The 234,932-nt window shown below is 35.7% G+C and overlaps 8 protein-coding genes across 16 annotated transcripts; 6 read left to right on the top strand and 2 right to left on the bottom strand.

Moving 5' to 3' along the window:
• Positions 1-24,063: 24,063 nt before the first annotated feature.
• Positions 24,064-35,263, top strand: LOC108679474 (aquaporin-4-like). Its single transcript, XM_018168090.1, has 4 exons — positions 24,064-24,299; positions 28,196-28,339; positions 28,941-29,150; positions 32,845-35,263. The coding sequence occupies exons 1-4, from the start codon at positions 24,102-24,104 to the stop codon at positions 33,010-33,012; spliced, it is 720 nt and encodes a 239-aa protein (XP_018023579.1). The 5' UTR covers positions 24,064-24,101; the 3' UTR covers positions 33,013-35,263.
• A 3,184-nt stretch (positions 35,264-38,447) lies between these two features.
• Positions 38,448-40,708, top strand: LOC108679475 (lens fiber major intrinsic protein-like). The gene is made up of 4 exons (XM_047882370.1): positions 38,448-38,720; positions 39,186-39,329; positions 40,425-40,548; positions 40,695-40,708. The coding sequence occupies exons 1-4, from the start codon at positions 38,526-38,528 to the stop codon at positions 40,706-40,708; spliced, it is 477 nt and encodes a 158-aa protein (XP_047738326.1). The 5' UTR covers positions 38,448-38,525.
• A 7,571-nt stretch (positions 40,709-48,279) lies between these two features.
• LOC108679487 (aquaporin AQPAe.a-like) lies at positions 48,280-50,807 on the top strand. Its single transcript, XM_018168110.2, has 3 exons — positions 48,280-48,460; positions 50,148-50,234; positions 50,407-50,807. The coding sequence occupies exons 1-3, from the start codon at positions 48,281-48,283 to the stop codon at positions 50,551-50,553; spliced, it is 414 nt and encodes a 137-aa protein (XP_018023599.1). The 5' UTR covers position 48,280; the 3' UTR covers positions 50,554-50,807.
• A 6,299-nt stretch (positions 50,808-57,106) lies between these two features.
• On the top strand, positions 57,107-79,248 carry LOC108679486 (aquaporin AQPAe.a-like). Of its 8 annotated transcripts, none has more exons than XR_001931383.2 (7): positions 57,107-57,216; positions 68,632-69,053; positions 75,486-75,629; positions 76,334-76,543; positions 76,888-76,974; positions 78,396-78,571; positions 78,897-78,956. XR_001931383.2 is itself a non-coding variant. In XM_018168109.2 (7 exons), exons 2-6 carry the CDS (start codon positions 68,859-68,861, stop codon positions 78,519-78,521), a joined length of 762 nt encoding a protein of 253 aa, XP_018023598.1. In that variant the 5' UTR covers positions 57,107-57,216; positions 68,632-68,858; the 3' UTR covers positions 78,522-78,544; positions 78,897-78,963. The 8 variants fall into 8 exon arrangements, 7 of the variants coding, with proteins under 7 accessions (XP_018023598.1, XP_047738330.1, XP_018023596.1 ...); XM_018168109.2 differs by having other exon boundaries at positions 78,396-78,544; positions 78,897-78,963; XM_047882374.1 differs by having other exon boundaries at positions 78,396-78,535; positions 78,897-78,963.
• A 5,546-nt stretch (positions 79,249-84,794) lies between these two features.
• LOC108679488 (glutaredoxin domain-containing cysteine-rich protein CG31559) lies at positions 84,795-125,006 on the top strand. Its single transcript, XM_018168112.2, has 4 exons — positions 84,795-86,424; positions 121,849-122,082; positions 123,098-123,163; positions 123,904-125,006. The coding sequence occupies exons 1-4, from the start codon at positions 85,489-85,491 to the stop codon at positions 124,090-124,092; spliced, it is 1,425 nt and encodes a 474-aa protein (XP_018023601.1). The 5' UTR covers positions 84,795-85,488; the 3' UTR covers positions 124,093-125,006.
• A 1,873-nt stretch (positions 125,007-126,879) lies between these two features.
• Positions 126,880-183,474, bottom strand: LOC108679484 (sucrase-isomaltase, intestinal). Of its 2 annotated transcripts, none has more exons than XM_018168101.2 (19): positions 183,358-183,474; positions 182,113-182,258; positions 180,119-180,223; positions 179,795-179,946; positions 178,112-178,283; positions 177,658-177,757; positions 137,401-137,525; positions 137,074-137,199; positions 134,382-134,513; positions 133,420-133,650; positions 132,735-132,925; positions 131,977-132,084; positions 131,141-131,277; positions 130,553-130,676; positions 130,178-130,307; positions 129,538-129,699; positions 129,102-129,250; positions 128,329-128,455; positions 126,880-127,609 (listed from the first exon to the last, which is right to left on the bottom strand). In XM_018168101.2, exons 1-19 carry the CDS (start codon positions 183,443-183,445, stop codon positions 127,388-127,390), a joined length of 2,727 nt encoding a protein of 908 aa, XP_018023590.1. In that variant the 5' UTR covers positions 183,446-183,474; the 3' UTR covers positions 126,880-127,387. The 2 variants fall into 2 exon arrangements, with proteins under 2 accessions (XP_018023590.1, XP_018023589.1); XM_018168100.1 differs by lacking the exon at positions 183,358-183,474 and adding an exon at positions 183,046-183,141.
• Positions 145,957-147,043, top strand: LOC108679485. The gene is made up of 2 exons (XM_018168103.2): positions 145,957-146,337; positions 146,899-147,043. The coding sequence occupies exons 1-2, from the start codon at positions 146,038-146,040 to the stop codon at positions 146,911-146,913; spliced, it is 315 nt and encodes a 104-aa protein (XP_018023592.1). The 5' UTR covers positions 145,957-146,037; the 3' UTR covers positions 146,914-147,043.
• A 4,675-nt stretch (positions 183,475-188,149) lies between the features above and the next one.
• LOC108679476 (maltase-glucoamylase) lies at positions 188,150-202,605 on the bottom strand. Its single transcript, XM_047882371.1, has 18 exons — positions 202,489-202,605; positions 201,640-201,785; positions 199,980-200,084; positions 199,677-199,826; positions 198,972-199,076; positions 198,292-198,391; positions 197,530-197,660; positions 196,926-197,057; positions 195,103-195,333; positions 194,551-194,741; positions 194,074-194,181; positions 192,167-192,303; positions 191,794-191,917; positions 191,350-191,479; positions 190,232-190,393; positions 189,646-189,794; positions 189,021-189,153; positions 188,150-188,407 (listed from the first exon to the last, which is right to left on the bottom strand). Exons 1-18 carry the CDS (start codon positions 202,574-202,576, stop codon positions 188,189-188,191), a joined length of 2,541 nt encoding a protein of 846 aa, XP_047738327.1. The 5' UTR covers positions 202,577-202,605; the 3' UTR covers positions 188,150-188,188.
• Positions 202,606-234,932: the final 32,327 nt, after the last annotated feature.

A 234,932-nucleotide genomic window follows, 5' to 3' on the forward strand; every position in this document is an offset into this window, starting at 1 on the left:
ATTGGTTCGTACGTGGACTCGAAAACGTCAATATTTTCGAGAAACCTATTGATATTTTGGCTGTCCGAGAATATGAAAATTAATATATATAAAAACCTTTTTTAAAAACCACGTTTTTCTGGTGGTTACAAAACTAAAAACAATGAAATAATACAAATAAAAAACTTTTAAAAACCACGTTTTCTTAACGGACAAAAAAGAAAAGCATTAACTCTTACATAACATTAAAGTTATGTAGAATGTTACATATGTAATGCCATGTAAGAGTTAATGTTTTTCTTTTTTGTCCGTTAAGGAAACGTGGTTTTTAAAAGTTTTTTTACTCGTTTTATTTCATTGTTTTTAGTTTTGTAACCACCAGAATTCGTGGTTTTTACAAAGGGTTATGTATATTTCATACTTTTCAGTTAAGAAATTTTAGCAATTCAATCCTTTTCCAGGGTTGGCAACTCTGGATGTTCGACCAAAAAAAAATCGATTCCGCACCGTGAATTTTTAGGGTTTTTTTAATTAAAAAATTAGAAAAAAAAATTTAAACTTATTACTTCTGATGATCAAACCTTGAATTGTTAGGCAGCATAAGCATTCATGCCAAATTTAAAGTTTGCAGGATCTTCAGAAGTGCTCTAAATTAAGGTTTAAATTTTTGATGACAGACGGACACGAAACGAAGAGAAGAAAAACGCTGTCTCTTATACACATCTAGATGTGTATAAGAGACAGATCTTATTGCATCTAGTCAAATCCTATTGCATCTAGTCCCNAAATTCTGACAAGACTTTCAGGACACCAAATTCCTACAGGACTTTCAGGACACCAAATTCTAACAGGACTGTCAGGACACCAAATCCCTACTGAACTTTCATGACACAAAATTCATACAGCACTTTCAAGACACTAAATTCCTACAGGACTTTCAGGACACAAAATTCCTACAGGACTTTCAGGACAACAAATTACTACAGGACTTTCAGACAACAAATTACTACAGGACTTTCAGGACACCAAATTCCTACAGTACTTTAGACACCAAATTCTGACAACGTCATATTGTAATTCGTCAAAATTGGTCGTACGACAATATTTATATCTATTATATACTAATAAAAGGACTGTCTTATCTACTTATTTATATCGATATATTAATTGTATTTATAGTATTTTAAATAATATATAGTCCCTTGTCACAGCTCAGTGACCCTCGGAGTCGGTGTAGGCCACCATCAGAGGCGTTAAGGTCGGGACCCTGATCATTGACATGAAACCATTCCCTGTTTTTAATTAATAAAATCAATTCCTTTTTTTTTGTTGGAATGGTGAGTGTGGGAGGCCTTTTTAAAAAAAAATATATATATATATTGGTATATTACTCTTTTCGTAGGGCCTCTAAACCTCGTTTATATCATCGTGAAGAATTTCAATTTATTTCATCTTATGATGTCATCTAAATCCAACGAAGTGGCTTCCAATATAAACAAGTGAACTCCAATACAAACAACTTTGTAAATTGTTCATTCAAATTTAAACATAAGGGAGTTCATTCAAAATAATTCCGTCATTTTCAATTAGTTTCGCTGAATGAAAACGGCGGAAAGTGTAATGAATAGTTTTACTACTAACAGGAATGGATTTCGAAACCTTAATATCTCCCCAGGTAACAACGCTGCAATGACGCAAAGTTTCGTTTTGGATGTTACAGTTTAAGAAATTAGTGAGTGTTTGTCCAAATAGCGAAGCAATTTTTAGCGCATTTTCTCATTTATGGAAAAAATGGCGCTATTGTGCTCGTCATGTCCGTCCGTCAGTCCGTGACTTCACGGACGGACGGACGTGAGAAAATGCGCTCTCTGTCACTCACTGCAGTGAGTACTGATCTAATTTTTTTGCACCTGCGTGGGTCATCTAGACACTCACAAGATAAGGTTGAGTGACAGGTAAAATTTTGGCCTCATAGAATGGAGTAACAGTGTTGCCCGATGCTCGCACCGTGTATAAGAAAATCTGTCATTATTTGGACAGTATGACCTAGTGATATTTTACTAAATTTACGCAACCCTAAATGATTTAAATTGTATAGAATGTGGGATCTAATCAATTATTTGATGACAAAATTATCTTCTTAAAATCCTCAATAGGCACGTGGTGATCTTCAGCGATGTTTCCCAACTACTAATGATTTTATAATGACATTTTTATCTACGGGATTCATATTGGCGTTCACAGAAGAGGTGGACTCCAAAGCCACTTCTGAAGCCATAGCTGACATGTATTAAAGCCGTTTTGGCGACGGAAACGAACTCAAGCGCGACATGACGACTTCTCTTGTCCACTTCTCCCTCTTCCAAACCGCAGAAATTTACTTCTTCGTCCTGTCCTTACATCATCATCAACCAACCAATCAACCAATTAAATCAATCATCATCAATCATTAAATCAATTTAAGCTAACAAATTAGATCAGGGACGATGTTTTAGAGGCTTCTGCATATCGCAGGGCAGCCGCCGAAGTTATCTCAATTGATATCAGTCACTCACAGGCTGAGGTCCATTTCGATAAGATGCAAATGCTAGAAGGTCGAATGTTCTTTAAGATAACAAGCATTCCTTACTTGGAAGGAGTGAGATGATACGTGAAAATTTGTGTGTTTTGAATCTAGGTGAATTCACCCGCAGTTTATAATTAATATTAGAGTCTTCANTTTTTCAACGTTGAAAAAATTGGAAAAATATTTATGTCAGCTAAAAATCTTATAACTGATACTTGACACACTTCTACCTGTCCAATTGATCTGAAATTTGGCAGTATTGTGTGAAGTCGGAGGCAATGCATGAAGCAATTGACAGAATAAATAATTTTGAAAAAACTACATATTAAAAAAAATGAAAAATTATTTTTTTTATATTTGAAAATAAAATGAGGAATTTATTGTACATCTGTAACATATTGGAGACACTGGATTATTTAGAAGTGTTGACTTTAAAAAGTAATTTTTAAACGTATATTGCGTGTGTAATTTTAGAAATGAAAATAAAAAATTAATTTTTCAATATTTCATAATAAAATTACAAATTCATTGTACACCTGTAACATCGGAGACACTGGAATCTTTAGAAGTGTTGTCTTTAAAAAGTAAATTCTAAATGCACCTTATATTAAAGTCGACTCATTTGTTTTCATATCTCCTTATTTGTTGTAAATTTCCAAGTTTATTAATGTTTATTCACATTTAATATAATGCTGGGTCGAGTCGTTTATTTCATCCAGGTGAATAAGCACGTGTCACAAGTGAAAAGCTGCCACAGGCAGCAACATAGTCTACAGGAATGAAGAAGAATGAATTTTAAAACAATTATTACCTATAGCTAGAATTACTTATTACTTTTTTAATAACTACCCATAACTAGAATTAGCGTATGCAATATTACAGAATATTCTCTCTGTAATAAATGCTGTGTCAACAAAATTGTTATACTGAAACTATTCAAACATGGTCGGAAAATGGCTCTGAGGCTTTTATTAGCAAGTTAGGATGAAATTCACTGAAAAACCAGAGTGAATTATTAGTCAATATTTTATGTATACAATGTTTCGTATGTTGGCAATAAACTGTACAGCAATCATGGAGATTTATTAATTTTCCTACTATATACAGGGCACTGAAATTGCTCAATTATTTCTGCTCTTTCCATTTCCGAGCAAGCTTGACCTTATTATACACGAAAAATATTAACAATAAACAATTGAAACAATTTTTTAGAAGTACCTTCTTGAGTTCTACAGACACATTAATTTCCCAATAAGTGGCTGTTGTTGTAGTTGCCCATCCTGGTAGTGGCGACTAGGGAGGGGGGGGATGATAGGTCAGTTTTTCCGAGCACTCGGTTCCACTGGTAGTTCTACGACCATCACCGGCTCGCTAACCCGCCAGAACCATTTTATTGCATTACACAACACCCTGGACAAGCCAGATACTCATTTATCAACCAGAGTTGGATGAATGGGTGAATTGACCATGAGCTGAGCTTCCCGGAAAACTTGTCCTCAGTGGGACTCGAACCCAGCTAGGAGCTGGGTGCGAGAGACTGAGTCTCTCACCATTGCACCACCACAGCTCTAATCAGTGGCTAACACAGCAGTGACCTGAAGTTGGAGATTTTGAACGCGCCATCGAGGACATTTTCACCACCCCTTCTTTGGGGGCACATAATTTAAAAAGTTTTTCGTATTTTCAGCTGAAATTTTGGTCTAATCGGGTTGAAATATGTACTAAAATATGTGTGATCCTTTATGAAAATGGTCAGGTGGGTACTTTTTGGTCACTTGACATGTACCCTAAAGCCTTCATTGGATGTCTTTGCACCTATCGTTAAAGTTTTCGCATAATTTTCGCACGACAAATTAATTGTATTATCAAATTCAAATTCTCACATGGCAGGCGCTGTCGCAGCCGACTGTCCTGAAGGCTATGAGGTCGTCGGGTCCAAGTGCATCCACCGTCACACGGGTGGATATCTGACGTACGACGAAGCGGTCACTTACTGCACCCAGCACTTCGGCATGCTGCCTGTGCTTAAAGACTGCGCTTCCTTCACTGATGTCGCCAACTATGTCAACGATGGATGTAAGGTTATAACAGGAAAACATCTCGGTCAATAAACTCACAGAGTTAAAAAATTTTGCTTTCAAAATGTCTGTCATCTTAGAAACATTGTAAGTCGACCATCATAAGTTAGAAGTCAATTTTAGCAAAAAAGTCTCTTCCTATGCATCAACTTGATGTTTAGTGGGACCGGAATTTCAGCGAAAAAATTCATCTGTAATGGGACTTCTGATTGATTTTTTTGCACTATCATTATGACTCTATTATCATTAGACAAACGCTGTACATGCCTCTGCGCTGATTTTTGAAAACTTGGTGAGTCGGCATGCCCTGTTAGTCGGCATGCCCTGTAAGAATTTGAGTCTACACTAATGTTCTACTGCAGTACTCATTCATTCACAATTGGCCCTTTGAACAACACAGCTTCTGTGTGATAGCCAAAATTATCAGGTGTCCATACCACTCGGCTTGGGGTGACCGAGCAGCTGCAACCCTAACCAAATTCAAAGGCGTGTCAGCTTCTGATTCGAGGAATCAGAAACTGAGGCGGATCTAAATTTTAAAGAAGCCTGGGGGAACAGGCAATAGAGGAAGGCTGGGGGAACAGGCAACAGAAGAAGGCTTCTTGTAATGTCTGTACATATCTGTATATGATGTCTATATATTATCTGCATTCGTGAACCTACCTGCATTTAGTTTATAGTCTGTTGTCGTCCCTGTGGTTTCTCTATGTAATTAATATATACGTTGTGGCCTATGCAACTTCGTTTATCAAATTTGACTAATCCTCGTGCGCTAGGGCCCGCGGGCAGAGACGCAGAAACTTTATGGTATGCAGGGTAGTTGTCCCGCGACAGCGGTACATGCAACAATGTCGGAAATGTAGCAGGAACAAATAATCACAGCGCCATATACAAAACACGTGAGAAATCGACTTGGAGAAAAGTCCCTGCCTGCTCGGATCGCTCTCAAGTCTCCCGCACGCAAAACCAAGCCTCTACCGCTGAGACATCGGAGATTCGGAGAGGACTCACCGAACGAGTCATTTTGAGAGATTTAACTGAAGTATTGCAGTTTTTAATTTCATTAATTATTATTACTAAATGCCGCTACTATGCTGATTAGATGGTTCCATTAACCACTGTTTATTCGAACACGTTATTATGTTCCAGAAAATGACAGCTGAAAGAAATTCTGTTTATTATCTATTGAAATTTTATTATTTGAAAATTATATCATTTTTCAAAAGGGAAGTTTAGAAAGATTTTCGACGAAATATTTTTGTGGAAAATAAGGAATGTTTAGAGGATAGAATTGACATCACTCGATTTTGAAATGTCAAGGGGTAAATTCTTTCAACAATCCGCGCCGATGTTTTTTCTCTACCCTAATATATGGATAATCTGTCACGTAGGAATGATGCTGAGACTACATTATTATATAAGTAAACTTTAAATCAAAATAATTATGTGAAGAGATAAGCAAATTTCTCATAAGAAGATAAATTACAATATCAATGTCAGTCCATAGAGAACTGCTTTGAATCCTTCAGCGTAAGGAAGACATTTTTCCGAAAATAACAGAGTTCTTGGCTAGCAATCTAACCGGAACACATTTTACAAGCAAGGCGTAGCAAGGATCGTTTCGCCACATATAATGTAGCATGCCTACCTATAACCATAAGTGCGCCACCCTTAATTATTATTTGGGTACGTAGTAGGGAATCTTTATTGAGTGATGACATTCAGTAGAGAGCGCTAGAAATATTACAGCTGACAAACCATTGTAGTGAGTGCTTCATGTGACACAATTGATCAAAAAATTTTCGACAGCTCCCTCTAGTTATATTTGTCCCTCAGGATTCTGGAGAGTATATGGAACCGGAACCTGACGGTGGAACGCTTCAGAATTGTACTTATATAAGTAGTTCCTCGGGCTGGTTATTCCGAGACTACATGTGTGCAGACAGTGACTATCCACTGTGCTCAAGACCTTCAGTAGATGGTGAGTTACTCTTCTGTTTTGAAGCCTTGGAACAGAAAAGTGCAGAGAATAAACATTTTGTGGAGGAATTTGTTCAAAGATTTTGATTATTTTAAACAGTCAACTGCCAAATTATTCCCCTCTAAAGAATTTTACGAGCAAACATCAGATTTGCGTAAAAATTATTTTGAGTTTGCACGTAACTTTGACTTGACTGTTTAATTTTCAGGAGTTAGCTCTCAATATTAGATTGATATCTTACAAAAATTTACGGCAAAAGTGAAACAATTCAATAGATGCTTCAAGATTATCAAAAAGAAGAAGAAAAGTAACCATAATGAGGGAGAGCTACAAACTTACCGCTATCCATGCAGCTCAATACAAAATAATAGGTGAGGGGCATCATGCAATATGCGTTATGGAATCTCTGTGCAGTCTACGTGTTTACTTCTGAATTTTTATCGTTTTATCTTCCTTGATTTCATTCGGATGTTATTGCGACATGGTACGTATTGAACTTGAGACTTAAATCAATAAATATTTACTGACATCCAGCACACCTTGTGCCTGAGGGTTCCACGTACATTGCTTGTTGTACATAAAACGCTTACTTTTAATCTTTGATTGGCAATATATATAGTTCTGATGATGAACACTGCAGTTAAACACGATGAAGGGTCTTGAAATAAACTTCTTAAAGACAAATTAAACGCACAAATGGCAGGACCCAAGGCAAAGCAGAGCTTTATCACTTATGCAATGATTTCTCAAAGTTCGGCAGGTCCTGGAAATAATATCCAGCTTCTCAGATTTGATAATCTAATATCGTCCATGAATTCCATATTTAATATCATGAATATGTATTCTGCTACAGGTGTCTGCGGAGATCCTTTTGTTATGGTTGGCACTCAGTGTGTTCACATAATTCCTGCCAGATACACCTGGCACGAGGCTCGTAGACATTGTGTAAAGTTCGGTGGGGATCTGTATGTTGTAGACGACTGCGATCAGTACCACAAGGTTTCCCTCTACCTCGATGAACAAGGTAACCGTTCGAACAGTTCTATATAATCTTTCAAAATAAACACTGCCTATCAAACCCTAATGATATTTGTACGGTTAAATTTAATTAAGACAACTAAGACAAGAGCTGTGAAGTTGAGGTGTAATACGCAAGTGATGAAGACCTGCATACCTTACGTTAAAATGGAGTCAATGATTAATTTCTATTTACCCCACCACCCTACCGCCTTCAGTAATTGTGGTTAACTCTGGAGAACTTCCCTTTCTCATTTTAGTGACATTTATATTGTGAGTGTCAGGGAAACAGCAGCGGTTTTATTCAGAATAATGTTTCGAAACTTAATTCCTTATCCCTGGATTTTTTATCTCTTTTCTTGATTAGTTTACTTAAACTATTGGATCGGGGGCTCAGATGAAGCCGAGGAAGGGCAATGGCGCTGGGTTGACGGTTCGCCGATGACCATGGGACTGCCTTACTGGGCACAGGTAAGGATGCTGACTCATGAATATTTAAAAGAAGTGCAGTTATAAAACTAAAAAGCAAATTCAGAAATGTGTACTAGGCATATATATCAGTGCTGGCATACATATCAGATTTTGAAAACAATGGAAATTAAATGTTATCTATCGAAGCTAGATGCCGGTGATGTAATCACTAAAAGATAATGGCATTGTCAAGTAGTTTACTTAGCGTAATTCTAGGCAATGGATTCACCTCTCAGCTGCAAATGCAAATGAAATAAGTCATAATGAATCATATGCAAATGAAATACGCGAATCATATATATGCATATATTATGCAAATGATCATATACAAATGATATGAGCTCATCTTGCGTTCGAGAATTAACTGCAAAGATAATTTGCTGTTCTCCCATGGACAAGATTTCGCGAATTTCTAGCCTGTTCAAGCAGCAACAAACCAAACTTATTTCATAACAACAGTTTGTTTCCTGGAAAATTTCTTCAGTTCTTATGCTGACATATTATAAGCGAGTCATGCACTGCATGATTTGATTTGCTCAACTCAGTAATTTTTTACTGAGACACTTACATTTTTAAACACGTTTGAACATAATATCAAAAGTTACTTTCCTCGACTGCACATATCTGAAATCAATTGACTATGAAGCATACTTTTTACTGTGAATTGTATCTCCGGTCAGAAAAGTTCTAGGAATTAGATCAGTGAGGTAAATTGAAGTAAATGCTCTTTAAATAAAACTCGTAAGCAATGTATATAACGACTTGATCGCAAACTCGTGACAACCAAATTTTGAAATAATTCAGTTAGAAATTTATTCAAAAATACGGTATATGAAAAAAATGAAAACCTGGGATAGTATATATTCATTGCGGGAATACGAAACTTTGAAGAATCCAGGATCATGTAATTTAAACGATATATATATTTGCCTTTCTGATGCAAATGATGTAACAATCAACACCTTGGATGATTGTTGCAATAATCATAGAGAGATTGTTACCTTGATGTAACAAAAACAATATAAGTTGTTTGCTTCATTTTTGCGCAGGCGTATGCTGGAACGCAAGAACCCGATAATCCTGGCAAGCAGAACTGCCTGGAGCTGAACTGCGCGTGGATGTACCGCTTCAGCAGCGCGTGGTGCAGTGATGTGCGACGGGTGATCTGTGAGGCAGACCCCATCTAGAGGAGTGCTGTTCACGCCCCATCTAGAGGAGTGCTGTTCATGCCACATCTAGAGGAGTGCTGTTCATGCCCCATCTAGAGGAGTGCAGCGTTTGCCCCAAATTGAGTGTTTTTTATGTTCTATTTGTGGGATTCTTTTAAATGTCCAATCAAGATGGTCATAATTTATTGAGTGTTTTTTATGTTCTATTTGTGGGATTCTTTTAAATGTCCAATCAAGATGGTCATAATTTCTGTCGTTTCCAGACCAGTGTTTTATTGTCCTCTCTATAGAATGGCCCATCTGCAGGGTGCTTATATTATACCCGTCTTTCCCATCATAGGATAGGAGGTCTTGGGATAGATAATCTTCAAAATTTGTGAATCATTTTCCTCATTCGCAAAGTTTACTAATTTTTATTTATTCGGATCTTTCAAACCCACTTTTTAAGATAGAAGCCTAGATGATTATGTCATGTTATGGAATGCAAAGAAAATTTTTTTCAAGAAATTCTTGCGCAAAAATTAGAAATAATGTCAGGTGGTGGGTTCTGTGACCACCTGATGGATTTGTAACTGAGAGTCAGGGTACTTTATTGTTCCAAGTAGGACTAAGGCAGGACAAGTGAAACACTCGGTAACACTAGTTCTATTATAATAACAGACTGGCTTGGTGAGTACAGAAGGGAGGGAATTGACAGGCACAGCACAAGTATGTGCCGGAGGAGCGGACTAGCAAGATGACGGCTAGGCAGTACCGCTACAACTGACGAGCGGTGCACTGACCGTGCTATATATAGTCCTTAACAGGGATGACGTCACTGAGCGTGACTCTACCATGTGGGTACAGAACAAGCTAAGCTGGTGACGTATGATAACCTAGATGGTGATAGAAGATTACCGGACAGATGGTGATAGGAGATCGCCGGACATAAACGTGACGGAAGACTCATTCAATTTTTCATTTCCTATAAATCCTATTTAGAGAGTGACATGAGCCTCTGTCCAATTTTGATTCTCCGTGTAGGAAGTATTTCGACATTCAAAAGCAAAGAAAATTACACCATTAGTTACCACATCTTTAAATAAAGTGTTTTGGAGTCCAGCTCCATGCATCGTCAATTAGAAATTTCTAGAAAAGAGATCGGTTCTCAGTGCAATTGAAATGAAAAACAACATGCTAAAAATTAAATATACAGCTAAAAGGCAATGAAAACAACATGAAAAACCTGTCCATTCTAAATTTCAAGTGGACAAAAGCCAAAGGCTGTATTCAAACTATACCTCTTTTTGAAAATATACAAGGATTCTAAAAAAACGTATTCGAAATCATCAGAGGTGGAAACTAAAATCTTAGTCACTATAGAATATTGGTACGTCACACGTACGATGGGCGTGACTGCCGCGTGAGTGCGCACTGCGCACAGCTGAATTAGGGGGACGCGCTGTTGAATGGCCAGTTCTACAACTCCTCCCTTTGTGCTCCGCTTTTCTGAAATACAGATTGCATGCTACTAACACTTAAGACAAAGGCAAAAATATGTACTGTCCAATTAAGGATTTGAATAATTGATTGTTCAAAGTTGTACATAGCTGAAGTAATTACTTCAGATAGGATTAATGAGTTCTAAACCCTAATTACAGCATTTTTATTTCCCTGATGCAGACTTGCATGAAATCTAGTAATGTTTTCGTAATCTGACTGTGTTACAAAGACTAATTTCTGAGTCGGGAATGGTAATGAATCAGAAGTTTAGTGACGCTGATACTATGGTTTGGCTCCAAACATTGTTGAGAGAGCGCTCGAGTTTGTCAGAACTTGCAAGTTTCATCGTCAAATAAAAACTTCAAATTGATTTACAATAAATTAACATTGGAAAAAATCAATAAACCGGTTTTTAAAATGTGTAGCTCCGATATTTAAAACTCGCTCAACCTATGTCTTCTTAACTTAACATCTGTAAACTCCAATGAAATATACAACGTATGTATATGCTCATAGTTTGCAGTGTGTTTGAAGAACCTGAAGCGATTAAAGGATGCTGTTGGACACTGTTAATGTCAACACTGTGTTTGTGAAGCAGCTGGCACTCTGCCTGTCATTGAGAAATTTACTGGAAAATTTCGATTGCGGATGCGACATCCACCGTGGCGCTGGCCCGCATGGATGCCGCCTCGGAGACTGATGAAACTGAAAGTTTTATTGCTCCCGAATAAACCTCAGAATCGGAATTTAATTTTTCAATCAGCTGCATACACGACAATCGTAAGAGAACTTAGCATCAGTATATGACAGGACACACCGCGCATACACTAAGCCATATTACCTAAAGCACAGGAATAGTTACAGGCGTCAAGCTGAGTTTTAACAAACAAACAAACAAACAAACAAACAAACGCGAAGCTAAGCTAAGAAAAACGTGTTAAAATAACGTAGAAATGATAAAAGAACAATTGAATTCATGTTATAAATCAAAAAGAAAATACAAGAAAATTTGAAAGTGCTGTCCTCTACCTTCACAATCATACCAGCTTTTACATCAAAACAAGTTACCCTTCTAAATTAAATCTGTTACTTCTACATTAAAGTCATTCGAATGTTCGAACTCTAAATTGACTAGCATTTAGGTTTCCTAAGTTGGGTCGTAAGTTTCTGTTCCAAGTGTACCTATCATGACAAATTTCTTTACAGCAAATAAGAAATTAAAGAACACTATATTACAAGTGGTTCTTCAGCAAAAACTGTAATAGTTTTTAATATTCGGAAATGAAGAACTCAAGGCCATATTTAGTAAAGAGACATTATTGGGGGAATTGATGATATAATAAATATTTGAATTGACGCAATTTGTTGCCTTCTGTTCGCACAAAATTAATGATTAGCGAAATGAACCATGGACAAAAAGTTAGAAATTAAATGCCAGGACAATAACTCTTAATTCAAAATTTTGGGACTTCGATAACAAATAAGATATTAAATAACGGAACTTAAAGTACTCAAAGTTACGATGCGAATCCCTCCCAGGTACGCTTTTTTCCATTGACAAAAAATAGTGGCTTGCAAACGGCAAAAATTTAATTAAAGGTAATTTGGATCTTACATTCATTAGAAAATTTCAAGTTTTCCCGTGATCGGGTAATGCAGATTCTTCTCAAGCAAACGAACTTTCCAAACCCGCGCTCCCTTCGATGTACCATCTATATCTTATAGGCATGTAAAGCATGCGAAAAATCCACCAAAGCTCGTTTTTATCTTGGGCTCTTGAGAAAACTTCACGGGGATATGTTTCCCCTCAATCAGATTATTTCCCCTCTACTTCTCTCTCACCCGAGGACGAGCGACACCCGGGGATGCGACGCAGGGAGTTCACCCAGTAAGCCTCTGCATGGGGGAAGAAAGCCTCTGGGGGGGAGGGTAAGCCTCTGTTCAGTAGAGAACAACCTTGGCGGTGATGGCCTTGCGAGCGGAGATAAGAAGACGGTTCCCGGACTGCTGTTTTTCTAATCAGTCCATGCGTGAATAATCTTCCCATCGGAAACGTTCTTTTACTACAGTCATATGACATTTTTCGTCAATTATTATGAATTTTAGTATGTTATTTTTATAAAATAGTACTATTCGCGCATTTTCTCATTTATGAAAAAATGCACTATTGTGCTCGCCATGTCCGTCTGTCTGTCCGTCTCTCTGCCCGTCAGTGATTTCATGTTTTCGTCGACGAGAAAATGCGCTCTCTGTCACTCACTGCAGTGAGTACTGAGTTATTTTTTTTGGTATTTATTATGTCGTATGAGGCTTATAAATAAGCCTTGGTCAGGTGAGGATGGATTTTTGCTTGCAGTTCTGATAAAAATTAAATTCCTCCCACCATTTCCCCAATGATAACAAAAGCATTTTCAAGTTGTGTCAAGAACCCATATTTTTATAATGAAAAATATGGTTTTTAGTTTCAACTCTGAATTTAAGCACAAACTACTGTATATTAATTTAAGGGGACCGGCTACCCTAAAATTTCCAATTTTGGCGTTTTCCGGTTTTTGTGCTCATCTTAAAGCTTACTTTCTGACGCGTCGAACGGTACCAGAACCATCTCTCTACATGCATTTTGAGGCACAGGACGCGTCGCAGAATGGGGGGCGGTGGGGGGCGGTGGGTTGTTGCCTTCACTATTTGAATGGGAGATAATTCCAGAGTAGCACTACAAATATCGCGTATAGCTATAGCGGCCAACACACTCAGTGCCCATCGAGACAGCGAGGTGGGATGTGTGCTGCCAGTCGCTCTATGCCTCGCTGACTTGGCTTGAGGCTTAATTACGGTATCTAGGCTACGTTACGATTCTTTTACCTCCGTTTACGTCCCACGCGGTAGTTTTTTGAGCGTGTTGTAAACCTCCTACTGCTCTCACGGAAAACCTATCTCCTCCTAGAGTTTTAAAGCTACAGCAATGAGACATATACCATCCGATTCGTAAAGACCGTACCTATCGACCAACCCATCACTTTTTTGAATTTGTGCATGGTTCGTCATATATATGGGGGAGAAGGGGGGGGCAGGGAAAAAGTGGAAAAATGGGAAAAACGCGCATAAAAAACTATGGGGAAAATGAAAAAAGTGATGGTTTGGTCGATAGGTATGGTCTTTACGAATCGAATGATACGTGTCTCGATGTTGTAGGACGATATTTGTAGGAGGAGATAGATTTTCTATAGTACCCGTTTTTGGCCGTTGTCTATGAATTATCACGTTTTTTATCAAATTTTTCGAATAATTTATAGGAGCAATATGTTATTTTTTTACATTTTACGTGTGTATGTGAAGTTTCACGATGATCGGATAATAACTGTAGAAGTTTTTACGGAGGGTAGCCGGTCCCCTTAAGAGAGTGTTTTCCAGCAAAATTGTGTTCAACGGTCTATGCGCGTGTATCGCTGATCAGTAAGTCTTGTGAATCCGTAGCTTGTGGACCCGTATAGCATTTTCTCGTCGACGAAAACGTGAAGTCACGGACGGACAGACAGACAGACGGACAGACGGATGGACGGACATGGCAATAGCGCCTTTTTTCCATAAATAATGGTCTACCGGATTAATACTGAATACAAATAATATAATATCGTCCTTCTTCAATTCAGAACTTTCATAAAAAAGGCCTTTAAAAGTTAAGACAAAAGTCTGTAAAGTATTCTCTGCTGCCAGTTTCTGATCTGAGGAGAAAGCGACTGCGGAAATTTTTGAACAATCGGCACGACGAAGAGGTCGGATGCACGCGTTACGGCTGATCAAATACCATGAATATTATTGAAAATTATGAAAAAGTTGGATCAAATATTGTAAATATTTAGTCGTTATTTATTGAAAGATAATTTGTAGAGCGGAAAATTCCCGAAATTCATGAATGATAAATTAAAAATTTGTTATCTATAATTTAAATCCATTGTTTGAATTGAAAACAAGACTAAGATGCAAAGAATCGTCATTGATTTCATCCAATGCATTCTGAAAAGGAAAAAAAAGAAAGAAAATTGAAGAAGAAAGAAGATAAATAGAAAAAATGACTAAGATGCAAAGAATCGTCATTGGTTTCGTCCAATGCATTCTGAAAAGAAGAAAAAAGAAAGAAAATTGAAGAAGAAAGAAGATAAATAAAAAACTATGTTTCAAACGTTCTTTGATGATTTAAGGAGGCTTACATTGTCTGTTGAAGGTGTTGCATGGCGTAATTTTTGAGCACCCTCTAGCTCTTTTTTATATTATTATTATTATTATTATTATGAAGAGATCCTAGTGTGAAATAATAACCTCGACGGACGTTTATAATATGAGTTGAATTCAATTTTCTATTAAATATGAAGCAATGGAACAACCATGAAATATAGCTTTGAATTTTATCATCAGGCTATCTGTTTAAACTTAGATGGTCTTAATTAAAGGTAATCCAATTCGTTCTGACGTTTTTGATGTGAACGAAAAGTTTATAAATTTGCATCGGTTTGTGCTAGATGGGAAAATTGTTAAATATTGTGCAAGTGAACCCGAAATACTGTCGTACTTGTAAGGTCATAGGGCAACATGAGTACTCCAATTTATCATTGTTAATTAAAATATTCTAGTGTAAACCCTCCATGATCAAATTCGAGAACAGTAAAAAAATTGATGTTCGTGCGCATTAAAATGGAGAATCTAGCGTACTATTTAGATTTTAGATCATAATCAGAAGATATGAGGAACTGTAGGTCCATTGATTTTTAATTAAACTGAAACTGCTTTGATTAGGCTGAAATTGCTCTTAAAAGATGAAATAGACATTTTCATGAAACGTTACCAATAATATTGCCAACTCAACTGAGGCTATTTACTCAAGTAATAGAACTATGCAAATTCTGCTTCCTTATCTTTTTCGTCGCATTATAATAATAATAGCGGTTTCAGCGTTTATTATGCCGTAGATCTGTCGCCGATTCATAACATCGCAGAACATTCACAGCTTGATAATTATGGTCTCGAACTCGCAACCCACTGCTCCAATTCTGCTGTGCTTAACCGCCCGGCCTCCTTGCCGATTCTGACCAGAAACTGGCGCACAGAGCTGGGATCGAACCCGCACCTCTCTGCTCCAATCTTGGTACTCGATCTGAAAGTTAAACACTGGTTGGATAGGACGATAGAAGTACCCTCAAGGGCTGAAGTGAAACTTTCAGTCTGGAAGTAGCAAGTTTCACAATAATATACAATGCTTGCTCTAAAAAATACCCGCAATGTGGACAATCACCAGAGTCAAGAGTCTTTTCTGGGGTTCACGGCCTGTCTGGTGATTTGGATTGAAAATAATTGATAATCCCAAACTAGAATAGTTTTTCTGATCACAGAAAATCAACACTAATGCAACATTGACGTTGAAACAACGTTGATAACGTGTGGATCTCGTTGAAACAACGTTGGAATCTCAACGCAACTCCAAAATCTTATGCCTGACGGGAAGGGACAACCTCCCGTTGCAAGCGCTGGGCTTGGCATTGACAAGCCATGCGACCCGAAAGAAAAAATGCGGACGGCATCGCGCGGAGGTATAAAAGCGGGGACGGTGCAGCGCCCCGCAGTGGCGTACTGCCCCCGCGAGTGTGTGGTTGGTCGTTGTCGTGGTGCACTGGAGGGCAGCGCAACCCACCGACGTCTTGTAAGGTTGACGATGTTTCCATTAGGTTATTGAGCAGGTTCAAGTTTTTAATCTTAGTTAGACTTGCAGCTCTTCCCTCAACATTGGTGCGTTTTTTTGCGATCTTGAGCACTGACGCAACATCAATCTCCTTCGAAAGTAGCGGTGCTCCCCCAAAATTAAGGTTCGAAAGCGTAATCGTATGATTTTCGCCGAAATTACCGGTACTGGCAAAATAAGTGCACAGTCATTCTTCAAGAGCCTGGGTGGTATAGCAATCTTTGAATTTGTGTTCGTTTCAGTTCTGCTAGACTAATTGAAACACATTTTAAACATCTTGCAGAATTACTCATAATTTGAAAAGAAGTTTGCTTACTAGAACATTTGATAAAGCTTCATGAGTCTGAATAATTTTGTTCATGGTTCCTAGAATACGAGGCGAGTGATTGAAATTATAGAATTCAAGCGCAATTGACTACAGTTATCGATTTATATTGACTTCGATGTTAATAACAATTATGAATTGCTTGATTTGAATTTCCTGTGACATGCATGTACACACAAAACCTCTTGCTAGTCGTCTTTCGTCTAAATTAAAAGAAAAAATGCATAAAATCTGAAAAATTTTAGGGTAAATGAGTACTGGTAAAAAATTCTAAGGTAAAAAGTACAGGTCAATGCTGAGCGAATAAAGAAATTACAGTATAAATAAACGGTTGAGAGCGTCTTTTTTGGCCCAATTCTATGCATTGGTACTGAATTAATTAAAATTCAGTGCAATGCACTGTGCCCAGGTGGCCAGTAGAAACTCATAAAATAAATTAACTATTTGGGATATTGAGGAATTGACTGATTTTCTCGTAGGTTTCTGGCTGCNTTATTCGGATGTTCGTAATTCCATTATCGAGTGCAACATATGCAAATTAAATGAATAATAATGTTCGTAAAATTTCCCTTATGTTATCATGCTGGTTATTAGCTTCAATTGGTGAATTCATCCCTACATATATTAACGTATTGTTGAAATGGTGTTCAAAAGTTATTTAAAATAGTTCGAGTGCAACAATAAATGCTAAAAAAATGTTCATGAAACTCAATGCAGACATTGACGTGGGTGCGTTGAAATCTCTGAAATTTCTACCTGTGTATGAGTTTAGAAGTGAATGCTGGTGCACGAAAACCTCAATATTATATCAGTAGTGTGTGAAAAAGTCATAATTTTGAGAATGATCCGTGAATTTTGAAAATGATCCGAATGAATAAAATATCAATATTTTAGGATGCGTGGCTTCTTGTTTTGTCATGGAAAGAATTTTTATTTATTTTTTTCGTGAAAAAACCTTTTGGAATCTCTCCCAGATGCCAGTAAACTGATATGCATCATTCATGCATTTTTAACATCAATTTAGGGTCATGGAAGAAAACATATTTCGACTCGATTTACATGTCGAAACTTTGGTCGATTTTTAATTTGAATAGAGATCATCGACAATTCTTTTAATGGTCAATACAGGCAGTCGATAATTGAGGGTCAATAATTGAGGTTCAATAATTAGGGGTTCCTAATTATTGAACAATGGTCAACCATTACCATTGAACAATGGTATTGAACAATGGTCAATGGAACAACAATTCCTAATGGTCAATATTAGGAATTGTGATAATTTTATGACACAAAAAATCATAACAATTGAGACCACCAAGACCAGTGGAATTCGCTCGCTGGCCCAACCAAGAATTAAATTTTTATTTTAACCTCAACCTCGGATGTTCGTAATTCCAATATTGCCGATCGGGATCGTTTTGATATCGTATCTGAAAAAGACCAGCACGGTAACCGTATCTAGATACGGGCCATTGCTAGAGAAACGACCGTGCTCCGCGACGACGCCAATTAATGACGGCTTTCAGTGTTCTGATTAGACGTGGACGTCGTGGAGTACAGCTCAGCACATTGAGCTGCTTTTATTTGATGATTTTTTTTGCACATTGAAGATTTAATTAAATCTTTTATTCGTCCTCTGCCAGTCTTTTGCGTTGTCATGCAACAGGTGCGAGTCAAGCAGCGTTGACACTGAACGGTGAGCCATGTCCTTCGCTGGCTCAGATAATAATAAAAATGAAATTGATTATATTTTTATTGTATAATCAAGTTTTATATTATAATATATATCGTCAGAGTTAAAGTTCTAGAATTTGGATGATTGTACTATAATTTGAAGAAATATTACTCGAATGAGGTGGACACTGGACAAACCAATAAGCACATGATTTTCAATATGTTCACAACATATGAACGGTTGAAGATAGTGCATGTATTCAATTTGAAGAATATCAGATGTGATAAATTTCTAAAGTTACAGGTACCGTTTATCCGCGTTCTAAGACAAAATATGTTAGATCGAATCGAATAAGATACTGGAAAATACACATTGAACGAATTTCAAAACGCTAGAAAGCAACAAAACTGCCATTAAAAGGCATGGACTGCTGTTGTAAACTAAAGCAGCACTTACACTCAGAGACATAAGTGAGACTTTGTCCAAATAGTAATGCAATTTTTGGACCCATGTATAGGTCATCCTGGTCCATTTGACCCGCCAAAGTTGCTATACTTCCGCTCTCTGCTCGCGTTCTGAGTAACAAAGTTTATCACTATTTTGACAACAAAACCAATAAATTTTCTGAATATAAGACAACGATCATTTATAATGGAAATACACAATAATTTACCAACGTGCACTCTAATTTGTGCATGAAAGCTGAAAAATATCAGAAATTTGGAAGAAAAACAAGCGGACTTCAACGAAGACTGGGCCGGGCGTTAGCCTCAAATGATGGGGTTTCTCTGACGTTACTTGTTTTGGTGTCCCAACTTGCCCGTTGGGGTTCGGGGTTGGGATTTTAAAAAGGCTTGAAAAACCATGAAGGTGAATGACACATGGAAGGCTAATTCTACCCCTGGAGACACAAACCTTACCAAGACGCTCACATATCATGATTCTTTATCTCTAAGCTAATATGAGGCAAAGGATCGCAATTTTGCTGACTCATTATTACCGCGCACATCTCTTGACGCTTTATTATTTCCGCTTCAATTTTTAATTTAGTGCTTGCTGCCTCAAAAAAAGATAATTATGGGAAGAGATCGCTGGGGTGGTAGTGTTATTGCAATGAACCGTTCTTGAGAATTCTGTTAAGGAACATAAAGCTGATATTATTGTAAATTTGGAAGAAGTTGATACCAAGCTTCTGAATTTAAAATTTCGTGTGCGAATTTTGAACTTTGATTTTTGTTAAAAATTTGTTCACGAATTTATAATCAAACACAACGTCTGAGTAAATAAATAAATTTTCAACTTTTATTCGAGCGTGAATTCACTTTCGAAAACGAGAAAATTTGTGCCATAAATTTTTTTACACGCAGAATCCAAATTTCCCATTCCTGATTTCTTTTTAATAATGTTATCAATAATTACTTATCAAAATGTTTCTATATGTGACATTAATTTTGAAAAAATACATTGAAAATTGTAATTAGTAATTTATATTTGTCGTTATTGATTTCGTTCATGAAATTTTGTTTTGTATGACATACATTTTATAATTGCAGCGCGTGTGACACGCACGTTTGCAAAAACGGCCTCGGAAAAGGGTGTGATTTCAGCACGTTTCTGTTGCTAAGGGCATTGTTTGTCTCGTAATTATAAGGGCTAACTTTCTAAGGTTCATAAACGGTGAGAAGTTCACGGAACTAAAGTCACGGTCTGAACGATGGAGTCGACTTAATGTTAACTATTTAGCAACCATTAGAACTTATATAAGGGAAAGCTTCAGTTTCAACTTTTCCTCTATAATCATTCAATGGTTTGAATATTAATTTACGCGAGTAATCTTCCTGTATGTACGTAAAATAGGACTGCGAATGATACTGTATTGAGAACATGAATGATGCTGCATCCTTTTTCTCATTATATCCAAGAATATTTGGATATATTCGTAGACGTGAGTGACATGGGTATGAACACATGCGTGGACATGAGTGACATGGGCATGAACACATGCGTGGACATGAGTGACATGGGCATGAATACATGCGTGGACATGAGTAATATGGGTATGAAGACATGCGTAAAAAGAAAGCATGATGTACATGTACATAAGTGTAGACGTGGAGCGACTTGCGTAGGAAGATATTCGTACTCGGGAGCGACATATGCATGAAGATGCGCGTAGACAAGCAGCGACATGCGCATGAAACATGCATGGGGAAATGAGCACCGAGAAGAGGCCTCCAAATAAGTATGCAGCGTTTTTTGTCGTTGCATTTGTAGGCACAGCAAACAGTTCGTGCATTTCACGTCCTCCCGATTCTTACCCCTCAGCTACCGGGTAGATTTCCGTATTGATTCGCACTAATGAAAAACACACATCTTAAAATTCCGAAATGGGAATTTGTTGAAATTAATAGTAATGCAATTAAGAGAAATAATTACTTTGGTCAGTGCTTCGATATTAGGTTACGAAAAGATGATATTCTATTTTGAGAAGCCGAATTTATTTCTCTCTATTGGAGCTTTACCCCTCGCACCAGAAAATTTGTTTTGATCTCGCGCTTTTGTCTAGGAGTTTTACCATGCACCTGCACCAGAAATGCTTGTTTTTGCCCCACGCTTCTATCTAGGAGTTTTTGTCAATTGGATTTGAAACTCTTGTTTCGACCATATGCTTCTGTCTTGTTGATTTACCAATTTCATTAGAAACGTTCGTTTCGACCCCATAATTCTGTCTAGGAACTTTACTTCTCGCACTAGAAACGTTTTTTCGACCCCGTGCTTCTGTCTTGGAGCTTTACCACTAGCACTAGCAACGCTTGTTTTGACCTTACGCGTCTGTCTAGGAACTTTAAATTTGCACTAGAAACGCCTATTTTGACCCTATGCTTCTGTCTAGGGGCTTTAAACTCGCACTAGAAACGCTTATTTTGACCCTACGCTTCTGTCTGGGAGCTTTACCACTCGCACCAGAAACGCTTGTTTCGACCACAGACAATTACTTTCTCAGCCGCGGGCAATGCGTTCCCAAAACACTGTTCTAAATTTGAGTAATGCCGTACGCCGGGAACAATGAAGAATGACTAGCAGGTTAACCCGGCAGTTCTATAGTGCAGGTTGTGAGAGGTCGTTGAGGCAGTTTAACGTCGCATTGCACGGTGTAACCCTGCGCGGCGCGAGGAGTTGTGTGATAAATTGTATACAATAAATGGGTTGGTTCTCTGACTTGGTTGCTCCGGAAGACGTGTCGTAAATAATGTGTAATATGCTGGTAGGATAACCTGGCGTTGCTCCGAAGAAAGTATGAGCTAAATATTACGTTAAATTAATAAACACGTTAACTGAACGTTGCTACAGAGGAAGTGTGGTTCTAATAGTTATACTAGCAGGATGACCTGGCGTTGCTTGGAAGGAAGTATGAGATGAATATTGCGCTATATTAACAGGTTAAATGATCGATGCTACGGAGGGAGTGTACGTGGTTCTTATAGGTTATACTAGCAGGATAACCTGCCGTTGCTGCGAAGGAAGAATGAGCTAAATATTGCGTTATATTAACAGGTTAACTGAGCATTGCTACAGAGGAAGTGTGGTTCTAATATGTTATACTAGCAGGATAACCTGGCGTTGCTTGGAAGTAATATGAGGTAAATACTCATATTTCGTTAAATTGTCAGGTTAATCGAGTGTTGCTACGATGGAAGAGTGTGGTAAATTTAAGGTTATGCTGGCAAGTTAATCCGGTGTTATTATAAAGGAATAAGAGGTCAATATTGCTTTAAATTAGCGTTGCTTCGACGGAAGTTTGGGATGAAAAGTCCGTTATGTTGGCAGGTTAACCCAGCGTAACAGGGCAACCTTGCTTTGCTTTAGGATTTTGTTCTGGGATTTAATTTTTGGTCACAGCGAACAGTAAACTACGGCAATATAAATAACTTTCATGTATTTTATCGAATTTTAGTGCGATTGATATCGAGCAGTGACGCCCTAAAACCTCTACATATGTTTATGCAAACCTTCAGACGAATAAAAAACTACCTGAAAATATGCCTTCCTGAAATACAACATAGACTTCTAGGAAATGCGAAATTAGTTTTGTCACCTTGTATTCTTTAACATCATAACCAAATATAATGCTTATCAATGCACGAGAAATAATTGAACTACGACATGCTGTTAGAGATCCTAAACTTGTTGTTCATCCTTCTGTTGAAATTTGTTCCCGAATCTCAGCTACAGCTGTAAATTTTTATAAAAGTTCAACCTAGAAATGTAAACTATGCAACTTATATGAAACATTGCATTAAACATTCCAAAAGATTTCTATAAAAAAAACTGATGCGATATGCCGTTCTTTCATAAAATACAGTTGCAAATGCAAGTAATAAGTAATCGATGTTCGACAAGCGGGAGACATGGTAATCATTATGCACTACTAGACCGATGATTCTTTGTTGTTAGATAATGGCTGAGATTTGTTGATAGATGAATAATGACTGTACGATGTAGGTTGAGTTCTACGTTCACCGGAAGTCCGTCACAAAACTGCTACTTTGGACAACCGCAGGTAATGGCGCTCGCCCGTCATTATTTCATAAAATTCCCACGAAACAATGATATTCGAATCTGCATCCGTTCTCTGATTCATAATAAACATGCGCTGTGAATCATGTGACGAAAACATTGTATGGAATCGAGGAGCTTAACTTTAAATTATTCGTGAGATTAAAAAGCAAGAACTTGCCAGAAATGATATAATTTTTGACACAAATCAGCATGAACAACTTTTCAGTTATCAGTAGATTTTTCGCAATGTATATACAACTTTGAGAATGATTGACCGCCGCAGCTAGGAATTTACGAGGAATTTTTCACGCCAATTTTTTATGAATTTCACCAATTTTATTTTTTAAATTTGAAACCAAAGATCAGAGTACCGAAGCCTCTGTTGAAAATGCGTGGCAATGCTTATCAGCAGATAAAAATACGAGTTAAGACTGGAAAAAACGAATTTGAACTCTAGTGCCTTTCCGGTGTAGATTGACGATGCATGACCTAAAAAAGATAATAAAATAGAACGGTTATGTTGTAACCAAAAATTTTTGTACTTTCCCAAATGATTATTTTTGTACTGTATTTGAAAAAAATTATTTTCGTTGCTTAAAGGATTGGCACATTTGGAAATTTTTTCTAAAAATTGAATTAAAATTTTTAACATATTTGAAAGCTAAACCCATAAGTGTGAAAAATAAAGAATCATAAAAGTAATAACTTCATAAACGCCAAGAATGGCATATTTTTGCTGGAATAATATGTCATATATGCCTTATCTGATTAATATCCCTGGAAAAGATATCACAGTGAAAATAAGAATACATAAAAGAGACAAAAAAAGGAAGCGCTATGATGCTGATTGAAAGAAATTTAAAACTTCTTTGTTAATAATATAATTATCGCCTGTTGTTAATAATAATTATAATTTTATATTTTAGTATTAATTTTTCATCATATTGCATAATAATGAGAAAATGAACTTATCTTTTAATTTATTGAATTTATAAATAAATAATCATAATGAACTCTTTTCCAACAGATTTCAATTTTATTATCAATTAAACTAAAACATACATAAAATGGGCCGCCTTAAATCTTCGGCCGATATCCTAGGCACTCAGGAGATCAAAACTGTAGGCCTATGGAAGGCTTTGGCGGCCGAATTTTTGGGCACTCTGATCCTGGTGCTGTTCGGCTGCGCCTCGACCCTCGACGAGAAAACAGACATCGTTAGAGTCTCACTCACCTTCGGCTTCACACTTGCATGTCTTATTCAGGTGAGTATCACCACGTGCTTCACACTCGCATGTCTTATTCAGGTGAGTATCACCACGAGCTTCACACTTGCATGTCTTATTCAGGTGAGTATCACCACGAGCTTCACACTCGCATGTCTTATTCAGGTGAGTTTCACTCACAAGTTTTCAGCCACATGCACTCAAAAAAATAAATGTGTCGTAAATTGTCCAACTACTGATAAATTTTCGCACTCACAACAGGAGCAGAGAGCGGACGTGGCACTGATAAGATTTTTTTTGACGGGCGAAACTTTGTCTGGGTGACCCATTCGCAGTGTATAGCTATTTGGACAAAGTATTGTTAAATTTTCTGACTGCAGGTTGAATATATAACTAATTCTAAATGAAACTTATCGTATTTTGTATGCTGTTGCGAGTATATATAGACTGAGCTTATATATACATATTCTCTATGAATAAATTCCTCTCAAGTCTATTTGTTCATTGTTTTAGTAATTTTACAGATAGCAATGTTTTATATTATATTCATTTAATAATACTGTGCTTTTTACAAAAAAATGTACACTATAAAGTTCACTATATGATTCATCATTTTATAAAGGAAATCATCTCTTAACACCGAGTATAAGAATCAATCACTAATTTCCTTAATTCTAAGGCAATTCTCGGATGTATTCCTTCACACATCCGAGCAAAACAATTTCTTGTTGTTAATTGGCTTGAAACATCCATATTTTGATATAATTATTGGAAAATAATTTATGCCCTTAGACATGATTATTAGAGCAGAATTATTTATTAAGCCCTTTGACAGGCTAACGTTATTATCTAAAACGTAATGCATGCTGCAAGCATCAGCTGCATAGGATGATTAAAAAAAATATGGCTCTTTGTTCAGGGGATTTTTCCGAAAAAAAAACTCGTAAATGATCGTAATGGTTTCTGAAAACAAAGAATGAACAATTTGAACACAAAGTTGAGGGTAGTCGAAATTATGAACAACATAGAGAACATGATTAAAGTGAACAAATAATGAAATGATCATAACGTAAGTAAATATTAACGTACCAAATTGCTGAACAATCTAGGGCGAGTTCAGATTAGAGGCTGAGTTTTGCCTAAGCTCGTCCACTCTGGTCCTACTTAACAGGTCCAAAGCTTATTTGCAGGGGAGAAGTATGCTCCGTAACAGATTCTTTGCAATTATAAAAATTATTAACAGATGCATTATATTTATATAAATTTATTTAAAGCTCTTCAGGTACTAGCACCTGTCACGGTTCAGAATGTTAATCTGACAAGCAGAGATTACGAATACATGCACTAGAGGCAGAGGGTTAATGAAGTTCTATTAAGTTCAAGTTGTGGCAGAAATTTCACGTAAATATTAAAAACAAGCTTGATTCTCTCTTCCATAAACTTAATCGCTATTTAATGTTATATTGTAGGACGAAAAATGCATAAATTTATATGTTTCTGTGAGGTATATAAAAAAACCTGCAGTTGATAACTGATCGTCAATATGTCAGTACTCTTCAAAGGCTGAAGGCTCTGTATAATTAATTAGCTTGCTTCCTGAATAAATATTATGTTTACCGTCCGTAAAGAGGCCCGCGAAGTATATACTGGTTTGAGACGTCGTCGCTAGAAACCTGAGGTGCCGCCCCAGGCAGATAACATTGCAGGCTCGACGTTGCAATTTCCTGCGTTGCTTCGTCGCGTTACGTACGTACAAAAGCAGGTAAAGGTTTAAAGGGTTTAAGCTTTTCCAAGAATTCCAGACAGAGAAGGAAAAAAACTGACTTGGGATCGTGGTCCATGATGGGAAACTCCCGGATGGATAGCATTACGATGGTTTAGAAGTGTGGCTTGATTTTACAGTTCATTTGGAGAACATACATCGATGAGTCATCGATCGTACGATCGAGCGATAAAAACATAAATGGGGACTTAAATAATGTTAGACCAAAATGATTGAAAAAAGACGGAAATATGAAAAAATAAATAATTGTTTGATTAGGGAATGAACATATTGAGCCCTATTTTGAGCCAAACATCCAAAAAGAATTATCATAAGATTGTAAATTCGAATCTCTGTTGAGGAGCCCATTTGATGATCTTGAAGCTGCTACACGTTAGGAACTAAAAAAAACTGCCAACAGGTCTAAGAAATTGATGAAGTTCAATGAACTGAGAAAAATTTGTTCGTCATCCCTACAAAAGAAACAGCAGAGTAATGATGTATGATGATTGTATATGCGAGGCAAATGTATCACTAACAATGAAGGCTAAAGCTGATGAATTTAAATGGAAAAGACATCATAACGTTAAAGATGGTAAGTGTAGATGCGTATAAAGAAGACAAAGATGAAAGGTTGTGAAAGACTTAATTTTCACCAATTATTGATCTTGTTCATAGTAATATTGGGCTCAAGTATTTCTTTACAATAGAGCCAATATTCAGACGAGGCTTTTGAGTTTCGGTTTAATCTAAGGGAACGTTTACAAGGCAGGAAGGAATATTCTCGTACAAGCATTTGAAATATAAAGATGTGAAATGGCAAATAAAATTCGAAAATGAAAGACTGACAGGAATCTTTGTTGTATATTGAAATGAACAAAAAACAATTTGATTAATCGAAAACCAACATCGAGGTCGTTCTTTTGGAACCAGTCTTCAAAAACCAATTCGTAATTTTGCATTCAATTTAAAATACATACACGAAAATTGTCCTTGAAATATCCCGTCTTCATAATAAGGTAATTTATCTTTGCACGCTTACTGAAACGGGAAATGCATCACCTCTTTTAATGTCAGGTGCCATCTTCTCGAATTCCAACCAACAGTTCTCCGGATATTGCATGATCGCGAGACTGAGTTGTGCTTGAAATTTCAATGGTAGCATGGGTAGTTTACGTAACTGTTATCACTTGAAAATGTTCAAATACGATTGAAATCTGAGCAAACTAAAAATATTGTCCTCTCGTTCCTGTCGACTAATGATGTCTAATTAAAAAGTCTTTTAGCTTATCTAGATGATTTGTGATTGTTGTATAAGGGATGGGGATGAATTATTTTCGGAAAAATATAATCGTGCTTAATATAACATTACAGTCCTTGGAATATCAATCTGGGTGAAACTTAATAAAGTAAGCGACGCTGACTTATGACATCAAGTGCCCTGATGTGCAAATGTCTAATGTGTTCATGCAAAGGCTAACTCATGTAATTAAAATAACGCAGAACCTTAACCATATTCTGACTGTCACATGATGCTGCTATTTCCAGCAATTACGATTATAAGAATATTTTAATATAAAACTTTTACGAGCTTGTTAGCTTTATTCTTGTAATTGTTTTGACAAAAACCCTTAACCACATCTTTGTGTGCCATGTGAATCCCTCAGGGAAACTGTTATTTCCAGCAATTATGACTGACATGAATGCCACAATTTCATGCCTAATGCCTGCTGTAGGCCTAACTAATTTAATTATGATGGCACAGACCCTGGTCCACATCTCTGGATGCCAAGTCAACCCTTCAGTGACGCTGTTATTTCCAGCAATTATACCTTTAATAAATATCATAATTTCCTACCTAATGCGTGTTTTCAGGCTAACTAATTTAATTGTGATAGCCACATCTCAGGATGCCTCCGCCTCGTGAACCCCTCAGTGACGCTGTTATTTCCAGCAATTATACCTTTAATAAATATCATAATTTCATACCTAATGCGTGTTTTTAGGCCTAAATAATTTAATTATGCTGGCACAGGCCCTGGGCCATATTTCTGGAGGCCACGTGAACCCCTCAGTGATGCTGTTATTTCCAGCAATTATGACTTTACTAAATATCATAATTTCATACCTAATGCATGTTTTAGGCATAACTAATTTAATTATGATATCACAGGCCCTGGGTCACATCTCTGGATGCCACGTGAACCCCTCAGTGACGCTGGGCATGCTAGTCGCGCGCTACATCTCCGTGACGCGCAGCATCCTGTACGTCGTCGCCCAGACGCTCGGTGGCATTGCAGGAGCTGGCATCCTTTACGTGAGTTACTTTGTATCCTTTACGTGAGTTCCTTTGTATCCTTTACATGAGTTCATTTGTATCCTTTACGTGAGTTCTTTTGTATCCTTTACGTGAGCACGGTATCCTTTACGTGAGTTCTTTTGTATCCTTTACGTGAGCACGGATCCTTTACGTGAGTTCCTTTGCTGTGGCATTCAATATTTTTAAGTCTAGCTAGTAACTCATTTTAGATTGAAAACAGTTTTAAATCTATTCGTAATATTATTATGTTTAACTTGAATGCGGTGCACAAACTGAAGCATGCGATTGTAGATTTTTTAAAGTTCACAATTTAAAATTTTTCCCAATTTTTAAATCTAAATTCCAGTCAAATGTCGATGAAGATTCGTTGATAGCAGCTTGACTCCTAAGGAACTACATTTAATCAATGCTTTTTTCAACTTTAAATGACTGGCGCGTAAAAAATATGTTCCTCTGAAAAAATTTAAAAAAATATGTTCCTCTGACAAAATTTAAAAAATATGTTTATCTGACAAAATTTAAAAAATATGTTCATCTGGCAACTTTAAAAAATATGTTTACCTGACAAAAATTAAAAAAATATTACAATTGTCTCCAGGGCATCACACCTGAAAGCCTTCGATATGGCATGGGATGTACCCGCGTGAACCCTGAGCTGACGGAAGGACAGGCGTTCGGCGTGGAGGTTTTGTGCACGTTCTTGCTGGTCTTCACGATCTTCGGCTCTACGGACTCCCGCAGGACGGACGTTAAAGGATCAATCTCCCTCGCTATCGGTCTCGCCGCCATCTGCACTCACATGTTTGGTGTTAGTATGATCTAAGAACAAACAAATTAAAAATAATTGTAAATTAATGAATTCAATAAGCCATTGAACCATTATTGACGTGGTTGCATTCTGCATTCAACTACCCTTGATCTCGCCGCCATCTGCACTCGCATGTTTGGTGTTAGTGTGATATAAAAAGTAACAAATTTGAAAAAAAAACATAAATAAATAAATTCAATAAGCCCTTGGACCATCATTGACGTGATTGCTTTCTGCATTCAACTACCCTTGGTCTCTCCGCCATCTACACTCACATGTTTGGCGCATTACTGTAAACAAAGACATAAGACGGATGGTAAATCAAGGAATACGTTAAGAAATTGCGCAATCATTTTGTTATTGGCATTGTTGCTTTCTGCATTCAACTACTCGCCCATTGTTTCGTCGCCATCTGCACTCACGTGTTTAGCGTGCGTATTATCTCTAATAAAGAGACAACAAACGATATAATAATAATTATAATAAGCCTTGGACCTATTATTTAATTATTGGTGTTATTGATTTTTGCATTTATCTCCTTTTTATTTATATTTTAATTTTCACAGTTATTTCAAGTTTATTCATATAACTATTCTGTAATAAAAAATTTAAACTTTCATTAAAGTAGATAATATTTATTCATTTAATTTAAAATTGAAACGTTGATCTGTGGTTGATTAAAGTTTAAAAATATACAAAAATTAATAAAAATAGTGGTTAATCAACTTCCAAAAAATATAACTCAGTACTCACTGCAGTGAGTGACAGAGAGCGCATTTTTAATTGAGGATAAGAATATGATTGGCACTTGGGATCGTAGCTGAGAGCAATGTTAGCAAAGTGAATAATTACTTATCAAATTAAATTATACACCTCGGTTAATTGGTTAAATATTATTATGAATACTTCTTATGAAAAGGGTCGTATCAATTTAGAAAAAATGTTTTTTTTTCATCTATTGTTTTCAAAATTAGGAAATAAATTTTAGTAGATGGGTTCTCTTCGTAATGTTTAATTTAGCTTAGTTCCATATCATGGCCCCATGCGTACTTCGCGGGTCCAGCACAATTATACGAACTGAGACGATGCGATGTGAAAAAAACACATCGTCGTAACTTATGAATGGTGTTTTCTTACCGATTTTTTCTTGCTCTTCTCGTGACGGCGATAGGAAAATTTGGTAGCAGTCGCGTATAAAAAATCTAAAAATTATTCATTGACTAAAAATAATTCTTTGTTTTTAGAAATATTAATTAGCAGTTTTGCATTGCATGAAGAATCTTTAGAAAATTTCGATCCTTGTTACGGGTTATGCACGAATGCTAATTATTTGCTGTAATTACAACGCTAAAACTTTACACACTTATTTCTCTGGGTGATTGGTGAACTGCTTCATTCTTTTCACTTTTGATATTCTGCTTGCTGAACAAAAACGGATTTATTCAATCAACAATGTAAAAAATTGTCATATTCCACCTTGGTGCTAAATGCATTGTCTTCTGCTGTATTAGCTACTGAGTGAACGAGTTCTATGTATCACTATACTTAAATAGCCCTAGCGTTTATTCATTAAAATATTGACGTAAATTTGAGTAGAGGTAACTAAGTTATTTCGAGTATTAAGGGTCACTTGAGGGTAGAGTAAGTTTACTACATGGATTCAATAAAAGAAAAGTATGAATACTTTTCGGTGCCATTCAACAACATCAGGTCAAGTGACCATAATAAACACAATCACAAATCTTCCTTGTGATTGCTTGCAACAATTCTAACCTCATAATTCTAACATTATTGATTACGTTGTTGCAAGTGGATCTTTAATTCAGGTGTTGTTGAAGAGCAAGAAGTAAAAGGCGGTAAAAATTTTCTAAATTTTTATTTGCATTTTACTTAATTAGGCGTAATGCACAGCATAACCCATTAGCCACCGATTTTCTTGCGAATGCAAAACACCACATTACACCCATTCCACATTGCTGAAATTCATTTGTGGAGAAAATTTAAAATCTAGAATATGTATGTCCACCTGGTCTAACTGGTCATAATAAAAAACGCCATTTTAAAGACGACGCATACGAACAGCTGGGCCAATACTTTAAAACAAATTTAAGAGATCGTAAGTTCATCAGCCAATCATTGACGGCCTTTCAAGCAAAATCCACCAATCATAGACAAGAAAATAGAGCATACGTACTTACGTTCACTTAGCGAATTTTGACAGTATAGGCCTAAGATGTTAAAGGTTTAACTCCCCCCCCCCCGCCAAGCTATACTGGATGGCTCCCCCGGTGGGCGGCATGACAGCAGGGCTGCTGTACTCGCATTTCTTCAGGCAGACCAAAGAACGCGACGTTGAAGTTGTCTACAGCAAGCATGAAATTCAACTCAATGCGATCAATTAAAACTTGGTGCATGTGGTAAAACTTTTGATATACTTTAACCCATTATCTAAATCATTCTTCTCTTATCTTAAGGGCTTCTTTTTCTCTTATTTTAAGGGCTTCTTTTAAAAAAAAGGCCTTCTTAATTAACGCTTGGTAAAATGAACATAATCTCTTAATTTTGTCGTTCAAAATTGGTCGAACAAACTGAATGCAGCCTAATTGTAATACAGTGCTTTAAATTAACAATAATTTATTTCCTTTGCAGCTTAATTTACTGTTAATCCGGTTTCATCTTTAATAAATTTCCATGAATTAAATTACTTGCAAGACGCTTTTATATTCATCCTTCACAGAAAAATATGCTTATGTCTGTTTTTCTGATAGCTCTGTTTAAAAAAATAATTAGTTCAGTGCATGCTTATCAATTTTATCCATGATAAAGTTATATATACGATAAAAAAATACTGCGCTGTCGCAGTCGCCGTCATGGTATTTAGACTTGATCATAATTTATTTAATGTAAAAAGATTGATTGATTCTTTTCATTTATCTTAACTAACTCGCTCTGATACTCATGCTCATTACTGTAGCTTTTTGTGGCATATTAACGTATGGCTTGTTCCTCAATGTGAACCGACCTTACCGCCTCAACATAAAAAATTATTTTAAATTTTTTTTAACTATATGATATACATGGCAGTATTATTTCAGTACTATAATATACAATGCAGTTTATCTCATTACTTTTCATTGGATTTGAATTATTTAGTTTCCTTCAGTATTTTCAACGATGTCATCCGACACTTTTTTCTATTTTTTTTAAACTTCAAAATTATAAATTATGAAAATAAATGAAATGGGTTTACTTTTCCTATTTTAAACAGCAAGTCTATTTCCAATTTTACCTTTTTTGCTTTATTTGGGTTAGGATTATGCGGGTGTCAGGCAGAAAATATATTATTCGTACAGATGGGGTAAGAAGTCAATAATTTTGGGTGCGATGAGGACCTTGGGCGCTAGAAAAAATAGTCATAAATAATATTTTCATTCTAACAAGACGATATTGGGAACTAAACTGCATATAAAACTGGCCGCAAATGTTCCAGTTTTGATATGATGATTAAATAATATTATGTAATCATCAATCAAGATGGGATTATTAACCTATACACCATATTAGGCTGGCCCGGTATGCAGGCAGAGGTGTACTTAGAAAAATTATTTTTATCCCGGTATACGGAGGTGTACCTGGAGATATTATGTAATCATCAATAAAAATGTGATTTATAACCCATATACCTTAATTACAGGTATACTGGGCTGGTCCGGTATGCGGAGGTATACTTGGAGCCCTCGTGTACCAAGCCCTCTTCAGAGGAGCCCACAAGCCCACTCCCCCCCCCTCAGACCTCCACACCGCCCGCCCTCTCATCCCCATCACACACAAGGAGCTCAAGAACCTGGAGATGGAGGCCTGACCTCCACACCGCCCGCCCCCTCATCCCCATCACACACAAGGAGCTCAAGAACCTCGAGATGGAGGCCTGACCTCCACACCGCCCCCTCATCCCCATCACACACAAGGAGCTCAAGAACCTGGAGATGGAGACCCCGAGTGCCGTTTCCGAGTGGGCGACACTAGACTGCATACCATTATAGTCGTTCGGTGAAATGATCAAAATTACCGTATACTTAAATAAACTAAAGAGTACTTTTATGAATTTTGAACTATTACATTGATTATCTTACTCTAATCATGCATTTTGACGGGTAGCAGATTCCAAGTTAATGAAATAAAAGTTGATATATCAGGAATAATTTATGGCATACACGATCATGGAAAGACTGAATTATCATGCTAGTGATACAATATGGGCATAATTGTGACAATCTCTGTCCATGGTTTGTATTTTTATTGATGCGTTGCAATAATGATATACTACACAACATTAATGAGCGTGAACATAGAAATTAGTTAGTCGTAAAAAATGCTAAGAAAATATTAATAATATGGCGATAATATTGCATGAAATCCGGAGTGATGAATAAAGAAGTTGAAATCGGTGCATAGTTCAAATAAAAAATCTAAATTTGCATAAAATTCACAAGTTGTTGAATCATGATCTTATTCTGAATTTTATTTAGGACAAGTGTTGAATTCATCTCAGAACGTAAACAATTGATAAACATCGACGAAAATTCAGAGACGTTGAATTTTTTGGAAGAAAAATTCAATTTATGTCACTGGGTTCTTGAGTAGTCAAAATTCATTAATGCGAAATTCATTCTAAGACATAAATCTTTTTACAAATTTGCCGTTTACCGGTAAATTATTGATAACTGCGTCACTTATTCATATATATTTGACACAAACACGTATTTTGATTAAAATATCTTACATATTTCTTCATAAAAGTCACTCATAGAAAGTCTCTCGGCGCGTGATTTCACTCACAGAATGTACAAAATTGTCCTGGCTCAATTTATGTACAGGAAACGAAATTACGAGACTGAATGGGAAAAAGCACTTCAAGAACACTAACGCAAGTTAACTGCGTGTACTTTACATCATTCTCATTGCATCAATAATTCTGTTGCATGATACTTTGATAAAATATATGTACTGTAAATATCTGACACATAGCATTGACTTTCCTTTTCACGGCCATTGCGGTTTGTCTAAAAAATTCGACTGGTATTTTAAAATTTACTAAACATCATTAAATTTCGGATACTTTTGTACTAAAAATGCAGTAAGTCTTTTGCTTTATGTATGAGTTTTTTCTGTAATATATTAAGCAATTTAGCAATCTTTGCAATAAATATTGTTTGCGTATAAGCATCAGGAAGAGTTCAATCCACCGGAATGATTAATTTCTTTATATTTTATAGCATTGATATCTTAACATCAACCATATTTATTATCTACGAATTTTGTCTTTTTCGACTAGCACTTTTTCATAACCGCCAATCATCTTCATTCATGCATCTATAACCACCATCAACATTGTACTTCATTCATCAATTTTACCGTTTACAGCAATTAATTGGCGTTTACAAATCATTAGCGTTGATTATCGTCGTAAAATGTTCAGACAAGAGATTTACAAAGGTACATAATACATAATAATCTAGAATTCATAATAATCGAACAGCTACTTTGCTCGGATATATTACTTGGTTGAAAGCACTGGACATGCTTTGATCTCGAAAATACTAGTTGTGTGTATCGGCAATATAGTTATTTTCATTCAGAATTTTATATACTATTATCTGTTGAAATGAGCTCTCCAAAACTATCAATTTTTGTTACTATTGGTTTCACTTGCTAGTTATCGAGCGCATGTTTCCAGAAGTTTTCCAGAATTTATTCACGGTTATAATATTAATCTTAACATAAATTTTAAGGCTTGTCCTGTAATCTGTAATAAGAACTTCACGATGATTTCTAATACTTTGAAAAAACAACATTTTCATAATATTTTTGTTTGCATGAATTTTCGTAAAATTATTATACGAAATTCCCGCCTCTTGAATGTTGGAGAATAGATTTAAAGACTAGATGTATGAAATGGTAACGTTTGACACAGTTGTTCGGTAATTTCTAAAACCCTAACACTTAATGTAAGTTTTTAGTGTAGGAATTGATGAAACAAAGCCAATTTGTATGAATTTCAGCATAATGATCAGTATTTTTAGCATGTGTTTCTTAATAAACGATGAACCATATGCCAGGAAATATTATTATCTTCTGTATAACTAACAATTTCCATTACATTTATGTAGATGAATATACGAGGAAACAAAATTATTTATTATGATGTGAATCATCGTTAACTTGAATGTTCCCGAGGGAAATCCCACGAGAAATGATAAAAATTTCATATAGTGATAATGATCAAATTTTATTTTCAATAAAATGATCGAAGGTTCGTTTGGGAAAATGGATCAAAAATTCAAATGACGAAAATGGTGGAAGTTTCACCCACGGAAAACATTCAAATCTTCATTCGCAGAAAAAGTTTCTCCTAAATCAAATGATCAAACTATTATTTATAGATAATAGTGACATTTTCATGTTCAAGAAATGATAAAATTTTCATTGCTTGAAAATAGTGAAAATTTTTCTCAGAAATTAATGAAAAATTTATTTTAAGAAAATTATGAAAGTTTCAGTTTATCAAATCATGTTCTTATCTACCTAAACGTAAAATCATTGTTCCATAAAATATTTTTCAAATATCGTTCTAAACACGCATATTGGATATTATCGCGTGCAAGGAATCAACCTCAAGATATTCTAATTCAATGAAAGTTAATTTTAATGAAAATCATATAAATTTTCAGTTATCCGCAATTATTCGACCAGAGTTCAGCCACAAGGTTGGGAGAGTTTCGCCAATAATTTTCGAAGGCCCGTTTTCTTCGAGACCATCACTTGTGATGATATTTTATCATCGAAAATATGGTGGGTCTCGGCCATGACTTAATAACGTTACAATAATAATGTTAATAACATCGGGTCGACGTTCCCAACGAACTTTACAGTAATTCCATGCATGTCCATTGTGAACATCTGATATCTCAAAAACACTGCACGACTTTTCCACAAATGATGCAGTTTGCATGGACGCTTATAGGATTCAAACCAATAATGGGAATAAATTAATATGAGAATAATTAGAATAAATAAATGAGTAAATAAGGTAATAAATTTGGAACCCGATCAGTGGATCTTAAGTTTGAGCGTTCACTTTATCAATTTTTTTCGGTAAGTCCTCCAAATATTTGAGGAATAATTAACGGAAAAGCGTAATTCATACCACTGATCTCGTAATATATTAGAGTTGATTATATAACATCACTATTTGAAACTTAGTTATGAGCATATAAAAATCGCAACATTTATCCACATTATTTTAGTATATTTTCTCATAAATTTTTGAAAAATATTCTTCGATTGTTCACGTGTCAATTGTTGAATTTGAGCAGTAAATGCATTTATCTATGATAAAGAGGTACTGTTTTCCTTTAAGATAATCATATAATAAATATACCACACATATGTATAAAAATTTATGGACAAAATAAACAGACAATAGACTCTCGACAAAAAATATAAATATGTTAGGAAATAAGCCGCAAACAAATGCTTTAATCAAATCTAAAATGTGACACAAAACTAAAAAAAATCAGAATATATTTTGTGTGAATAAGTGTCAGACTTATGAGACAGAACTCTGTCGTGATTAAATCTGGTACAATCTTCTGAAGGATCTTGTGATATCAACTCAAGTGCTTTCTATGTGAAGATTGACGACACATTTATGCTTAACTAGAACAAATAATTCCACCTGGTTATGTTCAACAAATCTTGATGCGTCTCAATAATCATCATAAAAACATATAATTTAGCAAATATTAATCAAATCTTTTGCTGGAAATTGTTCAGCCTTGAGTCAGATTGATTATAATGTGAATGACTGAGGCACTTGCTTTATTGTAAAATTTTTAGCACATTTTCTCATACATGGAAAAAATGCCCTATTGTGCTCGCCATGTCCGTCCGTCTGTCTGTCCGTCTGTGACTTCACGTTTTCGTCGACAAAAAAATGCGTTCTCGGTCACTCACTGGAGTGAGTACTTAGTTATATTTTTTAACATAACGCTTAATTCGTAGGTATTTTCGAATAAATCCATTTTCAAGAACACTGATATTATTCGTATGTTTATTGAGCAAGAGAAGAAGAAAGAGAAATTTTATTTACTGCTCAAAAGTTCAACACAAGTTCGGTTGCTCGATCCACAATTGGCGAGAGGTTTTAAAAAAATGTCTCTGAATGCATGTGAATTGAGCGTGCCAACCCCATTCCAAAGAATCCCTTTCAATGATAAAAATTTCTGCTCCACATGTGAAATTGTTAATTATCTGCACAATTGGTGGGAGCCGATTCATTTTGTAAGGGTTGTCAAACATTATATTTTGGGTCACCAACATGTACTGATTATCTTATCAATCTTTACCCGAACAGATTGCAGAGTGTAGGGTAAACCCCAGCAATCATGAGTCCGCTGGGACATCGATTATTGCGTATGTTTCAAACGTAGGTCATGGGCTGCAAAACCAAACTCATGTTAAGTATTGAACAATATTTTAGGAACTACAAATTTAAACATCAAGTAAAAAGTTTTAAAAATAATTTCCAACCGCTTGTAGTCAAAGCTACAACTAAGAACCTGAATGAATTACGCAGAGATCTGATTTCTCTCCGTATTTAAAAAAATACAGAGATACATACATACGTTTGTAAATTAAGGTGTGACTTAATTAAATAATTAACAATGACTTTGTAACATTTTGCTGACTCAAAAAGTGATAAGGGTCATACAAAGGCCAGGGAGATGCCTATATTCGTGTTTATTAATTATTAAAAACTAGACTACTTTAGGAAGCATTATTATGGCATTCACCTCTTAAACTATTTTTTTTTTAACTTTTCGGAGCAAGTAAGCTTCCCCAATTAAGTTTGTTTTCAAATAGAACGCAGAATACTCAACTATCTGTTCATTGTCATCAATCCATATTAGTTTCATCTCAATAACGAGATGAAACGAAAAAATTCCTTCCAAAAATTTTTCTTCAACCGGAAATTTAATATTTATTCACAGATAAAAAAAATATAAAACACTAAAATAAAAAAAAAGCACAGTGAAAAGAGATTATAAAAACAGAATAGTGAAAAAAAAAAATATAACAAACGCACAACACAAAACAACACACACAAGACGCGATAGTTGAATGCTTGAAAATGAACTGAGTTGAAAATCAAAGATTCGGCAACATAGGGAAGTAAAATTTCAACTGCAAATCTGCAAGACAATAAATTCTACAAAAATTAAAAAAATTAAAACAGGTTATAGTTCACAATATTTATTATACATTAAACAACCAGCTTATATATAAGGAATATCTAACATAGTCCCCGCAACAATGATAACACTTCGAACCACACCGGAAATCCTAGGTCATCAGGAGCTGAAATCAATGCCGCTGTACCGCGCCGCGGCCGCCGAATTCTTGGGCACCCTGATGCTGGTGATGGCTGCCTGCGCCTCTGCTATGAGCAGCGGCCTTACCCTCAGTGCAGCCCTCGCACCGGGACTTATGCAGGCTGCAATCATACAGGTGAAGGCCGGGACTTATGCAGGCTGCAATCATACAGGTGAAGGCCAGGACTTATGCAGGCTGCAATCTAATCATACAGGTGAAGGCCGGGGCTTATGCAGGCTGCAATCATACAGGTAAAGGCCGGGGCTTTATTATGCAGGATGGAGGCCATCATATATAGTCTATTGAACTATTTGCCAATTAGTCTAGTGTTGCAATTCAAGGTCAAGCAAGATACCACCTAACAATTGTTATCACTCTTTTAGAAAAGCTGTAAAGGTTCTATTTTTCCAGGTGGAACTTGTAGAATGCCACTAATCATTTTATTTTGAGATTTAATCTCATATGTTTCCTGAACTTTCCGTGTGTTACCCATTGCCCGTGATATATTATATATTTAAGCAAAGCCTTCTAATCAGCTTCAGCAATTAGTGGGTTTCAAACTCGATTGAAATGCACCATGAAATTATGGTCTAACGACAGGCGATTGGCCACATCTCTGGCGGTCACGTCAACCCTGCCGTGACGCTGAGCTTCTGCTTGTGCCGCAACGTCTCTGTGGTACGCGGGCTGTTCTTCCTGGTAGTACAAGTCGCCGGTGCAATTACTGCATCTGGGATACTGTACGTAAGTGAGCCGTGAAACAGTTTTTCAATGGAAATTGGTAAAAATCAGAGTTTAAATCAACCGTAAAGTTAAACAGCAGTAAAGCGTAAGTAAACGTATATTATTAGGTGAAATTTTGATATAGTCTGCGTTAACTTGATATATCAAATTTTTATCATTGGCTTGAGGTTGTTTTTTCGTCGGGACTAGTATGAGGTTTTAATTGATCAGATTATTATTAGGCGTGCTGTAATTTTATTAATTATATCGGTGATTAAAGTAGAGCACAGTAGAGAAATAATTTCCTTTGATCCAAAACTGCTCTCGTCATGACATTGGCTATCAGAGTAGAAATAATTGAAAAAAGTTAATGAGGATTTTCGAACGAGATTCGGCAATTTTAAATTAAATGAATTGAATTAATAATAATAGTTTCTTATACGAGCCCAAAACTCACTCATCGCACAAATTATGATATTGCTTCAATGGCTTATGGCAATTATTATATTGTTCAAATGGTTCATGACAATGACGCTGGCAATATTGTCGCAATAATGCAAAAAATTAGCACCTGCTAAATTTTTGAACTTGCTAATTGCTGTGATGCCTTCGAGGTCGTATTATAAAGATTGCAGTGGCTGTTTGGAATTTATTTAAAGTTTTAAAAATTATGTTCAATCATGCCATTTCTTGGCTCATTATATCAGACATATAATCCTTGATCAATAGTTGACATTAACATCGGTCAACTCGCACCCTCTACCCGTCAGTAATGTTTGTTTCGTTATAATTTTCGATTTTCATCTCATCAGTCACAGATTTTTTTCAAGTAATAATCATGTTCAATGTTCAATAGGCGGCAAAAGTTATTGACACAATTTTTAGAGTAACTAAATATGATGCAAAATTTCCGAACGTTTTGACTAGTCAGGATTTTAATAGTTTGCTTTGATACGCGAGTATTTGTGAGTCATTTATTTTATTGACATTCACCTGAGCTCCCCAAAAGGAAGACAGTATTTTTATTATAGTATTTATTTTATCGTAATAGTTTAAGTAATTGACGGTATACGGAATACTAGAGGCTTTTGATTTTCTGATTTGTTTCTCACGCAGAGCGTCGTTCCCAACATATATCACAATAATCTTGGAATCGCTACGAAGAACGACGACATTTCAAATGCCCAAGCTTTTGGTGTAGAAGTTCTTGTGACGTTCATCTTTGTCTTGACCATTCAAGGTATGACTTGGAAATAAAAGATTAACACCGGAGAATCGTGCTCGTAGCTTCCTCAACTGTTTCAAATTATTTTTTATATCAATACAGTTTTAAATGAGTCTCATACCAAGGTTCAAAATTGGTGTTCAGTATTGTATGATTTCCAGGTTCGTTTGGATGAAAACCGCCATATTTTAAAAGTTCAAAGTAAAGTTGTGTTAGAGTTGATTTAATATTTTATGTTTATGTACAAGTTCAATACACTGAAGTTGTCTGTTGCATATTACGCGCCGAAGAAATTTAATTATATTAGATTATATTTTTCAACTATGATAAATGTATATCCAATAATATTATAATATGCAATTTTATAAAAAAAATGTCTGCAAAATCATAAATTTATCATACATTTTCCTGATAGTATCGATCAGAAGTTAAACCGAAACCTCGCATGCAAATATATGAATTTATTATACATTTTCCTGATGGTATAGTCCAGAAGTTATACCGAAACCTCGCATGCATATATATAAATTTATGATACATTATCCTGATGGTATCGTTCAGAAGTCATACCGAAACCTTGCATGCAAATATAGAAATTTATGATACATTTTCCTGATGGTATCGTTCAGAAGTCATACCGAAACCTTGCATGCAAATATAGAAATTTATGATACATTTTCCTGATGGTATCGTTCAGAAGTCATACCGAAACCTTGCATGCAAATATATAAATTTATGATACATTTTCCTGATGGTATCGTTCAGAAGTCATACCGAAACCTTGCATGCAAATATATAAATTTATGATACATTTTCCTGATGGTATCGTTCAGAAGTCATACCGAAACCTTGCATGCAAATATATAAATTTATGATACATTTTCCTGATGGTATCGTTCAGAAGTCATACCGAAACCTTGCATGCAAATATATAAATTTATGATACATTTTCCTGATGGTATCGTTCAGAAGTCATACCGAAACCTTGCATGCAAATATATAAATTTATGATACATTTTCCTGATGGTATCGTTCAGAAGTCATACCGAAACCTTGCATGCAAATATATAAATTTATGATACATTTTCCTGATGGTATCGTTCAGAAGTCATACCGAAACCTTGCATGCAAATATATAAATTTATGATACATTTTCCTGATGGTATCGTTCAGAAGTCATACCGAAACCTTGCATGCAAATATATAAATTTATGATACATTTTCCTGATGGTATCGTTCAGAAGTCATACCGAAACCTTGCATGCAAATATATAAATTTATGATACATTTTCCTGATGGTATCGTTCAGAAGTCATACCGAAACCTTGCATGCAAATATAGAAATTTATGATACATTTTCCTGATGGTATCGTTCAGAAGTCATACCGAAACCTTGCATGCAAATATATAAANGGGGCTCTGTATTATGGCCCTCGACCGACTGGGGTTCTGTATTATGGCCTTCGACCGACTGGGGCTCGGTATTATGGCACTCGATCAACTGGGGCTCTGTATTATGACCATCAACCGACTGGGGCTCTGTATTATGGCCTTCGACCGACTGGGGCTCTGTATTATGGCCTTTGACCGACTGGGGCTCTGTATTATGACCCCCGACCGACCAGGGCTCTGTATTATGACCATCAACCGACTGGGGCTCTGTATTATGGCCTTCGACCGACTGGGGCTCTGTATTATGGCCTTCGACCGACTGACGCTCTTTACGTATTATGGCCTTCGACCGACTGGGGCTGTGTATTGTGACCATCAACCATCAACCGCCTGGGGCTCTGTATTATGACCATCAACCGCCTGGGGCTCTGTATTATGGCCTTCGACCGACTGGGGCTCTGTATTATGGCCTTTGACCGACTGGGACTCTGTATTATAGCCCACGACCGACTTGGGCTTTGAATTACGGCCCTCAATGCACTGAGGCTCTGTATTGTGGCCCAAAAATAGGTGGGGCTCTGTTTTATGGCCCACAACAGACTGCAACTCTGTATTATATACAGGCCTTGACCAACCGTGGTTCTGTATAACGTTCCACTACCAGTTGGAGTTCTGCGTTATGGTCCATGAGGGATTAATATAGCGCATTGAATCCCAAGATCGACTTATATTTAATTTCAGTACTTTTCTCCTCAGATTTACTGGGTCGGTCCGTTCTTGGGTTCCATCATTGCAACTTGCGTCTATCAACTTGCCTTCCGGCAACCCGCTGTTCAACCTCTACGCGAAAGCTCTAGCATCAGTCCCATAATCAGCAGCTTCTAAAACCATTATCAAAAGATATGAAAACCATCATTCGTAGATTCATAACCATCACATCCAGCCTTAACCTCTTTATCAAACGATATTGTCGCTTTAATCGCCATATGCGAATCCTTCACAGACCGATTTCTACATCAACAACTGCTGATCATGAACAACCTTATATACTAACGACCTCGTCATCTCTAGCTCATGAGTTGTTAGTACCATTTAACTCTACTATGTACTGCCTAAACCATGAAAATCATTGAATTATTTCAACCCGTTATATAACGATAAATAATAGTATTTTTTTAACTCTAACAATCATTCTTAACACTCAATTTATTCATTCACTCAAACTATGAGACAAGAGTTAAGTAAGACGAGAGTTAGTAAGTAAATGATTTTTTTTGCTAATCATGTAGGTGCATGATTGTATTTGCGTAAGGCCACGAACTATAAGTCTTTAAACTTCACAATTCTTTTTGTTGATATTTTTAAGCAATCAAAGATTTTTAGAGCTTCTACCGCTAGAATAAATATGAAACCAGGCAGCAAAATAATATATCAAGTGGAAAATTTTTAAATGTAAATTACGATAGAACTTTACTATCATTTTTGGTGGCATATCCAATGCAACTTTAGCTCGGAATTTAATTATTTAATTAAAAGCAACCTAAAGTTGAATAAATTGACCTTTTTCCATATAAAACTTATTGAGTCTGACTCAGCCATCTGTTCGAACTTTCTTGGTTAACTGGCAATGCAAGCTAACTAAAGTTGGAAAACTTTAATTCGAGATTGCAAGGTAAAACTTTACTTTGAAATTGCAATGTAAAACTTTAATTCGAAATAGCAATGAGGATGTTCCAGTTTCTAGAAGGGTGTTTGATAATTTAGGATTGAAATTATTATGTGTGGAATTACCATATTTAAACAATTAGGTCTATGATATCTGAAGGATTTGTTCTCTGCTAATTGTTGTGAAACTTTTATAACCAAAATTGTAATTAGAATAGAATAGAAGTGTTCTCTACTAAATTTTTGTCCTTTTCAAATTTCGGTGACCACACAACGGTTGATGAATTATTTTTAAAACTTTATGCCATCAGCATCGTCGCCAGTTAGCTGATTTTCAAAATTTAATCTTTAAATTACAAATAAAATGCTATTAAAATGTATCGTTTTTGTTATTATTGAATTTATTTAACAATATGTTGGTGCGTAGTTAGTGTGAAAACTGTTGTTATTTTTTGCTTTGATGAAAAATGTAAGAATAAATGCGTTATCTGGTTTGTAATACAACTATAAAATCGTAATAAAAATTCTGAGAGCTTGGAGCTAATGGAAAATTTGCTTGTAATATTACTCTTGTATTAATAAATAGATTTTCAAGAAGTGATGACAGATATTATTACCATTATTAAGAAACAAAGAAACGAAGTAGCAAAATATGAAAAATACCCAAGCCGATCAAATAAAAACCCATCGTATATTAATGCGTATTCGATCCATGAATGATACCAGATACAATACAAAATATATTATATCTGAAGTAATGTCCATGCTATTTAATACACATATGCTAAATTTAAATTCTGGTTTGATGTAGTTCAGATTCGGCATTTTCAGAAGATCGCTTTTGTTTATTCAGCAAGACACGTGTATTGTGAGGCAGAGCACGTGTAGCCGTACACTTGTGAAGCAACATACGCCCCAATCTGTTCAAATAAATGAATTGTACTAAAGACGGATTGTCAGTTTCTAGTAGAGTAGGAAGGGAGATGTACAAGCGTCATACATTCTCCAGAAGCGCTGCGATGAACACATTTTTAGGTTTATGTGAATTTTATTGAAGCCCGGAATAAAAATTTGAATTTTTGAAAATTTGAATTAAAAAAAAATGCGAATTTTGTTTCTAAGTGAATTATTGAATGCAATGTTTGCTTAAGGGGAGTTAAAACAAAGACGTGGTACATATTCTCGACAAATATAGGAACATTTTCCAGCAAATTGCCTTTTTCAAACGAAAACATTGCACTTGTGAATGGCACAAATAAATACTGTGATCGATTTTCTTCGTGTGCTCCGAATGAATTCTCGCTCCTCACAAAGTAAAAAATTGCAAACAAAACCTTTATAATTTATTTACGAACTGTATAAAAAATTTATTCCAAAATGAATTTTATCCGCAAAAAAATGTATTTTGCAACGAATTTAAAAAATGTATATGGGAACCATCTCATTTCGATAATTTGAATTTATGGACAATTTCTGATCTTATATGTCAATATTAATTGGGAAATTTGGTGAAGAGGTTTATTGTACGTGTAACTGTGTGTTACATTACAGATTAAAGAGTGCAGTCACGTCATTCATTCCTGATAAATAGAATTTTCAAAAGCTACTTATTCAAATTTTATAAATAACGAATCCAACGACAGTAAAATCCTAAGCAATTCCGCTCCCAGGCTCAGTTTTTAGCTACTTAAAATGTGTTGAAGTATTTTCCTTTCATATTATTGCTACGCTCGTAGTAGCTTCTGCGTTAGTATTGATTTAACTGTTATTAATTGGTATTTCGTAGTGTATATTATTTTAAAAATAGCTTCAGTATTTACCGGCGAGTTCTACATATCCTAAAAGAAAACTTCTTGCAAAATTTGAACATAAACCCCATGAATAAATTTCAAAGCCTAGACTGTAATAATTCGACCAAGCCACTACAATATTGATCAAGAGAGTTAAATTAGATTCGCCATGATGAAACTAAAAAGTCTATGCGGAAGAATATTTTCTTTATTCTATGTTCAAAAATAAAGATATTGGCACTTTGACATGACACAATGCAGCAGCTGGTCATATATACCCGAGAAAAAATAGCATTGGATGATCCTTAGAAAAAATTGGCATGTCTTTCATGAAACTTCTTATTCAGGTGAGTATCACCACGAGCTTCACACTTGCATGTCTTATTCAGGTGAGTATCACCACGAGCTTCACACTTGCATGTCTTATTCAGGTAAGTATCATCTAGTTTACCTATGGTGAGGCTGAGGATCACTATCGTTACTATTGTTGTAGAGGTGAAGGTCATTGGTGAGGTGAACATCATTGGGGTAGGCGTGGATATATCATTTGAGTGATTATTCGTGCAGTGAATATCATTTGTGCGGAGAACATCATCTGTGTGGTGAATATCTTTTGTGTGGTCAATATAATTTCTGTGGTGAATATCTATTGTGTGCTGCGCAGCATTTGTGTGCTGTTTTCATTAGGGCAAATACAGATCAAAGTCTCAAAGTATCGTAAAACAAAATTTCATGTTGCAGCCAAAAAATAAGAAAGTGTCACTCACGATCAAGAAGAAAAATTCCCAAGCAGAAACCTGGAACATAATAAATCTATGATCTATAATACATATATGATTGTGCTTTAGAAACTAGTTCACATAAACTGCCCTTGTTGTATCTTCACATCAACATTTATTTTGCGTTATCATACACGCTTCAACCATATTGCAAAACTACAACCAAGCAATTATTTTAAAGCTGATGAGGAAGTGCACAATATCCCAATTCCTTGCCTAAAGCGCATTTATAGGTATAACTCGTATGAACATGATGACCCGGGACCATATCTTTGGATTCCACATAAAACTTTCAGTTACGTTATTATTTCTACTAATTATGACTGTACAGAACATCCTAATTTCATGCCTAATGCCAGTTTTTAGGCCTAACTAATTAATGTAATTATGATGACGCCCGGGCTGGATCGAGTCTCTGGGTGTCACTTGACCTTCTAAAAAAAATTAAGTAACGTTATAATATCCAATAATCATGACTGCGAAGAATATCTTTATATTTAATGCCTAATACGATTTTTAAGCCCGGCCAATTTTATTCTAATGATGAAGGCCTTAGACGACTTGTCTGGATGCCACGTGAACCTCTCAGTGACGTTGTTATATCCTGTAATTACGATCGTGCAGAATATTCTTATATCATGCCAAAAGCACGGATAATTTTTTAAGCATAACTTATGTAATTATGATGACGCCCGGGCTGGGAGGAGTCTCTGGGTGTCACTTGATCTTCTAAGTAACGTTATAATATCCAACAATTATGACTTTGAAGAATATTTTATATTTAATGCCTAATGCGATTTTTAAGCCCGGCTAATTTTATTCTAATGATGAAGGCCTTGGACGACTTGTCTGGATGCCACGTGAACCTATCAGTTACGTTGTTATTTCCTGTTATTACGACAGTGCAGAATATTCTTATTTCATGCCAAAAGCACGGATAATTTTTTAAGCATAACTTATGTAATTATGATGACGCAGGCCTTGGACGACGTCTCTGGGTGCCACGTGAACCCCTCAGTGACGCTGGGCATGCTGATCGCGCGCAACATTTCGGTGACGCGTAGCATTCTTTACGTCGTCGCACAGATGCTCGGTGCTGTTGCAGCATCCGCTACACTCTTCGTAAGATAATAAACGGATTAGTTAAAACATTTTCAGCGAACATTTTGGGGGAAATTTTGTGGATATTGTCATGATCCATGAAATTTATGTCTTCACTAACTGAGAACTAAGTACATTTCGTAATTGTATTATTTGGGGATTTCGTAATTGATGTTAATCAAGTGTGACTCGATTTATTCGATCCCTTCATAAAATATTGCTTATTCCTAGATAACCTAAAAAAATTTTCGAGAAAATGCAATCTTTTATTTATTTAATGAATTATTTTCTACAGCAGTGCAAATGTGCCTGCTCTGCTATGCCGTAAGGTGTGGCTTGAGTTCATATTTGCCAAAAAATACTGGGTAGGAAATGGGTAATTATTTTAAAGATTAGGTATACCTCGCTTCTTGAAGCCACAAAGATGCAGTTGCGGATGCAGAATAAAACAAGGATAGCAAAAAATTATTTTTGGGTGAAATTATTTGTATATCGTTAGTCTCCACAAAAAATTTTGCTCGGGTCATATTTCGCACCCATTTCACAATTTCCAAGATTATATTTCTACTAGGCCCGAGATCATTCGGGTTCTCAAAAAATTACGCTCAAAATCTCCTATATTGTTTGTCCCCTCAAAAAATTACGCTAAAAATATCCTATATAGTTTGTCTCCCTCAAAAAATTACGCTCAAAATCTCCTAAAACGTTTGTCTCCTCCAAAAAATTACGCTCAAAATCTCCTATATTGTTTGTCCCCTCAAAAAATTCCGCTCAAAATCTCCTATATAATTTGTCTTCTCAAAAAATTACGCTCAAAATCTCCTATAGAGTTTGTATCCTCAAAAAATTACGCTCAAGATCTCCTATATAGTTTGTCTCCTCAAAAAATTACGCTCAAAATCTCCTATATAGTTTGTCTCCTCAAAAAATAACGCTCAAGATCTCCTATATAGTTTGTCTCCTCAAAAAAGAGACGCTTAAAATCTCCTATATAGTTTGTCTCCTCAAAAAATTTATGGCATGGGCGTGAGCCACGTGAACCCTGATCTTACGAACGGTCAGGCGTTCGGCGTGGAGGTTATATGCACATTCGTGCTGATCCTGACCGTCTTCGGCGTCACCGACTCCCGCAGGGCTGATGTCAAAGGCCCCGTCGCCCTCGCCATCGGCTTTGCTGCCATCGGCACTCATTTGTTTGGCGTAAGTCAAAACGTTAATTAAATTGTGTCTCAATGAAGCCATTTTATCAGTTTTTCTATTGGACAAGCAATTTTTCTCGCCTTCGGCATTAATGGGTTAAGAAAATCAAGCTGTAAATTGATGAAAACGAGCAGCCATTGAACTATAACTAGCGTGATTGATTTGAGCATTCACCTCCTCTTCATCGGCCTTGCCACTATAGGTACTTATTGTTTGTCGTTCGTTTTACTGTTGATATAGAAAAATTCACAGTAAATTAAATAATTAAAGATGGTATTCAATTAATGATTGGTTAAATAGACGCGTCGTGTAAGAAGTAGCAAATGGCCATAATTGATTACTTCCTCGAGACAAATGCTTTACAAAAACAAACATACGAATACTGGAATATTTTTAAGATAAACAAGCGAAAATCCGAGAAATAAGAAGAAATTATAAATCGGTCTGATGTTAGTTCCCATTTTCCGATTGCAACCTCTGTTCTCTGAGATTTTACTTCATACAATTCTTTGATTGTTTCAAAAGTTTTTTCTTGCCTATGTTCTTCAGTCAACACACAAAATTTTCATCCCATTTTTCAATCAAACTTCTATCCAGCTCTTTAGGAAGCGATATATAAATCGGTAATTTAAAGAATTGTGTAGAATCCAGATGAGTGCTGCAACTTTTTATCAACAATTTATGTGTTTATTTGAGTTTGCAGTTATTTATCGAGCTTCCTTGTGATTATAGGAGTCGTGGTCCTACGATCCTCTGAAAGTATATCAAAATAAATGATTTAATGTAAGATGTTGGGTCTTGTACACTTCTGACATTAGCTTGTCAAACTTGTAGTTTGCTGAAAGCTGTTTATTGTCGCAGTCATTGATTTTGAAACATTATCCTAGTATTACATTATCACAGTGTTCGTTTTACCGGAGCCCCCTAAATGCAAAAACGGAAAATTTTGCCTCTTTATAAGACCGAAATGTTCGTGTGTCGTTTTTATGAAAGGATTAAATTACTTTCGATTGTCCTACAAAAGTCTGATTCGAAACTACTTTCCAAAATAACAGGACAACGAATAATAATATTTTAGTTTGGTGTCTTCCTATCGGTTCAAAAGATTAATTGATTCCGGGATGCTAGATGTTCCCAATGTATTGCAAATATTTCGTTCATTAGAACAATCTGAATCCCAAAAATCTGACACGGTTGACGTGCACATTTTCTGATGTGTAGAAGTGTTTCAGGCATCACATTAGGCCGGTGACATCCAGTTAATTAAATGCATTATTCAGATAACGCGTGCAACAATTAAAATTCAAATCAAGATTCAAAGCAAAAAATTCCCGAGATCCAAATCTTGGCATTTCAAAAATCTCTAAATCTAAAGAAATCGCCCACAATCTATCATTGAAGTATAATTATGTTCCAATCCTAAAAGAAAGCGCATTCAATTAACGAAAACGATATTATTTAACAAAAATATTTAAGATTATATTCCTACTACTTCTAATATTGTTAACATTGCATGAAAAAACTTCTTAAGTTTTAGAGAAAAAAAATCTTCAATAAATTAAATTAAATCGATTCAGTTTCCCCCTTTTCCCAAAAGTGAAAAATTGAATTGATGAATTTAAGTTTGATGTTTAAGTTTAAGTTTAAGTTTGATTATTTGATGAATTTAAGTTTGTATGAATTTCAGATCCCGTACACCGGTGCCTCGATGAACCCAGCTCGCTCGTTTGGGCCGGCGCTTGTGATGGGGGGAGACGCCTGGACCCAGCACTGGGTGAGTGAGCAGTCGTTAACTTTTTGAGATAGCTAATAAAATTGAGTTAAATCTTGATTAAATTCAGATATTTAAATGAGAACATTGTTTTGTGAATTATTCAAATTTGTGGATTAGATATTTGTGATTTAGATATTGAGAACATTATTTTGTGAATTATTAACTTTGCCAGATCTACTGGGTGGGGCCTTTGTTTGGCAGTATCCTGGCCACCCTCCTTTACACGCTCGTGTTCAGGGAGAAGAAAATTCTGCTTGTGAGAGAAGAAGCGCCCGAGAACAACTGTGTTGACGAAGCCGAGCTCAAGATGATGAGCTAATGATTTCCTGCCACTCCAGTTGTTTCAAAAGTAATTTTCAACTGAAAAATTATTTTTAACTTTCAAATCAAGCGTCAAAAGTTTTGTTACTCTTTTCACAGATGTTATCAACCTCAAACTTCCCAAACCTTTCTATTAACTCCGTAAAATTGACTTATTACATTTATAATTAACTTATCCTTAATTTTGGATCCCCTGTGGTACGCCTATCAATTAGTGATTATTATGTTGGTTATTTTCCCATTAATTTTAAGCTAAGTAAAAAGGGTAATCAAAGGTCGTTGAATTTTTGTCGGGGCTCTAGATTATTGCACGTGTCGCCTTTGCTATCTATATAAGGCCTATCAATAACGTGGAATTTAACGCGGCTAATGAGACACAACTCATGACAAAAAACGATTAACTGCTTCTTTAAAATGAGTAATGTGGTTCAGGCAGATTAAAAATAGCTTTGATCTCCATAAGAATGTCGTATATCCTTGCCCATTATAATTCTCTCCACACATTACAATACATTATTCAATGCGATGTCTACGTTCTCTGATGCATTATGGCAAGCTAAAGATGCTAATTTTTTAACTTTGATTATCAAAGACAGGGATTCCCAAGATATGATGTCGAAAATTTATGTGAAATGTTCGATTAATAATTTCGCTTATGCTACTTGTGAAATGTGTTCTTTTTTTTTTAATTTTCTTCTAAAATTAATTTACCATTACAATTCGCAATGAAATTTTTAGAATTATTTTTTTGGATGTTTAAAATTTGTATTGCATGTAACAGAACGTGTTCAAGACAGATTTGCTGTACGGCTTTCTAATGCAAGGCAATAAAGATATAAAATCCTAATAGAATTTTTATTTTGGATTTGCGCTTATATACACGTGTGTACGAATAAACAGTATGGAGATGCAACAAACTGATTGGTATTCCAGGTAAAGACAAATCAATTTCTAGATTCTGTTGAATATAAATCATGAATTAGCAATTGCTAGCAACGGACCAATTGATATCATTAAGCAAGTCATGGACGCATTCTAGGTGATGATTAACATATTAAAACCGGTGATCAATTGATTAATTTTATTCTTTACGATATATTGAGGCTGGCACGTGGAAAAATATATTCCTACTTTTATTCAAGTCTATCGTCGAAACTCGGGAGGATATCATAAATATTTTTTGCGGTTCGTGTCTTCATATTCGAGGGGGACTCTATGATAGCTCAAGATATAAGATGAAAATTAATTAAAAATGATAAATAATTGGGGAAAACCATGTGAAATCAGCAATAAAATGTATTATTTCATTTTAAATTATTTATATCAATGATTTGTTTACAAGATAAAGTGAGGTGTTTGCAATAACAGAATTGTTGAACTGCGCTTATTTTCGGATGGCCAAAAATTTAAATTCGACTCAATACCACTAAATTGACCTGAATTTATTCAGAAGCCATGAAAAAGTATGGCACATTAACGTATGATATGCTATTGAGCCCCAATTGCACAACGAAAAGGTTCAAAAGCTCAACGTTATTCGTTTAAAATCATTGTTATAGAATGATTGCAGACAGCGAATGTCAGCGGTCGTCAGGAAGTGCCTTGTTGGGAGAGATCCGACTTGTTAACTACCATGGCATACGAGGTGGTCTATATCATGCTCATGGTAGTCTATATACAGGTGTAATTTCATAAACAATAATTCTTGCTGAATTTTTATTGTGTTAAAATATGTATATAATTTAGTCACATCTTGTTTCAACATATGAATGCGATTCAATCGCATTCAACTTCTCACACTTTTCTTAACTTCAAAAACGTTTCAGTAAACAATGCGTTTAATGACCATAACGAAATCATAAAATTGAATGACTTTCTTATTATTCCGAATAATTTTTTTTCGACACAGTGATCACCAAAGCACTAACTAATATATTTATTTAAAATAGCCTCAAAATTGTTTGTGGAAAAGTAGTTCTGAAGCGCTTGGTACTATGAAATACATCAATCCTAACATGTATGCTTAGCTACTCAACATTATGCTTAACATGCGTGCTTAGCTGTTGAACATGCACACAGAGCTTATGCTCATCTTGCAGCATACAAAATTATTAAGTAGTAAGGTTATATGATATCGTCCACAAATATTAGAGCGCAATACTGAAGGTTGAATGATATCGTCAATAACTATCGTGATGATATCGTAGTGACCTCATTAAAGTATACAAGTATACTCATGGTTTATACAAGGTCCCAGAAGGATTACTAGAATTTGATACAAGAAGCAACACCAGGGGCCACGGCTATAAACTAAAATAACTACTCTGCAACTTCTCCACGCGCCAACATTTCTTCTCGCTTCGAATCGCCGACATGTGGAACAGCCTCCCTGATGACATCGTTGGCGCTCCATGTATGAACGCGTTCAAGAACAGACTAGATAAAGCTATGGAAAAATATATGTTCAGACTTGAAATGCCTAGCACCATATCGAACCCGGTGGAAGTCTAGTAGATATTTCAAACTATCGTCAGTCCTGAAAGGATCCGGTCAAATGACACGATTTTAGATCTTCTACGAACAAGGCACGAAAAGTAAGGAATCGACGACAGGCCACATCAGGCCTACTCTTCAGCGCCGACATCACAATGTTATGTTATGTTGAATAGCAGAGAGCAATGTAGAAGGTTAGATGATGTTGTCAAGAAATACTAGAGCGCAATTCTGAAGGCTGAATGATTTTGGCATTAAATAGTAGAAGGCGAGGCTGAAGGAGCTGGATGATAGTTTCACCAAATGCTCTAGGGCGTAAGGCTGCATGCCCAGTGAAATGACAGTAAAAAGAGCTAGCAAAAAACAAAGAAAGTTGGATGATATTGGAAAATATTCGATACTCGGCACTGGAGTTGGAATTTCAACCGTCGAGAACATGGAGTTATTTCTGCCTTGTAATATTAATATTATGATATTATAATATTATGATTTGCAATATATAGATGATATTTTGATGCAGTGCAAATGATGACGTGATTATTATACATAATAAACGCTTAAAGGAAGTTGCATTATAATTCAAGCTTGATGCTAAACAAGAAGCTATCCTTCAGAGACTCATATAATGAGCGGAACAAGTTCTTTACTATACTTCTATTTCATTTGGGATTATTTCTCTATTCACTTAACAGCTTTGCCATATAGCAGCTACAATGTCTGGTATATCATCATAGTTGAAGGAAAAATTTCTGGCTCTTTTTCTTTTTGTTGGTTGCTAGGTAATTAAAGAATTATACTGATGCGGATTGTATCTCGAATGACTAATTTACGAACGTGATTAAACTTCCAATCTCAAGATGGGTGTTTGAGTGTTTCTGTTGAATTCTTTTTTAGATTTTTCAATTGAACTTCTCTCGATGTTTTAGATGAGTTAAAAACACTTCGTCGATAAATGTTAATTCAATGGATCAGATTATCCAATGATCTTCTGCTCTAATCCAAGGGTTTATTGATTATTTATCGGTCGACAGCCTAATTTCTGAAGATATAATATTTAAGATTAGGCCGATTATTCGCTGTCCGATTAAGATCAGGCTGAATATTCGCTTTAGGATTGTTGGAACTAAACTAACACAAGAGATGCCAGTGGCACCCAACAATGATGGTTTTAATATAAATCATAAACGGATCATTATTATAGAAGTACTTAAGAAGATGATCTAAGCGCGATGAATATCATTCTAAGTGGACTACACGGGCGCTTTCATGATGGATGCAGAAACAGATAACATGCATTTACGTTTTTTATAGCAATGAAAATTAGTTTGGTTGCGAAAATTTTAAGAGAAAGATAATATCTAATAAATTCACCATAATTTCATTGAAAACGATTCACTGATCAGCTCTAGCAATGGATGTTTGTTAATACAAGTTTGAGTACATATTTTGTTACATTTAATCTACAATTGCTATTTGAATGCGGATTGAGCAATGACTATAACGAATAGATCCGTCCCTGCACCTAAGATTACGTGCTAAACTCAATTTGAATCAAAAGATTAACCGTCGTACTCGGTTACCTTATGTGGTATGTTAGCTCAAAATATTAACTCAATGTTTGGGTTTAGTTAAAAAATAACTGTTTTTTTTTTCAAGTCAAACGTTCGTACACACTAATATACGAATGATACAATTTGCTAATTTTGCTTGCTTTAAGGCCGAACTGACTGTGAACAACATTTTGATAAGGAAGAGGCAAATTCATATGACATGCAGATATATCATATATTAGACAGGAATATTGCATGAAGTGCTACCTGGGAAAAAACAGATAAAATAGAGACATTAGCTGACGAATATAAAATTTTACTTCGTATGAATTATTGAAGTAACATTTATAAGCATAACTTTAATTAACTCCTGATCGTGACAAAATTTTTAAATTTGACATTTTCAAGCAAGAAAAAAGGTAACGTACACGGTGTTGTATGAAAAGTCATTATTCGTGTAACCGTAGAAAAAAGAGTCGATTTCAAAATGATGATTTGAAGTTCTTTAACGAGAAATAAAGAGACAATGTAGGATTTATGAAATGTTTTTCAGTGAAACATTTCATCTAAGCACATGTTCATCTAAGTGTTTCTTCAGTCATGATTTTGCACTCAAACGGAGCCTCGAGAGATAATCATTCGAATGACCTCGTTTCATTTTAATGACTCAGCGTCGCTCTGGAGAAGAGACGGTCCTTGTTGACATGCGAGCTTAGAGCTGCTCAACATTAAGCAAAACATGCGTGCTTAGCTGCTTAACATTGATCTTAATTCGCGTGCTTTAAGCTGTTCAACATCCAGATTAACATGCGTGATTAGCTGCTCAACATTATGCTTAACATGCGTGCTCAGCTGCTCAACATTGATCTAAATTCGTGTGCTTTAAGCTGTTCAACATCCAGATTAACATGCGTGCTTAGCTGCTCAACATTAAGCAAAACATGCGTGCTTAGCTGCTCAACATTGATCTTAATTCGGGTGCCTTAAGCTGTTCAACATCCAGATTAACAGTAAGCTGTTCGACATCCAGCTTAACATGCGTGCTTAGCTGTTGAATATTAAGCAAAAAAATCGTGCTTAGCTGCTTAACATTAGGCTTAACATGCGTGCTTAGTTGCTGAACATGCACACAGTGCTAATGCTCATCTTGCAGCATAGAAAAATTATATATTCATTTAAATTCATTATAATCAGCGGGGTACGTCAAGTCAAGGTCCAAATTACAGGGTACGATTAGCCGTCGACATCGCACACAAGAAAGTCTTACATGAAATGCAGATTTCAGTGGAGACAATTTTAATGGAGTTGCCCCTGTAGGTCTGTTTCACTGTCTTGTACGAATAGATTTAAGGAGGGAAGATGTCTAATCATTTGGTTTAATTTTTTTTTTTGGAGGGAAAACGTGTAAAATTTTCTCCTATATTGGACTAAATAACAATCCGGAAGCCGAAGTATCAACGAACAGATGACTTTTATAGCAAACATTCTGAGATTGTATTAAACGGTTATTTTTTTCCGCGGCATAAAGATAAAAATATAACTCAGTACTCACTGCAGTGAGTGACAGAGAGCGCATTTTCTCGTCGACGAAAACGTGAAGTCACAGATCATACAGGAATGATAAACGCGCTGTACCAACTAGACAGAATATGAGGGACATTCACGCAAGCCGCACGATTTGTTTAAAGAAGACAGAAGGAAGCGTTGACTGAATCGTGATGACGTACGACAAACATTTCCTTGTATCACGATGCTCAGTCGTCACTGTTGGTAAACAGACTACTTCTTCTGGTGCAGTGAACCAATTAAAAACTTGGTCAACATCGATAAAATTCCTTCTGCTTGCTTTGCTGATTTTGAAAATAACTCGATTTCAAGCTGTCGTCATTAGCGGAATGTATTGTTGAGAACAGAGTTTGGAAATCACTAAAATAGCTTGGAAAATTATGTAGCCATCATGATTACTTGGTAAAAAGGCCAAGGTACCACTTTAAATATGAATATGTTGATAACGAATAGGGTGAGAATAAGTTTTTCAAAACAAAATTTTCGGTTTAAAATTAGAGAAACTTTTCACACGAAGTAATTTATCATTTCATTGACTTCTAATTCGCTTGTTGCTGTCCTTGACCAGCAACGAAATGCTGCGTCGTTATATTGCGACTGTGTTATGTATAAAAATATTTGAAAACTAGTAGGGTTTCATTATTTAATATCCGTTCATGTATAGATTTTGCTAATCGAACATTCCTAATGCTCGAAATTAATAAAAACAGTAATTTTTTAAATATTAGCCCACATTGGTCATACAGAAGACTTATTTTTAAATTCAACATTTTTCGTAAGCTTCGTTTTTATATCCATGAAGAAAAAGCAGAAGTCCGGCAACGAAGAACTGTGATTGGTCGAGACGCTGAGGACATTTCGAGGGTCATCGGCAGCATCAGCTGCGGCAGGCCCAGTATAAAAGCGAGGGACCGCCCCCCTCAAACTTAGTCGTGAGTGATCCTTGTCCTGGTGACCACGTGACATGTGCTGCAGCGGTGCCGTACCGACGATACGGTACAGCGCTGTGCTTTAATTAATGCAGATAAAGGGTACAGCGTTGCACTGCACAGGTATGAGAATACATTTTGTATTGAGGCAATTGACCTCTAAATCTTAACTGTCGACCTTCAAATGGGGTGAAAAGCACTGTAATAAATCTATGATTAACTGCATCTAAGATATGATGCAGTGCACCTATAAGGCTAAAAAGTACTGCACCTGAACTGTGGTGCATTGCACTGAAGTTGTGGTGCAATGCATCTGAACTCACTGCAATAAATCTATGATCTAAAATATGATGCAGTCACTGCATCTAAAATATGATGCATCTATGCATCAAACAAATGCATCATCAAAATATGATGCATCAAACTGCATCTAAAATATGATGCAGTCACCTGAACTACAATGTACTGTACCTAAGTTATGGTGCATTGTACTGAAGTTGTGCTGTGGTGCATTGCACTGAAGTTGTGGTGCAATGCATCTGAACTACGATGTACTGCACCTTAGCTGTGGTGCATTGTGCTAAAGTTGTGGTGCAGTGCACCTGAGCTACGCTGCACTGGTAGCCTGTGCATGCATCGCAGTGCACTTGGCAATGGTGCACTGCCACTGCACCATATCTGTGATGCAACAGGCAATCAATTAAAAGTTTTTGATCAACAATGCACCGAAGCTTCATATGCAACTCGCGGCAACTTAATAATTCTTTATAAATTATTTCATAATGAATGGTTAACAATGGATAAATCATAATAATTCATAATGAATAGATTGAGATCGTAATGAATAATTATCGAAAATTGTGCTCGTTGTTTCTGCAGATGTCTTAATAGACCAATTCCTTAATAGTTTATTAAAATTTATTCAAATAAAAATCTAGAAGTTCCCCCAGACATATTTATGATATTTGAAATCGATTTATTAGCTAGTTGATTTTTATCAATTGTTATTAATAAGAAATTCACTAAACAAGAGACGCTCATTATTGTTAACTCAACATTAATCCCTTCGTCATCAGCATTATCCTATTCCACCAGGATTAGGAATCCGACACATCAAGCACCAATAGCTTAATTTGAGTTTTATTGTAGGCAAAGAATTATACGAATTAACAACTTAGGTTTAAGGATAATACTCTAAATACTTACACCGAATATTCACGTATACTCATAGACTATTTATGCGCTGACAAACCGCCATTGTGGATACAAGATCTGAGGACCGTACTATTACAATAATTATTGGTGTTCATAAGTTACTGAGACTACAAATTAGTAAACTTCGATTTCGTGATTTCATCAGCTGTTTCGGCTGTTTTTTAGCTTGAAAAACTAGCTGTTTTTCGAGCTAAACTCGCCTATCGCGATCCATAGATTGCCCTCTACGTGTACTTAGGATGCTGCGTATATAAGAGAATTTTTTATAGCATGATATGGATTTCCATTGAATATTTAAAGCAGTTTTAACCATTCAAACTTGATAAATTTAAGGAAAATTTAAAAAGTTGAATTTCAAACTACAATACTAGAGAAATAGAGTCGTCATTTACCGCCGTTGCGCTGGAATTTAGCTACCTTGAATGCTTATATAATTCAAAGATTTGCTGGAAGACTCTAAAAATAATTTTAATAGCAGAGTACAGAAAAACTACGAAACTTGAGCATCCGAACTTGAATGGTTTCAATGCTTCAAGTTTGTACATTTGAATAAAATTCTAAAAAATGCAAAAAAAATAGAAAAATAACATTTTCAAGTGTTGCAGTGGAAACTGCATTTCCAGCACGAAGTACGACAGTGTATGTTTTTTTTTTACCGGTAGATAGCAGATACGATTTAATTCCCCTTTTCTTTGAATTCTAAAGCTAAATTTGGTTGAATTTCGTTCTAAATAGAGCTTATGAAAACTTCGAAACTTCGAAAACTTGTTGAATGAATAAATGTAAACACCGTGCAGAACAACAAAATCGAAAATAATCTCACTACCATTACCGAAGTATGAGTTAAATACAATATCCTTGATACATTTGCAATTTCTAAACAATCTCCTCAAGGTTTTCCATGACTCACTTTGACCAAGAGCTGAACACTTGCGCTACAGGTGTGACCTACTAGTTAGCTTACCTGTACAGTGTACTCATGACCTAGCTCTCTTCATGCTCTCTTCATGCTCTTCATGTTCTATTCATGCTCTCTTCATGCTCTTCATGCTCATCGTGCTCTTCATGCTCTTTATGCTCTCTTCATGGTCATCGTGCTCTTCATGCTCTTTATGCTCTCTTCATGGTCATCGTGCTCTTCATGCTCTTTATGCTCTCTTCATGGTCATCGTGCTTTTCGTGCTCTCATTATGTTCTTTATGCTCTTCATGCTCTTCGTGCTCTCTTTCGTCCTTTATGCCATATTTTGGCTCTTCATGTGTTATCATATGAACCAAAAATTTAAAAGTATAGAAACCGTACTGTGTGCGAAAATGCCATGGATTAAAATCTTTATTTTTTCAGTTTGCCCCTCGGTTTTTTCTCTTCGCAAATTGGGAATTCAATCATCAAATTATTTCAACATTTTTGATAAAAGTTATTGAGTTTAGGGGCATTTAGAATATTAAAATGAAGGCAGCTCACATGCCTGTAATTTTGATGTAATCTTGAAACGAATAAATTCATGGCTCTGACATGGTAAAAATTTGCCTAAATATCAGCAATAAATTAAAATAGTCGATATTCAATAACAGGGAGCAAGCAATTTGCTTGTGTTACTAACTATAAAAACCACCCAGCACACAAAGATTAAAATACATTTATTTGAACTTCACAAAGTAAAATGCTGAAAATATCAGACGGCGGTAAAAATTTTCCACGGTTTATACATTTACAGCGGCGATACTTTGTTGACATGCATAAAAATGGCTATCGTGATACACAATAACTTAATTTAATTTGGAAACAATAAATAAATTTGCACTTGGATGGATTATTTCTGGCAAGTGAATGTTCGAAGGTTGTCAGCTGATTTTTTAAATGTCAAAAAAGAGTCAACTACTAACTTTATTTTTGTGCAGTAAGCTAAAATAAAACACAAGGGGCCATATATAACTATAGAAATCAGTTTAAAAACTTTCTTACGCATGAAGATTTCTTATAACAGTTTTCGAAAAGTTAACAATATAAGTTTTTACAATTTCTATAGCGAGCTCATAGAAATGAATCGATTTTGTTTTTCATACTGGACGTGGATACTCTGTAACTTCCCTTTATGCTATCGAGGAAATATTTGGGAAATGCACAGAAATATGTATATGTAATTTATACATATTTCTTTATACATATTTANTCACCATTAAATTCACACGTTTTTTATGTTACAATTTTGGCAATGACTCATCCAAATTAAACCTTGGTTCCTTCCGTATCATTTTTAATTAATTATTTAAAGAATGAAGACGTTGTGGGCATTCAAAAAGTTTCGTAGTTAGGGGAGCTGAAAAATGTAATCGTACTTTTAACTAACACTTTATTGTATACTATTATTATTTAAACAATTTAAAGATTTTCGTCCAAAAAACCTTACAATTTTGTTAGTAACTCTAAATTGAATTATTTTTTCATAATTTTAGAGTTTGAATAAATACAGCAGTAAACGTTGTATGAATGGGCTTTCAATTATATATAGAATTATCTCACCTATGTAATTTTTTTGCCCATAAGATAATACAATATCCTTCTTGTTTATTGCACAGAAGATAATGCCAAATCTGTATTGAGATTTGCACATAATATGATACCAAGTCTTTCTAGTGCAATACACTTAAGATAATACCTAATTTTGTTGAGGCATTGCACATAAAAACCTTTAAATAATCACTTTCAAAACATTTTGACCATTCAAGTATCACAAGTATCATCAAAAACACCAAAGGAATTTCGAATAATATTTGACCTATGATTCATTCATCATCAAGCATCAAGGGAGTCGAGGTAAATTTTTTTCATAACGTTAATAAATTTCTCAAATATCAAAAAGTGTAGACGAAACATTTCATAACATTTACACTTCCTATAAGAATCAGAGAATTCTACAAAAATAGTTTTCATAACATTTGCACTTCCTTCAAGAAGCAGAGTGTGCTTGAAAAATAGTTTTCATAACATTTGCACTTCCTTCATGAATCAGAGTGTGCTTGAAAAATAGTTTTCATAACATTTTCACTTCCTTCAAGAATCGGAGTCTAGAAAAATAGTTTTCATAACATTTCTCACTCATGCGATTTGTTTAGGAATGCGAGATGATGGCACTGCATTTCAGAGCCACGCATTGTTTAAAAAGATGCCACGCGCGACCAAGGCTCACGCTTGCGTACATGCCTGACGTTGCGTACAGTGACCATGACGTATGATGTTGAGTTTTTCATCAGGGCATTCTTTCATTCATGCATTTCATTCAGTCTTAAGTATTTCATTCTCTTTATAATATATCCATCTTATAATAATGTTGTGTACTCGACTGTAAAGCGGACTGCTGAAGTGGTAGTGACTATTTGAATTATTGAAATACGTTCAATAATTCAAAATGTTACAATTTTTTATAAACTTGTTGTCGGTTAAAAAATTTTTGATGAGCGTGATTTGATGAATGGAGGAATATCGACGAGTAAAAATTTTAGGTAGTAAGATAGGGTTTTTTCGTATTTAATAAATTCGCAATATAATCGTGATGAAATCGGTCCGTCTAACGATGAATTAATGGGCGATATAAACAAAAATACATAGCGTTTCAATATGTATATCAAGTATATTTTTAGCCGCATTTATAATAATAATGTACAATTTGTAACCCGAATAATACAGTATGAAAATGCAATGCTGAACCATTGCATGTTTATTAAGAAAATTTATGTCTGATGTTTGAAGGTTATGAAATGCTGTACGAAAAACATGTTTGAAGTGTAAATAGATCTTACTTGCTATACAACAGTATACATAGAATAAAGGAAATCAAGGTAGTATTCATAGCTGCGATGTAAACCTCATGTACTGCAGTTCAGCGGATGTGCACTTACTATGTACGGCTGTTAATTTGGCATCATATAGCTGCTGTTGCAGCTGCACAAAAGTACGTGGCGTGCTATGCATTTGGCAGCTGCAACATCTGCACTCTCTACCGTAACATTGTACTTCAGGTTCATGTTCTACTTCTTTTCTTCTACTGGCGAAACATTTTGGTGATTCTGTCACGTACCGAAACTATAAAAGTCACCGTCGAGAAGGCCTGTGCAGTTTATATAATCAATGTTATGTGTCTGTTAAGACATGTTTTGTAGTCCCGACTTAATGGAATTAATTGATGAATGTTTTATAATAACAGGTAATAAATAACTTCTGTGGATGAGAGTGTTTATATGATATGAAATTGGATCGAATTTACTCAATACGTGAATTTATTCAAACAATTACCATAAGTGGAAAGAATTTCATTAAGTGGAACTAGGCTCAATAGTCGCTATCTTGGAATTAAATGGTTGTGTTCACAAAAGATACCAAGGTATTCAAAACACGGTAAAATACAATACCTTACAATATGCCTAAAAAATCATAATGCAACGCAATTATTCCATACACAATAACCATGAACTGAAATTTGTTAAGTTGTTGAGATAATTATAATGCGAATATAAAAATTAATTTTTAAATTATGTTTAATTAATTAATTTATGTTGGATTAATTTAAAAATTAATTTAAAAAACAACACTTCTAAAGAGGCCAGTGTCTACGATGTTATACATGTACAATGAGTTTCTTATTTTATTTTTATATATTAAAAATATTATTTATCAAATTTGTTATTATATGTCAAGTACTTTTCTTTTATAATTTTTAAAATTATTTATTCTGTTTATTGACTCATACATTGTCTCCAACTTCACGCAAGTGTGCAAAATTTCAAATTGATTTGACAGGTTGAAGTATGTAAAATATCCATCATTAGATTTATAGCAGACAAACAAACAAACAAACAAGCAAGAAGTGAAGTTAAATAAAAAAAATGAATTTTACATCAACAGCTTTCAAGCTGAAATGGTAATTAGCGCACGTTAGAATGTGGTCAGCGCAACACGCGCTGTCGACGTATGAATCGTCGTGAAGAAAAGGCAATTCATCACGACAAGTTTAATAGTCAGTGTAGCCATCTCGTCAGTGAAAATTACTCTATTTCATCATCCACGCTTTGTGGGAATCAATGTTTGTGCGTGATATAACGCCGACTACTACGGATTCTCAGTTTGCGTGGTATTTTTTTCAATAACACATTGTATTCCCGAACTGATAAAATTTCACCGGGCCAAGGCAGCTTCTTCCGGCAATTTTCTAGAGACAAATTAAGAAAATCGCCAATCTCTTCCACCGTGCGCCGCCCGTTAATAAAACTTTTCGTTAATGATTATGAGATGCAGAGCTATTTAGTTGGACACAGGTTCCACAACTACCGTTATTAATCAAAGCGCTTCAAAAGACGCCAATATGTTGAAACAAACAAAGTTATCCACCAACGGTGACAATTTAGAAATTAAATGCAAAATCAAGTTAGCTGTTAAACTAAAAACGGTAAAAGCGTGCAGCTTTTTAGCTCTTGCAGTTGAGGATACGGATTTATTAGCAAAGTCTAAATCAATAATTGATTTTCGTGCGAATTTCGGTCGCGTTTACACGTGACATTGAGGCGCAGAAGCCAACATTATGCCTGGCAATGCACGATACGGCATGTCTATGCCGCCTGCAGAGGATATGTCCTTGAGTGCCCAGCAACAACACTGATGCTCGGTACACTGTAGCTCAGTACCTGACGGTACACTGTAGCTCAGTACCTGACGGTACACTGTAGCTCAGTACCTGACGGTACACTGTCGCTCTGTATCTGACGGTTACACTGCCGCTCAGTAGCTGACGGTACACTGTCGCTCAGTGTCTGACGGTACACTGTCGCTCTGTATCTGCTCGGTACACTGTCGCTCAGTATCTGACGGTACACTGTCGCTCAGTGTCTGACGGTACACTGTCGCTCAGTATCTGACGGTACACTGTCGCTAAGTAGCTGACGGTACACTGTCACTCAGTATCTGACGGTACACTGCTGCCCAGAGCTCGGTACACTGTCGCTCAGTATCTGACGGTACACTGTCGCTTAGTACCTGGCGGTACACTGTCGCTCAGTACCTGACGCTACACTGTCACTCAGTACCTGACGGTACACTGTCGCTAAGTATCTGACGGTACACTGTCGCTAAGTATCTAATGGTTACACTGCCGCTCAGTATCTGACCGTTAAATCACCTGATACAAAATTTTCAAACAGAATTTTAATATCGTTCAGCATAGTGAGCATAAAACATGGTGTGCTGCTAAACGCCTTCGTTCAAGATATAGAAATCCCAGCACCTCTGTATCTAGGCAACATAATCCCAGCACCTCTGTATCTTGGCAACATAATCCCAGCACCTCTGTATCTTGGATCAGATTATCCAATGATCTTCTGCTCTAATCCAAGGGTTTATTGATTATTTATCGGTCGACAGCCTAATTTCTGAAGATATAATATTTAAGATTAGGCCGATTATTCGCTGTCCGATTAAGATCAGGCTGAATATTCGCTTTAGGATTGTTGGAACTAAACTAACACAAGAGATGCCAGTGGCACCCAACAATGATGGTTTTAATATAAATCATAAACGGATCATTATTACGATTAATAATTATTTCGAACGCCTGAGCTGAATTTCTCAGAGGCATTTAACAATAAAAAATATAACTCAGTACTCACTGCAGTGAGTGACAGAGAGCGCATTTTCACGTCGACGAAAACGTGAAGTCACGGACGGAGACAGACAAACGGACGGACAGACAGACAGACAGACGGACGGACGGACGGACAGACGGACATGGCGAACACAATAGTGCATTTTTTTCCATAAATGAGAAAATGCGCTAAAAAGCTCTGCGACATTATGGGCTCAATTGAAAAAATAAAGTTTTAGCACAGGGTATCAATATGGGGAATTTAAATAAGGTTAGAATAATCTTTGACTTTCCTTCATGTAAGTGCAACAATTACTTCCGCTAATGCTTATCATAACTGCTATATCTGTGCAAAATCCAAATAATGGAATTTTTTTTCGAACTTTAATTTACAAATGAAAATAAACTTAAATTGGGACAACGGTCCTTGTTAATAACTTGATTATTTAGATTTGATATTTTTCGTGTAACTTGAGTCGTTCTCTGATTTTGCATATAACCTTGAAGTTTTGAATAGATGAATAAATCGGCCTCTCTTAAATTTTTTAAATAACGCCGACTTTAAATTTCCCTAGTTTCTAAATTCTTAGTACAAAAAGAATTTGGTTGGTTCAAATACAAGCAAATGTGTTGCCCTGAAATGCATGAAATTTACAAGATTACATAAGAAAAACATGAGATGAAGGAAAATCTTGCAACGAACTTGATTGAATGAAATTGAAATCGAGGAGTAAGGCTTCAGAGGAGTCTGGCTTCAGAAGAGTCAGGCTTCAGAGGAGTAAGGCTTTAGAGGAGTCAGGCTTCAGAGGAGTCAGGCTTTAGAGGAGTCAGGCTTCAGAGCAGTCAGGCTTCAGAGGAGTCAGGCTTCAGAGGAGTCAGGCTCTGTCTCTTATACACATCTAGATGTGTATAAGAGACAGCCTCTGTATCTAGGCAACATAATCCGCACCTCTGTATCTAGGCAGCATAATCCCAGCACCTCTGTATCTAGGCAACATAATTTATACTTTCAAATACCAAGCACTAGCTCCTAACGCACATCGAGCAAGCGCTCGACTGAATTCGAGATGCCAGACTTGAAATTATTCCATGTCACGTACTGAAATTATCTAATTCCACTGACGAAGAGACTGGTGATATATTCGTACTCTACGTATGCTCTGTAATTCATTGTAATTCTTTTACAAAACGTTGGGTTAAAATTTTGTAATAGCCAAGTACCATAAATGATCATAACTTTCACAAACAATTTCATTACCATCATAATAAGGATGAGAACGATAATCGCTTGCTTGCTGATATTCAAACGTTTGGTATTCATTTTTTCATAATTGTTATTCTCTTTAATGCCCGCAATCCACGAACAACATACAGTTGAGACTCTTATTTTGTTCCTGATTATTGCTATATAGCATTTAAGATATGCATAAAGATATTGGGAAATATATTTTGTATAAAATTATACGAAGCTCTAGAACCATAATATTGAACACGATATGTGACAGTTAAGTGAATATGTAAAAAATAACAATTTAAATAGGCTAACTGAGTTGGACACAGAATTGTGCAGGCTAGAATGAAAAACTTGCCATCAACATTTTCTTGGAAATGCAGTCAATGAAACTGTGAACGTTACACAGCAAAACAAAAATTTTTGTGAAATTCAACTTCATTTTAATCTTCATAGAATCGCTCAACTAAGATGAAATTTTCTCCTCATTTAATGAGGTAAAAAAATAATTTTTGCATGGGCATAAAATGCCAGATTTCTACACCCGTAATAAACTTCCCACAAATATTTGATCATGTTATTAAAATATTACCTTGTAATCTAAAATAAAGATTCATTATTATTATTAGATTATTTATTAAAACAATGAATATATGTAGATTATTTGTAAAACGATGTTGTAACAGTTAAAAATCAGTATTTTCAACAACATGCCGTTGCCATTACAATCTGTAGATCTTCCCTCTGCCCTCAAGGCCAAGAAATTTATTAGATTTCCTTCTATTTTTTTCCCCAAGTCTACATCGCTAATTTATATGATTAACGTCTAGTTTTCAAGACCGCTTAGCTTATTTATAAGATTCGCGTTTATTTCCGTGGTAAGTCCGAATAAAACGAGAAGATGGTGTTGAGATAAATAAATATTATGTGTCCCATGTTTAGTCAAGTGCATGAATTAACAATGCAAATGGATTAGAAATTAATGAACTCCTCACGTAAACAATAATTAGAACCCCAGGAAATATTCAGCATGATTAAAAATTCAAAGGCATGTAATAAGAAAAGTAATCCACTGAAGCAAATAAGCATTTGCAATTTAATCGCATAAATATCAATCAATGATGCTCCAAAGTAATAAATTTTGATTAATAATTAAATTTAATCAATGTTGATTAATGAGGTAATAGTATTCGTCGTAGTAGTAGTGGTAGTAGTAGTAGTAGTAGTAGTAGCGTTGTTCAATGCCACTAATCAAAATGAGTTATTCAACGACTTAAATTAAAGATCGGTATGTCTTCCTGCAGATATCCATTGTAGTCTTACTCACCTCGGGCGCCGTAAGCCCTCCCATAAACCTGTCTCTCCCACTCGTCTTGGCAGCTGCGCACGACCAGCCCCGTGATCACGATCTGCTCGGGCATGAACGATTAATTAACTCGGGCACGTGCAATCGAGCTGATCGTACGTTCGGGCATGTACGATCAACTATTAAATCGGGCATGTACGATCAACTCGGTCATGTATGATCACCTTGGTCATGTACGATCAACTCGGTCATGTACGATCAACTCGGGCATGTACGATCAGCTCGGGCATGTACGATCAGCTCGGGCATGTACGATCAACTCGGGCATGTACGATCAGCTCGGGCATGTACGATCAGCTCGGTCATGTACGATCACCTTGGTCATGTACGATCAACTCGGTCATGTACGATCAACTCGGTCATGTACGATCAACTCGGTCATGTACGATATATACTTATAAATTCCATTAGTTTTTATCTTATCTTAAGCCAATCAGATCGGAAGCAAACCTTCGAATATGAAAGCAGAATTACGCATATCTCGATCAAAAACTTTTCCAATTAAGATGTTCTGAATTAATTATTTGATGCTACATTTGCTATGTCAATTATCGGACCAGAATTACCCCCGTTCTAGCGTTCGTTGACCGCTAAGAGGAAGATCAAGAGCACTCACCTGCTCTCGTCTCATGAAGTGATCACACTTCGACTAATCCGGAATCACATACTTAAAATTCATAGATAAAACTCGCTACCAGGTTGATGACCAGATATGTGGTCATATGTTGTGGTAAATTTTAACTCATTTAATACTTTGAATTCGTAGTTTGATAATAATTAATATTTCAGTTCTTCCAATAGTGTGAAGCCTAGCCTTAATATTTTCTGAGAAGTAGTTGGAAAATGTTTTTTGCGCAATGATAAACATCTACAAGGTTTTTATTTGAAAAGTTTTAAAACTTGAACTAAATTCGATTTATTGTAATTAGGACATTTTTCGCGTCTCAAATTTTGCGAATATTTCAGTAATTTACCATTGATTTAGTTTTAGTCTAATACATTGAATTGAAGTAATCATGGGGAATCATTTTTAATGGCTCAATCAAAATTCTTCGTTTATCATCCCCAATCAAATGCCTCTTTATTTCTTTTCAGAGCAACCTATCCACAATTTTTTAGTAGAAATCTAATAACTGCCCTTTAAACCACCGAGCAAAAAGTAATTTTATTCTGAGGTTTAACCACCGACCAAAAAGAAATTTTATTCAGAGGTTTAACCACCGAGCAAAAAGTGATTTTATTCTGAGGTTTAACCGCCGTCCAAAAAGTAATTTTATTCTGAGGTTTAACTACTAACCAAAAAGAAATTATATTCTGAGGAAATGGGGAAGCTGAACTCGTGCAGCGACATCATCGGTGCCCAGGAGCTGACCAGCTTGGGATTATACAAGGCCCTGGCTGCGGAGTTCATAGGCACCCTCCTGCTGGTGCTGGTGGGGTGTGGGTCGTGCTTGGGTGTCACCAACACCACCAGGATCGCGCTCACCTTCGGCCTCACAGTCGCCACCATCGCACAGGTGAGAAATCAAGTTTTTACGCGCGGAAAAAAATGTTGTTATTATTTTTGTGGTGAAATTATTTTTGAAGGAATATTAAATAATTAGCAATAATAATGCTGGACTTCGAAATAGGTTTCGAGAAAAAAATAGGTTTTAATCCTTTTTTTGATCTGAAATTATTTTTCAAGGAATATTATATAATTAGCAATTTTTTTGGACTGCAAAATACGTTTTGAGAAAGGTAAAGAAATACGTTTTGATCCTTTCTTTGATCTGAAATTATTTAATAAGGAATATTATATAATTAGCAATTATGCTGGACTTCGAAATAGGGTTTGAGAAAGAAAAAAATACTATTTGATCCTATCTTTGATCTAAAAATTTTTTGTAGGGAATATTATATAATTAGCAATTATGCTGGACTTCGAAATAGGGTTTGAGAAAGAAAAAAATACTATTTGATCCTATCTTTGATCTAAAAATTTTTTGTAGGGAATATTATAAAATTAGCAATCATTCTGGACTTCGAAATACGGTTTGAGAAAGAAAAAAACACGTTTTGATACTTTCTTTGATCTTAAATTATTTAATAAGGAATATTATATAATTAGCAATTACGCGGGGCTGCGCTATTGTAAACAAATTTCATGCCAGAAATCCTTAATTGAATTGATTAATAGAGAATTGAGACAAAATTTTGATAACGAATCAAAACTGAAGTGAAAAAATAAATGTAATAACCTCCTAGCGTCTATGTTAGCAACTGACGCTCTAGTAATACCATTGTGCAGATATATTACATTTATACATAAGTTACATATGAAAATCATTGAGATCAATTATGCATTATGTATGAGAGTTCAAGAGAGAAAAGAGATATATCAGTTATATAACAACATTTTTTATGCAAAGTGCATTGTTCTATCAAGACTGCTGTATCTATCGATATAAGTTTGAAATGAAATATTAATTGAGATTTCAGCGCACGAAATATAAATTTAGCTCTTTATATAGTGATGAAGTTGCATATATGTTGATGTATTACATATATTTATATGAAATATGCTAAGGGATATCGCATAAAAATGGGATGCCAAGTGACTCATCAGTTAATATTGTTCAATTCTAATTTTAGGCACAAGCTTAGCCGAATTTTTTTCCCATTTTCCCTTAAAAATTGAATTCGTGATAAATTTTGAACATCTTTAGTTATATTCCGGGGAGTAACCAATGAAGTTATAAATTTTATTGTTCCTTTTCTTCTTCTTCTTTTTCTAAAAATTGAAAGCTCAAATAAAGTCAGGTACCTTGTATTTCAATCGCCAGAAGGCGAGCTGAGATGAGAAAAGATTTTCGAAACAGCGAGAAATAGCTGAACAAGACTAAACTATGAGTGTTGTTTATACTTAAATATTTAATGAGTGATCCCATAAGATGTACTTTAAAATATTTAATGTGCAATCCAAACAGTTAGTTGTAAAGTTATATGAATTAATATCAACATAAATTCTTAGCGCTAATTAAAAACTTAGCGATATATGAGCCAATAACGCGTATAAAACGTAGATTTCTTATGTAAAAGTAATATGTAATTAAATTAGTTTCAAATTTACAGCATTGAAATATGAAAGTAATGAAGTTGAAGAGAGATTTCTATACGCACATCTCTCAATTTCCCTAAATCTTTTTCAGCAGCTAGCACGGTCAATGTAGGTATTTTTCCACTCCTGATTCGTTAATTGAACGTCGAATTTACAATCATAATCGCTCATTTTCACACGTGAATGAAGCAGGAAGTTTCATTTCAGTTAAGGTGCAGCGAAGCCACGGAGTAAATTTGGCAGAGAATCTCTGGTTTGCGGTGCCAACGTTGAATGTTGCGTGGCTCAACATTCTAGTCTCTATCGATGGTTCTGCCGCGTATCTTAACCTTCTATCGCTCGACTAATTAGAAACTGCTGTAGAAATAGCATTATTGTCCGAGACTTGCTGCCAAAGTCACACGTTACGTGTCCTTCCACTGAACTTGATGCTGAAGCCTTTGCCACTTGTGTTAATACTTATTTCATAACTCTATGGACAATTCTAGTAAAAATGAACGGTAATATAAAGAGTTTTTCTAAAGAACTCCGGTATTTAAAATGTTTTAGTATAATCGATTTAAAATAACATTCAATTCACTTTTACTTCACTTATTTTCATTTACTTTCACATTTATTTTCCCTTTGTGTTTACAAGCATAAATACATATTCTGTACGTATATAACACGAACCAGGAAAATTACAAAAGTTCATTCATGTGTATCATAAAATTTTCCACTGTGAACGGTACAATTTATTTTTAAACAATTTATGAACGACAACAACTTTTATATAAAAACTTTTTTAAGGACTGTACATAATTTTTCCAGCCGCCACGATATCAATGAATGAGCCATTTCTTGGTGCTCTTGAACTAATTTTGCATCTGTTGCTGCATGTGCATCTATTTCTGTCGCTGCATCTGTTACTGTAGGTTTTTAATACTTTCACCTTCATGTGTTAAGATATTTGTGACATGAACAAATGTGTTATTAAACGCCTTCTTTTTGATCATAGAGTCAAGGTTACCATGTCACGTCTCAATGTGCGCCGATAAAAAAAATATAACTCAGTACTCACTGCAGTGAGTGACAGAGATCGCATTTTCTCGTCGACGAAAACTTGAGGTCAGGGACGGACGGACAGACGGACAGACAGACAGACGGACAGACAGACAAACGGACATGGCGAGCACATAATGTGCATTTTTTCCAAAATGAGAAAATGAGCTAAAACGCCCATTTAATTAACTGTTTCATAAACAATTATTGTCGAGTGCAAGGCTGTATCTGATTCACATACAAACGGTTTTATATAATCATCTTACAATGTACAAATAAAATTTCATTTAGGCCTCGTTTAATAAGGGTAATGGGATTTATTTAAATATATTGATTTAGATTTGGTTATGCAATTAAACGTATTTTCGAACCCTCGCACATTTAGACTTGGTTAGAGAAGAGGGGGGGGGGCAAGATTTGTATGTTTTTATGATGTTAATGATCAGTGTTAAATATTTTTTTTACTAGCATTAGATCCCAGATTCATGTGCAATATTTCCGAACTTAGCATTTATTTAGAAATAATTATACATAATAGTGATAGGCAAGTTTAAAATAGGACCAGGTATTGTATTTGTAATTCAATATATATGTGTAAAACCCGATTATATTTCCAATTAAAATCTTAACAGAATGTAGTCTACCTGCGATAAAGTCAATATGCGTCTCATATCATCATAATATTATTCTTTTATATATATATATATATTTTTAATACGTTAAGAAATAAAAGTGCTACGGGTTCATGCTTCGTCGCATGGTCCCAGTGTACAAGTTTGCACAATTTCACAGATGAGTTGCCACTGAGGCTCTCCATATAATTGCACAGATGCTCACTCTGGGAATTAGAAGGTTCGTGTTACCAACGCGCATGGCTAGACCTCTTAACACTTATGTCAAGTAATTTACTCATTATTAATTACATTAGACACACTATATTTTGCTCATGCAACCTCTCATTTTCTATAATAAACGTCACTCTGTATTGCCACGTAAATATTCATTGTGTGCATTTATCACATAATAAAATTGTGCATATATCACATAATGTTATACATAAATATCACCACTCACACCTCATTCATACACTGTTTCCTGAACGGCCAATTTTTTGGTTTTCTTATATCGCATCATAATTGCGCACTACCTTAACGGACTTTAATATAATATATCAAGTGATAAGTACAGGAGTAAAGTTTGCAATCCAGTTATTTTTTGCAGGATAAACTTAGCAAATACATTAATTTATTGCAAGATAAACTTGCAATTCAATTTATTTAATTCTTACATTATATACGCAAATTCTATTAGTTTAGCAACATTTGGGGCAAGGAGTTTACTTGTGCAGAAAAAGTTTGAATGAACTTAAAAGGCACTTTTTAACGACGACTAGAGGCACCTAAAGTGTGAATTTTCTACATGCAAATGTAGTTTGAGAATTTTAGCTCAAAAAGACATAATAAAATAGAATGAAAATATCATATTTTCTATTTTTTTTCCACTATCAGCGTATGGGGAAAAACTTTCCTGGCAAAATTTCAAACGGCCACCTCATCGAGCCAGGCTGGAACAATGATAAGGAAAATAGTAGTCATTCTGTGTTTCCTTATTCTTCTTTGGGAAAAACTTTTCTTGATTCCCTAAAATGCGTTCACAGACAAATTTTGCTCTGATTGAATTTTATGGTAGACTCTTTACCAGCTTGAATAACGAATTCTGTTTTTAGAAAAAATCGCTAAAAATATGAAGAGTTGGTACCTCTTTTTTTCATTAAATATTTAAAAAAATTTAAGTACGATGTAAATGCTCGCGTGTATATTCGTCTTATCTCATTACTAAAAGAAAGCAAGAGCTACGGAGGGAAATGGGGCTTGGTAAGAGCCTGCCCAGAGGTCTGGAAAAGCTCTTAAAAAGAGGCCGTAATCACGATAGAGGTCAAGTTGGCCTGCCTTATCCATCCTGTGCCCCTCGTGCCCACATAATTCCTGTAACCTGCAAAAATATTTTGCGTCCAGGGCATCGTTTCGTGGATATTTTATCACGGAAATCTTGGCCGGTGACCCGTCATGTGACATTCACGAGCTTCTTCGCTGCCATGAAGTGGCGCAAAGAAATGAGCAGTAGATCAGAATAGAACATTGATCAAGATTGTATTCTTTGGAATAAACCAACAAGAGATCAATGTGAATAGATGAAGACAAGTGGATTGGTGAACGCACTTCTTTAATTTTAATTGCAGATTAATTGCATAAATTGATTTCCATCAATTTTTGAGAGAGGAATGATTTTTACGTTTTTTTTAACTAAAGATTTATAACAAACCCGAATGAGGAAATTTGTAACTTTCAGCCATAATTAAATGAAAGTGTCAGGTAGTTTTTTTAATAATGAGTGACAATAATTAAGACAATTAATCACTGCGATTAAACAAAAAAAATAATAACAAATAAAGGAACGCCGACAAATATTCAAATAGTGATAGGATGATAAAAAGCAATTTAAATTTATTTTTGCGGATCAACTTATTTTAAAGTTATTTTAGAGAACAATTTGGAAGATAGAGTAAATTTTGAGAATTCACTTGTTTAAGATAAAAATTTAATTTCAGAAGACGTTTTCAAAACTTGCGACTTAATATTGACTTTTAATAATATTGATTTTTGATAATGTTTCGTTACTTGAAAAAAGGTGTATACGTGCTTTTCAGTTACTAAAGAAATTCTTCACTTCTCATTACGAATATGGATAAGTTATTACAAGTATATTTTTTTTGTTGTAGAAAATTCATAGCAAATTAGTGCGATGTGTGCTATGTGGTTTTCAAAATGTCTATAAATGAGTGTTTACGATGTTGCTTAGCTTACTTAGTATCAATGAAAGAATATTATGATATTATTTGGTTTTCATAATATATATGAATGATATTATGATCTCTACTGTGAAAACAGAGCTTGAAATAAATGTTGAACTAAAATATATGGCAATTAAAATTTGAAAATTCCGGTATTCATGCACATTTACCCAGTAAGAAATTACATTTACCAAGTGGTTACAGTTCAGTTTCAGTTTACCCTGTTCGATAACAGCTCTGTGAGACCGTTTCTGGCCAGAATCGGCGAAGCGGCCGGGCGATTAAGTACAGCAGAATTGGAGCAGTGATTTGCGTAATCGAGACCGCAACGAGCTGCGAATGTTCTGCGATGTTAAGAATGAGCAACAAGTCCAACGTCCTAATCAACGCTGAAATCACTATTATTATTGCTATGTAACTCAGAGAAAAAATTATTCTTTAAAATTTAAAATGTCATAGAATACTGGAAGTTTTGAGAGAATATGTTTCTGGAGATCGAATGTGTGTTTAAGAACAGGTGTCCATACAAGGTTAACAGGTGCGCCAGCAGGGTTAACCTACACATGTGTGGTGGTCTCTGTCCTTACTGAGGACAGAGAGGTCTCATCACACAGCTTGTCTTGTCAGTATATGTGATGAATAGGTGATGAAATTTTTTCATCGTCGCGGAATGAAGTCGTATTTATTCATTAGGATTAAAAGGATATGATGATTGTCCCATGAACTATTTGCAAATTAATAAAGAATTAATAAAACAAGAAAATTATAATTAGAAATTATTGAATACAGGTTACAAAAAAATATTTCTATCTTTAAACGAGTTAGGCACTCGAAAAATCAGACCAGCTCTTCGAACAAAAAAAGTTCGAAATTAATTTATGCTTAATTAGGCAGAAAGTATTTTTTTTGTGTACTAACAAATAACGAACTAACGTGTACTAACATCGCGTTTTCCAGGCGATCGGCCATGTTTCGGGGTGTCACATCAATCCCGCGGTGACGTTGGGGATGTTGATGGCACGGTGCACATCAGTGGTCAGAGCTGTGCTGTACATCATCTTCCAGTGCATCGGAGCCATCACTGGAGCTGCCTTGCTTTACGTTAGTACAATCACTGTTATTAAATCGAGTAAGCTCAATTAGATTGAGTAATTCGGTCACAAATAATCAAGTAATCAAATTAGGTTAATTTTTCCATAAAAATGATGTTATAGATGTTTATTAAATTTGTATAACGTCCGAGCATATCTGTGTATATACCGAGCGACAGTTGACAGTATAGCTTGCAACATGCCAGTAAAACTAGAAGGGTTAGCCATCAAGTATATTTTCTTCACAACATAAAGCATTTTCCATTCAACCAGGAACTTCTTTGTTTTGTGATTGAGACATTCCCTTAGGCTTAGGGCTTAGTATATGAGATGTGTGCACAAATCGATTGAGACATTACCTAAGTTATTCTTATTCACTATATTTACCTTATTGGTTTATAAACTTAGACCACTGCCCAACGACCAGTCTGATCTTAAATATCAAATTATTTATTTATTCGATCGTGCTCAATTCACAAAGGCCTGCAATAATTGAACAATTTTGAATTTGATTAATTATTGCTAATGCCTTCGTTACCTCGTATGACCTACTATTCAAGCACTGAATGAAAATATATAATTATTTAAAAATATAATTCAATTGCAATACTTTTATAGTCCGGATTCAAAATACTTTTATAGTCCGGAAGTATCTCATCGAAGTAATATACTGTGTGTCAGTGTTACAGTAGCTGATATATTCCGTATTATCAGGGTCTGGTGCCATCATCGTTCGTTGGTTCGCTCGGCAACACGGGCCTGAACTCTGCGGTGTCGGGCGGCCAAGGCTTCGGCATCGAGTTCTTCATCACATTTGTGTTGGTGCTGACGGTGTTCGGTGCGTGTGATGACCGCAGGAGTGATGTTAAGGGCTCCGTGCCTCTGGCCATTGGGCTGTCCATCACTGCATGCCATCTCTTCGCGGTGAGAAAGTTGGATACAAAATCCCATGTTTATGAAAGCACGTAGTGATTAAAACTGTAAATAAAACTGTTGATAAAACGCAAGAGCCTCAGATACAAATTTTATTGATTCTACTGTTTTCACAATGTAAGAATTCATTCATAAATAGCGTTACCGTTACTGGTGCGAGTTAGTTATAGAAAATTAATATAACCTTTGCTGACGTTTCACACATATATCAGTGTATTAAAGTCTTAATGCACATATATCGGTATATTAATATCTCAATGCAAACTAAATTACTTTAAAGGTCCTGATGCAAACCCAATAACTTCATTTAGTTAATTATATGCTCTACAATGCAGGTCCCTTTGACTGGCTCCTCCATGAACCCCGCACGCAGCTTCGGCCCCGCCGTCATGATGGGTGATGACTACTGGAACGACCACAGGGTGAGCGGGAACTTTTTTTTAGACAAGGATATTTTTTGGACAAGGATTTTTTTGGACAAAGATTTTTTTGGACAAGGATAATTTTTGGACAAGGATTTTTTGGGACAAGGATATTTTTTTGGACAAGGAATTTTTGGACAAAGATATTTTTTTTGGACAAGGATATTTTTTGGACAAGGATATTTTTTTGGACAAGGATTTTTTGGATTAGGATTTTTTTGAACTAGGATATTGTGATGAATGACCATTGATATAGAAAATGAAGTTAAAACTTCAAGACATGAAGTTTTTACAGCACAAAAATAATAAATTTATTCATTCTTTGCCCGTTGCAGACAATGTCTGTAAATTGGATCAGAAAAAATTTCAAGTCAGCGGAGTCATGGGAAATTGTAATTTTTTGTTAGAACTTTTAACTTTCAACCTTATTTCAGACTGTCGGAATCGCACGACGATTGAGTTTTGAACTGTCTATTTCGCTGCCTGCTTCTCGCAAAAAATTAATCTTATTTCTCATAGAAGAGTTTCATGCCTCGATTTTCATATGTTATACTTTAAATATGTTGTTTCCGTTAATATCTGGGACTACGGATTAGCAAATATATTAGAATTTATACTTATACTGGATTTTATATATGTCTGCATGTGAGCGTATTCATTTATTTAAATTAAGTACTATGTTACACGAAATCTTAAGTGATGAATAATTAATCTGAATTAAGATCTAACTATCCAAGTAAAAAAGAAATCGGAATTGGTAATAAGCTAATTCATGGAAATTATTGTTTTTCTCTATATCGGACAACGATATTCTCATGTAATTTTTGAGGTGATATTATGCAAATCTGAGCTTACTTATTCATGCTATTGAAATGAATATGACTGTTTTGAAATGCCCAGCACTTTATGGAACTAGTGAAAGTCCAATGATAATGAAAAACCTCAGTCAGTTGAAAAAATTTGGCAAAAGGCCAGTTTTTAGATCCGTGGACAAGTCACAAAAAATACAAGAATCGACACAGGTCTACTGGCCTATTCTTCAATGCAGAAGATGGTACGCAATGTTATGCTATGCTATGCTATGCTATGCTGTGCTATGCTATGCTATGCTTTCCAGTCCGTGCTAAATTTTCTGAAGTAAGTAATTGGGAACCGGTACTTCTTAAAATCTCCCTCATTACTACTATATCTTAAAAGTTCGATACAGCGCAGGTGCGAACGCATTAGGAATATAGTGGTGTGGCTGCTTGGGTTCCATCATAACTTTCATATCGAAAAAGTAGAACAACAATAACACAACATGCAACGTTTTTCGGCAATGGTAGTTTTTTTTCATCATAACTCTTTTACATTATAAGTACAATTTTATGGCATGGGTGTTTGGGTTTAACTACGCATGCAAGGCCTTCTTTTCTACACAGGTATACTGGGTGGGCCCATTGGGCGGTGGTGCCTTGGCAGGGATCTTGTACTCGTACCTCTTCAGGCAGCCTAAGGGCGCTCTCACCACCAACGACATCGAAATTGGGAAGCAGGATCGCTTCTAATGTGCTTAGCTCAGGTGCTTCAGGTGCTTCAGGTGCTTCAGGTGCTTCAGGTGCCTCGGGTGCTTCAGTTCCTGTTTTCTTAACTGTCATTTACTGTCCTTCATTTACTCCTTCCATAGAAAAAGACTTTTGCCTTAATCTACGAATAGATTAACCGTCCTCAATGTACGAGTAATTTATTGCTAACGACCTGATAACGAGATAATAGACATAGGTAAGCGGCGACTGGCCAACTCAAAGCTAATACCACTAAATTATGTTATATCATATTATATTATACTATGCTATATTATATTATGTTAAATTATACCAAATTTTATTTCGTTATAGTATATTGTGCTATAGTATATTAAATCATTCTAAATCACTAAGCAGGTGTACTGGTTCGGCCCCATGTTGGGCGGGGCTGTCGCAGGCCTCGTGTATTCCTACGGCTTCAAATCCTCCGGTGAAGATCACAGTTTTTCTCCATCTGGGACTCACAGAATCATTGGCGAATCTTCCACTCCTCGGCCTTGATTTTCACGGCAAAATATTTCCAGCAACAAGAAAATCCACTTTTGTGGCTTCATTTACTGTGCTAGATTTATGCTTGCCATTTATCGACCGTTTACTGTGCTAAATTCTTGCCTGCCACGTTTTGCTTGTAAAGTTTCATTAAGAGCCGTCATTTGTCATTGGCCGTCATTTTTCAATGTAAGTTAACTGACGATGTTTTAGAAAGAAAATGTGGACGATCTAAATCACTAAGCAGGTGTACTGGTTCGGCCCCATGTTGGGCGGGGCTGTCGCAGGCCTCGTGTATTCCTACGGCTTCAAATCCTCCGGTGAAGATCACAGTTTTTCTCCATCTGGAACTCACAGAATCATCGGCGAATCTTCCACTCCTCGGCCTTGATTTCCACAGCAAAATATTCCCAGCAACAAGAAAAACCACTTTTGTGGCTTCATTTACTGTGCTAGGTTTATGCTTGCCATTTATCGACCATTTACTGTGCTAAATTATTGCCTGCCACGTTTTGCCTGTAAAGTTTCATTAAGAGCCGTAATTTGTCATTGGCCGTCATTTTTCAATGTAAGAAAACTGACGATGTTTTAGAAAGAAAATGTGGACGAGAAAATGTATGATTTAGTGTTTTCGTGAAATCGTTGGCGTCTGACGAATTGCTTATAATTTCTACGGCAATATTTTAACTCGCTTGTAAAAATGGGTACTATTAAAAAATTAACTTCGTATGTGCCATCAAAGAAAATGTATAATTACAGCGGACCATCGAGTAGCTTGAATTCAAATGTGTGCCATTCATATTTATTTTCTGATAAGATTTGATGCATGTAATCGCCTCTTCATTTTTCAATCTCACATTTGATGAGCGGGTAATTTATGAGCTACTCTTGACTTTTTTTTTTGAAAAATCCTACACCATTCAATTTTAGGAGGTGCTTGATAGAATTAATAATTTATTGCGGCTTAATGAATAATATTATTTTAAAAATTTCTTTTGAAGTCATCTTGTTTTCTTTTACTTTAAACGCTCCGTGAAGGTCGGAATGACAATTCTAGATAAATTTTGAAATTGACTCTAATTAGCTATATATGTAAATGGAAATATTAGATTGAGAGGAAATGTGGAGTCTTTAGGACAGTATTATGGTGGAAAACTGCATGTGGTAAGGTTTTTTGATTACTTATTGGTGTGGAATGGATTTTGTATTGTTGGGCTTTATCTCGATTTCTTTTATCGGAATATAAGTTTTCGTACTCATAAATTTAGAGTGGATTTTTAAAACTAAAATTTCTCTCCGATAGATTTTAATTACTTATTTCCTGTTAAATTCATTCGAGGTATAAAAAATTCAGAATTTTATCAGATGGTCTCTCTCCATAGCGTCACGAAGAATTTATTAAATAACTCACCTCTCTTCATTGCATAGAATCTATTGCTTCACATGTCAGCAATTGATTAGTCGGTGAATGATGCCTTCTAATATTTAATGTTAGCAACATGCGTGAAAATTAATTCCAATTTGGTTTAGTTCTCCCCAATAAAACGTTTTCTCCTTGCACTTTATTTGCTAGCTTTAGCATATTAAAATGACGAAGTTAATAATTTGAATATAGAAATAAAACTAAAATCTCCTTGAATAATCATTTATTCTCTTTCAATTGCATCGATAATTTCGATCATTTTTCATTAATTCTGTAAAAATACATTAATAAATTAAAATCTTATCAATTTTTTCGTTAACACCGTGACTTTAGCATGCGTCATATATCGTGTTTAAGTGTCGCTATACGAGTTCAAAACATCTCTGTATGGTTTCAATTTTGTTTGATTTCGTGTTTGTGTGTGCGTGTGTGTGCGGAAAAATAGGTAACAGCTTCCCATCCCTGTGTACTTTTTGATCTTTGTATTTGGGCTTAGTAAATCATGCACATCTTGGGCCATACATTCAAAACTTGCTAAGTGAACGTAAGTACTTACGCTCTATTTTCCTGTCTGTGATTGGTGGATTTTGTTTGAAAGGCCGTCAATGATTGGCTGATGAACTTACGATTTCTTATTTTTTTTAAAGTATAGGCCCAGGTCATGATCGCTTGAAAATCAAATTAATGGAACTTGTTTACTAAATCAATTGAACTTGTTCACTAAAATAATTGAACTTGTTTATTAAATTAATGGAACTTGTTCACTAAAATAATGAAACATGTTAACTAAATTAATGAAACTTATTTACTAAAATAACGGAACTCTAATTTATTACATTGAATATACTTATAAATCGTTACTCCTTTACAAATCGCTACCGTAGAGACATCAGAACAGCGTCTCAATTTAATTGCTTTCGATTCAATTAGTATTCCTTCGAGTTATTCTTAAAACGCACTCAGATAAAGATTTAATTGGTGGAAATTTAGATCAAATCGAAATATTTTTTGCGGAAATCAGGATTTTTATTTATTTTTATGGTAAACACTTATACATATTTTCCCTGTATTTGTGAGTTAATAATGCAAAAATTTGTATACATGCGTTGCCTAAATGAATGTTAGTAAAAAATTTTTTGTGTTAATACCTATGAATAAAATGTAAGTGAAATTGTTTTTTCATTTCCTGATCGTTATTAAGTGGCATTTATGGAATTTTAAGATATTAAGATATCTGATCTGCTTGTAAATGAATGCAACAATATTTAATTAAAACTTTAAACTACAATTAAAATTCAGGTAATTTTATATGTATATTTTTTACTGAATTATTCATGCTTGAATCTGTCTCTATTTTTCTCGAGATTCTTCGATGCAGATAGACTCTAAAAAAATATGAAAATATGAAATTAATATTAAATGATAATATTTAATATTATTGAATATTTCTTATTAATAAAGAAATATTGCCGAAGAAATAATTATTTTCACGAGTGTAAATCGCGACAGCTGCAGCAAAATAATATATAAATAACCATTGGGAGATATTATTATAAAATGGGTGTGTCAGTGCCGCGCTTTCCGTAAATGCGAACCTTCACTCTTCCCAATAACCGCAGTCGATCTCGCGCGCGGGCGCTATCCAGCTGTTCTTACGTCATCGTCATCGTGTTCTACGGTCTTTTGCTTTGTCTCGATGACATCGAAGAAATCACATATGCTTTTTACCGTCGTACGTGACGTGAGATCAAAATAAGATGTCATGGAACTTTTATTTTCTGAACTGTTTTTGAGCTCTAGAAAAATTGTTGCTTATGTGCTTTTATATATGTTTCGCAATTTCTAAAAATCATAAAAATTAAGTTTACTAAGGATAGTTTTTAAATTAACACTGAAAAATTTCAGTTTAAAATTTGAGTGGTTTATTCCCACTCAAATTGCTAGTATATCATGTGAAATGGCAATGAATAATGTCGTTCAAGTTTGAAAAACAAGATGGAGTTTCGATGTTTACGAATTAGAAAATAAAACTTTACAGTAATGTTTGTTTGAAAACTGACAGGCTTCGCATTATATCTAATAAACAAAGTTAGTTAGACGAATTAATCGTTGCCAATTTCGATATTTTTAATCAAAAGATTAGAACAAAATTTTTAAAATGTCACAAAAGTTCTACTGAAAATGTCATACTGAAAAAACGCTCTTTGCTAATTTACTTGCTGCTGACGAATGCCATTTGACAGCCTTCATTTATTAAAATTTTTTGCCTGCCATGCAACTGAACAAAAAGATGAAACTTTTATCAATATTTACGGTTAGAAAATGTCAAGCCTTAAAAAAATCAGAGAGAATAAGTATAAAGTTAAAGAGCATCGGAGTGAAATTAAGCCTGGCAAGATATTTCTGCTTGTGAACAAAATCTGGAGTCTCGAATGCGAATTTACGTACGTCCTCGGATCAGCGAAAATTTTTGATCGATGACTCGACAATTTAAATGCTATTTAATGGCGCGGGAGAAGAGCACACGTTAGAGAAGTTTGCTTCATGAACTTTGAAGCAAGTCTTGCTATGCTAAGCTTGAATATTCCTGAGAACCATAACGGCAAGCTTTTTACGAATAGGCCTTGGCTAATAGAACGTCTAGCTCAAATAGACCACATCGTTGTGGAAGGTATTCTGCCAGTCGATCTACACGATCAAACTTAAATAGACCAGCACCAACAGACCATTACGTTGTACAGTACAAACAGACCTTTCTATTAGATCACAAAGAGTCAACATCGTTGAAAAGTATACATAGACCTTAGTGCTGGATTAAAAACAGACCATAAGGATGAACAGTACAGTTAGATCTTAGCTTTCAATCACCAATCGACAAAATTTTTGACCAGTGCAACTACACCTCAAGCTCTCGATCACGAACAGACCAAATAGTTGAACGATCTTAACAGACCTTAACGCAAGATTAAGAATAGACCAAATTGTTGTACGGTGCAAACAGACCTTGGCGCTAGATTAAAAACAGACCAGATAATTTAACATTAAAAAAAGTATGACTTAAACCATAAGGTATACATACTGTAAATTCTGCAACGGTTTATATGCAGCATTTACATATATATGGCAAATAAGTGAAAATAATGTATAATATTGTATATGATACGACATACGAGTATGTCTAAAGATACTAATTGAATGACATTGACGCTTCAATATTTGTTTACAAATTTTACGTTCGACTGAATAATTGGAGAAAAATTAAGGAATGTGACCCAAAAGATCGACATATTTTCGTGTTTTTTTTTTTTTGTGTTTTAACTCAGTATTTTCCTCAAAAATATAACATTCTAGATTATCAATATTATGTTTTGACCAAATTTTCAAATTAACCTCACAAGGGTTAACTTTTTGAAAAGCTATACAATTAATTTAACCTTAAAAAAGGTAATCCCCATTACATTCACACGCGATTGAATGATTCATAAAGACTTTTACATTATAAAAATTTTATTTACATAAATATAACACTAAATAATTCGTGCAACTAATAAGGGATATAATAACTTAAAATGCATGCTAATAAAGAATAACATATATTGATATGATATAAGCAGAAATTATTTATATTGAAAAAAGGCGATAATCTAATGATGCTCCGGTGCTTGGTGTAAATTTTGATTATATTTTAATGAAGTTTATTCTTAATAAATTTAATTGACTGATTATTTGGTTAAAGCAATGACTAATCGTGATGAATTAGGTTTAACGTGATGCTAAGGTTTATTAAAAATTGATCAAGATGGACCAGCGAGTATCAGCAGCAACACATATTTGAAAATCAAATTTTATTACGATATTCCAAAGCTGGACGATAAAGTACTTTTAGTAAGATATTTTTATTGGGTATTCGCCATTCTCTATCAGTGGTATCAGTGTTGCGACTGGCTGGTATAATGTTGAGTTTCATATGTTTAATTCGTGAAAATTTCTTACTTGTATACAAATTTGAATTATATTACACATTATATGCATTCATACATGCTTTTCGAAGAAACGATATTTTAGCTTCAAGGGAGTTATGTAAGCATCTTGCAACTGAAAACTTTTTCACAATACGAAACGTTGAGGAATATATTAATTGAATGGTTCCTATCAATATACGTATTTATACTTACATCACTTATTACTCATGACATTACTAATCTTCATTCATGTGATTAATAAACGGACATTTTAGAGTACTTCTTTTTATAGGTTTTGCCGCTGTTGTCACCGAGTGCCCACGACGTTACTTACCTCAGGGCTCCTGACGCCGGCCGCGTCAGTGTGCGTTGTGAGTCCAGAGGTGGTGGATGTGTGCCGGCGCTGCTTGCTTAGTGTGGCCACCCTCCAGGGATTTCGAGAAAGCGTCGCAAGAGAACTATATTTAAAATTCAAGATAAATCTTTCATTGCAGTGGGATTAGAAAAATATTAACCGCTATTATTGAGAAGATTGACTTTAGTAGATAATTTTTCATTTAAAAATACTGGTATCAATTAATGACCTAAATTTGGAACCTCTCTATTATTTTTTAATCGTAAAACGATATTTATTGAAATTACTTTATTGAGCAAATTTTTTTGGTGAACAAATTATATCGCCATAGAAGCAGTGTCGACTTGCGGTTCATTCATGAGCGCCTTAGAGCAAAGTGCTTTTAAAAATACATTGCATTATAAACAGGCTCATATTTTCCAGAGATTAAATAACTAATTTTATTTCGATTTTTGTATTCATGAGAAAAAATCGTTTTGCATAAACATTTTACTCGGGTAAATGAACACTAACTGACGAAGAGAAATTATAATGATTCATGTTGGCATTTGTTGACGAGGAAATATGTTGAAAATGCTCTGGGAATAATATATTTCTCTGATTTTGATTAAAAACACACAAAAGAAAAAACTCAAATTTTGTACAGTGAAAGTTCTACAATTTTATTGACTTCAATAAGGTGTGATAATTCAAGAAACAATAGAATTTAGTTTAACAATAATGGCCCCAGTGATCAACCAGCGAAGTCAGCCGCTGGAGGTTCTCGATAACCGCCATGTTCGCGATAATCGACACAAGTCGGGAGGTGAAGATCGCAAATTTCTTAAACACACTTGGAGCGACAGCGATTCTCGGAGTATTTCTCCATCTCCATCCGTGAAAAGCTTCCATTCTGCTAGAAGTGCATTCTCTGTCCAGTCGGAAGTAGGAGATTCTGGAGTGAGTTCAGAGCGAGATTCTCCTTCTCCACGAGAATCTCCTTCGCTCAATTCATCCATTGGACCATCAGAATCAGAAGACAGTTGCGGTTCATCAGAGTCTCTTCACAAGTTTTCTGCGGAGACCCAAAAGTTCCAAGAGATTCTGAAAAACACACAGCAAAATGTCCCGAAACTTCCACCCAAGAACCGCAAGCGTCCTTTGCACATAAATAAACCTTCTCTGCCTACGGTACTTTTCAAGCAGATTTGTGAACGCGCACGACAGTTTGAGAAGCGTCGTCAGAGAGCGGCTAAGATCGAAGCTTCCAGCATAAACAAGATGCGTGGCCTGACCATCAGAGGAAGGCCTATAACTCACACACGCATGACCCATTCTCAGCCACCACACTCGACGTTATTATCAACGGCTTCCTTATTCCCGTCGACGCCTTCGTTAATCCTAGAAGAGGACGAAGGTGAGGATGAACGTGTTCATGGGACTCGCTCGTCCCTCAGCTGCGAAGATTCGTCACTGGGTTCTGTTACGTCTTCGTGCATGGCCGGGTTATTTGAACACGAGGAACAAGACGCAGGCGTGGCATTTGCCGGAATTCGTGACATCTTCAGCCCCCAGCAACTTTCGACTATCCGCAGCCAGAAAGGAACTGTTAGGGGCGTCAGGAACAGGGTCAGGGCCGGCATCGCTACCTTCACTTCTGATCAACGCATTTTGAAGGTGGGATTTAATTTGTTATTACGAACACTTGTAATCATTCATATTACCATTAATTATCTAACTTTATAGAAGGAGGATCGTTTGACATCATGCAAATTCTGTAATGGGCATGCATTTTTAGTGTGATGTTATTCTCTGAACGTGTAACAAAAATGAATTCCGATTATGCTTGATTAAACCGATTCAACATTTAGAAATTAGTGAACTGTAGGATTGTCAAAAATTTCATTCAATATACAGATCGTTGCGCTTCAATGGAAATTTAAGGTAAAAAGTAAATATTTGCAATAGATATTGTACTATGAGTACAATATCTTGATGATTCTATGGTTTCGATTTCATGTTCGAAAAATACCATTGGTAAAAATCGAAAATGCAAAATTTTCGCGTAGGAAGGTCATATATTGGCTTAACTTAACAATGTAAGATAATTTATCTAAAGTGCACTGGCCCAAATGCTCGTTGAATATACTAACTTCAATACTTCTATAAACGAACTAACTTTATTTTTTCAAATCTAATACTGAAGCTAAATAGCTCCTGGAATTTAATCAGTTTAGCGGGGTGAGATACGACGGCATAATACGGCATAACATGTCTAGTTAAGCCGAGTTAGAGGAAAAATTTACAGATATTTTAGCTCATGAACGTTTGCGTTTTTTATCGTGAATATGCAACCTTTTGCATTTGGTATCCACGTTTCCACATGAATTTTGTTTCCAAGTGTTTCCTGAAGTTCAACTTAATGCCAGATCATACACGGATATACATAGTCTATTACCGTACATTTTATCTACTGCCCTGTTTTTGAAATGCCGTCCTGTAGAACAGGAACAACAAACTTTAGCTTTGCTACCGCCACTCGTAATCAACAGGCAATCGGACCAATCACAGTCCAGGGATCCAAGCACCGTTGATATGGAGAGGGAGGATAACACGCATATCGTGCACTTCATTTGTGTCTACGATTGCATAGCTTTTATGAGTCTGTAAATATACTAACAATCTATATATTTTTGAAAATATTTCATAACACCACCAAAAATATTTATTTACGCATTTAATTACGCCCATTTATTTGAAATATTAATCTCTGTTTGTGGCTGTATGTGAATAGAGCAAGATCACATGATGAAGACTAAACAAAATAATAATTTAATGGTCTGAATATTAACTTCATTACTCCCATATCTGCAGCAAATAGCGTATTTTTCTACATAATTGCTGTAAAGCTGTCAAGAAAATTGGGATATCGTTCTTTTTATGATGAATATATTTTATATACCCTTTACTTCAAATTGTAATTATAACGGAAAATTACAAGGCTATAAATATATATTGCGTGTTACCAAACAGGTACAATATCTGACAGCAGGTTAAGGAAGTTTTAATCAAGGCTTGCAGTTTAGCAGTAAAAAATATTTTGCAGGTATACTTTTACCATAAATTTGTGCTTGCTGGTGTCGTAACCTAAGGTATTTTAGTGGAATGTTAAGTCAGTGTCACGTATAACACACATTTGAATGTATTTATGCCGCAAATTACCTTGCAAGCTAAGGTAGTAGAAGACGATTGTATGATAATATTTTTTATTACTGAATTAAATTGTTCTGCGTATTCATGCGTGCAAAGAAAATTAAATTAAAAGATCGAAAATTGTTATGCGTCCAAAAAGAGAATCGAAGCACTGAGTAAAATTGTATTAAAAATGCACTGAAAATTTGAGCACTATTTTTGAGATTTTACTCAGGAAAATAAATGTGTTGTATTGCAGAAATAGTGAATTTTTCCTGCACGATGCACGAATACGCTTTTTTTTAGCCAAACTGGGTCGGATAATTCATACAAGGATAAAAAGTAGGTAGCTAATTGGACAAAGCCTTTCACATTTCATTGAGTTTCCATTGACAACTCATGTCAGCATGTACTCTGTTCTTCAGGGTGGTGAATAATCTGCATTATATTATTCTGCTCCAGAAATGGCGGAAATAATTTTTTTATCCAGTTAAACTAGCTTTTTTAGAAAAAACATCGATATCCGGTCCTAATTTAAAATGGTAATTATGGTATAAATAACTGTACCCTTCGTCATCATACCATTCATCCTTTACAATGATTAAATTATTGCATCACTTATACAGTAGTTATTTATCGGCCTGTTAGTCATTATTCATAATCAGTTTATCATTGATCAAAAGTGCCGTGAGTATTGCCTGGCTTATCGCTGAAGAGCGTGATTGTGCATTGATCGATTACAAATTAGAACGACCAGGATATCTGGCTCCTGCATTCCAAATGAATTGATCTTACTTATAGGGTGTAAATTTATATTTTGGAACTGTTTAATTCTTTACGCATAATTTCCCAGAGGTTTATCCATTTCTCGAGCGAATTGCTTACCTCTTCACGTAATATTTACCACTTCACATAATGTTTACCACTTCACGAGCTGCTTACCTCTTCGCATAATATTTACCACTTCACGAGCTGCTTACCTCTTCGCATAATATTTACCTCTTCACGTAATATTTACCACTTCACGAGCTGCTTACATCTTAAGGGGATATTGATCTCTTGTAGCTTATCTCTTAACGAATGGTTTTAAGACTTATTGAGCTGTTTGCCACTTCACACCTCTTGGGGAATTTTTTTAGAGCTTATAAAAATGTATTATTATTTTAAAATAAGGTATTGCTACGCTAAATGATAGTAATAAGACGTTTATTGATTCGTAGATCGACATGTGTCCGACAGTGTTTATACTCTTTTAATATTTATTATCGTGTTGACTTATATTATATTTTCCAGATTCAATTGCATGGGGTTCGGTCTGCTAATATTGTTCTAGATTCAAGCATGAAAATCAAACGTGTTAAAAAAGGAATTCCAGATTTTATAGGAATTTACTTGTAATATGTTTACTACATGTTTTACTACATGTTTATAACATTAATGTAATTTGATTGTATTAAGCACAGTCTTAATCATCTTTTCAAAGTCAACATTAAAACTAAACATGAAGTTGTGTCTTATTCGTAACGTGTGCGATGTCCATACACGCCCGCGGACAAAAACATGAACCTTGACCGAGTTTTTTCATAGTTTGCTTAGGAAATCAAGTACCCTGGAACTCTACTGTTTGTTCTGTTCAGAATATTTGTTTAAATGTTTGCTATGTATTTGGTCGCTTGATATTGAAGCAAGCGCTTTTTTATGTAGTTGAAATTAAATTCCATCGAACAAGGATGAAAGATTTTATAGGGTCATGGTTTCTTCAATCCAATTAATACACGTGCCTCAGGGAGAAGATATAGATCATAAAAAATTGTAGGCTTGATTGTGAGGTTAAATCAGATGATGTGTAGTTATTACGAAACGCCGTTGCTCGCCATTTTTAACCTCACGGAGTATAAAAATAAGCTTATTATATAATTCTGGTTTCAAAACATGCATTTGTTGCAAAAAATGCAATCGGAGTCGAAAAGTAAGCTGTTAAAATCTCTTTGAATATGATTAAAATATTTCTAAATATAAAGATGAATTTTCAAAGGAAAGGCGAAATGCGTATTCAAGCCTTAATTTTTATCAATTTATATCGCTATAATGTTTCAAGTGTTAGCTAAGTGATAATTTATCACAAATTGTCGATGAAACAAAGTGCGAGCGTTGTCAGCCACGATTAGAGACCAACATTATATATAGCATCAATATAATCTTGTTTGACTTTTACTTTAGGATGATAACTTGCAGGAGCAGGAATCTGCCTTGAATTAATTATCAGTTTATATGGCCTGGCAGAGCTGTGGTCAGTTACAATTTAGTTACATTATCATTTCATTATTATATATATTATTGTCTTTATAATTTTTATATAACCTTTACAGTAGATTATTTTACTTTTTGAAGGTGATGAAGAACATTAATCGAAATTGACGAGATGGAATTTTCAAAATCCACATTACTTCAATTACCATAACTACTAGTACAAAGTATTCGACGAATTAAAAATTTTAATAATTTTTCACATGAAATTTCTTGCCATCAGTTCGTTCACCGAACATTATGCCGCCTGGCTCTCCAGATGCAAGATGAGATTGTGTCATGCAAATTTTATTCAGGGTCTTAAAATACTGTGAGTTTTAGGGCCTTTATAAGTGACTGTGAAGAGCATATGGAGCCATTAAAAGAGTTGAGAGTTAATATTCAGAAAAAATTTCGTCATTATGGGTAGCGTCTTCACCGGTGGTGACTAGTTTGAGGGTCTGTAAAGAACGAAAAACAAACCGATGCACGTGGTCAAGTTGCCAATAGAATTACATTTTTCTCATAGTGTTGAAAGTTATTGTACTTTTGCAAATTCCATTTTTGAAGGTCCAAGTCATCCACAGAGTAAGAACGGGACTTTCGAAGTGATGCGGTATTTTTTTGCGTAATTTCTCTCATTGACAAACAATGAGAGTGAGGGACTCGAGTCATAATCATTTGGTGCATGGCATATTCATCCACATAGCCATAACGCAAAGAATGGATACGTGTGAGCAGTAGATGTTTCATGTACACAACAACGTGTTTGCAGAGCCGCAGTTTGCACAAAAGAACATGAACATGAGCTGCAAACTGCATGTTTGTTGAGCAGTCGTTATAGCACAAGAAGATATACGGGACGTTCTGATGGTGGTTGACAAACGAAGTGCCTTTCTCGCGGACGCACAGTTCAAGCTTTCTTCTTAGAGTGTTTGGCTTCCCCTGAAAGTGACGTTCACAAACCTTATGGCGATCAACATCTGTTACGTAAACGAGAGGTGCTTCGGTTGGCACCTTTGTGTTGGAATTATTGGTCGCGAGTGAGGCTTCCATATCATCAAGTGTGTCATTCAGATGCAGAATGGATTCTATGAGGAACGACAAACAATATTTTTCTGCATCCAGCGAATGGGTAAATGTTCCAGTTATCAATTTTTCTATGAATTGATGAAATGAATGATACATTGATATACTAAACAATGGTTACACTTGAAAGTCAACTAATAAACACCAAATTTGAATTTTTTGGAACGGTTCTTATCATGCATTAAGTAGCTTATTAACTCGCACTGTTGAAATAAAAATAGAGGCTAATATTGAGGAAGACCGATTTATCTAAATAACTTTGTTTTAACCAAGATTTTAATATTTTTGCTTTCACGTCGCATTCTTGGCTGTAATTTTATCAAGGAGAAATTTTTCTACGAGTGATAATTCAGTGACTATATGAAATTTTTCATGTCATCAGAAGCGCATTTGTGAGTTTTAACCTAACTGATTGTGCTCAAAAAATGCGCTCAAAACTAATTTAGATGTAAAAAAATATCTCTCATGACGGACGAAAGAATCGTTGCCAGACCCTAGGACAAAATTGCACTAAACTGCAATGTCATTGTTTCAATTTCTGAAAGGACGACCGAGTTTCATCATCCAATGATGGTCCTTGGGTCACAATCTCGACTGCGAAGGCCGAGACATCGTTAACTGGGAAATTGCGTCTTCTGTGTTGCAATAGATACAAGTAATCTACAATTTAAATTGGATATTTGGCCCAGCAAAAGTTAGACGTAGGTTATTCTTGAGACGTTGCACCAATTAAAAAGATCATAAAAAGCTGCGTGTTTCTTACATATTTTACTTTGAAATTGTCGAACATACCAGGATTATCTGATTCACTATATAATATGGTGCGGAAATTCATACAATTCACTGTATTTATATATTAAAATAATCACATTGATAGATGTCCTGTGTGATTTTTTGTTGTATAGGGATTGAGAATTACTATTTATCATCGATTTTATGCATAAATCAAACGAAAATATATTTCTTTGAGCCATGATCTATTTCGCGTCATAATCATATTGCCAACATAAATAAAATCTTACTTATGGTAGGTATTTAAGCTAATAATTTCAATTCGAATTTCGCTTGGTTTACACATAACAAAAATAAAAAAAATATAACTCAGTATTCACTGCAGTGAGTGACAGAGAGCGCATTTCTCGTCGACGAAAACGTGAAGTCACGGACGGACAGACGGACGGACGGACGAACGGACATGGCGAGCACAATAGCGCATTTTTTCCATAAATGAGAAAATGCGCTAAAAACGCAATCGATTAAAGAAAATGTAGGATTCGTGAAGCTTTCGTCCTCGTTTCCTTCTCAGTTTTCCATGTTAGCAGATGGTCATAATTTGATAAATGCTAAGATAAATCTCCACAAACGTCTTATTTCCGCTAAAGCACGTCCGTCCTGCTCCTAGTTTTCTTCTCAAGAGAGAGAAAGCTAAGATTGTGATCGTAAAGTTTCATTCATTCTCGAGAGTAAAATGCTTGATTTTTTTTTCACTTGCCTCGGGAAAATACACGCTTAATCCCCACTATATGCGCATTTTTTGGCTGCCTTATTTTCGTTCGAATTTTTTAATTGTCGCTTTGAATTTTTTGTTTGACTTTTTAAATTGCGGAGTCTCCGGAAACCTCAATGCATATTAATTACTTATCTTGAAAATATTTTGATATAAAAATTTTCTCGATTCATCATAAATAATTCAGTTGATCAAAGTTATTACTTTTGTGTTTACAAAACTTACTTGTACCAACATAGAATTTTGCCAACATAATTGCTGGGCCGTTGTTTCAATTGAGTCTTTTTCAAATTATTGAGAAACATCTATGTGATGTGGTGTTATCAATATTTAGTATGAATAGAATCAATATTTAGAGGGAATAGAACTCAATCAATATTTAGAAAGAATAAAACACATCAGTGTACAAATAACTTCGTTTAATTTATTCTTATATGAAATAATTTGTTCTGCACAAAAGTCTACTTCGTGGATGCGTTAGTTTCACTATATACAGCCTGTCTCTTATACACATCTAGATGNTCAAGTTGATTTCCTAATGATGAAAATTCCTACAGAAACGGTTAATTTCATGCTCCTGCAGATTTTCTGATTGATAGAGATCAAGATTTTTCAACAATGTTTATCTTGTTGATGGTAAAAGCGTTTAGTAAAACGGTTTATAAACATTATAAGAAAGTCAGCGCATTCCTTTCAACATAACGTCAAGATATGGAAGAAAAAGCCTACGGCAACTTCTGCTTCAAATTTATTTTGGATTCTTTGTTAAATCTGAGAGAGTAGTAGAGTTTCTAAGAGCTAATGACAAAAGTGCTAGAAAGCTATTTTTCGCGCAAAGTGTCTCCTGATCTTTTCTTACAATTCTGCGTCAAACGTGGATCTTTATAGCTTGTAGTGTACGTATGCACAGAAACATTCAATCTATGAGGTACAACATTACGTACGTACTACGTTTCCGGCACCAGTAGATTTTTGATTATTAGTAACTGCTAAAAAATTGGAAAGAGAAACGTCAACATCAATCGAAACATCAATCATTCCATGCATTCATGCCTGATTGCTTAATAGGTATTCACAAACCTTTATCAGGGTTTCGTTGTCCCTCGTACATTTTTGCGTATAAACAACCGTTGCACATGGTGCTGAAATTGCTTCAATGTTGAAAACTTTTTAAACTATTGAGTATACGAGAGAAATCAATTTACCTTTTTTTCCATACACAATATAGAATTCGGACTCGGTAAATTGTGATCAATCACTATGTTTAGGAGGCAAAATATTAAAAAAAGCAATAGTTTTGTTACATTTAAATAACATATAATATATTTGTTATTATTAAATATTTGCAAGCTTTAGGCCAGAGCTGCCCGCGATCGATCGTCTCTGAAATTCTAGAATCCCTTGGTCCTGTAACACATTATTCAAAATCTCGTTAATAGTGATAAGCCTAATGTATTTTAAGAACAACACATGGCCTGTTTAAACGTTAATTTTACTAAAAGAATAATAGTATCATTTGTGCAGTTTGTGAGAGTAGTTTGTTCGATCTCAGATCTCATTGTGCATGGCACGCAACGAACGCCCGCTTGGCATGAAAGTTCCGACGAATTTTTCAATGAAAGTTAAATCATTTCAAATTTCATATTTGCTTTGATCTTTAGCGTTTTATTTGAAAACAGAAATCTTATTTATATTGATAAATTAAAAAATTATTGTTTTGTAAGTTATTAACATTAAACTAAAATTAAATCATGATTCTCAGGTGTACAGACTTTTCATGCAATATAAGCACTTTCAGTATTTCTACTCAGAACTACTGTGTAGAATTTGCAACTCAGATGAAAGGCCTCAGATGATGAATACCAAAATATGAAACTTTTACGACTGAAATTGATCTGAGCTGCATTTAATTTTTAGTTACACTTCCCCAGCTTCATTTATACACAAATTAGAAATTTCCCCATTATTGAACTTATATACACGCCCGAGCGATTGCTCTGTAGATCGACATGCGCTCTCTACATTAACACAATACAGCGTGTCCGCTCCTGAGGCTATCCAGCACCTGTGCTGCTGTTTTTCTTCAGGATTTTTAAGGCCTATTTTTAAGCTACTGATTACCAAGTTGCCGTTAGCAGGAAGGTCTAGAGAGGATTTTTGCTTCCGCTGTGCAACTCTTTCTCCTGGATCGCAGACGTGCGGACGGTTTGACAAGTAGAGCGCGGTAACAAAATGCAAACCCTGCGCGTATATGGGATGCATGTGGCAATGCTAGCTTAGATGATGTATTATCTTAACTTAGAATAATTACCCTCGTATATAAAATTTTTTTTAATAAGTGATTTGATTACCAGTATAGGATGTTTATTCACATTATTTTTTCATAAGCTATTTTTATGGCGGGAACGATGTTACCAAAAAGATAATGATACCATTTTTAACGAAGCAGAGAATGATCTTTAATTATTTTCAAGATTATTGTTCCTATAGAAATATTTGAGAAGGGACATTTTGATGGGTTTATTTTTACGAAATTGATGAGTTTGCCGCTGCTCAATAACTGATCAGCAAAAAAATCTAGGTTCAGTAGATTAAAGAAAAAAAAAGAAAAAACAAACAACAGGATTAAGTTTGTTTCTTATAAGAGCATACAATTAGTAAATTAATCAATAATTAACTAACTAAACTAATTAAATGTAAAATATTATTGAGCACTTAATATTTTATTGTCTTCCATTTGCATCTCTTAGAAAGCACCATATTAGGAGTGAAAATTTCATGGGGAAACCTGTTATTGGTAAGAAAAGAACACTCTTCTCCAGAGTCTCAGATTTTATTCAGTAACGTCTTCAATTCAATTGGTTTTGATTGCGAAAATGCTCTGTTCTACATGGAGCAGTCCTACGCGGAGAGAATTGAAAACGCTTTACGCATTTGTCGTCGAAAGCAGAGCGCATTGAACGCTATTTTTCAGAGAGAAAATAATGTTGTTGGGGAGTTTGTTGCTTCTCACGAGCCATGCAGCTTTCTTTCCCGAGGGCTGCATCTATGGTCGCCTTGAATAGCTTCGAATGTTCCCGATGACCGTCTGCATTCTAGAAAGTGCGGAGCTTCTGGCCTTTTTTAATAGTGTGATACAAAGGCGTGGCTGTCTTAATAGGCTTAAAAATCACATTAAAATAAGCCTAAACAAATGATGAACTTATCTATTGTTGGAAAAGCACTTGGGAAGGAAAAATGGTAATTCGATCCACTCGAATTCAAGTTTTTTTTCTCCAGCAAAAAATTTTGCGACCAATTTTGGAATTCAATTAACATAGAAAACTGAGAAGTTCTGTGAATTAGAAATTAATAGAAAATATATTCCTTCCACTTAATGACGAATATATAATCCATTTCGAAGTTGTATCCTAAAAATTCTCTGAGTTGTATTGCTTATTCTACGTAGTAATTATATTGACATGAACATTATTTTCAAATGCTAATTTTGTAAGCGCTAAATTAATGCGACCATTTCACAAATTAACTTCATTTCAAACAGAGAAGTATGATGAAATCAAATAATTTAGATTTTCTTGAGAAAAAAGATAGTTTTACAGGACCGAAAACGAATTTAGATATAAATGTGAAATGGGCAGTTCTGAAAGATTTGTTGATGAACATTAATTTTTGACACAACTTTTAATTTTGGATAGAATATTTTCGGTTAAAATTGACTAGTGATTGTTTTTCTTACAAATACACTCGATATGATCCGAAGATAGAAAACAAATCTATAGATTAACATGTTCCGTATCGTTTATTACAAGAATCTATTAGTAATGCATTAGAAAGGAAAAGTTTCTTCATGGAACAAGAAAGGTTATATTCGCTGAGGCAACTACAATGTTCTTTTTATTGAACGGGGAACGTTGCTTGGAGAACAATCATCTAATGAACAATCATGGAGCTCTCCGTGCATGACCTGGAGCTCTAATTTCCTGCATTTTCACGCCTCTATGGAACAAGCAGAACAATTTCTTAACAGAGAACTCCTCTCACGAGAATAAATTGAAAATAAGGCAGTGAACGAGAATCCACGACGTGATTAGACAATTTTTTAAACGTACAAAATTTTTTACAATATGATTAAACCTCGAAACCAGGTTTTACGATATAGTTGAAACTAAAAAAAAGAAAGAATATATGAATCAAATTTTATTACAGCAAAAAAATATAATAATGACTTCAGTTCAGAACAGTTGGACTTCGAAAGTTTAACTATTAAAACAATTGTAAAGTTTATCGGGCCAATATATTTGATTTCACATCGCATTTTTTCTAGTCTTCTGTTCTCTTGAGTTTTTCTCAAATATCCAAAGTATCATTTGATCACAAACATTTAACTGCCTGCACACAGCCAAGCATGTGTGAAAATCGAGACGCTGCGCCTGTGCGCAACCAATCATGTAGAAACTACTGAGACACGAACTCTTTGTCTCCTACTCGCATTAAAATATAGTAATAATAATATAGTAAGGTTCCTATCCACCGGCCACATGACCGATTTCGACCACAATTTCGACGAGGGAAAAGTTCCAGTATCCAGAGCCAACATCTATCTATTCATATTATTTAAGTCGTGATTACGAAGGTAAATTTCGACCGCTAAACAAGAATATTATTCATTTATACAACACTCAGCCAGAATTTCCATTTAGTATAAAATTATTCAAATGCTTCGAAAATATTTTCGAGCACATGTTCAAGGGATAAATAATATGATGAACAGCGTAGGTGTTCTCCGGCGCTGGTGTTGAATGCATGGAAGAACTGACGCATGACGAACGTAAAAAACCTTTTCTCCATGCGCCTGCAGGGCAGAGGCTTCTGCTTCGTGTCCATCAGTGCCCCAGCTCATCATCGTCTGCATTGTCTGCTGCATTAACATCGTCTGCATTGTCTGCTGCATTAACTTCGTCTGCATTGACTGCTGCATTAACGTCGTCTGCATTGACTGCTGCATTAACGTCGTCTGCATTGACTGCTGCATTAACGTCGTCTGCATTGACTGCTGCATTAACATCGGCTACATTGACTGCTGCATTAACATCGTCTGCATTGACTGCTGCATTAACATCGTCTGCATTGACTGCTGCATTAACATCGGCTGCATTGACTGCTGCATTAACATCGTCTGCATTGACTGCTGCATTAACATCGTCTGCATTGACTGCTGCATCAACGTCGTCTGCATTGACTGCTGCATTAACATCGTCTGCATTGACTGCTGCATTAACATCGGCTGCATTGACTGCTGCATCAACGTCGTCTGCATTGACTGCTGCATTAACGTCGGCTGCATTGACTGCTGCATCAACGTCGTCTGCATTGACTGCTGCATTAACATCGTCTGCATTGACTGCTGCATTAACATCGTCTGCATTGTCTGCTGCATCAACATAGTCGCATTGTCTGCTGCATCTAACATCGTCTGCATTGTCTGCTGCATCAACCTCGTCTGCATTGTCTGCTGCATCAACCTCGTCTGCATTGTCTGCTGCATCAACATAGTCTGCATTGAATACTGCATCAGCATCGTCTGCCTTGTCTGCCGTATCAACGTCTTCTGCATTGTCTGTCGTAGCAATATCGTCAATATCGTGGTTTTTAAATTGCACTACCTTTGCAATGAACTTTCCCATTAACTCTATTTGTGGAACTTTATACTTCCGAATTTGTTGTTGGGGACGCAGTGCAGTTGTGCGTTATTAGAGTTAGGTATTTGGATTTTTGGTTTTAAGTCACCTCGGACGTGACCTCGTTCAGATAAGCTCTGAAACTTGTCCATTGCTGTGTGATCCACCACGGAGGTAAGCGTTACTTTATCATTTGGTCTTTTTATTTTTAGCGCATTTTCTCATTTATGGAAAAAATCACTATTGTGCTCGTCATGTCCGTCTGACCGTCTGTCTGTCTGTCCGTCCGTCCGTCTGTCCGTGACTTCACATTTTCGTCGACGAGAAAATGCGCTCTGTCATTCACTGCAGTGAGTACTGAGTTTATATTTTTTTGATAATTTTCTGTTGCAATTCAGTGGTGGTGTTTAGAGGTGTTAATGATTACGGTTTATTAGTCTATTATTTATTATCTTGTTACGTAACATTCTGCTCTTGTTGCTCAAATATTGCTAGTTCTAAATTCTTGTTTATTTCTCAATTTCAGAAAGGCTCCAAATTTTGATTCTAAAGTAAGAACTAGAGCAAAGAGAACGCACGGTTATATTTTTGTCTTTGTTTGTATTTGTCGTTTGTTTATTATAGTTTTCATTTAACATTTTTATTCATCCTTTTGTTTACCAGTATGCCCACGACATTGTAAAACTGAGACTCGTGTTGGCCATCCTACATTTTTTGAAAATTCAAAGTTTTTTTCTCACATTTCCCGTTTTATGTGAATTATTCAGAAAAAGTTAGCGTCACATGATATGAATAACTAACTGTATTATGCTTCAATGAAATTTATATTACACATCGATAATTTCATGTGTTTTTAGGCTTTTCAAATAAAAATAGTTCGGAAAAATGACCCAGAGGTTCTGATTTTCTCCCGTATCTACCTGTGCTATAAATGTGGCAATTTGAAGCTGTTATTTCTCTTTTTATATAGTGGCTGCAAACAAAAAAACGTAATAAATAGAACAAGTTTAGAAGCCCGCCGTATGAACAGCCAAGAAGCTGTTCATTTGCACTCGTTTAAGCGTATGTGGGTTTACTGCTTACAGTCCTTAACATTTTTTTGCGCTTTGACATACAATCAAGTGACCAATTTCTATGTCTGAAAAAGTTTTATGAGTTAGAGGGAGGTCCGCCATTGGTGCTATCCATTAGAAAATGCGAGACACCTGCATTGAAATTAAACCTGTTAGATTTCGGTCCTATTTATTACCTTTGAATATCTTGTGGACAAATGTTTGACGAGATCCAGAGAAAATATTTGAGGGATTTCACACATTTTTTACTTAAAATTTTTACTTTTTAATAGCATTGCAGCTACCTGGACTGCAGAATTAAATAACACGTTTGGCTGCCAAAAAACATGCATAACTTTTTGCCTTCGGTATGGCCGTATGAAATTGATCTTGAAGAGAAATTGGTCCTGCCAATGAAACCTGATTTCGTGCCAATCTACTTCCTGGTCAGAAACTTCCATCTACTTTCATCGATTACATAAAAATCGAGAAAGTTGAGGAGAAAAACCGAAGTTGCTGTATTATTAACTTGGAAGACTGCCACAAAGTGGAGATCGTGCTATTATTGACGTTTAAACAACGTTTTATTAATGTTTTTCCAACGTTAGATGCCTGGTGGTAGGTTTGAAAAACAAAAAAAAATTCGAGCAGCATGGCGCAGCACATGCTTTTGAGTTCTGCACGATTGACCATGAACCAATGAAAATTGTACAACTGTAATTGAGTACATCAGATAAAGAAAAAATCACCAAATACTCATTTCTTATGAAAGTATAGTGCAGTAAACCATTGTTTATTGAGGTTGTAAAAATTTTTTTTCGAACTTTTTTCCGTAATGGCTGATATTTTCAGTGCGAGTGATAAATTCATGAGAATAATCGTCCATTCAGTGCACATTTCAAGGAAATGTGTACTGAATCTTGAATATTCTTGAATATTCTCATCAATTATCTTGAATATTCGCTGCCCATTCTATCATGCATGCGCGTTTTTGCCTAGAAAGATGCCTCTCCTAATGAAAACTCGTTTAATTTTTCAATGATGAAAAACTATTAATAATTTGATGAAAATTGATCATAAAGTAGCGCATTCAACATTCCTTCATCGTTAACTATTTTTGAGCCTTATACAAGGTGTGATCAAGGTGTGATCAAGGTGTGATCAAGGTGTGATAAAGGGCAACGAACGCGTCCATGATGCCGCTGAGTTACCTTGTCTCTGAACTCCTTGACTAAATTAAACGACTCTCAGTTCAGAGCCCCAGGCCTTGCCCTCATTTATTCACTGTGTTGAGTGAAGCATTGAGCTTTTACTTTGTGCTAAAAGGTCAGGCAATTACTCAGTCATCTGCTGACTTAAAAAACATCATGATAATTCCTTCAAATATCGATATGAATTTGTGCAAATGACATGCATGTATGTAATAAACATTGAAACTTCTGAATGATAAAAATGAGTTTGAATAATTATACTCCTAACAGACATTTTTTATATCTATAAAAAATATTGAAAACTTTGAGAACCTGCCATCAACTAGCATTGAACCTGAATATATAATTATTTACATTGATGTGAATTAATTATAATAAAGATCGTGCTGTTTAACCCGACGTTCTGGATAGATAATCTCTAAGCTAAGATAATACTATTTCTACTCGTCTTATCCTCTGCGTATGCTCTGCTATTTAACATTTCCAAAAGAAGGAAATGTGAATGAGAGACTTACATGTCTAAACCTCCAATTTTAAAAGATCCGCTCTTTAAAAAATTCAACAATATGGTGCTGACACGAACGTAGTCTGACGTAGTGCTGACACGAACCGTCTGACGTAGTGCTGACACGAACTGTCTGACGTAGTGCGACACGAACCGTCTGACGTAGTGCTGACACGAACCGTCTGACGTAGTGCTGACACGAACCGTCTGACGTAGTGCTGACACGAACCGTCTGACGTAGTACTGACACGAACCGTCTGACGTAGTGCTGACACGAACCGTCTGACGTAGTGCTGACACGAACCGTTTGACGTAGTGCCTGTGAAACTGTGCGTGAATTTCAAGATTGGTGTAAAAAAGATTTAAAGAGAACTGTAATAGAAAGATTAAAATTAGTGTCAGTGAAAATAAAGCCATTGAATATTGTCGGCGGTCGTGAACGTTACGGAAATTTTTCAGATTGTTGTTGGTCTCGAACAAGCAACTCACCGCTTGAATATCTATGGGGCCTAACTGCTCTGCTTCCTCGCTGATTTCGACCAGTACTTCATGCTGTTTGCTGTTAGTACCGAACCCTCTATTCACTGCTTTAATTTTGGAGCTGTGAACTCCAGCCACTTTGTCAAACTGCTGATTCATTGCTAAATTTGCGCGCCAGATCACTAGAACTCAAAATATTCATAATTTTCAATAACCAAATACATATGAATATTTTTCATACAATAACCAAATACACAGCTAAAGTTACAAATCAGTGGCAAATCTGAAAAGAATCTCTGACAAACATGAATACTTTTGAACACTTTTCGTTGACTGATGTTTCGTTCATAAGTCGCATTTACTGTTCACATGGCGACTATACGCATGCGCAGTCAAGCGCAGCGCGAAATTTCGCACTCGTACGCTTGCTTGCACGAAGTAATAACATCACAAAGACTTCGTGCAGCAAGTTTGATTGTTTTTGGTTGCCTGCACGTGGACACTTCTTCTGCATGCACACTTCCGTGTGCTTGCCTGCCTTTCTCCGTGTAAAGCTTTCACGCCTCGATGTTCAACATCGGTTTTTCAGTAATTCTAAAGCTCACTTCAGTAATTTTAAAGCTAACTTCAGTATTCAAACATAGCGGAAACAAAAACATTCAAGAGAATAATAGCACAATGGTTAAGCTTAAGCGCGTTGTCATGGTTTTACCTTAAAGATCAAGAAAACAGCAACGTTCCACTGATTTTGTGTTCTATGTTTAGCTGCCGATCTTTAGGATGATTACAATGAGATTGAGCTCAGCGATACAATACTACTTTTTAACCGCAGATTCTGCGTCGTGTGCTCAGAGTTTAACTATTTAACAGGAATAATTTCATCACGATAATTAAGTTACAACATCTGGAGTGTTGACTCTCGTTCATAAGAATATTTTAGAGATGTTATGTATGAAATAGAACAAAAACTCTCATTGTTACAATTCGTTTCTGAAGGAAATCATTACTGCGTGTTCTGCCTGAACATACGATGCCTGTCTTGCTCGATTAAATTTTTAGTATATCTATGCGATTAACATAAATATCTGTTAATTATTCGACTAGTGATGAACTTTTTAGTTCAAGAAATGGAACAAACTCTCCGGAATAAATGAAATAAAGTCTTTTGTACAAATGAAGCAAACTAGAATCACTTACCTATAGAACATAACCTTACAAATGATTAATACTAGACAAAATTAGCGGAACATGGATGAAAATACAGTGCTCAAAACTCAACTTCATGCTGCCCAAATAAGTGATTACATTATGGTACTTTAACTTAATATCAAAATCGTACTCTATTAAATTGACCCCTCCGTGTTGGTTTTCCCTTTGAAAGAAAATTAAAATAAGATTCTATTACACAGTATAAGGTTAAAACAGTTAATAAGAATCTCCTTGCATTAAGTTTAGCAAAACCAAACCATCGTTTTGTATGAGCCGGTCTGCACCTCATGCAGCGTCATCTGTTCCGCCGCTCGCCGCCGGCCTAAATTCCGTCCGCTGTTCCACCCATGCACGTTCCGCGGTTCAGGATTAGAATTTTGCTCCGCGCCGATGTTGGTGTTCATTTAAACATTGTAGTGGTAATTTAATCTCTAAGACGTCTTCACCTAAAATTTAATTAATGTATCAGCTCAACCTTTGTGGAGGTCCTGAATTAGTTGAATCGTGGTTGGGGTCTTGTGTTAGTATAACTATTGTCGTGGTCACGTCTGTTATAGTTTAGATATTGCTGAAGAAACAACGTTGGAACTACGTGAAAAATAATTTACTGCTTTATTTCAATAAATTTTTTCCGTTATAAAAGAAATAACAATCTTCGTCCTAATTGGCTTGCTTAATTTGTGTTTTTTTTATACCTACATTGCGTGTTTTTGCCAATTACCTCCAGATTTAGCTTATTCCTACACCAATTACAGTATTAAGCTTATTCGGACAGAGATTTAAAACCACTACCATTTTTAAACCTCAGCACGAACGAAAAATCTGAACCCGAGCGATTTCATCATCGCTGCTGATACATCGTAAATGAGAGAGAGAAAGAGAGCATTAACTTGATGCAAGAATTAATGTTCCCGTTATGCATTCATACAGCGAACTTCCTCTAACCGTATATTGGTGAGAGCAAAGCCTGTATTTACCTGAGCGTGCAGCGTTACCAGCGAGCACGTGTCATTCAAGCTGATGAACTTAACTTTAATTTTCATCGCTAAAACAGTTAACCCGTTCATTGTATTGCAGCATCACGAGATATGAGAGGAAAGCCTGTCATGGCTTGTCGATTATTATACCGTCATTGCAACTGATGCTTGAAATCAATTTGGTGCGCCATTTATTGAATTTATATTTAATACTAATAATATCGGCCATGGCCGTGTGATTATTTTTTACTAATCATCATAAATGTGTGAAATTTCCTGTACAGTTTAGCAATGTGGACATTATTCTTCATTGCGAATTATTCTTCGCAAAATTATAACTTTGATCATGAAGCAAAATCAAGCTCTCGGTCTTTTTGACATGGTCACGAAGGCCTTCTCGGTCATCATGTCCCAATTTAATAAAGCTTTTATTAAATAAGTTCAAGTTCATTTTCCTAAAAAGTTTATTTCCTTAAGTTCATTTCAAGTTCATTTTCCTAAAATTTTCATACAAAATTAAAATATAATTTGTAATATATACCCACCCAAAATTGTTTCTACAATACTGCTGTCAATCATAGCGAAAATTTCGATGAAAATTCCAAATAAGCAATTTTTACGCGGCTTTATTACACAAATTCAACGAATTTGACTAAATATATTATATTCTTTTTTCTAATAGGAAAATGTTTTTTGAAGTTACTGACCATTAGTGAGCTTAATAGATTTATCCCTTTAAAAGTTCTGCATTCGTACAAACACACGAGCAGCGTTCACACGATCACATTATTAGCTGATAAATAATTAAAAAATTGAAGTTCAACCAAAACAAATTGTAATTATTTGTATAAAATATCGAAAGTTCACAGGATTTGATATAAAGTTTTATATTCAATAGAACAAACACTTATTTACAATTATCAAAAGATATTCAATAAGCTCACCAACCACCCAGATTGAAGACTACGCCCCTGATACACTCGAACAGGTTTTTAATTATCATGAAAAGTTAACAAACTCGTTTTTCTTCTACGGGAAAGCTGCGAGTCCAGTTAGGAGTGTTGTCTGTATATAATATTTTGTAATATGTCTGACCTGGTCAATAACGAACATTCAGTAGAAGTCGCCAATTGATAATCCTCTAGATAATCAACGTTCAGTATATGAGGAAATCATCATGAAAGATAGAAACGTTAAAATAATCAAGGAATTATTTTTTTGGCCCTAAATGATTACACTGAACTATTGAATGCAGGTCCCGAACCAATTACTTAACTTAAGGTTGAATAGATAATAAATGGATGCGTGATAAAAGTAAGTGAAACTGGTACAAAAGTTTAGAACGGCTGGATTATTCATAAATTATAAAAAAAACGCATGCACTGACTGACCATCGACAAATTACAAATGTATAGATCATAAAAAAACTTCGTCGGAATAGGTTATGAAATTATTAAAGAAATTTTGCCTTGGATCGGGTACGAAATGTGCTTATTCGAACCCTAATGAAAAAGATGCAAACGTGTTTTTATTGTTTATTCGAAATTCCGTTAATATACTGAAATAACATTGCAAACATGCCCTTTGATCTGTCAAGTGCACCGGAAAATATCAGTAGAGAAACGCACAAGAAAATCAATAATAAAAATAATAAAATAAAATCTCTGGTCTTTAATCGAATAATTCAATCTCTCAATAAAATTCAATCTCTGGTCTTTAATCGAAGTTGCATAAAGGAAAATTTTTTGCCAAGCTATACCAACATATATTATAATGTATAAGGCGTCTTGCAACTTTATAATAAATGTTGATACATTTGAGACGCTGTTGACATATTAAAATTGTCTTTCGGTAACCTGATTTTCGATCTACAAACGCAAACGATAAGTATTGTTCGGTATATGAAAAAAACTAATAACAAAATTGTCATTAAAACGAATTCTCTCGTCTTTAATTAAACCTCTTTAAAAAAACAAATTTTGCAATCTTATACTAACGCATATTATAATAGACCAACAACATTTTGTCTTTTATAGTGTTCTGTATCTCGAACTGTTCTGTATCTGTTGTGCTGTCCACCCTGACTGGCTAACGGACCTCCTCGCTCTGTTTCAAACAGACACGAGGACATGTATTAACTCAAGCATCGTCCCGAACGGCTAAAACAGCGACTTCTTTTCTTGCTTTCAATGCTATTTTTATAAAGGGAGTCTACCTAAATATGAGGGAATACGTCAGTGAATACAAATTATTTATTCCTTCAGCATTACAACCACAAAATGAATTTGTATTTGCTTAAACGTGAGAAAAGCTTCTCTGATGAGATCCTTCTTGACATAATTTAGTTTTCATAAGATTCAGCAATTTCCCATCTTCTTTTAGCGAGCTCTTTACGCAACATGAGGGCGGGTTTGTCTGAGAAAACTGATTCTGATGAGAGGCTTCGAAGCGTTTAACGTAGCCATTACGTTGTAAAGGCTTGAGATGAAAATCAATAATAAAAATAATAAAATAAAATCTCTGGTCTTTAATCGAATAATTCAATCTCTCAATAAAATTCAATCTCTGGTCTTTAATCGAAGTTGCATAAAGGAAAATTTTTTGCCAAGCTATACCAACATATATTATAATGTATAAGGCGTCTTGCAACTTTATAATAAATGTTGATACATTTGAGACGCTGTTGACATATTAAAATTGTCTTTCGGTAACCTGATTTTCGATCTACAAACGCAAACGATAAGTATTGTTCGGTATATGAAAAAAACTAATAACAAAATTGTCATTAAAACGAATTCTCTCGTCTTTAATTAAACCTCTTTAAAAAAACAAATTTTGCAATCTTATACTAACGCATATTATAATAGACCAACAACATTTTGTCTTTTATAGTGTTCTGTATCTCGAACTGTTCTGTATCTGTTGTGCTGTCCACCCTGACTGGCTAACGGACCTCCTCGCTCTGTTTCAAACAGACACGAGGACATGTATTAACTCAAGCATCGTCCCGAACGGCTAAAACAACGATTTCTGTTCTTGCTTTCAATGCTATTCTTACGAAGGCAGTCCACCTAAATATGGGGGAATACGTCAGTGAATACAAATTATTTATTCCTTCAGCATTACAACCACAAAATGAATTTGTATTTGCTTAAACGTGAGAAAAGCTTCTCTGATGAGATCCTTCTAGACATAATTTAGTTTTCATAAGATTCAGCAATTTCCCATCTTCTTTTAGCGAGCTCTTTACGCAACATGAGGGCGGGTTTGTCTGAGAAAACTGATTCTGATGAGAGGCTTCGGAGCGTTTAACGTAGCCATTACGTTGTAAAGGCTTGAGAGGCATTCCATTGTGAGAACCAGGTGCCGTGTGCGATCGACTTTTTACTGTATAATGATCATGGCACTAATCGTGACTTGAGAAAATTGTTAATGACGTGTTCTTCAAATTATTGCGTAAATTCCGAAGCTATTAGTCCTGGCTACATGAAGTCAAATTTAGTTGTCTCATTTGTAATAACGATTTGCACAACCATCTCATTAGCATCAATGTAATTCGATAACAATAAAAAATATAACTCAGCACTCACTGCAGTGAGTGACAGAGAGCGCATTTTCTCGTCGACGAAAACGTGAAGTCACTGACGGACGAACGGACATGGCGAGCACAATAGTTCATTTTTTTCATAAATGAGAAAATGCACTAAAAAGTATATAAACTGCATCAGAGTACGATAAGCATGCAAAAAATTGTGTCTAGTCAAGCGGTCAATTAATTAAGTTCATGCGGACTCATTAATATGAGTGAATTTATTATGACAACCGAATAATTAAGAGAAAAAATTTTAAACTAATAATAATAATTGCGATCGAATTAAGTTCCTGATAACCAAAGTAGAACTATCCGAGAGTTGTTTTAAAAATTTGTGATCAAATGACATGCATATTATAGCATTCTCAGCATATGTTACATATAATGATTGAATAAATAAACTACTCAGCCAGATACCAAAAAATAAAATAATTTTATAGCAATGGAATTTTTTTTTCAGAAAATAATTTCGGATTTTTTTGTGCCCTCTTGATATGCGAAATTCAGAGCTATCATTCTTCACCCCATCATGATTTTCCACAGAGTAGCTATTTAATGGGAAATCTACCTTTCAAATTTATTATTCTCTCTCTGTGCCTTCAGTTGCTAATAAAAGATGTTCACCTCGAACACAATTCATCAATCAGATAGTTTCTCAGTGCCACTTCTATTATTGGGACGACCTAAATTTCCAAAGCCTCTTTTGAAGCATAGTTATGAGTTGTCCTTACAAGCTTGGGAAGCAACGACGTCTCTCTCATCCTGGCTTGATGACCGGAACCAACAAAGCGCGAGGATGCGTGACGTTGGTGCCGGATGGAAATGTATTGCACGTTTCTACATCAAGAAAACTGTGGCATCGTTTTCATTTCTCTGCACATTAAAGTAAAAGTCGTACCACTGGAAATGAATTAGGAGTAGTACCGTTTATACATCAGGAAAACTGTGGCATCCTTTTCATTTCTCGGCACCTTAAAGTGAGAGTCGTACCACGGGAAGTAAATTAGAAGTTGTACCATTTCTACGTCAGGAAAATTGTAGCATCTTTTTCATTTTTCATCACCTAAGGATAAAGGTCATGACATTCGTACAAGGATTAGGAGTAATAATAGGTAAAAAGCTGATTTGACTAATTGTAAAGCAATGGAAATAGTATATGAAATCGAGACCACGAGATTAATTTTTGCCGCACAAAAATCAATTTAGTCATTGAATTCACCTTCATTTCAGTTTTCAATGCTAGACTACCCAGTGTATTATTCAAAATTGTTTTGGATACAATTTTACGGGTTTGTTTAGAATGTCATTCAAAACGTTCGTCATGGAAATGCTCTATTTCATGTGAATAGAAGTTCATCTTCTGATAGCTTACAAGACCTATGGACCTCACAGTAAGAAATAACAAATCGAAAAAATCGTAATTCTATAATAAGTACACAGTATAAAATTTCCAGAAGATGGGACGACTTAAGTTTTTAAACTAGAATATAAGTTAATAATCACTGTGCTCTGAGAAGCGTCTATCCAAACCTGTCCATCTTTTATGTTTTTGGCGGAATGAGGTCAGAACAGACGCCGTCTGTTGCCTCTTCCTGTAATGCTTGAATAATTAGACGAAAATAAAAAAGAAAAGAGAATTTAGCCTATGATTCTCCAAATGTAAATAATTATAATCATCATATTTATTTAGGCTTCAAAATACGCAAACGAAGAAAAGAAAGATCCCGAATAATTGAAATGATAAAATATTCTATTACTGGAATTCATGCTCATTTTTTCTCACGCCTGAATTGTTAAAACACTAACAATTGGCTTGTAAGTTTGTATATGACTATAGCGTAATTAAAAATATGATCGGACCATAAATTTGCTCAACTTAATTTGAGATTAAATCTGTTCACAGCATGGAGTGACGTGATTCATATATATCAGATGGCATGACATTACAGATAATCCCATCAATGGATATTTTTATATTGATGGCATAAGGCGGAAGATGTCACAGATGAATGTGTGTATGTATGGATGGCATAAGGCAGAGGATGCCACGAACGAATGTATGTATGAATGACATAAGGCACAGGATGCCACGAATGAATGTATGTATGGATGGCATAAGGCAGAGTATGCCATGAATGGATGTATGTATAGATGGCATAAGACAGAGTATGCCACAAATGGATGTATGTATGGATGGCATAAGGCAGAGTATGCCACAAATGAATGTATGTATGGATGGCATAAGACAGAGTATGCCACGAGTGGATGTATGTACGGATGGCATAAGGTAGAGTATACCACGAATGGATGTATGTATGGATGGCATAAGTCAGAGTATGCCACGAGTGGATGTATGTATGGATGGCATAAGGCAGAGTATGCCACGAATGGATGTATGTATGGATGGCATATGGTAGAGTATACCACGAATGGATGTATGTATGGATGGCATAAGTCAGAGGATGCCACAAATGGATGTATGGATGGCATAAGACATAGTATGCCACGAGTGGATGTATGTACGGATGGCATAAGGCAGAGTATGCCACAAATGGATGTATGTATGGATGGCATAAGGCAGAGTATGCCACAAAGCAGCTGCGGTGTCGAGGCTGCCGCCATGCGCAGGTCTAACGGTATCAGCTCGACAGCTGTTATAGGACTGTGACGCTCACGGGTATACGGCAGTTGCATATACAGCTGCGGTATATTTGTCGCGACTTTTTTTGTTTTAAGAAGTATAATTCTGTTCATATAAGATAGTCTTTAGAAAATTTAGTGCAATTAGGAGAAGACAAATTTTTCATTGAAAATTAAAAAATTTTCAGCGTAATAGTTTTAATTTGAAATTAAAACTTTATCGGTAAAATTCCCCAAATCCACATAGAGAATGAAAATCTATTTACTTCTCCTGAATTTACGAAATTACTTTGGAAAATTTGTTCAATAAACGTCCAATAATCATTGTTCATGTCTCAAAGTCAGACAGATTACTGGGTTATCTTCGTCGTTCATGAGGCTAGTAAAAAGTGTTGTTTTTCCTATAAAAAGGAAACATCCATTCAACTTTGCTAACAAGTAGCCCTTAGCAAGTACAATTTTCAAATTTATTATCACCAAACATAAGCAAAGTTTGCAATGTATTTTTTCCAAGTTGAACCAAATCTGAGCCCATTTAACTACGATCCTGCCAGGTATTTTTTCGAGAGCAACGTACCTAAGCAAAAAATACGTTAATGTTTATCCATTACATTGAAATATTTCCACGATTTAAAAGTTGTAACTATAGTAGCTTTTTAGAAACACAAACAAAGCACAAAATTTCACGAGTTAACAAAAACTCAACTTTACGTATGATTTTTCTTCAAGTTAAACTTCATTTCGTGACACTAGTCTAATTAAGTGCCTTCGGACGTCAGAAAATGAAGAGTATATACATATTTTTTGAAACCACAAAACAACCAAAATACTGATACCAAAATAAAATACCAGCAAGACAACTTTGCCAGGGAGACGAGCAAAAAGTTGCAGCATCCAAAAAGCACTCGTTATCGAAAATGAAATTCGGCGCCATGCTTCATTTGACGAACTTTTTTCCTGCTCGGTTGTTACCTTCGTTTTTTTCAGCATAATGAGCTCTAAGTACCAGTAAATTTTTAAGTTGTTCACAGGTTTAACGTTCCTGCAAGGTCTGATTCTGCATTAAAAACATGTATAATCGTTTACATTATAAAATTACTAATCAGAAAATTACTCTAACAGTTTGTAAACGACTAACAATTACCAATTAAGAAATAGGCCATCAGCAAAAACTGATTTCTTAATTCTCTTTAGTCTTCAATTGTTTGTCTGAAGTTTTGCGTTTGTTTCACTAGTTTTCACGAGGAGAAATTTTCACATTATAATCTATTTTTTAATTAACTGAGCTCATCCAATCTACAATATTTTGTACTTGAATTGATTTCCAGCAATACATAATTTCCGTTTTTCCCCTGAATTGCCTACCGGCAAGTGCTTTCTATTGAGATGCTACGGTCAAAGAATGCTAACGAGGTGTTTTTTTTTCAGTTTATGCAATGAAAAGTATCCCATTAATTAGTAAATAAGTATCAAATATATTCCATGTCTAGATGTCTATAGAGATAGTGAATTGGATTCTGAAAAACCAAAAGAGATATTGAAATTAAAACATTGTACGCAATATCTAAAAAGAGACATGAAGTAACCTCTAGAGATATACACCCAGAAAGGTAAATGGAGAAATATCTGTGCAAAATTAATTTTAGCTCCTGTGCAATGTGCAACCGGTAAACACAATGCGCAATGCCATAAATATTGCAAAAAATAATAATTTCCAGCAGCTTGTAATAAAGCACTTACTACAAACATTGAGAGGAGCTAATAAGCGTCTGAAAAGAGCATTTAAAACACACGTGTTGCAGCAAGGAAGCAGCCCTGTGTCTGGAGCAGCATGGATGGAAATAAGATCATTTTTTGCGGGCATAGATACTGAGAGGTTTATTTGAGATCACTTCTTCTGAAGCCACATAAATCTATCATTCGAAGATATATGAATAAAAACTCAAGCTAAAATGTGTTTTGTTGCTAATTTCAATATTTTCCTTTAGAAAATCGAAATTATTTGTATATAGATATAGAAGTAACTTTTATCTTCAATTAAGATTCAGTTTGCCGAGAAGCAGGCTGTTGCATAGAGTTAATTGGAGGCAATTTGCATTTTTTTTGCTAAATCATAGCAAACGCGGTGTCTACGTGATTCTTCTTGATTTAGAAAACAAAACCAAGGGCACAACTTCAGGTAAGGAAGTTTAGCTACCAATTAGAGTTAAGGTATTCTGAAACGTCACACATAATGAGAGTAAAGAGCCTCCTTTGTAATAACGACTTGACATGTTTTTAATACATGAGTTTAACAACCCACATCGTTTAGATATTTATTTTCCTGCTTTAACTTATATTAGAGCTAGGTCTTAAATTCTTTACTGTCTGTTACTGATGCCGCTATATAGCGGTATTATCATTTGATATTTTGTTACTGCGCTCATAATCTATTCGCATGCTGGTACAGTGATCATAAAAAAGTATGGTGAATTTTATTTATTTTAGCTGATTATTCAACTTTCGTTATGAAATTACATTAGGTAGCTAGGTATTCATCATAACAACAAATATTCGTATCAATTAACGATTTGTCAAATTTCAAACAAAGTTTAAACACATCTTAGCATTAGATGGTGGTTATACACTAGACTCTTGGTCTTCTTGCAGTGTGTTTATTTACCTTATTTGAACAATCTCATCATTTCACATCACAAACTTTTATGTCTGTTTTCCAGCGTAAAATATTCCAGAGACTCATTTCCGTTGCACTGGATTATCGGTCATGTTTCTTCCGTCCCTTCGTCAGGTCGTTTGCATGCGCGCGCAGCATAACTACCAGTACCGTATACTGCGCATCTGTCGCAACTGCAAAGACAAAAGAAATGTTATGTCTATGAAGCTATCAGTGCGCTTGCAGTGACCATTGCTCCACTGCGCTTTGAATGCACATGACTGCAAGTCACGGATAAAGGCAGAATATTCAGCAATGTTGGCAACAGAGACGCATAAATGCCTGTGTTGAAATCGGTTGCATTGTTTCACTTGAATGAGGATTATATGCTTCTAGAAATTGGATCAGAAATACATATTTTATTCCACAAAAATTAAAAATGATAGTCTTGATAATATCAATAATGCTGCGCATTGCAGTTTAAATTATTTCATTCAAAACAAATGAGCAACTGTTGAAGTCATTTTGTGTCCGACTATTTCCTAAGTTTATAGCTTGGTGAACAGATACAATCCAGCATTTCTCTGAAGTATCTTGGGAAATATTGGCCAAAATTTTTCACATTTTTGCACAAATTTTTCGGTCATTCGAGTATTTTGATATAAATTATTAGTGCGCTAGTAAAACGAGTATAAGAGTATAGAGTGAGTACTTGAATTTATATTAGAGAAATAAATTGAATATGACCATTTCTGACTCCTTTGCTACACGTAACAATTAATGCAAGCAAAAAAGCAAAGCCCCTAGCACCTATTATCCGATAAACTGTTTATTAGGACCCAGACTACAGAAATGATCGTTAGGATGCGTACGTGTCTCAGTCATGGTGTCTTGTACCAATGTCAAGTTTTTTCTGCTTCGAAATCCATTGTATCCGTGATGGCGCCCACATCTGCGCTAATGTCTTGCGTGATTTAAGATCTCTAAGTTGCGGCGATAATTTATGTTTATTTTTGTATTACCAGAAATTGTGATAAAATTTCAGTAATGATGAATAATATATATTAGTCATCATAGGGTATGTGAATCCATATCAGAGGCGCCTAACAAAATCAATGTATTCGTAAATCACAAAAACAAACTAAGATCGTTGACTTTTGGAGTTACAACAAATTTTCCTTGGTTCTTCTCAGCAATCACTATAAATTAGTTTAAACAATTTTGAAGCATATATGATGTTCAAAGAATAATTTTAAAAGATATTAAATAAAATCCCATGTTTTGTGTCATTAGATGGGCTCCAGACCAGTGATAATATTTTAATAGATAATTTCAATCCCATTTTGATAGAATCGAATGTTTAATTTGACACCAGCTCGGGTCAGATCAATATGACTGTTCATAGAGATATTAAGATAAGAAATTTAACTACCATTTGAAATTAAGGATAAGAAATTTAACTACCATTTGAAATTAAAATAAGAACGATAAACTCTACCCTGGCTAGTGGCGCCTGAGCCTCTCTTTGTAAACAAGAAAATCAGGTTCTTCAATAACCAGGTCACAACTACCGTACTGTCAAGTACAAAATAATCTTAACCGCTTTATAGTTCAACTTTTGTGCCGTTGTAAGTGAGACCAGTAATTTCTTTTTTAATATTTGTTTCTTGCATTTTTGAGTTAAAGATTATGATGTTACCGTGCTAGCGGGTTTAACAAGCACGTTGTCACCTTGCGAGACTTATAATAAAGAACTATTAATCGCATTATATATACCAGTTTCACTGTTTATTAGGCCGTAGGCCTGTCGCCGACTATTGACATTGCAGAACCTCCAAAGCTTGTTGCGGGCTTGAACTCGCAACTCACTGCTTCAAAATTTCTTTTCTTAACCGCCCGGCCTCCTCGCCGATTCTGACCAGAAACTGGCGCACAGAGCTGGGATCGAACCCGCTTCTCTCTGCGCCAATACTGGTATTCTGAACTTTAACCATTGATCCACACCGCCCACTAGCATTATGAGGCGGAAAACTAACAGTTGCAATTATTCATGCAAGAATTATAGGAAATTCATTAAAAATAACTAACGGAATGTATAGAAAATATGGTTCCAATTTAAAAGAGCAAAGTCACTAAGATTTGCCATTCCAGGCCTTGCCTACACACGGAATACCAGTGGCTACTAGATGCTAAATGGCGGAACTGATCTGAATATAGCTGCCATTCGTTTGGGAAAATTACTCTGAACACAAATGAACAAGAAAGTAATTCAATTGAATTAAAAGTTACTGAAAATTAATGAATTAAAACCCAGATAGGTTGAGTGATAGCAAGGGTAGATACCTTCCAGCAACATTGAAAAAGTTGTGGTTCAGGTAGGTCTCAATGACGATTAATTTATATCATGGTTCAATAATTTTTTACGATAGGGATTTTTTTGCGATAGGTGCTCTAATATGCCATTCCAATAGTCGACTTGATATTTGTGCAAATATATGCAACGGTATACGACATTCATGTTAGAAACATTCTTCAATACACGGGACGAGATAATGTCAATGTTCCCCGCCAGCAATGTTCTCTTTTAGGTAAAACCTGCACTCGAAATAACGCCTGGGCATGGATATCCAAAAGTCATGTCCATGAAGCAGAATAACATAGCTGCCATTTACATAAGGAAGTGCTTGAATATTTTCAAACGTCACTGCAAAAAAACATAAAAATAAGCAATAAACAAGCGCCCAAACTCTAGACCAGACGAGGACGAAAGTGCAAGTGCTTCTGCCGCGCATCGTCAGACCTGAATCGCATTTTTTTCTCGCTGACGTCCTTTACCGTTAAGTCGTCTGCCTTGCCTCACGTGTTCTGTTGTTTCTTAAGGCTGGCACTTTGCGGTGTATTTGGGCGTGCGTATGCACCCGTAATAGCAAGAAAAAATCGTGGTATAATGTAGGGGAAAAAATATTCGTTACGGAACAACGCTGCCTTGGCATTCGCTCATGGGTTCTGGAGCTCATGTAGCTATGAGTACAAGATACTTTAGATCATTTTAAGATGTATTAAAATTATATAAGAACGGAATTGGGATAAATATTTTGAAAATGATTGGCAAACTAGGTGTTGTAATCCTTCTCCTTACTGTCGTAATCGAAGTTCCAAAATATAACTCATGAATATTTCTTCGAAAATTAAATGAAAAACAACTTTTTTGAGTATATTACCGAATATTACAGTTTGTTGTTATTCCTAGCATCCCATCAACATTTCCTGTTTTTTATTTTTAGATTTAAGGTTTCAGGTCAGGGCAGAAAATTTTCCTAAAAATTGCAAAGCTTTTTCAGTTTCCAAGTGCGTGCACAATGAAAGTTTACAAGTAATAATGTCACTAGATTGCTTGAATCGCAGATTCACTAGAAATTTAAAAGCGAAGAAAACTCCACAAAAATTCAGCATTTCATTTATTAATTTTCTGACTGTATTTGTGTTCTAGATTTATCGAACTGACGTTGGAGCTGGTCTCCGAAAAGTTTACAAGTCTGTTGCTATTTCGAAAAATTGCAAAACATCAGCGTATTCTCAAGATTTCATACAACGCTACCTTGTATAGAAATGTTTATAATCAGATCTATTTAATAAAATTAAAAACGTGGTTTTATAAAAAAAAAACAATGTTATTATTTATTATTTTGTGTACACAAACTCAAATAATAGTCCCATTATTGATATTGTAGTTTTTGCAGCTACTTTCTGCACAGACCATTCACATACTACATCTTCATTAGGTTGGAAAAAAAAGAAGCAACTTGCTGTTTTTTCGTCAGACTGAGGCCATGCTTTTTACAAAGTAATTCATTACACTCGCCTTTCAAAAACATAACGCCATACGTACAGTCACTGCTGCTTATGGCGATTCTTGAGGTGATGGATTACTATAGATTTCTACAGCCTGCAGCAAATACTTTTACCGCCGCCAAAAGTGAATTGCAATAATCAGGAGTCCTTGTTATGAAATTTCATTAGTTCCACTAATTAGTTATAACGCAAGAACTTGATAATTGGTTTGAGTACTAACCTTAATAATTGGATTAATTTAAAGTTTAAAACGAAGGTTAACGAACGGATGAAAACAACTCATCATAGGAAGTAGTCCATGAACAATAATGAAATAAACTTGAACATATGAGAGATGATAATAAATTAAAAACAATAGTTATGCATTTTAAATGGAAATTATAAAAATATAATAATTTACTGACGAAATGATAATGAATTATTCAAATAGAATTCGAACAACTCAGTCATGAATTTTGATCTTAGAGTAAACCCCGATATAACGGAAGCTGAAGTGCACAGTAAATGCGTAATCATTGCCTACAAGAAATAGGGTAACGGTTTCGAGCTTGGTCCGTGTTGCTAATCGATGTATTTTAACGGTAAATCTCAGGTAAATCTCATGTAAATGATAGCGATGTATTTTAACGGAAAATCTCATGTAAATGATAGCGATGTATTTTAACGGTAAATCTCAAGTAAATGATGGCGATGTATTTTAACGGTAAATCTCAAGTAAATGATGGCGATGTATTTTAACGGTAAATATCATGTAAATGATAGCGATGTATTTTAGCGTTTAAATGCGAGTTACTATCTGGAAATAGCAGACTACATGAGCTAAATATATGTGATATAATGCAGAGAGTAATTCATGGGTTCAAAGGGACAGACTCGTCAAAATTAATTGACTATCCAAATTAACAGTGGATGAAAAACTTGGTAATATGTTGTAAGGTGGCTGTTAATTTGAAAAATTTCCCTCTGAATTATCTTGAATTATCATTTAACTCAGGAGCTTTTCCTTTTCTGATAAACTTACGCTTTCGATTATATATTAGTCAACGGTACATAATTGAATATGCCGTCCAACTGACATCAAAAATTTTTAACTGAAAATGAACTTAAATCGATGTAGGCAGCATACTCACACTCGGAGAAAAGGCATATTATATAATTATTTTATTTTATGATTTTTTTTACGGTTTCTTCCTTTGTTTGAGTTCTATTTCTTTACATAAAAGAAATTGATCATGAATGCGGTTTGAGCATTTTTCTGGACGATGAAAAAATATAATAAAAAATATTTGGAATATCATTTGGAAGTGCTCAAGACATTTGAAATTTTGTTTTCTTCTATTTTTATTTTTTTTTTGCTGTCGGAATTTGAAATGTTGGTTAACCTTTAATGTTTATGAATTTGACATTAAAGATGTCCATGGATGAGCATCGGCATTTGAAGGCAAATAAAAATTTTAGTGCTTGACATCAGAAGTACGAAGTTAATCGAAGGTTTGATATTTCGGTTTCGATCTTACATCTCACAACTTCTAAATTCACCAGGAAATATTATATCCTGCACAGACAATATGTAAACGCTCAAGAAAACTAGCTGAAACCAAAGATTTGCGACTTTCAGTTTAATGGAATTTTCAGGTAAATATATAATATAAATTTTAAATTCTGAAAATTTGCGTGCACTTTGCTGCGGCAAAAATAATATGAAAAACAAGTCCGATTCAAAACATCTAGTTGTGAGTGATATAATACATATATCATTAAAGACTTATCATATATGTTAATGAAGCGTAAAACATTGCGCTTATTATTGCGCATATTTTCTAATTAATTATTTTTTTTTAATTTACTAACTCGCGAATAAAGTAGTATTAGTTAACAATAATATAATTTCGTGTTGATTTCAAGTGACCTTCGTAGGAAATGCAATATATCCGGATAAATGGATAAATAAAATTAAGTCAAGAATACAATTAATGAACTTCTTAATTTCGATGTAGGTTTTAATTAATCGAAAATTTGTTCTTGCTTTGGCCGATAATTTAATCCATAAATCAAACAGTGGCGAGGATAATTAAATTTTTTAATGCTTCAATTTAAATGTATAGCAATTTTGAACCAGAAATACATAATTTCCAGCTTCAGTAAATCGTGTTATTGACCACGATTACAATCCTTAAGGAAGCAGTAAAAAATAAGTGTTTTTTAAGATAGTTTATTACATATTGATGAAAGTTCGAGTTCATGTATGTTTGATTGAAGGCAAGTGCTTTAAATATATTGCGGTTGCCAGGCATATTTCCACGACCTTTATCGTATGGAAATGATAGCTGGGAATACGAATTTATTTTAATGGAGAGACCATGACACAATGAAAAGCGGGGAAAGGGAAGTTCGTTTAAATATTGTTGATAATTCGATATTTATTCGAGAAGGTATACAATTTTATTAACAATTGAAAAGGTAATCATGTATTAAAACGGTTTCAATGAAAGTTTCTTGCTGATATTGATTTTGTAAGGTTCTTTCTTTCAGAAAACACTGTTTTCTGATCTAAAGTTAATTTCCAGATTATGAAAACTGTATTTAGGGAAACAGTATTAGGAATAACACGATGATAGCTCAGAGCTGATTAATTACTCTGAAGAAATAGAAATAAAGGCTGTTCGACCACCATGCACTGCTTGCATCAAACGAAGTATTAAGATTTCGGAAAAATGATGTTTTTCTTAATAAAATTTCGTAAGATTGCTCAACAGAAAGCGTTTACAGATTTTGTACAATCTCCTCATATTTCAATGCTAATTTATGCGGTTAAACACGATCCAACTGCAATAATTCCACTTTATTTATCATCTTATTGATCTCATTTCTTATATTCCGACTTATTTAATCATACCTCAGCGCAAAATAACGGACGATGTCTTACATTACCGTGATTATTCATTACATTGCAGCGACTTCATATACTGCCGCCGGACTAGAATGCAAACAAAGGCTTTTTCTTAGTAAACCTAGGCTATATAATATATATATATATTTTTTTAAATTTGAAGGGGAGTCAGGAATTGCTCGCCTGGTGGTCATAAAAATAGTGATTGAATAAAATTAATATCAAAAAGCGCATACAGTGTCCACATTAAATGAAAATATTTTAAACTCTTGAAATGTGCCAGTCTAACCGTGAGTTTACATTCTTGGGTATCGTAAGATCATTTAGAATAATATTATTGAACCAATTTGGTTAAAAAGAATGCCATTTTTATTCAGAAATTCTTTAGTGAATATTTTCTCTAGCTGTCTAATAATAGGTAAAACATTAGGGTTAACAAGTATTAAAATTTCTCCAAACAACTTGTCTAAATGAAGGGCTCTACCCTATATTTAAGAATAATTAAATAATATATGTGCTGTTCATGAGTTTAGTAATACCCCTTTAGGCGATATTTTAAAGGGCAAAGAGTCGTCACGGACTCATGACCAAGCAGCATCGGGACTTTTCAAGGACTAACAAAATGTAAAGGGCGGATGTCTCAATTGGTCCGGGAAGTCCGTTCAAAGCTTCTGCGTCATGAGCTTGAAATCAGCGGAGCGATTCAGTCAAACTTTCCGTAATTTATGTTTTCTTGCGATTTTTCTAGTCTCCGCTTAGTAGTCACAGTGATTAAGTAAAAACCTTAACACCAATCAAGGGTGAAATAAATTGCCTTGCAAATCCGACAAAAAATTGCGAAGTATATGAACAAGAAAATTATCTTAAAGTTTTCTGTCGCAGTTCTCAAGAGTCGTGAAATTTTTTAAGGCAAGATTATTTTTTAAACCCTCCTGATGTGTATTTGACACTATAACGCTGATTCACTAGTTTAAAATTAATATTTCCATCCTTTGTATGCTGATGGAAATTAAGATTTCTATTTTTGATATCCTTTTAATCTGAATAATTATGTCACCTAAGACTTTCAGAATTTTTTTTTCACAACGAGACTGCATCGATAACGCTACTGAAAAAAATGTTTTATCTTATCATAAATTACCATGAATTTCACGTAATAATGGTATTGTGCAGTCATGATGAATAATAATAATACACCATTAATAGAAATCTCATAAAGATGCAGGTATTGTGTATTTTTAGCGCATTTTCTGCTTTACCCTATTGTGCTCGTCATGTCCGTCTGTCTGACCGTCCGTCTGTCCGTGATTTCACGTTTTCGTCGACGAGAAAATACGCTCTCTGTCACTCACTGCAGTGAGTACTGAGTTATATTTTTTACAATTTGATCATTTAACAATAGTTTAAAGACTTTTGCTTTTGCTACAGAGACAGTTGGCTAGGAAATAGAGAAAAAAGGACGTTCCATATTTTTTTACTTACTTTAACTCTAGATTTGAAAAAATTATATTGATATTTTTGGCACTTTTAAAAGTGATACTTGAAGTAGCTGGCAAGAGTGCCGCTAGCATTTTTACATATATATGAAAAAATCGAGTATTTATATTAACGGTTGTAACCTTGTAAGGTCCATGCAACCAAAACTTTTAATTTTTCCTCGAGTCTTCAAGGGTACCTTCAATAATACACGGCTTCAATTCGCGTATATTCATCCTGTATATACAAAGAGACTTCTATAGTCCGGTTTTTGGACGAGATAAGCAGACGCATTTTACGCGACAGTAAAGGAAGCCTCGGCAGTTATGCTGGCAATTGAGGCGCGCCGGAATGCCGGCCAGATCCTTGAAATTTCCGCTCCACAACCCAAGCACGAATACAATCAAATAATATCACTGAAATTATGCAACAATTTGACGCGTTGCATGCATATAGATTAGTATGGTTGGAGGTGGTCGAAGGAAATTCGGCTGTACTCATTACTGATAATTATGGTTACCGCGCCATATCTTTTCTATAAGATTTTAATTTTTTTTTCTGCGTGGCAAGAATTTGGAATAAAACTATTTATAATTAAAAAATATAAGGACAAATTATAGATTAGTCATACATTTTCAAATAAAGGACAGAAGTATCAATATCATATGAGCTTTTACGGACAATTGACTATAAATCGGAAAATGCAAACTACAAGAAAATGCATTAAAAATTTCCTTTGTGATAACAACTGTTCAAATTTAATGCAAGTTATTGCACTGATGTTCTTCAACTAATTTCAATTAATTTTGCAGTTGTACAGCGAGCGCGAGAGAGGACGCGTGGTGATGTTCGTGACAAGCCTCGGCATCGTGCGCTCTACCTACGAGCGCTGCCAGAGCATCCGCAAGATCCTCTGGAACTTGATGGTCCAGTTCGAGGAGCGCGATGTCTTCATGGCCAGGGACACTCAACTGCAGCTGCTAGACAGGCTTAACTCGAAGGTGGTCAGCCTGCCACACATCTTCATCGAAGGACAGTACTTAGGGGTGAGTAATGTCGAGGTGGTGGCCAGTGACTGGTCGCTGACTGACTGGTCGCTGACTAATTCTTAACTGGTCGCTGACTGGTTTTTGACTGGTTGCTGACTGGTCGCGCTGACAGGTCGCTGACTGGTTTTTGACTGGTTGCTGATTGGTCGCGCTGAATGGTCGCTGACTGGTCACTAACCGGTTGTTGAGTTATCGCTGGCTTGTCGCTGACTGGTCTGTCTGGTCGTTGACTGGTCGCCGACTGGTCGCCGACTGGTCGCTGACTGGTCGCTTTCTGGTCGCTGACTGGTCGCTGACTGGTCAATGACTGGTCGTTGACTGGTCGCTGTCAGGTCGTTGACTGGTCGCTGTCAGGTCGTTGACTGTCGCTGTCAGGTCGTTGACTGGTCGCTGTCTGGTCGCTGACTGGTCGCTGTCTGGTCGCTGACTGGTCAATGACTGATCGCTGACTGGTCGTTGACTGGCCGCTGACTGGCCGCTGACTGGCTGCCGACGGACCGTTGACTGCCCATCGACATGGTCGTTTTCCGTAGACTAAAATTGTTAGGGTTTTACTCATCTAAAATGGATAATTAATTATCATCGGAATAGGCAGCTTGTGGTGAGGCACTATTTGTCTACTAGCAGCCTGCCTATGATAGACTCCATGATAGACTTTTAAGATTGACAATTTTCGATCAGATCACTAATCTGTCTATAATTTTCATTTAAGGATAGTGTTTTCATTAAAACTCTTTCCAAAACTGTATAAAAGTTTTATACTGATGACGAAAAAAGGGCGCAGCCTTTTATTGCGGGTACAAATCTACTCCTAACAAAGTTAATCAGGTTGTACTCATGCAATAAACTCTAAAGGTTAACTAAACATTTTTTATCTTTCTTATTTTCATATTTTCATTGTAATAAAAAATGAAGCAGTTTCATTCTCGAAGACCACACCATATATATTAAATTTAATGTTAAATATTAAATATTAGTTAAATTTTTTTTCTGAAATGAATTTCTTTTTCAGGGCGCGGACTTGATCGAACATCTCAACGAAACTGGAGAGCTCCGTCGCCTGATGCAACCTTATCGGGTGAGGTGCTTGGGAAGTCGAACGTTGTTGCATTGCAATCAACATGTAAAATAAGAAAGATTTCCTATCTAATTACGTTTAATGAATACAACGTCCAAGTATCCCATAGCACGCATTGAATGAGAACTCAGATTTGGTTGCTGCTCATCAACATAGGCAATGAAAAACGTACCATATAGAAAACCTGCAATTGAATCCCAATGATCCCAATTGATCAACTATGTACTGGGATTATTAATTGTTTTCTATACTGCTAACACTGCTTGAAATGTCAAAACCCAATTTAATATGAATTAGGCACAGGCCATGTGAATCTGATTTCAGCTTTTCGATAATTTCTGTAGATTGCATTTGTAATTGTGTGAAAATTTAATGGGAAAAAATCCAATATCCAATAAAAATCCAATATATATTATTATCTGGAATTATATGTTTGCAAATTAACAAAACAAAGTAAAGAATTACTCATCCTGATACTACGATTAGTGAGAGGGTTTCAAAAATTGCATTTTCATTTTTAGAACGTAGCGAATAAATCAGTCCCAAATAATCAGCAGAACCAAGAACAATGTTAGACAAATTCATTTACTACACAATTAGTCGTCAAGCAAAACATTATTTGATGCTTGCCAGGAATAAACTTTTATGATTGTTGAAGAAAATTATTAATCAGAATTTATCTAGAACAATTTTAAAAACATTCATTATTATTAGGAATATTTATTATTTCACACCCGCAGATGCAGTCACAGAGCAAGACGCGGTGTGAAGCGTGCGGTGGACACCGCATGCTACCGTGCCCAGTATGCAGTGGCTCCAAGAAGTCGCTTCACCGCAATCACTTCACACTCGAGTTCGTGGCGCTCAAGTGCAGCTGCTGTGATGAGTCCGGTCTGGTGCCCTGCTCTGAGTGTGCGCAAAATGGCTAAAGGAAGCTCATTTTTTTTCGTTTCTTGAATTTTTATTGTAGAGTTGGTTTAAAGGAATGGGTATCCGGCTCACAATAACAGATTTAAAAGGATTGACGAGCAAATTGAATTTTAATTTAAATTCAAACGAACAAAGTTAGCCAAATCGTTAAAATTTAGTTGAACAGCAGCATTTATAGATTATATATTATAATTGTATTTGAAGTTCAGATTACACTTATTTACATATGGAAGCTTTGATTGAAATTAGAATGATTGATTTAATAATGATCGCTCTAAGTTAAATGACTTTCCATAGAGTAAGCAACCAAATAGAAATGAGATAAATGAACATTCCTAGAAAAAAAATCAAGGAATGCTCTGCATTTTCTGAACCATATAATAAGGATTAGGATGGAAAAATTGTATCGCAAGTTCTGTGCAGATTGTGAAATAAAATGTTAATATATAAAACTCTAAGCGGCTAGACCAATGCATCGAACCATTGACCATATATATTGTAAAAATACTAATTCGTTGAGCGCTATACTTGATGTTGTTGAAACTATACTTCGATTCGTGGATCTATACATTATCTTATATTCGTAAGACACAGGTAGGACTTGGAAACGTAGGAGCAAAATTTATCGCTTAGAAAAGAAGTCAGTAAGTTATGAGTGTTGTGTCTGCTAACTATCATGCAGTTACGCCGTATTGATAAGAATATAGGGGGTTAAAAGATGATATGTATTGGGATAGTAATTAAGTTATACGGTGTGTGAATATGAAACTTCATTCACACGACTGAGAACAACACATGCAGGGATCGACACTTTGTTAGGATACTTTAATTTATAATTCTTGATGCTTGCAACTGTGCATATGTAGGACGTTATATAAAAAATATCAAATTCGATATAATGATAATAATTATAATTATAAGAAATATTAAGAAATTTCTCAAATTCGTTTTTGCTCGAAATTTAAAATTTGAATGAATAATAAACTAAATTTGAATAATGGAGAATAGCTTATTTTTTTATCGTGGCGGGGGATCAATATGATGAGGATAAAGTGAATTCAGCAAATACGAGTATATAGATTTTTCATTTGATTGCTGGATCCATAAAACTTTTCTTAAAATTTTCCTCATTAATGGTTGATGACAGTTGGCTGGTATGTAAAAGTTAGACTCTTTTATTGACTGTCTTTTCACAGAAGTGACTGCACCTAAAATCTAACTCAGATCGATCTATATACACTTTACATATTAATAAGTGTGCACAACTGCACTCATCTATGTGCCTGTGATAAAATTATCAACTTTTGTATATATTTTTCACGTAGTGTTTTTTGTAGTCGCAAATTAAAGTACTATATGAAGGATCTAGTTCTGCAATTTTATTGCGCATGTAAGTTTCGCTGTCAATGGTAATATTAAAAATATTAGTGACCAATTTTTTAAACTCTTTGATAGTTCTACATGGCACAATGCTAGACGTTATTTGCCTGTTGCGATCGTGGGTTCTTACTGTCACAAATATCTAGAAGAGTTATCTTGATAGTTTTTAATGTTTCTTTGAATTGATTATTGATTGAATGAGCTCATAAGTCAAGTTGAGATCAGATTCGCGTGGTCATTCTAGAGCATACATGCGGTGTCGCAAAAAAAATCGAACAACCAAGTAATTAATTTATTTTTAACGCTCCGATGATTTAACTTTGAGATTTTTTCCGAATTACATGCATATGTATAGAAAACATTTTACCCTTTTTGCACGCATATGTTGGGAACATAGTTAGAATCTCTTAGGCTGGGCGATGAGCTGGGATTGTAGAAGGCCTTGAAAGATTTTTATTCACATGTTTCGTTTTAAAAGTTTAAATATTTTTATCGTAGTCCTACTAGGCATTTTACCATATTACTTCGAGTAGCATAGCTGGCGTTAAGAGAATGTATTTAATTACTTCTTTTGTGTACGGTATTTTTAGTCACACATTCAGTGTTGTGTTTAGCAGTTGCATTATATTAATTTGCTTTACACCCGTTCAAGGTTTCTCACTTATGTATAAAAAAATGTTAACTCACTTACTTCTATATCCCTTTTCAGTTTCTACTTGCTGATTAGCAACTTTTTTCGAAGTTTCTTATTTGTACATCATTATAGTGTTTCGAAAATACTATCAGTTTGCTTATAGCGCAAGTTCACAAGGAATTTAAAATCAAAGAAAACGCCAAGTAAATTCACTATATCGATATTGAATAGCAATATCGAGATGGTTAATTTGCTTGGCGTTTTCTTTGCTTTTATATTCCTTTTAAAAATACTTTCATGTGCTGTCTGTCATTGACCTGAATGTATTAAGAGGGGTTTAAAGGCTTAATCTTTTTAATCTTCGGATCAAATTTTACAATTCTTCAACTGTTCCGAAAAACCTACACAGACAAGCACTATAAACGGCAGTTAAGTCTTTTTCAGTAGCATATATCGTAGCAATTGTAATTTGATGATGTACAGAATGCAAACAGTTTTCACGTTTAAATTCGTTTTAATTTTCCAGGCCACGATGTAATATTCTTCAGTGGAATTATGGATTGACTTTTGTTATTAATTTGAAATACGATATTTTCATCTAGTTTGCAAAAAAAAGGATCAGGTGTAAAGACTTTTCAAGCTCTTCACTACAATCGCTCATTATGAAAAAAGGCATTTGTGTGTAAACAAAATTACTTTTTAAAGCTGTCTAAGTAAAAATTTTCACCAATACACTGTTAAAACTTCGTCAACAAAATAGAACACAAGTGTCTTATCACGAAAGATTGAAATTTAAAATATATTTCGGCTTGGCTTTGGTCAATCCTGCGCTGGAGGTACATTAGAAATATGAATGTCGTTAATAAGTGAGACTGAAAACAGGGAAAAGTTACCAGGAAATTTTATTTGCATTGGAAAAAAACAAATGGAAATGTACGAGCAATTAGAGGAAAAAAAGAATTATTTATTTTCAGGTATTATTGTTACATAATCTTTTTGATTACTAATATTGAAATGGCTGAAGGCATTCTAGATGAAGCATCGACAATATTCCAAACCGGCATAATATTTGATTACAATACTAAACACTCATGTTCTTGCTATTCTGGGCAATCAATTTTCATGACGTATGAATCAGACAAGAGCAAATGAATAATGTCGCTCTGTGTCCCTGACGATTCACGCTATATGTACTTTCATTATTTGTCTCTTTGATGTTCAAAATTCAAAGTGAGTTCGACGACCTAATTAGTTACGTTGAATTCTTAAATGTCGACTTATTAAACAGTGATTTGAATATCAAGAGAGACGTCAAGAGGCACGTCTATCTTGACGTTTAGGACACCGATGGCCTCTTCAAAGGCCCAGGTGGACGGGTCCAAGGCCTCCCCGTTGACGGTGATGGCGGTGGGGTTGGACGGGTATCCGTAGAACGCGACGTTGTCAAAAGAAAGCCCCACCAACTCGTCTTGTCCGTTCGTGACCACAGAGGTCAGGGTGTTCTTTAGGGAGCGTATAAATACGTAAAAAAAGTCTTTTTAATATGTAAAGACATTTTACAAAATTTCTAAAATTTGAAGGATTATCGAAAAATTTGCTGAAGAAAACGGTTGAGTGCAAATATAAATGCAATTAATTGAAGGAACCAGCTTTGAATGAAAGAGATGGCAAATTTGGTAACAGTGGAAACGCTTCAACTTGGGCAAATAATAAAAGGCTTCAAAAAATTAATATATTTCAATAGATAAAGGTTTTCTTATTGGTAGCTTCGTTAAGATTCTACTCTTTCTATTGTGGATGATCAACAAGAATAAAGATTTTTTGATGCGCAAAATTTTTTCAGTGCATGAATTAGTGAGATAGTGAATTTATTCTAGCAAATGCTCTAATTATTACTCAAACTGTTCATTATATCATAATTTTTCTGAATCATAATAAATTTGCAGGAGTTTAAAAACTGCTAATAATTGCAGAATTACTTCTACTAAAACACCCTTTATCTTAGTACAAATAACAATGAATTGTAATCACTCTGTCCATACCAATAAATTATTATTCTGCCTGAGTCTATAATCGCTTGCGCATTGCGTACTGGTCTTAGATTTCCCTAAAAATGCATAGCATGCTTTTTATTGAAGATTTTTCCTTACAAAACATGGATAATTGTACGCTTCTTTGAGAAGAGAAGTAGCGTTTCATGTTCATGGTTTGAAATACTCACGTTAGCGAAAGTGAATGTGGACGTGTAGGTCATGACGCGATCATATTCCCCGTCGTCCCAGAATAGTGCCCCCTCAGCAGAGAAGGCTGAGTCCAGCGCTATGGTCAAACCGAAGGGATTTTCTCGGCTGCAGTCACACAGAATTGAATTTATTTCATATATAACAGCATGGGAGGTTTGACATTAATTAAAAGTTAATAAAAATAAAAATTTTCGCTGAATGCATTATATTATTTATTTAGATAGGTAAAAATTTGTCATTGGAGAGTTACAGATCTAAATTAGCAACGAGTTAGCTGCGAGTATTTGTACTGAATTTTGCTACAAGTCGAAATCAAAGATGTCACTGTAACGATGAAACTTTATTTGAAGACGAAACAAAGTGGATGCATAGCGGCCGGTATTCAGTACGAAATAATAAACTTAGCAGCTGCTCGCACTGCAGGAAAAATCTTTGACATCAATACAGTAACAGTAATCAGGAATTATTATGAAAATAATTAAATTCATAGGAATGAGTATCTGATCCAAAATTTTGTAGTCTCATTGGTTTCAATTCCTTATAGGTTTTCTTTCTATAGTGGATTAATGAACTGCAACTAAACTCCTCTTTAGAGACCCTGCACTGCGTCATTGAAAAAATCGTGTTTTCATTTAACTCCATGCCGAATTTTAGATAATAATTTAAAACAAAACTTTGAATAATTCGCTGTTATTCTAATAATCGAATTAAGAAATTTAATCTGTTATTGTTTCACTTATTCTGCATGTACCTGAGTTGGGTTGTGGTTGCCGGGGCTTGGTTTGGTAGAATTGTCCCGCCTCTGACAAACACTGGCAGAACTTCTAAGGGCGCCGCGACGTTTACAAGTCCAGCGAGACTGCTTACCCTCGCTCCACTCGCTAGGTCGTACCACAAGCCCTGAAAATGGATAATTTCCTTGTAGTTAGTTTAACAATAGTCGGGATATACTTTCACTACAAATTTATACATTTTGTTACGTTTGATTATCAGATGATTGAGAAATAAATTTCGATTGTTATTTTCTTATTTACTTCATACGTTTTTTTTTTAAATAGCCAAATAAACAATCATCAGTTCATCATAATATTGAACGGTAAATAAAAGTACATTATTTATTATCTACAACATAAAAAACCATTATTCGGGCTCACTAATTAAAAAAAAAACCTAGCTCTCGAACTAACCTCTGGAAAATAAACGTCTCGTTCCGTGAGTCCGGCGGCGATTACAGGAGCGACCATGATGCCGGTGCCCCAGAAGAACTGATCGTCGACGTCCCTGGCGATCACGTCTCGAGGGAAGACGTTGTACAAGGGACGGACCACGCTGCTGCCGCCCATATGGGCCTAGCATCGAGGAAAGATAATGTTGGGATGAAAAAATCTTAATTATAAAGCCTTAAATGCGGCCAATCCAGCCAACCAACCGTTTTGGATAATGGTTCTAAATTCAAGGAAATGCTTTTTCGAAGTTTAAAAAATGAGTCTAATGGAGAGGAAATTCGAGGCTGAAACGAAAGAGTTTTGAAAAGCAGTAGATTCGTGATAAATCCACAACCAACCATTCATGATGATGGTTTTAAATACAACGAAATACATTTAAAACATGAGCTTTACGGCCGGAAAATCAATGCTCTCATGGTGCGATTAGACCACAATTTCGAAGAATCCACTAATAAACACGTTCAGAAATTGGTTTTAAACCTAAAAAAAATTTGGCAACAAAGAAAGAACGTTGAATAATACTGGAGGCTGTGTTTCACAATATATACACAATAAAGGAAAATTTTTATTGCAAATTTACAATAAATATAAGTTGACTCACATCGTGAAGAAGGGTGTACAAGTAAGGCAAGTATTTGTAACGTAGCAGTAACACGTCTTTTGATATCTCAGCCACTTGAGGATGGACTGCTGGATCTTGGTCTGGAGAATTCTTTGCGTTGTGATTCCGGCTGAACGAACATAAATAAAATAAATTTATTCAATAATTTTTTAGCAAGAGACCTTATTGTTTGATGATCAACTTGCATAATTTTTTATTAAATAAGCTATTTCGGTCTTTGGTCGCAAGGAATATGTTAATTTAAAAATTGTTCCGAATACTCATTTACACATTTGATTTTATTTTTCTAGCAAGACGTAGTTTAAATTTAAGAACAACCAAATTTCAAGATTTATTTTTATGAGCATTTCTTACCTGAATGGATAGAAAGCGCCGAGCTGCATCCAGCGTGCGCACAACTCCTGGGTAGGGCGGCCGCTGAAGCCACAGATGTCAGCGCCCACCATCGGCATGCCGAACAAGTTGAACTCAATCAAGCCTGGGCCAGGGTTGAGCTCGAAATTACTCAACCCGCCCACCATCAAAATTAATCCACCCGCCCATCAAAATTGATCCACCCGCCCACCAAATTACTCAACCCGCCCACCATCGGCATACCGAATAAGTTGAACTCGATCTAGCTTGGGCCAGGGTTGAGCTTGAAAATTCCTCAACCTCATGTTCGAAAATGGGTATTGTCCCTTGCTATTCCTTTGGTCTCTAAATTATCCCTTATTAAAAATTCTGGAGTCTATTAATTACTTATAATGTTCTCGTGAGTTCCTGTTCTCAATACCATTACATGAAATGCATGGAACATCATTGATGGGTCAAAAACTCAATAATACAAAGATAGTTCGTATAATGGTTTAATTAATTCAACAATGGTTCCTATAATTGATTATCACAACTTTCTTAATTATTGTTCATGTATAGACCTTGTTAAAATTCGTTTGTCCTCACCGATCACTGATCGAGCCAAGTCGTCCCACAGCGCTTCGTTGTCGCCAAGCCAGTGAATGGCGTACGGAGCGGACCCCGGGAACGTTGATCGTGACAAAACCAACTGCCTCTTGCCAGGAAACAGTAACTCCATGGCTCTAGAACAATGAGAAATTAGTGAATAAAGATCGCTGAACTTATTGGGCATCTGCTCAACTTTGTATGGTAAATGTGAATTATAAGTCTTAATATTATTAGCATAGTGGAATCACGTATAGATCAAGAGATCAAGAAAGATCAAGAGATCAAGAAAGGCAATGCCTTTCAATTATTTTTATTACACACATCGGCCACAAACATGGCCGCTTACAATTTATATAATCAGTAAATTACCAAAGGCATAATGTGAGAAAGAGCGCTAAAAAATTGAAAAAATGGAATTTGGGGCCGAAATAGACGAATTAAGCCCATATTAAAAATTGTGCGATTGAATATAATCGAATGAAGTTTAAAAAGTCTCAATATTGACAGTGGCAACCCGAAGAAGCAATTTTTTGTATCATTCTAGAGCAGGAAATCTATCAATATGAAGAAGGAACAATTTCGCAAATTTACTGACAACTCAGTCACAAAGAAATGGCATGGAAAGTTACGGAATTCTCAATATTTATAAAAAATGTAAAATAGTTTTTTATTCAAACAAAAATCTTATGGCAAAGATGGTTTCAGAAACTTTTTTTAATGCAATCGATTACATTGGCATTTTCTTTGCTATTAATTTCTTAGAAATTAAAACCAATAAATTTCAGTGCAATTAAAATTCTTAGAACTTGATACCCTTTCAGCTCAGAACTCACTTGTGCGTTGCTACTGACTCGGACCAGCCGTACAGAGAATGCGTATCGTACAACAAGTAAGAGTCATTGCCGTTAGTCTGCGCTCCGGACATGCAAAGCGTGCGATCACTGCAAATATAAAACATTGGTTGAAAAAACTGTTTAATCGTCAGTCGATTTTCGGCTGTCACATCATACATCAATATAGATTATCATGTAATTGGGTTCATAGTATTTTGCCGTTTCTTCATTCTAAAAAATCAATCATACAAGGCAGCTTTTCATGTACATGGCTGTTTAAGACGATGAAAGAGCATATTTATTTTTGAAAGACTAATACCGCCTTTCTCGTCGATTGAACCACTGAATTAAGCGATTAAATTTAAGTAAGTGTTCTTAATAACACTTTATCAATGTAAAATTCTCTAATGATGATAGTTGATATTTGATATGGTCAAAGATTTTCATCTTTCACAAGAACGCATAGAATCCTGACTAAAATATATAATTTCAAAGATAATTCAGTTAAATTTTTTTTTGAAATTTGCTAAGATGTACACTCAACTGAGATACGTTTATGCAAATACTGCCTGCAAGTCTAGAGACAATGTGATCGGTTAAAACCTTCTACGATAACATTGTTCCCATTACAAAAAACGACAAATTAACAATCTCGTATTACAGTTAATAGGAACGTAATCTGTGATGAATATCGGCTAGACTAGAATATTTTAAGCCCTTGTATCACGGTACGTTTTTCTCTTAGCACTTCACCATACCTGATGCGTCCGCTTCGTGAAAAGCCAACCCTGGTCATCTTGGTCGGGTAGGGCGGCGAGTCAAGAAAATTGAAGGGACATTTTAGGCTCCACGGCTCCAGGTCGTCTGGGTAGTTTGATGGCTTGTCTAAATTCGTACCGAAATTTGACGGTTCGTTCATGTCTATCCACAGTGAATCAAATGGCACCATCTGTAATCAAAATAATAGTAAATTTTACATTATATACGGATACATGAATATGATTAAATATTCCATATATTTATTCAAATTTTAAATGACCGAGTTATGTAATTAATATACATGAATATTGAATGTAACTTCATACGCGATCAAGAGTCTGCAAAAAATAGTCATTGAAAATGCGTCATTTCAAGATGAATGAACACGATGAACTATTGGATTTTCCCTATACAAATAGAGTACTGCTTAGGTTCCGGCTGACGAGTCGCTACACTCGGCCAAAGTTATTCTGGGTCTGATTGGCAACTCGGTACGACTTTTAGAAGTGCCAATTAATATAGGCAGTTTTAAAAGTGTAAAGTTTACCTCCTCCTGTAGCCAACTCTTCAAAACCCAAAGCCAAAGCGGACAAAGGAAGCTAATTGCGTGCATCCCGAGTTCTAGGCTGCACTTCTTTCGAGTCAGCCCGCATTTAATTTTGTTAGAAAGATAGAGCTTCGCACCTGATGAAACAAGGCGATTTCTTGAGCCCACCAGTCCTGGGTTTCGGGCTTGAGGAAGTCCGGGAAAACAGTCTTATTATCGGGCCACACGTAGCCGACCATGTAGTCGTTGGTGCCCGCGGGCTGGTCGCCCGGCACCAGCGAAGGTGTCATCCACTTGATGAAGGCATCGGCATCGCGGCCGCGCACCACAGGCTCGTAGTTGTCGAAGTCTATCACCACCGCCGGATCCTGCTCAGCGTAAAGACTTTAATGATAAAGGTCAAGTAACAATCTCCTGCTCAGCAAAACCGTATGAATGATAAACGTGCATAACACTCTTCTGTTTAAGATAAGCATTTTAATGATAATAGTTAAATAACACTTTTATGCTAAGGAAAATATTTGAACGACAAATGTCGAATAACACACCCCTGCTTAGCAAACCATATGAACAAAAATGATTTATTAACACTCTCATGCTCAGCATAATTTGAATGATAAAGCTTCAATAACACTCTCCTGCTCAGCAAAAACACGTGATTAATAACATATAACAAGCTCATGTTGAGAATGACAACAGCAGCCTGAGGAGGATGCTTGTATTCGAAACACACGTTTCACTGGTGTGAAATTTTATATCAAATATGAACAAAACAGTAACATACAGTATATTCTAACGCATTGAAATTTTTGAGATACTGTATAGTGTATACCAATGGATAGAAATGCAGCTTAATTTTATGAAGCATCTACCTAAACAAATCACGCCATAGTAAATAAATAATTCGGAATTTCCTCAAACAAAAATCACAGGAAATGCAAACGTTTGCAATATGAATGGTCAGATCTGTCAGTGAAAAAGCATAGAAACAGAATCATAATTATTTACGATTAAAATGAGTACAGAATTGCATCAAAAATATTTGACATTTTTTAGCAAAGAAACCCTGTTGTCAGTTGTAATACTTTCGTATTCTCACAAGAATGAGCGTGACTTTGAGGCCATCGGAGTGCAGCTCCTCTACCAGCTGTGGGAGGTCGCTCCAGTTGCCCGCTCCGATGGTGAAGTCTCGACTGTTTTCCATGTAGTCGATGTCTATAACTTGCACGTCCTGTCCAAATTATAGGAAAATAACACATGGCCAGAGAAAATTATTATCACGTGAATTTCTATTGTCGATTCTTCAATTTTTAGCTTCTGATTAAGACGACCAAAATGGTGTTAAGTTTTCACGTGATTATTAATAGGAATCTTTTTAGATATTTGCTGATGCATTATGAATCATGGGTTGATGTGTGGTCTTTTATTCAAGATTCAAGAAAATGAACTATCAGAGGATAAAATTGGACTTTTCCAGATATTAGTCTGCTTCATTATTATTACTTTATTGTTTTTTTACGAAGCATTTAATTGTCGTTCAAATGAACTACGAGGGCACGGCACACATAAGATTCATAACAAACAAAAAATAAATAGACACAAGAAAGTATGGGAACGGATAAAATGACTAAACATTAGATTCATAGGTTCTACGAAATAGTTCCGTCTTAAGGCGTCGGCGAAACACTGGCAACGACGAAGGAGCCGAATTTATGGAAGCCGGCAGACTGTTCCAGGTTCTGGCGGCGGCGACCGGGAACGCTCTGTCGCCGACGGTAGATAGACGTGTAGATGGTACAACGAGGTCCACTGTTGATGACGAGCGCAAGCGTCTTCTAGAAGGCATATCTTGCATGCGCTGCAGACCTTCCGTGAGATAAGAAGGCGCCAGACCGTGAAGGCATCGGAACGTCAGAACAGCGACCTTGAACTGCTGAATGCGCAACCAGTTAAGATCGCGCAATATCGGCATCATATGGTCGAATTTTCGCTTAATGCACATGAGTCGAGCAGCAGCGTTCATTATGGATTGCAGTTTATATTAAGCGCCGTGGTCGGAAGTCCGTAAAGAGTGACATTACCATAGTCCAATCTGGTCAGAACGAGCGCCACCACAAGGGCCTCAAGGACTGGACTCGAAAGCCAGCGGGTGATGATACGTATTCGTCGCAAGCGCCAAAGCAAGCGGTGTTGACTTTGGCAATGTAACTTTTCATTGAAAGATCAGAGTCCAGCAGAATGCCCAGGTTTTGAACTACGGGCGCAGGCATGACGAACTCGTTGCCCACGCGAACAGGGTTTGCCCGACGCTTATGCTGGCACCGAACAGTCGCAAACCAAATAGAGTTTGTTTTTGATGCATTGAGCTGGAGCCGGTTGGAGCGCATCCTGTCTGAGACAGCGTCCATGCAGACAGACAAACGATCCTGTAACGCTATGGCGCAGCCGGTGTCCCGTAGCCATATATTTGGGTGTCGTCGGCGAACATATGCGGATTCAAACTACATACTGTATGTGAATCGATTATCTGCAATACATCGAAAGTATATAACAGGAAGAGGATCAGGCCGAGAACTGATTCCTGTGGTACGCCGCAAGTGATCAACGATGACGTAGAAGAAAAGTTCCCGCGTCGAACGCATTGGAATCTATTGTTGAGATAGGACTCGAACCACAGCAGCACTGTGCCGCGCAGTCCGAATGATACGTCACGTCGACGCAATAAAGTGCCAAGGTCGACCTTGTCAAACGCGACCGACAGTTCGAGCAAAGCTAGTGCCGAAATGACGCCACGGTCTACTACGCGCAGAATGTCTGAAGGCACCTTCAGCACAGCGGTTTCCGTCGAGTGGAAATGGTATGCAGACTCCGCGCGAGGCATGAGACTGCTGAAGATGGTTGTTCAGCTGTCGCGCCACAACGCGTTCCAGGAGTTTCGACAAAATCGACCGGTTGGAAATGGGTCGATATGATTTGGGCTCGGAAGCGTCATGGTCTGTTTTTTTTTAATAGAGGCTCAATGTACGCTGATTTCTTCATTGGGAAACATCGTCAGTGAAGTTCATCGGAACAACACCGTCAGAGAGACAGCGGTTGAAAAGTTCGACCAGAAAAGGTACTGGGGTTACAACGTTTCCCTTAAGTAACGACGTTGGCAGCGGATCGCTGGCACACTGCTTGTTAGGCAGCGCGCGCAGCCGCGCACTGCAGTGGTGCCTTCGTCAGCTGTGACGCGAGTGAATTCTTGGAACACGCAGTCGAACGAGCACGGGCCAAATGCCGCCGGCGGAGCATCGACCGACGTTGCTCGCACAGCAGAAATTTTGTCTTCAAAAACTGCATGAAATTCCTCCACGCTTACGTCACCCGAGGCTTCTGTATGACCTCTTCCAAGGAGTTTATCCAACGAGCGCCACAGCGCTCGAATGTGACTCTTTTTGAATAAAAAGAAATGACTCTTTTAGAACGAAGAAGGTCGACATAATTGCGCCACGCATCTCGCCAGGTGGAGGCCACAGCAGTGACGCAGCAGGATTGCCGCGTCTGTTTGCCTGTACACAGCCCGCTGGAGCAGTCGAATCCCCCGCTTCGAGACTCGACATTCATCATCAAACCATGGGTCGAAGACTCGTTAGGGTACCCAAAGGCACAGTCAGCTCAAAGCTGAATATAGTGCCCTTGACTGAATCCTGCCCTGGCCGGCCGTATTTGGACCCTCAAGAGGGAGAATCAGTATCAGATGTACGTGCGGAAAGTGAGTCACTGGATAATATGACAAAATTTTGACTCGCCTGAGGGATGCCAGCTTCTTTCATTCGCTGTCGCACTTCTCGAACGTGATCTGTGGATTTGTATCCCCATCTGGACAAATGGAACCCTAGAGACCAATAGGGCGGGAGCTCGGTGGTACCAATCATCTGCAAAGCAAATAATATTTTTTAAACATTTTGTTCAAAATATAATGACTCTGTCTCATGTGTCAATTTAACGTTCAAGCTGCTTGTTGTACCTCCCGTATCGTTCAACAATTAAACGCTTGACTTTTTTAAGACTGCCACTTTGAAGCTTATAACTTATGCAAGAATGAATTGCGCTGTATAAAAGAGCTATGTTCGTACCGCGGCATACTGCATGTTGACGTCCTCGGGCGTGGGGCCGAAGAAGAAGTGCAGGTCGATTATGCCGCCGATGGTGCGCAGCGTCAGGGCCGGTGAGCCGTCGCTGAGCAGGAACGTCGAATATTCTGCGTCATAATCACAATAGGATCAATATTCTTTTCACGTGAATAGATTTGAGCGAATATTACCCCTATTACTATGTTTCAATATGAAGGAAACTACTTATTTTCTCCCATAAGTTTTGCGAATGGGCCTAATTTTATGAGTCGTATGCACGATTTTTTCCGATAAAATGGCCACAAGCTGTACGTACAGGGGTTGAAGAAAATAAGGAAAACATCTAACATTTTTCTATCGTAATTTTTGAGCATGCTATAAACAATGGAAACGTGACATATTTTTATGTTTTATTGTTTATTGGTGCTGTTAATAGATATTTTATCCTTGCACAGATACTTTTAGTAAATTTTTGTGTCTATAGCTTAATCAATAACCTATAAATCGTAAACCTCTCTGAATTTCAAAAAGGCCAGATTGTTGGTGCCCGTATGGCAGGTACTAGTGTGACAGAACTTCCCGAATGCTTGACGGTTCTAGAGGTACTGTCTCAGAAGTAATGACTGCTTTTAAAAGAGAAGGAAAAATGTCCTCAGCAAAGCACAGGTTTGGTCGAAAATCGAAGTTCTCTGAGAGGGAACTGAAACAATTCACAATTGGTATGAATCAATACCTCAGAAAATTGAGGCTGTAATAGCCGCAAAAGGTGGACCTACACAATACTAAAATATGTTTCGTGGATTTCTTAGATGTTTCCCTTATTTTGTCAAACCCCTGTAGAGCTATGAAGGATGGAATTAATGTAATGCTTGAAGATAAAGGCAACCATCATGGCATCATTTTATTGCATAGAGTACATAATTCAAATAAATTACTGTGGTTTCTTTCTTTAACAAACGGCGATATTTCGAATCATTGTAAAACGGTAGTCCATTCAGTCATTTCATATTATCTATATCATTATTTCAGTCCATGGCATGGAATTGAAGTAATTTTAATAAATAGTGCGTTAATGAATGCAGTCCAATTCACCAACCGAAAATTTGGCTTCTATTATATATGAGTAAATTTTAACGTATCTAAATGACTTTTAAGACATTGATTTGCCATCATATTTTCATTGAACGCTACTATTGGCTAAACGTGTGACAACTGTGAAATTGTTAAGACCTAAAACATTTATTTTTATACGTAAGGGAAATTTTAACCTCTAGCTGAGAGATCTGTTACCCATTGCATTGGAGTTGAAGAAGAGTACAGAGTGAGTGTTGCCGGCTACCGTACTGATTGATGAAGCCCTGAAATAGAACTTTCTGCGATGACAAAGAAGCTTTTTCTAGTCGGAACAACGAATGAAAAAAAATTAAATGGAGATAAACTTATTGAGAACAAATAATCGTTTTTCACTTTCATTCTTTGATGGGTGTTTGGTGCAAAATGGCGAATTAAATAATAATTCCATCCACGAACTCCTTAAATACTATTGTATTAATGCCAGCAATTTGTGAACATCGTGCAGGAATATTACTGGCATCGTTGGCTGATCCCTAGCGAAGATTGGCCAGGTGTTGCGGGGCTCGAAGGTGTGGCGCAGGCGGGCGTGTGTGTTCTCACCGAAGCCGTACAGGTAAGTGGACGGCAGCTGCGTGGTGAACTGGATGAACTGGTTCTCGTATACCAGCGCCCCCACCGTCGAGAAGCTGGAAAAGTTATTCAGTTTATGTAATGTTAATGAACTGCGTGGTGAACTGGATGAACTGGTTCTCGTATACCAGCGCCCCCACCGTCGAGAAGCTGGAAAAGTTATTCAGTTTATGTAATGTTAATGAACTGCGTGGTGAACTGGATGAACTGGTTCTCGTATACCAGCGCCCCCACCGTCGAGAAGCTGGTAAAATTATTTAATTTATATAATGTTAATGAACTGCGTGGTGAACTGGATGAACTGGTTCTCGTATACCAGAGCCCCCACCGTCTAGAAGCTGGAATAGCTATTCAACTTCTATAAAGTTAATGAACTGCGTGGTGAACGGGATGAACTTGTTCTCGTATACCAGCGCTCCCACCGTTGAGAAGCTGATGCAATGTGATTAAAGAGCCTCTATCTAATAATTGAAGGCAATAAATCTTTTTCTGTCGTGTAAAAATATAACTGCCAATAAAAGATGATCTCCATGTGCTCTGTTTTTCATCGCTAGAACCAATTGTGTTCTTCCAAAATCTGATCCTAATGTACTGATTCCAATGCCCAATAAACCGCTCTCCCACTCACACTTTAGTCCCGGTGGCGGCACGACTGATGCTCATCTCGAAAGGCTGACCAGCGGCGGCGACCTCCACCGTGTACAGCGGCAGCGTCCCGGCCTCGGCTGGCAGCGTCAGCGGCACCGGCACCTCGTAGCGCGCTGATGACGCGTCTCTGATCTGATTAGGAGTAATAATTATCGTTTTATAATACAAGTGCAAAATTTATTTATAATAAATAATTAATTATAATAATAACTTATTATAAATGTAATGTAAATTCGAATAAATTATTTCATAATCGCGCAGATGCCGCATCTGTTATCTGATTAGTAGTAATAATTTTTGTTTTATAATAATTAACAAAAGTGCAAAATTTATTTATTATTAGTATTATATTATGATAATAATTTATTATAACAGATAATGTAAATTCTAATGAATTATTTCATAATTTATTGGAAACTCACTATTGGGTATTTTCCGTGATACGATGGATGCGCAATATAACATCAGAGAGCAAATAATAAAATTCCCTTCACAAATTTCACGAGTGTGTGCAATCAAAAATATTGGGCCTTTCTTAAACAATTTTTGAGTAGTTAAGAAGTAAAATTAAAATTTTTTGGTAATTAATAATAGTTATAATAACTTCTATTTTTTTTAATTAATTCAATCGTTGAATTTTTAATTTTGGAAGTGAATGCATTGAAGTGAGCTTCATGATTTTACTGCATTCACAACGTTAAAATTCCAGTATAAATATCCTAAATTCGGATTAAATTTCTTTTGTTAATACAATAATGATGTGAATTGAAATACGTTATGGGTTCTGGTTAGAATTGAACACTATTTATTAGCATTTTCGTATACACAGTCCATGTTCGAATTACCTTAACTTGCACGTGGTGATTTTCATGATAAATGACTTCGAGCTCAAGGGAATCCAAGTCATTTCCGAAGAGCGTCCTGAACGGATCTATCACCTCAAGGTTCACCTGGCAGAAAAAAAAATAAAATTGAGAACTGCATACTTCATCTCTGATGTGTAATCTTTTACTCGACGAAAAGTCACATACTATTATTAATATTACTCTATAACTATATCAGTGGTTCCCAAACTTTTTCAGGCTGGCGCCCCCTTTGGCTCCCTAGTGAATTTCTAGCGCCCCCCCGCAGACATACGCCTCTTTCTTAAAATTTAGCACGCTGCAATTTTAAAAGATAAAGGTTAAACACAAATGTGAATTTCACAAATAGAACCCCATTTAGTGAACCCATATGTTTTTCAGCTGTTTTAACTGTTCCTGCTCTAGAAACCTAGGACGTCGCGGACGCATTTACGGCCGGACTCGTGGCCGGTCTCACGGCCAATCTCCAAATTCAAATATCAAGTAATATCTCCCAAACTAATGAACGCAGCTCTATGAAACTTGGAACACGTTTTCATCAGGACCTAACGGTGTTGTTTAGCTAGTATTTTTTTTTAACTTCGCCTTCATTCATGAGTTACGCGTATATTGCGAAACAGGTCGAAATTCGCAGTGATAAAAAAAAATTTTCGAAACTATTGCACAGATTTGAACGAAATTTTGAATATACATTCCTAACTACCAAACGGTGATTTTTTAACTAATAAAATTTTTTCGATTTTTGTGCTGCACGTGATGTGTACAAATCGTCAAACAAACATTCGAACTTCTGACATTGACTTCGGACTACCGCCCCCTTTATCGCCCTCCTACCGCCATCTTGTCCCTTATCGCCCCCGAAATTCTTTCCACCGCCCCTAGGGGGGCGATATCGCCCAATTTGGGAACCACTGCTCTATATATTACCATGTTACCACGTTTTTTTAGCTTCCTATCGTGTCTGTCTGTCTGTCTGTCTGTCATCAAAATTTCAAACCTTAATTTATGGCACTTCTGAAAATCCTAGAAACTTGAAATTTGACATGCATGCTTATGCTGCCTAACAATTCAATATTTGATCATCAGAAATAATAATTTAAACAAAATGTTTAGAAAGAAAAAATTTAAAAATAAATAAATAAACTAAAAAATTCATCGTTCGGAATCGAGTTTTTTTCTCGAACATCCAGACTTGCCAACCCTTTAAATTGATTCGAATTGCCAAAATTGCTAAACTAAAAAGTAGAAAATAAATAAATATAAAACCATTTATAAAAACCACTTTTTTCTGTTTTAAAAAAATTAAAAATAATGAAATAAAACAAATAAAAACTTTTAAAAACCACGTTTTCTTAACGGACAAAAAAGAAAAACATTTACTCTTACATAACATTACATAACAGTTTACATAGGTGACTTAAATGTTACATGTAAGAGTAAATGTTTTTCTTTTTGTCCGTTAAGAAAACGTGTTTTTTAAAAGTTTTTTATTTGTTTTATTTTTCTTAGTTTAGTTCTTGTCATCAAAAATTCAAACCTTAATTTAGAGCATTTCTGAAGATCCTAGAAACTTGAAATTTGGCATGCATGCTTATGCTGCCTAACAATTCAAGATTTGATCATTAAAAATAATAATCTGAACAAAAAATTCAGAGACTTTTTTTTAATTAAAAAAACTAAAAATTCACGGTTTGTTGGGAATTGAGTTTTTTGTCGCTAAATTTTACAATTGCTAAAATTGCTAAACTAAAAAGAAGAAAATAAATAAATAAATATAAAAAAACATTTTTAAAAACCTCGTTTTTCTGGTGGTTACAAAACTAAAAATTAGGAAATAAAACAAATAAAAAAAATCTTTAAAACCACGTTATCTTAACGGACAAAAAAAAGAAAAACATTTACTCTTACATAACATTACATAACATTCTACATAACTTGAATGTTATGTAAGAGTTAATGTTTTTCTTTTTTGTACGATAAGAAAACGTGGTTTTTAAAAGTTTTTTTTTTTTTCATTTGTTTTATTTCTTTGTTTTTAGTTTTGTAACCACCAGAAAAACGTGGTTTTAAAAACGGTTTTCATATTTATTTATTTTATTTATTTATTTATTAAGATGTAATATACTTGTTATAAAGTGATATCTTGTCATGAACATTTTCAGTTTAGTTTCTTACGATTAGAAAATATTCTATGTAAACCCCTTGAGCTTCTGTTATTGCTAAAAAAATTAAATTGGTTACACTTTTTGTTTAGGTTGATTTTGACGCCACAGCAGTTCCTTTTCACTTCACAAAAAAGTTACTGTTCGTGTTGAAGCCTCACTCAGTCTTTAGCCAAAAATTGCAGTTAGTATTCTTTGATTCCAATTATTTATTTAAGTTTTGGTTAATTTTGGTGCTTCAAACGGTGTTGTTTTTTAGATACCTTGAAGCCTCTGCCCGTATCCTGTGGGTCGCCGGCCACCGTGTAGCCGATGTCGCCGTTGTTCTGCATGACGCACTCTGACCCCGTCCACCGACACGCCGTGTAATTTCTGTTATTGAAATGATGAACTCAGAATAATAAATGGGTTATATTGACGAAAAAGTTAAGTCTTTCTTACCTGCAGTACGAGCCAAGGCTGGTGCAAGGCAAGGATTTATCAAGGCTTTTCATTGAACAAATCAAACATTTGACGAATCGCTTACTCCATGTTGGACTTGACCAGAGGTATCTTCTTAACCAAAACTGTAGACAAATTTAACAAAGTTTTGCTTCATTTTTACGATTATTGTTATTTTGTGAAAATGGCGTTTAAAATTTTCTGAATTTTGGGGCCTTCGCGCAATATATTCTCCATTCAAAGTATGAATTTTTGTGACCTGTTTAGCTGAAATTGTTGTCTTTTATTGCAGTTAAATAAAAAGAGTTATAGTTGCTAACCGCTTGAATTTCCGTTAGCATCATCTGTTCATAAAACATTCGAGCATTTTATAGGTGCATTGTGATAAACCGACTCTTTGTAGCGCAGCAACAAGATAACCTCAAACTCTCGCGACTAAATGTCAGAAATTAAGAAGGTCTGTTCCTCAGTAACTCAATTCTTGGAAACTCTTAGTAGTTTCCGACTCAAATTATTTCTAGAGCTCGGATTAAGGTATCATTGCTACGTAACTCTCGTACACTACGAAGAACGTAACTCGGCAAAATTAATTTAAGTTGTCGTATATAGCATACACATGGAACGTTATTTGTCTATACATTGAGTAGAAATGTCTCCTCTGGCATTTTGCTTGCACATCAGAATTTTTTGTGTGTGCAAAAGTATAATTCTTATTCAAACTTATTACTAAATTCAGTCCATTAGCATCAGCGTTTTTTTTAGACGAAACGACCCTGAAAGATTCAACGTCCTAATTAGCAATAAAATTAAGATAGTTATCAGTGGAAATCCGGTACGATTTCAAGACGAAACGAAACTTACCAAACAAAATAGGAGATTGAAATTTCACGAGTTAAGACGGGGTTAGTTGTATAAGCCACTTTGTTCGACTAGTACTAACCTCCACTAATTGTTGGATGAGTGGCCTTGTTGAGAGGAGATACAATCTACTTCGTTGGTCTTTAGCGAATGGCGTCCACTAAAAGCAAACGTCAGAATTAGTGGCCGACGAGTGGCCAGCAGCTTGTCACTAGGCCAACTAACGGCCTACTGGGAGGCCGATGAATCTATAACACCTGGCAAATCTGATGAATCTCATTTCCCAGTTAATTTTTTGAAATCACTTTCGTCGAAGAGAATTCTTTATGCCCAGGTATTATTATGGTTTTGATTTATAATTTTATTCTCAGGCATTTTTCCCCGTTGTCTCGTTATATTCTTTGGGCCATTTCCCGTCTGACCTCGTTTCCCAGCCAATAACGTTTGGGTCGTCTCGTCGAGTAGAAATAACGAAACGCAAATGCTAATGGACTGAATTTAGTACTAAGTTCGAATAAGAATTATACTTTTGCACACGAGAAAAATACTGATGTCCAAACTAAATGCCTGAGGGAGACTTTTTTCTACGCAATGAAGAAACAAACAACTGTCCATGTTTATGCTACGACAACTTAAATCAATTTTGCAGAGCTACTTTATTCGCAGTTTAATAATGCAATAATGCCTATAGGCAGCCCCCAAAATACTTTGCATGGGAAACTACAGAAAGTTTCCTAGAATTGAGTTAATGCATGAGGACCTGAACTAGTTTATTGCTAACGTAAAGTCGCGCGAGTTTAATATCTTATTGCCGGCTACAAAGAGTCGGTTTATCACAATGCACCTATAAAATGCTCGAGTGTTTTATGAACAGATGATGCAAACAGAAATTCAAGCGGTTAGCAACTATAACTCCTATTATTTAACAGCAATAAAAGACAACAATTTCAGCTAAACAGGTCACAAAAATTCATACTTTGAATGGAGAATATATTGCGCGAAGGCCCCAAAATTCAGAAAATTTTAAACGCCATTTTCACGAAATAACAATAATCGTAAAAATGCAGCAAAACTTTGTTAAATTTGTCTACAGTTTTGGTTAAGAAGATACCTCTGGTCAAGTCCAACATGGAGTAAGCGATTCGTCAAATGTTTGTTATGTTCAATGAAAAGCCTTGATAAATCCTTGCCTTGCACCAGCCTTGGCTAGTGCTGCAGGTAAGAAAGACATAACTTTTTAGTCAATATAACCCATTTATTCTTCTGAGTTCATCATATCAATAACCGAAGCTCAAATTTTCTCCCAGTTTTAATCGGTTCAAACGACAAATGTCGGCAACGTCGTGAGTTGAGAACACTTATTTAAAAGGATAAAAGCATTCGTAACCCAGGATAAGATAGAAATTATTTATGGAAAGTTTATTTCTAGGCTAACATCAAATGAGTTTTAATGAGGTAATCTTGAGTAACTCTTTACGCGTAATTCTGAAAGCGATTTGAAAAACATGTAATGCTCGCAACGCTTGAAGAAAAATAGCAAACAGGAATGAGGTGAAGGTTATTGGCTAGCCAATGCTTTAATGAGCAGTAATTTTCGTAAATCCATCAAAAATAATTTGCAGGGAGATAACTGCAGAAACTGTTATTATGCATCCGACTGGGATCAACTTTTTGAATTATTTCGTTCAAGCTGACAGTGATATTTGTGCGGAATAGGGAACGTTAATAAATATTTCATTTCGGTTACACGTGGCAACTCCACAATAATTATAGACTCAGTAGCTCACTTCACACTTTGGGGTTGAAGAATGCCGTAAACTCGAGTGGTTGTTGCTTCCTGCAAGAGTATTTAAGTCTCGAGGTGGTGCGACGGCATTCAGAAACGAAAAGGCCTCTCTACCTTTGATACTGAAGCGTCAGGCTATTTTCCTCAGGAGCAAAGCACCTTCTGAACAGCAGCTAAGATGACGCTTGCCAAGTCAACCCTCGCTTTCCTTGTCATCGCAGTCGTCATCACGGAAACTGTCTTCGCTCAGCCGGTCCAAGTTGCGGACAGCCCGCTGGTGGTCGCGGATGAAGCAGAAGCTTCCGCGCTGTCAGCCGACGAGTTGTCTGTACACGAATTTTCGTCAGACGAATTACCAGCACTTCGGCAGTTCCTGGATGAAACAGTAGTGGACGACCAAAAAGATTTCGGAGTGCAAGAAAACCGGAGATGGCGCTTGTTGTGCGTACGTAATCCGAGCGGAGGACTGACGTGCTGGGTAAGTTGTTGCGGGAGAGCTTCAACATGAATATTAGTCCGTAAAATTTGTACGCGATAGTGGAAATGAATTTAAACCTGATACAATCAGATTTGCAAATTGCAAGGTTTTCCCGGGAAGCTAAAATTAAGTCCATCATATGTACTACTAAGAAAAACACTGAACCTACTCCCATGTAAATTCGCTAGCCGGACAAAAATGGGAACCTATTGCTAAACTAGCGAAGTGGTCATGTTTGGCGACTTTAGCATGTCATCTTCGGTTCACAACATGTCCCTCGAGGCCTGGAGTGTAAACGACCGACGAAGTCAGCCTCAGTACATCCGCTTGTCTTCACAGTCGAGGCACGACGGTTATTCCGTCAAGCATAGTCATTCATTATAGCAAGAAATTTTAAAAGACTTTTAACCATAGAAAAATTCATATTGTACAAAATATATCCATTATCGTACCAATATACGCCCTACAAACGTCAGATTTAATGCTGTAGATAACAATTGCTTTTGTGCTTTGATTTGTGGCGGAATTATAATAATGTCATCATATAAATTTACATTGCAGGTTGTCCCCGCTTAAATGAACTGAACTCGCGGGGCTGAGAAGAAAACCTGATGACGCTCCAAGCAGTGAAGCGTGTGTACGCAATGGATTGTTCCATCAATAAAATAACAAATAAAAATTGTGAACATAACGTGCAATAATATAAACATTCAAAGCATCCATTTAAAATAAATGAAATAATAAAGAACCTTTTGGTCTGCTCTCTATTTATTTACCTCCCACTCTCGACTTACACCAAGGGCGTCTCTTCTCAGATGAGCTAACGATGTTCGCATAATGCGCTGTCAAGAGAGAGACAGTTCAAACGCAGAAGCGAACGAGGCTTTCAATAGAATAAACCTTACCATTCTAAGTACGTTGAAACCGATTTCCGCTTTGGAGAGAATAGCCTTAAGAACGTGATCAAAATGTAGATATTAACATATACTGTGTCTGATATATTTAAAATGGGAAGGGTGGCCCAGTGGTTACAGTTCAGAGTACCAAGATTGGCGCAGAGAGGCGCGGGTTCGATCCCAGCTCTGTGCGCCAGTTTCTGGTCAGAATCGGCAAGGAGGCCGGGCGGTTACGCACAGCAGAATTGCAGAAGTGAGTTGCGAGTTCCAGACATCAAAATGCTGTGAATGTTCCGCGATGTTAAGAATTGGTGACTGGCCTACGGCCTACTAAACGCTGAAACCGCTATTTATTATTATAAAAAGCCTGATATATCCAACATATATAACGAGCCTTAGTTGTGTAACATATTTAGGCCCAATGCAGCTCAAATAATTTTATAACAATCATATTCCACTGTGTGAACATAAGATTATCAATGAATTTTCGGAAGTATCATGTTTTGGTCTCGTTCAATAACTTTCATATCGCAAAATTTGCCCTATAAAACCGGAATTAAACACGAAGGAAAAATGGAAACCCCCAAGAATATTTACTCGTCGTCTTGTTTTCGCAGTAAGTGTTTTTGACTGAAATTTAAATGAATATCGAGACATTAATTCCTTTTTATTAATTATATCGACCTTAGTCCTATTGAGATGTTATAAAATATGTGCAAAGTCATTAAAATCAACATCAATTGCTCGCCAACTATTAAGATGACACGCTTTCCAGGTGATTACTCAGATATCAGGCAGTGTTATGCAGTGAGTTTGGACATAAGCCTACTCCAAGCATGACTATGTGATGCATGTTTGCTATTAAAGAAATTAATTTCCCTTAGTAATCAATGGTGTGATATTTCAACTATAATCCTTTGAAATTACCTAGGTGTAAGAAGTATTTTCGAGCCTTTTTTATTCATTTTTTAGAGAGTTCTTGACTGTCCAGATGCCCCAAATTAGCTTGTCTGAGCTGCAATGCGAATTCTGGAGCGTCAGGGTAATATAATAGTATTATTAATGTTCAAGGCGTTTATTATAGTAGCTTTAGGTGCCTGATAAATCCTGAAATAAAAGTGAATATGATTAATGTGGTCTAGTAGTTCAGTTTAAAAGAATGGACGTATAACATTCAATAAAAGAAAAACGTGTATGAGATATATTGTCTTGTTCGTGGTTATTAGAGTGTTTGCAATAGAATCCTGTTCGTTTTTTAGCGCATTTTCTCATTTATGGAAAAAATGCGCTATTATGCTCGCCATGTCCGTCCGTCCGTCTGTCTGTCTATCCGTCCGTCTGTCCGTGACCTCAAGTTTTCGTCGACGAGCAAATGCGCTCTCTGTCACTCACTGCAGTGAGTACTGAGTTATATTTTTTTCTTATTTAGTGAAAATTATATCTTACACTGATTACGGTTATTTCGTTAGAAATATCCACTCATTTACAATTACATTACAATTGTAATGTGTATTTCCTTTACTTATAAATTATTTGCGACTAATGTTAAGAATTAGATTACAATAGAAACAGTACTGTGAAATACTTGCATCATGCTTTACTACGCATTGGAAAACACGACAACCAGAATTGAACTCGCCAGGTTTACTCAACGAAAATACAAATATTTTTATCTAGTTTGATATTTTGTGTAATTTTTTCAATGACATTTCCGTTGATGGAATAAATTTTACACCTCTTATATTTAAAATAATTTTTTTGGAGGAAGCACTGGTACGTCACTTAGGACTTATATCATTATTTTGTAATAAAATTAATATCAAATTTCCTGTTTCGGGATTATTTTGGTTAGAGAAATTATCGCGTATATCTTAATTGATTTGACCAAACAGTTTTCCCGTCTTTAGAAACCCGTCATAAGCAGGCAAATCCTATTGTTCATACAAAATGAATGGGCCATATTGAATAAATAGTGACAAACTTTATGCATGTGGCACTGATAAGTCCTTATGCAGGACAAAACTGAGTTTGGTGGTCCACACAAGGGCAAGGAGTGCATCGCTCCTTGAAGAAAGTCTCTTAATTTATCTGAGAGTTTGTATCGTATAGTGTGTTCGTATGTCACGTGCGGGGTTCTTACGTATGCAATGCAAGTAAATAACGTCGCTGGGCTTTACAGTACTTCCCTGTTATTCCATGTGTTTTAGCTATTTTTTACGATTGTTTAATTGTATGTTTGTTATATTTTTATCCACATTGTTCCATTCATCAATGTTCTAAGAATTTTTAGTTTCAAGACTTTTAGATGTAGTAGGAATGATCAGTTGATAACACCAGAGGCTGGACTATTCTTTATGATGTGGATTAACTTTGTTCATACATGTTGTCAAAGAGTTGCTCATGGATTCAAACCTATTTCCTAACCTACCATGGATTCAAACCTATAAATTATAGAATAATTTTTTATTTTCAATTTCTTTTGTGTTGATACTATTAAATTTTCTTTACGAGGAGGGAAGGAGTGTACTATTATCAATGAAAAAAAAATTGCTTATCAGTAGTTTGAATCCATCGGTACAGCAAACTACTAACCTTGAGCTTTATTTTTTTTACACAAATACGGCGGAAATCGCAACATTGTACAACATTTCTAGTATGTCATTTCTTGTACCACATAACGGAAAAAGTTGTATTTTCAGGAATAAATTTATGAAATACAAGTTCCTATTAAATGTCAGTAGCTCGAATGGTAAGTTGTTTATCACCAAGAGATTGAACTAAAGCCTCCTTGCTATGTCATCAATGATCTGAGTTTCATCTTATCTTTACTTTCTGGAATAAATTTGTTGGTTTTTCTGCACCGGTTAAAATTGAAAGAAATTTTCTTACGTGCCTTATATTTTTTCCTTGGCAATGCTAGCGTCATGTGGATTTTGGAATTAGCGATTTTCCAGCATCGATCATCAGAGAACATCATTTTTCTATGAATAGTTATTCACAATGAATCGAGATATTCAGAAAATAACTTCTCGTTTCATGGTTTGGTTCTCATTTCATACGATGAACCAGGCTTGAAGTTGTTGAAGCGTCTTCATTGTGGCCCCAGCATAGCACTGCGTCTCAGCCACAGCATAGCACCGACACCGCAGCATCTCAGCAGTGCTACGATAGTGCAGTAGTGCTATTGCTTTATGGAATAAAGTCTCAATTCATATAATTTAATAATAATTAATGATAATATTTTTAAGTAATAATTTAATAATATTAATTTAATATTATTCTTAATATTAAATTAAATTAAAAATTATTTTCTTATTGTAATTATCTTAAATAATAATTCTAATACACAACTATTTTATTTTTACGGAAATTAATAAGTAGTTATCGTGGGTACGCTTTACTGATAAGAGACACTTGCAATTTTTTTTAGCGCATTTTCTCATTTATGGAAAAAATGCCCTATTGTGCTCATCATGTCTGTCCGTCCGTCCGTCCGTCCGTGATTTCACGTTTTCGTAGATTCTGAGAAAATGCGCTCTCTGTCACTCACTGCAGTGAGTACTGAAATACATTTTTTAATCTAGCCCTCGTGATAAGCGAATTTCAAAAACTTTAACGTTCTTTATTCTTCTGCGATTCATTAATGAGTAGTTCTCCTAATTTACGCTGAATATCGACTTGAAAAAGTCTGTGAACTTTGAAAAGATTACCTGGAAATGGGCACTCAATTCCATGTTGTGCGAATACGAGCGCCGCCAGCATCAGCTGAAAAACTAATATTTTTTCAATTTTGTTCATGATCGTCCAGATTACAATTATCTCCCGCACTCAACACTTCATAGTTTGCTAGCAGCTCTTCTATTGAATAGCATCATTATTCTTCTATATTATGTCCAGTAGTCCAGTGTGAGAGCAAACAGCTGTGCGTTAAGGTTGATATCATATAATCTCAAGTGCAGGAGTCGCTAATGGGACCAAAAAATATACACAGCGCTCTAACTCATATCAAAGCATACTTAATTAGCACTCTATCCCATATTATACTCAGTATACTCATTTCATACTGATTAGGCTTAAAGGCTCTCTCGCATAATCAACTGGTAAACATAATTAGGTCAAATTCATTATCGAGTAGAAGTTTCTAGAAAATTTATGACTGCTGGTCATAAAAATATGACTGCATATTCACTCTAAATCATGTCAATTATCTAGCTGTTATTAAATTACACCGGAAAAAATATCTAATCTGATTTATGGCCCACAATCAAAATGGACTATTTATCGTATTTTCTTATCGTATTTCGTATCGTTTTTTTTTATCGTATACCAGCATTAAATGTTTTCATCGCATCCAGACAAGCATTCATCGATTTCTACACACCAGATAAGATTGCGCATTACTGTTCTTATGTTTCGGTGTGATTTTCAACTGTTTTCTAAACCGATTATTTATACTTCGTCTGAAAATTTAAAGAGAGTTATTCCTTTTATCTAGATAGGCAACTTCTTGACACGGTGTGGAATGACCTCATGCGAGCGAATGTATATAAGAAAATGCAATAGCACGTATAAAGTTCACAGCTACACGCAAGACAATGAAAGTATAATGAGCCTCATTTCCAAGAACTTGTCAGAGCATGCGTAGCATTTATAAGGATATTAATTAAATTTTAATCATATGTAATAAGTTATTATTTGAGTATATTCTTCTATATTTTATTGACATTCGGTCTAATTCGACCGTCTGGTAAACCGAGGCCGAGGAGTGAGCGTCCGGTCTCCTACTCATGCCCAAAATTTCGATTTCTAAATAGTAAATTCCGTATTATAGCGGAATATATACATTTTCTTTATCTCCAAATTTGCCATCCTTGCAATGTAAACGGGTTTGGAGATAATCAAATACTGGTTTCAGTGGCCGTAGAGTTTGTCAAATGAACGTTATTTGGAATGTAATGCACACGCTTGAGTATTACTTCCTTCGATTATCACGCAAAATAATTTAGGCATGTAGTGTTGAATTCAGCCAGCACTATTCATTCAACAATGTATTCTCTAATACTTGATTCAGAACTAAGAAAGAGAAAATCAGAATCCAGCAATGTAGTGTGCACTTGGTTCCCAGTAACTGTTTAACGATAAATTAATTACAGGATTTCTTGGAGCATTAGAACATCAAAAGATAAATTGTTGAAAGAAAAGTTCAGAATCCAGCAATGTAGTGTGCACTTGGTTCCCAGTAAATGTTTAACGATAAATTAATTACAGGATTTCTTGGAGCATTAGAACATCAAAAGACAAATTGTTGAAAGAAAAGGAGAAGATGGATACCAGATTGATCATTCGTGAATTGCTGTAAAAAAGATAACCCAGTCTTAATTTCCTGTGAAAAAGAATAACCTGGCAACACATAAACTTAGCTCAGTCAAAAAATTCGCTTGCTAATATTTTTCTCGGTTCGTAAGTAATTCTTCCAATCCAAGGACGATCGTCACACCTCACAAAGAAAGGAACAGACTTGAGGTAGTTATTTTTGTTCATGCTGTACAAATTTCGTACTTATGAGTGTGCTCGCACGCTTGGCTTACTATAAAAAGCGTACAGTTAGAACTAACATTCATCCAGTTCGTAGAATTCGACGCAATAATCGCTTATGTCGGGCTGTATGCAGGAGCTCTTAACGGAAGATATGAACATCAATTTGTTCATCCGTATTTGTAACGTTGGCCGTGTAACGCAGAGGAATAAAACGGCAGATATTTTAGTTTCAAGGTATTACATAGGTTTTCATATGATGCCTATAATATATAAATATAAATAAATAATATTATTATTCGAATAAATTTGCGGCACTCACCTTTATATTGCTGCAGTCTGCCATCGAATCACGTTTTCGTTTTCTATAAGAATGCAATTCTTATGGGTAACTAATCAAAATTATTCCGCCTCGATCGCCTTTAAAAGCAGTAGGAAATTAGATCCATACTCACTCAGTTCGGTCGATAACACAGCATGTTCCATACTTATAATTTATAGCCAGATGGAAAATTACTTTTTATATGTTGTTTCTCAATTGCCTGCTTATTTGCATGGCTGCATTCAATCGAACTTCGGTAATCTGTATCATGGTAATCTTGAAGAAATCAATTGGTCAACAATTGCTGGTTATTACCTAGTCACGCATTGTATGTCTTTATCTCAGACAATACTTATAAATTAGTGAACTTCATACGTGATTATGCATATCTACACACGTATTAACTGCATACATGATTATGTATTAATACACACGTTTTAAACGAAACAAATAATGTTGCAAACCTTTTTCGATCGATCGCCACCTATAACAGTTTACACAAAAATATGTCAATATTGTCCACTAAAACTGAAGTAATCAATTTGGTCAATATATAACCTTAAATACAATCCAAGTTCTAAAAAATGGATATTATTGAAAAACTATGTTCGTTTGCAAGCGCCCCACGATTCGTTAACAACTGGATAAAGAGTTGAGGTATTTTACTAATTATTATTTTTTTGCGTTATTGTTACTAATGAAAATCGGAGTTGCTTTAAATAAAAGATGTACGTGAACAACATTCATACTCCAGAGGCGAATGAATATTTAGGCCAATAATTCTCATTTCCACAACCCAGACTAAAACAGCACTTGCACAAGAATTCATAAATAATTATATTGAAATGGAGTGGTGAACAATATGATAAGTTCTTCAAAAATTCGATCCACGGTAGGCGATTTAATAAAGACTTTTCGAAACATTTCTATCTTATTTTTGGAACCACCATATAAGTCTTGAACTTTCGAATATTATTGAAGAATGGAAATAGTTAATACAAACCTCCTCAAAATTCAGATTCGGGACACGAGTAAACTATTCAAAGCGGTCATACGTGTATATAATGCGTGATTAATCTGGAAAAATATTATTAAAATTTTATCAATGTAATTTGAGGGATTACATTTTCGTGTGAGTATCGTATAAGTGAGTAAAATTCCTCAAAATTAATTGAAACCTGCTTGCGGAAGTTTCGAATAAAAAGATAGAATAAACTTTCGTTAACGCATCTCTGTTGATTCTGGAACCCAGACACAATATTAGCAGAGGTGGGCAGTAGCGCGCTACATGTAGCGGTAGCGGCGCTACATTTAAGGCAAGGTAGCGGTAGCGGTAGCGCCCGCCACATATTTAAGTAGCGATATACGAGGTTTTTCCGCTTCAGCGCTACCGCTTCATTTATAGATAAAGCTTTTAGATTTTACTTAATAGTATTAAATATTATTTAAAAACCAGCATGATACATACCTACATAATATAAATTATAGAATAAACTGTACGAAAGATTTCGGTGTAATGTTGTCAACCTCAGCCTGTTACGTGTGTCAACATGTTACAGTAGTTGTTACTTGTTAAGTTGTTACCAGTTACCACTTACAGGTATTTTTTCATTTTTCAGTTTGCTTACAGTTATTTTTATGTTTCACCTTCCCTACATGGATGTCTTCTTTAATCTACCAATCTCAAAAATAATCCACATATATATACAAATAAAAGACTGATTTTTTATATGTAAATGTGGATGATTTTTGAAATTGGTAGATTAAAGTAGACATCCATGTAGGGAAGGTAAAACATAAAAATAACAGTAACTTTAATTTACTGTATCTAACCCGTACTAGTTCGGTTAGGTTAATTGCAATAAAGTTGCATTGATATATGTTTCGAAAATGGTTTATTATCATTAAATGTTTATGAGTAAATCCCAATAGCAGAAGAATAAATATTTAGAGATTTCAATAATTTTGGCCATTGTAGCGGCTAATGTAGCGCGCTACATTTTACTGTAGCGGTAGCGCTCGCTACAATCTAGTGGGTGCAGCGGTAGCGGTAGTGCCCGCTACATTTAGAGCATGTAGCGGTAGCGGCCGCTACATTTCAGATTAGCGCTGCCCTGCTAGAATATTAGTAGCAATGCAGCTAACGAAAAAAATATTGGGATTTATTCAGATTGAAGCTGAATATGACACTAAATTTGCAGGAGCTCCAAACGACACGTCAGGATATCGCAAAAACATATTTGGCCTCAGAAAATATTCTTTTGCCTCGGCAGCACTACAAATTGTCAGTAACTTTCAAGCTGAATGCGACCATTTTATTTATATCGAAAAATCTGCCACGTGTTTGCAAACGAACACGTGTCCAATCCTTCTAAAATCATTCCTATTGCCTAGATCGAGTAATCCGGGAATGTCAATGTGGTAAGATTGTTCAATGAATACATAAATCAAGCTACAAAAGTTAGGAGGAAATTAGGAATGCGCACTTTAAATTAACTATTCTAGGACTTACACACATGAATGGGACCAAAAAATATGTCAATAGCGGTCTACATAATCTTTGCAACATAATTTCTAAAAGTTTGGTCGTATAGAAATAGCAAATTATTCTGAAAATTGTTAATTATTACAATTATTCCCTCAATTGTCACCAAAATTGTGAGAATTTCATAAAATTATTTTCAATTTAGTTATTATTTTCCAATCCAAACGACATCTCATGTCAAATGCTGCTGAAGAAAAAACACTTTATAATACAATCTATCGTTGATGAGCAAAATCGTTAATATTGAACCTAAATTGTATTTTCTTCAGTTAATTTTCCTGCTGTTTATCTTATTTCTTGTTATTCTATTATTTTTTACGCACACAATTTCACAATCTTCTAATAATTCTACTGCGATTATGACTTGTACATTCGATTTACGAAAAAAAACTAAGGCTCTGTACATTGCTTAACATTTATAAACGCCTCTGCGTGCAGAGCGTCATACAAGAAAATTTGCATGACATTGAGAAATAAAATTATTGAAATGCCTATCACCTGAATCTATCTCCGTGTCTTTAAACATTGTGCAATTCAATTCTAAATATTATTTTTTTCGGTACCTAAATATTTTCAAGACCGACACATTTTACAATTACAATTTTGAGACAGACACACATTTCATGCCTATTTCAGAGGAAGGAATACTATAGACTTGACGGTCTTTTGAAAAGTTTTCCATAGGTAGCGAGGGGCTCAAGTTCCCTTATAGACGCTCCAGAGCCTGAGTCTGAGCGCCCATATGTCGAGTGCCTCGGAGTTTATAAAGAGACTCCATGGAGCGCTGGCAGCCAACGAATGACTTCACCGTCCTAATTAAAGAGCATTGAACCTACTGAAGGCCAGGCCATCCATTGTGTCCGCAATTGAAAATATCGAGGAAATTAGGCCTGCCTGTGAGGTTATTTCGATTTAATAGGAGTTCGTGCTACTGAGAACATTATTTTAATGAAGAACGGAGACAACGTCATATGAAATTATATCGATAAGTTTTGACACAGACCCGGAATTTGAATGGTTTCAAGTTATACGATTGTTGTTTCTTTCTCATACTTAAAAAAATGGGATAACTGTGTGATTTCTTTTGTTTTCATTAATTCGAAAATTCAACATCCTGCTAGCGTCTACTGCAGCAGTGTAGAGCTCGCACTGTTTACCGAAGATAAGTAATATACTTTACAGTAATGTCCTCTTTTTATAATACTGTTACAAATGTTGTGCGTTCATCATGAATTATTGTTATGTAGTTTCTTTTGAGCTTCCAGAAACCTATATGCCGTAGACCAATATAAGAACTAATGGGAGCCTAGTGAATTATATAGATTATATAGCGATCGAGGAGCGATGATCAAGAGAATTTAGTGGAAAATTCTAACTTTATTCTGTTAATAAAAAAGTCTTCTTTATTGCGACTTGACAGGTCCCGGGAGGCTAAAAAATTTTTTGACGGGAGGCCAAAATTAAAAATTAAATAATATAAAATTATTTTTTTGCAGAAAAGTAAGAAATAAAAATAGAAAATTCCACTTAAATCAGCCCCTATAGGCAGTTTATTAATAAGGGAAAATGCAAGTCGGTCTGAAAATCTGAATTTTGTGAATTTTTTAATTCCAATTGACGTAAATCGAGTGCATTGTCTACGATGGTAATTCTAAAATTATTTATAACTTGCGGAAAATTGTTCAAGACGCTTGTGGATTGAGAATATAAAGTACTGAAAAGAATGCGATGAAAGATCACGAGCATCGTGAAACCAAACGACTCTCAATGAGAATTATGCACTCAAGCCATTTTTATTAATATTGATGAAATATTGATGGAAGAATCCACTTAGATGATTGAAATTCAAGAAAAAAAACAAGGGAAACATTGAATGAGACATTGCAACTCGCGCGACAAACAATTAGACTCTGAATGTCAACTCGGGATTACATTTTAAGCAATAAGGACATTTAATTAACAGTAAAAAAGAACACGAAAAGCTCATCGGACGTATATTGCAAACTCGTATTGCGATCAAGATTTTATCAAACGTACGGTGAGAGTGGATGAGGGGATTAATTGTAAAGTCAATCCTGTGGAGAGATATTTATCAGTATCGAGGATACTGTTCGGTAGTGCTTTCGTGGATAGACATTTTAATGCAATAATATATTATAGTAAAAATATCTATTGAATATATGAAAAAACGCGCTGCCCGCGGCTGAAAATAGCCCAAGTTTAAATATTTCAAGTGATGGGAATGAGCCGTGAATTATATTGGTTGATCACCTATGTATAGATAGATAGGAGAATTATATTATAATAAACGATCATCATGTCGTTTCTTTTAAAAAGTTTTGATAGTAAAGCAACAAATTTAAAAAGTGCCATAAACCTTTTTTAATTTGATTACTGAAGCTACAAAAATATTTTTAGCATTAAATTTTACAATTTATTTTAAAATTTCCTACTGCTTTAAAATTCAGGAGAACGTTTTGATTTTTCTTCCTTAGTCGTTTGCATTATTTATACTATGGTTAAAAAATATATTTTTAAACCAAACCACTTGCGCTGTGATATTCATGCTTATTTTTGTGTTCTTTTGTAATAATGAATGCATATTCACTAAAGTACTTGAGATATATCTAACTGGTTTTCGTTGATACGTTGATAAAATAGAATCTTGCATAAAAAACAAATGGTTAATCTTTTACCTGGAAATTCCTGCGTAGAATTTTTTACGGCAAAACCGAATATTCGCTTTGGCTTGCGCTGTAATTTTTCATCTCTGCGCTCCGCAAAGTTAATCATGCAGAAGAAAATGCGTCATCCATACGCGTCAAGTTTCATCGGAAAAACCTGCCGTGATTTTGATTTCCCAAAGGATCGACAGCAAACGCGTTGTCCTGCCTAAAAATAAATAGGGTTATGCTATGATTGATTACTGTTGAAAATAATTTGTTTCCGTGAATTGTAAAAATTAAAAGCTATTTGGTATTTGTACACATCTGGATTGCAGGAAAAGCTATATAATTCCTCAATGTCTCCATATATTGTTAATTGTACTATTATGAAGCTGGAGATTTCATAATTAATATAACATAATTGATAAACATTAATTGCACCGACGGCAATAAACCAATGAAATGAAATATAACCCTTATATTAGTAAGAAAACTTTGATATTAAGCTAATAACATTTAGCTATTTATACCATAATTGAAGCCGCATTTAGTATAGATAAATTTGGCTTCTTTTGATTTTATTGCTCGTTAGCTTCTCTTGATTATTTCCATATTTTCAAACTTCGTATAATTAGTTGGTTATCAATGTATTTCTAATTAAATTCGCAATAATTATGTTGCTAAAAGTGATAGAACTGTTTTTCATTTAAAATGCAAGTTTTTCGGTATTCATAGGAAAGCTTAAATAAGCTGGTAAATTGAAAAGTCTGAAATTATTTTTCGTATCATATTTGCACTTCACTTTCATGTCATATTCAGAATTTAATTTTCATATAATATTCCATATTATAGAATAGCGTATAACTAATAATTTTACTAAAAATTTATTATGAATAATTAGTTTCTTAGCAATTAAAGCAATACTTTACACACACCTTGATTGTATTTTACATTGGAGTTCCATACTCAAGATCACGTAATTTCATATTCAGTTTCAACATTTAGTTCATACAGCTAAAAAGTTTTCTATCAATAATAAAAGAATGCATTTTAAACAAAGACTTGATTATTAATGTCAGGCAACGTAATTATTTGCCGTAAATAAAGGCCAAACTTATTCAAAAAAGTATATGTATAGACGCGCGCTTCGATCGTTTTCTCACAATAAACGTTTCAGTTCTTTAAAAGCCCGTCGCCGATATTAGCGTCCTACTTTTTGTTTATATCATAGCAATTTACGGTGCAATAATCGAAATTCATAACAAGTCCTTTCCGCACATTTAAAAAAACAAGTTTGACTTTATACAATAAAAATTATGCCACTAAACCAACGATTCTTAATAGTCGCGTCTCCCATTAAAAATGGACAACTCGAGTTTTGATTCATCAAGTTCATGAGGCAATTAAAAAGTACACGTTGAAAACCCTGCGTCAATTGGAGTCTAAAATAGTTATTTCAGACCCTATCATGTACAATACCCCTGGGTCATAGAATGAGTCCTAACCTAAACTGTGTCATTAGCTAGGCCCGACTCTTCATGACTGATGAGTCCAGCATCGTTGGCCGATGGTTACCGCTCATCGGTATAATAGTCGAGGGTATCGCTGGACAAAAACATCGGTATGAGTGTAGACCACATCCCCCGTATCGATAGACGGACCACATCCCTAGTATCGATGGATGGACCACATCCCTCATACCGATGGATGGACCACAATCCTCGTATCGCTGGATGGACCACAATCCTCGTATCCATTGCCCCGTAATTGCAGATGTGAGGGACAAATCGATGAAAGAACCTTAAAAAAACACGAGTTCTTTTCGCATTGCCGTTCGTCATTCACTTGGAATACCTAAGAAAAGCTCCCTAATTATTCCTTGTCACCAGTAACTGACCGTCAAGCAGAAATCGAAGGATAATTGCTCGTAATATGACGAAAGAATTGGGCCTGAGAAAGCTGTTGAATTATGTAGGCCTAGCTAGACAAGCTCCAGTAGGTATATTACTTCGATCAATTCTATGTAATAGTGCTATTTATTGACGTTACAATTTTGAATTAGATTGCATGCTTGATTCTCGGTGACAAATGCGATCTTTATGTTTGTTGCTAAAATATTCAGTCGAAAAATAATATTATTATTCCTTATATTTTAGTATAATTTTCAGTAAATCCTTTTCAACGACTGAAAATTTTGAATGTTTTCAACTAGTAAACGATGCAAGTTTTTTCTTACATTTTGTGTTTCACGTTTGCAATCTTTCGATGCAATCTTTTGAATTTTGATTCCGTCATTTTATCGGAATCAAAATTATTTCATATTTATGCTACAAAAAAATTTTGAACCTATTTCGGTATTTGTAAACTAATCGTAATTCCAACTTAGTAATCAGTTAAATTTACCCCCAGATTTTTAAGTAATTGTCATTAGTAATCACTTGGTCTAATAGTAGCTTTACAATCTCCAGCTTTAGATCCACAAAACTTCTTTTTATTTCCTATAATTGAATCAGGAAAATCCAATTCCACTCGGATACGCGCTTAATAGTAAAAATATTTTCAATTTGCATATTCGTAATTTTAAGTTGGCGATATATAGTAGAGGCCAATGCTGCTTTTATATTGAATAGCAGCTAAACAGCTTATCTGGAAGGAAAAGCTTGATTTTTTAAGGATTCCTGTTGGAATTCACAGTCAATTTGATCAGAGAGTTATGATTTCTTACCGCCTTCCAAAACTTGATTAATGTAATAAGAGATGAATATATCGTGAAAGTCATTGAAAGCTTTTAAAAATGCAAATTTAAACTGTAAGAGATAACTGCCTAAATATTATCAGGTAAAATATGAGACAACGTTAATTTAGTAAAAGGAATCATCGTACCGGAAATTTTTTGAAAAACAATCTGACAATTTATCTCGGGCAGAATAATAGTTGAAAAAATGTTCTCATGAATATATAAAATTACCTAGAATGCACTTTAGAAAGAAAAATTCAGGACGACTACAGCAACCTATTTTATCAACATTTTTTCACTATTCCGTTCTAAGTTCATTTCATTATTATTTGTTTTACTTTTCCGAAATTCGAATTTATATAATCTCGAAATTTCAACGTATGCTTACTTTCTAATATTAGAACAACTTGACTATTGAGGGAACGAAGACTGTAACTGTACATTATTAATAATAATAAATATAATTCGACCTAAAAATATAGAGTATAAAAAGATATAAAAATATAGAGTATAAAAAAGGACAAAAAAATAACTGTTGAAGTACATGCATTTTATTTATTCAATCGTGCATTTTACACGGTTAACTGGACCATAAAATTAAGGTCGAGTGGTATGTGAACCGCAACGGTTAGGACTCCAGTTGCAGCATCAAAAGCCCAGTCGGACGAGTCCAAGTCTACATCGTTGACGGTGATTGTGGTCGGGTTGGAGGGGTAGCCGTAGAAGATGAGATGGTCAATTGACAAACCAGATACCACAGGTTCTCCGTGCATGATCTTCGACTTCAATATGTTCTGGAAATGAAAGAGATGTGATATATGTAATGCATCTAGGAGCTACGAGCAGCGACATCAGAACCTTTTTCTAACCCATTTAGTGCGCGTGTAGTGATTGAGAAATGTTTACTAAAAAAATTTATGTTGAATGAGTTACATCTATACTCCTATACCCTAGTCAAAGTTTCCGTTTCAATTTGGGTCGCCTCAGAGGCTGTCTCTTATACACATCTAGATGTGTATAAGAGACAGGTTGCGCTTCTGGGAAACAAAAATAATGAACTACAAATGAAGATCTAGGCCAAGCTCTGAGATGGCATTTGCACTGGCGTTGTCTTAGCGCATAGAACAAGGCGGTGGTGCACGACAAACCTGCGGCCAAGGCACTTCCTTCCTCGCTAATTGGCTGGACACGCAATGTTTGTCCGACTGGGCCGAGGAATGGCCTCTTGAGACTTGCGTATCTTTTAAGCACCTTTGAACAGCACCCTTGAGCGTGAGTTTTATTCCTCGGAAAGGAAACTTGTGCGGTAACTGTANGGTATGCGGGGTCTACCTCCCGCACCCCCATCGAGGCAAAGCGTACGTTAGCCGTTGCCGCAATCCAGCTGTTCCAGCAAGGAGTCAGTTTAAAACTAACAGTGACGCAGGATGTAGTAACAAATGATCAATGCTTTTCTAAAAGCTTTGAATAGTTTTCTATCCTTCAGCGAGCTTTGGGCAATTTAATTGCAAAGACAATTTCACATGTAGACTTTAAACGGAAAAATAATGATATTTTGAGTGCTTGTGGAAGAGTTTTATTGATTACGAATTAAGAAGAGTTTTATTGATTACGTGGAATTCGCTTGTGGAAGAGTTTTATTGATTACGAATTATCTGGAGATCACTGTTCTGCAAGCCCACGAAATAATGATTTCTCCAACAATAGAAATGTTCAGCTATGGCATATGTGTGCTTGAGCGGCTATAGAAATGGCTCTTGCAAATATGCTCATAGTTAGAATTTCCATGCAGTTCTACGGCCAACAGCTATTGAAGATTGCATATGAACGTTCTCGCTGCCCTAGCTGTCGTGCCGGTATAGACTATCGGGTACAATATTCAAATGGTATCCAATTTGTGAGCAACTTATTTAATTTCCCATTACCATCGTATAATCTGTCATATTTTTTATTGTCATTTCAGAAATTTAGAGTGCACTTGATAACTTGAAACTGTAGAAGAAATTCATTTTAGAAGTCAATTGCCCGGTGGGCCGAATCTGCGTAATATAACCGAAAGGAGCAGCTGGTCAAGCGGCTACATACGATCCTCCTGGCCAGACGCTAGTCGGGCTACCGCATGATCGCCTGGTCAGAGTCTAGACGGGGAAATTGCGCGAACCATGACCATCTCCCGCTCAATTAATGGCGTGGATGAATCTACACGCGTACGTTTGCTATGTTATACGACAGAACGAAAGGAGAGTCAGAACGAAAGTCGAAACTCGACATATAGCATAGTGAATTTAGCCAATGATAAACAAACCCGTGCTCATACTGTTCAAGACGTCTATTTTTAACCTGCCACTTCTGCAGGCGCTTCTGTTTGCTGCGCCGCTAATGCTTAAATTGAGACAGAACGGCTCTTAAATTGGACAATTCATATACCAAAATCGAATATTGTTACCACTTCGCTTAATACACCGGAAAAAGCAACCACGGAATAAATGTAACGGGAGTTGTTGACTAAAAATCGCGTTAATGCGATGAGTGTAGGAATCAAATTTAGCAGGAACATGTGGTTGGCGTAATAAAATAATCGAGGCAGAATCGTTTTTATGTGAACTTGAATTACGTTTACATGTGCTTCAATACGCAAGCCATAATATACGCGATAATTACACATGCAAAAACTCTTAAGCTCTAACCGGAAAATTTTGAATGTTTCCTTGATTGAAGTGCATCCATCAGAAAGAGCTTTCAGTCTTAAGGCCCGTTTACACTAGTGGCAACGACATGCGCTTTGAGTCGTTTGCTGCAGTGCCTCACCGCGCACAACCGAATATGAAAAATTATAACTCAGTACTCACTGCAGTGAGGGATAGAGAGCGCATTTTCTCGTCAACGAAGACTTGAGGGCACGGACGGACGGACAGACGGAACGACAGACGGACATGGCTAGCACAATAGTGCATTTTTTCCATAAATGAGAAAATGCGCTAAAAACACGCTGCTCGCGGCTTCAAAAATAATTCAAGGGATGGGAATGAGCTTTTAATTTTATTGGTTGATCACCTAGATCCTAGATAGATGAGTTATATTATATCAAACGATATACATGTCTTTTCCTTTGAAAAGTTTTGATCGTAAATCAACAAGATGAAAAGCGCCTTAAACCTTTTTTAATTTGATTACTGAAGCCACAAAAATATTTTTTAGCATTAAACTTCGCAATTTATTTTAAAATTTCCTACTGCTTTAAAATTCAGGAGAACGTTTTGATTTTTCTTCCTTAGTCGTTTGCATTATTTATACTATGGTTAAAAATCATGACTGATGAGTCCAGCATCGTTGGCCGATGGTTACCGCTCATCGGTAGTATAGCCGATGGTATCGCTGGACAATAACATCGGGATGAGTGTAGAACACATCCCCCCGTATCGATAGATGGACCACATCCCTCGTATCGATGGATAGACCACATCCCTCGTATGGATGGATGGACCACACCCCTCGTATCAATGGATGGACCACATCCCCCAAATCGATGGATGGACCACATCCCTCGTACCGATGGGTGGACCACATCCCTCATACCGATGGATGGACCACATCCCTCGTATCCATGGATGGACCACATCCCCCCGTATCGATAGATGGACCACATCCCTCGTATCGATAGATGGACCACATCCCCCGTATCGATGGATGGACCACATCCCTCGTATCGATGGATGGACCACATCTCTCGTATCGATAGATGGACCACATCTCTCGTATCGATAGATGGACCACATCCCTCGTATCCATGGATGGACCACATCCCCCAAATCGATGGATGGACCACATCCCTCGTATCGATGAATGGACCACATCCCTCGTAACTATAGATGGACCTCAATCCTCGTATCGATGGATGGACCACATCCCTCGTATACATTGCCCCGTAATTGCAGATGTGAGGGCAGATCGACGAAAGAAGCTTTGAAAAACACGAGTTAATTTTTTATTCTCTTCGCATTGCTGTTCGTCATTCACTTGGAATACCTAAGAAAAGCTCCCTAATTATACCTTGTCACCAGAAGCTGCCCGTCAAGCAGCAATCGAAGGATAATTGCTCATTTGTTGAATTATGTAGGCCTAGCTAGACAAGCTCCAGAAGGTATATTGCTTCGATCAATTCTGTGTAATAGTGCTATTTATTGACGTTACAATTTTGAATTAGATTGCATGATTGATGCTCGGTGATAAATGCGATCTTTATGTTTGTTGCGAAAATATTCAGTAAAAAAAATATTAGTGTTCCTTATATTTTAGTATAGTTTTCAGTTACTCCTTTTTAACGACTGAATTTTTTTTAATGTTTTCAAGTAGTAAACGATGCAAATTTTTTCTTAGATTTTGTGTTTCGCTTTTGCAATATTTGATGCAATCTTTTGAATTTTGATTACGTCATTTTATCGGAATCAAAATCATTTCATATATATGCTACAAAAAAATTCATGAACCTATTCCGGCATTTGCATACTAATCATAATTCCATCTTAGTTATCAGTTAAATTTTCCCCAGATTTTCAAATAATTGTCGTTAGTAATCACGTTATCTCCTAATAGCTTTACAATCTCCAGCTTTAGAAATACAAAACTTCTTTTTTATTTCCTATAATTGAATCAGGAAAATCCATTTCCACTCGTATACGCGCTTAATTTAATAGTAAAAACATTTTCAATTTGCATATTTGTAATTTTAAGTTGGCGTTAGTAGAGGCCAATGCTGCTTTTTATATTGAACAGCAGCTAAACAGCTTTGTTGAAAGGAAAAGCTTGATTTATTATTAAGGATTCCTGTTGGAATTCACAGTAAATTTGATCAGGGAGTTATGATTTCTTACCGCCTTCCAAAACTTAACGGTTAGGACTCCAGTTGCAGCATCAAAAGCCCAGTCGGACGAGTCCAAGTCTACATCGTTGACGTTGATTGCGGTCGGGTTGGAGGGGTAGCCGTAGAAGATGAGGTGGTCAATCGACAAACCAGATACAACAGGTTCTCCGTGCATGATCTTCGACTTCAACATGTTCTGGAAATGAAGGAGATGTGATATATGTAATGCATCTATAGGAGCTACGAGCAGCGACATCAGAACCTTTTTCTAACCCATTTAGTGCGTGTAGTGATTGAGAAGTGTTTATTAATAAAATTTATGTTTAATGAGTTTCATCGGGTCGCCTGCCGAAGACCACCACTGCCCTGGATGTAATGGACCATCATGATTCCTGCCTTCTGGAACGTAGCCTCTAACACCTCAAGCCGTCCGTATCTAGGCCGTGGGTCGAATCAGCCCTCGGTCGAACGGCCACTTGTCGAAGGACGATAAATTTTGGAACAGAACTATGCTATCTGAAACCTAACCTCAGATGCGGTGAACGAAAATTACTTAATTTAACGATGCTTGGAAGTCAGATTCAATCCGCGGCCTGGTGGTGCACGGCAGTTTCCATGCGAGGCCGGAGGAAGACAAAGCCGAGTGGTTCACGGCTGATTGGTGGATGTCCGGAGAGATCCAAGGCGTTCGATTCAGGGCTTATTGGTGCACAAAATTGGTGGTGCACGGCTGCGCTCCCGTTTCATCTATACTCCTACCCTAGTCAAAGTTTCCGTTCCAATTTTGGTCGCCCTAGAGGCAGTGTAGTCGGCTTAGAGGTGAATCAAGCGCGGATCAGCCACCTATACGGTGTTCGGCTGCTATTTAGCAGCCTATTTCGGAAATTAATTGTCCGGTGGGCAGAATCTGCGTATAACAGAAACGAGCAGCTGGTCAAGCTGATACATGATGCCTGGTCAGACGCTAGTCAGGCTACCGCATGATCGCCTGGTCAGAGTCTAGACGGGGAAATTGCGCGAACCATGACCATCTCCCGCTCAATAAATGGCGTCGATGAATCTACACGCGTACGTTTGCTATGTAATACGACAGAACGAAAGAAGAGTCGACTTTAACTTGACACATAGCATAGTGACTTTAGCCAATGATGAACAAACCCGGGCCCATATTGTTCAAGACGCCTATTTTTAACCTGACGCTTCTGCTGGCGCTTCTGTTTGCTGTGCCGCTAATGCTTAAATTGAGACAGAACGGCTCTTAAATTGGACAATTCATATACTAAAATCGAATATTGTTACCACTTTGCTTAATACGCCGGAAGAAGCAACACCAGAATAAATGTAACGGGAGTTGTTAACTGAAAAATCGCGTTAATCCGATGAGTGTAGGAATCAAATTTAGCAGGAACATGAGGTTGGCGTAATGAAATAATCGAGGCAGAATCATTTTTATGTGAACTTGAATTACGTTTTACATGTGCTTCAATACGCAAGACATAATATACGCGATAATTACACATGCAAAAACGCTCAAGCTCTAACTGGAAAATTTTAAATGTTTCCTTGATTGAAGTGCACACATCAGAAAGAGCATTCAGTCTTACACGGTCCATTGCATACGGGGGTATGCGGGGGTCTACCTCCCACACCCCCATCGAGGCAAAGCGTTATAGCCGTTGCCACAAGCCAGCAAGTCGTCAGTTCAAATTTGACAGTGACGCAAGACGAAGTGTACCAAATGATCAATGCATTTCTAAAAGCCTTGAATAGTTTTCCATCCTCCAGCGAGCTTCAAGCAATTTAATTGCAAAGACAATTTCACTTGTAGACTTTAAACGGAAAAATAATAATATTTTGAGTGCTTGTATGTTGTGGAAGAGTTTTACTGATTACGAATTATCTGGAGATCACTGTTCTGCAAGCCCACGAAATAATGATTTCTCCAACAATAGAAATGTTCAGCTTTTGCATATGCCTGCTTGAGCGGCATTAGAAGTAGCTCTTGCAAATATGCTCCTAGTTGGAATTTCCATGCAGTTTTACGGCCAACAGCTCAAGAGTCAATTATTGAAGATTGCATATGAACGTTCTCGCTGTCCTACAGTAGCTGTCGTGCCGGAGTGGACTATCGGGTACAATATTCAAATGGTATCCAATTTGTGAGCAACTTATTTTCAAATGGTATCCAATTTGTGAGCAACTTATTTTCAAATGGTATCCAATTTGTGAGCAACTTATTTAATTTCCCATTACCGTCGTATAATCTGTCATATTTTTTATTGTCACTTCAGAAATTTAGAGTGCAGTTGATAATTTGAAACTTGAGAAGAAATTCATTTTGGAAGTCAATACTTCCAATGCAGCGGCCGATGATGAATTACAGAAAAAAAACTTGTTGACTGTTGTGAAGTGTGACCGGGTTGCTGCTTCAATCAAGTTACTGCAATAACTGGATTTTATTAAGATTTTCCATTGCGTTCTCAATCTTATACTATGACATATATAATTGAAAAAATTAAATTGTGAAGGGAAACACAGCAGGTTAGTGATGGTAAGGTTAGTTTTTCCTTCAAGTATTTTTCAAGATGCCGCTGTGTCGTGTGACTAAAGCCGTCACTATTTTTGAAAATACACCAATAGAACGATGCAAGTTTTCACTATTCAGCACTCAACAGTCATAAAAATTGCTTGAGTAATAGGCTTTGCTTCAGTTGTTATTTGGCCTGTTTATGCTCTTATGCCTCAGGTTCTAATCATTAAGTCATCTCGCGAACTGGATCAAGTTAGTTTCTTGGTTATGCCAGGCTGTCGGCGTCGAATTGCTTACAAGTTCAACGCGTTTTATGACATGACTACAACTCTACAAGGCCTCATTGTAAGTAAATTTGTTCTTAGGATTTATTTACTTAGTGTTGTATTGTATAATATCATTAGGTTAGTTATTGAAGTCAAGCATCATTATTAATTTGTTCTTTGTTATTGTTAACTTTAAGTCTTCAAACGATTGATTACGGAAATTGCAATCAAAAGCTGCAAGGTCAAAATGAATATAATTGCAACGTGAATTTTGTCGAAAGTTATGGTTCACTTCGTTTTGCCATCATTGGACGCAGAATTTTGAGGCCTTTACAGAACAAATTGCTCGATAGAAATTTAAGGTGACGAAAATTATGCAACATGATAAGGCAATTAATTCAACAGTTTATCTTATAAATGACGTGGTTCAATCAAAAGGATATGTGGATGGAATAGGTAAAATTGCATTGATTTGCATTACCTCGAATAATTTATTTTCAGGTTGCAATTGGATTTTCTCTATTCCGAAGCAATTTCGGTCCTCATTTTAGTTTAAAGCAATGTCAAAATGGTTACTATAGTTGCAACCTAAGTCTATGCATACAAATGGAGCCTCTGATAGGCTTTAATCTGATCTTATAACTAAGCGAATAGTACTACGCTGCATATATATAGCGTACAGAGATTCGAATGTCCTCTCCCTTCCCCCAGTATAATGGGCGTAACGGAGGGTGCATTTTTTAGCGCACTATTCAGATTCGGCCATGTCCGTCGTGGAGACATCATATGCCAAATACGCGCGCCCCACGATCGCCCCAAGCTCGCTCGGTCCACGACTGGATTCTAATCAGACCCTTATTTCGCTCGAACAACCTGAGCGTAAAGCGGACATGATAACCGCTAATTTAAGCACTGGGTGAACTAAAGGCGTCTTCAATTCAGACGCTAACCACCCTCAAAATTTTGATAGGTACGGTAATTAGTAAAAAGTGGCGTGGTTAAAAGCCTTCGAAAGACACTACAAAAATACTTACATTCGCAAAAGTAACAAAGTTCATGTAGGCTTCAGGCATGATGTGCTCATATTCCCCGTCGTCCCAGAATATTTCCCCGTCGGACGAGAGGGCTGAGTCCAGCGCGAGGATCAAACCGAAGTTATTTTTTCGGCTGCAGAGGCAAAGCACTAAAATTTAGATCAAAAATATCAATCAATCATGGTTTTGGACTATTTCGTACAAATCAAGAGAAAACTCTTTAGCATATTCAAATATCAATGTAGTAACAAAGTAATTTATCTGTATTCATTGCAGGCTTTACTCTGAATAATAATCAGTTAAGATGTCACATCAATAGACAGAATTTTAATTCCAGAATAATTTTGAAAATAATGCTCAGATAAGCCAATTACTACACTTAAAATAGTCTGAGGCTTAAATTTCCCGTATGAACTTTCCAATTGGCTTTATAGAACGGAATATCAAAGCAAGACAGGGCAGGCAATTCAGAAAAAATATTATTGCGGTATTTCTGTAAGCTACTTCTTACCATTCAATTAAAAAACTGAAGACGATAACTACACACACCTTCAGCAGTCAACCCGAAAAACCAAGCCATAAGAAATCAGTGCATACGACACCTGAGAACAGTGTTAAGCGCAGGCTCTTGTGTGACCAAGATGCTTCCTCCTCTCGCGAAGACTGGGATTTTCTCGAGTGGGGCTGGGACGCTCAGGACTTGGGCTGATGTGCTTTGAACTTCACCGGTCACCAGATCGTAGAAAATGCCCTTGAAAGCACAAGAACGCAAAGTGCATGGACTCGAAAACGAAAACATTAAAACTTATTCAAATTCAATAGAACATACTAAATTAATGAAGTCATGTTATGTGGAAACATTTAGTCATAACAATATTGTGGATATTTTGATGAGCTTACTTCTGGGAAGTACACGTCTCTGGCAGTGAGTCCTGGGGCTAGTACAGGAGCGACCATGATGCCGGTGCCCCAGAAGAACTGATCGTCGACGTCCCTGGCGGTCACGTCTCGAGGGAAGACGTTGTACAAGGGACGGACCACGCTGAAACCGCTCATGTGGGCCTAGACGAAGTCAACACAAGGCATTAACCCTTTGCAAACCCTTTGTTAACCTCTTGTTACCCCTCTTGTTACCCCTTTGTTAACTCTCTGTTAACCGTTTGCTTGCTGCCGGTAACTTATAGTTACCAGTCTCAATCCTAATTTCCTTGCGAGTGCAAAATGCGATATCCATAGCACATTGCTCAAATTTATTCACAGAAAAAAATCTGCCTGGTCACAGCGCGGCCTGAAATTAAAGGTGACATACTGTATATGTCCAATTGGACAAATGAGCTTCATACGTAAACATAAAACACCATTTTGAGAGACGACTTATATGTACAGCTCGACGCTAGAGGGTTAAGAAACGGATTGCGTTATAACGACTGTTGATGTATCCGTAGACAAAGAATAGGAGGGGGTTTGGTATTTGGCGCGCAACAAGTTAGCATTCGAGGCACAGAGACAAATGCCAAGTATACTTCAGCATCGATTTGCACTGAATTCTTTGTACTGCATCAAAATGAATGAAACAACCTTGTATAGTTTTACAATTGTTGGCAAATATACGAAAATTAAAGCTGAGGATTTGAACTTGAGAGGGATAACAACAGTCGAATTCCCGCATGAGGATGACAGGCAATAAGATACATGTAACATGAGGACGGGAAATTTTAGCTTTAAGTAGGTATTGTTTTCTTACGTGACAATGGACGCAGGCAAAATTCATGGGCACCAGGTCATTTTATTGAGTTAGGATTTTGTGTAAATGAAACCTGACAGCGTTACCCTGTGGAAGAGGCTGTATAGGTACGGCAGATATTTGTAGCGAAGTTCGAGGACATCTTTCGAGATGGCAGCCACTGTTGGATCATAAGTTGGATCTTGATCAGGTTCGCCGATGGCGTTGTGGTTTCGACTAAAAGTTTGATGGGAGACAATGAATTAAAGTCATAAATCTTGAAGCAGGCTCATCATTCGGAGCATGTAATTTCAATTTTAATTTTTCCATAATGAAAAAATTAATTTTTTACTTATTATATAATGTAGTGGAATATATTATTACTCTTCAAAACAAGACAACGTCATAGACAACGACTTGTTCTCTTGTGTTCGAATATCATAAATTTGTTTATTAATCTAGAAAACCTATGTTTGGAACTGATTTATTTTTCTGTAAATGAAAAAGAATATTCTACCGGATGGAAAATAGAACTTGTTGAAGCCTTACCTGAAGGGATAGAAAGCGCCGAGCTGCATCCATCGAGCACACATTTCCACAGTTGTTGCCCCAAAGAAGCCGCAGATATCAGCGCCAACCATCGGGATGCCGAACATGTTGAACTCGATCATTCCTTTTTGATATTATAAATAAAAGAAACAATGAAATGATATAGAGTAATTAAAACTTATTCACTAGTGACAAACTAGATTAATTGCTGACATGACTTTGGAGTTATTGGGTCTAGTATATGACATTTTACCGATAAAAAAATATTACGTTTGTTGAGTTTTTAGTGTGACGAGCAACATATTTGACTCACCAATAATGGACATGGCCATGTGCGTCCAGTCAGCCGTGTTGTCCCCGAGCCAGTGAATTGCGTACGATCCAGAGCCCGGGAAGGTGGACCGGGAGAGCACCACTTGTCTCTTGCGCGGGTACAGTTTCATCAAGCCCCTGAAGAGATACAAAATTTACGTAGCAGTAAGTAGTGCAGAATCATTAAGGCGGAATAACCTGGGGGAGTTCAATATTTACACAGTAGTAGGGCATGCTTCCTGGAATACAGCAGTTAGGAATGTGTAATTATTGAGACAGTATATACCTAGGTAAATTCGATATTAACTCAGGAGTAAGAATTACTTAATTATTAACACATTGCATAGCTATGGGAATTCAGTATATACATTTGCCGAAATCGCGGAATTGCTGATTCTATGGAATCGGCAGCCAGTCTGCCGAATCTGTAGAATCAGCATTTCGTTACTGATTCCGAGGAATAGGCAACGATTTACTGAAAATGTAGAACTCATTTCGAGCATTTCTATAATATAGGAATCTGTTTTTTTTAGTTTTTAATATAAATGAACTTGACCTAATCTTTTCTGACTATAACTGTCGATTTACGTTGTAATTTTAACTCTAACGACCAATTTTCAACAGTGGTCGAAATTAGTTCCACATTTTCAACAAATCGTTGCCTAATCCGCGGAATCAGCAACGAAATGCTGATTTTACAGAATCGGCAAACTGGCAGCCGATCCCATAGAATTGGCATTTCGGCGATTTCGGCACGGCATACACATCAGCAAGGAAATTTTGTCGCGTAAAAACTGTACATATTTTGGATGGAAAATTGAAGCTACAATACCACAATGAAGCTATAATCGCATCATTACACTTTGAAGAAATTTGAACATGGGTGAGGATGTAGGTTGATCGTTTTTTTTTCTGTATATTATATTTCGATTATTATGATTTTTTCCCAAATTTACATCAATTCATGGATTGACAATGATTTTTTTGTTCTTTCGGAGAATTTTCACTAAGATGTCAAAGAATCGTTGTTGAATCATAATAGGAATCTCCATTTATAATAATTAAAACATACTCATCATGTCAAATAATGTAAACCAACAGGTGGTTACCTTAAATAACTGGAAATTCGTTGAATGAGCGATTAGATAGAGAGATCATCGAGAACTAAAGTATCCGCGACCCAATCTCTTCACTCACGCGAAATAACCTACCACAAATCCTATAAAACTATGACATTATTTGTTACTCGTGTGATATTCCAATCGTATAATAAGTATGGAATGCGTTCAGATCATTTAGAAACATAATCAACATACTCGTACATCTGAAACAAACCTACAAAACTTTCGCTGAACAAGGATCACACAAAAAACAACCTGGATCAAGTAACTTGTACAACCCCTGGCAAAAATTATGGAATCACCGGCCTCGGAGGATGTTCATTCAGTTGCTTAACTTAGTCGAAAAACAGGTGATCACAGACATGACACAAAACTAAAGTAATTTCAAATGGCAACTTTCTGGCTTTAAGAAATCAAGAAAAAATTGTGCAGTCAGCAACGGTTATTTTTTTAAACCAAGCAGAGGGAAAAAATATCGAATCACTCAATTCTGAAGAAAAAATTATGGAATCACCCTGTAAATTTCCATCCCCAAAACTAACACCTGCATCAAATTAGAACTACTCGTTAGTCTGCATCTACAAACGAGTCATCACACTTTGGAGAGCTGCTGCACCAAGTGGACTGACATGAATCATGGCTCCAAAACGATAGATGTTAATTAAAACAAAGGAGAGGATTATCAAACTCTTAAAAGAGGGTAAATCATCACGCAATGTTGCAAAAGATGTTGGTTGTTCACAGTTAGCTGTGTCTAAAATCTGGACCAAATACAAACAATATGGGAAGGTTGTTAAAGGCAAACATACTGGTAGACCAAGGAAGAAATCAGAGCGTCAAGACAAAAATGAGGAACGAATGGAAGGAAACTGGAGTTAACGTCTGTGACCGAACTGTAAGAAACCGCCTAAAGGAAATTGGATTTACATACAGAAAAGCTAAAAGAAAACCATCATTAACACCAAAACCGACAAAAACAAGGTACCAAGGGCTAAGGAGAAGCAATCGTGGACTGTGGATGACTGGATGAATGTCATATTCAGTGATGAATCTGCATTGGGCAAGGTGATGATGCTGGAACTTTTGTTTGGTGCTGTTCCAATGAGATTTATAAAGATGACTGCCTTAAGGGAACATGCAAATTTCCACAGTCATTGATGATATGGGGCTGCATGTCAGGTAAAGGCACTGGGGAGATGGCTGTCATTACATCTTCAATAAATGCACAAGTTTACGTTGATATTTTGGACACTTTTCTTATCCCATCAATTGAAAAGATGTTCGGGGATGATGAAATCATTTTTCAAGATGATAATGCATCTTGCCATAGAGCAAAAACAGTGAAAACATTCCTAGAAAAAAAGACACATAAGGTCAATGTCATGGCCTGCAAATAGTCCGGATCTTAATACAATTTGAAATCTTTGGTGGAAGTTGAAGAAAATGGTCAATGACAAGGCTCCAACCCGCAAAGATGATCTGGCAACAGCAATCAGAGAAAGTTGGAGGCAGATTGATGAAGAGTACTGTTTGTCACTCATTAAGTCCATGCCTCAGAGACTTCAAGCTGTTATAAAAACCAGAGGTGGTGCAACAAAATACTAGCGATGTTTTGGAGCGTTCTTTTGATTTTCATGATTCCATAATTTTTTCCTCAGAATTGAGTGATTCCATATTATTTTCCCTCTGCTTGGTCTAAAAACCGTTACTTACTGCACAAATTTCTTTTCTTTATTACTTATTGTGCTTCTTAAAGCCAGAAAGTTTCCATTTGAAATTACTTTAGTTTTGTGTCATGTCTGTGATCTGTTTTTTTTTTCTACTAAGTTAAACAACTGAATGAACATCCTCCGAGGCCGGTGATTCCATAATTTTTGCCAGGGGTTGTAGCAGACAACGTGGATCACACAAAACATAAATCACACAGCTCACCATAATAATCGCAAAATATATATGTTGATAAATTTACTTGTAAGTGGCGACCGTCTCCGACCACCCGTAGAGAGAGTGCGTGTCGTACATCGAGAAGGATTGGTTACCATTCGTCTGCATGGCTGACATGCAAATGGTGTGATCGCTGCCCACATAAACGTCAGATATTCACTTTGAATTCTGTTAAAACATTCTGAAAAAGGCTTCAATTGACTGGGTATAAGGTCAATTAGCTAGGAGGTCATAAATGTTAAACTCTTGTTTGAGTTCATAATCGAAAGTTCTACTGCGAAGCCTGCATACTTCCTTTCTTTATTGTGGAATCACATTGTGTGTTATTGTATATAACTGAACAGTTTGAGGTTTGAAGAGAGCTCTGAAGCTTAAAATAGTTTTTTCATCTCTCGTATCAGTGAATGAATGGGAGTAAAGGAAATTACAATTTTCTCAGAAGTTTGAAATCAAACGAAAAGAAAACGGGGCAAAATTAAAATAGTTAATTAAGGATTTGGCGGAAATCAAAAGTATTCGATGAATATTTGAAAAAATTATAGTCGCATAATTTATTTAAATGTTAAAAATTATTGTAGACAGTATTGTAATGAATTTCGTCTTCTGTACCTGATGAGGATAATAATCAACCATTAAATTCGACATCATAGCGCCATTTTACATGAAAAAGTTCTGAATTTACTCTCCTATCTCAACTTTCAAATTCAGTAGCTAAAACTTCAACCTAATTTGGACGCTGACCCTTTCCTTGCACGAGTTTTCTCCTCATCTTACGTTATTTGCATTCCCTAAGAATGCGATAAATTACATCACTGAGTGTAAATCAACAAATCGCTGACTTCTTTGCTAATTGATAAATTGCCTGAGGAATTTGAGCATCCTTCATGCGCTGCCTGACAGCCCTGACGTCATCGGTTGAAGTGTAGCCGTAGCGAGACAAGTGAAAGCCCAGAGACCAGTAGGGCGGAAACTCCGGCGTACCCACAGTCTGAACAAATCACATCAAAAAATGATAAATATTAAATGCAAAAAGATGAAGTAACATGTATTAATTAAGCAATAAACTTGCACATTATCCGTGTTTTTCTTTATTGACCTCGCACTATTTTTAGAATAGCAGTTAAATAATGTTGGGGATACCAGTTAAATTTATATTTCGACAGCAAAAAAAAAATTGTCCTCGCAAATGTATAGAAGTTTTTTCTCGTGATCAAGGCATATTGGAAGAAAATACTTGATTATTTGCCTTTTACTGCAGTACAGCTGAAGCAAATTTTTTGCAATTTCCTGGCCGTTGCGAACAGAAAGTGTGCGCTTAGAGCATCAACTTGAATTTGCTGTACCCTATAAATGAACCTCGTTATGACCATGCAATGCGTACAGGAATTAGACGCTGAACGTTTTCACACAGAATATACAAGTTCACAGACCCGTATAAATGAGCATTGTACTGACATTTGCGTACTGTACGTTCACGTCCTCGGGCATGGGGCCGAAGAAGAAGTGCAGGTCAATTATGCCGCCGATGGTGCGCAGCGTCAGGGCCGGCGAGCCGTCGCTCAGCAAGAACGTCGAATATTCTGCGTTAAGGTGAAGGAGGCTTGCTTTAATACATTATATTTTGAATATTTTAGCATAGATCTGAAAAATATAGTATTTTTAGATTAATATAGACGGACTCAGATTGTATGGGTAAGGGAATCGATCTCAAGAATTTTCATTCCAATTATGAGATAGAAACAGTCAAACATTTTTTTTTGGTTGGGATGCACTGTAAAAATACGTTTAAAGTTCCAGATTCATAGGCTATGTTATCCCAGAATTCTAACAAATATCACCATAACAATATCTCTAGAGTTCTAAAATATATGACACCGTTATATTACCATCTATAAATATATATATATATATTATATATAGATATACTTCCACTTAACCGGACTTTAATTATTTTTTTACTTGCAAAAAAAAAAAAGGAACAAAGAACTTGACCTGGCGGGACCTAACCCTTGTAGAAAGGTCTTTAGCAACGTTAAGACGGGTTTTAGACACATCCAACCTCTAATCCTAACATAACGAGGTTGGCGTTTTTTAGAATGTCCGGTAGTGTAGTTCATTTATTTCTGCGACCGGTTTTCTAGTACAAACTAGTTACAGAGTATATAACCGGACGAAATTTGGTCCGGGTTTCTAACCCATGTCCGATAATGTTACTAATCCTGTCCGGCTATTGACTGACTTACATAAATATATTTATATATATTTATACATATCATTACCCATTGCATTTGAATTGAAGAAGAGTACAGAGTGGGTGTGGCCCGCGTCATCCTCCACAACCGAGTAGTAAGGGTGGTGGCCATACTCGTTCATGAAGCCCTTGCAAATTAATTAACAAAAGTAAATTAATAAATCATCGTAAAACTTGTACGAACAGCAAAGACAGCGTGGTGTAATTCAGTGCCGAAATGCACCGAAACTGTGATGCAAGCAACTTTTTAACAAAATTCAAACAAACTTCCAGCAGAAGTGAAGCGATTAATTGAACAGCAAGCAATCAAAAGTTTAACAAATTCAGCTGGTAAAAAACAAATAAGCCAAATGTAGCTAATAGGGCTACATTTGGCTACAGGCTTAGCTAATACTAACCGCAGTGACAATAATATCGGTTGCTAAACAATTAATTCAGAAATCAATTAATGTCATCAAAAAATTCTTGAAATTATAACTTACGGTGCCAACGGGCTGATCCCTAGCAAAGATTGGCCAGGTGTTGCGGGGCTCGAAGGTGTGGCGCAGGCGGGAGTGTGTGTTCTCCCCGAAGCCGTACAGGTAAGTGGACGGCAGCTGCGTGGTGAACTGGATGAACTGGTTCTCGTATACCAGCGCCCCCACCGTCGAGAAGCTGGTAAAATTATTTAATTTTATAATGTTAATTAACTGCGTGGTGAACTGGATGAACTGGTTCTCGTACACTAGTGCCCCCACCGTCGAGAAGCTGGTAAAGTTATTTAATTTTATAATGTTAATTAACTGCGTGGTGAACTGGGTGAACTGGTTCTCGTACACTAGTGCCCCCACCGTCGAGAAGCTGGTAAAGTTACTTAATTAATGTAAAGTTTAATGAACTGCGTTATCAACTGGTTCTCGTATACCAGCGCCCCCACCGTTGAGAAGCTGGTAATGTTACTCACTTCATGTAGAGTTTAATGAACTGCTTTATCAACTGGTTCTCGTGAAGTAGCGCCCCCACCGTCGAGAACAAGGTAATGTTAATAAATCTATAGGAAGTTTAAATAAAAGACATTTGACGCACACGTCTAGAGTTGAAAAACTCCGGCGATCTGTTCAAATTCAATGAAAATGATTGAGATGTGATAATTATGCTACTGCTTTTGAAGGTCTGCAGGTCTCGGAGAAAATTCTCATGTTGTGCCCCTTTAGTCGAGAAAAAACTGAGAAGTGTTTCATTAATCTAATTATAGTTTCATTATTTCACATTAATCAATTTTATGAAACACATTCTCGTACATCCAGTGTGTCGCAATGGTCGAGAAGTTAACCAAAGAGTACAAAATAACACAGAAACAATTTTTTTGCCCTTGATAGAAGATTTTAGAGGTGGAATAGGACAATTTTAGGATATAAAAAGATAGTTAAAACACATATTCTTCCCCAAGTCGTGTTTCTACTGTCACAAAGCAACAGAAGATGGATTTCATTGCCACGTGAACGTTATTTGCACCAGATTTTTACGATACGAGTAACCTTTCACTCCGCTTCGGTTTTTCGTAGCTAGAATGTTACTCGCACTTCTTTCAATGCATTAACCTATATCATTATAGATATAACGACCAATAAACGATGGTATCCAACTCATCTTTGTGTTCTATTTTTCTCGCTAGCATTAATTATACCCTTATTCCAAAACAGAACACCCCTTATATAATCATGAATATAAATGCCAATATCAACTCGTCCACCATGTAGTCAGTTGAAACCAATCATACTGATATTTAAACGCATCTGCCCCCTTATCCCAATATATTCCTCTTTATCACCACAAATATAACTGCAATAAACGATAGAATCCTAGTTACCCTCGTGGTCTGCTCTCGTTGCTGAATTTAATTCACTATATGAACCGTTTTATTGCTAATAACTTATGTACTCATTCCATTCTCCCTTTTATCACAAACAATATGAATACCAATCAACCGCTCTTCCACTCACACTTTAGTCCCGGTGGCGGCGCGACTGATGCTCATCTCGAAAGGCTGACCAGCGGCGGCGACCTCCACCGTGTACAGCAGCATTCACTATATGAACCGTTTTATTGCTAATAACTTATGTACTCATTCCATTCTCCCTTTTATCACTAACAATATAAATACCAGTAACCGATCTCTCACTCACACTTTAGTCCCGGTGGCGGCGCGACTGATGCTCATCTCGAAAGGCTGACCAGCAGCGGCGACCTCCACCGTGTACAGCGGCAGAGTCCCGGCCTCGGCTGGCAGCGTCAGTGGCACCGGCACCTCGTAGCGCGCTGATGCCGCGTCTCTGATCTGATTAAGAGTAATACAAAAATTTAAAAGATTTTCCTAATCAGAAAAATAGCGCACTTTCCTGCATCGAGAACCCGAAATTTTATCAATTCTATAGCTTCAGATCATATATTAACGTTAGATGAACATGAATTTAACTTGCATTCTTTTACTTTTTTATTGAACATCGTACCTTGACTTGAACGTGATAATCTTCGTGGTAGATCACTTCCAGCTCCAGCCCGGGAATGTCTCCTCCAAACAATGTTTTCGTCGCATCGATGAGATCAAGACCGACCTGAAAACAAACAATTTTCCGTATAAAATGTTTTGTCTTGATTAAGGTTTAAACATTTCTTATAGTTTCTCTCATGTCCTGAATGCTGAAATTACCACAAACTTTCTTTAAGTGGCAACATTTCGGAATTTGTTTTTCCTAAAGATGACATTATGAGCTGTTTCCGTCTTTCCAATGTGTTATTTTTTTATGCAAGCGCCAATTTCTACATCAATTGTGTTTAATTTTTATCTGCTTTTATCAAATATGTTTTTCACTGATATTTTTCCATTCATAATTCCATACTTCATTGTCTTCGTTGTCTAGGATCGATTATCGCTGCAATTTTAAATACCGTTATTCGGAATATTTAAAATAGTATATAGAATATACACCTATTTACTCTTTTTCAGAATAAGAAATATATTTTTCATCAATGAGAATATATTTAAATGAGGTAATTTAAAAAGAAAATTTCAATTTAAATCCAGTATTTTCCTTCCAATACTGCAATGTCAAACTATTTTCCAGAATATATTTTCATGTCCAGGTAATATCCCGATGCAATAAGTATACTCGCCCCCATAGCCTTTACATATTTGCGCTGCATCAAAACACAAATGCACTTTGACAAATATATTACATAATACTACTACAGCTTCGTCTATACCATGTAGACTTGTGATTTTTTCTCGATTTTCCAAGATCTTCCAACATTTCAACATTACCACTTTACACCCAAGTTAGTTTAATTTTTTACAGTCGTTGAAAACCCTTCCAGTCTTTATTTAAAAAATCGCGCCCCAAGAATGGATTTAAACAACATAGAAAGTGTTGGTTTTCACATACCTAGAAGTTTTTCACTTTGTTCACTTTTCTTTAACTTCACTCCTTGTTGTTTAACTTGTTTGTTTGTTGGTCTGTCTGTCTGTCTGTCTGTCTGTCTGCTACAAATTTTATAATCGATATTTGACACACTTCTACCTGTCCAATCGATCTAAATGAAATTTTGCACACTTGCGTAAAGTTGGAGACAATGCAATTGACAGAATAAATAATTTTATAAATTAAAAAAATTGTTCATTATTAAAAAAAATTTAAAAATAGTTCGTCTGCTACAAATCTTATAATCCATATATGACATAATTTGACCTGTCCAATCGATCTGAAATTTTGCACAATTGCATAAAGTCAGAGACAATGCATGAATCAGTTGACAGAATAAATACCTAATTTTGAAAATGTAAAAAATTTTGATATCTTAAAAAAATTAAAAAAAAATTTAATATTTGAAAATAAAATTAGAAATTCATTGTACATGTGTTACAACCAAGACGCCGGCTTCTTCAGAAGTGCTGTCTTTAAAAAGTAATTTTTAAACGCATGTTATTATTATTACAACACTTCTCTTTATAAAAAAATTAAAAATAATTTCGTCTCCTACAAATCCTATAATCCATATATGACGCAATTTGACCTGTCCAATCGATCTGAAATTTTGCACAATTGCATAAAGACAATGCATAAAAACAAAGACATAAAGACAATGCATGAATCAGTTGACAGAATAAATATCTATGATAATTTACAAAATTTTGATAACTTAAAAAAATAGTGAAAAATAATTTTTTTCATTATTTGAAAATAAAATTAGAAATTCATTGTACATGTGTAACTTCCAATACACTGGATTGTTCATAAGTGTTGTTCATAAGTGTAAAAAAGTAATTTTTAAACGCATATTATTCACTATTCATGACACATCAGGCTTCCATTTCAACTACAAGGAAAGTGTTCCTTTTTCAATACCTTGAAGACCCAGTCAGTCTTCGCTCAAAAAAAAAACCCTGTTAGTGATAGGTAATTTTGGTCCCTCAAGAGACATAAAAAGAAGGTTGTTTTCTACAAACCTTGAAGCCCCTGCCCGTATCCTGCGGGTCACCGGCCACCGTGTAGCCGATGTCGCCGTTGTTCTGCATGACGCACTCAGATCCCTTCCACAGACACGCCGTGTAAAGCGAGCATTCCGCCACTCCGCCGCCGTTCTCGGTACCACCTTCGTTCAGTGAAACTCAAATTACCTTGTCATTCAACTAGGTAATTTAAAACTCATTCGATTTTAATGCTGTGAGTCAACTGAGTGATATTAGTTAAATTTATGGTGTAGCAGTTTTAACTGAATTAAACTACCGTGTATTGTTAAATTTGTTTTATTGATAAATTTATTCGGGTCGCTGGCGACGAATGCCGCATTTGAATAGCAAGTACCTTTGATTGAATACATCAACTAAAATTTACGTGAGGTCAGTTTTGAATATCAATCGGAGTGTCACCCCATAAATTGGCATGGCTATTATACTTAAGGAGGGATTTTTCCGCTGAATAGGTAATGACCCAACTGAAAAAGTTTCAACATTTTCATTCATTTCAACAGCGAAATAATGGCCGTTATGTTATCTTTCCTAAACAGGCTTTTTCAAATAATGAAGGTATCAGAGTGAACTGATTTCAACAAAAGCGGTATAACAAACATGGTTGAACAGATCCTAAATGGAAAATGATCACGCTGAAAATTTGAAAATCCTATCAACCGAGGATTTGAAAATTACAACTCTCACCAACGTGATCAAATTTCGATTCAGGTAAAAATATTTTGATGGATGAATTGACATATTGGTACTTACGAAGGAATAGCCATTATTCTAATAGAAGAATCAATAGGATCTCTCTATTTTGATTTCAAAATTGCCATCTGACTTTCAGGTTATGCGTCCCGTAATTTGAGTATAAGTTGTTCACATGAATATGTTAGCCTTACTCTCCGCAAATAGAATGTAACTCACCTGGGAAAGGACATTCAATGCCATTCTGCGCTGCGACAGAACCGATAAGCAGCAGCAGAGTTGCGACCAAATGCCTTCGAGAAGCCATGACTGCAGTTGGACACGATTGACGCCATATTCGTAACCCTATATATTGGTGTAACTCGCTTGAGAAATGACAGCTGGTAAATGACAAGCAATCACAATTCTCGAAGTATTGATATCAGTGAGATACTCTACGTCTGGGTCATGGGAAAGTCGAACTGGTCACTATGGAGTGATCCGAAAAAAGCAAAATTAAAGTCAATACTGAGCAAATAGAATGTAACTCACCTGGGAAAGGACATTCAATGCCATTCTGCGCTGCGACAGAACCGATAAGCAGCAGCAGAGTTGCTACCAAATGCCTTCGAGAAGCCATGTCTGCAGTTGGACACGGTTGACGCCATGTTCGTAACCGTATATATTGGTGTAACTCGCTTGAGAAATGACAGCTGGTAAATGACAAGCAATCAAAATTCTCGAACAGTTGATATCAGTGAGATACTCTACGTCTGGGTCATGGGAAAGTCGAACTGGTCACTATGGAGTGATCCGAAAAAAGCAAAATTAAAGTCAATACTGCCAAAATTAGTAGAGGAAATTTGATAAATTAGAAATTATTATATTTAATTTATATCAGTGATCTAACTAAAAAATGTTCTGAAATTAGATTAGAACTTTTGTTATTCCATAGACTCAAGTCTCTCAGTTTTGGAAGAGATAGATTTTACAATAAAATTTCATTCTTTTCCATACTGTACCAAAAATCCACATGCCTTTTTGTCATACACTGTGATAAAATGCTGCATTGGTTGTTATTGAAGATTGAATTGTTAGCTAAGATTTTACAATTAATGAATGGTCATGGTTGAAATAGCTCATAATAAAGTAATATACATAGGAAGTTCTACTCGTTAACTGCTCTAAATTTTATTTATTTATTTATATGTTTATCTTTTTTCTTGCAATGTTTTGGTTGCATAATTTTCACTGTTTCCTATGCTATTCCCATCCAAAGACATGATTGAAACCCTTTTGTGAGTCATTTGTAAAGTTCAAAGATAGATGCACAAAGTCATTCAATCTTATTCAAATCAAAATAACGTTTCCATCATATACATTTGATGTAATTACAAACCAAGGCAGCGAGTCGGAGGAGGTCGTTATCCTCGCTCACACGGACTAAGTCTGCGCGACGGCAGTCTAACGCAATTTGACGAAGGTGTTTCTCTCTTGCATTTGCATATGGGCGTCGTTGCTACAAGCCATGAATACGTAGCCCTCTTAAGGGACAAGCTTAATGATTATCAGACGAGCTTAATGCTCACTTTAAGAGCCACCCCGCCACAACTATCACTCGGTGGCGTAATAAAACCACTCTTTTCGAGTTTGCTCTGGTAGAAATTTTCTGAAATAACTCTCCACTCATCGATTCAGATTACTCATCGATATGACATAGTTTCCGCTTATAGAGACATACTTATTATATGTCCGACAATTACACATGGTGATAACCGGTTAATTTGACACTACAGTTCCATTAGGCCAATGAGTTTTAATTAGGACACTTATTTTGGAGTTAAGTTTTAAGAAATCCGTATGGGTACAGGTGGTCACATTTATTTTCGACTTTTTTTCCACATACATCTTTTTGTGATGAATCATAGTTTAACGAATTTGTAATGAAAATGTCGTATATTAGTTTTCAAATTTCGGTTAAGATTTTATTGCACCTAAATTTATTTAAATGCTCACATTTAGACTCGTTCTCTCTTCAGTGTCTTAACTAAGACTTATCGCAATCGTCTAGAGTTTCGTTTCATTTAAATCGACACATTATTGATAAATAAGTCAGCAATGCTGACAATGCACTACTCAATAAAAGCAAATATTCTCTAGAGATAGAATTTATATTTTCGCGCATCGCGAACCTGATAAATTTTGAAAGTAATGGTATTTGGAACTTGACAAAATGAAATAACAAGGAAGCACCCCTAAAATGCGGGTGCAACAGAGAAACTTTGTATCCTAGCTTTCAACAAGTTTGGTTTGTTTCCCATAAAATTAATCAAGGAAACTTATTTTTTTAAAGTTCAGAGAGAAAATTTTTTAATGCCGAATAAGTGAAGAACAAATTTTTTCCTAGTTTCGAATTTTCGGTCAGAATTCGATGTGAGAAACAGCCTAGAAATTCGAAGCGGCCCAACTGTTGCTGACGAAGCCATTGATTTTTGTCAGATATCTTGTATAGAATCAGCGGCAAGAATGTGAAGCTTATATCAAATATCTGTCAGTCTTTATATATCATAGTATGGTATGAAATTAATACATGGCAATATATGAGTACAGTTCTCAAGAGCATACGAATTGAAGTAAAAATATTTATTTATGTATGTCAAACTCTTGTAAGGTTTTGGAAGCATTTATCATGGAGCAGTGTCACTTTTTCCTGTACACTTGCCACAATGATAGCTGCACATGAATTTTTCTAGGTATAGTATAAGGTCCGTGACTATATTTATGACACTATATAATGATGCCTAATTTTTACAGTCTATATTAGATCCATGACATTTCTAGAGATTAAATAAGATCCATAACTATATTTCTCGGAAATATATGCAATCTCAAACAATATCTCTAGGGACTATATACGATCGATGAATATATTTCTGGGAGCAATATAAGATCCATGAGCCTGAACACTTTACGCCAAAACAATAACGTCTTCTTTTGGACGAATTTTCATCATTATCAATGCAAAATTACTTCATCTGCAACGATAAACCGTTTACTATTTCTTCGTTTGGATGTGATCATCTGTTGATGATCGTCAATATTTATAAAAAATAATATGCCAAACCGAAAATAGGTGACCATTTTCTCTCTCATAGAATTCTGTGGACAGATTAAAATTATTTTGTGGACTAAATTATTTTGAAATTTTTAAGAACTATTTTCTGAATTTGCACAATTAAAAGATCAAAACAATTTATATCTCGTAAATCTGATGCAATTTTCTAAAGTTTTCTACGCGTACTGTCGTGAAGACAGTGAAAATATTTATTTAACTAATAAGTAATTATAATTACTTATCAAAGGAGAATGCCAACAAATTCAGTTGGGATTCTCTGGACATTCCTCGTATCGACATATAGACCCCATTCCTCCTATAGACGGACGGACTACATCCCACGTATCAATTTATGGACCACATCCCTGGTGTCGATGGATGGACCACATCCATCGCATCGATAGATGGACCACATCCCTCGTATCGATGGATGGACCTCATCTATCATATCGATGGATGGACCACATCCCTGGTATCGATGGATGGGCTACATCCATCATATCGATAGATGGACCACATCCCTGGTATCGATGGATGGACCACATCCCTCGTATCGATGGATGAACCACATCCCTGGTATCGATGGATGGACCACATCCCTCGTATCGATAGACGGACCACATCCCTGGTATCGATGGGTGGACCATATCCCTGGTATCGATGGATGGACCACATCCCTGGTATCGATGGATGGACCACAATCCTCGTATCCATTGCCCCGTAATTTTAGACGCGAGGAGGCAGATCGATGAAAGAAGCTTTGAAAAACACGAGTTCTTTTCGCATTGCCGTTCGTCATTCACTTGGAATACCTAAGAAAAGCTCCCTAATTATACCTTGTCACCAGAAGTTGCCCGTTAAGCAGAAATCGAAGGATAATTGCTCGTAATATGACGAAAGAATTGGGCCTGAGAAAGCTGTTGAATTATTAATTCAGGCCTAGCTAGACAAGCTCCAGAAGGTATATTACTTCGATCAATTCTATGTAATAGTGCTATTTATTGACGTAATAATTTGAATTAGATTGCACGCCTGGTACATCTGATAAATTCAATCTTTCTGTTTGTTATTAAAATATTTAGTCGACGAAAAACATAATATTATAGTACCTTATATTTTAGTATAATTTTCAATAACTCCTCTTGAACGACTGAAATTTTTTAATGCTTTCAAATATTAAACGACGCAAGTTTTTTCTTAAATTTTTTGTTTTACCAAAATTTCGCTTCTACAATCTATATGTTCGAACCAGCGTTCCATCATTTAATTTATCGGAATCAAAATTCTTTCATATTTATGCTACAAAAAAGTTTCGGCATTTGGCATTTGTAAACTAAACATAAATCTAACTTAGTAGTCAATTTAATTTTTCCCAGATTTTCTAGTAATTATCGTTAGTAATCACATAGTCCTATAATAGCTCGACAATCTCCTGCTATAGATCCACAAAACTTCCTTTTTATTTCCTATAATTGAACCAGAACATCCATTTCTACTCCGATACGCACTTAGTTTAGTAGTAAAAACATTTTCAATTTACATATTTGTAGTTTGAAATTGGCGATAGTAAGGGCATATGCTGCTTTTCAACTGAATACCAGCTGAACAGCTTATTTGGAAGGATCAGCTCGTTTTATTAAGGATTCCTGTTGGAATACATGGTGCATTTGTTCAGAAAGTTACGATTCCTCACTGCTTTCCAAAACTTGGTTTTACGTAAAATAAGATGAATGTATCGTGAAAGTCATTGCAAGCTTTGAATAATGTAAATTTCACCAGTTATAGATAACTGTTTGAATATTATCAGCTAAAATAAGCAACGTTAATTTAGTAAATTGAATTATCATACACGAAAACTTTTGAAGAAGAAAATTAGCTGACAAATTATCTCGTGCACAATAATAGTTGAACAAATGTTCTCATGCAAATATAAAGTTACCTAGAATGTGCATTCGTGAGAAGCATTCAGGCTACACCAACCAATCTCATCAACATTTGTTTACTGTTCCGTTCTATGTTGATAATCATTTTACTATTATTATTATTTGATTTACTTCCCTGAAATTCGAATTAATATAATCTCTAAGTTTAGACAAATGTTTACTTCCTCATCTTAGAACAACTTGGCTATTGAGAGAACGAAGACTGTAACTGTGCATTATCAATAATAATGAATGAATGTAATTCGACATAATATAGAGTATAAAAAGGATACAAAATAACTGTTGATACAATAATAACTGCATTTTATTTCATTAATCGTTCATTTTACATGAACATGACCATAAACTCAGTGTCGAGTGGTAGGTCAACCGTGACGGTTAGGACTCCAGTTGCGGCATCAAAAGCCCAGGCGGATGAGTCCAATGCTTCACCGCCGACGGAGATGGTGGTCGGGTTGGAAGGGTAGCCGTAGAAGATAAGGTGGTCAATCGACAAGCCAGCTACAACATCTTGTCCGTGCATGATCATCGACATCAGCATGTTCTGGAGATGAAGGAGATACGATATATACATATGTACGTAGGACGTGATATTTACATATCGAGGTATGTAATGCATGTAGGAGCTACGAGCAGCGACATCAGAGTGTTCTAGAGATGACTTAGACATGATGAATGTTGATCATAAGGCGGAAGTGATCCTCGACGAATGATCATGCATGGGCGACAGTGTTCGAGAGACGAGAGAGGTATGATAAAAATGAACAATTATAGGATCAAGGATCATATACGAATGATAGGGTAAATGACAATCGACGTGCTTATGAAATGTTTCAGAGCCATGGTTCGAGATTATGAGGGATTTGTAGCGATTGACAAAATAACTGATATCCCAACAGGAAGAGTGTGCAAACATGAAAATGTGTAGGAAACGCGGACCGGAGCTTACCACGTACTAACGTATTTTCCTTTTGTGTTGTTGACGCTGAGCTCATATTCAGCTCTGAAGACTGCCTTTTTCTAACCCATATATGATGTGTAATTATTGAAAATAGTTTGTTGAAAAAATATTTAATATGTTTAATATATACTCCTACGGTAATTAGGTAAAGCTGACGTAATTAAAAACCTTAGTAAGACACTACATAGATACTTACGTCCTCAAAAGAGAGCATGCTCATGTAGGCTTCAGACATGACGTGCTCGCCCTCCCCGTCGTCCCAGAATATCTCCCCTTCGGCCGAGTGGGCTGAGTCAAGCGCGATAGTCAAACCGAAGGGATTTTGCCGGCTGCAGAGGTAAAGCACTAAATTTAGCTCAAAGTTATCAGTTAATTATAGCTATTTATAGTTATTGACTAATTTGTATAAACCACGAAAACAAAAATCTATGTAAAATTTTTAGCTTACTAGATAAATATCAATGTAATCACAAAGCGATTCATCTGCATTCATTGCAGGCGTTTCGCAGGATAATAGTCAACTGAGATGACACATCCATATACGTTGGAGTTTCAATTCCAGAATTCCAAATAATATTCTGCCAAATAATGCTCAGACAAGCGAATTACTATAATTAAAATAGTTTGAGGCCTGAATTTTGCTTGTAAACTTTCTAAATGGCCTGAGAACGGAATATCAGAGCAAGGCAGGGCAAGCAATTTACAAAAATAAAATTAGTGTTGTATTTCTGCAAACTAACTCTTACCATTCAATCAAAAAAATGAATAAGGTAACTGCCCGGAAAACTAAGCCACAAGAAAACAATTCATTTATACGGCACCTGAGAACAGTGTTAAGCGCAGGCGCTTGTGTGGCCAAGATGCTTCCTCCTCTCGCGAAGACTGGGATTTTCTCGAGTGGGGCTGGGATGCTCAGGAGTTGGGCTGATGTGCTTTGAACTTCACCGGTCACCAGATCGTAGAAAATGTCCTTGAAAGCACAAGAACGCAAAGTGTACGGACTCGAAAACATTAAAACGTATTAGGCAAGCAATTTACAAAAATAAAATTATTGTAGTATTTCTGCAAACTACTTTTTACCATTCAATCAAAAAATGAATAAAGTAACTGCCCGAAAAACTGAGCCACGAGAAAACAATTCATTTATACGACACCTGAGAACAGTGTTAAGCGCAGGTGCTTGTGTGGCCAAGATGCTTCCTCCTCTCGCGAAGACTGGGATTTTTTCGAGTGGGGCTGGGATGCTCCGGACTTGGGCTGATGTGCTTTGAACTTCACCGGTCACCAGATCGTAGAAAATGTCCTTGAAAGCACAAAAACAGAAAGTGTACGGACTCGAAAACATTAAAACGTATTCAAATTCAATAGAACATACTAAAAATATTGTGTATATTTTGATAAGCTTACTTCTGGGAAGTACACGTCTCTAGCAGTGAGTCCTGGCGCGAGGACAGGAGCGACCATGATGCCCGAGCCCCAGAAGAACTGATCGTCGACGTCCCTGGCGGTCAAGTCGCTGGGGTACACATTGTACAGCGGACGCACCACGCTCTCGCCATCCATGTGAGCCTAGACGAGGTCAACACAAGGCATTGAACCTTTGCTAACTCTTTCTTAACTCATTTTCCACACTTTGTTAACCCATTGTTATCCCTCTGCTAGCCCCTTGCTAACCCTCTGTTAACCGTTTGCATGCTGGCGGTAACTCTAGTTACCAGCCTCAATCGTAATTTCCTTGCGAGTGCAAAATGCGATGTCCAACCAGCATTGCTCAAATTTATTCATAGAAACAAAAATTTGACAAGTGGCATACGTGCATGTCCGCCTGGTCACAGAGCAGTCTGAAATTAAAGGCGACATACCGTTTGTTTTTAATTGGACGAACGAGCTTAATATACAAACATAAAACGCCATTTTGAAGGCCGACATCTATTATATGTACAGCTCGACAAAAGAGGGCTATGAAACCGATTGCATTGACGACTGTTAATGTATCCTTATACAAAGAATAGGAGTGGTTTCAGTATTTGGCAGGCAGCACGTTAACATTCGAGGCACAATGACAAATACCAAGTGTACTTCAGCTCTTGTACTGCATCGAAATAAATGAAACAACCTTGTATTGTTTTACAATTGAAGGCAAATATATCAGAATTAAAGCTGAGGATTTCAACTTAAGAAGCATATCAAGAGCAGAATTCTCGCATGATCATGACAGCCTATGAGATACATGCTACCCAGTCAGAATCCAGATTCCGTTCAGGGGCGGCGTAGGCTCGCCATAGCCGCCTTTAGAGGCAAATCAGACGCCAATTGGCCGCCTATCATATTCGGCTACTAATTGGGAGCTGTTTTCGGAGTCACAAGCCCTATATACGAGGACAGGAAATTTTAGCTTCGATTATTGCTTTTAACGGGACATTGGACGCTGGAAAAATTCATTGGCTATCGGGATTAACTTCAAACGCGTCAGGTCATTTTACCGAGTTAAGAATTATTTTTAAAAGTAAACTTGATAGCATTACCATGTGGAAGAGGCTGTACAGGTACGGTAGATATTTGTAGCGGAGTTCGAGGACATCTTTTGAGATGGCAGCCACTGTTTGATCAAATGTTGGATCTTGATCAGGCTCGCCGATGGCGTTGTGGTTTCGACTAAAAGTTTGATGGAAAACAATGAATTAAGTTTATAAGTCTTGGAAACGGCTCATAATTTGAAACATCTCATTTTAATTTTAATTTAATCAAAACTGGAAAAATATTTTTTTAACTATAATAGTTTTGTGGAACATATTATTAATCTTCATAACAAGAAAACGCCATAGACAACGACTCGCTCTCTTGTCTTCGAATATCATAAATTTGTCTATAAATCTAACAATCCTATACTGTTTGGAACTGATTTATTTATCTGTAATTGAAAAAGAATATTTCTACCGGAAGAAAAGCTGATTTTGTTGAAGCTGTACCTGAAGGGATAGAAAGCGCCGAGCTGCATCCATCGAGCACACATTTCCACAGTTGTTGCCCCAAAAAAGCCGCAGATATCAGCGCCAACCATCGGGATGCCGAACAAGTTGAACTCGATCATTCCTTATGGATATTATAAATGTAAAATACAGTGAAATGCTATAGATTAATTAAAACTTATTCACTAGTAGCAAACTAGACTAATTGCTGACATGACTTTGGAGTTATCGGATCAGGTAAAAGGTTAGTTTATCTATAAAAACTATTAATACTTGTAAAAATTGCTAACAAGAACGATTCTATATCATGAATACCCTTAATAAAAGTGTACTTGTTGACTTTATAATGTGATGAGCATTAAATTTAACTCACCAACAACGGACATGGCCATCTGGGTCCAGTCAGCCGTGTTGTCCCCTAGCCAGTGAATTGCGTAGGATCCAGAGCCCGGGAAGGTGGACCGGGAGAGCACCACTTGTCTCTTCTTCGGGAACAGTTTCATCATGCCCCTGAAGAGATACGAGATTTACGAAGCAGTAAGTAATGCGTAATCATTAAGGCGAGAATAACCTGGGGGAATTCAATTCGGGAACAGTTTCATCATGCCACTAAAGAGATATCAGATTATAAGATTTATGTGGCAGTTAGGAATGCATATGATTAAGACGGGAATAACCCAGGGGAATTCAATTCGGGAACAGTTTCATCATGCCCCTGAAGAGATATGAGATTTACGTAGCAGTAGGAATGAATAATCATTAAGACGGGAATAACCAAGGGTAATTCAATATTTACATAATAGTAAGGAGTGCGTAGTTATTTAAGACGGCGGCTACCTCGATGAATTCAGTATTAACACAGCAGTTAGGAATGTGTGGTTATTGAGACGGTATTTAGGTGATTTCAATATTAACTTTGCAGTAAGGACTACATAATTATTAAAACAAAGCACAGTTATGGGAATTCAATATGTACACATCAGTATAAGGAGAAATTGTTTTATAGATATCGTAGGTATATCGGAAGATAAATTGAAGCTACAATAGTATAATGAAGATATAATCGCATTAAAACACTTTAAAGAAATTTTATTTTGATTGAGGGTGTATGTTGATCCAATTTTTATATATATTCTATTTAGATGAAAGTAATTTTTTCAAATTTACATCAATGCATGAATTGACAAAGATTTTTGTAATTTCGGACGAGTTTCCCTAAAATGTCCAAGAATTGTTGCTGAATCATAATAAGAATGTCAACTTATATTAAATAAACTTAACTCAACAAGCCAAATTCTGTTAGCCAGCAGGTGGTTCCCTCAATAGCTGGGTATTCCTTGAATTAGCGATTAGTTAGAGAGATCATCGAGAACTAAACTATCCGCGACCTAATTTTTGCATTCACTCGAAATATCCTACCCAAATCTTATAAAACTATGACATTATTTGTTACTCGTGTGTTATTCCAATCGTATAATAAACATGGAATGCGTTCAGACTATTTAGAAACAAGATCAACATACTCGTACATCCGATACAAACCTACAAAACTTTCGCTCAACAAGGATCGCACAACAAACAACCTGGATCAAGTAACTTTTAACAGACAACGTGGATCACATAGAACATAGATCACACAGTACACAATATTAATCGCAAAACATATGTTGATCAATTTACTTGTAAGTGGCGACCGTCTCCGACCACCCGTAGAGAGAGTGCGTGTCGTACATCAAGAAGGTTTGGTTACCATTTTTTCAAATTTACATCAATGCATGAATTGACAAAGATTTTTGTAATTTCGGACGAGTTTCCCTAAAATGTCCAAGAATTGTTGCTGAATCATAATAAGAATGTCAACTTATATTAAATAAACTTAACTCAACAAGCCAAATTCTGTTAGCCAGCAGGTGGTTCCCTCAATAGCTGGGTATTCCTTGAATTAGCGATTAGTTAGAGAGATCATCGAGAACTAAACTATCCGCGACCTAATTTTTGCATTCACTCGAAATATCCTACCCAAATCTTATAAAACTATGACATTATTTGTTACTCGTGTGTTATTCCAATCGTATAAAAAACATGGAATGCGTTCAGACTATTTAGAAACAAGATCAACATACTCGTACATCCGATACAAACCTACAAAACTTTCGCTCAACAAGGATCGCACAACAAACAACCTGGATCAAGTAACTTTTAACAGACAACGTGGATCACATAGAACATAGATCACACAGTACACAATATTAATCGCAAAACATATGTTGATCAATTTACTTGTAAGTGGCGACCGTCTCCGACCACCCGTAGAGAGAGTGCGTGTCGTACATCAAGAAGGTTTGGTTACCATTCGTCTGCATGGCTGACAAGCAAATGGAGTGATCGCTGCCCACATAAATGTCAAATATTTACTTTGAATTCTGTTCAACATTCTGACAAATTTAAGGCTTCAATTGACTGGGTGGAAGGTCAATTGGCTAAGAGGTCATAAATGTTAAACTCTTATTTGAGTTCATAATCGAAAGTTCTGCTGCTAAGCCTGCAATAATTTTATTCTTTCTTTTGGGATCACATCGTCTGTTATTGACTTATTGTATATAACTGAACAGCTTGGAGTTTGAAGTAGTCTCCAAAACTTCAAATAGTTTTATTTTTATTTTTTTCATCTCTTGAATTGAAGAAAAGAAAATAACAACTGAGAAAGATAGCCATAACTAATATTTATTCAGTTAATAACATCTAACTTCTCCTCACCTGAGCCTCTGGCTTTCCGAGTTTCCGACTCGAATAGTCTTTGTTGGATAGGGCGGAGAGTCATAGACGTTGAACGGACATTTGAGGCTCCAAGGTGGAAGTCCTTCAGGGTAGTTGAAAGGTTTGTCCATATTGGTGCCGAAATTGGCAGGTTCGTTCATGTCAATCCAAATAGCATCAAATGGAACTTTCTGCGAAAAAGATACACTATCAAATTTTGCATATCAATCAACACGAATAATTAGGACTTCTACTGACCATAACTTTTCCTGAACTGTGTAGTTCGAAAGTCAAATTTATGAGCAATGATAATGCCTCCCCAAACCGCCAATGACGACATATCGAATATTACAAAAATGTTTTTTAAACAAACAAGCTTTTTTAAATTGAATATTTATTAATTAAATTCAACTCTTCCAATAATGCAAGATATTGTTTCAGATTATATCGTGATTTCAGGACTATTACATTTTTTCAGCGACTAGTGCTGTACATACGTAAGTTGATGGTTCCGTTCAATAGACTTGGGTAGCATCGTAAAATTTTACTCACGTCATGTAGTATTTTCAGTTCTTCGGCCCACCAGTCCTGGGTTTCGGGCTTGAGGAAGTCCGGGAAAACGGTCTTCTCGTCGGGCCAGACGTAGCCGACCATGTAGTCGCTGGTGCCCGCGGGCTGGTCGCCCGGCACCAGCGAAGGTGTCATCCACTTGATGAAGGCATCGGCATCGCGGCCGCGCACCACAGGCTCGTAGTTGTCGAAGTCTATCACCACCGCCGGATCCTGCTCAATCTACGGCCAGACTGACCGTGAGACATCTATATCAACGAGATACGACAGTCATGAAGAAAGAGCAACTGTGAAGAGAGACGCGCGATACAGCTGCAGTACGGCCACATGAAATACGGCTGCAACGCGCGGTGACAGCCGCGGTACGGTCGCTGAACATACGGCCGTAAACGGGTGCGCAAGTTACAGTCGTTACAACAGTCGTACGGCTCAACGGAACTGCAATGTATCAACAATTTCCGGTAAAATTAGATGGTTTTACATGATGATGATTTAACTGATAGATTTTGGACTTTGATTGTGTTCAGCTCACCTTTTTCATGTACTAGAGATTTTTTTTAACGTAGGATGTGAACTTAAATTTCTCAATTTAATATTAAATGTATCAGTGTTTCATTACAACCTCTCTCTGTACTATATTTTGCCGGACCCTTTCCAAAAAGAGAACCTATTCACGTGCCAAAAATGGCCACTACGGACCTAACCTGACGAAATTAAAGAGATTGCCGATGAAATAAAAGTATAATAATAATAGAGAAAAAATCTCAAAAACAACTTAATATAACTTAAAACCCGCAATTTAATCAGTTTTAGATCATACCGTCATTTCGGGACACCATTATCTTTGTTTCAACGACTAGTGCTGGACACACATACGTAAGTTGAATGTTCCATTCAATTTGCTTGGGTAGCATCGTAAAATTTTACTCACGTCATGTAGTAGTTTCAGTTCTTCGGCCCACCAGTCCTGGGTTTCGGGCTTGAGGAAGTCCGGGAAAACGGTCTTCTCGTCGGGCCAGACGTAGCCGACCATATAGTCGCTGGTGCCCGCGGGCTGGTCGCCCGGCACCAGCGAAGGTGACAGCCACTTGATGAAGGCATCGGCATCGCGGCCGCGCACTACAGGCTCGTAGTTGTCGAAGTCTATCACCACCGCAGGATCCTGCTCAGAGTAAAGACTTGATAATTGTCAAATAACACTCTCCTGCTGAGCAAAACCGTATGAATAGCATGTGAGATTCTGTATGCGGATCAACTTTAGAGTGCTTGCAAAACAGTTCTACACCCGTATTCACTTCTGACGGCTCTCAGTAAAATGCTGGACATCAATTCATTCTTGATTAGTAACAATAAATTTCTTGACAAATAGTCACATTATAGTACTCACGATTGAATTCAGGACATGTGTTCACTTTAGGGTACTCACAATAGAGTTCTGGATATTTATTCACTTTAGACTACTCACAATTAAGTTTTGACATGAATTCACATTAGAGGGCGCGAAAACATTAGAGACTGAAAAAGTTCAATGACTACCAGCTATTCGACACCACTTGTAAGCACTGTTTCAAATATTTAACATAAAATGAGACCTATTTTTTGCTTTCAAATTATTCCTTGAATTTCAAAATATTACTGAAAAATTGTAATTCTACTTTCTTACTGTTAACGATTAAGCCGGTCTCCGAAAAGTTTTCATTGAAGAAATGGTGAATATACTTTGAGTTTTTTATATTCTTGGAATGATACATTTATATAGGACTGATTTTTTACAAACAGATCAATATAATTTGACTCTTTCCCACCAAAATCAGAGTGAGCTTGACGTTGTCAGCGTGCAGCTCGTCTGTGAGCGCAGGCAGGTCTCCCCAGTTGGTCGAGTCGATGGTGAAGTCGCGGAAGCGGTCCATGTAGTCGATGTCGCACACTTGTACGTCCTTCAGGTGAATAAATTACATCATTAAAAGTTCAAAATATTTTTCTCATAAGTTTGAAATCAAACGAGAAGAAAACGTGGCAAAATTAAAATAGTTAAGTAAGGATAAGGCGGAAAGTAAAAGTATTCGATGAGTATTTTGAGCAAATTATAGTCGCATAATTTATTTAAATGTTACAAATTATTGCAGACAGTATTACTATGAATTTAGTCTTCTGTACCCGATGGGGATAATAGTCAACCATTAAATTCGAAATCATAGTGCAATTTTACATGAAAAACATTTAAATTTACCATCCTATCACAACTTTCAAATTCATTATCTAAAACTTCATCTGATTTAGGCGCTGATCCTTTTCTTTCACGAGTTTTCTCCTCATCTTACGTTATTGGCATTCCCTATTAATGTAATCAATTTCATCACTGAGAGTAAATCAACAAATCGCTGACTTCTTTGCTAATTGATAAATCACCTGAGGAATTTGAGAATCCTTCATGCGCTGCCTGACAGCCCTGACGTCATCGGTTGAAGTGTAGCCGTAGCGAGACAAGTGAAAGCCCAGAGACCAGTAGGGCGGAAACTCCGGCGTACCCACAGTCTGAACAAATCACATCAAAAAATGGTAAATATTAAATGCAAAGAGATGAAGTAATCGGTATTAAGTAAGCTAAACTTGCAAATTATCCATGTTTTTCTTTATTGACCTCGCACTGTTTTTAGAATAGCAGTTAGATAATGTTAGGGATATAAATTAATTTATATTTTGAAAACATTTAGAATTTCTATCCTCGAAAATGTATAGAAGTTTTTCCTCGTGATCAAGGCATATTGGAAAAGAATACTTGATTGTTCGCCTTAAATTAATAATTCCACTTTTCCGTACTATGATTATTTTGTACCCACTGAATTTTGTAAAAGTGCAAAAAAAAGTAAAAAGAACTTGACCTGGCTGGACCTAACATCTTTAGAAAGGCGTTTAGCAACGCAAAGAAGTTTTTTGTACACAACTAGCCCTAATTCTAACTATAACCTAATAAGGTTGGCGTTTCTAGAATGTCCGGTAGTGTATTTCGTTTATTTTCGCGTCCGGTTTTTAAGTACAAACTAGTTACAGAGTACACAACCGGACTCGATTTTGGTCGGATTTATAACCCCTGTCCGGTAATGTTACCAATCCTGTCCGGCTATTGACTGACTTATATAAATATATTTATATATATACATATATCATTACCCATTGCATTTGAATTGAAGAAGAGTACAGAGTGGGTGTTGCCCGCGTCATCCTCCACCACCGAGTAGTAAGGGTGGTGGCCATACTCGTTCATGAAGCCCTTGCAAATTAATTAATAAAAGTAAAAAATGAATCATCTAAGAACTTGTATGAACATTAAAACCAAAAAGGTGCAATTTAGTGCAGAAATTCGCCGAAACTGTGATGAACGCAACTTTTTAACAGAACTTAAACAAGCAGCACAGGAGAAGTTGAGCGATTAATTGAACAGAAAGCAATCGAGGGTATAAAAAATTCAGCTAAAAAACGAATAAATCAAATATATAAACTTGAAAATTTCGTGAAATTTTTCGTATTTAGTCAAAGTTTTATCCCTTGTAACGAAAGTATCCAGAATTTAAGTAAAATGTGCGGTGAGAGTTCCTTAGTACGGGAGAAATTGTATGTGAAATAAAGGCATCCATTGCATGACAAGCAGTTTATTTAATACAATTTCTCATGAAGCCAAGTGGATAACTTCAATCCTAACTTATTGCTTGGCTTTGAGAAGTGCAAAAATGGTTCTATATTAACTTTCAGGCTTAGCTAATACTAACCGCAGTGACAATAATATCGGTTGCTAAACAATTAATTCAGAAATTAATTAATGTCATCAAAAAATTCTTGAAATTATAACTTACGGTGCCAACGGGCTGATCCCTAGCAAAGATTGGCCAGGTGTTGCGGGGCTCGAAGGTGTGGCGCAGGATTAGACGTGTTTTACCGTTTTTTAAGATAATCATTATCTTAGAAGTTATAGCCACCTGTCAGATTTCTGGTTGCAACCGGTCGACCCTACAGCTTTGGTTTATTATACCATTTTTCCCTTTATAAAAATACCAGAAACGAACCTATAATACCAGCGACACAAAAACTACACTCCGTTTCGGTTTTCCGTAGCTTGAATGTTGCACGCACTTCTTTCAATGCATTAACCTATATCATTATAGATTTCATTGCTAATAAACGATGTTATCCAACTCATCTTTGTGTTTTATTTTTCCCGCTAGCATTAATTATGCCCCTTTTCCAGAGCAGTCATTTTCATCAAGATGAATATAACTGCCAATATCAACTCACCCACCGTTGTAGTCAACTTTTACTGCCTAAACCAATCATGCTCATCTTTATACGCAATTGCTCCCTTATGCCAATATATACATCTTTATCGTAAGAAATATAACTCCCACTGAACGATATTATCCTAGTTACCCACGTGGTCTGCTGTCGTTGCTGAACTTAATTAACTATATGAACCGTTTAATTGCTAACCAGTTACGTACTCATTCCATTTCCCCTTTATCACAAACAATATAAATACCAATAAACCGATCTCTCACTCACACTTTAGTCCCGGTGGCGGCGCGACTGATGCTCATCTCGAAAGGCTGACCAGCGGCGGCGACCTCCACCGTGTACAGCGGCGCCGTCCCGGGTTCGTCTGACAGCGTCAGCGGCACCGGCACTTCGTAGCGCGCAGATTCCGCGTCTGTGATCTGATTAAAAAGTAATACGATAATTTAAATTATTTTTTCTAATCAGCAAAATGGCGACAATTCATCAACTCGATAGTTACAGATAAAATATAAATGTTCGATGAACCTGAATTTAACTTGCATTCTTTTACTTTTTTTTATTGAACATCGTACCTTGACTTGAACGCTATAATTTCCGTGGTAGATCACTTCCAGCTCCAGCCTGCGAATGTCTCCTTCGAACAATGTTTTCGTCACATCGATGAGATCAAGACCGACCTGAAAACAAAAATCAATCCGTAGAAAATGTCTGGTCTTGATTAAAGTTTAAACATTTCTTATGTTTTCTCTCATGTTCTGAATGCTGAAATGACCGAAAACTTTCTTTAAGTGGTAACATTTCATAATTTATCTGTCCTAAAGATGACTTTCAGCACTGTCTTAATTTCTCCAATCTGTCATTTTTTTATTCCATCCCTTATTTATACATCAATTATGTTTTCATTTTTATATGTTTTCATCAATTATGTTTTTCCCTGATATATTTTCATTCGTTGTTCAATGCTAAAAGATTTGCCCGTCGTTGTCTAGGATCGGTAATCGCTGAAGTTTGACATAGATACCGTTATCTCGAATTATTGAAAATAGTATATAGAAGTTATTATTCTTTTTCAGAATGAAAAATATATTTCATCTATCAAAATACATTTATACAAGACAATTTCATAAGGAAATTTTTATTTTATTACGCTTCTTTCCTTTCAGTACTAAAGAATACATATTCAGGTCCAGGTTATATCCCGATGCAATAAGTATACTCGCACACATAGCCTCAACATATTTGCGCAGCATCAATCATACAAATGCCCTTTCACAAATATATTAGATAATACTGCTACAGCTTCTTGTATACCAGGTAGCCTGGTGAGTTTTTTCTCGATTTTACAACATTTCAACATTACCTTTTTACACCCAGGTTTGTTTCATTTTTTACAGTCTTCGAAAACCCAGCCAGTCTATGCTCAAAAAATCACAGTTGGTTCTAGTTATTTATAGCTCCCCAGAAATGTATTTAAACAACGAAGAAAGTGTTTGTTTTCAAATAGCTTGAAGTCAGCCAGTTTTTACTCTAAAATCGCTGTTATTTTTCGATATTCATGGCGCCTCAGGCTTGAATTTCAGCAACAAAGAAAAGTGTTCTTTTTTACATACCCTGCAGACCAAGTCAGTCTTCAGTCAAAGAACCCTGATAGTTATCGGTAATTTTAGTCCCTCAAGAGGTGCCTTCAGTAGCAACAAAAAAAGTGTTACTTTCTACAAACCTTGAAGCCCCTGCCCGTATCCTGAACATATTTGCGCAGCATCAATCATACAAACGCCCTTTCACAAATATATTAGATGATACTGCTACAGCTTCTTATATACCAGGTAGCCTGGTGATTTTTTCTCGATTTTACAACATTTCAACGTTACCTTTTTACACCCAGGTATGTTTCATTTTTTTACAGTCTTCGAAAACCCAGCCAGTCTATGCTCAAAAAATCACAGTTGGTTCTAGTTATTTATAGCTCCCCAGAAATGTATTTAAACAACGAAGAAAGTGTTTGTTTTCAAATAGCTTGAAGTCAGCCAGTTTTTACTCTAAAATCGCTGTTATTTTTCGATATTCATGGCGCCTCAGGCTTGAATTTCAGCAACAAAGAAAAGTGTTCTTTTTTACATACCCTGCAGACCAAGTCAGTCTTCAGTCAAAGAACCCTGATAGTTATCGGTAATTTTAGTCCCTCAAGAGGTGCCTTCAGTAGCAACAAAAAAAGTGTTACTTTCTACAAACCTTGAAGCCCCTGCCCGTATCCTGCGGGGCACCTGCCACCGTGTAGCCAATGTCGCCGTTGTTCTGCATGACGCACTCTGACCCCGTCCACCGACACGCCGTGTAAAACAGGCATTCCGCTTCTCCGCCGCCGTTCTCGGCACCACCTTCATAATGGCTTCATTCAGTGCAACTAAAATCAACTCGTCATTCAACTAGGTAATTTAAAACTCATTCGATTTTAATGCTGTAAGTCAACTGAGTGATATCAGTTAAATTCATTGTGTGGCAGTTTCAACTGAATCCAACAATCGTGTATTGTTAAATTTTTTATGGATAAACTTAGTCGGGTCATCGGCGAAGGAAACCGCATTTGAATAACAAGCACAGTTGATTGGATACATCAACTATTATTTATATGAATTCAATGTCGAATATCAATCAGAGTGTTACTTCATAAATGATTCATACTGAATTGGCATGGATATTATTTGAGGAGTATTTTTTTCGTAGGATAGGTAATGACCAAATGACTCCACTGAAATAGTTTGAATTTGGAATGTTTGCCATTACATTATTTTCAATCAAATCAAAGACGAAGTAATTGCCATTATGGCTATTATTTTGTGATAGAGGAATAAATCGGACATCGTTTAAATAATTTCAAAATTTTCATCTGACTTTTAAGCTATCGCGTTCCTCGTAATTTGAGTATAAGTTGTTCACATATTGTTCTTTGTTATAAAGATACTTTGTATCCAAGCTGTTAACAAGTTGTTTTTTTTCAATAAAAGTAAACAAGGGAACTAATTTTTTTAAAGTTCAGAAATGAAAATTTTACTTACTGTTAGCAAATAGAATGTAACTCACCTGGGAAAGGACATTCAATGCCATTCTGCGCTGCGACAGAACCGATAAGCAGCAGCAGAGTTGCGACCAAATGTCTTCGAGAAGCCATGTCTGCAGTTGGACACGGTTGACAACATGTTCGTAACCGTATATATTGGTGTAACTCGCTTGAGAAATGACAGCTGGTAAATGACAAGCAATCAAAATTCTCGAACTATTGATATCAGTGAGATACTGTATGTCTAGGTCATGGGAAAGCCGAACTGGTTACCATGGAGTGATCAGAAAGATGCAAAATCAATGCCAATACTGCCAAAGTTAGTTGAGGAAATTCAATGAACTATATGGAATAATTCATATGAGTGATCTAACTAAATAATGTTGTGAAAATAGATTCGAACTTCTGCTATTTCTTAGACTCAAATCTGTCAGCTTTGGAAGAGAGAGATTGTAAATATTTTTAGCGAACATTTTGTTAGCTTAGTTTTTAATAGTCTTTTTTTATGCGCTCCTATGTTTTACTTGTTTATTCGACCTTTAGAGTGTTATTATAAGCATACATTGAAGTTTATAGGGTTAATATATTTATGTTTGCTCCTACAGATACAATTTTTCATTCAATAGAAAGGAAATTTGTGGTCGAAACCGCGGTTATCCTAAAACCTGAGGTTCTGGAAAGTATTTCAAAAATATAAATCAATAATATTATATATTCCACAGGAATATTTTTCAGGCAGCCGCTCTAAGGCTAAGCCCTGAGTTCTCGGTTAAAGAGTGCTCAATCGGGGTAAATGGTCGTTAACTCATGATTCGGAAGTAATTGATTAATTTTGTTGGGCAAGATTCGGGGTAAATGATCGGCACCCTGTTGTGCTGCTTAGGCAGATTCTGGGGTAATTGATCAATTTTTGTGGTCGTAAAATAATATTGAATGAGGTTTTATTCGGGGATAATTGGTTAATTTAGTTGGGTAAGATTCGGGGTAAGATTGTGAAAACCTATGATTTAAGCTGTTTATGCAGAGTGTGACGGTACACCCCTATTGCTATCTACTCTTGGTACATATTTTTTACTGTTTACAAGGCTATTCCCTTCCAAAGATATTGCAGTTACGAGCCTTTTCATGTAAAGTTCGAAGACAGATGCCCAAAATCATTCAATTGTTTATCGTTTATATATAATATCGCTTCCATCATATACATTTGATATAATTACGAACCATGTAGGGAGTCCGAAGAGGTCTTAATACTCGCTCACACGGACTAAGTCTGCGCGACGGCAGTCTAACGCAATTTGACGAAGGTGTTTCTCTTTCATTTGCATATGGGCGTCGTTGCTACAAGCCATGAATACGTAGCCCTCTTAAGGGACAAGCTTAATGATTATCAGACGAGCTTAATGCTCACTTTAAGAGCCACCCCGCCACAACTATCACTCGATGGCGCACTAAAACCACTCTTTTCGAGTTTGCGCTGGTAGAAATTTTCTGAAATAACGCTCCACTCATCGATTCCGTTGCAGGCATGGTTTTCGCTTTTACAGGCATACTTTTTAGGCTCAACAATTATACATGGTGATAACCGATTGATTTGACATTAAAGTTCCGTCAGACCAACAAGTTTTACTTAGGACACTTTTTTGGAAATGAGTTTTGAGAAATCCATATGGCTACGGTTGATCACATTAATTTTCGACTTTTTCCTTCTCCGGGGAAGTTTTTTTGTGATGAATTATAGAGGAACAAATTTGTTATGTATGAACAAATGTTTTTATATTAGTCTCAAAAATTGGGTTACGATTTCATTACATCTATTTTTATTTGAATTCTCATATTTAGACTCATTCACTCTTCAGTCTCTTACCAAAGACTTATCGCAATTGTCTAGAGTTTAATTCCATTTAAATCGACTCAATATCGATAAATAAGTCAGTCATGCAAACATTGCCCTACTCAGTAAACACAAATATTCTCTAGAGATAAAACTATGAAATTTCGTGGATCGCGAACCTGAAAAATTTGAAAGTAATGGTAGTTGGAACTAGAAAAAAATGAAATAACAAGAAAGCACCCATGAAATGCGGGTGTTATATAAAGATACTTTCTATCCTAGCTTTCAACAAGTTTGGTTTGTTTCCCATAAAAGTAAACAAGGAAACTTATTATTTCAAAGGTTCAGAGAGAAAAATTTTTAATGCAGAATAAGTGAGGAACATATTTTCTTCCTGGTTTAGATTTTTTGTCAGAATGCGATGTAAGAAACAGCCTAGAAATTCGTAGCGGGCCGACTGTTGGTAAAGTTGCCATTGATTTTTTTTTCAGATATCTTGTATAGAATAAACCGCAAGAACATGAAGCTGATGTCAAAGATCTGTCAGTCTTTATATGTCCTGGTATGATTATATAATAAATTCATAAAATTATATGAGTACAGTTCTCAAGAGCATACGAATTGTAGTAAAAATATTTATTTATATATGTCAAACTCTTGCTGTCTTTTGGGAGCTCTTATCATGGAGCAGTTGCACTTTTTCTATACACTTGCCACAATGATTGCTTAACAAGAATTATTTCTAAGGATTATATAAGGTCCGTGACTATATATATGGCACTGTATATGATCCCTGATGCTATTTTAACAGCCTATATTAGATCCATGACATTTCTAGAGACTAGATAAGATCCATGATAATATCTCTTGCATGGGACTACATTCGATTCATGAATTTATTTCTGGGACAATATAAGATCCATGACTATATTTCCCCTAAATATAAACAATCCATAATAATATCCCTTGGGACTATATTCGATCCATGAATATATTTCTGGGGCAATATAAGAGCCATGAGCCTGAACACTTTCCGCCAAAACAACGTCTTCTTTTGGACGAATTTCCATCCTAATCAATGCAAAATAACTTCATCTGCAACGATAAACCGTTTACTATTTCTTCGTTTGGATGAGATCATCTGTTGATGATCGTCAATATTTATAAAAAAAATAATATGCCAAACGGAAAGAGGTAAAAATTTTCACCTCTCGTGGAATTATGCGGACGGATTAAAATTATTTTTGGACTAAATTATTTTCTAATTTATGTGAATTTGCACAATTCAAAAGATCAAAAGCAATTTATTACTTGTAGATCTAATGCAATTTTGTATTTTTTTGGCGTACTGTCGAACTAGACAGTAAAATTATTTATTTAACTAAAAACTAATAATAACTTTACAGAAGAGGTGCTAAAAAATTCAGTTGGCATTCTCAAGATGTATTACCAGACGAAATTTCAAAGGAAATGAAAATACGGTGAATTTTAACTCTTCTGATTAACAAAATTTGAATACAACAATAATGACAATCAATTCAGAAAATAGGTACATATGTACTGCTGAACGATTTCCTTCGTTCTGGCTTGAGATCCGCTTGAGATGTCAAGAAGCCATGTTTAAGAAGTAATCTTGAAGAAGTAGTCTTGCTGGTTGAGAAACATCGGTTAAGTTTTTGCAATCAGAAATAACATGAATATAATAGATCATTTCAATGTTTCAAGTCAAATTTGCACGTAAAATACAAGTACTTCCGGGACGTCATTTGAATCTTTAAGATATAACCACAAAGTATTGTTAATGAGCATAAATTCTTGTACTTCTACAGAAGCAACCACGTTCTTCATGAAGTAATAAATCTGAAAAATATATATTTAAATTAATAAACATGTTTATCAGTGCATCAGATATGCCTTATGTAATATTAAAAATAATTTTTCTTGAAGCACAATTTATTTTACAAGCGTAAATATTTCCTTGCCTTCCAATTCCATTAATATTTTAATTTATTAAACGCTGATAATTACTTCACATTTGAACGTTCTACGTCTCAGAAAATTTCTATCGTAAAGTGGCTTCAATTAATGTCGAAGATAACCATGAAACTATTTAATTATAATATGATCTTCCTTACATTTTTTAACTCTTATGAAAATGTCTACACAATTTCAGTTAGCTAGTACTTTCTTCGCGAATTGCCATGGATGTAGAAACAAACGCGTCCGAATTACTGCAGTACACGCGGCCTAACTAACAGGTTATCAACTCCAACCAACCCACTGGAAATATATTCTTTGTTGTGTTCAGCCTCCGTAGTTGAAATTCTTCACACAAACAAATGCAATGCAGACGATGCTCCACCATATTTATTTCGAGTAATAATGTTCGAAATTTTTACATGTTCTTGCAGGTATTTCTCAGTAAGTTTCAAAATCAGACTAATATAGCTATTATAAATATCAAGAAGAGGCACCTACTTTTACTTTTCACGAGGCCCAAGTTGTAAAGTTTTATATTCTAAATTCTGTTCGGCTAGAAAATTTTACAAATTATTCGTTTTCAGAATTAAATCGGCAAATATTTCGGAAAATGCCTCTTCGTCTCCAAACTGGTAAATTTTTACCCCGAACCTTAAAACTTTCCGTGTTTTGATAGTTTTGATTATTTGAAACTCCTTAAAAGGCAATTAAAAATGGAGGTACTTCGGATGTTAATGCTTGTATAATCTAATCAATCATACAATAAAATGCTCGCTTGGAATGTTTATAGAAGAGAAAATGCCGAATAGAGACTTCGACTATGTTTTTTTTCTAATTTTATGTCTATAAAACTTCATAGATATCTAATTATCTCTTGCAGACGCTTGACAATCAAAAGAATTCATTAAAAACCTTTATATGTATGGTATTATTAAGCTTGCGGCAGTCGGAGTATTCCCGTGAAATTAGTAATATAAATGGGTATTCAAAATTTTTACTAATCCAGACTAATACATGGCTTACACTCCATCCATATCTGTTTAATTAAACGAGAACAAAACTCTTTTACGATTTCAATTGAATTGTGGGCTGTGAATGATGCGGCATTTACGTTAGAGTCATGCTATTAATTAAAGTCCGATATCTTCCGTCCGTAAGGCCAGTGATATCTTCCGTCCGTAAGGCCAGTCTAGTCAAGAAAAGTACAAGAATCGGCGACAGGCCTATCCAGGCCTATTTATTTAATGCCGAAGATACTATACTATACTATACTACTATACTAAAGCAAGGGGATTAATAGCGTCAATGATGGCCTATATGTACGTAATAAGAGTAAAATCCAAATGATTCGGAAACAAATCTTTGGAAGTTTGAATGCAATCGTCATTTGATCAATAGTCTCACGATCTAATCCCCATTTGCATTATTGCCAATTTTATTTACCAGCTTCGTTGGATATCATCAATAGTGGTCACTATATCAACATTACAGGCTTGAATATTTTTGCAGCCTGCGATGTGTGATGAAAGTCGAAGACTGCCAATTCGATTTATATTGTGGGCAATGGTACTTATTTAGTATTACTATCACCATTGACTAAGTGGTGGCGGCTCATAAATAAAATATATTCATAACCAAACTATTGAATAGATGCCCCAGTCACAATAAAACAGTCGCTAGAGTTTCAAACAGTAAAACATTCAGAGCTGCTGAAGAACTCGAAATTTATTTTACCCTCCCTGAATGCCACACTAATGCTCTATCTCCAACATTATTCATGTTCTAAACGTCAGTACTCATCCAGTATCAATATTTCAGTATTCATGCAAGTAACAAAGCATGTTGATGCCTTGAAAGCTCCACGTGCAAAGCATGTTGGTCAAAGTCGTGGAAGAGCAGCGAAAAAAATTGAATTGCAAATTGCAGCCTCCATGCGCCGGCCACTCGGGTGCAGTAGCTGTGTTTGACGAGCGCACGTAGCGAGATGTGGACTGCCGTGCATTGAACATGCAAGTCTTGTCAAGGAGGGGAAACTCATGAAAATTAAACCTGGGAAACAATCGTTATAAATGCATATTTTTGAATAGGCCTTGCATAAGAAATATAACTCAGTACTCACTGCAGTTAGTGACAGAGAGCGCATTTTCTCGTCGACGAAAACGTGAAGTCACGGACGGACGGACAGACAGACGGACATGACGAGCACAATAGCGCCTTTTTTTCGTTGATGAGAAAATGCGCTAAAAATAGGGCTGAGATTCAAATTTGAACTGAAAAGAGGAAAATAGAGCAGAGAAACGGATTTCAATTCACTGCAAACATTTTCCTGAGGGTCAGAGCGCGAGAGTTTGACGAATGGTGAGGATTGACCCTGGAAATTTTCCTTGAATAACAATAAGTTATTTGAAATTAAATGTTAAGTATACCCAAGATGACGGAGAGTGAACACGAAGGGGAAAAATGTACTGTTACTAGCTGCCCATTGAGTATTAATAAAATAATCTCATGAACTTATGAAAAGTAAAATATGATAAAGATATCTTTCTACTTTCACACAGAGGAAAACTATAAATAATCATTACATTTAGAACGTTCAACGGAGCACAAGACGCAGTATCCAAATTTGCACATACATTTAAGTAAATAAATTTAAAATATTGCCGTTGATTTTGAAGCAAGTATTTTTCGCAATACTTTTGACTGCGGTTATAATCTCCTTATTTGGTAAACGCCTTCATGTAGAGCAAGTAGCACAGCTGCTGCGTACAGTTCGCCATTACCGAAATTAATGAAGACTCGAGTGCTCGGCCCGAGCGTCTTAGGAGTAATATAGAGCTTCTCCGACCTCCAGAAATAAGCTCTTGTCTTGAACCTCAAGATTGATGACAGCTCTCGACCAGCATGTCTTGTTCCGTCTTGCCAACTTCTGGACAGCATCATGCTGCAGCGCTTAAGCACTTACGGATATGCTGAATCTTATTGTATATCAAAGCACGAGTATATACAGTATGCATGGCTGGTTTGCATCAATTTTTATTTCTGATTTCACATGAACAATTTTTAAATGAGCGGAATTTTTTGGATATTTACAAAATATTTCCTAATTTTAAGTAAGAAGAATCAGACCCAAGCTTTTACTATTAAATTGTATTACTCATTGGGTTCATTATTACGAGTTAACCACAACCATTGATCAAGGAACGTCTGTAGCCTGCATTGTAATATGAACATTTGAACTACGTACAAGGACATCAGTGTTTCTCATTTTATTTAAAAAAACATCTATATTATATTATATTTTAAACAATTATATTAATGACCAATTTCGACGAACTTTCTAAACAAAAATTTCGTTCAAGAGGCGGCAAATTAGAAGAACGAAGAAATTATGCTACTTGAGAATGGTTTGCTATGAAAATTAGTTCATACAATTGTTAATAGAATAGTTGAGAAATATCTACAATAGAATCTCAATATCTTCTTGGTGATAGCACTAATACATTTTTTAAGTAAAAAATTTGAGAAATGTAAAGTCGAATTCATTCAACGAGAATTTTTGCTAAATAATTTCATTATCTGTGTTTGAATGTTCTGGTGGAAATTTTGGTAAAATAATTGAAATGGTTACAGAAGATGCAGCATATTTTACCCTAAAATTTTATCCTTCTTCACCATGAATCAAGTCCAAATTTTATATTATGTAAAACCGAGATTCACGAGTAAAAGTTACTCGCTACAAGGAGCCGATTGAGTTGTTCTTTAGTTCCTGATAATTAGATAAAATCTCAACATATTTCTTCCTGTTCAACAAGGCTTTTTTCTAGGCTATAGTCGAAAATGACATCATTCCGCTGAATAAATTTAGCTCGTTTTCCTAACTAACCTAATTTTTGCATCGAACCCATAAACAGAGTAATAATTAATCTTGCTAATGCCGAGTCGGAAGGAATTCCATACACGCGGCATCACGACCGACTTAATTTGCATGCGTCCGAGTCTATTCGAATTTTTCTGGCGACTTACCAGTAATCCCATGCCGACCATTCCTGCTCTAATATCCCGCCTCCGAGTAGCCCATTCGAAATTAGTCCCGTGTTGGGTCAGTAAAACTCGAACATTACCTCCGGGAAATGCTGAGGAGTGTTTCAAGACATCGATTCCAGTTACAAGACTTGCCTAGCGCTCTGAATGACGGTGCGACAAGCCGTAATTTCAGGAGATATAATGCTTGCAATACTGCAACGTCATTATTAAAACACTATTGAATAACTCGCTCCTCAAATGAAGTCGCGCAGTAGCACTTTTGTCGCCTTCCGCCATTAAGAACTATCTATTTTGGATGAAAACTAGCAAAATATTTCGAGCGAGATTGATACAGGTTCGTAATGATTATGTGGCAATCGAACCCTTCAAGCCGTGGTTCTGTTCAGAATAATAAGTTTTTATTATCTATAAAATAGCAGCTATCTTTTGCAATATCTGCTAGTTATTGTGTCTGCTGGTCACTCGTGTTTCGTTGAATGCTTTAGTTCGTACCGTTTTTTAATGAGCTATATGAACAAAATATATTCAAGATTAAATTTAATTCGGAAATAAATCAATTGGTTGATCACTGACCACATACAATCTGTGCTCTCCCAGTCATTGCGAAGTACAACAGCTTGGCGGTTAAAATTCAAGTAATTGACTGATGCTTCATGGTAATGTTTTTCATAAAACGTTTTCCAGGAACTGAATGTATTCTCATATCAGTCTATCTCTGCACTTATAAAATTTTAATAAATACATTTTTAGTATTGGTGTATAATGCAATATAGTGTGACACTTTTGAAAAGCTTCTAGTAATGCTACAGCAAACAGTTAGGAAATTAAATCAGTAATTAGTTGTACAAATTATAGTTAAGTTTCACTGGTTCATATATCGCTCTACAAAACATTTACAGGTAACATGAAACTTCTTTTAACAAGAAATTCCCAACATTTTTCATAATACTAATTTTACTGGCATTCAATTTATAACTTCAAGATTCTAGAAAGAAACTTTGATTTCGACCATGCATACTCTCATAAAATATCCCATAGGTTAAATAATTTCTTTAAATAATTCTACTTCCCTTCTTTGTTCGCTACAAACTACCGAGACATTGAAACCCTAGGAAGGCTACATGCATGAAACGCTTCCCTGAAGTCCCGCAGAAAAATGAAATTCCTGTTTAGTATTCGGCGCCCGTAGCACAGTTTCCGGACACATGAGTCGAGGCGTGTCACTTTAGGAGCCGGCGCCTCCAAAGACGCGACGTCTTTCATCTTATCGCTTCACTGCGCTATTATTTCCGCAATTTAGATTGTAATGGCATTGTGGAAACAAGTTCTGGAATTCAGAGATGTATTTCTTTTCGGCATTTGTGAATGGCATGAAATCAGATAGAATTTAAGCGCCTATATTATTCCGAAAAATATTGCAACTTAGACATCCTGGGTTGTTGGGGGCTACATCAGCCGATTTCAAAAATTGTTATCGCAATATTGCATGAATTTGGCCGAATGTTGGCTGCAAAATTAGGCTTAAGGTTTACTATTGACTGTTTACTTCCTTTCAGACGACACACAATTTCAGAAGTGATCAGTAAGGGATCAAAGAGGCCGAGGATTTTAGACCAGCCCGGCCACACTCGAAACGTAGATCCGTTTTCTTTTCAGCAAAAATTCAATAGACTAAAATAGATGTTATTGATTTTAACTCGCTTATGTTTATAGTTCCATACATGAAAATGAACACAGAAGCAAAGTTATTACGAACACATTTGGACTTTAATAGTTTACAAACCAGTTCTACGAGAAAGTGGATCATATTAATATCTTTGACAAATAAACAAGTTTGGAGTTATTTATAACTGAATTTACACGGTTTTATCTCCCTAAATCCCATTAGGTAATATTTTTTCAAATCATTAGTAAGGAAGGTACCTGCATGCGTTAATTTGAGTAGCATCTTTCTTCTTATAGGATAGGTTGTCAGGCGATTACATTACTAACCAGTTCAATGTTTTCAGTAATGTAATGTTGAACTAAAATTTATACATGAAGTAAAATTTACTGTTACATGTGAAAGGGTTTGTGGAGTCTTACACTAAATTCACTCTTTACTTTTTAACAAATTTCTAACTCATTCACTGGCTCCCACATCAATAATTACTGAACTGTTCAAACTGGCAAGAAAAAATTTTAGGTCGTGTCAAGAAATTTACACATTTTTATTTCATTAATTTATAAATGTTCACTTACTTAGCACACTAAATATTCATTTATCTCAGTGCACAGCTGAAAAAAGGCCAAAGTAAAGTAATATCACAATAACTCGACATAAAAAAAATAAAAAAAAATTATCATGGCCAGTTGGTTTTAACGAAATTTTGATGCCTCAAAATCATAATAAAAAATGTGGAAATTTTTTATGCTAATTTATGTTCCTAGTTGAGATTTTCTTTTTGCTGAAACCATCATAACTTCGAGAAGCACTCGCTTAAAATTTAGACTTTGTTGAAATTTAGACTTTGTGAAATATCAGATTAACGCCCAATTTTACGTTCGAGTTTATAACTCGCGACCAATAAAAATGTCATAAATGTGACAAACAATAGATTGATTAGAGCTCAAGGTTTTATACATAAATTTCCAAAACTTGTCTTATCATATATTCCATTGAAAATTTTTAACAAAATCGCTTTTTCCCCTCATATTGTCTGGATACAGCGAACCTTCATTACGACGCAGACAGCAATATCGTAGGCAGGGAGCGCGTGTAGCCTCGCGTATTGTACAGTTGACATCTTCATAAGTTCGTAGCGCTCTTTGTGACACGTGTATTGTAGCTGTAACGACTGTCAAATCCCGGTCCAAGAGACATAGTTAATTAACGGGAAACAGCCGTGCAGTTTTGCTGCGAGATTCAGAGCATCGCAAGTCACCAATACCTTGTGAAAGTCGCTATTGTTCTTGATCGAGCCTGTGCTAGAGTTGAACATGTCCTACGGGGGTTCAATTAAGGGAATCAAGGACATTAAATTGCAACAAAACACTGCCTTGTCTAATAGTTTTAGGCTCTGTACTTTATTTATAATATCTAAGTTTTAATCCGGCTAAAAAAAGAATCAATTATTTCGCAATCAAAATTAAATAGAATTAAATAGCAACTAAAAGAGTTTTGTTTAAACTCCAAAATTAGCATACCAGCATTTGAAATTAATAATTATTTGAATACAAAATTGATAATGCGAGTTATTTTTCATGAGCAGGGACGTACAACCTACTTGTAAAAGTTTTAATTGAGTCTATAGTGCAAATATTGTAAATGCAGAGCCGAAGTATCACAGAAGAGCCGATGTAGTATACAATAGAGCCGAATGTAGCACAGGTCATGGCTGAGACTGCCGCGTTTAAGCAGAACAGAGCCGTGCAAGCACAACCGGCAATATACTTCTATGCTCAAGGCTGTTAGCTTTACTATCGGCTCTAAATTTAAACTGCGTTGTGATGATAATCGTCAAGCGTGTTTTTGGCTCATTTAAGAACAATAAACACTTAACCTTAATCAGAGATCAACATTGCCGTCAATGAACGATACTTAGCGTGACAGTCAAATCAGATTATCATAATCCTTGGTTAATTTACTACAAACTATTAGCTGAATTCACAATCAATGATTAATTGTTAAATACCATTTAATTGCCTCATTTGCCTCGGTTAATTTGTAAAAAGGCGCAATATTTAATGCATTTTTTGAATGAAGTAATGCTTACGTTAAAGAGTATTGCGCTCGTATTCTGATTACATACAAAGCAATATTCTATCAAAAACCATAATAGAAAAAATATCAGCATTTGAGTACAAATATTCCCTCGATTTATGACATTAATTCCGATGAATCATGAGAGGATAAAAGTTACTTCAGAAATGCTCCAAAATTGATTTATTTTGGAAAGAAATATTTCTTGGCATTGCATTAAAATCTTCATTGTTCAAATTTGCAAAAAAAAAAACCGTGGCCCTATTACGAAAGGTTTATAATTTTTTTAATATCGGTTACCCTGTCGCTAAGTGGATGAAAAGTTGCATGTGTGTGTGGGAAGTCCAACATGTGCTACTTTTTGTCAGGGTCAAGCATCGTGCGACGAAGGACTATCACGTTAAGTCAGGTACGCACATTTTTTTCTACGTCATAGTTTCCTCAAGGACATTTACTGTTGGCTGATTTATTTCTCTATACTGAAAGCTTGGCGTTTAAAGATCATTATAATTCATTTTAAATTTTCAAGGCTTTCAAATAGGTTTGTATATTCTTATGCTGGTAATATATTTTTATGCTGTTTGATATTTTGTTGAAGGAGAAAAAAGCAAAGCAATCTAATTCAAACACATATTTAAGAACCTTCGTTCGTAAGTTTATGGCTTACTGCTGGAAATATGTTGAACTATTCGAGCTCTTTCTTCCAAAACCTACCGTATTCGACGGACATTTACTGGGTCTGAAATTATTTTTTATCTTCGATTGAATCAGAAGGCATCGCAAACCAGGGCACAAAATGAGAGATAATTTATGGTAAAAATATCACCATATTAATAATCAATAATAATTGCATGCAAAGATCAGAAATTTCCATCAAACTTCAACGCAGTAGTTTCATAGTTGTTCCTAGTTAAATGGGGTTTAAAACATGATTCTTTTTTTGATTAGTATTTCTTCAGTTTGGAAGCTATTGCTTGAGCAGTATAATAAAACATTTTTATATTTATTATAAGGTTTATTTAGAACTCCTGCTAATTTATTTCAATTTTCAATCAAGTGTTTAAATTGCCATTCAATACGACTCTCCCCTAAATGTTGATTTGCGCGTCCGCCCAACGATGCTCTGTTGATTCGAATTCATTCATGAGGTAGTAATGAGCTCAAAGGAATAAATAATAATAGGATCCACAACAGAAAAATTTCCACGGTGATTTCAACAATCTTCGATTTGAATCGATGACCCGAGTACAGCGAAATATTACGCAATCATTTTTGTACATTGTACAATGACTTTAATACAGAAAAAAATTGTTTGCTCCCTAAAAGAAGATTTCTATGTTACAGTTAAGCAATTAAAACCCGTTTGAGGTTTACAATTTTAAGGGTTAATTAACTTGAGGAGAGTGTTATGTAATACACGCATCCAATAATTTCTTGGCGCCGCCCGAAGACAAAAATCTTCCTAGAGATATGCAGGGCGGCGGCTAAATAGACCAACTATGGTTGAACTAATAATGTATTAGTTCAACCATGAGGCCAACTACCTTGTAGAAGAGATTACGCAGAGCGTTTCTGCAGAAAAGTTGTAGCTTATTCGATTACAGGAATTATTTGCACAGGCATTTTCCCAGAAGCGTGCGGGTTTTAGAGGAGCGATTTGCTAAACCGTCTATCTACACATTAATTTTGGTATATATATAAATAAATCTGTTTATGTAAAATATCGTTACAAATTAAATAATCAAGAATCATATAAAAATGTCAGCTCTCTTATAAATTTTAACGTATTTCAAGAGGACAATTTATATGGAGTCATTTTCAATCGCTTTGAATTTTCACCTCACTTTTATTGTTGGCTTGATGATTTTTCTTCATGATAGTATTTCACGCATTTATCTGTACTAATGACACCTGTTCATTAACTGTATCGAATCAAATGAGCCCAAGAAGTAAGAGCACGATTGAAACTATGCTTGTTTATTGCAAGATATTAAAAAAATTATTTATTTTCCGAAGGAAAGCTTACGAGATTTAATTTCATTTCATGAACATTGTTTGAAAATTTTCTTATCGTTCTTGGGTAATTTAGTATTGATCAAATTTTTAACATTTGAGGTCCTGAATTCTTTGTGAGAAAATGGTGTACTGTAGATCGAGTTTGTTCAGGTCACACCAATTTTTCGGACAGGATTTTTAATATTTCATTTTGGAATCTGTGAGGTTTGATGACCCTTAATATACATGTTTATTTCTATAAATTCGAATCTCATATTCAGAAATATTTTCTATTTGGTTTTTTCACTATTCAACGATTCATTTTCAGCATTCACTATTGCATTTGCTCAACATAAAATTTGTTCACAATAATGCTCCTTAGAATTTGATTTTACATGATCGGATTACCGTATTTTCCAATTGAGTATCGTATTGCAATAACCAATAGTTCCTAATTCTTTGCTTATTACTAGTTCCCAATTGAGACACCGTACGTAGTTCTTAAAAGAACAAATTTTCATATTTAGTTAGTTTGTGTTGCTGGGGGACTACTTCATAATCACTTTAACTCGATCCGGCCGTGAAAGGTTCAGTTAAGATAGAACACTGAGTATTCACACTGTATTTATTAAAATAAATCTGTACACTTGCGTTGTGCCCTTGTAGTCCTTACCAGCTACAGTCTAAAACATGAATGAATGAATTCCGGATGTTTGCATAACCTAAATTGCGGAACTGAAAGTCTGAATGAAAATGGAAAACTGCTGTCACGAAACGTGAATAAATTTATACAATTCCCTAACAGTGTTCTATCATGAATTGAAACAAATGCTTGTAGTAGATATTGTATTATCAAACTCGTGCTCTACCAGTAAATCAAATGACCTCTTGTGACCATAACAATTCATAAAAATTAGTTATGTTTTTACGGTTAATATATAATCTATGTGTAGGTTCAACATCGGATAGCAATATTTGATTATTATTTCGTATTTTTCTGTAAGCCGAAATAGTTGCACAAACATCTTTCCATTTACTGAAATCTGACGTAGTTTTTTGCGGGATAGTTCACCGTTGTATTGTTTTGTTTGACATCAATGCGATGCCTAAGTGACTTTTTTGCTTATTCTAACAAAATGCGACAATATCCACATCGAATTCAGATCATTTTTTACAGAGAACAAATTTTTCCAGCAAATATTTGTAATCAAATAATTGGATTTAGTATTGATGTTGCACTTGAGATCTCACTGTATTTTCCCATCAATGTAGCTACAATTTTTACATACAATTCTTTCATCCTAAATTTAAATAGCATTGGCAGTACATATACGTAGGCCTTCACTTTAATCAAGCATTGCGTAACACCCGAATATTTTATCTCATTTTTGAGGTCGGCCACGGACAATTTTCACACGCAGTTCGGCACGTAGCAACGAGTCACTCTGAAGGTCTTTATGCATGTGTTCAACTCCATGTGTTGGCAACGGTGCCGTGCGCAAAACTTATGTCTCACGTATCCAATTTACAGCGAGTAAAAGGAAAATTGGCCACAGCCATATGCTATGAAGGCAATTTCATTAAAAAGGGTATGTATATATTTTGTTTTTCTATAGCAATATTTTTCTGTAAATTGTGTGGATCATAACTAAATTTTTTAAAAGTTTTCCAAAACTATACGACCGCTTATTTTTCATCATTTGAATTACTTCATGGGTAACAAATTCAAAATTACAATTAAAAAACATTTGAACAGTGATATTCACATACATTGTTTTCGGTCACGCATACAGATAAACTGATGCCATATAAATATTTTATTTTACCTGAATATTTTTATATAATTTTCGGCAGGGGGAGAAATTCGTCCCTATAGCTTTGTTGCTGGGGCTCTCTGAACCACCAACTAGCCTTCATGATCGTATGGGTTTATTCACTAATGCACGATAATCAACACTTTATTACACCACGAATTCAAATAAATAAATAATCAATAAAGAAGAATAACACTAGCAAGTTCACTTCACGGCTATCATCTTGGTGCTTAGCTCTTGACGCTACTCTTGATTTTAGGCTTAATCTCCATTTGAATCAAACTCTCCAATTTGAGGCTTTCCTATAAAAGAAACAAATGAAACAGATGAATAATAGTGAGCTAAACGTTAAAGTATTCATGCATATATAACCTAAATATTTACACAATTTGTCCACATCAAATCTATTTACATATATATTTACATACTCACATCCTAACGCAGCACATAGGACTACCTCCGCTCCGGCTTTCCACGGCGCAATAATCCTATCACCTCATCCTTCCGCACTTAGCTTTCAGTACACTCTAAACTAAATGGCTATTTAAAATTCCGGACTCTATACAACTAATACCATCAATACTCCGGTATTTAATAACAATGATTTCTATCCCTTACATTGTAATTAGTGCTATGGAGCAATGAAGAAAAATATTTCAATTTTCGGTTTTGTCTTAATTATACACTACTTTTCACTGATATAAAAATATCACCGATACTGTGTGTAATGGTTATGAAAGAAACAAACAATCCACCATAAAGCGTTTATTAAGCTTGTTTCGGGCAATTTATTACCTGAAAATGTGGAATTTTAACAGTGAACTAGATATAGAATGCTTTCAGTATTGATTTCTTTCAAATAATAAAAAATATCACAGTTATATAATTTTAAAAGCATCGCCCTTACACGAAAATTGAATTAGAATAACCCGAAATATTGACGAACATAACGTAAGTTACCTTCTTTTCAGGTAATATGTAATTCTAGGGGAATTGCATTTGCGATTTAGGGATTTTATCATGTCTTATACCCTGAAATTCCTCTCCAGAAAGGCCGTGGTAAAGCGCGAGAAGCAAACTCAGGGAAGCAAACACTCCGCACAAGAAGGCCTCTTCGAAAGCAATTCACAACGCCATTTTTAGGCGCAGGGTTTTCATTACCTCGGTTTTAGGTGCTAGTAATAACATCTAGCTAATGAGTTATTCAGTGCAAGAGCCTGTGTTTTAAAAGTGTTAATTCACACCAGTGTTCTCAGGGGCCGCAATAATGTAAATAGAGGGAAAAAACTGAGATTTCCTAATAATTTGTTCGTAGACTTTCACTAATTTGCAACACGTGGCCTGGAAATCTGGCAAATTGGCAGGTAAACGTTGGGTCTATACAAAGCATTGATGGTTTCTGACAATAATAGAGTCATAAAATGATTCGATGAACAATTGATAGATATATGAATATGTCCAATGGAAAATTTCGATCATTTTTGGTAAACTGCTAATCAATTTATTTGATAATAATATGTGTAATGAGTGTAATATTTCGTTAGGAATTTGTGGTCTCATCAAACGAGCTTCACAGGATCTATTCTAAGCAGAAATCCACTCCGTATTCAACGCCACTAAAAAATATCAAGGCATTTTCTCATGAAATTTACAGTAATAGGATTAATTACGGGTGTTACGTTACTGTTCCGCGCCTTTGAAATATGCCGGACAAAATACTTTTTTCTCATCCGCATTGGATTCTGTCATTCATTCGTACGATGAAAATATGACCGGAAGATCTCAATGAAGCCAGTCAGCTTTCAAACGGGAAGTTGATTATCACAATGTCTATTTTTTGATAACTTGATCATGGATGAGATGGGAAACTGAAAGAAATGTAACTCAATTCTATTAAAGATATTTTCTTGTAGCTCCACTTTTGTTCGAAATATATAATTAATATAATAGAATAATAGCGGTTTCAGTGTTTATTAGGCCGTAGGCCTGTCGCCGATTCTTAACATCGCAGAACATTCACAGCATTTTGAGGTCTCGAACTCGCAACTCTGCTTCAACTCTGCTGTGCTTAACCGCCCGGCCTCCTCGCCGATTCTGACCAGAAACTGGCGCACAGAGCTGGATCGAACCCGCGCCTCTCTGCGCCAATCTTGGTACTCTGAACTTTAAGCCACTGGGCCGACGGTACTGAACTTTAACAAGATGACGGTACTGCCTAGCCGTCATCTTGCTAGCCGCTCCTCCGGCACATACTTGTTCTGTACCTGTACTCACCGTCCTTCTGTACTCACCGATCCAGTTTATTATTATAATAGAACTAGTGTTACCGTGTGTTTCACTTGTCCTGCCTTAGTCCTTGTCACCACCTGACAAGTGGCCACTTGTCAGGTGGTCGGTTCTGTGACCACCTGATGGATTTGTAACTGAGAGTCAGGGTACTTTATTGTTCCAAGTAGGACTAAGGAAGGACAAGTGAAACACGGTATTTGTTTCCATGAATTTGTTTAGCCCATGTTGTATTGCAACTCGATACGATTATAACTCTATAAAATTATGCTGTCTGACAAGGGTTGAGTAGATTTTCCAAATTCTTATACAGTTGCGCTGCTGTCGTTCTATTATTCTTTTATCAAAAAATGAATCAAGTATTGTCGTGAAAATTGCTTTCATGAATAAATTTATCGATTATATATTATCAGTGAATTTATTCGATATTTTCATATATTAAATATCGAATATATATTAAATAGAAATATGAGTATTATAATAGCATTTTAATATGAGAAGAGGTTTCCAGACAGAACTTCTTTAATAAAACGTAGGTAAACGTCCGTTTTAAACGTTTAATAAAACGACGTACGTAGGTATCAAACACGACGTTCAATTAAAACGTATTCAGCTTCAATTGAAGTAATGAGTCTATACAATTTAAAATTGGCGTAGTTCGGCAGAAGCTTCTCTTTTATGCAAGTTTGATTGAAGACCAGAGCATGCTTTTTATTTACAATCTTCTTGTTCGTCTTTTCAATGAGTCGAACCAAATTTCTAGCTGGAGCCGGGAGATCGAAAAGAAGGTTTCCGAATGATATTTTAATAGATTGCGACGTTTCGAAAATACATTTTTCATTATCAAGCTGGTGAAGGTTTTACAACATCTGAAATTGAATTTGAAATGACAGAAGTACAATTCAAAGGTAAAGTGGATACAATACAAAATATTATTGAAATAAAATTTAAGGTTATATGTGAAATGGTTTGGGGAGTCTTACACTAAATTCACTCTTTACTTTTTAACAAATTTCTAACGCATTCACTGGCTCCTACATCAATAATTACTGAACTGATCAAGCTGGCAAGAAAAAATTTTAGGTCTGTCAAGAAATTTACACATTTTTAGTTCCTTAATTAATAAATAAACACTTATATCGCATACTAAATATTCATTTATCTCAATGCACAGCTGAACAAAATGCCAGAATAAAGTAATATATCAATATTAGTAATATCACAATAACTCGACATAAAGAAAAAATAAGAAAAAATTATCATGGCCAGTTGGTTTTAACGAAATTTTGATGTCTCGAAATCACAATAAAAAGTGTGGAAAATTTTTATGCTAATATATGTTCCTAGTTGAGATTTTCTGTTCGCTGAAACTATCATTTAGAACTCATGCTTCCACAGAAACAGTTTTTCAATGATCGAAGTCATATATGCGAATAAGATCCTAAATTAATATAAACTATTTTAAATCTTGCAGAGGCTTAGTTGCACCGTGCAATGTTCAAATGGAAAATAAAAATATTTTCCAATTACGTTGGAAGCAAATAAGTTTTTAAGTAATCGATTAACGATGTAAAATGCAGCCTGTAATCGACCACTTTGCCTAATAAGCAGTAAATGATGCCTAGCTTACCGGCTTAGTTAAAATTTAACTCGATTTTATCCAGCATAATTGAACTGTGTGTTGAAAGAGCCCCAACCGGTTGCTCATTAATTAGTTTCTTTGCCTCATTTTTCAGTTTCTTTGTTCATAATTTTAAATTTCATGCTTCACACACAAAATTGATTCAGGACAACTTGCCAGGCAATGCACAAAGAGACCGACCATGTAGGTTGTACATAGTCACTTCACTGTGCTAAACTTGACCCACTATTGGGACGATCAAATTACTCATCTTTGTCACGGAGGAAGACAATTAATAACTGCAGAAGCAAAATTTTCAATATCTTAATTTTCATCGAAGTTTGTTGTTTTAACAATAGGATGATTTTGTTAGTTTTGCAAACTTCATTTTCTCGACATGAAATGTATCGCAAATGTTCTTCAAAGCAAGGAAATTTGAAAATATTAATAGATCAGTGATAGACTGACCTATTATATTGACTAAAAACTCGATCAACTCGACAGACAACTCAGTCTATTTGTTAATACAGCTTTTGTTCAGGCCTGGTCATAAAGCATAAGATATCAGATTCAAATGTTATCAGCTGTTACTTAAAATAGTTAGTATCACCAATACTTTCCAATAATTAAAAAATTATTTTTTATCAAATTAATAAATATAGGAGGTATAACTTCGAGAAGCACTCGCTTAAAATTTAGACTTTGAAATATTATTAAATTATTAATAAATTTTAATCATGCCACTGTTTTTCGATGCTCTCATAGCATTATTATTAATACAACTGAAGAAGTCTAGATGGAATAGAAAATTTAATTTATTTTCAATATTTGTCACAATTCCTAGAGACCATCCTCGCATTTGCAGTTCTTCCGATATTGATTTTTTTTTCAGTGGTGCCAAGTTCTAATAAAGACAGAACTAATGCGGCCGCCGTAAAAAAATATAACTTTCTGAATATGTGTTGGAAATAATTTCTACATAAATTAAAATTTTTTCTTTCACACAATGACGGCTGTTTATTCACAAACTAAAGAATGTTTCTTCTGAGATTAAAGACTATTTTTTTCAAATTTAGTACCGTTGAAGTTCTCAGCATACAATAGTTCAGTAACTTATTGCTTGACGGCCGAAGCATCTGCTGATAATGTGTTGATAGCTAATGAATATTTATATTTATGTAATATTTTAAAATATACTAAGCTGAAAAATCATGGGACGCGACTGTTAACACTTTAAAGGTCAAGGATATGTAGAAATTAAATCTAAACTGATTACTTCTACAGCACGAGTAGTTTTATTGTGTGAAAAAATAGTAAGCATTATCATTACGTTTATTTGTTCGAAACATTAGTTTTGCAAAGTAGTTTTCCAAAAAAATCAATTAAAAACGGAATAAACTGGCGTTATTGGATTTTTTTTAGTTTGCTAAACCACAGTTGCACTAAAAAACTTATTTGGTTTTTAGAAGGGAAAATTATCTTGAGTAATATCTTCTATGATAAAATTTAGTTGCTTTTGGTTTGAGTGTTGAAACTGCAGGCATTATCCTGCACGTTTATGTTACACGTCAATATACGTTAGGCCGTCGACCACACGTTACCGTACGTCACGCTGTTAGCCGATACCTTACGTCATCGTAGAATTCAATTATTGGAAATCCAGAGACTTGGATTGGCAGGTAAACGTTGGGTCTATACAAAGCATTGATGGTTTCTGACAATAATAGAGTCTTATAAAATAAGGAATTTAAAAGCAAAGAAAACGCCAAGAAAATTCACCATATCGATATTGAAAACGTTTCGGAGTCCAGCTCCATCATCAGTTCGACTAAACTAAAAATGAATAAAATCACTTTAAAAGTCAAAATTCAAAGACAGACATAAAACCTAAACAAGACCTAACATTATATCTGTCTCTTATACACATCTAGATGTGTATAAGAGACAGGTTATGCGGTGCCCCGACCCATCGAGATTGACGATAGCTGAGGCCCTCATTATCAAGAGCGAGTCTCCGGCTATCAACCTCCAAACTACTGGATTCGTCCGGACGCTTAAATTATTTTCGGAGTAATTTTTAAGCTAATATTTTGTATTGTATCCACTTTACCTTTGAATTGTACTTCTGTCATTTCAAATTCAATTTCAGATGTTATAAAACCTTCACCAGCTTGATAATGAAAAATGAATTTTCGAAACGTCGCAATCTATTAAAATGTCATTCGGAAACCTTCTTTTCGATCTCCCGGCTCCAGCTAGAAATTTGGTTCGACTCATTGAAAAGACGAACAAGAAGATTGTAAATAAAAAGCATGCTCTGGTCTTCAATCAAACTTGCACAATTTAAAATGTGAAGAAATTTTGATGCTGTTCCAGAAATAATTTCCACTTCATAAACAAAGAAGTAATTTGTAAGTTGATTGCTCCAGTTTCATCCATGTTGATGAGGGCTTCAGTCATCGTGAGACCTGAAGCGTCAGTGCAGTTCATGATGCTGGCGCGGGCATCCAAAACAAATGATGATGATCTCATGCTCACCATAAAGGCACCTTATCCGTAGAGCTTCACTATAAGCGTCCCCATTCAAAGAGTTTCACTATAAGCGTCCTTCATTCAAAGAGCTTCACTAAAAGCGTCAATAATTCAAATTGCTTCCCTATAAGCATCCCTAATTAAAAGTGCTTCACTATGAGCGTCCTTCAGTCAAAGTGCTTCACCATTAGCGTCCCTCATTCAAAGAGCTTCACTATAAGCATCCTTCATTCAAAGAGCTTCACCATAAGCGGCCTCATCCAATAGTGGTAAACTTTGATCTTGCCTTCAGAAAAAGTGTATCTCTCAAACAAAACCGTACTGCAATATGAACATCTAGTTGATTGAAATGTTAGAACACGATCCAGTAAAGCAATAGAAAGTCATGCGACTGCCAGCAGAGCATGATGAGGAGATGAAGGATAAAGAAACAATTACGAAAATGTGTGATGAACGTTGGGCTTTCGGTCGAACTATAAAGGCTATACGAATTTAAATAAATTTCACGAGTTAAATGAGAGCCTTTATTTTAAATAATTCATGTGCCTGTGTAGGATAATTTACGTTTTTACATTGAAATTCATAGAAACAAATTCAATTTAATTAACCGCCCATGTAAATAGTTTGTTCAATTAGATTTATAAGTGTATTAATGATTATCAGAGGTGTCTTTACTTGAACAAAGTGTACATAAAGATTGCATTACTATTGCCTGATGTTCACTAGTCATAGACTTGTGGTGGATTAAATGCTCAAAACACTGAAGTCAGGCTATTTGGGCTCAGCAAAGGGAACCACAAAGAGCAGTAAAGCTTTCGATGGCTTGACATGAGGGTCGGTGAGGACAAGAAGGACATAATGTGTCCTGTCAGTTGATGAAGTTTTATTAGTCGATATTAGTCTCGATGAAAGCCTGTTGTTGAAGAAGAAAGAAATGTCTGTTTTATTCGAACGCAAACATCTTGTGGACAGTATACGGAATTAGTATGGACAGTATAAAGAAGTAGTATAGAAAGTATAAGGAAGATAGTAGAAAGGGTAAAAATCATCAAAAACTTAGAAATAATTTCTATGAATTATTATTCGTTGGAAGCAAATATATTATTGTGAGGTAACAGATGTTAAATATAAACGGTGGAGAAATGTAAGACAAACATTCAATCAGCAAATGAAGTTCAGTGAACGTAATTAAACTGAACGACAAGCTTTTGAAACCGAGGTCGTTCAGAATTTAACGTCCAAATTTTTGGTTTGAATAATACAAACATTACTTAATGGAGCAAATTTCTCTTCTTTTTGTTAATTTCGATTAATTTTATCACTCGTATAATAATTGACTTGTTGAGATCATGCATGATATTTTCATTGAATGTTGATATAATTCGATTAATTTTAGTTTATTTTAAGGAAATAGAGTTATTTACCGGGAAATTATTTTGAGGTAAATCGAGGTGTTTACTTCTAGGTATATTATGTTTCCAATACCGTTGAAATACATACAGTTTGCATCCAAATCAGAATCCTTCCAATCAACCATACAAAAGTGTTAGTAGGGTATTTCTTAGCATGGCATACTTATGTACGTGAAATGATACTTTATGCAACGATACTATATTTAGAGTAAGACAACATGCATAGCATCTCTATATGTGTGGTTGTTCTGGCCGGATGGAGCGGCATCGACATATCGACTTTAACGTCACTGAGAAACTGACTTCATTAGACTACCACCGCTCTGGTCTTGTGGCTGAATAAGCAATATCTACATGCAAAGATACATTTTTGTCACTTATGCAAACGTCTCAGCATTACTTTTTACTTTCAAAATGTCACTGACTAAGGCGAGTTACGGTTGTCGACAAGTTACACGTAGTAGTTGGTTTTTAGTTAACTAGTTACTCATAGTTTAGTCTTAGTTACTCACAAGTTACTCGAAATTGTTGATCTGAAATTGACAAGCAAAAGAATTTTGCATGCATTACGTGAAAGATTTTCTGAAAGTCAATTTAAGTCTTTACTTGGAAAATGTTTTTACTTATTAATTTTATGATAAATTTTCTTAAAAAATGATAACAAGTGTCAAAAGAAATTAGGATTGTTTAGATGTTCTCGCCCTTTTGAAGAAATGATGTACAATTTTTTTCTTTAACAGCATGAACTATGTTTTCTTGCAAAAGAAAATTGCAGTTTATTATTAACCTTCTTAAAAAACCGTAAATCTTATAACAGTCCCCTTTAAAAAAAGTGCATTCTCCAAGTAAATAATAAAATTTATTACATCCAACCTACGGTGATATACTAAAACATATAACTCAGTACTCACTGTAGTGAGTGACAGAGAGCGCGTTTTCTCGTCGACGAAAACGTGAAGTCGCGGACGGACGGACAGGCGGACATGACGAGCACAATAGTGCATTTTTTTCAGAAATGAGAAAATGCGCTAAAAACAGTGTCTTCTTTTAGTTGTTAATTCAAAGGATTAAAGCAAGTGCCTTGCGAGTAACCGAACGCGTCGCAGTTCGTCGTCTCAACGCGGTCGCTATTGACTCTCAGCAAATAGCAGGAGCTGTAACTGGTCTTTGATTGAGCAACAAAGCTCTATCACTTCCAAAATTACTTCTACGAATCTTGAGTATTTATTATGGTAAATTTTATGTTAAATGGCAAAGAAACCTGCACAGCTTTTACTTAAGGGATTGATTGATAAAACACGCAGCTAGGAAATTGGCATTTGATAATGGTAATGTTATTCTTATTTCAGGGTTGATATCGTCTAAAGATGCTGTTTGCTGAAAGTTAGATAATACTGTTCTTTTGTTTTAGCCATTAGCGATTTTACAGTAGAAATTACATGTAAATTTGACATCTATCTCCCCTGAATAATTGATAACTGTGGGACGTTAACAATTTTTTTGCTGTCCAATCTGTGATCACGATAATAGATATTTTTTCCATAACGTCATATTTTCCGTGTAACTGACTGTATTGTCAAAGATTCTTTTGCCATGTTGACTTCAATTCTAAGACAAAGACGTGTTTACTTTAATTCTATGACAGCGACGTCAACCAAAGACATCACATGCAGCATTGCGGAATACTGGATTGCATTAACTGGTCAAAAGGTTTAAAAACTGTAAATAAATTCATTGAGCATCAATTTAAGTTGAGGGGTGTTCAACCGTTCAAACACAATTTATATGAATTAGACATGAGCCAGACAATTATGTTGTCTTCAAAACGCATCAACTTAAATTTTGAAGCTAAGAATGAGAAACAGAAATGATTGGGTACAGCTACAACTGTACCCAATCTATAGAGCCTAGGACAACAAAATGGGCTGCCTTTTCTGGTATGAGTCATTTGAAAAGTAATCATATTTTTTACATCTCACTGTATAGAAACGTAGTAATCTCGTGATTTTTGAAACTCCAGACTTCACGAAAATTGTAAGGAATGAATTTTAAAACGCGTAAATTCTTCATGTTGCTGTATCACTGACATATCGATCTCTTTCAATATGTTATAAAATGATCAAATATTCTGATGTTTGCGTTTTTTATATTATTTTCGCTGCGTTATATTATATTATAAGCGACCTTAAAGCAATAGAGACATGATATCTGTAGGCAAGAAAGAGCTCGTCAGCGTTGAAGGCTTGTTAAAATAAAATGTTTCAACTTTTACATTTGACGGAGTTACTTGCAGTTGTGCTAATTAGGTATTCGTTTGATTCTCTGTGATGTTTGTGTTTAAGCTGATAGTCGTACATCAACATCAGTGTCTGCAACCACATCTCTCGCACTTCATGGAGAAAGATCTCCATGTTATTAATAGTCTTCTAATAATGATATCTTGATCTTGATTTTATGATGGCTAATTTCGTTAACTTTATTTGCATATTTTTATCTTTTACTCCTTTAATTATTCTAGACAGATGGTCAATGGTAAAATTTCGGAAATTCTCGAAATATTCAGCAATTTATATTTTTTACAGTGGAAAAAGTCTATCATTATTTAAAATTGCATATACGAGTGGCACAAGAGTCTATATATTTACTTGAATATTTTTACCGATAAACGAATAGCAACTGATGAAATTTTATTGATCTGTTACAACTTGTATACTGACAAAAGTTGTTGACAAGTCTGTTGAATTTAGCATTTGAATTTTCAATGTAATATATGATTGTAAATCAATTAGACTTTATTACAATCAAATTATCAGCAAACCTTCTACTCAAAACAAAACATCCTCTAACTTTGCTTGCAAATGTATATTATTGACACTGTTCAGAACTTTTTTCAAAACGCTTGTCTTTTAAATTGACCTCCAATCTAAACTTTCTTTTACTACGATCCTGATACAATGCAAGAAATTCAAGTTATTTCACAATAAAGAAAGAGTAGTATATAAGCAAAAATATCGAATCTTTTTATTCGTCAAAGTATCAAAATAGTTTCCGAATAATTTAATTGATCCAAGAAATAACATTTGTTCATCTCTAAGATAATGAATATCAAAATGAATTTTTAAAATCAACACTCGTGCAATGCTAGTTTCAATTAAAGTGAATTTTTTATCACGCCAAAACAAATAAATTGACATTTTAGAATAAAAAAACTCAAAATAATCTTGATACCTGTGTTTTTATTCTAGTCATGTCCGCAAGCATTTCGGCAGCGCGCGATGCTGTCACTGATTTTTAAAGTTCTTTTCTGTAGGGAATTCAAAGTCCTGTATTTTTATTATTTTAGGTTGAAGTTTGAGTTGAATTGAGGGCCGTTATCTGGAAGTGGAAGGGCGCAGCCAGCTCGGATTTCAGAGATCGTTTAGTCCCCAATTCACAGCCTGCATCGCTGCGCCAGACACAGGCAAATGGAAGCGAAAATCCTCCGTAAAACTGAGCTAGCCTGTACTGAAAATCTTGATGTTTAAAAAGAAAATGTGTGATTTGCATGAAATATGGTAACATCTACGCCGCAAAGCTCGTGATATATGCCGTGAAACATGATAATCTTTGCCATAAAGTTCATGAAATGTTATATTATCTATGCCATGAATTAAATTGCATATTCCAACATCAATGTCTTAAAGTTCGCGAAATATGCTGTGAAATGTGTTAACGTTTAAGCATGAACATTTCCAACTTAAGCATGAGGATATGTGTCGTATTTATTTATCTTGGACACACTTACACTGATTTAAAAAAATACATTAAACCTAACTTCATTACACAAATTGTGGTATTAAAAAAAATAGTTTTCTATGAGAAAACGAAAATATTTATACTTTAAATAAATACACAATTAAAAACAATATACAATATATTAAATATACTTTAAATAAATTTAAATGCTTTAAATATTTATCTTTTAGGATCTCATGAATCTTTTTACCTAAATTGAAAATTGAAATATTTATATGATGTTATTCTAATGTGTTTGGAATCCTTAAATTGTCATAGACGTATATAGTAAGCTATTAACCATGGTATGCATGTGTAAGTTGTTAATGGAGAAGTTTTGATTAAAAATATTCTCTTTACATTTATAATATGTAGATATCAAATATTGTTGATTTCAGCCTATTATGAAAGAAAATTGAAATCATTCAATAGAGATTTGATGTTTGATGCATTTAGGTCATTTTGCACTAGTTAAATAGAGTTAAAATCAATACAATACAATACGACGCTCAATATAATGCAATGCCATTAGCTGCATTAATTATTGAATCATTTCGACAGAATCCTCCAACTGCTCTTTGCAGGTAATCTCAGATTTAAGTTTTGAGAAGTTCGAAAAAACTTAGATTCCTTTGGTCAGAAGATCTTTGGTTACTTCCATCAGAAGTCAAACCCCGTACAATGTAAATACATTATTGTCAGGTGAAATACGGTGAAGTATACATTATTGTAGAGTGACATACATTAATAATGGGGGACAAGAGGTGAAACATTGAAAAACGAATACAAAAACAATACATTTATAAAATAGAATAAATTTGTAAAAAGTGAAACGCACCAGGAAGCTCATTGAATTTATTGCGATAATTGGCAGTAGAAACATAAAGTAACATTGCACAATGTTAGAGTTAGGTAGTGATAAAATCTAAATTTTATTCATGTAATTACAGTGTTATTTGAGTGATTGTATAGATTATCGTTACAATCAGACTAACATTAGAAGTGATTAAATAGGAAAAAAACAAAAGAGAGATTAATTTCTTATCGTCTCATATATTTTAAAGTTGGAGAATCGGAGTGATTACACCACCAATTTTACGTTACGTTCAGGTTCAGGTTCAAGATACCGGTTTTCATTACTTATCGTTTTGTCATGTGGTCGCCGAGTGGCGCTTGATTTGCACGTATGAAAAGGTTCTCATTTTGGAAAGGTTACGGCAAAAAAATAGTACAAAGAGAGGGTTGTAATGAAACACTGATACATTTCACATTAAATTAAATTGGAAAATTTAAGTTCACATCCTACATTAACAAAAATCTCTAGTACTTGAAAAATGTAATCCGACACAGTCAAAAGTTAGAACCTATCAGTTTACATACGTTGATAAATTGATAACTACCGGTATAGAACTCGAAAACTTAGATCTTCTGATGGCGGCGTTATAATCGTTGTACAACTCGTGGCCCTCTCGCATTGTCTCACGGCTGAGTCGCAGCCGTAGTGTTGATGTTGATTTTCTTGACGCGCTTACAGAAATCGTAGCCGTCACGATGGGTCTAGATACCTCTCGACCGTCAATGTTCGAAAACGGCAACACCGCAGGTCTCACGGCCGTGGCCGTTGTAAAGTCCGCTGACAGCAGACCGTGATTGCGTGACGGTCTCCTCCTTAGAATCAACAACCCTTGGCGCCAATTTTGAGGTCCTTATATAGGGAGCCGTCACCCACAGTTAAGCCTATTCCCTCGAACTGACGCCACATTCCTCGAATGGAATGTCCCTCGCGCTGAGCTGGCAACGTTCAATGTAAACTAAACTCCTTCCAACGGTCTCGAAACAACCGCGCTGCATTCTTAGCATTCTTAACATATATGCATAATACATGTTCAATATTACCTACTTTATTCAGAAGTACGTTTGTATTCCGGTTTAAAAAATTTGATGCCAGCGTTCAATTAATGTCTTTATCTAAATTAATGGTACTCGTAAATGTCATGAATAATTTCTTAATAATTATTCTGGATAAAAAACTGAGTCGCGCCCTCTAATTAATTCAATAATATTTACTTATTTCACAAGAACAACATTGTTTGCAAATAATTCCTTCGTAATACTTCCGTATTTTCACAATTTTACCCATGGATAGCTCTCGTTATTCAGTAATTAGACTTGGAGCAGGAAATGTCTTCAGAAAAAAACTTCGAAATAATTAACATAATTTTGTTACGACACAGAGGCAAATATCAACTGATGTAATGTGTAGATGTATTGCGTTAGTGTGACAGTAGCGCAATGACACAGAAGTGAAAGTCACGTCTCTTATTTTTCCGAAGATCGTGTCTAAATTGTGTCATGTTTCAATGTTAACAATTTTAATTTCAAGTGCAAGCGAATAATAATAATAGTATTGAATGTTGAATGTTTCATCCGTAATTTTAAGAGTGGTTATATAATTGCGTTTATCCAAGAGTTCGTAGAAATGCCTTGAGGAAATGTCCACGGACCGTCACCTAATGCTGATTTATCAATGATGTCATTACAATATTATTAGAAAATCGGTAAAGTCTGAGAACAAGAAGCCTTTTAAGTCATTAAGACTACTTATTTAAATGTGTCGGATTCGTACATGTATGACACATGTAAATGTTGCGTAGAATCTATATACGCATGAAATGTGGCTATCTTGCGTAGAATTTATACAAGCGTGTTATTATGACATGTGCTCATGGAATGACATGTGTAATTTTGCTGTAAGAGTTTTTTTATATTATCGGATATTTCTTGTCGAAAAATAAATTTAAAAGGTCATATTATCTCATTTCGGTGCCATTTTTTTGAATTACAGCTTTTTAAAGACATCTAATTCAAGTGCTTCATTGTTGTACTCTTCCAATAGGGTCTTTAATGCATTTAATTTGCTTCGTACTATATGCCTTTGATCATATTATTGGAAAATAACTAAAGGACGTATTTTACTGTCGCTGCACAGCTTTTGAACGCTAAACTATATTTTTTCAAATCAGAGTAAATAAAACTATCGTCATCATGAAGTCTATATTACAAAAGAAAGAATTGGTTTGAAGCTTCAATGAAAATAAAACTTTTACAATTTCAGCTTATGTTTCATATGAAAACATTAATACCATGGTCATATGGCTTCTCCCAAATACAGGCAGGTTGGGAGGTAATTGAATCCTGGTTGTATGTACCGTAGAGTTTCTCGTGTGGTGATCAGTGTCTTATGAAACAACAGAGTTCCGAGTTAAATGATTTTTTTACATGTAAAATCATAGCTTTCAAATCACTTTAAAGATTGTTTAAGATTGAGAAATTAAATTCCCATTCATATACATTAAATCTGAATGTACTAAATGAACCTATTTGTATAGTTGTTTGTCTCGTCAAAGCCATTACTTAGTACAGTACAAAAAAAAATTATGAAAATTTAGTAGCCATTTTTGTGCAATTTAGGTTCGAAGAATCGTGTTACTGCAGAAGGAAATAACCTTGATACCCTAAATATTATTTTGTTAGACAACTTTATATGCTACTCTGGAATTTCGGTAATGATATTGTTTTCTAAATATTTTTACTGCCGCTAAAGGTTTTTAATTTTATACATTTAATTATATTTCAATATTTATTGATTCATTTATTTCTCTATAGAAGGGTACATTTACAAGATGAATTGAAGCAAACCGCTTGTAGCGTCGGAATGATTTTAAGTAATTTCCACTAGTGCACTGGTTGCTTCCTTGACTGTACGTGTTGTGTATCGTACGGACCTGAGTTGTCATTTTAAAAATTCTCATGGTCAAAAAGGATTTATATTTAATCCGTGGGCATTTTTTTGGATGTTCGAATGTTTTCTATATATATATTGAATATATGTGTAGAACTTTAAATTATGTCCAGCGCGTGCATTGCCTGAATTTTTTAACTTTTTTTTTTGTGGGGTTGGCCTTCTCTTGACTATCATGTCGGCCGGGGCGCTCATAATTCAGTAATGAGACTTGCACTTCATGGGAGAGGGGCAGGGATTAGTATTAATACCTTTTAAGAATTAAATATACATTATAGCGGTTGGCAGTTATTCCTGACTACCTGAAAATAAAATATGACGCCGTTAAATAAATTGATAAATGCTTATATCGAAAGCTTAAAGCAGTGTAAACTGTTATTTAATCAAGTACAATGAAAAGAAATAACAAAAACTATGATGAATTAACGCAGTAATAGCAAATAATCATTAATATTGTGATTTAACTCACAATCGTAGAATTTCTACAATCCAAAAGTCTCCATGCCTGAAATGAAGTAGAGAAGGTAAATCAAATAACTACCCAGTCAATGTACAGTAAGCGTGCCTCATCAGTGACCTAAAAGTCCGTATTTACCGGGACTACGGAACAGAACTGCGGATCAAAGCAAGCTGCCGATATTGCCACTCCGGACTACGACTCTTGCCAACGACTCCTAATGTTCACTAATGAAGCTAAAATGCTGGGCCCATCATCTGCCTCACGCGCCTTTACAAGAGGAAACAGGTTGCATTTTTACTGATATATAAGCGGCTGTTACAAGCAAACAAGGAGGCACTAATGACAATTTGCTCTGAAAATCTGTTCAAACTGTCCTCCATTCGAGCCTTTTAATTTTACACTGGGTGCACAACAACTTTCGGTACTTAAATTTTTCTAAGACATTGAGCAAGGTTTTACAACGAGCACCCTTGTTGATGCAATCAATGTGAAAGTCGAAAATTTATTTATAAAAACTCTTTTTATTGAATTGTTCTAATACATTAAAAGGAATTGAACCATTTTTTTAAATAAAATATTTGTGAATTAAAATTTGGTTATTTAGAATAAGCACCCCAGACGTTACTGAGGTTGGTATTCTTAACAGGGTTTATTGATTAAATAATATAAACAAATTAGGTCTATTTAAACAACTTTAAGAATTACAATTCAATGTAAAAAATACATTGCAAACATCAAATCCCAAATGATAAGCTAAACATCTTATTCAAAGTACTGAGCTGAAATATAATCACATAAAGCTTTAAAAGCATATTTTGAGAAGCGATATCACCACATGAATTTGTGAAGATAGGAATTTGAAAAATTCCTTTTGCAGCCAAAAATTGTCTTTATCCTGCTCTTCTGTTTAATCTAGGGTGCGTTTTCTTAACAAGGTCATACTGGGGTGCTTATTCATGACAAGATCCGNGTGTGTGTGTCGCCGTCTCGCAGACCTCGCTGAGAGGCGTCGCCTTCTACGGCTTCGATTCAGTAGCTTTTGCTTGCCGACCGAACTTTTCACTTGGAAAATCGTTATTCATATCATGAACGAGGTTAAATAATAATCTTATTTTCGAAGTTGGATCAAGGGTTACCAATAATCATCAAAGCGTAAATTAAAGAGATTTAAATA

The sequence above is a fragment of the Hyalella azteca genome, unplaced genomic scaffold, assembly GCF_000764305.2.
Source record: "Hyalella azteca isolate HAZT.00-mixed unplaced genomic scaffold, Hazt_2.0.2 contig10310, whole genome shotgun sequence".
NCBI lineage: Eukaryota > Metazoa > Arthropoda > Malacostraca > Amphipoda > Hyalellidae > Hyalella > Hyalella azteca.

What these genes read in the sequence shown, in the direction of transcription:
- LOC108679474 (XM_018168090.1), top strand. Translation starts at nt 24,102, where the DNA reads ATGGGCCGCCTTAAATCTTCGGCCGATATCCTAGGCACTCAGGAGATC. An exon ending in CACTTGCATGTCTTATTCAG is followed by an intron (nt 24,300 to 28,195) that starts GTGAGTATCACC and finishes ATGATATCACAG; the next exon opens with GCCCTGGGTCACATCTCTGG. An exon ending in CAGGAGCTGGCATCCTTTAC is followed by an intron (nt 28,340 to 28,940) that starts GTGAGTTACTTT and finishes AATTGTCTCCAG; the next exon opens with GGCATCACACCTGAAAGCCT.
- LOC108679475 (XM_047882370.1), top strand. Translation starts at nt 38,526, where the DNA reads ATGATAACACTTCGAACCACACCGGAAATCCTAGGTCATCAGGAGCTG. An exon ending in TGCAGGCTGCAATCATACAG is followed by an intron (nt 38,721 to 39,185) that starts GTGAAGGCCGGG and finishes GTCTAACGACAG; the next exon opens with GCGATTGGCCACATCTCTGG. An exon ending in CTGCATCTGGGATACTGTAC is followed by an intron (nt 39,330 to 40,424) that starts GTAAGTGAGCCG and finishes TTTCTCACGCAG; the next exon opens with AGCGTCGTTCCCAACATATA.
- LOC108679487 (XM_018168110.2), top strand. Translation starts at nt 48,281, where the DNA reads ATGGGCGTGAGCCACGTGAACCCTGATCTTACGAACGGTCAGGCGTTC. An exon ending in TCGGCACTCATTTGTTTGGC is followed by an intron (nt 48,461 to 50,147) that starts GTAAGTCAAAAC and finishes TATGAATTTCAG; the next exon opens with ATCCCGTACACCGGTGCCTC. An exon ending in ACGCCTGGACCCAGCACTGG is followed by an intron (nt 50,235 to 50,406) that starts GTGAGTGAGCAG and finishes TAACTTTGCCAG; the next exon opens with ATCTACTGGGTGGGGCCTTT.
- LOC108679486 (XM_018168105.1), top strand. Translation starts at nt 68,859, where the DNA reads ATGGGGAAGCTGAACTCGTGCAGCGACATCATCGGTGCCCAGGAGCTG. An exon ending in CAGTCGCCACCATCGCACAG is followed by an intron (nt 69,054 to 75,485) that starts GTGAGAAATCAA and finishes CGCGTTTTCCAG; the next exon opens with GCGATCGGCCATGTTTCGGG. An exon ending in CTGGAGCTGCCTTGCTTTAC is followed by an intron (nt 75,630 to 76,333) that starts GTTAGTACAATC and finishes CCGTATTATCAG; the next exon opens with GGTCTGGTGCCATCATCGTT.
- LOC108679488 (XM_018168112.2), top strand. Translation starts at nt 85,489, where the DNA reads ATGGCCCCAGTGATCAACCAGCGAAGTCAGCCGCTGGAGGTTCTCGAT. An exon ending in CTGATCAACGCATTTTGAAG is followed by an intron (nt 86,425 to 121,848) that starts GTGGGATTTAAT and finishes TTAATTTTGCAG; the next exon opens with TTGTACAGCGAGCGCGAGAG. An exon ending in TCGAAGGACAGTACTTAGGG is followed by an intron (nt 122,083 to 123,097) that starts GTGAGTAATGTC and finishes TTTCTTTTTCAG; the next exon opens with GGCGCGGACTTGATCGAACA.
- LOC108679485 (XM_018168103.2), top strand. Translation starts at nt 146,038, where the DNA reads ATGACGCTTGCCAAGTCAACCCTCGCTTTCCTTGTCATCGCAGTCGTC.
- LOC108679484 (XM_018168101.2), bottom strand. Translation starts at nt 183,445, where the DNA reads ATGGCTTCTCGAAGGCATTTGGTAGCAACTCTGCTGCTGCTTATCGGT. An exon ending in CATTGAATGTCCTTTCCCAG is followed by an intron (nt 182,259 to 183,357) that starts GTGAGTTACATT and finishes CACTGAACGAAG; the next exon opens with GTGGTACCGAGAACGGCGGC. An exon ending in ATACGGGCAGGGGCTTCAAG is followed by an intron (nt 180,224 to 182,112) that starts GTTTGTAGAAAA and finishes GTTTGTTTTCAG; the next exon opens with GTCGGTCTTGATCTCATCGA.
- LOC108679476 (XM_047882371.1), bottom strand. Translation starts at nt 202,576, where the DNA reads ATGGCTTCTCGAAGACATTTGGTCGCAACTCTGCTGCTGCTTATCGGT. An exon ending in ATTATAGCGTTCAAGTCAAG is followed by an intron (nt 199,827 to 199,979) that starts GTACGATGTTCA and finishes CTTTTTAATCAG; the next exon opens with ATCACAGACGCGGAATCTGC. An exon ending in GGGATCAGCCCGTTGGCACC is followed by an intron (nt 198,392 to 198,971) that starts GTAAGTTATAAT and finishes TTAATTTGCAAG; the next exon opens with GGCTTCATGAACGAGTATGG.